Genomic DNA, 261,883 nt, shown 5'->3' with positions numbered 1-261,883 from the left:
AAACTATTTAATGTATCGTTTTCTTCGTCTTACTTCCCGAATGAATGGAAGAAGGCGAAGGTAACACCAGTGTTTAATCATGGTTCTTCGGAAGTAAAAACTATAAACATATCTCATTACTTAGCCTCATTTCAAAATGTATGAAGAGACGTAATACAAACGTACATAATTTTTAATACAAAATTAAACAACTACATCCAGCCAGTCGGGGTTAATTTGGGGCGACTCTTCCTTTAACCAGCTAATATGTATGTCCGACGATATTGGGAAAGCTTTAGATAATGGGAAAAAAATAACAGTTGCCTTTTGTGACATAAGCAAGGCATTCGACCGCATATGTCACAGAGGTCTCTTATTTAAACTCCAAAACTACGGTATTTGTGGCGATCGGCTACACTGGTTCAATATTTATCTTTCCAGAAGGGAAAAAAGGGTGGTTCTAGGTGGTGGAAATTCTGACTGGACATCCATTGAAGCTGATGTTCCCCAGGGCTCCACCTGAAGACCCTTGCTGTTTTTGTTATTTATTAATGATATTGTAGAGGTAATAATGCTTGTTTTAAATGTTTGCAGATGACATGAGCATTTATATATCAGTAGACAATCCCCCGATCGCTTATGACATACTAAATAGAGATTCATAACTGGTCAAATCAATGATTAGTTAAAATTCAGCCTGCAAAAGACGAAAACGATAACCATAAAATCGCTCGGCCAATAAATCCGCCTAGTATTTCTATGGATGGCCATAACATTCAAGAGTTTGCTTCTCATAAATAATTGGGCATTTATTTTTTCAAGTATATAATGGTTCTTGACATGACTACATTGAATATTTTGTTAAGAAAGCTTTTACAGGAGTAACTTTTTTGCGCAAGGTGCGTTTTGTCCCTGACAGGTATGTCTTGAAGAAAATGTTCTTTATATCAGACCTATCCCTGAATATGGTGACGTCATTTTGGCAAAACCACACCCAATATCTAGTCAGCTTAGAGAGTGTTTAGTAAGTACAAATGTAGCTATGCGTATTGTCACGGAAGGGACAAATTTAACGCTATTAGCAAAATTTTATCAAGATACGCGTTGGGTAACACTTTCGGCTAGAAGGGACAATCATCGACTTAATATTTTGTTGTATAAGATTATAAAAACGCAATCCCCAAGTTATTTATGTGACCTTATCCCTGGTTCAGTTGTGATCTACACGATCATTTCATCACCAAGTTCATAACATTGTTAATTTTTGTACTCTGAATGCTTTCTGCCTTCGACTATCCGCATGTCGATATTTAAAAGCATAGTTAGAAGTAACTAGTGGCGCATAAAAATTCAAGTGCAAAATATTATTATACAGGTACAAGACAAAGAGACTATAGTCATGGTAAAAATCTGATAAACACACGACAAACATTTCGTGCAACGAACAGACTGCGTCTACTAAAAATATAAAGAAATTAGTCCTTCAAGAATCGAACTAAATCACGGAAACTCTATTTTATCTTTTTGTTTACTACTGCCTGGCCATTAATATCGTTCTTTATCCACTCGCTATTGCTCGTGGTAAAACAATGCGACATACATGTAAATGGCCAGCCGGTAGTACAACAATGATAAAATAGAGTTGCCGCGATTTCTTTCGTAAATCAAATATCTTAAAACTAAATCTCATCATTCCATTATGAAAAATAGTTACGTAAACTTGTGATATATATATATTAATAAATTCACTATTAGGAGATCAAAAACAAAAACTTCATCATCAACTATTTCTTTGATCAGGAAAAACAACCTAATAGGAGAGAAACCTGTGTCAGAAACCAATGCATTAACCGTCTCAAGAAAATTACTCTGACAGTTATTATGAATGAAGATAAATGGAAATACGACAAAATAGACCTTTTGTGCTGACTGTGGGATAGTCAATGAGTATGTGTAGGGCATGCTCAATATACACTTCCGCGAGGAAAATTCTTTTGTTCTATCATCAAATTACGACAAAAGAGTCCATCAAAGTAATAGACAATCAAAAAATAACGACAGCCTGCTCATGTTCTACATATGAAATGATATATATATATATATATATCTGTTAGTAATATATACTAATAGAAACTCAATTGTCTCTAGTATAATATATATTAGTTTCTATTAGTGTAGTTTAGAGTTAGAGGTTTTAGAGTTAGTTGTAGAAAGACCAGTGCTAGTCTTAGTCAAGTTCAGCCACCTCTCTCTTCTATTCGATATGTTTGTATATACATATATGCCCCATTGGTAGAAATTAAAACTCAAATCACAAGATTTTCGAGAGATGATAAAGGCCCCGGGATATTTCACTACGCCTAAGTACGTAAGCCAATGGATAAATCATCCCTTCACCTTAATAGTACGTGACTTCATCGGAGTAAAAGTATTTTGCTAACAACACCTGTTCAAGCTAGTAAACTGTTTAGAACCGGGCGCACAGTACATGTATATATGACCTATATAAACTCCCAACACGATAACATTGGAAAGCAAAACCACAATATGATCCGACATTGAATTTTGAGGAATTTGCCGTGATCTATTTTTCTTGCCACTTCCTGTCTATCATAAACACCGTGACAAGGTTTTCAGGCGCGGATTCAAGGACTGACGTGTCGGTCGTACGCCCCCTCTAACTTTGTAAGAAAATATTTTTTCACCACAAGTTTCACCCCATATTTTTTTGCCTTGCTTTGCACGGCATTTGATTGAACTAACGCCCCCTAAACTTAAGTCCTGGATCCGCCCCTGGTTTTATTACATTGCATCATCAAATTAAGAAACAAAAGCAGCCAAAAGGGTAACGCTGTCAATTGCGCTGACGGGATAACATTCACTTTTAAATGAACGATAGACATAACCTTGAAATCAAAGACACATTCTGAAATTGGTGACCCAATTTCGAAATTCTTGAAAATCAGTAACAGATCCAAATTCAAAGTTAAAAACAGAGGTTCGACTTAGGCAAAACATACAGAAGATAGCCGTTTTTCGCACCCGGCGGCCTAAAAAATCAATAAACAGTAGCAGAAACTTTTATAAAAAAAAAGTGCGGATTGCAGGAGAAGATTTGTCAAAATTTAGTGAAGATGTTTGCCATATGCGACAATAAGTAGCTTGTGTATTTTTTCCGTCAGGTGCGTGACAATACAAATAGGATAATAAGGACACGGAAAAGACCTTGGGAACAGACATTTTATAGGTTAAAAATATATTCCATAGTAAACAAACGTAAATGTAAATAGTAGATGTGATCGAAATATCTGAAATTACATCTATGAAAGTGTATACATGTAGTTACGTGTACATGTACGAAGTTATACTTATCTATAACACTTATCTATATCTACAAGTATTGCAAGTGATCAGTGTGTTGTCATGGTTTTGATATTGTTTTTGTTTGCAGTATGCGTCTCCGTTTATGGTAGTTCCGAGAAACGGTTACTACTGACCGATCCTGACGTTATTAATGGACGACTCTCTAAACTGGAACGGTCAATGGCACAAGTTTTAAAAGAGAAGAGTCAACAAGACGTTAAGATACGGACTCTAGAAGCAACCATTGCAACACTTCAACAATACAGTACGTACATTGTACAAATCAATTTTTAAGAAAAGTTGTCTGATGGTGTTTTAAGGTGGTAGACCTACACTAAGGGGCATAACTCTTAAAATCAGAGATATGTTTGTATCATATTCAATTTCATCTAAGCTTGTCAAGAATTCATTTGAAACAAAATGAAATAAATCAAGTTGTCAGATTCTTACATCAGATTTATGTAATATGGGTTACACAAACGTACCAATGATTTGTAAGAGTTATGCCCCTAAATCTAGGTCTACATCATGAAATACACAGTTATCTTGAAAAGGGCAGGTAAACCAAACGATCACTTTGCTTTTGCAGGTACGGCTGGCTCTACTTACATAAGATGGGGTAAAAAAACGTGTCCTCCAAAAAATGGAACAGATATGGTGTATACTGGTGAGTAACAAACGTCTTAAAGTTTTTTTTTCTGTAATTTAAACTAGACACTAAATTGCTATTAGGCTGGATAAGAGGATAAAAACGTACCGTTTCTTTTTTTTTGTATCTTAAAATGGAAAGTTTAGTTCCAAAACTCAACCATATATCTAAGCTGAATACGAAGAGTTGCACATGTTTTCGTACACGTGATAATTATCGTGCTGATAAGGAAGTAGAATTAACAAACTATCAAAAATCGTTCCGTAAAGACATAGGTCCTGATAAAGCAGGATGTGTTTTCATAGTATATGTGAAATACAACACTTTTGCTTCTAGGCGCTACGACTTGGGATTTAAAAGTCCATATAACTAAACATTTGGTTATACGAAAGAGTTAACTACGAAAGATATAGACATTAGGTTACCTCACGAATGCGGAAAGGGAAGTTCTATTTGGAAACGAAAATGTAATTGAAATAGTTCTGTAGATAATACAAAACATCTTAGTAGCCGCACCAAAATTCTGTTACGAACAATATAGTACATTTTGTAACTATTTGAAAACTAGATCCGAAATGGCTAACAAAGGAAATACATAAATGTATTAGACCCCCAACAAAGACAAAAAAACCCAAAAAACAAAACAAAAAACAAAACAAAACAAAACAAAACAAAAACAAAAACAAAAACAAAAACAAAAAACAAGAATTCAAAAAGCAGTATTTAAATAGCCAGTCCGCGTTGTGTAACTTCTGCAAGATACGTAATTATTATACAGTACGTAAACTTTTTAGTCGAAAATCTAAGCACGATTGCCAAGAAAAGATGATACGATCTCTATCATGTGAATGGGGAAAGACATGTAAAAGGATTTCTGGAATAAAATCATCTGAAAATCTCCTCTTACTAGGTATAAATGACACTCCAATGTAATATTACATAAATAGATAAACATCAATGTCGTGACCCAAAAAATAGCTTAACGATACGAGCAAGTCGTTTCAAGAGCTGTCATCTACTAAAAGTTAGTTAAAAGACATTACGATTGAAACTCATCATGCAACCTTAGCTTTAGTTAGTAAAGCGTCAGTACCTTCCAATTTAGACGGTTATTACTCATATGTTATACCAGGGCTTGCCGTAACTACGCAAACGTTTTGCATCGCGATAGACATCTTACAATTAAGCTTCTGAAACAGGGTTATGTTGATACAAGATTGAAGTCATAAGTACAGAGGTTTTACGATTACCATACAGGTGCACCCAGTCCATGCTCCCAGTTTATAGTGAAGTCCGAGTTGCTCATTTACGTTCGTTGGTTTGTATTCATGTTTCATGTTCTTTGATGTGTATGTCTGTTTTCCCTGACTGGTCTTTGTCCCTGAATTATATTATTTTGATTTCCGCTAGAATCATGGTGCCCTTCATTACTCTTTAACCTTTCTCTCTCGACTTGTTTTCGCATTGTGTTTGAAAAGAGCAACCAGAAGTATGAGTTTGGAAAGTGGAAACTGGTTCGATTGAAAAAGAAAAAAAAACCAAATAAACAAACAAACAAACAAACAAACAAAAAAACAAAAAAACATTAAACAAAAAACAAAGTGAATTTAGCGTGGTATACTATAAATTCGTACAAAGTCGTACAAAGTTTCATGTTATTTTAGAAAAAATTTACCATCCTACGAACAGTCCCGTTCTGAGTAAAAACTATCGTAGGGAAAGAGAGGAGTACTGGATACGCAGACTATGTACTGCAATATCTTACGGATGCAATGACAACATCAAAAGTATAGGAAACCTTTCAAGCCAATATAACAATAACATAAATGTGATGAATTTATTTGACAAAAATCCAAGACGGAAAGGAGTCATGGCCATCTCCACTGTACGTCACCTTAATTACAGGATGTCTCCATAGATGGTCTCCTTCCTTTCATACAAAAACCTCTTGGACTTCATCACATTAGAACCAAACTTTATTCTATACCTCTCACTCTACTACACTCCCTTTACAAAACAAGTCTTGACACTCCTGTTTCTGAACCCACCTCATCATTATACAGACTTGTTGCCATCATTTTGGATATTGGTTTCCACAGACTCTTTAAACCAGTTTGTGTGAAAAGTCAAGATGAAGAAAAACGATCATTTCTTCCACTACCGTTTGTCAACAAAGGTATAGATGCAATTAATTTGGCTAACATCTTCCATCACAAAAACGTTACCAACAAAATTCCCCCATATTTCAAAGACAAATCCATACCGATTATATCATATTCCTATACTTCACCCATCGCATCGAAAATTTTCAATTATAAAAAGCTATTGCAGAACCTCGAGATTGAGGACTTCAAGGCTAAACCACCTGACTGTTCTGTAAAAATCTCTCCATTCAAATATGGTCCTTCTGGTCACGTCGTTACGGGAGATTTAACCATTATCGAAAACGAATCTCTGCGTAATATCCTTTCTAAAGGTCCCAAGTACCATGAACCACGCTCCATAAATTGGAATTATAACTTTAAAGTTCTTATGGATGCCGTCGAGGACTATGCAGGAAAATGGATGAAACGAGAACAAGAAGACATCGATTCTCTGTCAGAGTGGTTGAAGGCCGTGAGGTCTTAAATTTTGAAACGAATGAAAGTTTTAAGTAGGTCAATGAGTGCCAAGGTTACATCAGTTTTCAAAGACCCCGATGTAGCAAAAACATTGTCCACTATACATGACAAGAATGTTGTCGTACCAGCAGACAAAGCCCAAAACAACATTGTTTTTGTCTGCAAAACGTTTTATATCCAATGTTTATTATCAGAGGTAGACGTAGAAAATAATAGCAGTGATAAGACCTACACTGCTACCACTCTTTCCGGAGAAGAGATTATGGAAAACGATAAATCTGTACTATCCTCTTTTGGTCTCTCTACCAAGGACGATGATTGTGATTTACCGTCTATGTACTGGATTCCTAAACTTCACAAGAATCCATACAAACAACGTTTCATAGCTGGATCTGCAAAATGTACCACCAAACCTCTTTCAAAACTTTTAACTTCTATACTCACAACTGTCAAAGAGGGTCTACAGTCCTACCACAACACTTGTTACTCCCGTAGTGGTATTAATTCAATGTGGATCCTGAAAAATTCGAAAGATCTTTTGGAGACAATCAGTTCAAGACTATTATCTGAATATAATAGCATCAAAACCTATGATTTTTCAACACTGTATACTTCTATTCCCCATACTCAGTTAAAATCAGGACTTAAAAACATTATACATAGTTGTTTTTCCAAAAAAGATGGTACACCTAGATACAAATATATAGTTCTTGGTAGAGATTCCTCATACTTTGTAAGAAATAATTCCAAATCATCTTCCAAATATACAGAGGAAGATGTTTACAAAATGCTGGAATTTTTAATCGACAACATATTTGTCCAGTGTGGTGGACGTGTTTTTCAACAAACGGTCGGCATTCCAATGGGAACAAATTGTGCCCCTTTACTAGCTGACCTATTCCTTCACTTTTATGAGGCTGACTTTATAGCTGATTTGATCAGAAAGAAAGAATATTGTTTAGCTAGATCCTTCAATCTCAGTTTCCGCTATATAGATGACGTGTTATCTTTAAATAATCCTAATTTCGGGGATTTGATACATCGCATCTACCCAAAAGAACTTGAGATAAAGGATACTACAGACACTGTGAAGTCAGCCTCATATCTTGACCTACACTTAGAAATCGATGGTAAAGGAAAACTATTGACCAAACTTTACGACGAAACGTGATGACTTTTCATTCAGAATTGTCAACTTTCCTTTCATCTGTGGCAACATCCCTTCGGCTCCTGCGTATGGAGTGTTCATATCACAATTCATACGTTATGCCAGAGCTTGCCGAAAATACGCAGACTTTTTGTATCGCGCTAGAACTCTAACAAATAGGCTTCTGGAACAGGGTTATTTTGCTACAAGATTGAAGTCATCACTACAGAAGTTTTATGGTCGTCATCATAAACTCGTGGATCGTTATGGTGCATCCATCAGCACCATGAATACTGATTTATTCAGCGAGTCATAGTTTTCCTTTCCTCGTTTGTCTACCCCGGACTTGACTTTTTATGAGCAACTCGGCGGGTGTTTCTATAAAAGCAGAGGACTCTTACCCTACCGGTGCACCTGGTCCATGCTCCCAGTTTTTAGTGGAGTCCGAGTTGCTCATTTACTTCTGTTACTTTGTATGTATGATTTTAGTTACTCTATGTTCTTTGTTGTGTATGTCTGTTTTCCATATCTAAACCTTGTCACTGGATTACATTCTTTTGATTACCGCTATAACCTTGGTTCCCTTGATTACTCTTTAACCGAATCATTCCATTTCACAAGTCGAGTTCCTTCATTAAAGATCCTACTTTAAATAAAGTAACCAACTAGTACAGAAGTAACGATTTAGGGACAGCATTACACAGCATAATTAGGAGTATGAGTTGTTTTCTGTCATATTAGCAAAGCACTCGATAGTGTCTCGGTGTATGGGTCTAGTTCATGAAGAACACAATTCTATAAATATTACGTAACCATAATTTATACACTACTTGAGACATTTAAGTTTCCCGCATGCACGATACCCAAACGCACGCTAAACGCTCACCAAACGCACGATAAACGAACGCTCCAATCGTGCGTTTAAACGCACAATACAGGAACGCTCCCAGCGTGCGTAGAAAAAGTAGCCCCCAGTCTGGGTGACTATTGCTTACTTGTTGACTGTTCATATGTACGGTTAACTAAGCTACGGTGCAACATACATTATGTACTTTATTTTTATTCATGATATAATGTGAACTTAGTATTATTACTGTATGATGTGTCAGATGTTACATGCAATGCAGTTCCCTAAATCAGCCTTTATTTTCATGTAATTTAAGCGAAACTTTTTATTGTATTTGAGGTGCAATTGAATCAAACGACGGCATCATCTATTTGCTTTGATGTTTCTGTTGTCGGTGGTACATGTATTTGGTATGCAAAATGCAAGCAAATTTTGCTCACTGTTCGCAAGTTGGGAAGCAAATTAAAAATGTGTCATGAAATTTGAAGAGTTCGAGCAGTTTTATCGAATGTTTTACATCAATGGAGAACGCCTGAAACGTTTTAACAAGCTTATTGCTAAATCATGTTAATTTGTTTCGTAAATACGTATATTGTACTTCTGAGATGTTTGTTATTTTTCAATAATACATGCTAAAACTTAAACCTATGAGGCAAGTTGAAGATAACGCGAACCGGCATATTCCGATTTGATATAGAAAAGGGTGTGGACAGAGGGTACTTAATCCCTGCTTCCATCCTCCTAAGCTACTACCTCCCACCCTTCTGACCATCGCTTTCCGACTCCTTTCATTTTACCCCGGGTTATTGTATCCAATCATAATCCCTGTATACCGTAATTTTCATTCCCCGTTCCTCGACCCTTCAATACCGTTCCCCGTCACCTAAATCACCATTCCCAGTCATATCAACCACCATTTCCCGCCATTTAACCCCGTATCCCCATTCTCCTGTCCACCCTCCCGTAGAACAAGACCTACATGTATGTCAGGATCTGCGTCACTGTAATGTATTTGTTAGCGAACATTAAAGTAACTTTCTTCAATATGTACATAAACACTAAACAAGTTAAACGTTTAGCTCAAGAGTGAGTTACAAATATCCTAATGTGATGTATTATTGATAGCATATACTGATAAACAAATGTTGGAAAAATAAATTTCTTCATAAATAGGTATTTAATCACTGTGCAAAATTTAAATACATGTAATGTTGATTTCATTATTTTTGAGTTACATATTATACAAAGTATGTGTCCCTATCCGTGACGGACGGACGGATTGACAAGTCTCACAATACACATCCGAAAAGATGATTCCGTTTTACTTTACTTATATGCATACAAAGTTGGGTTAATTGTTTAGTGTGGCAGAGGTGTAAAACATTTGAATACACTCATTTGAGTACACTCAGCGCAGAAGATTGACAGTTTGGCAATAAGTGAAAAAGTGCGAAAAATTATGTTTTTCAGAGAAAGGATAACAAGGAGCTGTCGTACGATTTCAATTATATTATAGCGCATCTGATGTATGATTGTAGATTATTCTACGTATTTTTGGTTTTACCCTGCGTTCTATTTATAGCTACGACGGCCATTTTGTTTAAATTTCGAATATGATGGACAATTAAAAAATTGACAAAGCTGTTTTGCTTGCCATATCTATAGTTTAAGAAAAGATGATTATCATTAAATTTCAAGTAAATGGATAACTACGGACGACGACGGACTACGGACAACAACGGACTATAGTCTGTGTCGTCCGTTAGCCCCTGGCGACATGCACCCACATGCATCTTTTGTTCAATTTACCTACATGTAAAAAACTGCAAATAAATATAGGACGATTAGTTTCGAGTTATTTTCTATGATTATTTTTAGGCTATGCAGGTGGTGGTATTCGTAGTAACAGTGGAGGGAATGAAGATCTTATATGCCTCACATCGGACGCAGAATTCGGGAAAACTTCTGCCACCGATTATGGCCGAGTTTTTGTCGCAGAATTCGACGACCAATTCTTTGGGCAGGGTGAGGATGTACCTTGTACTGTGTGCCATACGGCTAGTACAACTGCAACATTAATGATACCTGGAAGAAAGACATGTTACCCAGGATGGAACAAGGAATACTATGGATATCTTGCTGCTGGATATCATGGCCATTCACGTGGTGTTAATTATGTCTGCATTGATATCAATCCCGATTATTTAGTCGCTGGGGAAGCTAATACTAACAACGGACCATTACTAGGACCAGTCGTTGGAAAATGTGGAACCCTTAAATGTCCTCCATATCACGACAATTACCCAATAACATGTGTTGTGTGTTCGAAATAATATTGTTGATTGAATATGTCCGAAATAAACGTCAATTTTGTGCAACTAAAATCTATTGAATTATTAAGATACTTACATGTAACACTTACAAGCGAGCAAAGCTCACTCTTAAAGGTATAGAAATTGGTCTAAAAATTCATCATGAAGACACTTGAGAAACTTTTGTCCAAGCAAGACACTATATCTGTTTATATTATAAAGCTTCAGAAATAGTGAGAATGCAGCCTAGACAAAACGTTTAAATAACGTATATATTATACTTTTCGCTAAAGATCTAGATAAAACCCTGCAATCTACGTCGAACCCGGAACAGTTCTTCCGACAATTTTAGGAATATTTGGAATCTCCCACACATATACTGACGAAAAATTCCAAAAAAACTTTGCAAAATGATAAATGGCATGACGTTTAATTTGATGAAAAGGAAACCTGATACTTTTGCTTCAGCCTTCGCTCGCAGTTAAGGTCACTACCTTCCTCATACTATAAGAATAAGAACATCATACGATACCGAAGGGAGCAGTAATGGTTGTATTATCAACTGGGTTCTGCATACTTATGGCCAGATGAAGTACATTTGTAGCAATATCCGGTTTGTACCTTCAGTTTCAGAAGCTTGAAAATTGCATAATTTACGTATACGCTACAAGCGATTGAGAACCAAACCAAAATATTCGTTAGTTTCGAGGATTTAATACAAATTGAATAATAGCTCTTCCAAGAAAGGGGTGGCCAAAACAGTCTGCAGTATGGCGCCAAGATAATTACGAAAATACCGTAATCAGTATTACTAATAATTCTTTGGTACTTCGAAATTGTGAAACGATAGCGTAACAAAACGAAACGAAAAGAGTAGATAAAAAGATCAAAACGAAATAAAATGAAAGTAAAACGATACAAATCGAAACAAAATGAAACGAAACTGTATGGAATAAAAGAAATCTTTAAAGACTTTTTGCATTTAAAAGGTATGATAATTTTATCTATGCCAGACAAATCGACCAAAAGATATTTCAAACCATGACAGACAACAGTTTCATACGAATGCCGGACATTTCGGCCAATAGTCAATTCAGACCATGACAATGAGGATGATGCATTAGGACAATTAAAACCATCCATCTTAACAAAATTTACCACATTAGAAGGTTATAAGAATAAATATTAAATCAGACCTGACAGAAATTATCAAAAAAGTTTTTAATTATTGTTTCTTCGGGTGCGTTAACATGTTTCACCTTCCTCATATTAACTTAAATGTAAAGAAATTTATCTGAATTTCATATTGATCACTTGAGAAACTGTCGTCATAGCAAAACGCAACTGTTAAACATCTCTATATATTGACGCTTTGAAAGGTAGTCAAAACACCTGCTTAATAAAACGTTTCAAAGACCCACATATTTTTTTGATCAGAACTCCTTGGACATTATTAAAAAAAAAACTTGCGGTTTGGTAAAACAAAACATTCTTCACCCGTTGTTTTATTTGGAATAACTACTTTTTATTTAAAAGGGAACATACTAAGTGCTTCGTTCGCACTTTAGGCTAATGCCTTCCTCAAATTAATTTGTTTCGTCTGTTTTAAACTCTAAGCAGATAATTTCTACCGTCTTTTGGTGATATATAAGCCAGCAATGCTCACACTTAAATCTGAGAAACTTTCGTCAAGGCTAAACATTATACATCACCATCTTTTGAAGCTTCAGGAACTGTAAAAAACGCTGCCCATACAAAAGGTTTCAGAGGAATCAATATTATTTAATCGGAACTATTCGAACATTTTGAATTAAGACTGATTCTGTTTGAAAAGATTTTGACAAAACCCTGCTTTCTATGCCGAACCCGGAACTGTTTGACCGTAAATTTTACAATTTGTGGAATGTCCGTGACCGTCTCCAATTGATAAAAATATTCTTATCCAACTCGGCAAAAATGATAAAGGCCATGCTGTCTACATATATGTATTGGAAAGAAAAATGAGACCTTTAGATTCACTCGCACTTAAAGCCAACACCATTCTTATAATTAACTGCTTTATAATGAAAAGACTTGGTATTAAACACATTATATTTTAGAAGGGATCTTAGTTGTAGACAAATTCGAAATGATAAAATGAAGATTCAGGATCTAATAATTTAGTGGATCTAGAGACAAAAGATACGGGAAAGCAAAGATGTCAAACCAGTTTCAAAATGAAAGTGTACGCTTTGTTGTGCTAGGTATACCCCGAACAGTAAGATGTTTTGGGACAGCACATACAATCGCCTACAACCTACATGTATGCCTCATCTATGAAAATTAATTTAAAATTAATTCATTTTTTGAGAGCGCCGAAACAACTGCGACGAAATTCGGACGGACAAGGTGATTACAATATACCCCTTACTCGTTGATTTGGGATTTATGATAGATATTATATATTCTTCAAACTACCTATGACCGTTTATTTTGTTATAAGGTAGAGTTTACGCCTGTTCCATTGCTTCATTTAGCTCACTGACACCACAGAATTTACAAACGCAAATCAAAGAGGTGAGCCGTCTGTAAAATTAAAAAATAATTTTTGTTGCAGGAAATTTTTATTTTTCCTAAAATTCAACCCCCACAAAGATCTCCGCATGGCCACCGATAACAGAACGACATGGAATCACCCCTTAAGCTATATCGTAAAGCGACAGTGGTTCATTTTCATATTTGTAGGCAATGTTATTTCCTCTTTCGATAGTTTTGGTTGAATACCTCTTGTATACAACTAATATTTTGATCATGATCTTCCTACATATTTGATTTTAATGCCGCTGATGAGAGGTTACTCCTTGAAACACGTGTTCAGCATATCGAAATTTACAAATATAATACTGGTATTTATTGTATTAAAAAAAACCAGATATTTCTTTTAAAAAAATAGTATTGGATTGATTCTTCATATTTAAGGTAGTAGACATAGGGTACCCAATAATTTTCACATAATTCAATTTTCTGTTAGTCTGTACATTAACTAACTGACAAATTTTCAAGAACTTTTACCATGCAGGTTTTGAACAATAAGGATTAAAAAATTGCTTTTCTTAAATCGAAAAAATTGGCCAAACTGAAGAATATCTGGCACTATATGGTAATTATTGACAAAATATTTACATAAGCAACTGTGGCCCTTTTCACAAAAAATCGTAAGTTAGAGTAAAATTAGTCGTAAGTTATGACGTCACAATTCTTTGATTTACTGTGACGTCATAACTTACGACTAATTTTACACTTACGATTTTTTGTGACAAGGGCCAATGAATATTTAGTCTAATTCACTTGGAAAGGATTAATATGTAAGATTTAACCTTATTTTTTTTTATTTTAATTATGTTGAGGAAAAGTGACTGGCCTATTATTTTAGTACCAAAATAACAAAATTTTAGGCTTTTTCAATTTGTTTTCGAAAATGATATTATGTGGACTTCTCGTGTACAAAACAAAATTTTAGAAATGTTCACCGTATAGTTTTAATGTTAAATGATCTTGAGGTAAGCATTGGAAAAATTTATCTTTCAGTCAGTTGGTTAAAATCATGTAAGTATTCACTATAAATGTTACCTAATATGAAATTGTGATGACTAATATTAAAGAAAGAGCATTGCCCACCACAGAACGATCCAATAAAATGACACGGAAACAAATATTAATTTTCTGATATGCTTTATAGAGTCATATAATTAACGCATCTGCATGAAGTAGAAAGCTTGAGATCTCATATGAAATAGTATCTTTTTTCAATTATTGAAGGTTAAGGATTTAGAGATTTTCAAGTTAGGCGTACTGTTTCATTTATAGCATTTTACATTTCATGTTTCAATTTAAAAAATATCTCAGGAATCCTTGTATGCCATAGATGCCGAATTTTCCAACATTATCTCACCTAACGAAATATATATTACTCAATGTACTCCTCTGAAATGTTTTATCAATACTTCAATTTCTTAGTTTACACAGCAAAGTTGCTGGAGGTGTCATTTTTGTTCTAGAAATTGAACTCTTTCTTAGCGTTATTTCCCTTTTATACCAGTATCACTTGAAGCTGGAATATTAAGAGTCATTAAAACGTTATAATGACTGAAAACCTTTCTATTTGGATTACCTCCCTAACCCCAGGTCTACTGCCTTTAAATAACTAAATTATTGCTCTTGACAAATACATGGGGAATCAGCGTATCAGTTAAGTAATTCTATCACATTTGAATACACATTAACTTTTTATGTGTCACTGTGTCATACTAGTCCTATTTAGAGAAAGGTTATGATATAAATTAAGATACGTCTATAACTTTAGTCCGAATTTCCTCTGACCCTGCAACCCTCCTCTTTTTTATTTGGATATTGATATATCGGGTTGGGGTCAGTCTGTGCCATACAAAAAGTTGGAGATTTAGCGGTACCGCGGAGTATCGCCCTTCAACCGCTTGTAACGACTTTCAAGTTGAAATTGTACATGTCACACCTACCTAGTTCGATTCCGGAATCATTTTCCTGTAGGTTACAGACCACCAATTCAACCAATGAGCATTTGGAACGTAGGCAAAAATAGTCCTACGCAGAAATTACCCCTGTTCCTCATAGTGCTGTGAAAAAAGTTCTCATCTTATTTAAAAAATTGAAAGTGTTTCTGAAAGGAAAAACATTTCTGTACATTTTATAGGTGCATTTTGCTTCTTGTGATGTGAAGCCTAATCTCCATAATGATTTTTAAATATACCCCTATCTTGTGAAAACACTGGGATTTCCCATGCTATTTATACACCCTTCACTTCCAGTGACCAGTACTGCACTGCAAGTCTGCTAACCCCACATGCCATTCTGAGGATTGTGAGCTGACATATGTAGAATCATGCTGATATATAGTCATCTGCAGGTTAAAGTTAAGGTAAAGTCCAGAGAAGCCATTGAATATTGTGAAATTAGCATAGAAGCCTATGGGAAGTGGAATTAGTGGTTTTTAGCCTGAAGAAGAAGCCATGGCAAAATGAAAAGTTTCTTGAAATAGCTTTAAACTACTTGAAGATCTTGTTAACTTTGCCATGAGAGGAATACACTAAAAAAATCCTTCAAAATATGCATTTTTTTAAGTTATAGGTCCAAATTATGGAAAATTGGTCTTTTTGGCTGATTTTTATGTCCTATCTTGTAAAAAGTGTAGAAAATTTAGTAAAAATATCAAATATTAAACTTTGAGGGCTATATTTACCTAAATATGGTAGTAATAAGCACTTGAAATCAAGTTTTGTGTAGATTTGAGCAAAAATTAGGTTAGAAATGAGGAAAAACTCACTTTCATTACTGCGGTTAAGGCCATATAAGCATTCCCCTATGGCAACATGGAAAATCCATTATTGAGCACTTTTTTTGCTTTAGGTGCCCTTTACTGGTCATGTTTTAATGTGAAACACTGTATTTACAAATTTAAAGCCAAATATATCACCTTTTGTGAAAATTTAAAGATTTAGGATTTTTGACATGTGATCAAGAAAAAGGGGGAGGCATGTCAGAAATAAATTTTTAAAAATAGACCAATTTCTCAGAAAATGATTACTTTTAAAACTATTTCTTCATTAATATTGTTAAAAACCAAGTTGTGATTGATATTTTTTATTTGAAAAGTCAGAAAAAGTTCTTTGCAAATATTTAATGCATTTCAGTATGGTAGAATATTGTCACTTTTTTGCTCACACAGCTTGGTTACCCTATATTTAAAAATCAAATATTTAAAAAAGTGCTTGTCACATTTCACTGAAACTTTGCAAATGCATTCAGTATGTGTGTAGGAAGATATCTGTATAGTTATTTATTTTTTCTAAGACAAAAAGTGACTCTTTAGGTTACAGACCACCAATTCAACCAATGAGCATTTGGAACGTAGGCAAAAATAGTCCTACGCAGAAATTACCCCTGTTCCTCATAGTGCTGTGAAAAAAGTTCTCATCTTATTTAAAAAATTGAAACAGTTTCTGAAAGGAAAAACATTTCTGTACATTTTATAGGTGCATTTTGCTTCTTGTGATGTGAAGCCTAATCTCCATAATGATTTTTAAATATACCCCTATCTTGTGAAAACACTGGGATTTCCCATGCTATTTATACACCCTTCACTTCCGGTGACCAGTACTGCACTGCAAGTCTGCTAACCCCACATGCCATTCTGAGGATTGTGAGCTGACATATGTAGAATCATGCTGATATATAGTCATCTGCAGGTTAAAGTTAAGGTAAAGTCCAGAGAAGCCATTGAATATTGTGAAATTAGCATAGAAGCCTATGGGAAGTGGAATTAGTGGTTTTTAGCCTGTATGCTGATACCAAATTTGCAAGAAAAATTACATTTATTATTGAAGTTTCGATAATTTCCCACGAGAGACCCTGTTTTGTTGACATTTTGAATCGTAATAGAGAATAGGCGGAGCTTGTTACTTTCGGAACGGAAGGGTAGCGGGCACGTAATTTTTCAGCGGAATTTTGAAATATTCTGTTAGATTCCGGTTTTAAAAATCGTTTCTGCTCCGTTCCGTTCCAACGGTAACAAGCTCCGACTACTCTCTATTACGGTTCAAAATTTCTATTCTTTTGTGTAACCATTCAAGTCAGAGGTGTACATACAGTTGTGACTATATGATATGCATGCTTGACCTTTATATGTGTTGGCTTTTATATTAACGGATGTTTCAGTCAAATGTCAAAGAGGTTGCTTATTACCGATCCAGACGTCATAAATAGTCGATTGAATAACATCGAACAGTCACTAGTACAGCTGCGTCAGGACAAAGCCAAACAAGATGGCAAAATAAATCATCAGGAAACCATAAACAATGAACAGAAAGTCAAATTAACTCAACAAGAAACTAAAATAAAATCATTAGAAGCAATGACTACAACTCTTCAAAATCTTCCAAGTAAGTTAGCTTTACATACGATGGGGATATATATTTTTTGTAGGTTTAAACTTGTCTGGTACTGGCATATCAGTTAACTGCTAGTAGTCCTTAATTTGTACATTTGTGTAACTTAAAATCAATTCTTTATTTCTGTTGTAACAAGGGAATCAGTCCATTTTAAACTGATTTTCTGCGTGATTAATTGTGATATTTTTCCATGGTGGTCAGATTTTCAAGAGGGAGGGTTGTGATCACGCCAAAGTACTTTAACTCCGTTGCATTTTTGCGCCTGCCCCAAGTCAGGAATTTCTGGCCTCTGTATGTCTTGTATCTTTTTCATCTTCAGTATTTTTTTTATGTTTTGTGAATATATAGAGTAAACTCTTTCGCTGTGTATAATGATGTTTTGGGGCCAGCCCCCAACCTGCCATGTGGTGTGAGGGTTTCTTCGTCGCTATTGAAGATCGGTGGATGGCCTCGAGTTGAAATTTTCATCCCGGTGGGGTTGTTGTCTCTTTGACCTAGTAATGCCCTAGTGATAGTGTTAAAAACTCTTATATTTTGCTTTAATCATAAGTACAATAATTAAAAAAAAACCAACACCACCAACGACAACACCATAGAAGAACCTGTATTATTAAGGTTTTTAATTCAAAATATTTGCTCTGTATCAATAACTTTTGAACAACAGTAAACATTTCAATGTCTCATCTGACTCAAATGTGAGAAGATTTGATGTCACTTGAACAGGAAGTTGAAGTATCAAGACATGTTTTACCAATTATCTTTTTTTGCACGGATCCTCTTCGTCTTTAAGGATTCATATTTAGGAGCATTAATCACTTTTTCATTTTGTAAACTGAGTCTTCCTTTGAATAGTTAATTGGATGGCGTGATTAGCCGAAATATTACCACGAGTAACTTAACTTGCTACGAATAAATCCCAAAGCGTTTCCGGCACGAGTAATAATATTTCAGTTATTCGTGATAATCAATTGATGTTATATTTATTACATATATTGTCTCATTCTAATATGACGTCCTTAACAGGCTTTGGGACCACAACTGTGGTCGATTTTCGATTGCCATTTGAGCAGCACGAGTCTTATTGGGCGTGGAATTGGGCGTGGCTTGTGTGTGTGTGTGTGTAAATTACTTCCCACTTTAATCATGTAAACAAACATGTAACATTCTGATGTGTATCAGTTGTATTAATTCATTTCAATCGTCAGTCATATTTAATACAGATATTAAACGTTATGTTTCAGAAAAAGTTATACATGTACTATGTTCCGTAAAAAATCACTTAACACATACTCGGTAGCATACGTCACGTGCCACATGCGCCATCATGTATGAAACCAAACAATAACAATCGTCATGAATGATTGGCTGGTTGATTATTTGGGTTTAACTCCCGAGCAGCAATATTTCAGCTATATTTAGGTGATGAGCTTGAAATGGATGATGAAATGAACATGAAATGATGATGATGATGATATGAAAAAAGGGATGGGTCACAGGGATCATAGGTTTGACAAATTTTGATTTCCACTAGAAAATGGGAGAGATGGGTAGTGTCTGGCAAGTTAGCCTCCTGTGGCGGAGCGCAAAGTTCCTACTCTATCAAATACCACAGCAGGATTCTTTAACGTATGAGCAACGTGGCAATGTCTTCCCCAACACAGTGCACCACTATGGTTAGCGGTCAGGTTTTCCGTATTATAGCCTGACAACCCCAGCATGTAAACGCTGGGGCACACAACCCAGTTGCTCTGTGACCAGAGTCCCCCCTCCAGCTACGGTTCTAAGCACTATTTAGTCGCCTTTTACGACAAGCTTAGCGCTGCTGCAGGTCTATTCTTTTGACACCCGGACCTGCACGGGGATCGCCATGAACAAATCAAAGTTTCACTAGCGAACGTTTCAATTGACATAGCTAGCGTAAAGTGTATAGCCAAATATGGCGGGTCTAAGGTTGCCATAATAGGTCACGAAAATGTAAAAAGTACCGTTGTTGTCCAATTAGAATCGAAAAAATCACGGAAACTCCATTTTATCATTGTTTTACCACGGGCTGACCATTCGCTGTCGCTCGGGGTAAAATAATGCTGCATAAATGGTCAAACCGTGGTAAAACAATGATAGAATGGAGTTGCCGTGATTTCTATTTCTCAAATAATTCACTGTTTTTTTCAAATAAAACGTTAGTATTGTGATTGGCGGTTTGATATTCTGAACCACCAAAGACGTCGAATAAAGTAACGTCATGCCAAAGACAAATATGTTGTTAAATTTTGGCCTGAGAAGCCCAAGATTCATGATAAAGAATTAATTTGACATGTGAAACTTCAAAATGTATAACATAGAGACATAGTCAATAATTAACTTAACAACAATAAAATCACAAATTTGTTTTATTATGTGTTTTGTATAATATATTACAAACAACATTCATTCTCACAAATGTATTCGCCATGTTCACCAAAAAGAATAAAACAAAACTTGTTAAAAAAACTTCGTCTTATTGGTATAAACAATAAACATTGTCTTTAATTTCACGTGTCTGTGTGAAATGATCTTCCAATCCCAGTCTTCTTGACATTTTTAAAACGAAATAGATACAATTTGATATGAACAGGATAATAGGCGTTTCGTACGAAAAGCGGAAGACGCGTTGAAACCGTCCAAACTGATCTTTGAGTTAGCTAGATATTTCTGAAGTCACTTTAATCATTATCAATTCATTTTGAACCTTTGTCAACCGAAACATCTATCTATACTGAATACGTTTGTTGGTAAGGAAGTCGGTTTAGCGAGGGTATTATTTGTCCAGTAAACACATGTAACTAGTAAGTAATAGCCTTGATAACCCAGAATCAAACTAGGTAGATCAGATCTTTGAGTTAGCCAGATATTTCTGAAGTCACTTTAATCATTATCAATTCATTTTGAACCTTTGTCAACCGAAACATCTATCTATGCCAATAAGACCAATAACATTTGATATTTATGGAATATTTCTGATTTTATGTACTTTCACTGACGTTATTGTTATATTGCATTTTCCTCAAAGAACTTGAAATGAAGGACACTACAGACACTGTGTAGTCAGCCTCATATACTGACATATACTTAGAAAGCGATAGAAAGGGAAACCGTTTGACCAAACTATACGACAAACGCGATGGTTCTTATTTCGTACCGCCAATTTTCTCAACTCATACATTTTGTCAGAGCTTACCGAAACTATGTGCCCCCGTGCAGGTCCGGGTGTTACAAGAATAGGCCTGCAGCAGCACTAAGTTTGTCCACGGTGGATATCCGTTACGGATGCTTTTCGGTCAATTTACGTTTCGTCATTTCTTTTTGCACAAGGAACGGACTTTTGATGCACAATTGGACGTGTCATCGCCGGGTAGTGATGTTAATTCGAACAAAGGAAACTACCAGAGGTATAGTTTGTTTATTTTTATTGCACTACGGAACACTGTTATATCTTGAACCTAAAAACTGACCGAGTTCATTTTTTTTTACTAAAAAGGAAATAACATTTTCTTGCAAGACAATGATGCTTGTCAGTCCTCAACGTGATCCCGGCCTCCTCAATTTTGTAAATTATAGAAAATATGTAATTAAAGGTGACGCAATTGCAAACTTATTTCAATAAAAACACAATAATGATGCCAAAAACGAACTATTGATATAGATATTGTGATACGACGAAAACTTGAAGAAAATAAATTTGGCAGGGGAACGGACTCTTTTCGATCGATGAAATATTCAGATATCATGGAACAGGAATCTATCCGATTTTTCTAGCAACGGATTTTTTTTTTAGATTAATTGCATTTTAAAAGAGCAATAACGGCTCAAATCACACTTAATTAATGAAAAAATATCACTTCTGTTGGTACAGAAATTATAGAAAGGCAATTTGGATTGTACGGCAAGCCAATCAAGACAAAAAGGATATTTCCTTAAAATAATGTATCATAAATTAAAAATATCAATATTTTGGTCTTAGAAAATCTCATTTTATATTAGAAAACCTTTTTTAATATAAGAAAATCATTTTTTAATATAAAAATTATTTTTTTAATATAAAGAATCATTTTCTAATATTAAAATTTTCATTTTTAATATTAATAAAAAGAAGAAAATAACATTAGAAATTTATATTTTTTTGATATTACAAAATAATTTCTTAATATTAAAAATTATTATAATCATTTTTGTCTCGCCTGCGACGAAAGCGAGACAAAGGTATGCTGATTCCGTCGTCGTCGACGGCGTTCACAATTGTTAAGTTTTTTTTCTCCAATCCGTTTAACATCAATTACTTGTGCTAGGTCAATGATACTTGGTAGGAAGATACTTTAAGATAATATTGTTTCAGTTTTGCACACGTTTTATGTCTATACCCTTGCAGTCACGGTGTGTTGACTTTAACAGTTTGCATGACTTTTCAACAATAAGTTTTTTTTCTCCAATCCGTTTACCATCAAGTACTTGTGCTAAGTCAATGATATTTGGTAGGAAGATACCTTAGGACAATACAGTTTTGTAAAAATCTAATATTAGAAATTAATTTCTATGATAGTAAATTAGCCTTTTTGTCCATTTTTGCTTGCCATAGAATCATGCTTAGTTAAAATATATTGGTATGAACAACTTGCATTGCATAGTCAGCATGGTCAGAGACCGTGAAGAATGTGATTATGATGTTGAGAAAAAAAAACGAAGTTGCAATAAAACAATGTATGACCTTTTATTAGCTCACCTGGTCCAAAGTTTATTCTATTATATTCCATTCTATACACAATTTACAAAGGAATAAGCTAGGACATATACACATACTAATATGTACTTCCCCGCTGAAATGAGGAATCGTAAATATTCCTATTCCTGAAGCATTAAAATCTGTTCCCTCTTTAAATAGACAGAAATCATGTTATTTCTCACAATAGTTGCTTATTTTTCTTGAACTTTAGTGTTGAAATGTGGAAGAGTGGTATATTTAGTTATGGAGTGTGTTTTGTTTCAACATATTTGATTAAACCAAAAAAATCGAATGTAGAATATATTCAGTGCCAGATTTTGAGGTACGATATGAATGAAAAGCTTGCCGTGAAAAAACCTGGAAAATACACACGTAAAATTTAAATACAATTTAGGCTCAAAATATTCAAAAGTTCCGTGGAATACCTGAAAACTTGATATTTGAATAATTTAGCAGGCTGGTGTCACTTACCTCGTGTAACGCTGAAAATACTCGTTTCCTGTGCAAAAAGAAATGATGGAACGTAAATTGACCGAAAAGTATCCGTAACGGATATCCACCGTGTTGTCGTAAAAGGCGACTAAATAGTGCCCAGAAACCTAGCCAGGGGCTAGGAGCTCTGCCCACAGAGCAACTGGGATGTGTGCCCCAGGTGGTGGAATGTGGTACCCCTGGCGTGTTAAATGCTGGGGTTGTCAGGCTATAATACGGAAAACCTGACCGCAAACCATAGTGCTGCACCGTGTTGGGAAAGATGCCACGTTCCTCGCACGCTAAAGAACCCTGCTGTGGTATTCGATAGGAGTAGGAACCTTTGCGCTCCGCCACAGGAGGCTATCTTGCCCGACCTTACCCATCCCTCCCTCTTTCTAGTGGCAATCAAAATTTTTCGACCCTATTGTCCTTGTGTCCCATCCCTCTTTTTATTTCATCATCGTTTATGTTCATTTTATCATCCATTTCATGTTCATCGTCTGAATATAGCTGAAATCTTGCTGCTCGGACGTTAAACCCCAACAATCAATCAATAAACGACACTATGTGATTTTTTGTTGTACCGTGGTAGAAATCTAAAAATTAGGCTTCTGGATCAGGGTTATGTGGCTATTAGATTAAATTCATCAGTACAGAAGTTTAATGTTTGTGTTCGTGAGATCATCGATTGTTATGGTGTATCCATCTGCACCAAGAGAACGGATTTATATACCGTGTCACACCTTTCTTTTCTCTTTTGTTTACCCAAGCGTGACACTTTATCAACAACTCGTTTGGTGTTTCTAGAAAAGCAGAGGACACTTACCCTACCGTTGCAATTGTTCAATGCTTTCGGTTTTTATTGAGTCCGGGCTGCTTATTTACTTTTTTGTACTCATTTGTACGTGTTATGTTGGTTATGTCATATTCTTTGTAGTGTGTGTCTATTTTACCTTTCTAGTCTTTATCGCTGGAATATATTCTTTTGATTTCCGCTCGAATTGTGATTCCCTTGATTACTTTGTAACCAGTCATGAAATCAAACTTCTTTGCAATAACGCCTTACATTGATAATAAATTGAACAGGGACTAAATACATACGTTCACGTATAGATAATCAATTCTATTGTAGGTAGCTTTGGCTCCACTGATATTAGATGGGGAAAAACAAGTTGCCCACTGAAAAATGGCACTAATATGGTTTATACAGGTATTATTCAAAATAAATAACAAGCTTATCTCTCGTTGGAGAATTTCTTGGTTTTTCCACTCGTTCCGCTACGCTTCACTCGTGACGAAGACTTAAATTTCTCAAACTCGTGAAGGGGGATAACCCAGTCTTTAATCTTTACTCCTGTAAGAACCTATTATTCTCTATTTGGTTGCTATATTTCTCTGTTGCATTTTGATACAGAACTACGCATATTAACATTTTGTTTTTAGAGTTTATGGTGCTGAATTCGATGATGCTTTGTTTGGACAAGGTCAAGATGTACCGTGTGTTGTGTGCTACAAAAAAAGATGCAACATCAACTTTAATGATCCCCGGACGAAAGACTTGCTACTCAGGCTGGGATTTGGAATACTATGGTTATCTGGCTTCTGGATACCACGATTATCCACGTGGCGTAAACTATGTTTGCATTGATATAAATCCTGATTACTTAGTAGCCGAAGAAGCTAATACTAACGACGGGCCTTTATTAGGACATGCTGTTGGAAAGTGTGGAACCTTAAAATGCCCACCGTACCATAACAACTACCCAATTACATGTGTCGTTTGTTCAAAATAATAAAGACATAGTTGAAAGTATTATATTATCATTAATTAATATCGTATGGTTCGTTTTAATTTAATAATTTAGGTCTGTATATGGACTTCTTATCACCAAACTATCTTATCTAAAGCTACCTGATCCTTCTTTCCACAACGGTTCAAATTAAGATGTTACAACTAAGTGCAATTCGTGTATGGATGATATGTGTTTGCTGTTTCATTAACGGATGCGTCGGCAAAATTTCAAAAAGGCTACTTCTTAGTGATCCAGAAGTTTTGAGTAGTCGTTTAAGCAACCTTGAGCAGTCATTGGAGCAGCTCCGTCAAGAAAAAGTCCAACAAGATGCTAAAATTAAACAACAGGAAATTTTAATCAACCAACAAGGTGTTACGATTAGCCAACAAGTTACAAAACTGACCCAACAGGACGCAAAAATAAAATCATTGGACGCCACAGTAACATCTCTTCGAAACTTACCACGTAAGAAATTAAATAAGTATATTTAATTTTGTAAAAAGTCAGGGACAAAAGCTCTAAGTTTCATTTTTAAAATTTATTGAAATCTCCAGTATAATATCCGTTTAGGTCAGTCGAACTCAAATCAGTATTTCTGTAAGAACTGTAAAAATAATATATTGTGGCGAGGTATGCACAAACTTACATATAAAGCATGCAATCTTGATTTGACCGAATTTGATGTTAACCAAACACACCACTTATATTTTTTATTACTAATGTCCATATGTGTAAGGTTATATCCAAAATGCATTTCATTTATGCATTTAACTACGAATAAATTTTGAAAAAAGAGTAAGCTTATTTTTGCTTAAACATAATTTAGAAATAGTATTATACTAATATACAAATACAACAACATCAATACCTTTTGTTGAACGCATTCCAATGATAGTTTCCCTTTTACAATGTCTGTAAGTAAATTTCAAATAGGTTCATCTGGATCAACATACACAATATGGGGGAAAGCTACATGTCCAACAGGAAATGACACACAAATGCTTTATACTGGTGAGTGAATTTATTTTGTTGATTAAATGTCTTATCAAGTGTTTGTAACTGTTTTGATTAATAAGGATTTAGAGGAAAATATTCTTCACAAGAAAGCTTGAAAATTTTTTATTACTTTTTAATTTTTTTGTAACTACTTTTTATTTTTAGTTGCATATCAAAATTCATGTGGGTTAAATGAGCGGTAATAACCTTTTTATTTTCATATATCATATGCTATTCATAGTGTATATCATGGGATAACTGCTGCAAATGTTGTTGGTCAGTAATATTAGACAAAGTGAACACCAAGGAGACAAGGACATACTGGTTTTATGAAATACTATCTAAACATTTTTCGATGAATTGACCAAAACAAACTGCAGGCCAATATACACTAAATTTTGAAAGACATTTTTTAATTATGTAGGTTATGCCGCAGGCGGATTAGTTTCAGAAAAAGGTGGATCACCCGACAATGTATGCTTAGCAGTAAATGCAGAATTTGAGAAAACGACCCCTCTCGATTACTCAAGAATATACGGAGCTGAATATGACTCTGACTTTTATAAACATCAATCAAATGGTGAAGATGTTCCATGTTCAGTATGTTACCGAAAAAGCACAAGTTCATCCATAATGATTCCGGGAAGAAAAACTTGCCTTCAAGGTTGGCAGAGGGAATACTATGGGTATCTTTCATCCGAATATCATGCCCACGAGGATGGATCTAATTATATCTGCATGGATGTAAATCCTGATTTTTTAGCTGGTGGTGCAGAAAATACGAACTTAGGACGATTGTTTGTTCCAGTTACAGTAAAATGTGGAACCCTTCGATGCCCACCATACCACGACAATTATGCCGTCACGTGTGTTGTGTGTTCAAAATAGATACTGATCGTTGACTAGAGATTGAATGAAATATGATAGTACCAAGTTAGTTGTTTTTTTTTCATTTTCTTCTATGATAGGTTAAAACTATGTTTGAAACATTTTTTTTTACCGGTAAAGAGGGAAAAGTTTGTTTTCATAATGCACTTGTGAATTTACTCTTTATGCTACAACAACAGAAGAGTTAAAAGGGTTCTAGTCTGTTCGTTCACCACAATAATTGCAAGGTGCCCATTAAATCTCAATATAATCAATGAAACTGTCCAAACACATTTGCTACATCAAAAAAAAAGAAGAAAAAAAAAGAGAAAAAAAACAAAACAACTTTCCTTGGATCTACTTTGTATTATGATATATTTTTGGATTGGTTATAGCGAAAAATACTTGTAGGAAAATTTCCCATACTTTACTGTAGAAGACCGTAAATACATTTGAAGTGGTAATATTTCCTGTGACAAACTTTCATTTTAAAGGTGTGTTTACACTTATTGAAGACCTTTCTGTGATTTCTGTAAATATTCACTATATTTAAAAATTATACGATGGTGTAATTGTTGCGTTTCACCATATTTGTTCTTTTTTCTATTGTACTCTTATTGTTGAATACAATTTCTACGAGGCTTGCTGACGAAATTCAAATCAGAACATTTTTATGACATTAAGATTCACTAATAATAATCTTCTGCCCCCTTTTTTAAGGCAGAGTTTTACTTAAATCATCATTGTGAAGATTGTGCATTATGCAATTCGTCATTATCAGAATATATTTGACTACATTAAGCATTTGTTTCCGAACCGTTTTGGATATAAGGACCATGTTCCAGTTTGATGCGCAATATTTTGGGTTTTATTTTAAGAGTAATCAAGGGAACCAAGGTTATAGTGGTAAATAATGATTTAAATCACCATTCTTGCAGTTATGAAGCCTAAACATTATTCACATGAGGTTTAAAAATTCAAATTCCTTTTTCCGTTTCATAATTCAACTCATTGAAACAGTAAAAAGGTTAATACATAAACATATGAACCCATGAATACAAGATTGGAAATACATTGTCTATGAAGGCAGTTGGTGTTAAAGTTTAAGGTTACTTAATATATAAAAAATCGTGCCGAAACAACAAATTTGTGAGATTTACTAATCTAGCAGTTCAGTGTTTTGTGGGAGATTTCTTATGGATGGGTTTTCAATTATAGAGTTAGTAACTTTTTATAGCGGTAAATTCAGCGAAAGAGCGAGATTTTAAATTATCTTGAAGATATTTAGAGTTTATTTTTCCAGAATCCACTTATGACTAATACCACTACGTGAGTGAACAGTTTCATAGTATTTTTGTTGTCCTTCCGTCTCTGTGGACAAAATTTGGGTGAACCGTATAGACAGCTCTTTTTTAAACAAGTAGATTAAACAGCTGTGTTCCTTTGCTTGTATGGCTTTTTGTGTTGTTCTAGAATCCAATACATTAAAGGTAAGTTCTCAGACCCTTAAAGGAAAATCAACGATGCTATAAATGACTTGTGGTTTGCTAGGATTTAATTCTGGTAGAATGTACCACGTTTGTATGTAGGATTACCCGCATTATCTTTTATTACTAGCTCATTTATGAAGTGCTATTAGTAATGCGCTTTATATGAAAAACCCAATGTTGTTAGAAGCTTTATCCGCAGGGACAACAACATATTTCTCATATAAAGAAGAGTGACATTTGGCAGCTTCTACGTCTTTTAATATTCATTTAGGTGGACCATTCATGCAGTGTTATAGGTTGTGAATGTGACGTTGTAACGAAGACCTAACTGCCTTTACCAAGTCTGACAGTGAGTCAAGTTCTGGTTCCTGTACCTTCTCTCTGTTTATTCACGCGTTTGCATAATCTTCATTTGCGTCCATTATGATTGTAAATTTATGGTTTCATTTTACTTGTTGCAGTTCTCTTAACCATAGAGCCGTTCGAAATCACATTTCGGAGATCCTCGTTTTGGATAATATATCAGATTATCAGTGATGACATGGCAAGGGGGGTTGTAACCAAAAGATTTCGAACGGTCACAAGTTTCAAAAGGGGGTTTTCGATGTACTCTTCTACGCTTAGGTCTTGCAACGCTTGTTTAAAGTTAAAATTACTACGGGCGAATGTGTTGGTGTAACTATAGCAGACAAAAGGGGCGGATTGATTTCTGAAGGGTTGCGGTATATCTTTTCGGTTAAGAATGTTGCTCATGTTAATAGCATCAATATCTTTATTTGCAATACAATGTCCAGAATTTTGTCGGTGGTTGTCATGACCGTGCTCCGAGAGAAGTCGCATAAAAAAATAATATTTGCCAATCTATATTTGGATGAAAAAGTATGTACGCCTCCTGTGTCAATTGCCATATTAGAAGGTAATAACAATATTTACAGGCAGTGAAAAGAGATTTGTACTAACTTCGAGTAACTCAAGAGGCGTTTGAGATTTCGAAAGTAGATCATCATTACATATCTAATATTTGGTAAGTATGAGTACAACGAATCCTCTGTAGTGACGGAGTGCATAAAAGAGAACGATGTAGAATGTAAGCTTGTCGTATGTCAAATAAAAGGTCATAATGAGAACATTACAAAGATAAGACTTTGAAGGAAAAGACATTTTAGTTATTTTACAAACTAATGATATACTAGTTTGAAATGTTCATCTATTCTTCAGTGCTGTCCAGGGTAAGTTTAGTGTTCGTATTTTCAATAGTGACTAATGGAGAAAACCCTAAACGGTTGCTGATCAATGACCCAGAAGCAATGAATGCCCGCCTTACCAAATTGGAGCATATGATAGAACAACAAAACACTAGGATGCAGACGATGGAGAGGGCAATTTCTAACTTTGCACAAAACAGTGTGTATATATTTAAATTAATTTAGCTTTGTTTCTTATGTATATTGTTAATGCTAAACAAGAAACTTTGAAATTGCTTTAGAATGTATGTGACATCAACAAATGTCAATGCAAATTAAACATATTTCATCATATTACTCCCTTGAAATATGCATAAATCTTCTAAATAGCAATTAAAAAATCCATAAATATTTTAAAGAGTTGTCAATTTATGACATATTATTGAATTTTCAAAGTCCATCTTCCTGGTCTGCATATAGTTCCATATTTTGATATAATCTACGTGTTGGATTAGGACCGTCTACCTTCATACCCATCCACTTTTTTTCAATATCCTTTATGCCTCCTATTGACGAATAAATTTGTTGTCAACGAATATTACCAGTACCCTTTATACACACCTATATATGGTAAAAATCCACCAAATTCCAAAATCCCTGTTGCCCAATTCCTCCTACCATATTGCCTCATTTCAATATCCTATATCCATTGGTTTTGATCTTTCCCTGTGCGGTAGACTCCAAATTCAAAAAAAAAATATATATATTAATTGGAGCTCTGGTAATTACTTGGATACTTTTTAATAACTTATTTATACCACTTTGATACTTACCGCAGAGTAAAAAAAGACTAAAATTGTTAAGAAAAATGTTTACTGTTCTTCCTCTCCCCGAAAAGACCGCTATCAGTTAGTCGTGTGTAGGTGTGTAACGTCCCTTTGAAAACTTGCTAAAATGGCTTGCATTTTGCAAATATGAAAAAAGACTATTACGATTTCACAACATCTTTCCTAATGCCTCACTACCAATTCTTAATCGTCTAATACCCTATTTTTCATTGCCTTTACCCCATTAAGTTTGTATTCAGATACTGGCTGTTTTTTTTTCTTTTTTTTTATCTCCCAAGTGTTTTGACTCAACTGTTTAACTTTCACAGTTTTTCCAGGATGTTTGAAAAGAAGAAACAGTAAAAATAAACCATTTAAATACCATTCTGTGTAAGAATCAGCCAATGGGTGGCACATCATTTTTCCAATTTAGTCATTTTTTTCCTAAAATTAATCAGTACATCTTAAAAAACAACCACATAGCTATTTAAGTTTATCCTGAGGCATATGTGAAATAAATACCTTTGGCTGTTTATGTAGGGAAAGAATGCAGGAAAATGTTCCCGCTATTTTTCCGTAGTGCATTTCAACTGAATTTGACTTATCAATATCTTAAAAAGGCAAATATTACAAACACTTTGATGGCTATTTCTGGTGGTTATCTAATATAATTCATTGATTAATTAAATAAAACCTCTGCATTTTTTCCTTTATGTGCCACACCTTATATACATTTTGCACGATTCTTAGACGGAAAAGTACATAATAATTCAGCGTTCTATTGCTTCAATTGATGAATTCTTGCTTTAAACGGAATTTTCAGGTTTTCCGTAATAATTCACATAATTTCGACCCTACCAGCTATGGCATATTGAAAACATCAGAAATGCAGTGACTGTGTTGTCATTGATTTTTACTGACAATCGGCATTTATTTTATACACATATATAGGTGTTACCGGCTCGATCTACACCATCTGGGGGAAGAATACGTGCCCAAACAATAATGACACAGAAACTGTTTATACAGGTATAGTTTGACTTCTTCATAGTGTGGTTTTAGTGTAATGCACGTGTGTGTGGTGTTTTCGTCATTGGATTGTCACTAATTGTAGTAGTGAAAGCACTCTTCAAGTAATAGAAATATTCTACCGGTTTTTCGTGGTAGTTCATAATGCTAGTGCTTTAGTTTTTGTGACGTCTTATTTTCCTTTTCATCAGTTATATTGAGCACTCTAATTTATTCGGTTCCTACGTTGTGTATGTAGATCGTCGTATTTTCCCGTGTGCATGTTTAAGCTTTGTGTTTCGATTTTGGCGTATTAGATAATTACACTAATGTCTCTTCCGTATTTGTTTTGCATACATATATCTGTTTTTATCGAAAGACTTTTATCAAAGCAACGTAATATGACTTGATATCGATGTAAATAAAGAACATCGTTTTATACAAAAAGTATTTACGTTTTCTAGGATACGTTGTCGGTGGTATCAAAAGTGACATCGGATCTTCCCAAGATCTTCTCTGCTTGACTTCATCTGCAGAATTTGAGAAAACAAGCGGTGCGTCTGATTACGGAAGAGTTTATGGGGCAGAGTACGACAGCGACTTCTACAAAACCCATGCGAATGGTGAAGATATACCTTGCACTGTTTGTCAAAGACACGGTACAATAGCCTCAGTAATGATTCCAGGTAGAAAATCTTGTTTCCAAGGTTGGAATAGAGAGTATTATGGATATCTTTCCACAGGTTATCATGCACACAAAGATGAATCGACAAAATACATATGTATTGATATTGATCCAGATTTTCTGGTCGGTGGTGAAACCGACACTGAACTCGGGCGAATGCTTGGACCTGTAGTTTCTAAGTGTGGTACTTTGAGATGTCCCCCTTACCATGAAAATTATGCTGTGACATGTGTTGTTTGCTCAAAATAAACAACTTTTTAAGTTGTATTGTGGAGAAAAACTTAAAGAACATTCAATGAAACCAAAATCCTACATAAAACCATTCAGAAAAGTAATATTATTAAGGTATCGAACGATAAGAAAAATAATTCGATTAAACACATGCAGGCACATTGATGAAGCCAAATATAATTAAATGCACTTAAAACAAAAAATCCCACATAAAAAGAGAATGATATCAAACGCTCAGATAGGGTAAGCATGTCCTGCTTCGCCAGTCCATTGCTTTCTGACTTTCTGTTCCCGCGCAGTTAAATTATACACGGATTTGACGATTGCCCCTTTCTTTTCAAAACAAAGCTTTACAATATACACAGTTTTATTTAGTAATGTGTCATAATCATTGTGTCTGTCCTTTATTCCTTCCTTCCCTTATGCAGCAGGGTAGCCATTTTTCCACGATATTCCTCCTAAAGCACTTTAAGGAATTAAATGAAATTCATCACATAATCTTTATTACGTATTCCCATTGTACACCTGGTAATTCACATTTAGACCCAAGAAAATTTTAAGGTTTCATGTACCATTGCAGCAAAACGTGGACTTTTGTGATTTACGAATATCGGGACACGAAAGCACTCATCCATCATTCTTTACTCCTTCTACACCACTGAATGGAATAAACTAATTACATATTCCCTTGTGTAACTGGTATTTCAAATTCTGATTCAAATGACTATATATATCAAAAGATGCATGTTATCAAAAGGGGGAGTGTGTAGGGTTTCAAGAAGCCGCACTCTAGTATTAAAAGACCGTCTTCTGTTATTGCTTTCAATATGCATATACCGTAGGTGTTTGCGAAGTGACAATATAATTGCTTTCTGACTATTTCACGAATGAGTTACATATCATAAACAACGTTTCTCCGTCTATTTCTAAGATACTTGATATGAGCCCTTTTTTGATTTTACCAATTTGTTTAAGTTCTTTGGAAAGTGTTGCTATGACGGATATATGCAGTAGAAAACCTCATTCCACAGCAACAAATGAGAATATTTTATCATAAAAATGATATCAGTAAAACCTACATTTAACAACAAAGTAAATAATTAATCATTAAAGATAGCGAGTTCCCATTTCTACTTACCACCGACAAAACTTTACAATATTACGTTTTGTTTAGTACAAACTAATATAAGCGGTTCCTGACTTTTGCAACACTTGGAGACAACATTCGAGATTGTGCTCGTTTGTTGTTATAAAAGTAAAATATTTAGCTACTTAACATTAATGTTTTTGTATCAATTTCAATAACGGTTAGGTCAAAAATGCTTTTGGTTAAAGTGCTCTGTATCTCATCCAGCTTCACGACCATTTTGTTAAATAAGGACCATTATTCTCGTTCAACTTCAGAATCATTTTTTCTGATTCGATTTGAATTTGTTTAATTTTGTTCATTGAAGATTGAGTTACACGTTTGCTGAGGAAGAATGCAATCCAATGTAATTTTTCCATCGGTTGGTGATGTGTAACATATTTAGAAGTTTATCTATTTTTTGGGGGGTTATATTCTGCAGCATTTCGTCACCTCGTAAGTGTAGTTAGACGAATGGTTCTTACTTTTATATATATATACTGTACTTTCAGGAAGTTATTGAAACTTTTTTTATCAATGCGTGTTATGGGACTAACTCAGTATATTGCAATAATGTAAAGTTGCGTAGTTTATTTTTTACGGAAATGACGCTTTAATTTTTAAAAGAATACCGATAGAATCCAAGTAAGTAACCGTATGTATATTTTGTATTTTAAGAGAGTAGAGATAGTCAACGCATGAATAGGATTCACGCTTTACATGTCCTCTCATAGTAATAACAAGATCTGGAGTTGACTTCTAACAATTCATTCTAAGATAATCTTGTGTTATTCAAAGATGGGCAATGAAATATTAACTATAGGAATTTGTTAAAAGAAAGAGATAAAATCCTTTATTTAGCTTACTGTACAATGCATTTCATCAACACATGATTTTAAAAAAATCAGCAAAGTCCCTGATTATTGACGAATAAGTAAGGCAGAGTATGACACTTTTATAAAGCTCATGCAAATGGGGAATATACGTTTTCACAGAGGTGGAACGACATCTTCTATAATGATACCAGGCGGAAAGTCCTATAAAGGTTAGAATAGAGATTATCGTTGATATCTTTCTTTTAGCTATAATAATATAGACGGTGATGACACAAAATTCATCTTAATTGATATTGAGGTGGATTATCTAATTGGACGATAAAGAACACGAATCATGGGCAAATGCTAAAGACCTGTCGATTCGAAATGTGGTACTTTGAAATGTCCACCATATCATCAAAATTATTATGTGGAATGTGTCGTATGCTTAAAATAAATGAACAGCCCTGGTAAATAAATGTTTTTTTTTAGGTTATTTATGTCTCTACAAGATATTCAAACACCATATAATTGTTTATTCAGCACATATGAATGTCAAGTATATTTTTTTCTCTTCTCTCTGGACGCATGATCTGTGTTAATTCTTTATTTGTCAGATCAAACAATGTCAACGAGAAAACGTGCTGAAATGCACTAGACTTTTTTATGCATACTTAATGCATATTTATGTGAAAATTTATATGAACTAGAAAAAAAAATGAGCAAAACTACTGACGTTACTACATTTAGCTTTAATTGTTTAGTGATCTGCATCAATCTTTATTGAACTCCTATTTATCATTTCATTCTCTCTTAGCTAAATATGAGATGCATTTCGATATTTTTGTAAACGAAAAAGCAATAAATTGTCAGATCAATATCTTCCTAACTTATAGAGTTACCATATACATATTAACAGAGAGTAATTCATAGAACAGTGTTAAATGAGTGTAAAGAATCCGGTATTAGACTAGCAAATCAAAGTTCAGTACACAACTGTAATTAAAATTTTAACAAATCTTATTAAGTGTCTATGTTTAAAAGAATATATAATATTACTCTCAAACATACATGTAACCCAACATCTCTGGTTTTATGTCACAGGTAGTAAAAGTGAGTAACCGTGATTACAATTTTTATTAAATCCACTTCTAAATTTCGTAAATAGTATAATATTTGTTGAGCATTAAATGAAGAACTTGTTTCAACAATTCCTAGAAAACAGAATATGACTCCAATTTCTTAAATAAAGCTGACCACATGATGAAAGTGTCCTATTTTCTTACAACAAAACCCAATGCATGTTTTACCATTAATTACGGGAAAGCAATACCCAGGATACCTCGAGGTTTGGCCAGGGACAACCAATCTCCATAGCCCTTATGCTGTAATGTCACAACTGGTTTATTTTACAACAAGATTGTGTTAATTTATACACTTTACTTTAAAATTACAATGAAACTATGTACAGACAATTTTGATATTTATTGAAAATATAGAAAAGATTTAGTAATTAAGTCACAGTTTAGAGCTTTAATTTTTTTCTTGACACAGCCGATATTAATGAACAATGGTGTGCTTTTGATTAAAACACGTCACCATTTATTATGTCCTTTTTCATAAACGTAGTGAATTAGGTTTTTTTTAAATTTTCTAAGTTCTTGTTGATTGACTCAATACTTTAATACTGTTTTAAGTATTTGGTTTATGTTCTATTTTCCTAATATTGCTGAGTCTTGAATCACTTTTCCTTTTATACATTCGTCTTTGTTGCAAAAATTATCACCACAACAATAGTAGCAAAGGTCAAGGGCATCAAAACCACCGATCTGTTTCCTTGTTTTAGGATGACCCGCGTAGTTCGAATACTTTGCAACTGCTTCACATTTCTGAAAATAAAGTACAAAAGATGATAAAAAGGCATGTTGAGTTTCAGACATCTTACATATGTTTTACTTCTTAATATGTGTTCTCTGCCACAATTAGTATAGTAAAAAAGAATTTTGTTTGAATGTTTTTACTACAACATGTACTTAGCAACAGTTTATATGTATCATGTTTGTCATCTATAAAAACACAAAACCAAACATTACAAAAAAAAAACACAATTTAAAAGAAAAAAAAACAAGACTTCACAAAACAAACAAACTAACACACAAACAAACAAACAAAGATGTTAACCATCGTCTGATAGTATAATTAAAATCTATTTAAAAAAGGAATTGTTTAAATGTTCAACCATTCGAGGTGGTAAAATTTAAATGTTTTACACAAAGATATTATGAATCTGTTTTCATATCGATACATGTATATAGTAAAAATGAAAATAAATTGATAATATGTACCCTTTTGTCTTCACATCCTACAGTCCACCTTTCTTCAAATATGTCTGTAATGAAATGTCTAGCAAAGCATTGCTGAAAGTTATAAAGAAAATATCAGTCACTATATGTTATATACAATCACTTCTCGTTTAACTGAATAAAAATTGTATAATAATTCTAGCTGCACCATCACTTCTTATTAATAAAGCACCTTTTGTTATTATTACCAACAGTAATATAGTTCAATCAATGCTTTAAATTAATTATGACTATTTTTGATCACTTTTATAAAAAAATCGTTAAATGTGAATGTTATGAGAATATTATTGTTCGAGATGTATCAATCTTAGTGATTTACGTTTGGCAAAACATGAAATTGGTTCCAAAGAAAAGAAATGTTTACTTTTATCATTCCACACGTAAAATGGAGTCCACAAATCAACAAACTTACGAATTTATGAACGAATGTTTTCCCTAAGACACAAAAAAATAGTATCCACGAATAAATTAAAGTACTTTTATAGTATCTACCTTGTCGATATCACATACACTGATTATATCACACTGATCAGGTCCAGTCACATCCAGACAGCTGTAACATAAGGTCCGGTTCAGAGTGCCTGAAAATAGTGTTTGTTAAGATCTAACCAAAACGTTAAACTGATCAAAGAAAATCGTCTTTTTTTCGTCACTTTTTGTTCTAGTACGTGTCATCCTCCTAGTGTAGCTAATTACCTCTGCTATACACGATGTTAATAAATTCACAAGACACGAAGGCTACTCATTACTTTGCATAGCTACATATTTTTATTAAGAGTCTTAGTCTGTAACTGAGAGTGACAGAGAACTAAACATTTTGTAATACAGAATTGACCTTTGCACAAACCATACGATCAGGGAATACACTGTACAAGACAATGTCGCTCACGGTACGTGCTTTTGTTTTTGAACGTCCCAGTTTCTCAGTACATTTATCTATACTCAATATTTTTTTTTGACATGTTACACAACGAAAGAAATTTCACCACATGTAATTGTTTTTTACTTTCAAGATTTTATTTAAACTGTTTCATCTGTGGTTTTCTCATTCTCATAGTAAGTGGATAATTCACAAGCATACTGAAGTTTCCTTTAGTTATGTAATGCACAAGAGACACATGACGTATTGGTACTCACTATAAAACGTTGCCACGAACAAGAATTTTCAGAGGAACTTCATGTATAACAAAAAATCTTTATAGTAGGTTGGTTAGTTGATGTTAGAATTTGATGTATAATCTCATATTAGGGAATGACTTAAGGCGGAAGACCTAGAGTAAGGGACATAACTCTTTAAATCAGTGATATGTTTGTATCACATTCAATTTTACCAAACCTTTCTAGCTATCCTTTGAAGCAAATGATAGCAGTCCAAATAACTTTAATGCATACACGAGATCGATGTAAAACGGTATATACAAACGTTCCAATTATTTGTAAGACTTGTGTCCCTTACCATAGGTCTACCTCCTTTTTTAAAAGAAGGCTGTCCATGTAGAAAAACCAGGCAGTTTCTTTGATATTGCCACATGATAATACATTTTTTTTAATTTAATCAACTATTGATGGCTGAGAAAATGATTTTAAACTCTTACAAAGCAACCAAATTTTGCACAAAATGAAGAATTATCTCCCTTTCTCAGTGAATTTCAATGCTGTGTATGTAATTTATTTCTTTTCATAACCATTGCAGTTAATCAAAAACCAACTTTCAACATTGAGAAGGGATGAATTTGTAGTATGAAAGGGTAAAAAAAATGAAAACAAAACTTGTCATGTGCCACCCACTGACTTGTTTATAATGGACATCCTCTTAAAGCTATAATTCATCGCATATTAAAGATATACAACCTTATTTTACGCCTACCTTGGTCAGAGCAACCGTTTCTGTTGCAATGTTGTGATTTACAACAATCCTGACAGATGTAGAGGTTCTCATCCTGACGTTTGTCAGTGTAACTGTCATCCCGTTTTCCATACTTTTTAATAGCATCGCAAACCTTTATAAAAAACTTAATATCAATAATTTGAAAATTGTGTTGGGATAAAGATCATTAAATACCGTCGAAAAACAAAATAGCACGAAATTTTCATTTTTTCTAAATTTTGATATATTTTGACAATTTTTGATAGTTCTACCTTTTTAATGAAAAACAGCTACCTATAATAATTATAATAACTGTATAAACAATTTGTCTTTCGAAAACTACTTCCTCCGGTGGATTTTCAAATTTGTTCTAACAAAATTTTACTTCAAATTCATGATTAGAATTTGTGTTTTATTTTGAATCAGCCGAGATTACAAAATACTGAAACCATTTTTGTACAATAACTCACCCTATTAGCACGACATCCAAGATCGTAAAAGGCATGCCCTTCGGGTGTTATGTAGAAATCAGTGCTGCAAGTCTAAATGAAAAAAAATAAAATAAAATAAAATAAACAAATGTTTGATTTAAATGTCAGTCTCTGTAAGAACCGGACATGCAGTGGGTGAAAGATGCATATGGAATAGAAAAAAACATTTTGAAAGTTTTGACAATTTTCACCATCAGAATCATAGAAAAAATACAAGATTTTCCATATAATTTTTTTTAAGTTATAATTTCATTTAAATGTACTAAAGATGAACATTTCAAGGGCAGAACCTCCTTTTTCTAACATTCTGTTGAAACGTTTCTGAGCTAACACAAGTGATGCAGAGATCATAATGGTCTTTTCAGAAAGAGAAAGCATCCACGAGTGAAATTGTATTCTCAAATCGGTCTGGTTTTAACATGCAAGTTTCTAACTTTTTCCCATTTTACCTGATTGCAACAAAAACTTACATATTATAAAGAAATTCAGTTCTAATTTTATTTAAATAAATACTTTTACATTTATCGTAAGTAATCATTACACCGTTGTACTTTTTCGTGTTAGACGGTACAGCGAAAGTAGGTAGACTCCTCTCATATAATGCGTTATCATTGTACACTATATACATATTCCATATATTAGGACCGTTACACGAATAAATTTTTTGTTTCTGTCTTTACGTGAAACGTTTGTTTCTGTGCGTGGAAAAAAATGACAGTTGAGTAAGACGAAAACAGACACTTTTGAACTTACAAACAAGTTTGGAACAAGTAGCACATGGCACTATGAATTTGATAATGTATATCACATTTCATTTCAGTTAAAACGTAACCTGACTATTATCTATAAGTTACAATTGTAATTAGGATTCTGAGAAGCTGACCTAATTTTAAATTCACATTCCGTACTTATATTTTTTTTATCTCTATTTTACTGATATTTACGTCTAAGTGTAGAATAACTTAATGGTGCACCATATTCTCTTTAAGAATGGGCAATGATAAAAATTTTGTCTATTGAAAAATAACATAAATTTACCATGTGCATATTGTGTATTGCGCGAAGTAGCTCTGAATTTAACTGAATAGGGACGTGTCAATATTTTTTTATCCATTGAGATATTACAAAATTATTTTAACCAATCAGATTACAGTATTTATCTCAAACTAAATATTACACTTTATAACAATACATGGAGTAGCTAAAAAACATTGTACCTCATGTTCAGCACACTGAATAGTTTCCTTGCAGTCATGAGGCCTGGCTATTCTTTTGCATCCCATACATTCTACGGGCTCTGTAAAAGATGTTAAAGACGGAAAAACAATGAAAAATATCAATAAATAATAGCAAAAATGATTCAAAACTTTTTATTACTATAAATTAAAAACAAACAATTATACAAATAAAAGAAAAACTAACAACTGTACTAATTTAGGTAAATGTACAACACACTGTTATATTGTACTTCCAAGTGAAAGATGCATTCTGGATTTCCAGAAGAGATCAAATCAGTCGAATTTAAAATTTGAACATGACATCGCTGAAATCAATCGGTACATCCTCGGCCGATCCCGGCAATGTTCGGAATCAACGAGATAGGCCGAGAAGTTGCAATTGCACTGAAAAATTACAACTTACTGGATGTCGTCATAGGAACGGTTGTTGTTGCAGCTGCAAAAATAAAATGACTATCAAGATTACTGTATTTCAATAATATGATAGAAAAAGAAATAACATTAATATACAAAAAATTCCTTCCAAATCAATTAACATCATTCAAAGAGGATGCATTTTAAACGACAGTGTCTTATTCAAAATGTTTGTTGACATATACTTGAACATATTCATATTACATCATTGCAATATTGCAATAACAGATTTTGATAGTTAGTTACTGGTTGTCGGAGGCGGCGTTATTGTAGTTGTTGTGGTCGGTAGAGGCATTGTAGTTGTTGTGGTCGGTAGAGGCATTGATGCAGTTGTTGTGGTTTTTGTTGTTGGAGGTGGCGTTGGTGTTGTTGCCTTTGTTGAAGCTGTTAAATGGAATGAATCATGTTTTAGCAAAAACGAATTTCCAGGAAATCCCTCCCTTATATTAAGGCCTTTGATTGTGAGAACATTAGAACAGAGTTTGTGACGCCCGTATGGCATCGACATCTATGGCTAAACACACGTCATAATTACGTCACGTTTGTAAATCAGTTTAAGTTCATACTATCTAACTATTCATAATATATGTCTACCTTGGTACAATGTAGTCGTGGTCTGTTGTAAAATAAATCTTATTTCTAATGTTTTGAGTAAACCCGGTGTTATAGGTTAACACTGTAATTGTACGAAGAGCTCCTTGTTATGGAAAGTGTTTATTTGAAATGTAGTGAAGTTATTTAATTAATGCGAATGTCCTATTGGCGAGCTTTTCTTATTTATGCATAAATATGCTGATTTAGCGATACATATGCATGCAGCTAGGAATATGATTGAGGTACAGAAGCTTTTAAATGGTGTAAAAGAGCAAAGAACAATTACACGTGTCTGTAAGATTGCACAATACCTAAATAATTGCAGGTTTCTGTAGCCAAATAATTGTAAGGAAATAATGAGAATACTTACGTAAAGTTTTAAAATTTTCTAAAATAAAAAAAAAATAAACTTGTTTATACAGGAATGCAATACAGGATAACAAGCACTATACTTATAGGCAAACTTAATTGTAAGTTGTTTAAAACTAATTTTACTTAGTTAATTAAACTAGAGTAAGCTAGTTCTGGTTTTTATCCTTCCCGCCCAAGTGGAATACATAGTGATAGGAGTGTCCGTCTTTCATCATATCTTGTGTCCGTCTGTACTTCCTTCTTCTCTGCCGTTACGCAGAAGAAACCCGTCTTGAATCCGTTACTCTGCCTACGCCACTGAATGGAGTTCTAATGAAACTGAACAGATTTTTTTACATGTACATATTCACATTATGCACTATCTAATTCATATTTGCATCCAAGTCAATTTGGAGATCAAAAGGTGCATGCTATTAAATGTTGGAGTGGGGGATTCAGGTTGTGAGCATTGCTCAAGGTTAATCTAGTTTAATTTGTTCTTTTAACATGTATTATACTATACAGACAGGAAAAGCATTCCTACCCATATAAGTTCGTCTCTGTCAAAGATTCAGGTAAAATGTGTATAAAATGTGGTTCATGAAGAAAAAAGACTTTATTGCATTATGCAAGTATTTACACCTCATAACATGCAGAAAAAAATTATCAAAGTGTTTGTAAAGTTTTTCTTTTTAAGACATTGATATGTCAAATTTAGTTGAAATGCACTATGGAACAAACGGCGGGGAAAATCTTCCCACACTTTTCCCCTATTTTGGCAGTCTATTAAATATACTTTCTAGTTTTTCATACAGGGTACCCAGTTTCATTCTCTTTACACTGGATCAAGAGCTTTCTGATGGTTAAACATATATGGGTTTTATTCATATCTTGATCATCATCGTCATACATGTAGAAACCCCGGCACAATCAAATTTACCCGAGAGCTTGCTCGAATGTATCAATGCAGTTAGAATTTATCTTTGTTGTGAAAGACAAGGCACTTCAATCTTTTAATTAATATATGAGGAACTAAGATTCTTCAACAATATCAAGTGACATGCATTATTCATTTTATGCTTATAGTGATTTGTGTTGAGCTGTCTATGACTAACAGGCAATCAGGCGTTTATAGGTGACTGATGTTCAGACTATGTCACATATGCAGACAACCCAGTATTTTTACCATGCATATGATAACATTACTCACCACATCTTATATGTCTTAAGGGAAGGTGAAGGTCAAGATGGTCTTTAACTGTGTATACGTGTTTGTTATCTGTAGCAATAACGTCCAATTCTTGTACAGAAATTTGACTCCCAACTCCAATAGAAAACACCTCAATATTTGTTTTGTGTATCATATCGGTCTCGATTTTCGGAGCAAACGTTATAGGATGTGCTCTTCCGTCAGTGATGACTACAAGGAAATTCGGAACATGTGGTCGGTTTCCGCTTCCTGTCTTAAAACTTTGTTCTCTAACAAACTTAAGTCCTATCGACGTGTGCGTTCCACTTGTAGGAGGATATGGGATTCTGTCAATTGCCGCATTAAAAGACTGGTGATCTTGGAATCGATTCATGTCAAACTCTTTCGTGACGTCACCAGAAAATGTGACAATACCGATTTGGACATTAGAATGGCCCAAAGTGTAATGACGGGCAAATTCTTTGATGAAATTGAGTCCAACTTGAAAATTGGCTCGACCAACACTGCCACTTCTATCGACAAGGAAGACAATATCAGCTGGGTCGTTAACGCAACCTGAAACTAACAGGAGATGTTAAATAGTAGACAGAATTTATGGGAAATTAGGCGGTAGATTCGAATACTGGCTTAAGATTGTTTTAGTATTAGATTAGTTTATATAATATAATATAGATTGTTCATACATAATCAACCAATACAAATCGTCTAAGCTCATTGTTAAACCATTAAAATCATAATCATATAAAATTATCTATTTTAGTGAAATTTATCAAACATAGCTCTTTACAACTCATTTCTAGTAAATGTAACAATGACAATTCAAACCTGTTTTTGGGGTATTTGTTACTGTCCAGATCTGGGGGTTGGAAACTAAATTAGTTTGAAGTACAGGTTTTCTGGTAGAGACTGTTTGCCTATTCTTTGCCGGAATCTGGAGTGTTGAAGTAGTAAACCTAGTAGCAGCATGACTTAATAGGATTTTACCTGTGGTATTTTGACTGTTGGGTAATGACGAATTTGTACTTCCTGGACTGAACGTCTCCACAGTTGTTATCACCAATGACAGTTGAGTCAGACTCCCATATTCAAAGAAGGTAAACAAGTTATACAAGGAATGAGAATCCTTTTTTTTTTAATAAACTTAATCTCTAAGCTTTGGTCTATTCTGACTATATCTGTACATGGATGGGATGTGCAAAACAAAATGTGATAAACTCCTCTTTTCATTGAACAATATAAGAAAATTAGCTTCATCAAGCCATGCAGAAAAAACAATAACAAGCTTTCTTGTTTATCTTTGATTGAATAAGTAGAGTATAAAGGCGAACTTTTACATACTTAAAGTATTGTATAATAAGTAAAAAAAAACAAAAAAAAATAAATATAACCAACAAACATGAAAATACAGCTAAATTAACCGAAACGAAACAAGAAGAACAAAACACTCAAAACAAACAAACAAATTAATCAAACAACAACCAAAAACAAAACAACATAACGATAGAGAACAGACCTTCACTTTACCGGAAGTCATTTCCGGGTTATAGTGATTCGTTTGATAATAAGATTATTTTCTTTCAATCAATATCGTTCACTATCGGAACTGAGAGGACAAACATTTCGGAACGTACTGCATCTGTTTTTAATCTCACAACAATGATTAAAAGCCAGTTTGTGTGAAACATTTACAAAAAAATCTCACCTACATGCAAACAAAGGTCCACATTGTTCCAAACATAACTACAGACTGTAAAGCATCGATAAGACCAAGGTTGTGATATGATATTCTCTTTGGAAAGAAAAGGTATCTAAGTACAAAAATGCAATAACCAGGTTTATGAAAGTTTCTTCATTTTGATCTAATATTTTTGTGTTGTCGTATTTAAATTTATCATATATATATCCCGCGAATCACCCTGAAACAAAGTAAAAGCATAAGGATATATACTTTTTATTTTCTGTTTAGACAATTCGAAAAAAAAGTCAAACCGTTTTTTTTTACATTAAATTTAGTCCAAATATAAGGAACAGCAATTTGTATCGATGCTATAAGTTTTGTGCGTGTTTTATTGCATGATAGATCTTGTGTATAGAAAGACCAATGACCTTCACAAATCCACACAGTGTCAACACTCTGATAAGAATTCCCACCTGAATTTATGACATTTGGAAGAGTAATCAAGGGGACTAAGATTCTTGCGGAAATAAAAAAAAGATGTAATCCAGAGACAAAGATCACATATGGAAAACAAACACACACAACAAAGAACATAAAGTAACCAAAATAATACATAGTTTATTACAAAGAAACAAAATTTAATATTCAGTTAACTCGGACTCCACTAAAAACTGGAACTTTAAACAAAGGAATACATTTGTTGTTACTGTAAAAACCTACCGAAATTGAAAAAAAAGAAATAATTAAAGAAACGAAGAAAAACAAGGAAACACAAACATAAAACAGCAAATGCAAAACACAAAACGAATTAAAAACTTGACACCCATAAATATTATTATTCTAGATTAAAACAATCAAGAAAGAAAGAAAGAAAACAAATCAAAGAAAACAAAACAAAACAAATCAAATCAAATCAAATCAAACAAAACAAAACAAATCAAAGAAAAGAAAACAAATCATGTAGACAATTAATAAAATTGATCAGCTAAGCCTTTAGTTGGAATTGGTCACAGAGTTGTTTGAACTGAGTTCTAGACAAGGCTAGATTCTTTATGTAATGAGGTTATCATGATTCAGTAGAACTATGTCACTTGTTGTTATCTTTATAGTTTATTATGGAGAAGAATGAAATATTTCAAATAGTATAAACCGTGATTCTGTGATACTCATTGATGCGTGTTAAAATGCCAAAATAAAACATTTCTAACTATGTACTTGTTATATTCAGACGATTTATAAAAATATATAAATCGTTTATCGTGCGTTTACATATCGTTTAAACGCACGATAGACGCACGACAGAAGCGTTGGTTTAAATGCACGCTAGGAGCGTTCGTTTTTAACGCACAATACGAGCGTTAGTTTATTTTTGTACTTTGATTATTTCCTTGATTTAACTGTTATTTTTATATTTTTTGCTATTATTAATTTATATAATTTCATTAATTTTATTCTCTATTTTTCTGTCTTCATTATATGTCAATATTATTATATTTTTGTCGTTCGTCTATCGTGCGTTTAAACGCACGCTAGGAGCGTTCGTTTATCGTGCGTTTAAACGCACGCTGGGACCGTTCGTTTAGCGTTCGTTTATCGTGCGTTTAAACGCACGCTGGGACCGTTCGTTTATCGTGCGTTTAAAGGCACGAAAACAGCGTCCACTTAAACGCATGATAGGAGCGTTCGTTTAAACGCTCGATAGAAGCGTTCGTTTATCGTGCGTTTGGTGAGCGTTTACGTGCGTTTGGGCATCGTCCGTGCGGGAAACCTAAACGTCTCAAGGAGTGTAAGATTTAACAAGATTACGGTGAGGATAGTGAAGATAATCCTTACGGATGAGTTTATTGTTTTTTTTTCTAAGAATTGTGTTCAAACCTTCGAATTTAATTCATTACATTACCATAAAAACGAGGATATGCAATATTATTTTTCCAAAAATTCAATTAGAACCAAAACCCTGCCTCTATATGAAAATTAAAAGAGAATGAAAGGCAATATCCTCTTATATCCAAAATGTACAGTGCTCGTGTCTCGTGAAAATGTATATTATCCTGGGGGTTAGATATGTTTAAAAGAACGATCAATATAAATTTAATTCAGACACTGCATAACTAACTAAACGAACGATACTTCTTTTCTGTGTTTTACCAACTGATAGTACTTTCTGTATTTAGATCTGTATTTTTTACTAAACCATATACTCATCGCCTACATAAATCAACTAAATAATGAACGATAACGCTTGTGAAGTGTCGATTTCATGCCAAATTTGTGTATTTTTTATTTCAAAGGTGCAAAAACAACGGAATAACTAAGACTTGTGGAATGGGATGCCTCTGGCGTGTTACATGCTGGGGTTGTAAGGCTATAATACAGAAAACCTGAACGCAAACAATAGTGGTGCATCGAGTTGAGACGATGCCACGTTCCTCGCACGTTAAAAAACCCTGCTGTGGTATTCGATAGGAGTAGGAACCTTTGCGCTTCGCCACAGGAGACTGAATTGCTCGACCCTACCCATCCCTCCACTTTTTCTAGTGGCAATCAAAATTTGTCGACCCTATTATCCTCGTGACCCATCCCAATTTTTATTTCATCATCATCATCATCATCATTCATTTCATAATTATCGTCTGAATATAGCTGAAATATTGCTGCTCGGGCGTGAAACCCCAACAATCAGTCAATCAATCAACTAAAACTCACAGGTGTAATAAACTGGTAACAATCAGTGAAATTCCGAATTTTTTACTGAAACATTTTTGGGACACGTCAAACATCAATGTAATCCAAAACATATAAAATATTAAACTTTAAATTTATTCTAGCACGAAGATCTAACATCCATAGATATTCAAATATATCTATATATCTTATAAAAAATAAGCTTGATCTTAAATGGTTTTAATTTCCATTGTAAGAGTAATCAAGGGAACCAAGGCTATAGCGGTAATCAAAAGAATGTAATCCAGGGACAAAGACCAGACATGGAAAACAGACATACACAACAAAGAACATAAAGTAACTAAAATCAAAGATACAGTAACAAAAGCAAATAAGCAACTCGGACTCCACTAAAAACTGGGAACATGGACTAGGTGCACCGATGGTGTAGGCGTCCTCTGCTTTTATAGAAACACCCGCCGAGTTGTTCATAAAAAGTCAAGTCCGGGGTAGACAAACGAGGAAAGAAAAACTATGACCCGTTGAATAAACCAGTTTTCATGGTGCTGATGGATACACCATAACGATCCACGAGTTCATGATGACGACCATAAAACTTTTGTAGTGATGACTTCAATCTTGTAGCGACATAACCCTGTTCCAGAAGCCTATTCGTTAGATACAAAAAGTCTGCGTAGTTTCGGCAAGCTCTGGCATAACGTATGAGTTGTGATATGAACACTACATACGCAGGTGCTGAATGGGTATTGCCACAGATGAAAGGAAAGTTGACAATTTTGAATGAAAAGTCATTGCGTTTGTCGTAAAGTTTGGTCAATAGTTTTCTTTTACCATCGATTTGTTAGTGTAGGTCAAGATATGAGGCTGACTTCACAGTGTCTGCAGTATCCTTTATCTCAAATTATTTGGGGTAGATGCGATGTATCAAATCCCCGAAATTAGGATTGTTTAAAGATGATACGTCATCTATATAGCGGAAACTGAGATAAAGGATTTGCTAAACGATATTCTTTCTTTCGGATCAGATCAGCTATAACGTCAGCCTCATAAGAGTGAAAAAAAGGGTCAGTAAGTAAAGGAGCATAATTTGTTCCCATTGGCATGTCGACCGTTTGTTGAAAAACACGTCCACCACACTGGACAAATATGTTGTCGATTAAAAATTCCAGCATTTTGTTAAAATCTTCCTCTGTATATCTGGAAGATGATTTGGAATTTTTTCTTACAAAGTATGAGGAATCTCTACCAGTAACTATATATTTGTATCTAGGTGTACCATCTTTTTGAAAACATTTCCAAAAAATATTTACATATTATATTGCGTCATAAAATTGTGCAAGGATTATTGCCCTTAGACTGGTTCTTAGATAAAATATCAAATTACATTTCAGATTGTTTTTTTAAAATTAAAAATGCGTCCCGATAGTTCGTGAAAGCGAGTTGACTGTAATTGAACGTCTATTTATGACTGAAATATAAAAAAACCCCAACAAATTCAATCGTTGGAAAACCATTTGATACAACAGGGGGGATGGCAACTTTTGTGGAGTCAGAATATTTATTTTTTAAAATCTAGCCGGTAAGAAAATTTATTTTCAACCACATTGGGACAAATTATTTAGTTCCATCATACTGCATGAAGTATTTGGACTGAAGTGAAATAAAAAAAATCATTGTCTAGGAGAATTTTTATTTGGAAAAACTAAATATTAAAACGGTCACCCCAAGCACTCATAATATCAAATTCTTGTCCCCTATTCATAATTTACACGAAACTAAGTGCTGAAATATTGCTACTTGAGCATTAACCCCCAACAATCAATCAATCATTTTTTTTCAGACCGTAATTACTATAATTGTGAACATTAACACCTCAATAAAATATTTCAAATTGATAACCGGAGAACTTCGTAAGTATCTGAATCTTTGCAACCGAACACATATCCAACTGAAGCATACTCTGGATTCAGTTTACTACACATGTCTCTCTCGAGAAAAAAAACGACAATTAGTCAATTATTTTTATTCATCTTTATCTTTCAAACATACATACATATACATGAAAGTGTTCCTAACTAGACAACTATTTGTAGCATTGCCATAAGGAACCACTGAACAAGTTCATATACACGTTTGTATTATGAACAAATTTATTATGTAAACCGAAAAAAGTGCCAAAAAGTCGCCATGAAATGGCTGATAAGGATCAAATTATTGCTTGTCTTTGTGTGTGTTACATGTATGTACATGTATATGACAAAAATCGGGCCGCCACAGACAGTCCGGTTTATGTAATTTACTAGACTTAAGCAAAATCCATCCCTGGCATGCAGTCTAATTATCACGTATTTCAAGGAAGTTCATATCATTTCATAATTTACAAGTACGACAGCAAGTTAATCGGATTAGAAACATATTTTTGTCTTGTATTGATGCAGGAAAAATAAAAGTCTAGAGTGTATTGCAAGTCATTTGCTGTTTGGTCTTTTTTTATGCCTTTCACTAAAGCTGTAGACCGGTAATCGTATCATATCAAAACTTAATACAGGAGAGCACTAAACTTGTCTTATCAAAGTAGAAATTAGATAACTTCAATAAGATAACGTATTATAACATGAACGTAAATTCTTTGCTTTGAAATAAAGTAGACCAATAATTAACTGACCGATACTACGGAACGCCAAAGCTGTCTTATGTACATTTGTACCATGATTTATCATAATGCTTTGGGTATTAAATTATGATTCGTGCATATAATGAAGTATGCATAGCATATCATAATAAAACACAGCATGTGATTAATTACCTATACCCCCAGCATATAAGAAATCAAGGCGCATAAGACAGCTATGGCGTTCTAAACGATACGATGCCTATATTTTAGAATAAGAAACTGGACGATGTTATATATGTTCTTTATCAGTTGACGCTTGGTTTTCAGTATCATATTCCCTGTCCATAGACGATATGGAAGCGTATGAAGAATACATGTTGGCCTCATCGTAATCTGGAGGCTTTTCTGTTTGTTTGTCTTTTTGTCTCATAACAGCTTCGTCACTATCATTCTGTTCAAAATTCGTGTTGTTAAATTCGGCATACTTGTTCTCCTTAGCAAGAGATCTCTTCATCATTATAGCGCTTAGTGACCCATCGGAACCTTCGTCAAACTGGTCTTTAACTCCGTAAGCTGTGTTTTGTGTCATATGAAATTCACCAACTGATGACCGATCGCGCTTTAATGTTCTAGATCTGGCATTGTCGGGAATTTTCGGAACCGAAGGCAATCGTTTTCCTCTTCGAATGGTCCCGCTACTTTGCAAGTCACCCTCTGTTTGTTGTAAATGGATTTTTAATCTCCCATGTGCTTCTCTTAAAGACGCGGTAAACTGTGAAATTTTAGTTGTAAATACTCTCCGTATTTGAGACACTTTTCCGGTTTCAACTTCGTCGTAATCGTCATACATTGGTTCTTCTCGACTGCTATCTGATCTTTGTGCTATTTTTCTTTCGTAAGCGCCATGGTTTATACCTGCCTTGCCCGCCATGTTGTTTTGAGCGTCAAGGTCCAAGTAAACAGGAATACTTTTGTTAGGTTCAACTGAAATAGAAATGTTTGTAACATATTCAATTTTACCAAAGCCTATCGAGCTTTCATTTGAAACAGAATGAAATCAATCCAGATTACTTTGATGCTTACATGAGATTGTTGTAAAATGCTGAATACAAACGTTCCAATGATTTGTAAGAGTTGTGTCCCTTACCTTAGGTCTACCTTCTATATATAATGGCTAATTTGAACGGTGAAGTGTACGGATCTAAAGGCATTCTGTCTGAACAACTTATATGTATTACATATATTTCACATTGCTGTTTAAGTACAAGTAATCAGGCCTAAATCAGCGAGCATCGTGAGCTTTACCATACGTGCACCATCAGTGCGAGACTCGTAAAAATAATAAAGGACATTACATAGGGGGGATTGTCAACCCGGATGAACATTTTTGCTTCGCAAGTGCATTGTGTTTATTAATATTTATGCAGCAAGCAAAGTCAATATTTTTATTTGAAAATAGTTGTTTTTAATAAATGAATAACTTGAACAATTTTTCCCCAAAATTTCAACCCCACACCCCCTTTCCGCTCTCAAAATGGTCAATAACTTTATAGCACTTCGCAATACTGTACATTTTTTATCCCTGAAGGGCATCTCTAGCAATATCCATTTCAGTTTTCGCCCGTCAGATCAATCTGTACAGATATCGGAAATATTACAGTTCTCCAAGGATGGTGACGTAAACAAAATGCAGACGACAGCTGCAAATTCCAAACAAGAAAAAGATTGCCTTTCCTATCTCAGAAAAGCTACGCTTCGATTTTGTTAATACAATCGGAGTTATATTTTTTCCAAGGCGGGTTAGGTTCTTGACAACAGCAACAGTGGAACAGAGATACATGTACGTACTCATCCACGTGCTACCCGAAGTTTTTTTTTATAAACATAACATTCACTTCTTTAAATAAGTAAAAAAATAGAAAAAAAAACATGAAAACAATCAGAAAAGATGAATTTATTTTTACTGAAACGTAATCTTAACCTATATTTTTTTTTTATTTGTTTGATTGAAAGAAATGATGAATTTTCTCCGTAAGGACAGTCACTTTTTGTTACTTCCGGGACATGACTTTTTTTGTTAGTATATTGGTAAACCTTAAGGGAAATTTAGAAAGTACATGACATGACCGTAGAGCTCACACCGCTTCGCGGCGCTCGCAATAAATTCACTCAAAGATTATTTATCTATTTGAAAATACCAATATTTGATCTCTGCATCACTGGACTTGTTCTTATTTTTTAAATAGAATGTTAGAAAAATTATGTTTTTGACAGACTTACATGTATCTGCCCTTGTAATGTTCATTTGTAGTGCATTTCAATGATATTATAACTAAATTTACCAAAATGATATTGACAATCTTGTCTTTTTTTTATCGTGATAGTGCAAATAGTCAAATTACTCTTTCAAAATGGTAGGTTTTTTTTATACCATGTTTCACTACTGCCCGATTATTACAATGCCTGACACTTAAGCTTATCAATTACTAGAACATGTTATACGTTATTTCACTAACTTTATATCAATCTGAAAACGAAAATTATGTTGTCAACAAACTTACCGTACATTGGATCTGGTGAACGTGGAGTGGATGTAGGAGATGAGTTCAGTCGCTTTTTCTTATAAATTCTTCTAAAATATAAATTGATTCTTTTTTGTATTTTTTGTTTTTCATCAATATGTAGTCTTGGAGCCTGAAAAAAGGGGGGGGGTTAATAATGTTGTAAAGTTCTCAATTTCGTCACAAATCGGCATAGAAATAGCCTGGACAAACCGATTTTTAAAATTTAGCACTAATATAGTAATACATTTAGTTGGAAAACATTTTGTTAAACCTTGCATACTTATCATAAACACTCCTACGATTTAGAAGTAAATGTACATGGCCTATTCACACATATGAGTTTATTAATATCAATCCTCCGCTTAGACCTATAACCGCTTCCTGATTTACAAAGTATCATTCCGCTAACTTATAGGATTAGCGAATCTACACTCTGCGTAGTAGATTGGGATTATGTGATGTTGCTGCTGAAGTATGGGTTGACATAAGATTCATGCAGAGCTTGATAAATCCATGTTTTGAAAATGCATTCAGTAATTTCTCGACAGTGTGCTTTTAAGCATTAATACTGATAAAGATGATTGTTTCAAAAAATAGGAGACAATAATAGACTGTTAATAAGTTGGCATGTAGCTAAAAATATGACAGATAATAATTTCCTTACTTTCCCCATCTAAGATAAAATTACTCAATTGAATTTTAAAAGTTTCACTAAGTATTCTAATTTACTCAATAAGACTTTGTGCTGAATGAACAAGTAATCAACGGAACCGAGATAGCTTCAAAGATATTCCAAATGAAGTTTCTGGAGTATCAAGATTTAAATAATAAAATATTTATATAAACGAAACGAAATATTAACATACGCTTTGTCTCGGTATTTGAGAAATACGGCTATTCCAATGGCTATAAATACAACAACGAGTACCATCGACAATCCGACAACGGCAGGTGAAGTCGGGGAAGTAGAGCTCACGTCGGCTGCACGACTGTTTGGAGTTACCGGTGCAATCACTGTAACATCTGAAAACCAAAACACATTATTAACTTTTTCCGCCATTTTTTTTTCAAAAAGCATTCGAACTTCATGAATAATTTTGTTTACTGTGCTCATTAGACCTTTTCGCAAAAATCTGGCCTCAAACCGGTAAAACAGGTAACTGGCGCTTTCAATTTCAAATAAGTAAGAGTAGTTTTTTTTAATATAGAATCATATATAGTATTGAACTTACTCTTTCATTGAATAGTTTGGTTAAATCTCATTTTTCTTGAAATATCAACTACCTTTTTTAAAGTTTTATAAATATTTTTTAGTTATAATTCAAATATCCATAACCGTGGCGGAAGGACAAAAGGCCGAAGTCAAACGTTTGTTTAAAGTTTTAGCGGGATTAATTTTGCAGTGGATTTCGTCCGATGTTCAATTCAAAACCTTGATAATAATTTATGAATTTAGGCTATGCCTATGATGGGCAGAGCTCATTGTCGTATTTTAGACAAACTTCCGTGTCAAACAAATTTATCACTTCCATCAGAATATGTTTAGCCATTTATAGTTCTGGAATTGCATCGCCGGAGTTCACATTACATATATTTCTAATATATAATAATATGTCTGTCTTATAAAATTCCGAAACATTTTTGTGAACTTTGTGAATAGGACTTTCCTGGTTCTTACATAACATACAATGTACATGTAGATCTGTACATTATATTAAAAAAGCGTTTTACTCACTTCTAATACAACTATCATCCTCTTCATAGAACCCCTTACAACAGACTGGTGTTACAACTTGTTCTGTTCTGTACTTTTTAACTGTTACTATGTAGTAGAATCTGCACGAATAACAGCAAGCCAATATCCAATTTCTTATTTAAATTTTAGATGACAGTTTGTTCATGTAACAGAATAAACTTTCCGGGGACTGGTGTGCCTAGCACTTAGTTTTTTTCTCTTAAATACTTAGATAGTATACAAATAAATTTACATTTGATTCTAAAAGAAAATAATACTGTAAAGATTTAGTTTAACAAAAAAGTTGCATGCGTAAAATGTTGGATGTTATGTTGTCAAACAGGACCATCACATATTTTACTTATTTTTTTTATGAAATCGGTAATTTGGTTTCTCGTTTTCTTGAAGTGTTTATTAATGTCAGTTTTTTTTTTTATTTGTTTCTCTGCCCAGCCTTCACTTTCAATGTTATAAATGAGTGAGGCAAGCGCAAAATCATATATACTTCCTCAAGGAAATATTATATAAACAATAACATCATAAATTATATATGAACATATTTTTTTTTTAGATAAACATTCTACATAATGACTTTACTATATTTAAATGTTATCTGTTCAGCAACATTCCTTCCTGGGTATTAACATAAAACTCATTGCGTTGAGCCTAAAAAATCAATTTCATGTGGTTTAAAAAAAACATTAGAAAGGTAAATCTGTGTCCAATGAAAAATTAAACCGTATAATGTACATTAGTTAAGCTTATTACTTACACTCGGCAATTTTTATTATAGGGATCACAGATATATCTTCCTCTTTGTTCATACGCCGTGTAAACTACATTTCTCCTACAAATATAAAACGTTTAAAAAATAGTCATACCGAACTTGTGCAATGTAAACAAAATTCATAAAGAAAATCGAAGCTGGCACACACTCCTTTTCAATTCCTATCATAACTGATTTGGACCTGATCACATAAAGGGAAATATCTGTTGATACAAATGAAGCTGAAAAAAACTGTAATGCAATGCTCACAAACTTGGTATACCCTGTCCCCTATGTCATAACATGCACCTCTAAACTTTCAAATCGATTTTGGTAAAATCCTGGAGTATGATGTGCACAATGAGAATGTGTAATAAAGATTCTTTCGAAGCTGTATTTAGTAACAGTCAGTGCTGTACGTGTAGGAGGAGTAATGGATATGTGATGGGTAACCCTCTGCGTAACAAAGGAAGTACATGTTTGTACGGTAAGAAGAACGGAACCCCAATCACTATGTCCCCGCATATTTAAGTCGCTAATATTGTTAGCGATTTCTTGCAGTACTTTACTTTCGCAAATAATTTACATAATTATGCACTACTCCACATAAAGCTGCTGATCAGTGTCGTGTTTACCGTCATAGCTTCATTGTTCTTACTTCATACCAGATGAATATGTATCTCTTAAATATCATACACGTGTGTTCTACGGGTGTTTTTTGCTTTTGTGAGAACTGGAAGTTTACATTAAATAGTAAAATGATCGGTTAGAATTGAGCATTGTCCAGGTTCCGATTCAGACACAGGGGCTAGTTACAATTTCCTATATAGGTCAAAATAAATTATCAGGGCCCCAATATATATTTGATCCGATTCCTAATCTGGTTCCCAGGTCAATGGGTCAATGTCATAAGCGACCCAAATATCGCTTAACTTGAGATAAACTTGGGGAACGAAAACATTATCCGCACTTTCTGGTACCAGTTGTTTTGATTGAAAAAAACATTCAGGTCATCACGGTTACGAAAGAGTAGTCGTATCAGGGAACCAAGATTCTAGCGGAAATCACCCGATTTTAGAGCATATTACATTTGTGCCATTTCGGATGTTGAAAGAGTAATCAAGGGAACCAAGGTTATAGCGATAATCAAAAGAATGTAATCCAGGGACAAAGACCAGACATGGAAAATAGACATACACAACAAAGAACATAAAGTAACTAAAATCATACATACAAAGTAATAAAAGTAAATGAGCAACTCGGACTCCACTAAAAACTGGGAGCATGGACCAGGTGCACCGGTAGAGTAAGCGTCCTCTGCTTTTATAGAAACACCCGCCGAGTTGCTAATAAAAAGTCAAGTCCGGGGTAGACAAACGAGGAAAGGAAAACTATGACACTTTGAATAAATCAGTTTTCATGGTGCTGATGGATACACCATTGAAAGCAAGCAAAAATCAGTGGCAAAGAATATTTGACGATAAGCGAATTTGAAGACTTCAGTCTTTTATTTTCTTTTATACACTGCTGCGTTTTATTGGTTTGTGTTTCCTGACTGAATATAGAGACGAAAAAAACAATTATACAATAACAAAAACAAAATAAAAAAACTCTCTTTGTCAAGATGACATTTAATAAAATAGTACACTGACAGAAATAAATGAATAGATTTATATTTCAAAATCACTAAACAATTCCTCATCGCATGTTTTAACTTGTATGTAGACATATGAGCGGGAGAACAGCGTACAGAATATACTAAAATATACTCACAAACAAAATTATGGATCAAAATTATTGAGAATAGTATGTATACTCACGTGAATGTAGTCTCACAAACGCCTTCTCCAGTAAGCATCGGAATTTTATAAATTCCGTGTACCTTCCCAATAACTTGTGACAAAGCAATCGCCATTAGTACTGCCCGCACCAGCGGTGTCTTAAAGAAATTATAGCCATACAATTTTTAAAAAGAATTTTTATAATGGGTCTTAAAATCAAGCGAATAAAGTTAGACGCCATCTTCGAAAAAAAAAACAACCAACAAACACAATGAAAACAAGTATTCTGGCAGATGTTAAAACCAAATAAAGGACGAAAACTCTGGCAAAGTGCCAATTTCATACTAAAACTACATATTATGGAACAATCGAATAACATTATAGGACTGGTCTTTATTGTTTCTGACAAAGTCATACATGTAATAGAGGCTCTGATACATTTAAGTTTTTGACATGCATGAATAGCAACATGCTTGATATTTATAAAAACTGGTACTTAGTATAAATTCTTGTTTGTCGAATGTCGGACCGGAGGAAAAAAAACGATGCTGTTCAAACAAGATAAATACTAGGAAAAAATATATTAAAGTTGTCTGTAATTTATATTCAAACGACGTTTCCCTTTATCAAACAGCTACATGTACGTTAACATACAATATTCGTTCGTATTAAAATGGGTATTCATTCGAAGGTTGTGGAAGCAGTCTTTTTCAGAAGAAAATACTCAAGGCCGTGGCCAGGGGGTGCGACGAGTGCAATCGCATCCCCTTTCGACAAAAAAAAAAAACAAAACAAAAAAACAAAAAAAACAAAACAAATGATTTTCATCTTAGCCAATACTTAAAGAGAACTCATATCAGATAACCAAGTAAAATTGCTTATCAATGATCAGTTCGTACCCCCATTCCGAAAATCTGACTACGGCCCTGATTCTATACTCAATGATGTTAAAAAAATAAACAAAAACAAAGCAAAGAATAAAATACATGATACTACATTTTTGTACATACCATACTTGAAGTTTACAAACTAGCAACATTTTAACAATTTGTGATAATCCGGTTAACATAAAGATCCGGCTACAATTCACATCGATGATAAATTGTGTACCAAAATAACAACAATTTTAATCTGTAATTATTACAAATTATTGGTGACACTGTTCATTTTTAGATAAAGACAACAATTTATGTATACCTTATTTAGTAATTGAACTTGAAAAATGTGCGTCTTTCCTGCTGCATTTATTAGAAAACTACAAATTCGCGTATAATATGACAAGAGAGATGTACACTATGAAGTGATCATGTTGTCTCTCCGTTCATCTGTTACAGTTTACTCCGTGTCCATTAATCAGCTCGTTCGTATCGAGTTCTAATCTGAAACCGTTAAATGGAATTTTAAGAAGCTTTCACCATTTCTTAACACACTTCCTATGTTTTCCCCATCTGAATGACATTTTAGGTTTTTATATTGCAAAACATGGAAGGACTGGGATATTTTCAAATCCGCAACTCAGGTTAAACATTTGAATGGAATTTTCATAAAAAATATTTTTACTCGTTGCCATTATACACCCCTTGTTTTGTTTTACCATCTTAACGACTTTAATGGTTTACAGATGCAAACCATGAACATTGTCATAAGGGCGTCCGATGAGGAGGGGAGCGGACTCTTCTATTCAGAAGGTCAATCATCAAATTAAAGGCAAAGGCCTGGTTGCACAAAACACAATAAAATAATAATAAATTTAAAGTGTCACGAATTGATCTTACATTGGATATATACACAGACAATTAAATAAAATTAAAGATCAATACCAAGCCTTATTAGACTTATGAGACACTATTTTATATATGTACATAATTATATAAAACATTGTAATAATACACTAAAAATTTGAACAAAAAAATCAACCTTGAATGATTAAACAAAATATATATATAAATTTATCATTTTCATAAAAAAATTCAATAATACCATTAGAAAAGCCAATTAATATTTTATTAAAACTAAAGATATGAAACTTTAAATCAAACTTGATATTATTATTAAAACTAAAAATAAAAAAATAAAAAGTACTCAAACTTATAATTTGTAATATAAATGTAAAAAAAAATGGATAGATTTAAAATAAGGCATATAAATTTCTCATTCTTGTGTATGAATATATCTTGAATATGCCAAATGAATTCAATAAAGAAAACGTTAATACAATGTAATACACCAATATATAATTACAGTTTTTGAAACGCATAAAGATACTATGGTTAGAAAAAGACTTTTCCAATATAAAGAAAGTACTCATAACATATAAATGCATGTGTAAGTAAATAATGAGTTTTAAGACAATTAACTGGTAGTCGACAATTAGATATTAAACAGTCAATTAACTCCTATTAATTCTAATTAAGTGAATTATCAATTTACTTAAACAGACTTTAAATTTTTTGTGCAACCGGGTCATTAAAACAGCTATGTTCAATGATGCTCTTGCTTTTAATGGTTTGTGGTCATATTTAAAAAAAATAAAATAAAATAAACGACAAATATGACTTATGAACAAAAGCAACACATTCATCTGCACTAAAAATACATATTACTTAATGACATTAAAACCAACTTAAGGTTCATTTATACTTCGTCGCTGTAACCTTCTTGCGAACATCGTGCGATTGTCGCGCGTCGATCGCGTGATGACCGTGCAATAGCCACGTATTGAAATTATTTCGAGCTATCATTGCGTAATGGTCGTGCATAGTCGCGCAACAATTGTTGGGTTGGTATGGATGAGCCTTAAGTCAGATGTCTTTATTTTCTTTTAAGTGATAATAATGCAGTATTTACATATTCATATGTCAAGGAGACGCTTGCAGTGGAAGATCTTGATGAGACAGAGCGGATTGCTACCGAGGAATGGATAGTTATTATATTAGCTGGCGATACTGAGGATAGCAAAAATACTGATTCAAATTCTGTTTCATCAAAGCCAATGAAGGTGAAGAAAGATGCAACAAACCGATCGGAGAAATGAAGAAAAAAGTTTTGCGAATGCACAAGAGGAACTTAGGTCTGTTAAGAATGCAATTGTTGCAAATGAACCTGCAATTGAACGTACAACTTTCTCGATTGGGTTCGTGAACTCTGAAAGCAAGCTACTGACGAACAATTTACATAATTTCAAACGAGTTTCATTCAAATGAGAAACAGATGGCGCCAGCAGAAGCATACATTACAGGTGTCACCCGACACAAATCGGAATACCCACGCAGGAAATAGTCAACAAGCGAGGAGATGTTCATCTACCAACCTATGTCAAATCAGTGGAGAATGCCACCACCACATCTACAAGAAGCATCGCCATGGCAAAGTCAGTCTGTGAGTACACATGTACACGCAGTCGTGCATGCAGCAACCCCTTCTTAATCCTCCTGTTAGCAGGTTGTCAGAAACTACTCGTCAAGCCGTTTCCACAGCACTATTGAGCCTTTACGTACGTGACTCACCATATTCTTTTATACTAGTACAAATGTAATTGGATTTAACTTAGACTTTTCTATACTAGTAGGAAATGTTTCGTGTGCTTTTGGTGATCATGGTTAAAACAAACTATTACTTCATTTTAAATTGTCAATAGAGACGTATTTATGATATCTTTAGAAAATGTCAACAAGATATGAGTTCTGTTGTGTAATAGTATTCTAGTTATTTTTAAACATTGTAAAGATTGAAATTCTTATGTGACAATACTTTAATTACAAGTATTGTAAACTGATAACAGATGTAACATAGTCGTTGTGAAACTGTTGATGATATAATCATTCTCTGCGCGTTTTGATGCACATTTTCCAGAAACCAGATGACCATTCTCAATTAGCGCCTTTGTTGTGGACCTACCATGGATTAACGGACAGTAAGTGCATAGATGCATAAACAATTCATTATCTATCTTTCCTACCTCTTTCTATTTATTGGTAGTTAATCAAAGACATTTGAAATCTATACGACCCGCCTTACAGTTGATAAGTTAATTATATATATATACAATTGAGCTTCTATTAGAGTAGAGTAGAGTAATGTAGAGTGTAGTTTAGAGTTAGTTGTAGAAAGACCAGTTCTAGTCTTAGTTAGGTTCAGTATAAATTTATCGGACATCTATATGTAGCTGCTACAATGAGTGGCCGTTCATGTCAAAATAGCGTTATTTTCATCTAGATGTAATTTTCTATCTAGATACTTCTAAAAAGTGTCTAGATACTGCTAACAATTATCTAGATCCTTCTAACAAGTATTCAGATATTTCGCATAACTATCTAGATGCTTCACTGAAGTAACTAGATGCTTCTTACAAGTATCTAGATACGTCGCAACACCATCGCGATGCTTCTCACAACTATCTAGATACGTCGCAACACCATCGCGATGCTTCTCACAACTATCTAGATACTTTGCAAAAGCATTTAGATGCTTCGCACAACTATCTAGATACCTCTCACAAGCATCTAGATGCTTCTCAAAAGCAGTTAAATACTTCTCACAAGCATCTAGATGCCTCTCACAAGCATCTAGATACTTTGCCAAAGCATCTAGATGCTTGTGAGAAGTATCTAGATAGTCGTGAAAAGCATTTAGATGCTTCTGAGATGTATCTAAATAGTTGTGAAAAGCATCTAGATGCTTTTGAGACGCATCTATATGCTTGTGAGAAGCATCTAGATAATTGTGAAAAGCATCTAGATGCTTTTGAGACGCATCTATATGCTTGTGAGAAGCATCTAGATAGTTGTGAAAAGCATCTAGATGCTTTTGAGACGCATCCAGATGCTTTTGCGAAGTACCTAGATACTCATGAGGAGTTTTTGTGTATCTAGATACTTGTAAGATGCATCTTGTTACTTAAATGAAGCGTCTAAATATTTATGCGAAGTATCTAGACACTTGTTAGAAGTATCTAGATAGAACGGCCACTTATATGCTACCTTTCTCATCTATCTGATATGTTTGTATATATGTATATATGATGGATTTAATAAATCATTGAACACTTGTTAACTGTTTCGAAAACTATGGGTTATGCAACACAGGTATACACACGTGTTAACAAAAGAGTTGGTAAATACCAAATTAAAATATGTATAGTATTACTCGCAAATATAGATTTTATGGACAACCGTTTATATTTTCATTTATTAATTAAAGTATGTAAATACAATAAAAAATTGACCGATTAATAAAGTTCAACTTTAAACAAGTATTTGTTTATACAAAATTACTGGTCTTCCTGTAGAATTTACTGGTTTTATATATGATTTATTTGACTTCGTCAGGAATTTACTGGTCTTCGTAAAGACTTAACTGGTCTTCGTAAGGAATTTACTAATCTTCGTATAGAAGTTTCTGATCGTCGTATATAATTTACTGTTTTTTGTTTAGAATTTACTGGTATTCGTAAGAATTTACTTGTCTTCGTAAGAATTTACTTGTCTTCGTAAGGAATATACAGGTCTTCGTGTGGAATTTACGGATCTTCGTATAGAATTTACTTATTTATTAAAGGTGTATTTTTACGTTAATCTTGTATTATGTCTTCGTTCGATTGAATTGGGTTTCGGTCACATGTATTTGCAATCGGCTGTGCTTTAGGCCAATATAGGTGACAATAACCCAATGCGACCGTATTTTGACATCATGAAAATATCCATATTATAATACTATAGTATCAGTTAAAAATTTAATATAACCATTCGTTTACAACTATTGACACAAGTAAATCTACGTGCAGACATGTGCGAATATTAATATAAATTTACAGATACTGACATTATTTAGATCTCAGAAAATTAAACAAATCAAATAACATGTTTTAGGGTTATTGGAATTGTATGTAAACTTTCAAATCATCCTGTCCTGCCAAGGAATAGAGCCAGCTTCAGAATTTAACTTTTCGAAAACTTTTTACCCTCTCTGACGTTTCTGCTTGGTCCTTGTACGACCTGACAATCTCGCATTTGACGACCGAGTCTTCACTCTCCAGGTGTAACAGTTTGGTTTCTGTCCTCGTGGTCCACTAAGCGGTTCTGTAAGCGTGGATGTGGTTTTCTCGTGAGGATGTGAAGTACTAAACAAGCTGTTTAACAGTAACAATGAGGCAAATGGTCGATGGGTAGTGTTGCATAGTACTCATCAAAAAGCTGACATCTGTTGACAAGAATCTCGAAGGAGTTCTTAATCGCTCTTCGGGCTCGTGAAAGTCTGTAGTTAAAAGTTCTTTTATCGTTTGATAACGTTCTGTGACCGAAAGGCTTTTGCATGAATGTACGCAAACCAAAAGCATCATCACCTGAAATATGCAAACAGATGCATGCATAAAAAAACACAGTAGATAAATCAAACCGGAAAAAAAACTACAAAAGATGTAATATAATTCCATTGCCTCTTTAGGTGCAGTAATGCAGGTATAAAAGATAAAAAAGTGTTAACAAGCAATTAATATATATTGGATTTCTATTTTTTTTTCTTATCATTCATATTTACTAACTTTGTCTATTTCATTCAAATTTAATAATTATGATATTTCACTCAGTCTGGCTTAGATTTGTTACGTATACATTGAATAAAGATCATCATATATTTCAATAAGCATAAAAGTTCAGCTAGAATTACAAACTCTCTGTTTACCAATATTGAAATAAGGCAAGTCGACATTGTCATGTGGAAGAGGCTCTAGGGTTCGGTAGTTCAAGCTCTTCTGCTTCAGTTTCTGTAGGTCAGAGGCATTCCAAAGTTGAGAATCTGAAGCAGCACCGTAACCCCCGGAGTCTGCCTACATGAATTTGTAATCTAAGTCGACAAGCGCCACCAATGTTTTTGAGTAGTTCATCTAGTAGTTGTAATAGATAGACCCGAAACCAAGAGGACACTTGCATGGTATATGCTTCCCACAATGGCCCCTAGTACGTGCGGAAAATTCCATTTCTCCATAAATCCATCAGCAATGCGGGTCCAGTCACTAGTTGTATTAGGAAAAGGCATCACTTCGTCAACAAACTCATTGATAATTGCTGAACATTCCTGGCAGAGAACATATTTTTTTTCAATTATTGAATGTGGTAAAAATAATGAAGGCAAATAATACACCAATGTTGAATATATTTGGTAATTATATTGAAAGTAAATATACCTCTCGCACGAATAATGATATTGTACTATTCAGTACCCTACATTCATACTGTATGCTGGTATGTTTTGTTCCTGATGCAAGGTGTCTTAAGGTAATTGCCAACTTCAACTCTGGGAGGAGTGGTCTTCTGTACGCAGAATCCCGTTTCGATATGTGGGGTCCTAATCTGTTCAAAATTTCGTCAAACTTTTCAGGAAGCATTCGAATGAAATTCAAGAATGATTTCTGGTTTTCGTCCTTATATCTATCACAAGTTGGTCATACAACCCGAATTGTAACCTCTTTTTCGGCACCTAGCTGTGGCTTAGTCCACCATTTCCGTTTTTTTCCTTCATCTCATGTGTTGTAAATGGAAATTTGCATAAATTACATTGAAGTTCGTTGAAGTTTATAAATCACCATTTTTAGAGTTAACATATTACATTATATACCGAACTGTACGGAATAAAAATGGAAAAACAAATATATTTCCATTGTGAAGATAGTAACCATATTGTTCAAATTTAAAAAAAAAAACAAAAATGGGAAAATTTATTCCAATGGGAAAACCAGTTTTCCCATTGGAAATCACATTTTCCCATTGGAGAACGAGTGCTCCCATTGGAAAAATTTCTTCCCATAGGAAAACAAATTCCCATTGGAGAAAATAAATCCAATTGGAGAATTTTTTCCCAATGGGAAAATCATGTTTCCCAACGGAATTTTTTATTTCCAATGGGAAGTGTACTTTCCAATTGGAAAATATAATTCTCAAGTTGAAGATAAAAATTCCGATTGAAATATATATATATGATACTGAGGATCGCTTTAATTTCTTCGTTATTTCATATATTCATGAATTAAAATGATCTGATTGATATGCCTGTATAAGACATGAAAATCAAAGTAAACCTGCATTTTCAAATTACGAAATTTTAATGAAAATAAATAGAGAAATGTACATCTACTGGAACAAATGCGTTTGAATTTATAGGGGACTAGCTAGTTTTAAAGCATTTCTTCACATCTTTTTTCGTGAAAGGCATCACACATCTAAATACTTGATGAACTGATTTCCACTACGTGTATTTTTCAACTTCTGAAGTCTTTCTTTTACAATTCCATCTAATTTTTTCGGCAATAAAATCACATGCTTCTCTATACAGCAGTCAGTAGAGAGCTTATAAAAGTTACAAGTACACCTGAATCAGCCAAACGCGATTATTTTTCGTACCGTATTGTCAACTTGCCTTTCATATCTGGCAACATCCCTTTAGCTCCTACTTTTGGAATTTTCCTATCACTCATACGCTATTCCAGAGTTCCGTGCTACACTTTCAAATTATGACCAACACCTTTGTTTATTGAAAATTAAGTTATCTGCTTATAATTTCATTTAATATCGTTTTAAGAAGTTTGTTGATTTTCTCATGTAATAATTTGTTTTAGAAATTCTGTGCGTTTAGAAGTGGTCTGATGTTAATTCGAAATTATTTCTTTCTGTCACAGCAGTTAAAGCCCATATGAAAGAGTACTCGAGGGAACCAAGGTTATAGCGGTAATCAACAGAATGTAATCCAGGGGCAAAGACCAGACATGGAATACAGACATACACAACAAAGAAAATAAAGTAACAAAAACCATACATACAAAGTAACAAAAGCAAATGAGCAACTCGGACTCAACTAAAAACTGGGAGCACGGACCAGGTGCACCGGTAGGGTAAGCGTACTGTGCTAGAAACACCCGCCGAGTTGCTCATAAAAAGTCAAGTCCGGGGTAGGCAAGTTTTCATTGTGCAGATGGATACACCATAACGATCCACGTGTTCATGATGTCGACCATTAAACGTCTGTAGTGATGACTTCAATCTTGCAGCAACATAACCCTGGTCTAGAAGCCTATTTGTTATAGTTTTAGCGCGATACAAAAAAAGTCTGCGTAGTTTCGGCAAGCTCTGGCATAACGTATGAGTTGTGATAGAACACTCCATATGCAGGTGCCGAAGGGATGTTGCCACAGATGAAAGGAAAATTGACCATTCTGAATGAAAACTCATCACGTTTTTCGTAAAGTTTGGTCAATAGTTTTCCTTTACCATCGATTTCTAAGTGTAGGTCAAGATATGAGGATGACTTCACAGTGTCTGTAGTATCCTTTATCTCAACTTCTTTTGGGTAGATGCAATGTATCAAATCCCCGAAATTAGGATTTTTTAAAGATAATACGTCATCTATATAGCGGAAACTGAGATTGAAGGATATAGCCAAACGATATTCTTTCTTTCTGATCAGATCAGCTATAAAGCCAGCCTCATAAGAGTGAAGGAATAGGTCAGCATGTAAAGGAGCACAATTTGTTCCCATTGGAATGGCGACCGTTTGTTGAAAAACACGCCCACCACACTGGACAAATATGTTGTCGATTAAAAATTCCAGCATTTTGTAAACATTTACTGTATATTTGGAAGATGATTTGGAATTATTTCTTACACAATATGAGGAATCTCTACCAAGAACTATATATTTGTATCTAGGTGTACCATCTTTTTTGGAAAAAAAAACAACGATGTATAATGTTTTTAAGTCGGGATTGTAACTGAGTATGGGGAATAGAAGTTTACAGTGTTGAAAAATCATAGGTTTTAATGCTATTATATGCAGATAATAGTCTTGAACTGATTGTCTCCAAAAGATCATTCGAATTTTTTCAGGATACACAGTGAATTAATACCACTTCGGGAGTAACAAGTGCTGTGGTAGGACAGCAGACCCTCTTTGACAGTTGTGAGTATAGAAGTTAAAAGTTTTGAAAGAAGTTTGGTGGTACATTTTGCAGATCCAACTATGAAACGTTGTTTGTATGGATTCTTGTGGAGTTCAGGAATCCAGTACATAGACGGTAAATCACAATCATCGTCCTTGGTAGAGAGACCAAAAGAGGATAGCACAGATATATTGGTTTTCCACAATCTCTTCTCTGCACCTGCTTACCATAAGACATCCTTTATACACAAACATCGTACATTATGATGTGGCATGCAACAAGATAACTTACTACAAGCCATATACACAATTTGCCGAATATCTTAGGGAATCTTATATATAACGGAGGTTTTGCCTTTAAATGTACCTGATGAATTACCTGCAAAAACAAGATTTAACCACTAAGTTCTAAACTCTTGGTATGATGTGAATAAGAATTCTGTTTGATACTGTGACTAGTTTTCTAGGGGGTAGAAGTAATATTTTTCTATTTTTTGAGAAATCTTTTTAGAAAATTAGTTTTTCTGTGGTTTATGTATATAGAATATAAAATTGTCTATCGAATGATACCAAATTTGAGACGTTTCAGTTGAGCAATAACTTATAGAGTAGAATTTATCTGACTTTTATGGAAAATTCGAAAATCCCATTTTTTGCATTTTTGGATAAATTCTGACTACGAAACTCGGCAAAATTTACCAAAAGAACCACAGAAGTATAATTTGTGATAATACTAAACAGAAAATACCAAATAAGCCATTTTTTACTGAAGCATAAATACCATAGGGGTTTTGACATTGTTTGTTTGTTCGTTTGTTGTTGTTTAACGTCCGAGCAGCAATATTTCAGCTATATTCAGACGGTGAACATGAAATGGATGACAAAATGAACATGAAATGACGATAAAAAGAAGAAAAAGGATAAGAAAACAAGGACAATAGGGTCGAAAAATTTTGATTGCCACTAGAAAAAAAGGAGGGATGGGTAAGGTCGGGAAATTTAGCCTCCTGTGGCGGAGCGCAAAGGTTCCTAGTCCTATTGAATACCACAGCAGGGTTCTTTAACGTGCGAGGAACGCGGCATCTTTCCCAACACGGTGCACCACTATGGTTTACGGTCAGGTGTTCCGTATTATAGCCTGACAACCCCAGCATGTAACATGCCAGTGGTACCCCATTCCAACACCTGGGGCACACATCCCAGTTGCTCTGTGGGCAGAGCGCCTAGCCCCCGGCTAAGTTTATGAGCACTATTTAGTCGCCTTTTGCGAGAAGCTTAGCGCTGCTGCAGGCCTATTCTTTTAACACCCAGATCTGCACGGGGCCACAGTGCTAAGAAATCATAGTTCTGCAAAGTACAGTGATATAATGGCATGGGGGAGAACGCAGCCCCTTATAACTGGAAAACAACAAGAAATATCTATAATGTGATTGAAAAATACAGGCATGGGTTTTCTACGGATTCCAATACTAAAAATTGGAATTGGACCAAAAATTAAAAAAGACAATTGTGAATTGTGTTCGTGTGTGTGTGTGTGTGTGGGGGGGGTTATCCCTTATAACTCAAAAACGGTCCGAAATGCATTAGATTTGATGACCCAGAATAAACAAGGAACACAAAAAAATGGAATTATAAAAATCAAAAGAAACTTCAAGTAAATTCTTATTTCTCTGGCGTTCTTAAACAATTATAATAATCTTCTATCAAGCACATATTGGTTTAGGAATAGTTGAGCTTGAGCATGACTGTAAAACTTGCTAAAATCAGTTAGAATTCATTTCGGCCATATTAAACATTTTAATGATGCACATCTGAACAGCAAAATATTACTACATGTATTTTATAAATAGCCTTGGTGGTCTCAGGTAAATGTGCTCACCATAAGGCATGGAGATCATGAGTTTGATTCCTGGCCGAATTACACCAAATACTTTTAAATTGGCATTCACTGCCTCTCCGTCAAGCATGCAGTATTTCAGGTGATAGAGTGACAGCTGCTTTGCAGTCAAAATGATGTGTCAAAGTCGGGTGATAAGCCTACCTACAGCTGTTGCTTCTGTGAGCTACCAAATGAAGATCTGCCTAAGAGTGTTGAACTAGTACAAAGCAGAGTCTGTTCGGCAATGAAATGCATGGAGTATCTGCCATTGAATGTTAATCCATAATCAATCAATCAATCAATATCTTATCAATGAAATTATTTTCTATACAATACACATCTATAAAGGAACTTTTAAAAGACGTAATCAAAATTTGCATGGTCTTAAATGACAAATCTTGCTTTCTGTTATTCATTAATAATTCAAATAGTTATTAAAGAAGCAATGAATACTAATGTACAATGTATGTCATTGTAACTGCCTTTAGATTCTTTCTGGTATGCTGGCATGTGTACATAATGTTCTATAGAATTTATCTTATGCAGATTTTTTTCTTAATTGACTCAGAACTTCTGTACTTAGATTTCTCTTTTGTAGGAGCCTACCTGTTTTTGTGGTGAATGTTTATTTTCAAGACCAGACAAGACGGACCCTTTTCACAGCGAATTAAGTTATTGGAAAAATCTGGTTTACAGTTTAGGACAATACGTTACACTAGTTTCATTCATAAAATTTTAGAATTATTCTATGAACTATTCATAGCAAGTATATATATTTTGCCAATACCACAACAAACACTGTGGACACTGGATGTTGACATAAGTATAAAGGACAATTGCAAAATAATTAGATAATATATATCAATATGATTTTTGTTTTGATCAGCCTGAGTTTTTATTAAATTCCAGGAAAATAAACACATACTTAAGAATATATCTCACATCATTTGGAAAATCTCTTTTATCAGTGCCCCACTATTAACAAAAAAAATAACAACCATGATTCTTGTAAATTTAGATAAAACATGTGTCCAATAATGTAACAATACCTTCTAAGATACATAGAGCTGCATATTTACATATATAAGATAAAACAAATGAACAAATGAAGTCAGATAAGTTTCAATATGGCAATCTTCATTTGAAATTAACTTTGTTGTCCTGTTGGTCTAGAAAGTTTGGAGATACTTCCTGTGGAATTCATGTATACGATTCAAGATTCAAGATTCAATACTTTATTGTAATCACTCAGACACATTACAGTGTAACAAGATGTAATAAACAAATCACATGAATGGAAATGGCAGATACAAATACATATTACAAACTATTATACAGAGTTTGCTATTACAATAATTTTTCTACTTAACGCAGGAAAATAGGGACATTTTTCAATATTCTAACATTACAAAAAGATAGTAAGCCATATAGTTTATAAATATTAGGATACCTTGTATAATACGCAGAAATATATTTATTTCTAAGAGAGGAAATTTTAGAGTGATTACAAACAAAAAGTAATAATATTCATTCCTAATTTGAGCCAAGCTACATTAATGACAGGTCCTATGTTCCAATGAGATCCCTGCCTATCTCCCAGTTTCGACTGGCAGCTTAATATTAGAGCATCTCGGTTTACATATTGTTATACGATCTGCTCTATTGAGTTTCAACAATTTTTTTCCAATTCAAGATCCTGTTTCAAATTTATATAACCCCCCTCTAAACGAGTTACCCATTTCACTGAATAAAGTTTAATGAAAATTATCAGGTAACCTTTGTCTAATAATCGTCTTAATATCATTGACATGCAAATCAATTTGATTATTCAGAACATATGACAAACCAATGCTATCAAAAATACTCTTCATAAATTCAATATATTTGAAATTAAAATTTTGTTTTCAATGTAGTGATAACAATAATCTAAATAAAATGCTAGATAATTTCTTTGGGTTTTCTAATAACCTCTTCCAGAAGCCAATCATTCGAATTTTATTAGAATGTGTAGAAGATATCTCCCACTTTCTCCGTACACCATATAATTTGATGTACTTTTACGCATGCAGAGTATCTTTTTGATAAATTGTAAATGAATCTTTTCTAATTCACCAGTATTTTCAAAACCCCATAACTCTGAAGAGTATATTAAAATTGCAGGGACCACAAGAGAATCAAAGATCTTCAACTGGAGGTCTACTCGTATATGTATATTCCATATACGTCGGATGAGAGCAAAAAAAGATTTTTGAGCCTGTTTCGATAAAACTTTTCTGGCCTAGAAAAAATTACCAGTATATTTGAAAGTTAAACCCAGGTAGTACATTCATCGACTACTTTAAGGAAATTATCAAACAAAATAAAATTAGGGTTACGTCTCCCCTTACTTTTTGAAAAAACACGACCTTTGTCTTATCTGGATAAACCTTTACTTTCCACAAATTACAATAGTTTTCAAATTCAGTTAACATTTTCTGCATTTTTTCTGGACTCTCAGCTAATAATATAGCATCGTCTGCATATAGTAATAAAAATAAAGACATACAATATTGTATTTCATTTTCCAATAGATTTCCAACAATTTCTAACCCAGAGACATTATTTTTAATAAAAAACTTTTCTAGATCATTAAGGAAAATAGCAAAAAAGAAAGGAGAAAGGTTTTCTCCTTGCCTAACACCAATGTCGCAATTAAAAAAAAATCAGATAATAAATTATTTTGTTTAAGAGTAATCAAGAGAACCAATGTTATAGTGGTAATCAAAAGAATGTAATCCAGGGACAAAGACCAGACATGGAAAACAGACATACACAACAAAGAACATAAAGTAACTAAAATCATACATACAAAGTTACAAAAGCAAATGAGCATCTCGGACTCCAATAAAAACTGGGAGCATGGACCAGGTGCACCGATAGGGTAAGCGTCCACTGCTTTTCTAGAAACACCCGCCGAGTTGCTCATAAAAAGTCAGGTCCGGGGTAGACAAACGAGGAAAGGAAAACTATGAAAACAATACATGATTCAGCGTCTTTGTACATGTTAACAATAAGATTTTACCATTAATACCATTTTCAATAAGCTTTTTCCACAACCCTACCCGCAAAACAGTATCAAACGATTTTTTTTAAATCAATAAAGGTACAATAAAGTTTTTTGCCAAGACCCAAATAAATTTGTATGAGTGCATATAGTGAAAAAAATATTGTCGGCTGTGGAAAAACCCTTCCTACAGCCAGCTTGAGATTTTGTGATAAGATCGATAAAATCGGAAAATTTAGTAAGTCTCATATTCAGAACAGATGTAAACAATTTTCCCAAATTTGAAATTAAGGTGATCGCTCGGTATTAATCAGGGTCACTAGGATCACCTTTGTTTCTGTATATAGCATGTATAATTCCTACGGTCCAAGACTCGGGTATAAATCCGTTATTTAGAATCAGGTTAAACGATTTTACATATATGGGCATCATCATATCGGACGTCGATTTAATTTATTCGATCGCGATATTGTCTATTCCTGGCGCCTTTGAATTCTTTAGATTTTTTTTTTACCGCGAACTCGAATTCTTCCGCATTTATCGGACTATTTAGTACGTCATGCATAAATTTGTTATGCTCTGTATCAAAATCAAAATTGATCTTAAAATCATCATCTTCAATCGCGTTTGGATTTATATTCAGATCCTTTAAGTAATTAAATAAGTCTTGTAAATCGACTTTTGCCTCGTTATTGTCTTTTCTACCAAGACTATTCAATATGTTCCAAAATTTCTTCGGTTCGAACCGTGAAGCCTCTCTTAATTTTTTTTTCTACTCGAAGAGAGTACTCGGAAAAAACCTTTATCAATCTCGGTTTTATACGACTTCCTCGCTTGCTTCATACAATTCTTGTTTTCAGCGTTCTTGGTCCAGCTATACTTGCGTTTAGCTCGATGAAAGGTTCGCCACTTCTCGTCGCATTTTTCATTAAACCATGGTAATTGTTTTTACAGTCAGACTCATTTCTATCACGTATATATCGCTTCTTACCGAAAACCGAGCGTGCAGTTTTTACAAACAGAACTGCTATTCTACCGAAAATATTTTCAATGCCATGTTGATCCGGATTATCAATGTGATTCATAGAATTAACTATATCGTTTACTGTATGTCGTTTGTCGCGCATTGCTTGAACGTATTCATCGCATTCCGTGTTAACCCATTTGCGGTAATTGGTTTAAGATTCGTTCACATTCTCTTGAACTACTCTACCGTTACACCCTAAACAAAAATACATACGTGAGTGGGTATCCGGAGTGAGCGGGTCAGTCAAGGACACGAAAATCAGTAACAATAGGGAACATCTCAGACAACAATAACAAGTAATCAATCAAGCTACAATCGCCAGATGTTACTTTACCAATATACTTATCTAAACCTATTCTCCCGTTAGCTATGTGAAAATTTAAATTTTTACACAATTGGACTAAATAATATCCAAATGAATTTGTTCACACTTATCCTGGTTATACCTTTCAAGTGGTATATCATATTTAATTAACTTTTTAAAAATCTTGAACATATTCATGTACATCACTCTCTATATCTTCTAATATATTTGATAAACCCTTATTTGCAACAAAATAATCTGACAAAACAGCTGATCTTGAATTAAAGTCCCCAATAAGTGCATAGTATTCAGAATCATTAATAGATAAAAGCTCATACTCAATCTCACCAAAAGCATAAACAGATGCCTTATGCCTCTCCTATTTTTGTAACTTTCGGAAATCCAGCCATTATTGATTATACAAGTCTGAATATCTGTATAAAGTACTTTGACCCATTTTATAAATGATTCGTTAAAAAAACCCATAATGTTTTAGTACAGTTAACATAAAATTCCATTCGATGGAGTAAAATGCTTTGCTGAAGTCTACGAATACCATAGCTCCTTCAACTTTGTATGAGTCGCAATAATCTATAATATCCTGAATTTGTCGCAGGTTGAAGCCAATAAATCTATTTTAACATATCCTGTTTAATCTTCATTAATCAATTTTCGAAGAATTTGCTTTAGTCTCTGTGCTAATATATATGACAAGAGCTTTCAGTCTACATTTAAAAGTGAAATCGGTCGATAATTATTAAATGATAAAGATCACCCTTTTTATATAACGATGTTAATACACTTGTTTGTTGTGAGAATAAAGGCGATCATTTTCGAACCCATTATTTAATATTTCGACAACAATATGCTTCAATCTATTCCAGTATTTTCTATAGAATTCAACCGTAAGTCCGTCTAATTCTGGTGCGCGGTTAAGTTTCATTTTAAATATTGCATCTGTACATTTCTGAACTGTAATTTTACCATCACATTTTGATATGTCTTCATCTGATGCCTTTTTATCTAATCTTGTATTTGATACAAATTCTTCGACTAAATTATCATCTGCGGAGGATGAAGTATAAAGGTTTTCATAAAAAGTTTGAATTGTTTTTAGTATAAAGGTTTTCATAAAAAGTTTGAATTGTTTTTAATATTTGTCTCTGTTTCGTTACTATTTCGCCATTTTCTATTTGCAGTTTGTTGATTGACTTTTTGTTTTTCAAGTCCTAAAAAATAAGAGTTATTTCTTTCTCCAAGTTCAATCCATTTTTACCTTGTTCGTACCTGTGGCCCCTTTGCTTTTCTTTTATATATTTCTGATATACCATTTTCAATTTTTTCGTATTTCTTTCTCAATTACATCATCTCTGTATTCTGAATTTTCTATTATGCACATTTGTGATCTAACTCTTTTTTTTTTGTTATTTCGCATTGGTTTTTCTTGCTTTATTTTTACAATAGTTGATCGTAGTCTCTCGTATGTCTGCTTTAAACACGTCCCAGAGAACCCCTATATATTTGTTTTTATTGATTTCAAAATAATTATGTATTTTGTTTTCAATCAACGTTTTGTAGTCGCTTTCATCCAATATTGAGTTGTTCAATTTCCAATAACCCCTCCCTTTGGTAGCCTGCCCTGTATGCATTTTCATGAATACGGCTTGATGACCCGTAAATCTTATTATTGCTGGCTTTATTTTGCAAAATTCTAGCAAAGCCCGAAAATCATTACTAATTAATAATAGATTAATTCTACTTGCTTGCGTGTTATTTTTGCGCTGCCAAGTAAATTGTTGTTTGTTTTCATTCAAAGACCTCCAAATATCAAAAAACTTTTTCTATCTATAGCATGTGTAACTTCGTTAAAATCCCCATCTATAACCGGAATACCTATCCCATGTTGCTTTACTATATAATTAAGTTTTTTTTAAATGTGTTTTTTTTTCGATTTATTATTAGGCGCATAAATACACGTAAGTGTACATACGCTATTTTCTAATTGTATATTTATCATAATCACTCTTCCCTCATTGTCGGAAAATTTATCAAATCGTTTGTAGTGTGAAGATTTTAAAATTAATACAGCTACCCCTCGGCTAGCCGTTGTGCCATTACTACAAAATATATCGTATCCTGAATCATTATTAATTTCTAATTCGTCATCTTCACTGAAATGTGTTTCTTGTAAGAAAGCGATCGCGCATTTTTGTGTCTTTAGCCATTCAATTACCCTATTTTTTTTGTTTTGCATTTGATTCCGTTTGTATTTAAAGAGATATACTAATTGTGAATGTCATGAGTTCAATGAAATAAAATAAAATTGAAGTTACTGTTATCTTTTCTTTGTCTACTTCAAAAGAAATTTTCCCGCACGCGTTCAGCGATAGGCAAAGATACCTAGTATCCATAAAAATATTCATACATGAATTAACATGTTACACCTTATAGACTTGTATAATAAACATATAATGCAGCGAATATTTACAACCAAAATATAATAACATTCAAAATAATACATTTAACTATTTACAATCGCCCCTTCCAACAATGAAAGAAGTGAAGTCACGTGATAAATTTGACCGTACTTGCCAGTGACTAATTTACCTCTATAAATTGACCTACTAATTACGATTGAAGGGAAAAGAAGGTTATAACACGGATTATCCATATTCACTCTGGAATTAAGTATTATTTGTGGAGTGTTATTGCTTTCAAACATATTTTCGTTTTTGTGTCTAAAGTAAACTATAGTGGATATAATATTATTCATGTCGAAAATAAAAGTCTGATGGGATTTAATGGAGTCATTTGTCAAGGATCTTTTTTGTAAAGAAAAAACTGTTTCATTGCTGCGGATTATCGACCTTCGGTAAGTAATCTCTTGGAGTTGATCTTTTGAAAAAAAAAAACTTTCTCTACCTTTTGCCGCTGTGTGATATGCAAGTATTTTGCTTTGAAATATATTCATAAATCTGGGCGCAGGGCTAACGAGCTTCATGTAGCAAGTTGCAATTATCCCTATATCAGAAACCTTATATTTAGGTACGTTTCCATTCGCATGTTCCAGTATTAAATTACTATTATGCCTATCATATCCATGTATTTTTTAACGGTATCATTATACATGTATGTGATCCTGACACTTAAAAGTGTTATTACAAAAATACAAAAAAACTTGTATTACATACAACTTTTTTTACCATATTCACACATTGCCATTCACATAAATAGAGTTGTTTTGGTTTTACCCGTAACAAATGATTATTTGTAATATAGCATATACATGTACATGTAACATGTCTGAAAATGAAACTACTTGTATATATACCAGAATACCAAATTCTTATCAATAGAACTATTTGATTAGTATGTTGACAAATGTGAACTGAACTTGTTTTTTTTCGATTGTAATTCGATTTCTAACATTTCAAATATCATGAATATATATTTCCACGATTTTTTAAAATTGGTCTTTGTTATATGAATTGAACTGGTTTAAACAAAGCACGTGATTATACCGTTTGAATTGACCGTAATAACAACACTTCTGGTAATTGGAAAGGTAAAAGTACTTGTGTCCCAAATCCGAAACTGTTGTTGTGTTGCTATAAATAGTTTTAAGAAAACCAAATGAAAATATTTTTAGAGGAAATTGATCAACAAATGGCATGCCATAGGACCTGATCTTATATATATTTTTTATGCACTATTTTGATCATTTGAACGTTCGTTTTCATGACTTGAAATTTTCACACAATTTCTGAAACTAATATTTTTTTCTTGCACCAAATTTCTTCTCACTTTTAAAGTTTATACAATGTTCAAACTTTTGTAAATTTATACTTATACCACATCTTTCATATGAAATGAACATTAAATTTAACAGCATATTAATGATCATTTTCACATCATTTTTTAAACTAATATTTTTTCTGTTAACAGCATCTTTTCCACTTTTAAAATTCATATAATTTTCATATTTTTCTAAATTTTCAATATACAAACATGAATTAAACATTAAGGTCATTAGCATACAAACAATCATTTTCCTTTATGAAGAATTTATATTTTACCTCTTTGACATTTTGCTCCCACCTCTATCTGTTGGTGTGGGTTGAATTCTGCCTTTGCTGTTTGACCTTTATGCATTGTTTTTTTCAGGATAAGTCTTGTTGGCCTTTAGAGCTCTGATTCTTGTTAGAGTCATTTATCTGTTCCCTTTTACTGTCACCATTCTTGTTCCTTTGTCCACCTTTCCTCCTTTTCTTTTTGTCTTTTCCTTGTCCATTTTTTTCATTTACTTGTTGATGAGTTTGGTCATTTACAGTGTTCTGTTTATCATCACTGTTTTTATCTGTTGATTTTCCTTGATTCGTGGATGGTGACATTGATATCTGAGCTTCATTGTCCTATCTATCAGATTCTTTGTTGTCATCCTCTGATTCTAAGTCTGCTGCATCTGTTTCTTCTTCAGACTCAGACTCATCAGACCTTTCTTTTTAGCTTTCTTATTTTGACCCTTCATCTTACTTTCTGTTTCCGTACTTGAAACCTGGGCAGTTCATCATTCTGTGTCCAGATTGTGAGCAAAATCTGCATATCCAATCATTTGGGCATTCCTTGATATTGTGACCTTTTTGTAGACATTTATTACATTGAAATACATCAGTGTCTTTTGGTTGCCCGTGAGGGTAAATTGTAGCTGTATATTTTCCGGTCTTAAGGGTCTTTGGGAGTGGCTCAGCAAATGGCTGACAAATAACCATTCTCATTCCTGTCCAACAGTTTGTAAGTTCGTTGTCTACCCTTGGGTACTCTATTGTGCATTCAACTATTTCAATGTCTCTAAGTGCCAACTTTCTGACTATCTGACCATCATCAGCTGATAATGGGACATTGTATACGTTGACACGTTGACAATGTACGATAGCAAGAATTTTTGTGGTGTAATAATAAATATAAAATTATGAAATATTGATACCCCCACTACAAAAAAGAACAGCCTTTATGCCATTGTAAATTGACAAAATTTTATAGGAGCCGGGTAGTTTACGGGGATTTCTCAAGGAGTAATTGTTGTAACTTGGAACTATACGCATGAGAGCAGAAAATAGACAAATGTGGAATTCCATCCTCTTATATTATTATCTTGCAAGAGTAATAACGCTGTACACTCCTTGAGACGTTCATGTCTCCCATTTTAGCGTTCATGCATCGTTTATCGTGCGTTTACACATCGTTTTGCGTTCGTTAAAACGCACGACAAACGCAGGATATGAGCGTTCGTCTATCGTGCAGTTAAGCGCCCGCTAGGAGCGTTAGTTTATCGTGCGTTTAAATGCACGCTGAAAGCGTTCGTTTATCGTGAGGTTTAATGCACGATATGAGCGTTCGTTTAAACGCACGATAGGAGCGTTCGTTTATCGTGAGTTTGGTGAGCGTTTAGCGTGCGTTTGGGTATTGTGCGTGCTGGAAACTTAAACGTCTCAAGGAGTGTATCACTAGCTATTTTAAAAATTCTGGTATCATTGCAAGTAGATAGAAAGGTTGAAGCTGTACTTTCTTTTTGGGAATGTTTGTTAGTTTTTTTTGTTTTTTGTTTTTTAGACAGTAAGGCAACCAAATGAAATTATGATTTCCTGTATGCCATATTTTTAAGCAGATTCAAACGTATTTTTGTAATGTTGTACACTAGTACTGTACGTAGGATTTTTAGCTTAATATTTATCTATTATGCATACATTGTGCACATGAAAAGGGTGTCAACAGCGGTCAAAGCCATAGATTCCTAGCTGATGGTAGATCTTTCGTAGAAAACAATAAATATTATACAATATTGGCAAAATTTTATTACTCTCATGCATTCTATAAATTTTTGCATGCACTTGTTGTTTCTAATTATTTTAATTATTCGGCATCTACCTAATGTATTACATGTCTCCAGGGGTAGTACCATAGACCTATATTAGTTACAGGTCTATGGTTTTCGGTACTAAAGAAAACTATAATATTCAAGTAGACGATAAAAAGGAAACCTGGATGACCTTATAATTACAATTTAACTTCTGACATTAACTTTTCAACTTTACAAAGTATATTCTCAAACAGTTACAGTTTTACTTAAAAAATAATTTTGTAAACATGTACCTTCAGTAACCACAATAACGTTAACTTTTAGGACTGTATCAAGGACTGTATATAACATATTAGCTTTATAACATATTAGCTTTACTACTTGAGGTCACTATTCTATGGTCAATACATACATTCTACATGCATATATTTTCAAGCGAATACTATGTAATAACTTTTAAATTATTTTCACAATGACACATTTCATTTTAGGAATAAAAGGGGAAAATAGATGAGTGACACAACGGGCATGTATGATCTAGGTCTTTTCTTGTATACATCAAAATTTTCGTATTTACGGAAGTAACTATTGTAATTTCTAAAGTGTTTTGTTACGCATCAATTGCTTTCCACAAAAACTCACTACCTCAGAATTAAACGTTATAGGAGTTATATATATATTATTCTCAAATTTTATGAATGGAAAATAAAAAACCAAAAAACCAGTAAATTTGATTTCCTCTCCACTGTGGTAGCAGTAAATTACAGCGTCCACCAGTTTTCTTCCTTGCAGTTCAACCACATGTACTGTGTATGTAGCAATGTTAGTGTCTCAGCAAACTTCTTCGGCAAGCTGAGGAGGAAAAGCATTATTACGCACGACTCAGCATTCTTCACTATATATACATACATATATAACTATGTTTATTTCATATCAGTAAAAAATCAGTCATTTCAATTGGATAAAACCTTTACACGTGGTATTAATTAACCTGCAGTACATTTTACAAAGTTTTACCAGTTTTACTGTCATGTCAGGCGCGTAGCTGCTTTTGCCTGCACTTAATTTTGCCAATTTTTTTTAAAGATACATCCAGGAGAGGTGTGATAGTGTGTAAAATTACTGGTATTTTATATTTTATTTGTATCTTAAATTTGAATTTTGTTTGTATTTGATATTTATTTTCATAGATAATAAAAACCTATTTCAATTTATATGTGTGTTAATTTCAGATGGAAATTAACGTTTTGACCTAGACCTAAACGACATAACGGACAGACATTTCGAACCTGGTATTTCTTATCTATCAGTTTGAGATTTCGTATTTAAAAATTTCTCGGTTGGATTCGGTCTTTTCCGTTCTATGCTTGGTTGAACCGCACACTATTCTGGGGGGTAAATAGTATTGTTCGTGAGGCACTCACCATTCAGTTTCCGACTTGACAACATCTATAAGAATTTGACAGAGGTCTTGGTTGGAAATAATATATCTTGGAAACTTTTCTAATCAGTGACTGTATTCATCATGATGACTTAGTAAGGTTCGTTATGTTTGCATGCTCAATTTATTGCCTAATTTTGTTAAAAATCCTTTAAATTAATATTTTTATCCGGTATGAAAGTTTCATGAATGTCGGTTTGCGCTTGAGAATGAATGTCTAAATATTATAACCGTTTAAATAAAGTAAAACATGATTTAGGTATAACTGAATAGTAACGTTTATTTTCCAATAATTTAAATGACCATTTCTTACCCAAACTTTTCATTAAAATAACAAAGCAGTAACGGTTGAACGCATACATGTACTAGGCGAGACATTTGCCCGAGAGAATCTTGTAATTTTGTTTTAAGGGTAAATAGACTAATAAATACGGGATTTAAATATCTTGAATTTATATTTCAAAGTGTATTTTTGTCACTACCTGTTGATTCTCCTCAAATATGTATTAGCAGAGGTTTATAATAGTTATTTTTGTTATACAGGATGAACACTTATGCTTGTGAAAGATATAGATGCATTTGATGATGTCTAGATGTACTTAATTATCCGTCCCACTTGCACGATATGTGAGGTAGATATTTTTGTATATATCTTATTGTTATTTTATGTGATTTGTACGATTTTCAAAGTCACGAAAATTATAGATATTTGGTAATTTGCTGATCGCAAATGAGCCGTACAATACACAATACACATATAGTTATCTTTATTTTTTTTAAAATAATTTCCAGATATGTTTGTTAATTTACGGTTGCCTGAATATAACCTAATAGTGTTGCTCAGGCGGAAAGCACCAACAATCAATATTAATTTGCGGAACATACCCGTTATATGTTTCAATAATTTTTTGGCACATCGGATTAATATGAACATATTGATTGATTGACTTATTTATGCATAATCAGGTAATTTTGAGATGAAACGAATTTTTCATTTCCGTAATTTTTACTTAATATTCGAACGTCATGTGAAGTGATTTTTGCATAGAGTATTATTTTTTTCATTATATTTGCTTTATATGTTTGTTACAAAGCGTATGTAAAGCGTAAAATGTAAAATTGTAATTTGTGTTATAATATTAGTACTTTTATTACAGGGCATTTTTCCTGTTTCATACAGATTGTTTTGTTCAAAATAAAGTATTGAACCTGAAAAGACTTAATATCGAAGCCCCAAGATTTTAAGCGCTTTCATAGAGGCAGAAATGATGCTCTACATCGCTATCTTCATGGAGCTTCGGGTGGGGGGAGCCCCCCCCCCCTTGGACCTGCTGGGGGCTTAAGACCCCTGTCGTAATTTTGCCTACACTTCAATTTGGCCTCAGCTACGCGCCTGCCTGTGGGCAGTCAAAATATCACGATATTGACCAATTTATCGACAACTATTTCATAATTATTGAGAGAACTGACAGGTGAGCTGTATAACATTCAAATACACACACACTACGTGCTGATTGATTGACGCTCCAGGGCATAACCTTTTAATAATATAAATGGCAGAATTATATTCCTAGGCGAAAATTTCCAGAGTTAAATATAGAGTGTTTGCAATCAAACTGTCTATGTATAAATACAATTGATAAAGAAGTGATGGAATTCTTTCATTAGTGGACAAGGTAAGAAATTTAATCATGCATAACAATTTGCTTCTTTATGACTTCACTTATCAGTTAAGTTATTTGTTGAACCTTCAGGCTAAAAACCACTAATTCCACTTTCCATAGGCTTCTATGCTAAGTTCACAATATTCAATGGCTTCTCTGGACTTTACCTTAACTTTAACCTGCAGAGGACTATATATTAGCATGATTCTAGATATGTCAGCTCACAATCCTCAGAATGGCATGTGGGGTTAGCAGACTTGCAGGATACAAGAGCGCAATTATTTGTAATGCATTTTCCATAGGGTACCTATGTAGTTTGAAAATTAATTTCAAGAAAACAACACAAATTAGCAGAAAATGAGTTTCTGTTCCTAAAACTAGAAAAGCATACTTTTTATTTGCACAAAAAAAAAAGTACATGGTCATGCGGCAAAAGTTGACCTAAATTTCAGTTGTTATGGACTCTTGAAAATTCAGCACAAAATACACTGCAAAAAAAATGAAGCACCTAGATTTCATTTATGAGAAATCATTTCAACCCTATAACATTTTATTAATTATTACCAAAATAAAATCAATCATAAATGGGTAAGCTTTGAAATGAAAATAAATTTCAAGCCATATCCAACCAATCAGGTACCACCTTGTATTCAGTACTCAGTACCATGTTGGGGTAAAAAAGTTCCCGGTAGAATGTAAACAAATAATTGCGCATTTGTATCCTGCAGTGCAGTACTGGTCACCGGAAGTGAAGGGTCTATAAATAGCATGGGAAATCCCAGTGTTTTCACAAGATAGGGGTATATTTAAAAATCATTATGGAGATTAGGCTTCACATCACAAGAAGCAAAATGCACCTATAAAATGTACAGAAATGTTTTTCCTTTTAGAAACTGTTTAAATTTTTTAAATAAGATGAGAACTTTTTTCACAGCACTATGAGGAACAGGGGTAATTTCTGCGTAGGACTATTTTTGCCTACGTTCCAAATGCTCATTGGTTGAATTGGTGGTCTGTAACCTTCAAAGACAGCTTTTGTTGTTTTCATCTGCAACAAATGTACATACTTATACAATGTCAATTAAGAGTAGATGTAACATTCATTTATACAACATCTGTCTTATTTAAAAGTAAATGCGGTTTAGATAATAAATCACGAACTACGCCAAGAAGCAAGACAAAGACAGAGGTAGCAACTCCTCTAACAATTGTTTGTATACACAACTACGCCATATAGTGCTACCTCTACCCCACTACATGTACTTGATATTACTAACGTTAGTATTCATTTATTATAAAATTCAGACACTCCAAAGTGTAAGAGGTGATCTATGATGAATAAAAACCAAACAAAGGATGGTTTAGTTCTTTCTGTTTTCAGAACTGCATATTTGAAAAAAAAATCATACATTTTGCTTCCACTATAATCAACCAAAACAAACCAAATTAAAAATAGTTTGCAAAGTGCAAAATTCATACACAATCTATAAAGTGTTTTCTTGAAAGTACAACACTCGAATGATAAACTAATTTCTGGCCTTTGTATGTCTTGTTTCATTTTCACTTTCAGTTTTCTTATATGTTACTGGAGTCTATAAGGGCAATTATTTCGCTGTACCTGTGTATACTGTAGTTTTGTTACCCGCTTCAGCCGGCCTTGTGGTGTGAGGTTTTCCTCGTCTTTCGTTGATGACCCATGTGTGGCTTTGAGCTGACGTTTTTCATACCGGTGGGGTTGTCTTCTCTTTGCCATATTCACCATATCCATTCTTGTTATAACACTTGTTATGTCGTCTGTATCAGTTTCTGAATTTGAAATACAAGTGAATTTGGTTTGTTTTTGACATGCATGATTCATTTCCTGTCTGAGTTTTTGATTTCTTCCTATGTAGTTGCATTGGTTTAGGCAACGGAAACTATAGGCTAACATATCCTCCTATAGGTCATAAGATTAGTGTTTAACTTAATTGTTGCATATGATGAATAAAAAGCTTGGCGGCAGCTCATCATGATACGAAAGCATCATGTTAAACTCTATTCAATTAAGACAAGTATGGACACAGTTTCGAAAAAAAAAAACAACACTCTTAAGCATACATTGTAGCTACTTACAGTTAATTATGGAGACAATAACTGGTTGTGACACAGTATAGGACAAATTTTTAAAGTCAATTTCAAGTGAAACTAGTTCAGTTTATGGCAATAATCTAAGATCTTTGCCTTCGCTCCTTTTTACTAATAACCGTAAGAAGTGTATATATGTTAGAAAGACACAGGCAGGTATTTTTTTTGAATAATATATATATATATATATATATATATATAATATGAAATTTGATTAAAAATTAAACGTATTCAAAATCGGATTTAAAATTCCGATAGGGATTTCGTAAGGAATTTAAAAATAAAAAAAAGCAAGGAAAAAAGCAAAATTGAACAAAAACAATAATAAATAATAATGGGATTGTTTAGGTGTACACCGCATTGGCCCTTATATACCGAAAACCGGAAGAGATATTTGAAATCTGATTGAGAAATACATCGGAAATCTAATAAAAAAACTCAAAATTTGACAAAATATGACAAAAATAGATTGTTTTGATGTGACTTTCTGTGGCCCTTTATAAATTGAAAAGTTAAAAGAATATAAGGCCTTCTATTATAGCCCTATGAGCAATATGTTAACTATTAAAAAGTCCAATACGTTTTACTCAAACTATCGTAAATAAACGAAAACGACAGGGGGATACTGAAAACATATGCTATTGTATGAAAGTCTTGCTGTTAGAAGTTTTTTCCCAGGCCTAGTCAATTTTTATGTACACTGTCAACGCTTCACCGGTAAACAACCTTGTAGTGTGTAGTAATTGATTATATTGCGTTCCACATATACTAGTTAAAGACCGGACTTGGGGTATAAATATAAGTCAATAAAAATATAATGGTTTTTAGGATATTCTTTGCTGCTTTCAGATTCAGAGGAGATTTTTTAAAAACCTCACATTGTTTCATTATTATTACTATTAAAAGATGTTCGACATGTTGGAACACAAAATGTCCACACTTTGCAATATGTTTAGACTTTAAAAGTTCATACGTAGTAGATATATTATATTTGAAAATACTGAAGTGAAGATTATTTCAAAATTTGAATTTTCCAGAGTGACAGATAGGGTTTAAGCTAACATAAACTGATCTTTATTATTGTTTACACGCAACATGTGCTTAGCTGATACAACGATGATTGCTTACCTTAATCTTAGAATCTTTCTATTTCCATCATTTCAAAGCCGTTCATCACTAAATATTGTTTTTGATAATTATTTATCACAGATTGCACATGTACGTATATTTACGCTTGACATTATTAATAACAAGTATTATCTTTAAAAACAAAGATAGATGACACAGTAATTATTTTTTACTTATAATTTTCATCAGGAAATAATGCATGGCACGCAATTTCAATTTCCTTTTTCGGACCCCATTAATCTATCAGTATTTGGCCAATCTGGAAGCAGAATTTTGATCAGGTGACTTGCGTTTCCATGGAAGAGGGTCTTTAAGGTCAAAGGGTAAAAAGCGAAACTGTACCGACTGCGTCGGAAAAAAATCTACTTTTATTGCTAACTTGACATTAAGCAATACGTTTATCACTGAAATTAAAAAAACCACATGATTAATCCCATTTATGACCCATGTATTCCTTATTATTTGGATTTGGAAACCACTGTCTCGCTAAATTTAATACACACTTGGGCATTAAGTGATAGACATAATGATGAATGCTAGACATGGTTGGCGTAAAAACGCAAAGAATTCAAGTGTTGTTTGTACTGGACAAAAAACCCACAAAGATATTCGGTGTGAACACATTACCAAAATAATGGACCCAGTTTCTTAAAGACATGAAAAACTTGGAACAGAAACTGTTAAACTCCACGAACATGATGTCAATGTAAATATGCACTGTCATGACAGGAACTTGTCCATCAATAAATATGTCAGAGAAAACACTGAGACCAAGAATCAGAATGACGTTTGGCTTTGTATAAAGTCTGTTAAGACTGCTTAAAAGAAAGTGTCAACTGATCCTACAAATCTGAGGATAAAATGTGGTCGTAATTCTTAACTCAATAATATATAAGAATGCTAAATATTATATACTTGGAGGTGACACATTATACGTTAAAAGCTTAAATAACGCAACAAATATATATCAAAACAAAAGAATTTCATTTCGTGACATTCATTACAACATGCGAGCAAACCTATTAAGTGTGCTACATTGGAATGAAAATGTTGATAGAGACTATACTTCAGTATCCAAACATCAGAACTACAGGGCGCCTAGACGCAGGAAAGGAAAAAAGAATTATTAAAAGGCTTCCTACAAATTCCGTGACAACATTTGGTCAATATTTCTGAGGAGTATTTACTTGAAAAGACAACACTAACACTAATGAATTCCTGTTGATTCATTAGTTTCCTTTATGAAAAATGACTTGATTACTATGTCTCTTACTTTCCTTTTTGGACTTATACAAGTGTCTGTCACAAATTTCAATTACAAGTATATATTTTTTTATTTTCACAAAATTATTTGGATTCAATTTGTTCATATTTAAAGGTGAGAATTTGCTACCATGTGTTGTTATTGTTATCAGCTGTTGTGTTTAAAAATAGAACAATGATAGATTTAGCTCCACCCATTTGAATTACAACTTGATTGTTTACCACCTGGTAATTTTTTTAGTTCAAGTACGGTCCTCAAGGATGCAACAAGTGTAATTTTAAGAAAATAATCGACACAAATTAATTGAAAATAAAAAAACCCCTAAAAACTACGAAGAATAACAAAATATAATACAGCAAATAAATACTACAAAGCAGCAAGGCATAAAAAAAACCAAAGACATACCCATGCGTGTGGTACAAGACAATTTGTATCAAAGTATCGATTCAATTTAATTAAACCTTGTCATGGTCTAGCTTTTTTATCTTCTAAATATATATATATATATATATATATATATATATATATATATATATGTGTGTGTGTGTGTGTGTGTGTGTGTGTGTGTGTAATTGGGCTTAAAGCTTTCAAAAAAAGCAGAATAACAAAAAATATTACTTTCTTCCATTTTTGAATATTCAAAAAATTGCATGTGTCCTTCCACACAGATGTATATAAATGGGCCTGCCAAGTGCACAACTATACCTCCTTCAATACTTCTTACTTGTTTTCTCACAACAGCAAAGTAACTGCGAAAAGGCCTACTTTTCAAATTGCTTGAATCCGACCCTTGGAATATCCATTGGAACAATCTGAGATTTGGTTTTATAAGTAAGTCAAGAACTTATAATTTATGTTTTAAATAGATGCTGATCTTACGAGGAAAAAACATTTTTAAGAAACAACTTATTTTAGTTACTATATGTTCTTTGTTGTGTATGTCTGTTTTCCATGTCTGGTTTTTGTCCCTGGATTACATTCTTTTGATTACCGATATAACCTTGGTTCCCTTGATTACTCTTAAACTACATCTGCCGCTTCGTAGCTAGACCTTAACCTATACATATATGACACAGAAAATTTGAAATCGAATCTTCATAACAAAACGTAATGATTCCGACCTTTCAGTCGTAAAATTTCACCTTTTGCAAATATATCAACATCTCCACCTTAAGGAGTATACATTCCGTTACTGTCAAGCATGTTTTTTCTGCACTGAATTTAATTCTTAGTAAGCTTTCAGCCTATGTTGCTATCATCGTTTTATACCTTTTGTGGTCGTCATCACAATATTTATGACCGTAATAATATGTTTTCTTGTTTCTCAAATACCTGCAAGTAAACTTTACGCATAACAGATTTTAATCACTGGCAAAGGAAGGGTTCTATTGGCAGAGTATAATATTTTTTATATATTTGGAGCACATGGTGTCACTCCCGGTATTTTTACTACTTAAGTTTGATTTGTGTTGTCTTCTTTTGGAGTTTTATTCCTGAATTTGAAAAAACAATTATACATACACATAGCTTATAGAGAATCACATATTGATGATAGTTTTAATAGTTTTATTTGATTTTTTTATCAACAGTACACATTGAAACAATTTTCAGTTAACTTTTCCGTAATTTTGTTGTTATCTGGTACTGATATGATATAATGCAGCATTTGCTTAATATATGGACATGATTAACACAAAATCATTTGAAATTGCTGTAGATTTACATATATACAAACCGTATGGCTTCAGTCACAGTCGTTACAATAATTGTAGAGATTATAAAATTAAGAAAGCAGTTCAGAGTAATCAAGGGAACCAAGGTTATAGCGGTTATCAAAAGAATGTAATCCAAGGACAAAAACCAGACATGGAAAACAGACATACACAACAAAGAAAATAGAGTCGCTAAAATCATACATATAAAGTAACAAAAGCAAATGAGCAACTCGGACTCCCCTAAAAACTGGGAGCATGGACCAGGTGCACCGGTAGGATAAGCGTCCTCTTCTTGTCTAGAATACCCGCCGCGTTGCTCATAAAAAGTCAAGTCCGGAGTAGAGGAAAGAGGAAAGGAAATCTATGACACGTTGAGCAATTCAGTTTTCATGGCGCAGATGGATACACCGTAACGATCTACGAGTTCTTGATGACGGCCATAAAACTTCTGTAGTGATGACTTCAAACTTATGGCAGCAACATAACCCTGCGCCCAAATTTGTTAGAATTCTAGAAGAAGTCTGTGTAGTCTCGACAAGCTTTGGCATAACGTATGAGTTGTGATATGAACACTCCATATGCAGGTGCTGAAGTGATGTTGCCACAGATGAAAGGAAAGTTGACAATTTTGAATAAAAAGTCATCATGTTTGTCGTAAAGTTTGGTCAATAGTTTTCCTTTACCATCGATTTCTAAGTGTAGGTCAATATATGAGGCTGACTTCACAGTGTCTGTAGTATCCTTTATCTCAAGAAGTTCTGTGAGGTAGATGCGATGTATCAAATCCCCAAAATTAGGATTGTTAAAAGATAATACGTCATCTATATAACGGAAACTGAGATTAAAGGATCTTGCTTTCTTTCAGATCAGATCAGGTATGAAATCAGCCTCATAAGAGTGAAGGAATAGGTCATCATGTAGAGGAGCACAATGTGTTCCGCCCCGTGCAGGTCCGGGTGTTAAAAGAATAGGCCTGCAGCAGCGCTAAGCTTGTCGTAAAAGGCGACTAAATAGTGCTCAGAACCCTAGCCCACAGAGCAACTGGGATGTGTGCCCCAGGTGGTGGAATGGGGTACCCCTGGCGTGTTACATGCTGGGGTTGTCAGGCTATAATACGGAAAACCTGAAAGCAAACCATAGTGGTGCACCGTGTTGGGAAAGATGCCATCTTCCTCGCACGTTAAAAAACCCTACTGTGGTATTCACCCAGAGTAGGAACCATAGGGCTCCGCCTCAGGAGGCTAAATTGCCCGACCCTACCCACCTCTCCCTATTTCCAGTGGCAATCAAAATTTGTCGACCCCATTGTCCTTATGTCCCATCCCTTTTTCATTTCGTCATCGTTTCATGTTCATTTTATCATCCATTTCATGGTCATCGTCTGAATATAGCTGAAATATTGCTGCGCGGACGTTAAACCCCAACGAACATAAAAACAATGTGTTCCCATTGGAATGCCGACTGTTTGTTGAAAAACGCGTCCACCACACTGGACAAATATTTTGTCGATTAAAACTTACAGCATTCTGTAAACATTTTATGTATATTTAGAAGATGATTTGGAATTATTTCTTACACAATATGAGGAATCTCTACCAAGAACTATATATCTGTATCTAGGTGAACCTTCGTTTTTGGAAAATGTTTTTTAAGTCGGGATTGTAACTGAGTATGTGAAGTAGAAGTATACAGTGTTGAAAAATCATAGGTATTAATGCTATTATATTCTGATAATAGTCTTGAACTGATTGTCTCCAAAAGATCTTTCGAATTTTTTAGGATCCACATTGAATTAATACCACTACGGGAGTAACAAGTGTTGTGGCAGGACTGTAGACCCTCTTTGACAGCTGTGAGTATAGAAGTCAAACGTTTTGAAAGAGGTTTGATGGTACATTTTGTAGATCCAGCTATGTAACATTGTTTGTATGGATTCTTGTGGAGTTTAGGAGTTCAGTACATAGACGGTCAATCACAATCATCGTCCTTGGTGGAGAGACCAATAGAGGATAGCACAGATTTGTGGTTTTCCACGATTCATTCTTTGGAAATAACGAAAGCCTCCCTTAAGGATTTTTCGCAGGCCAACATAGGTAGAAAGAGATTAACATTAGAAACAAAATTCCGCCTGTTTACCAAAAATAAGGGCAACGTTGTCATGGAAATCAGGGTCTTAAAGTAGGCAGTCATTTATAGAGATTCGTCTTTGAGACATGTTGATTTCGTCAAATATTTTTTGTATATGCAGATTGCACTTCAGGAAAAAAAAGACATTCCTACTTACTACATGTATGAGAGTTATAAAAAAATTGCTCACCTGTAGCAAAAAATAGAATAATATTTAACATTGTACCACGCCCCTTGAAAATTGCTTAGTAAAGACCATACAGTTTTATTTTCTTAGCTAATATATGGTAAAAGGGACCAAATATGGTTGATTATGATACATTTAAGTCTAAAATAAAAAGGATTGAAGGGCAAAATATGCCTTTATTCCGTTTAAAAAAAACCCTGAAGATAGGCAATTTTCAGATTTTAAAAGTTTGCAATGAAACGGTTCAGTTTCTTTTTCATGTTACCAAAAATAATTATTTCTTCTATCAATGGATGATCCTAAATGACAAAATGCATAATATGCATATACATTATGATATAAAATTACATATTTCATCAATCATTTGTGTTAAATTTTAACGATAAAATTATGCTTTCCGATACAGCATATTTGATTCACAGAAACATACAAGCAGATATAACCTTTATTTTCGGTTTTCCTCATCAAAAGGGCAATTTAGTATTTTAAAAAAACCTTTTATTTTTCATTTATTAGGAAATTTCTAAGCAATAACTGAGAAAAAAGTTCATAATGGCCAATTTCCGATCAATAGCATCTGGAATGTGTGCTAAATGCAATGGAAAGCATTAACCGCATAATTAAATGAGGAACCGATGTCGAAATATCATAATCAGTGAGATATATGTTTCGTATCCATTTGTAGAAATATCAAATATGTATTTATGTCTGGAAGTGATAAAAAACAACCAGTTTCCTTCATAAATGATAATTCTTACCACTTACATCTCACAACCCTGTTCTTTTGACACGACTATTTCCCCTTCATTTACTGGAATTAACTTAAGTTACTGTCTAAATTATCAAAAGTATATGTATATAAACGTCTCAGAATGTGACGACTCTTTTCGCTACACTGCTCCATCGGATCAAATTGATACAGGGAAGATAAAGTAAACGTATATAAAAGTCTGAATAATTCCCAACGATGTTAGAACTGGCAAATTTTTGGTCGTTCCCTCGAACTCGTACTGACAGTTCTAACATCGTTGGGAATATATATGTGTGTGTGTGTGTGTATTTATTTTAGATGTCAACACAAAATTTAAAAACAAAACAAGGAAAAGCTATCAATGCATGCATTTATAGTACGCTACTACATTGTATCTAAATATCGAGAAACGATCGCAAAAAATATTCGTTTTATAGTAGGTTATTTCTTTAAGTTCTGATTCATAAATTATTTGTGGTCCAACTCAGAGCCTTAGCTTGCAGAAACTAGGCAGGCTTTTTTGTATTGCGCTAGACTTCTAGCAAATAGGCTTCTTGAACAGGATTATGTTGCTACAAGTTTGACGTCATCATTACAGTTTTAGGGTCGTCACCATGAACTCGTGGATCGCTACGAGGTATCCATCTGCGTCATGAAATCTGATTTGTTTAACGTGTCATAGTTTTCCTTTCCTCTTTCGTCTAGCCCGGTCTCGACTTTTTATGAAAAACTCGGCGGATGTTTCTAGAAAAGCTAAGGACGCTTAAACTACGGGTGTACCTGGTTCATGCTCCCAGTTTCTAGTGGAGTCCGAGTTGCTCATTTGCTTTTGTTACTTTACATGCATGCTTTTAGTTACTTTATGTTCTTTGTTGCGTATGTCTGTTTTCCATGTCTAGTCTCTGTCGCTGGATTACATTCTTGTTATTACTTCTATAACCTTGGTTCCTTTGATTTCTCTTATAAATCGCATGAAACTAATTTTCACTTCTTTTTTCACAAGACAGACTGCGTATTAGAATATTTAATCATTCATTTTAGAGACAAAAAATGTAGCAAGTTTGTGTAGGTTCCTGTGTTACAAAAAATACAACAGCAGGACAACTATTTTGAAAATTGTATCATCTACTGAAAAATGAATTATAGAAAAAAACATATCTATATACCAAGATGGAGTACTAGTAAATAGTATTCTTTTGACTTCTGATATTCCTACAAATCTTTACTGTAGAAATCAGAAAAATAGGTTCTCATGATAGATATTATTATTCTTTTTACTCGTTCAGCTGATCTCCATTCGACCAACGAACTACCTCACACTTGTGGAAGAAATTCAAGATCTTACATACACGACGAGAGTAAGGACGTGTTTCTTTCGTTTTAAAGCCACAAAGCTGTGGAATTACGTAGAATAAAGGTCAATGAGTAATTTGCATAAAATATGTGTCGAAATTATTGGGTACCGATTAATCACGTACAATTAATAGTAATAACAAAAAAAACTGTAATATTGTGATTAATTCGTATGTTTTTTGTAAAAATTAAATATATTAACATACGTAGTAATACAAAGATGTCGACCTGCGTACAAAAAAATGGATCAATTCATACAATGACCCTCTGTGCTTTATTGGAATACTTTTACGTTGCCTATTGCGATTGACTATTTAACCTAACCTATGACATACACGGTCGCGTGCACATTTCTCTCATGGACTGTCTGTCGTAGAAAAACAACGAAAACGAAGGAAGCAATAATTGAACTTCTTATATGAAAACAACAAAGTGCTAAAATGATAGTATTCGAATTAAATCTTTCATTTGCCAATTATTCAAATGAAAAAAAAATGGCAAAGAAATTCGTCTTTGTAACAAATTAAAAATAGACTGAAAGATAAGGATATCGTAATTCATAAATACATTACCGTTTTAAAACCATTTTCGTGTTTTTGTAAGTTAAGCGTCAGAGGACCAGGAGTAAATAAATTACGACACATATAGTTGAACATTATCTGATATTGTTCCTTTTTGTGTTTTATCACTGTTTAACATGAACATTCATCATGTATTAACGAGTTGAACTGACTACCAAACTAAATGAAGGTCAAATGTATTTGTCTATAGCCAAAAAGAGGCAATATAATTGTAATTGATTATAATATATCATATTTGTATATACGGCTCAAATGATACCCATGTCTTAATTTGGATATCTTATTCGTTTTAAGCTACTTATGCTCTATCAGCCATTCGATATCAAAATAAAACATAAGGCCGGAAGAGAGTGCATTGTGTAAATGCGAATTGCTCGACATCGGATATCTTGTCAAATGAAAATTTCCGAAACTGTTATTCATTAAGGCTAGATTTTTACTAGAGTTACCTTTATTTAACTGCTCATTCACAATCCATATTGTTATAAACAGTTTTTTTTCAAAATTACCGAATTGAATGAAATTCCTGCCAGTGGACTGCTGCTTCGAACAACAAACTAGGGTGTATTCGATTGACCAAACGTTCACGACCCGAAATAAATCATAGAACACAACACAATCAAACAATCAATCATAAATCACTGCTTTAATTTTGTTTTTGTAGGTTTTTTTTCAAAAATGTGGTAGTGTGCCTGATGCAACCTCTTATAGAAAATCATGGGGTATTCGCATTTAAAGAAGTTGTAAAACCTGCTGTCGTAATTTTTTTGTATAATAGTTATGCGGGCGTTGTCTCCGTCGTCTTTCTACACTTCTGTTCAGTAACTTGAGTATCAGTGAATACTAGAAGATCTTTATGAAATTATACCACAAGGTGTCATGCCACAGAGGTGAGCCTGGAATTGATTATGTATTAGGGGCCCCGAAAGGGACCAGAAACAAGTACATTCATGATATGTGGACAATAAGTTGAGTAAATTTGACATACAAAATTGTATTTCATTTTCCAATAGATTTCCAACAATTTCCAACCCAGAGACATTATTTTCAATAAAAAACTTTTCTAGATCATTAAGAAAAACAGCAAAAAAAGAAAGGAGAAAGGTTTTCTCCTTGCCTAATACCAATGTCGCAATTAAAAAAAATCAGATAATACATAATTTTTAATAGATAATAGATAAGCGTCCTCTGCTTTTCTAGAAACACCCGCCGAGTTGTTCATAAAAAGTCAAGTCCGGGGTAGACAAACGAGGAAAGGCAAACTATGACCCGTTGAATAAATCAGTTTTCATGGTGCTGATGGATACATCATAATGATCCACGAGTTCATGATGACGACCATAAAACTTCTGTAGTGATGACTTCAATCTTATTTTTAATTTTTAATCTTAATTTTAATTTTGAATGTATCTCTTTCTAATTGTATCACGAAGTGTTTCATCATTAAAGGAAGGCTTAGATTGATCTAAGGGGTTGTGACTTGAACGGTTTAGAAATTAAGGACAAAGGAGGGGAAAAAACCAGCACTTTCTTGATAGGGAGTCAAAAAGGTGCAAATAACAAGCACTCGAATGTTCGGAAAATAATTTGAGTTAATGTGAAAGGATCTCGTTTAGATTTTAGCACAATTTGTTATTCCACAAAAATAAATAAATAAATAAAATAATAAAGTTGGGTTTGCATTTGTGGGTGGTGATTTGAACCGTTAAAGAATGGGACCAAAAAGGGACAAGTAGAAACTAAACACAAAATCTGGACATTGAATTGAGAAAAAATGATTGGATCTCTTTACCATAAGGTGCCACACCAACAAATAGGTTGCCATTAATTTTGAAGGTTGTGACTTGAAGTTTTTGAGAATAAAAGTCCAGAAACAAACATTTTCAAGATATCTGGACAGTAAAGTTAAACTTCAAGGGGCTATGCAATTAGAGGAAAACAAGGATTGAATTTGCAGTATGTGACATTTACTGTTCAAGAATTAAATGCCATAAAGACGCAACATAATTTCTTGTCAAATTCTTTTCCAGTGTCAAAAATTTGATTTTGATCCTTACTCAAAGCTGTAATAATTATTTGTCCATGATATAAGGGAAAAACTCTTTTTGTTACCAAGTATATTCTCGTAGGTAGATTAAGTCAAAGAAGGGTCATTGGCAGACATCTTTAGAAATTATTCAAAGTGTAAGATATATTTTTTTTGAAAACCTGAAAAATAACCAGAAAGGAAAGTATTGTTCAATAAATTTGTTTATATAATTATATTATTAACATTATTATGTGTTCACTGATATGTTTTTCCCATGTGGTCTTACATAAATGAAAATTTTATAGTTAGAATAGTTTCAATCTGTGTCATTTATTGAATCATAATGCAAACTCTGAACTGTTTTAAGTTTGAATGTCATGTCCATCATTACCGATTCTCCTCTGAAAATCGCCGAAGTCAAATCAAGTTGCGCCCTGTGAAGCATTTTTTTACGTGTAGAATAGACAATTCAGTGATATTGTACGTTATTACTACAAAGTAAAGTTTATCGATGATATGCAACTTTTGTTCGTTTAACGGCATTGTCCTGTCGTCTGTTTTGTTAACGATGATGTCTTTCGTAAACACTTAGTTGTCATGCAATACCATGAATAGTTATTAATAAAAAGACAGTTCGAAGGTCTTTAATCCATACAATACAAGGTTTGTTTTGGGTTTTGAGTTGTAGCGTAAATTGTCAAATACTCAGGGGTTAAAAGGGATCCAAATGTAGAATTTTAAACTATATAGCTCAGGTATAAGTATATTAATATCTATATGCCTCAAAAAATTTATTTTATTTGAAACCATCTTAATGATTATCTAATTTTCTTTCGGCAAAATAGATTTTTTGTATATTTTTGTTTGGTGCTGTTTCATCACAAACGTTCAAAACCAAAACAAAACACAAAAAAAACATACAAACAAATACAAAAACAAACAAACAAAAAAAAAAAAAAAAAAAAAATCAAAACAACGTATTGATAATGAATCTATGTATTCTTGATACTTTGATTTGAACCCTTTAGTTATAAAATTATCAAAAAAGAAAAAACGAAAACATTATAAATTTTAATACCTTTCATTACATGCTTAATTCCATATGGAAAAATACAATTTCTTACGAGGAACACCATGGTAATTACGGCGTGCCGATTGTTTACAAAACACTGACAATTGTATATATCAATTTATGAGTTTTTTGCGAAATTATGAAATAAACAACTTTTTTGTAGCAACGATGAACTCCAAAAGAACTTTTGAAACGAAATTCTGCGGTAAATAATTGTTTTGGTCAAGTAGTCATGACTACAGAATCACGGCCGGTTTGACAATGTGAACATTTGGATACTGGATTTGAGTAATTCTAATTTTATTGAGACATCGTTTTAATAAACTATTAAGTAATTTGTTTCAATTTTCAAACATAGGTAGGTGGAAATAATATTGTTGTTCTATTTATATTTTAAACTTGAATGGATCGGGCATTATGTGGCACTTAGCTGAGACCTCTTTGCTATAAGGACACCATGAGATAACATTAGCTTATGATAATAGCTCTGTTAAAGCATTGGTGATGTTGGCAGCTTTTAACGTTACAGATCACATTATCTTAATGGATCGCTTTTAATATAGGACCGTCACTGACATGAATGAAATCTTATTTGAACAGACGTTAAAGTGTCAATATCGTAAATGTTATATCTTTTGGGCTTAAAATTCTGTTAACGATTTGTTGGCTATTGTTGTGATGATCTGGAATAAAATTTCTACACAATGTTTAACGTAAAACTAGATATTTGATAAAGCTTACAAGATTTTACAGGATATTTTTCTATCATCTTACGTATCTCAGCAATTGATGTTGGTCCATTGAGCAGCATCGGATGAATCAAATATCAGAACTTAAACACAAATTGAGTTCAGAATTACACGCGACTTTTGCAGGTCGTTAATTTCTATTCTATCTTCCAGATTTTTCATTTCGTGTTGTCAAAGTTCCTTTCATCTGTGCAACATCCATTCAGCACCTGCGTTTGGAGTTTTCATATCACAACTCATACATTATGCCAGAGCTTGTCGTTACTACGCACACTTTTGTATCGCGCTTGACTTCTAACAATTAGGCTTTTTGAAGAGGGTTATGTTGCTTCAGGAAATATTTAAGTCACCAATACAGTTCTATGGTCGTCATCACGAACTCGTGATCGTTACAGTGTACATGTATCCATCAGCACCATGAACAGTGATTTTATTTTGTTCAACGTGTCATTATATTTTTTTCTTTCGTCTACCTTGGACTTGACTTTTTATGAGCACCTCGGCGGGTGATTTTAGAAAAATCAAAGCACCGAAGGTACTGAAACTCGGAAGTCGCTTGGCGTGCAACCTGCACGATAGGTTCCCGATGTTTTTTCTAAGCAATATGCTAGAGTGTCGGTCATAACATGGACTAAGGTTTGAGAATGTTTCGGTGTTGAACCCATATTTTCCTGGCAATCTGCAGCAAACAAAAATGTACACAAATATCATGAAAATAAGAATATTGCATTTGTTTACGTTCTTGAGGCCTTTAACTTGAAAAAGGCTGTTGATGATGTTGATTGTGACGCTTCTTGATAAAATGATTTCCATTATAATACCTTTCACGGGGCAAAGTTAAAATCAAACACCACCCAAAGAGAGATAACTCCAATTAAATTGTATTGGCTTTTAATTACAGTTGCGATCACTTCTAACCTCACTTAAATTCTTTCAGAATTTGTCAGGATTTCTGTTGTACGACAGCAGAAAGAGCAGAAATCCTGACAGGGTCTGGTTGAGGCTGTCCTGGGTCGGGACGCATTTTGCCCTATGCCCTGAAAGAACATGTCATGGGTCGTAACAAAGGAAATACGAAAATCTGTTCTTAACTGTCATACCCCTGGACTGTTCCTGACACTAAATCTAAATATTCTTTGTGACGTAATTTAGAACAGGAAGTCCGCATTAATAAATGAAACTGTGTGATTAACGTAAATTAGCTAACCCGATTTGGAAACAAATCTTGATTTCAAAATTTACATTGAATTTCCAATTATATATAGAGAGCTCGTCGTGATCATCATCACACAATCACTCGATCGTTGTTCATGTTCCAAATTTCGTCGATCACGGTCCAGTCACTCATCGTTAAACAATTATCATTGATTACATGTATGATTTTTTTTACATTCTGTCGTACACCTGTGGTATTAATTAAATCAAATTATTTAATTACAAAATTAAAGGTCTATGTTTCTGTTCTAAGTGTAAAAGTCGTATTAACAGATAACTTTCAGAATTTTGGTAATTCTCACAAAGTTCAAGATTGACAAGTATTATTTGGGTGAAAGCTACGTTTAATAACATAAGGGTCACAAATCATTCTAAAAAATGTTAAAATTGACAATTTGCCTTAAATGGGTGACTGCATGGTACCTAAATATTTCGGTCAAAATTCTTCAAAATGCTCGTTTGTCTACCCCGGACTTGACTTTTTATGAGCAACTCGGCGGGTGATTTTAGAAAAGCAGAGGACGCTTACCCTACCGGTGCACCTGGTCTATGCTCCCAGTTTTTAATGGAGTCCGAGTTGCTCATTTGCTTTTGTTACTTTCTATGTTTGATTTTAGTTACTTTATGTTCTTTGTTGTGTATGTCTATTTTCCATGTCTGGTCTTTGTCCCTGGATTGCATTCTTTTGATAACCGCTATAACCTTGGTTCCCTTGATTACTCTCTTAGCAAAGAATATGAGTAATAACACTTCCAATTTCCCCACATTGCCTTATATGTAGAAAATGTAGAAACTAAAAATGTTAGTTTCATATTAGTGACTGAGACACCATTATTTCAGTAAAACTTCTGCAAAATGTATGAGTGCAGGCTGTTTTTTTTTCATGAGAGTCTAAAACTATTGACTAAAATGCTTATTTTTTTTTCAATACAACTATTATTTCTGATGACTGTGACTTATATACTTTTGTCAAAATTCTAAAGAAATTCCAGCATATGTATAAGTGCCCACACTTTCAATTTCTATGAGTCTAAAAGTAATGACTGAAATACTATTTTCTTAATATAACTATCATTTAGTGGCTTTGCTACATTAATTGGAATAAAAGTTCTTTAAAATAGTCATATTCTTTCAAAATTCATGAGTGCGAGCACTTTTTATTTCCATGAGTGTCTAAAATTAATGACTTAAATGCTAAATTTTTCTTTATAAATATCATTTGGTGGCTGCGACACATTAATTTGTGTAAAACTTTCATAAATGTCCTATATCTTGCAAAATGCATGAGCATGCGCATTTTTTTATTTCCATGAGGGCCTAAACATAATGACTGAAATGCTATATTTTTCAATATAACTATCATGTGGTAACTTTGACATAAATTTGAGTCAAATTTCTTTAAAAAAATGGCATATTCTTTCAAAATGTATGAGTGCACACACTTTTAATTTGCTTGAGGGTATAACATTATTGACTTAAATGCTAATTATTTCAATATAACTATCACGTGGTGGCTGTGACACACTAAATTGAATCAAAATTCTTTAAAACAGTCATATTCTTGTAAAATGTATGAGTGCGAGCACTTTTAATTTCCATCTGGGTCTTAAAAAATGACTGAAATCCTAACATTTTCAAGATAACTATCATGTGGTGGCTGTGACATATAAATTATAGTCAAAATTCTTCAAAAATGTCATATTCTTGCTACATGTATGTCTGGCCATACTTTTAAAATCTATGAGGGTATAAAAATAATGACTGAAATGCTAAATTTGTCAATATAACTATCATATAGTGGCTGTGAAATATTAGTTTGAGTCAAAATTCTTCAAAAATGTCATATTCTTGCAAAATGTATGAGTGCAAGCACTTTTTATTTCCATGAGGGTCCGAAATTTATGACTAAAATGGTAATTTTTTCAATAAAAATATCATGTGGTGGCTGTGGCACATTAGTTTGAGTCAAAATTCTTTAAAAAAAGTCATATTCTCGTAAAATGTATGAGCGCGAGCACTTTTAATTTTCATCTGGGTTTTAAAATAATTACTGAAATCCTAATTTTGAGTGAAAATTCTTCAAAAATGACATATTCTTGCAAAATGTATGAGTGTACACACTTTTAATTTACTTGAGGGTCTAAAAATAGTGACTAAAATGCTAAATTTATTAATATAATTATCATGTAGGTGACTGTGACACATTTGTTTGAGTAAAAATTCTTTAAAATAATCTTATTCCTGCAAAATGCATGAGTGCGAGTACTTTTGATTACCGTGAGAGCGTAAAATTATTGATTAAAATGCATTTTTTTGTAATATAACTACCATGTGGGTGACTGCGACTAATATATGTCCGTAAAAATTCTTCAAAATGTCCTTTGTTTTTCAAATTGTTTGAGTGTGAACACTTTAAAATTCAATAAAGGTATAAAATTTCTGTATAAACAGGCAATATGTATCATACCGGTGACTAGATCTGCAACCAAAAAGAATTCAGTCAAAATTCTATAAAGTCAGGGGCGTAACAAGTACATGTAAGGCAGGCAATAATTTTTGTTGGTACTGCATGCCATACATAAAAGTCGGGTAAAAAATTGAAAAAATCAAGTTTAAACATAGCAAGGCTTCCATCCCGTCGTACGAATCGGGATTCGGGTGATACGCCTTTTTTCGTAATCACGTACATGTACTGTATGTAATTCAGACAGAGAAGTATTCTCGAGCTGATGACTGTCAGAATCTGTCAGGAACTCTTCTAACAGTTCTACTTAGAACAAGTCCTGACAGGAGGGTGTCAGGACCCATGACAGAGCTTGCCCGAAGTCACGACAGACAGACTCTGACAAGGTGTGTCGCGGGTCAGAACAGTTTCTGACAGTTTAAAACTGGTCAATGGCAGCGAATCCAGACAGGACCGAAGAGATGTTAGAAGTGATTGCAACTGTAATCTTCATTGAAATTACTACGCGGCCAAGCGGCAAAATATAGTTTGGCGTCTCGATTTACCAGTTCGACAATATTTAGCTAAAAAATTAACACTTAAAATGTTTGAAATATCATTCATTTGGGCTATTGGTGAAATATTTTATGTATATAAAAGAGAATCACGCAATAATTTGAAGACAGCATTTCCGTCCGTAAAGTTATCTGCCGGAAGCCCTTTTGTCATTCTTGTATACTTACAATACTCGAAGCCACTCACGTGACATCCGAGTAAAAAGAGGACGCTTACCCTACAAGTGCACATGGTCAAAGCTGCCAGCTTTTGGTGGAATCCGAGTTGTTTATTTACTTTTATTACTTTGTATGTATTATTTTGCTTATTTTATGTTGTTTGTTGCGTTTGTCTGTTTTCCATTTCTGGTCTTTGTCCCTGGATTACATTCCTTTGATTTCCACTAGAATCTTGGTTTCCTTGATAGCTCTTTCCTGTATTCACTAACTTTTCTGAGAAGAAATCATCCAATTTATCAGTTTGAATAGTCTCGTCCGATCGTTTCAAGTTTCGCTGATTATACATGTAGTTGAAAAAAACTCTTTCCAACAAGATCATTGATTAGTTTTGTGACTCTTGACTACGTTTCCCTGTTCATTTCCTTGTGTACTGTTAGTTTTATTTTTATCATGCTCGTGTTTTCTTTTTTTTTTTAAATTCTGTCTCTTTGGATTTTAGATCACATTTTGAAGTTTTATTGGTAACAAAACAGTCAAAACTATCATGTCCGAACCATGAATAACCCAAACAAATTAACTGTCCAAACCAAACACTTTTATCGTTAGGGTTTTCTTTAGATATTTTTTTCATTTTCATTTGAATATCAATTCCTTTCGTATCGGGTCCAGATTTGGACATTTTCATCATTTCTTTAAAACAAAATTGCGAGGCAGAAAGAATGTCGATCCAGTGGTATAGACCGTGCAAATTGAGTCTTATCTCGTTCTTTGTTAGACAAAAGCAAGTTTGTTTTATCTTAAAAGAATGAATACATGTCGTTAAGATATTAATTAATCAATAAACTTCATCTACGTAATGCTTTCTCTTTAGATGATGATTCGTTATTCAGCATTTGTGTTGTGTCAGCAAACTGATCGATTTTGTAAACAAGACAAGACATTTATTCTCATAAACCAAATATAACAATGATATAGAGAAAAAAGAAAGGAAAAGAAGAGTGAGAAAAAGAGAGAAAAGTTTATAAAAAGGAAGACAAAGATTACAAACACACATATACATACACTATTTACAATACATCAGATTATTTAGAGTTCAGCTAAGAGAACAAATTTCTATATTAATTTTACGGATAAATTTACAAATTTTTTTCAAAACAATTTTATTTTCTGATTCCAAAAGGTTTTTGAGTTTTAGTGTATTTGGTCTTTGATATATATTTTGGCTGATATATATTTCTTCCTATCTTCATTGAAAAAATTACACTCCAGTAGATAGTGATATTCATCCCCAATTGAACCGTTATTACATTTAATACATGTTCTGTTTTCTCTTGCAATGTTATTCCATCTGCCGGTTTCAATTGGTAATTTGCGATTTGGTGTTCTAAATTTACAGAGTGTAAATATATCCTTGTCATCCAATATATTTAAGTAAGGCTCTATCTTTAAATTTTGTTTGAATAATCTGTAATTTAGAGATTTCAGTGAATGTTCTACTAAAGAAGACCATTCTTGAATAAATTGGTCACGAAGTCTAGTTTTGATCATATCTGTCAGAAGTTTTGTATCAGTCGGATTTTGGTATAACCAAACATTTGCATAACCTGTAGTTTCAAAAATTGATTTAACATATATCATCCAGCTAAATTTAATGTTTTCTTCTTCTGATAATTTAAATAAAAGTTTATAACAAATACTTGTAAGCTTATTGTCTTTTGCATTTAATAATCTAGACCAGAAAGATGTCATTCAGCACTTTATATTAATTTCAAGAGGATATAAGCCAAATTCCCCATAAACCATAAATGTAGGGGTAGACATATTTAGTTTAAGTAATATTTTGTAAAAACGCAATTGAATTTTTTCCAGGATATTTGTACATTTACTAAAACCCCATACCTCAGATCCATACAAAAGTATCGGTTTAACCATTTTATTGAAAAGCTCGATATGGCATTCTATTGATAAATTGTGTTTTCTACCTATTTTCAATAATGCGTACATCGATTTTGTCGCTTTATTTACTTGTTTTTTAATCGCTTTATTAAAGTTTCCGGTTCTATTAAAAAGTATACCCAGGTAATTAAACTCAGTCACTATTTCTACTTCTAACCCGTTTAGTGTAAAATGTAGGTTTTGCAAATGTCTACCTTTTTAGAAAATCATTACTTTTGTTTTTTCTACATTCACTTTAGTTGCCAGTTATTACAGTAATCATTGAACTTGTTCAACATATTTTGTAGATGATCGGCTGACTCCGCCATCAACACTGTATCATCAGCGTAGAGTAAAACGAATAATTTAAAAAATATATCTAATTCCCTTTCTAGAGTATCGGTAATGCTAGCCAAACCGGTAATATTCTCGTTTTCAAAGAAATCTTGTAAATCATTTACAAATATAGAAAAAAAGAAAAGGGGAAAGATTTTCCCCTTGTCTGACCCCATTTCACACTCGAAATAATCTGATTTTCAATGGTTATATGATACGAATGATTTGAGATTTTGATACAAGTTAAAAATAACACTATGCATTTTCCCATTCCTATTACATTGTAACATTTTATACCAAAGTGCATCTCTCCAAACTTTATCAGACGCTTTTTCAAAGTAAACGAAGGCACAAAATATTTTTTTTTTTTTAGGATTTCGAAAAAGGAATATAGAGTAAATATGCTATCGGTTGTAGAGTAGGACGGAAACCAAATTGATTTTCTTGTATTAGGTTTATTTCATCTGAGTAATTGCACAATCTGTCCTTAAGGACTGCGGTAAACAATTTTCCTAAACAGCTAAGAATAGTTATAGGTCTAAAGTTTTTTTGCATCAAGGGGATTGCCCTTATTTTTGTATATTGGTATGATATTACCTGTTAGCCAAAAATTTTCTGGTATAATTCCCGTTTCAAAAATCATGTTAAAAACCTTTTCATAAAGTCGGAGGAACAATGTTGACGTTGATTTGATATATTCATTTACAATGCCATTTTCCCCACCTGCCTTGTTATTTTTGAGTTTCTTGATACATTTCATCAGTTGTTATTGGCCAATTCACTTGCTCGTTTATCTGATCTAGAAAAGGATTGTTTAAATTAATAGGCAGTTCATTTTCTGCTTTATTTAAATTTTTAAAGTAATCATAAAGATCTGTTATTGGAATATTTGGTTGCTTTTTAGATCTATCTTTATTCAAAAGTTTTCAGTATTCTTATTCTTTCGGATCATTTGACCTCATGTTTTTTAATTTATTTCTCAATTCTCTTCTATACATTTTTGGAGTTTTGTCAAGAGTTTTCTTGTAACGTTTTTCATCTTCTGTGATTTTTTTTCTATTCGTCTCTGTTCTCCTTTTTTTATATTTACGTTTTAGTTTTCTGAAGTTTTGTCTTTCAAATTTACATTCTTTGTTAAACCATGGCTTGTCTGATTTGGGGGATTTATGGTGGGTTTTATAAGACTTTTTCGGTACATATATACGTGTCCCACTCGTCAGAAATATTTCACACATAGTATTTACAATATTATTCATTTTACTTTTATGAACAGATTCGTTTGGTGTGCTTTCAATTAGATTTAATAAATCAGTGATTTTCTCTTCATCTACATTTTCTTGAAATATATGTGTTTTCGTTGGATCCCAATTTTTAATCTTATCACAATTTCCTATTGGACTGGTTTCATTGCTTTTTCTTTCATTTATTACAAGGGGTTTATCTGCAGCGTTCAATGAAACAAGTAATGGAGAGTGCACATCTGAAAATAGATAACTGAAATCTGGTACAACAAAATTATGAATAAATTGTAAAAAATCTACTGTACAAATACAATAATCAACCACACTCGAGTTCTTACATGTTAGTCTGCCCCCATCTTTTTTATCTTTACCTAATCGACCGTTCACTATGTACAAGTTATTACCTTTACAGAGCTGAAGAAGTTTATTTCCAGAATTATTTTTAATTTTATCCATGCTAACTCTGTATTTACTGGTGTTTAAAGATTCTAAAATAACAGTTTCAAAGTTTATGTCATCAAAAATATCAGGTTCATGTTCGTTTACATCGAATTCTATGAATTCAGCTTCGAATGCTGTTCTGCTATTAAAATCACCCATGAGACACATATGTTTATAACTATTCGAGAAATGACGTACCTCTTCTTCAATTTTGTCATATGTGTCGGGTTTAAGATAAGGCGAACCTTCTGGTGGAATATAGATATTACTGAGGACCAGGTCCTCGTCAGAGGTCAATAATTTTGATGAAATTTTGAACTATAGTGTATAATCTGAGTGATTTTCGAGAACATCGATAAGATTTTCTAGCGATTCCTTAAAAGCAAGTAACATAACACCTAATTTTTTATTACAGATTTTTCTATTTTTTACTTTTATAATGTAGCCCGGTGTATGTATATGGTCAAGATCGTCCGTCTTTGCTTCTTGTAAGCAAATAACGTCATTCCTGAAAATTAGTTCAATAAACTCTGGACAATTTAATCTTTGTTTGATGCCACAACAAATTCAAACATAAAATGTTTATTTTTTGTTTTTCTACATCGTTATCAGACAACAGGGAAACATCATTTTGAGTCTCGTTAATATCAAATGAGTCGGAGAAAGAAATCGTTAAGTTTGATCGATCGTTAGAATTTAAATGTTGCGGACGGTGTGATATCAATGTTCATCCTATTATAGAACTGCCCCGTTTCATTTAGATACCATAGTTTATTTTCGAGTAATGAAAAATATTCATGCAGACTATAAAAAATACAAATATAAGGGTTACATAAACAGTTACTACAACACATGGATTCAAAAGTGTCATTTGTATCAATATTTACAATACAATTCAACTTTAAATTCAAGTCTGACATAAATTCGGGTTGTTCCCCGTGGCAACCCTAGTATACATTGTCCGGATTCGGTGAACTATCCGATTGTCGCTGCCTCTTGTAAGGTCTATCACCTTCTTTAGGGGTACTTAACAGGCGGTCTCTATACGGATAACCCGGTTCGGCAACACATTTCAAATTATTTATTGTTTCATCATTTTGAGAACTGTTATTGTCACCAATGATTTGTTCTCCGTCAATGAAAAGTTTGTCTCGAATCAAGGCCACTCTTTTCTCTTGACGCCGTGCCTCTTTTTGGACGGGGTACAATTTCTTACGGCGATCCTCTACATCTGTTGGGAACTGCTGATGAACGCCATATAGAGTGTTCTTTAGCCAGGTTGCCTGCTCAAGAATATGGCTAAGGTCTTTGTGATAAATGAACCTGGCGACTATGGGTCGTATTTTCCCTTGAACCCTTTTCCCGAACCGATGAATATTGTCAATCTCTACGTGATAGTCGATTCCGGGTTGTTCCTGGAGAAATATTCTAAGTTTTCTCTCAACATCTTCATATTTATGCTCAATAAGATTTGTAAATATTAAATTGTTTTTCATGGAACGGCATTGAAGATCTTCTACAGACTCTTGAATTTGCTTTATGGTTTCATTGTCGCAGTTGGACGATAACCTACCATTTACTACGGCCACCTGCCTTTCGAGACTTTTTTTACGCTGATGTAAGGTATTGTAAATGTCGCTATGTCCATTTGCTTGTTTATCTTCTATCTGTTTTATTCTGCTATCGTGTTTGATCACGTTGCCCGTATTTAATTTGACTTGACCGTTTATTTTATCAAAAAGGTTGCTCACACCCTGACAACTTTCCTCACAAAGCTTAAACTTGTTACAAAGATCTTCATCGTCAATTTCAACCTTCCGTACTCGGGTGGTGACATTAGATATTTTGTCATTTAAATCAGTCAAACGTTTATCTATATTCTTTTCCATTTAGACATTTTACTCTCTATATTTGTTACTATCTGTAATATCATATTCAAAACAGTCGCATTGTTATCATTTCCCGCATCAACGATTTTTTGACTCTCGGTTATTAGTGACGTAGTCTCTGTTAGTGACATTGTCGTTGTTGATTGCTATCATTCGAGGTCAAAAGTTTATATTTACAATAAATCAGCTGTTCTTGATACGATTTTATTATGAGTCCAAAGTCCAATTTAGCAAATATTGTCGTGAACTGTTTTTGTCGCACTGTTTACAATAATTTGTACCCTAGGGTCATAAAAAGGCCAGGTCTCAATGAAAAAGTTCAATTACATGAAAAGGAGCACAGGATGAGTTATCAAAATCAAATATCGGCACTAGTATAGTTATATTTACATTTTGGCGAATTTTTAAGTCCAAACACTATATTAAACTATCCAAATCCGTCAAAAATACTCAGAGAAAAACATAACGCCATCTTAACCTAATCACATGATCCATCACATCATTGTGTACAAATCACGATGAAAAAGTAGCAATGGATTATATGCAGGTAAATGAAAATTTACCTACTGTTAATAGACTTATGTTTTACATTTGTATATTATTTCATAAGAGAATAAATTTAAGTTTTAAGATCAATCATAAATAAATCAAAATAATACTATTTCACCCCTTGGACTTCATCACATTAGAACCAAACTTTTTTCTATACCTCTCACTCTACTACACTCCCTTTACAAAACAAGTCTTGACACTCCTGTTTCTGACCCCACCTCATCATTATACAGACTTGTTGCCATCATTTTGGATATTGGTTTCCACAGACTCTTTAAACCAGTTTGTGTCAAAAGTCAAGATGAAGAAAAACGATCATTTCTTCCACTACCGTTTGTCAACAAAGGTATAGATGCAATTAATTTGGCTAACATCCTCCATCACAAAGACGTTACCAACAAAATTCCCCCATATTTCGAAGACAAATCCATACCAATTATTTCACATTCCTATACTTCACCCATCGCATCCACAATTTTCAATTATAAAAGGCTATTGCAGAACCTCGAGATTGAGGACTTCAAGGCTAAACCACCTGACTGTTCTTGCAAAACCTCTCCATTCAAATATGGTCCTTCCGGTCACGTCGTTACGGGAGATTTAACCATTATCGAAAACGAATCTCTGCGTAATATCCTTTTTAAAGGTCCCAAGTACCGTGAAGCACGCTCCATAAATTGGAATTATAACTTTAAAGTTCTTATGGACGCCGTCGAGGACTATGCAAGAAAATAGATAAAACGAGAACAAGAAGACATTGATTCTCTGTCAGAGTGGTTGAAGGCCGTGAGGTCTTTAATTTTGAAACGAATGAAAGTTTTAAGTAGGTCAATGAGTGCCAAGGCTACATCAGTTTTCAAAGACCCCGATGTAGCAAAAGCATTGTCTACTATACATGACAAATATGTTGTCGTACCAGCAGACAAAGCCCAAAATAACATTGTTTTTGTCTGCAAAACGTTTTATATCCAATGTTTATTATCAGAGGTAGACGTAGAAAATAATAGCAGTGATAAGACCTACACTGCTACCACTCTTTCCAAAGAAGAGATTGTGGAAAACCATAAATCTGTGCTATCCTCTTTTGGTCTCTCTACCAAGGACGATGATTGTGATTTACCGTCTATATACTGGATTCCTAAACTTCACAAGAATCCACACAAACAACGTTTCATAGCTGGATCTACAAAATGTACCACCAAACCTCTTTCAAACTTTTAACTTCTATACTCACAACTGTCAAAGAGGGTCTACAGTCCTACCACAACACTTGTTACTCCCGTAGTGGTATTAATTCAATGTGGATCCTGAAAAATTCAAAAGATCTTTTGGAGACAATCAGTTCAAGACTATTATCTGAATATAATAGCATTAAAACCTATGATTTTTCAACACTGTATACTTCTATTCCCCATACTCAGTTAAAATCCCGACTTAAAAACATTATACATCGTTGTTTTTCCAAAAAAGATGGTACACCTAGATACAAATATATAGTTCTTGGTAGAGATTCCTCATACTTTGTAAGAAATAATTCCAAATCATCTTCCAAATATACAGAGGAAGATGTTTACAAAATGCTGGAATTTTTAATCGACAACATATTTGTCCAGTGTGGTGGACGTGTTTTTCAACAAACGGTCGGCATTCCAATGGGAACAAATTGTACTCCTTTACTAGCTGACCTACTCCTTCACTCTTATGAGGCTGACTTTATAGCTGATCTGATCAGAAAGAAAGAATATTGTTTGGCTAGATCCTTCAATCTTAGTTTCCGGTATATAGATGACGTGTTATCTTTAGACAATCCGAATTTCGGGATTTGATACATCGCATCTACCCAAAAGAACTTGAGATAAAAGATACTACAGACACTGTGAAGTCAGCCTCATATCTTGACCTACACTTAGAAATCGATGGTAAAGGAAAACTATTGACCAAACTTTACGACAAACGTGATGAATTTTCATTCAGAATTGTCAACTTTCCTTTCATCTGTGGTAACATCCCTCCGGCTCGTGCGTATGGAGTGTTCATATCACAACTCATACTTTATGCCAGAGCTTGCCGGGACTACGCAGACTTTTTGTTTCGCGCTAGAACTCTGACAAATAGGCTTCTGGAACAGGGTTATATTGCTATAAGATTGAAGTCATCACTACAGAAGTTTTATGGTCGTCATCATGTACTCGTGGATCGTTATGGTGTATCCATCAGCACCATGAAAACTGATTTATTCAACGGGTCACAGTTTTCCTTTCCTCGTTTGTCTACCCCGGACTTGACTTTTTATGAACAACTCGGCAGGTGTTTCTAGAAAAGCAGGGGATGCTTACCCTACCGGTGCACCTGGTCCATTCTCTCAGTTTTTAGTGGAGTCCGAGTTGCGCATTTACTTTTGTTACTTTGTATTTATGATTTTAGTTACTTTATGTTCTTAGTTGTGTATGTCTGTTTTCCATGTCTGGTCTTTGTCCCTGGATTACATTCTTTTGATTACCGCTATAACCTTGGTTCCCTTGATTACTCTTTCATAATTATATGAAAATAATTTTTTGCTATTTATAGCCAGTCGCCTCTAATCATTTGTTATTTTATTGTTTTATAAGTGTAATTTCGCCTCTGTTTCATGTAAAAGAAAACGTTTTCAATTTTATCATTATTAATGAGAATTCATGTCAACAAAATAATTTATGAGCAAAATGCACATTGCTTTCGCTAATATACCATATTTGATCATCAGCCAATATGCAAATTATGATGTTATGTCTGATGCTAGAATTTTCTCTAAAAACATAGGAATTTCCTTTTTAACGTGTATAGCTTTGGTGTACAGCGTCAGGTTGAGGGGTTTAATATACAATTCCTACTTATAAAACTGTATTATGATTTGTTAAATTGTTTGTTTGTTTGTTTGTTTGTTGGGGTTTAACGTCCGAGCAGCAATATTTCAGCTATATTCAGGCGATGAACATGAAATTGATGAAAAATGAACATGAAATGATGATGAAATGAAAAAGGGATGGGACACAAGGACAATGGGGTCGACAAATTTTGATTGCCACTGGAAATAGGGGGAGGTGGGTAGGGTCGGGCAATTTAGCCTCCTGTGGCGGAGCCCTTTGGTTTCTACTCCGGGAGAATACCACAGTAGGGTTCTTTAACGTGCGAGGAACGTGGTATCTTTCCCAACACGGTTCACCACTATGGTTTGCGGTCAGGTTTTCCGTATTATAGCCTGACAACCCCAGCATGTAACACGCCATGGGTACCCCATTCAACCACCTGGGGCACACATCCCAGTTGCTCTGTGGGCAAAGAGCCCTAGCCCCCGGCTATAGTTCTGAGAGCACTATTTAGTCGCCTTTTACAAGCTTAGCGCTGCTGCAGGCCTATTATTTTAACACCCGGACCTGCACGGGGCCGATTTGTTAAAACCTTGCCTGAACTCCAGAAGCATATTATATACAGTCATGTATTCAGCTCACTTGTATAACGACGACAGTAGCATACCATTGTCCTCACTGAATGCAGCTTAACTACATCTCTTAAGTGGGTTGACTCTGACAGTGGCACACCATTTGGACCCAACAGGCGTATTGAATTCCATGAAATAATCGAGGCAAAGCTTGATCGCTGTTTATCGGAAACACACCGACTAGCATTTTATTTAAATGCTGTTCAATAAAACGAAAAACAAAATAAGAATTACAAAATATATACATGATATATAAATTTTGCAATTATAAGAATTGTGCTTTCTTGAATATATTGTAGTGGGTCAGAATAAAGCACAGACTTACTGCGAGTTTTAACATAAAAAATCTGATTATATCAAATAATCATAAAATTTTGAATTAATTTTTAAATCGGAATGTCTTACAAAAAGACAAAGACGGGGGTTTGTCTTAAAGATCAGTAAGAACAGGAAGTCTAATTATATTTAACTCGAAAAAGTTTTTTCGACAATTTCATTCCACAATGCACAAAAAAAGGTTGTTATTAATTTTTGGGGATAATGACTCGAACCGTATTAATATAAGGAAAACAAAAGGGGCCAAATACAAGCATTTCATAGAATTAAACAGTATAACCCCAATAAAAGCATAGGAAAGTCTATGATATTGTTCCACAATATTCAACACCACAGTGGTCAGACTGGATTGTTTTTTTAGGGTGAAAACTTGAACAGTTTGGAAATTATGGACCAAAAGGTGTGAACAAAATGTTTTTATTGCTCTCCAGGCAGCAACATAACTATTAGAACTGTTTGACATTGTATTTTAAGGTGTCATACGACCACAAGAAGATTGAGATTGATTTTTGGGTTTACAACTTATCAAAAAGGGCCTTTAACAAGCATTTTCCTAAAATTGTTTAATAAAAAACTTAAGTAGAAATAAATGGATCTCATACAAATAAACTATAATGAGCCATTCCAAAAAAATAGAAGACTGGGATCTATTGAATAGGTTGTGACATGAACCAAGTAAGAAAAATGGGTCATAGAGGGTCCAGAAACTAGTATTATTTTCTGATTTCTGTATGACAACTTGAATAAAAAGGAACGGATTACATTGAAATTGTACCACTAGATGCCACACTCTCCAAGGCAGGTTAGGATTGGTTTTGGACGTTTTGACTGGAACCGATCAGAAAAAACAGGCAAAGTGGTGACCGCTTTCATTCAGTTAAAATGCTAATCTTGTGTTTAATTTTTAGTTTATAATTTACGTAACACATGGGAGAACTTTTTTTTATATTTTAATCCAGTTTGATGTAATATTAAAAATGCATTATATACTACTACTTTCTTTTAATATGACGTTGTTTGGACTGTCTATATAGTCCGCATCGATCAGATGATGGCACTGACTGTTTGAATTAATATGGTTTCCCGTTAGCTGTAGTAAAATCTTGATCATGTAATTAAATCAATTGACTTGAACCCGTACAATTTCATTAAGCTTTAAAAAAAAAATATTTGTACTCTCGTCTGTAGAGTTGTATATTTTCATGATAATTTAACGGATTTGATTTTTCAGTTTAAAATATGGTGATTGAAATTTAGTAGTGGAATAAAATGGGTGGGATACCTGGCCAAATAAAAAGATTGAAGTTCGAAATTTAATAGGTGAATAAAATGGGATAGCCGATCAAACTTGATGTTCAAGAATATACGGTTGCACACTGAATCAAAGAGAGGAATTTATTAGATGTTGCTAAGGAATGTGTTGTTGGAGACAGGTGATGCAAAAGGACGTTATTGTTTTTGAGAGTCGTAACTTGCCGTAACTGGAAGTTGATTCGTTATTGTTGATGAAGTTTCTTTGACATTTTGACGTATACTTGTCTTAACAGGAAGTATTTGTATTTCGGACAATATGTTCGGAGATTCCGGACAATGGTCCGAAATTATTGTGAATTATTGACGTTAGTTGATAACTTGCCTTAACAGGAAGTTATCGTGTTACGGACAATGGTCCGATGTTCCGGACTGTAGTTCGAGGTTATGGATTGTATATTGTTGACGATGGTATAATTTGCCTTCACAGGAATTTACATTTGTATCGCTTTCTGGAGAATTCCTCGCTTGTTGATGTGTGTTGTGTTGTTCCCCTGTGCCATGTGGATCCAATCCGTATTAAGGAGTTTCAGAGCTTCTGGACAATAATTTGTTTGAGCGTACCGTGTATGTGAGTTTCCAAAATCTCCTGTTATCAAAATAACTTTTCATCCTGTAACACGTATTCTTTATATACTCGTAATAAACTGTAGATCAGTGACAATTCTCTTTATTTTGTGACCCGTCTGGAATTGTGAGCAACTTGGCGTCTGTGGTTAAAACATACCAGCCAAGAGTTTTGCACATACTCGGCCGTCATGGTACGTCTTCAATTGCAATGCAATATTCATTTGGTTATAAATAAGGTTAATAAAGTACCTTTTTTGTAAACAACAAATAAATAACATACACAAACAAATGCAATAACTCATATCCTCCCCCACACAAGTTCGTGATATTACACGCCATGTAATTTTTGAAATAAAAGTATCATTTTTCAAAATCAAAAATACATAAATTTATTTTTTTAGCATTTCGTTTATATTGCATAGCATTATATTCGTCTCAACACATTCATTACTGAACTTTTATTTTTCGTACCTATGAGAATCTGCATTTTTTTTTAGAATGCTTTCGTTTTATACATCAGCAAAGAAAAAGAAAAAAGAAAAAAAAATGATCCTAGTATTGGTATCAATTCATTTAGCAGTTGTAATAGTAAGGTAGCGAACTTTTATCCTGTATACCTATATTGTAACAAAAACATGGATAACAACATCAATAAAAAGCATTCTTTCAGGAATGGCACCTTTAGATGCAACCTCACCGATTTCCATATACTAATACTTAAGGTACTGTCGGAAACTAAATAATGGACGCCGGAAGACGACGACGCTCCCTTCTCTTATTGACCACAAAATTATTTTGCCATATTGTGAAAATATATGAGATATTTGCTAGTTTAACGAAAACATGAAAATGAATGAAAATCCCTTTATGGTAAAATTACAATACGTTTTTTTCCGTAACCATCCGAGCGTTGAGAATTTTTAACATAGTGAAAAATGACTTTATTTCAGCACAAACCTACAAGCGATACAATGTGGTAATAGGCTGTACTCTTAGCTTAGTTAAACATATAGATTCCATTACATGGATTTAAAAATAGAAAAAAAAAACTCTTTATGTTTGATAGTCTCCCACGTTTAACCGGCAAATTTACACAACTTGTTGAGAGTGTTAAAGTAGTATTCAATTAAACGAATAAACCATATCACAATGAATAATAAATCCCATCACATGTATGTAATAAATTGAAAAGAATAGAACTTCAAATAAAAACTTCAACAGAAGCATTTTATTGCTGCTATGTTAATAGCCAATATCACGTGTCTCACACAAATTTGACATGTTAAAGAATACGACGCCAATGACTTGTACCTATATATAGGGATTCCACTCCGAACGTTGTCCTTAGAAAATGCTTTTGATGAAGCAATTTTGAAAAAAAAATCACTCAAATAATATTTAATACACTGAAGGTCTCAGTATCGTATTAATTTTCCCATAGACTTCTATAGTGAAGTGCATATTTTTAGGATTTTTTAAAAAATATGTAAATTGATTCAATAAAACTTTCACTTATGTAGCATTTCTAAGGACATGTGAAAAAATAATTTCCCGCAAAGAAAATAGGGTGAGTCCACGAAGATTGGACAGAAAAGTAGTCTTGAACTATAAATAGCCATTTTCCCTATTTCACTTTCGTTTTGCACTCACCAAACCAACCTTTTCAGTGGAACATTTTTATGATATTATGTTAGATTTTCTTTTAAAAAAGTTCTTCATCTTACAGTGTGATGTTTGCTCTATTTTTTAAGTCATTGTTCATGTCTTTTGACAAAACATTAGTTTGTAGAGAGGCAAAAAGAAAATGCACTATATTGTTATGGCATCCATGTTTTGACGTACACCCGCTCAGGGATATGCAATACGATACTGGTACTTATTACTAATAAACATTTCAATATAATCCTAAAAGTTGTTGTTTTTCTGCTAGAGTATTCATTTCCATACTGAAAATTCAGAATATCATTGCCCTGCTACAAACATGAGTTTTCTATTAAAATTCTTATATAGGTACCCTATTCCAGGCATAAGACTAATATCCCAATGTTAGCCAGAAAATATTACTTTTGATAAAAAGCTGCTGCATTAATCAAACTAAGCAACTTTGTGGTTTATTCTGACATGGTAGATACATGAGCTGTACTATGAGTTCCAAATCATTATTTAATCCCCACTTGTGAGTTCCATATATGGAAATATTAATATCCGAACCTCCTTTTTTGTCTTTAACTCAAGGGAGCCTCTTGTTTAAAGTAAAGTATAATGACCGGTACAACCATCTGTTTTAAACTATAGATATGGTCATTTCAATTATAATAAATCCAGAAAAAATTATACCAATATCATAGTTTTAAAAAAATACAACTTTTCATATGCAGAAAATACAGATTTTAAGCCATTTTGGTACCCCAGGCAGATACAAATGGACCTCAATGTGACAGGAAAAGGACTTTTTCTTTAAAACAGATAGCTATGATGCAAGAAATATAGTTTACTGGTATAAATATTATAATAACAATTGTCTGCTTTAGATACTTTTTGAAAAAATTCAGTTTTTATATGAAAAAACACCATTATTTTTCTTGCCGCATTAGAATCTGTCCATTTGAACCACTAAAAAAAGTCCACTAAAAAATTGGCTGATGACTTTTGTGACATTTCTGTGTTTAAATCAACCACACAGTTATATGGCAACTCATTTTAGCTATTTATTTGAAAGAAAAACAAAAAATAAAAAAAATATTCATTTTTTCATATATAAGAGGCAATGTATGGAAAATGACTATTTTCAAGTCCTAACCACATACTTAAAATGTGTTGTAACTTGAAAACTATCCTTTATGCAGGAGTATTACTTGCTTTAGGTTACCTGAATATAGATATGCTCATCATAAATAGTCAAGATAATAATTTTATTGAACTGATATCCTACAAATTCATGAAAACAAAATGCATTTCCAAATTTGGTAAAGATTAACCATAAATGCAAAAAACCAGAGCTACCATAAAAAATCAGGTTCAAAAGTTGGCTAATTCATCTTAAAAGTGTTACCTGTATTGGGGTACTACTTTTTCAGCTGGTAAAGACCACTTGCTGAATATCCAACTTTACTTGAAAAACTGGCTTACTAGGTCTCAGTATCGTATTAATTTTCCCATAGACTTCTATAGTGAAGTGCATATTTTTAGGATTTTTTAAAAAATATGTAAATTGATTCAATAAAACTTTCACTTATGTAGCATTTCTAAGGACATGTGAAAAAATAATTTCCCGCAAAGAAAATAGGGTGAGTCCACGAAGATTGGACAGAAAAGTAGTCTTGAACTATAAATAGCCATTTTCCCTACTTTCACTTTCGTTTTGCACTCACCAAACCAACCTTTTCAGTGGAACATTTTTATGATATTATGTTAGATTTTCTTTTAAAAAAGTTCTTCATCTTACAGTGTGATGTTTGCTCTATTTTTTAGTTTGTAGAGAGGCAAAAAGAAAATGCACTATATTTTTATGGCATCCATGTTTTGACGTACACCCGCTCAGGGATATGCAATACGATACTGGTACCTGAAGAAATATTTTGTGGCATAAAATATTTAATGATATTCACTATCACAAAACTAATACTCTTTCTGTTCAATTTGTACTAAATCAGATCAGCGGGGTTTTCAGTATTCCATTGATCCAATTGCAAATGTAATTTGCAACGGCCTTACCTCGTCTGTATATTACTAGGATTTAAAAAAAGCACACGATAGGGAATCCCTGTGATCTATTTATAGATTTTTGTAATTGTTTGTGTATTAGTGTGTGTATACATTTGTGATCTAGTGGAGCTGTTGATTAATGTCAATTTATGTAAACATTTAAAAAATGGTTAATTTTTTATCAATAAATATTCACATTTAAAATTCCCCTTTCTCCACTGTAATGATTTTAACGTTAATAATGTATACCTTGATAAGAACAAAACAGAAATATATTTAACTATTTATATCCGTCTCTATAACGTCCATTAGAAAATGGCGGCTATAACAACTGTGTTCTCTATAATGAAATCATGTAAGTACAGTAAACAGAGCAAATTATATATCTTTAGATAGCAGTAAATAAATGTACAAATGTTCAAGTCTCTTTACAGTTTAACTATGTTGACCTGGTTGGTAATGATTTAAATACAAACCCTGGCAAATCCTGAGGCTTAACGGAAAGTAACAAAACATTGCCCGTTTATGATCATGCAGTGCCCAAGGGATTGATTGGGCCTACGGCCAACGAAATCATGAATATTCAAATATCATATCTATGGATACCTCCTCATGACATATTGTCATTTCTTTTATTTGAATTTTAATTGGGCAGTTTTGAACACGCCTTAATCATATCCTGGAATGCAAGACATACAAACCTAACAGACAGTCTACTCAAATGATTTCATGCTGCTTATGAAACAAACTTAGAACATTTTTATATTAATTATAATAATAAAGTCTCACACCAAATATCATACAATGAATAATAAAGACATATCAAAGGTCAATTGTTCAAGTACCGAATCGTTCATTTAATATTCAGAAAGCAAAATGCTATGACTCTGTGACCTCAAACATATATGGTTGCTTGGGGCATTTGTAAGGAATGGTCTCCTGCTACGGCCAGATACTACTATTTTCGAAATATAGCAACATAGCATGGTTAATTTTCACTTGTGTAAGATGGTTTTTGCTTTCAATTTCATAGTCTTTATCTTAAACTTGACGCGTCTTCCCTTCATTGACTAAGATTAACCTGCTGGACAGGTTACCTCTACACTTTACAATAGAAATTGACCTTGTTTCTGTCACAGTCTCCACGATTAAAGCACCGTTTGCCCCTGATGAAGACCATGAGGCATACAACTGACATAATTCTGTGTTTTAATACATTATACTTGTATTTTACTTGTATATTGTGCCCTTTTCAAATGTGACAATTGTTCACGTTTTCATTATTTTTATTATCTTAATATCGCCAGAACAATATGCAGCTTTAGCTTCTTGTTTACCAATAACGGTTCGCAGACTTTTATGAAATTAATGTTTTTGTATAACTAGAATTGCATAGTAGGATAAATCTCAGAGCCCTTTAGATGCTGAAACTGATAACCAATTTTCGAAGATATGTCGCAAAACTTGCTATAAATAAATAATTCTCAGACGAAATACAAAGTCCATCTGAAACGGATAACACCTTAAAAAAATGATGTGATGCATTATTTTTTTTTAAGTTTCATTAGTGATTTCAATTTTCTGTGTAATGAATTTGATTTCAATACTGCTATTAAAAACACCTGATAAATCAGATCACAGGAATATACTCCGTCTGCATTATTATGGCCATTAATAATTTTGTTCAGGACGATATATAGGTCCATATACTGTCTTTGATCCGCATTACTATTTGCTATATTTTTCTTTTCAAATGAAAGTTAACGAAGCCAACTTCCTAGGCGACATGATTATTCCAAAAGTAATAGTCGCCAAAATCGCAGAACTTGAATCAGACACAATCCGTCAAAATAATGAATACCCGTCCATCGGTCCCTTATAATTTCAAGTGGGCTATATTGCATTTTCCAGACTGATAAAACTTATATTCATTTAAGACAAATACAATATTTTTATCACCTACAATACATGTAGTTTACCGTTTCGAATAAAAACCATGTCGAACAGAAAAATAATTATATTTAACATTCTACGTGACTCAGTATAAACAAATGATTTAAAACAGTTGTTTGACTAAATACGGACGGATCCAAACAATCCTCTGGAATTTCGGTTTGCAGAATTAAAAAAGGAGATTATGGCATTTTGAAGCTGAGCCCGAATTCTATTTTGGACGATCTTATATTCCGCCTTTCAATGTGCGCGCGGTTCCAAGCATAAAAGACCTATCCCACACAGTCATGACGTCACAATGGCATCCAAATCTGAGTTAGTCTTCCAATGTTTAAGATTGTAAGTTGTTTGCATGTTGCAGTAGCCCAAATATTGCTACCAAACATTTTTAGTCAGTCATTTTTGTAGAAAAAATCTGCTTAGAATCGGAAAATTGAAAAAAAAAAAATAAATAAAGAGAAGTTTAAATTCGTGTCATTCTTTTTATTGACTATGACATGCTAAGTATTTCAATAATTAGCATGTGAACAAAAGAGTTGCAATTGCACTATCATACTTTCTTGCGGTTCATAATTGTCCAGTGTGTTATACCTTTTGAACACAATGCAATATTGTTGTGTTACCTTACAATAATTACAAAAATGATTTTAGATTTTAGAACCACATTTAGATTACTGAAGGATTTTCCTTAGAGAGGCAGTGTATTAAATTGTAGATAAATAATAGGAAAGGGCGAATAACAAAACAAATTATCACAATTGCTTGAGAACGTTGTTACGAAGAGTACGCGGAACAATGTGCACGAGTTAAATATTGAAGTATTCTCAATACGAGCTATTAAATTTTGTAGACCCCCAAAATCAGTTGGTTATTGATTTATCGGTATATTTCTCGATTTTTAATTGTTCTTATTGTCTGTTATTTTCTATCTCAAACTACTGTCGTGATAATTAAACATGTCGATATTACCCAATGACAAACTAACGTCAAATTGACATGACGTCGCCAATTAATTGAACATCATCAGTTTTGAACGTCTAGACTGAGTATCACATTTCTTCAAAACTACAGTTGTTATTTATTTCTCAATGATTTTTGGTTACTTTTTTAATATTTAACCAGTGGGTTGTTTGAGGTAAAAAAGCAAGTTAATTCATATAAAAAAATGTTGAAGCGTTTTTGTGGGATACGGGTATGAGGGTGTAATTACAAAAATACATTTACACTCAAATTATCAGAATTTGTTTCACTAGAACATTTAATTATCAATTTATATTTGAATGAAAACAAAAGATATTTTCCTTTATATTGTAATATGTCTTATTTTGTCTTATTTTCTATGTATGTCGTTATATTTGGCGAAAAGACAGAAAACTCCTTAAGCTGTAAAACAGAAAAGTAATTCTATGGAATGTAAAATGACGAATGACTTTTTTTTCAAATAATTCTGTTGCAATGATTTTTATACAAAGTCTTACAATAAGTAAGTATTTCACAAATTCAAAGAAGATCTCATATTTTCAGTGATATTGAATGGTCTTCAGAAAACATTTCAGCAAACAAATGCGATAGGTTTTATTTTTGATTATGCTAAATATTAGAAATATTTAAAACATGCAATTAACTGTAATATCCCAAATGTAACGTCGCCCTTCACGATTTAACGTTGTAACCTAACAACACACTTGTATATCCTCCATTAGTCCGAGGAGTCCGAGTTGATCATTTATTTTTGTTACTTTGCATGTATAATTTTATTTATTATATGTTATTTGTTGTGTTTATTTAAAATTCTGTATAGCTCAATTTAAAAACGTAGGTAAAGAAATTGCGTAATGATGTCCCCTTCAAGAATCCGCAATTGGTTTTAAATTTTGTGAAGTATCAAGGAAGATAGGAAAGAAAATACGTAAAATCATAATTAACGTCACGGCACGTAGATTTTGTTATGTTTTCAATGAAAGATTCCGGAGACGTCGGTCCAGCATTTGAGATTACATAAAGATGCTAGATAAACTCTCAAGTTTACGTAACCCGATTTAATCCCATGTGAAAACGAAAATGACGCTGATGTCTCAAAACACATTTACAAGCCATTTCATAGTAATTGTGTAATTTGCTCCAGAATAACCAAATGTTGATATTGACCTATATTATATCTATAATATAACAGGGAATTTGGCGAAACGGACGAAAGGACGGCATGATCACTTTACACTCGCATTCTCTCTGCATGCGGGGAATATAACTAACTAAATAAACTCATATGAATTATAATCTTTATAATGTAGTTTCGAAGTTATATTTTCCAGTTGGCCATTGAATATCTGCAAATTGAGAAGGACACTGGTATGCATGCGAAATCAGGCTGAAATAATTTCCTCTTTAATCAGGTAACTTTTTCGTATGAAATCCTGATTTTTACAAATTACAAATTGTATTTCTGGCATCACTTACCTCACTGGCATTTAATAAAATTAACATCCCACATCATAATCTGAAATTCTCGAACTCTTCATGAAACTTGAATTTTAGATAACTTATTTTTTAATCTGCTGGTAAAAAGAAATCTATTCAGATGACAAACTGTTGAAGATGAACATAATTTGTCGATTTTGTGGTCCTATTGCGTTCGTCTGTAAGTGAATTGTTTAGTTAATGTATTTTTTTGATAAAATATACAATTCGTGCTTTGTAACAGTCATGACATGGTGTTCTCGTCCATGAGACAATTATAGCCTTTGACAACAATCAAAAGCACTATATCTACCAATTTCGTTTAATCAAAATCATTAGCATTTCTCTAGGTCCATCGGTATTTCTTTAGTTATGAAATATACACAGACCCTGAGAAAACATCGCAAATAAAATAAAACACTTCTTTGAATGACGCTTAAATATAGCCGATAACGTCGCAATTTCTATATTTGTTTCAGGTTTATGTAAGAAATAAAATGTTCATGATTATCTGAAAACAAATCACAAAATGGTCACATATTTTAATCTTTTCAATGTGATAATCTTTTTTGCCTAATCTGGAATTGTTGATATGCCGGTTATATTTCCTTTCTATAAACATACTTAATTTAGAACGACACAAATACACTTTCCAAGTTGCTCATTTAGTTTTGTAACGTTGTATGTATTATTTCAGAAGTTTTATCTTTTTTGTTTGTGTCTATTTTCCATATACAAGAAGCCACGATGACTTAAGTTGCAAATCAACAAACTTACTATATGGATTAGAATGCAACTTATGTGGTTTAATATATGTCGGAGAAACGCAAGAACGATGACATAAAAGAATGTGCGGTCATCGTTCGGGAATTAACACCAAAAAAAATTACCATCCTACGAACAGTCCCGTTCTAAGTACAAACTATCGTAGGGAAAGAGAGGAGTACTGGATAAGCAGAATATGTACTGCAATACCTTACGGATGCAATGACAACATCAAAAGTATAGAAAACCTTTCAAGCCATTATAACAATGACATAAATGTGATGAAGTTATTTGACAAAAATCCAAGACGGGAAAGGAGTCATGGCCATCGCCACTATACGTCACCTAAGTTACATGATGTCTCCATAGATGGTCTCCTTCCTTTCATACAAAAACCTCTTGGACTTCATCACATTAGAACCAAACTTTATTCTATACCTCTCACTCAACTACACTCCCTTTATAAAACTAGTCTTGACACTCCTGTTTCTGACCCCACCTCATTGTTATACAGACTTGTTGCCATCATTTTGGATATTGGTTTCCACAGACTCTTTAAACCAGTTTGTGTGAAAAGTCAAGATGAAGAAAAACGATCATTGCTTCCACTACCGGTTGTCAACAAAGGTGTAGATGCAATTAACTTGGCTAACATCCTCCATCACAAAGACGTTACCAACAAAATTCCCCCATATTTCGAAGACAAATCCATACCAATTATTTCATATTCCTATACTTCACCCATCGCATCCAAAATTTTCAATTATAAAAGGCTATTGCAGAACCTCGAGATTGAGGACTTCAAAGCTAAATCACCTGACTGTTCTTGCAAAACCTCTCCATTCAAATATGGTCCTTCTGGTCACGTCGTTACGGGAGATTTAACCATTATCGAAAACGAATCTCTGCGTAATATTCTTTCTAAAGGTCCAAAGTACCGTGAACCACGCTCCATAAATTGGAATTATAACTTTAAAGTTCTTATGGATGCTGTCGAGGACTATGCAAGAAAATGGATAAAACGAGAACAAGAAGACATTGATTCTCTGTCAGAGTGGTTAAAGGCCGTGAGGTCTTAAATTTTGAAACGAATGAAAGTTTAAAGTAGGTCAATGAGTGCCAAGGCTATATCAGTTTTCAAAGACCCCGATGTAGCAAAAACATTGTCTACTATAAATGACAAATATGTTGTTGTACCAGTAGACAAATCCCAAAACAACATTGTTTTTGTCTGCAAAACGTTTTATATCCAATGTTTATTATCAGAGGTAGACGTAGAAAATAATAGCAGTGATAAGACCTACACTGCTACCACTCTCTCCAAAGAAGAGATTGTGGAAAACCATAAATCTGTGCTATCCTCTTTTAGTCTCTCTACCAAGGACGATGATTGTGATTTACCGTCTATATACTGGATTTCTAAACTTCACAAGAATCCATACAAACAACGTTTCATAGCTGGATCTGCAAAATGTACCACCAAACCTCTTTCAAAACTATTAACTTCTATACTCACAACTGTCAAAGAGGGTCTACAGTCCTACCACAACACTTGTTACTCCCGTAGTGGTATTAATTCAATGTGGATCCTGAAAAAATCAAAAGATCTTTTGGAGACAATCAGTTCAAGACTATTATCTGAATATAACAGCATTAAAACCTATGATTTTTCAACACAGTATACTTCTATTCCCCATACTCAGTTAAAATCCCGACTTAAAAACATTATACATGGTACACCTAGATACAAATGTATAGTTCTTGGTAGAGATTCCTCATACTTTGTAAGAAATAATTCCAAATCATCTTCCAAATATACAGAGGAAGATGTTTGTTTACAAAATGCTGGAATTTTTAATCGACAACATATTTGTCCAGTGTGGTGGGCGTGTTTTTCAACAAACGGTCGGCATTCCAATGGGAACAAATTGTGCTCCTTTACTTGCTGTCCTATTCCTTCACTCTTATGAGGCTGACTTTATAGCTGATCTGATCAGAAAGAAAGAATATCGTTTGGCTAGATCCTTCAATCTCAGTTTCCGCTATATAGATGACGTGTTGTCTTTAAACAATCCTAATTTCTGGGATTTGATACATCGCATCTACCCAAAAGAACTTAAGATAAAGGATACTACAGACACTGTGAAGTCAGTCTCATATCTTGACCTACACTTAGAAATCGATGGTAAAGGAAAACTATTGACCAAACTTTACAACAAACGTGATGACTTTTCATTCAGAATTGTCAACTTTCCTTTCATCTGTGGCAACATCCCCTCGGCTCCAGCGAGTCATAGTTTTCCTTTCCTCGTTTGTCTACCCCGGACTTGACTTCTTATGAGCAACGCGGCGGGTGTTTCTAGAAAAGCATAGGACGCTTACCCTACCGGTGCACCTGGTCCATGCTCCCAGTTTTTATTGGAGTCTGAGCTCATTTACTTTTGTTACTTTGTATGTATGATTTTAGCTACTTTATGTTCTTTGTTGTGTATGTCTGTTTTCCATGTCTGGTCTTTGTCCCTGGATTATATTCTTTTGATTTCTGCTAGAATCTTGGTTTTCTTGATTATTAATTTAAGTATACATGTATATTTTATTTTAGGTGACTAGAAGACATTACTGATTTTGAAAGGAAGGGAAATAAAGGTAGGCGTTAAGATTTAGTACACTCTTGTTAACGTAACACTAGTTTGACAATAAATATGTGTATAATCTATAGTCTTAAGAGACTTTATTGAGGCTTTATCTTATATGTTTATTCCTACTTGCATCATCATTTGATGTTTATCCTCACATGCCATATGTTTAACACCCTATATGGATGATGTACAACGTTCATTTTAGAATTATAGAGTTTTGCAAAGTGATGAACGTTGGAACATATAAATACCAACTTACTTTCATGCATTATAAATCTCGTCTTTAATTTCATCAATGATTTGCGATCAATGATGAGTCAAGTGCCTCAATTTTAGAATTTTGCTGAAACAAATTGTTTTTTTTTTTCACATTTGCATCCCGGTGTAGTTGTTGTCTCTTTTCTAATTTCAATCGTAAGATATCTTCAATTGGTATGAATTATATTTATTGCTTACATCCTACTCTTTCTTGGAACCATTGTGTAATTGTGTTGTATGAAGTTTTCCATCATTTAAAGAAAATTGTTACACCTACCCTAATAAAAATAAGAAAAGAAAAGAATGGATTTTTTCTCGATTTTACTATTACAGTGTTTGTAACTTTTTGGCAAATGTAGGAATAAATTGCAACTAATAAATATTTGGTACTTACAAGTTCATAATTAATAGTTATTACCATTTTGATGGATTTTATATGTTAAGTTCAAATTTTGATGACCCAACCTCATGCTTCAATCTTCATCCTTAGTACTTCAAGATAACAGTCAGTTTACTTGTTATAAATCTCCATTTATTAATTCACAGAAGATTCAAAAGATGCTGTACCTCTTATTTAGGAATCGGTTTGTTTGAATATGAAATTAACGGATAATATCACAGTATAACGCAAGACTTTAAATTCAAGAGTTTAAATATAATATTTTGTTCTGTGATTTGATTGCAAGTTCTCCTTTTAATGACATTTGAAGGATAATCAGTACAAATTGGTAATCTGGAATAATCCTACATCTTGAATTTAATAAAAATCTCAAAAGTTGCTTCATGAATATAGACTTTTGTGGTATTTCTCAACTGTTTACTAGTATCCAACAACAGTTGTTAAAGGTAATTCTTTAATAAATTCAAAACTTCCAGAGGATATGTCGTGCCGAAACGGTAGAATATTTCTTGTTTTTTATTGTATTTTATAAAAATTATGTGCGTTTGAGTCGTTTTATGTTTATATTATGAAGTTTTGGGTTTTGTAATGTCATTATATATTTTATGTCAAAAGAAAAGAAAAAAATCAGTGTATACTGTACATTGAAAATCTCTGTTATATTTCAACATTTGATAGTAACACATATTCATTGCTTATTACTATCAAAAACCGTCTATGATAGAAACGCAGAATTATTTACACCTAAAAATGACATTGGACCTATGAAACACAACAGTATTAGTTTATAAACTAACAAAAGGTAATCTATGGGTCAAAAGAAAGCACGATTCCTCCCTATAGAATTTATGGAGTACTTATATTTACATAGATAAATAATAATTATCGATATATTTGCACATTATTGGCAAGGTGAAAACGCAATTTGTATATTTTCATCGTCACAAAATACCAACAATATCTATTCAGATTTTCGGTATGCAGTAATCGAGTTTTAAATAGTTACACTTTTAAAGCAGCACTAGAACTGCAAACATGTACGACGGAAGTCAAGTGGCGTGAAGGTTTCCAAAAAAGAAATTCCCTCGTTAATTTATAAACTTAAGTGTGTAGAGTTGTGTACGTAAAATTAAGATGTTCCATATTATTTTGGATTTAACTAAAGTTTCAAAGTGTTTTTTTAATGATTTCCGGTATTTCAACAATTTCATATGATACACACGTGTTTCAATAAATAACCTTTTATCAGACGACTAAACCAAAAAATAAAATATGATAAATAAATAAATTAATAAAATTCTTCATCGAAAAATTTCTTATACAATTCAGGCAGTTAATACTTTCAGGCACCTTTGAACCACAAGCAGTATGATATTGATATGCCAATTGTCATTAGACGTATTTAACACTTTCCAACGATGTTAAAACTGTAAAATTTACAAAGCAAATTTTTATTTGTTCCTTCCGCGGAGCTGTAACTCGTACCTCTGTTACATTTATGGCAACACCACCTGCACTAAGTCCGGCGCCCTAGACCACTTGACCAGTTACGCCATAAAATTAACTTTTGCCGAACAGGTCATTCTCTTCGAAGGTAAAAACTAGGGATGTAACTTGGTAAATAATGTATGGTAGTAGAGAACAGCTCATCAAGTGTAATAATTCAGGATAGTGTATCAAATGAACGATACATGTCACAATAATCCATATTATTCATACACGTGCACATTTGAACCTAAACAAATTAATTCTCAAGCTTTTTGTTATAATAGTTTATAACAGAAAGCATTTGAAATTGTGATTCTGTATTCATTAATAAATTTTTTTTATCATTTTGAAACAGATATGTGTGGGGGTTAAAGCTAGTTCAGACGGGCAATTGATTTACAACTCAATGAATTTTGAGTACTTGTTCTTTTAAATCTTAATCCAAAATAAATATGAAAGAAGAATAATTCAACCAAGTTCTCATTTAAGACAATATGCACTTATGACAAGGCTTGGATAATTTCTTTAGGTTTGTAATGTGTCGTTCCTGGGAATCTTGAAAGATAGGATTAAAAAATGATTTTTTGAAAACCTGACATAAATAAACGAAAAAAAATGAAATTTTGTTAATAGAAAATACAATTTTCTTCTATTCAGCGTAGAAGAACAAAATATTGGATTATTTTTCGAAATAAAAGAAAAAAAAATCAAAGACAACTAACGGTAAAAGATAACAAAAATATCGGCACTAGTATACTTTGAATTGAGAATACTTTGCAGTAATTTCCAGTTGGCAAATAAGTAATTTTTTGTTCTATAAGTAATAAAAAATGACAACAAAATGTGGTTTTAAATATTTTTCAGGGAGGGGTGGGGTCACCTTAGAGTATGTGACTCATGAACTGATATGTTAAGCGTCCTTTAATATTAAATTTAAAAACTTAAATATAAAACAAAAACACTTTACACTTTTCTTTTTTAAGATGTCCTGTTGTATTGCATACAAAATACCCAGAATAGTTATAAAAATGTCATTATTTTCTTGACGATAACGGAAAAACAATACAAGCAAGAACCGCTTACGAACGGAAAATCATCGCTTGAACAACATGTATGCAAGCGTTACATGATATTTTTCTATACATCACTTGTACATGCTAAGCAATTAGTTTGTGTTTTTCAGGTCATATACTGATACAACTTTTTTCAATTTTTGTTCAGAGCATACCATATCTTATTAGTTCTTGTAATAAATAAAATATGTACATATGTAATAGAAACACTGAAAATCAAAGCAGACAATAAATCATACATATTTGATAAGCAATTGCAAGTAGGTTTCTTTTTTTATTTGTCTCAAGAAGTAAATTACTCAGATCAATAATGTCCAACATTTGTTTTTTTTATCCTGTCAAGAACATAAATCATTACGCTTTCTTTGAAATAATGTTATTTGACAATTAATAAGGTAGTCGGTGTTTATGTTTGCTGATTATGAATCTGGTTGTAATATCGAGAACAATACCTATGCTCAAAAGCCGAAGAAACAATCAGAGATATCAGAATAAAAGAATGTCTTAATATTGTCATCGATTTGTGAATATTTCATTCAAAAAAAATACCATTATCACAATTGGTACAGCACAAAGTAGATATACCACTTAAAATAAAACAAACAATTAAAAAGCAACAAAAGTATTAACCCACAGTAAAGTGTATTGGTAGAAAAGTGATGTGGGACGGACATTTTATAAAGCAGCAATTTTATTCCTCGATAACTCAAGAAAGCATTGTCGCAGGAATGCGCATTTGTTTGTCGTTTGTATTTGCTTTAAATCATGTCATAATAGTTAAAACAAAGAACATTTGAAGCAAAATTAGCAGAAATCAGCATGGCTTGACCAGGCGTAACGATCAGATTTATTTACCTTGCAATTGTTTTAACTACTACCATCATGTAGCCTTTATCGAACGAGTGCTCAGCTTATGGAGCTGATTAAATTCTAACAATACAGCTGATGTCGTTAGAAAAGGGTCTGCAACTATATACCAAGGCCAAAGTGGATACAGATTTTAGAAAAGCTTCGACATTGTTAAAACAATCGCGCATCAAGTCTGGATGACTTCCATTATTTTCCGATTATAAGGCAAATTTAGAAAAATAATATCGATGAATGAAATTTTGGCGCAGCACTTATTAAAGATTGGAGAATTTTGTTTATCCTCAAAGGCCCTGTATGCTGAAGAAATCGGCGAAATTCAGTCTTGGACGAAAACATAGTAAGTGAATTTTACAATTAAAAAAATAAATATTACAGTTCATGTTTGCACATATTTGTTTACCTTATAGTTGTAACATCATCTTTTTATGATTTTACCACTTTATTTATCTATAAAAGGTAACAATTACCTTACACCACTTTTGTCTTTTGATTTATTCATAAATATAGCATATCGAGTAATGTTGTCGGGCGGGAATTAGGTGGGTTTATATTTTTTATTATTTATTTTTGTTTGGTATCGCGCTGTGGTTGTTTTGGAATTCGTCCTTCGTGCCATCTGCTGCACATGCTGCTCTAGACAAAACTTTTCAAAAAGGTTTCAAAGTATGAAGCAAAGATTTGGTAATGATAAACGGGGTTATGACTTGAGCCATTTTGGAATAAGGGGGCAAAAGTGAACCGACAAAAATGTTTTATGATAATTTACTACATGAACTGCGTAGAAATTAGGAGCCAAAATGTGGATCAGAAACAAACATTGTCCTTGATGCTCAGACTTGCCTTAATGTAGGAATTTCTTTGATCTACCTCAAAGAACTTGATATAAAGGATACTGCAGACGCTGTGAAGTCAGCCTCATATCTTGACCTACACTTAAAAATCGATGGTAAAGGAAAACTACTGACCAAACTTTACAACAAACGTGATGACTTTTCATTCAGAATTGTCAACTTTCCATTCATCTGTGGCAACATCCCTTCAGAACCCTGCGTATGGAGTGCTCATATCACAACTCATACGTTATGCCAGGGCTTGCGGAAACTACGCCGACCTTTTGTATCACGCTAGAACTCTAACAAATAGACTTCTGGAACAGGGTTATGTTGCTACAAGATTGGAGATATCACTACAGAAATTTTATGGTCGTCATCATGAACTCATGGATCGTTATGGTGTCCCCATCTGCACCATGAAAACTGATTTATTCAACGAGTCATTGTTTTCCTTTCCTCGTTCGTCTACCCCGGACTTGTCTTTTTATGAGCAACTCGGCGAATGTTTCTATAAAAGCAGAGAACGCTTACTCTACCGGTGCACACGGTCCATGCTCCCAATTTTTAGTGGAGCGTGTTGCTCATTTGCTTTTGTTACTTTGTATGTATGATTTTAATTACTTTATGTTCTTTGTTGTGTGCGTCTGTTTTCCATGTCTGGTTTTTGTCCACGGATTACATTCTTTTGATTACCGCTATAACCTTGGTTCCCTTGATTACTCTTTGATATTGTGCCATTGTGTTTAGTACCACTAAAGTAGCGTTTTTTGTTATAGATTATAGTTCTTACTGTCCGGGAATGGAATAAAACATTGACCAGAACCAAGCATTCAATACAGTGTGGCTATATAACAAATATATATGTGTATAAATCTCAATGAAATTGTATCACAACAAAGTGATATTACGATAAGTTAAATTACGATTACGCTATTCATGAGAAGATTGGAGACCAAAAGTTAACACAAACAAACATATTTCAGGTTTGGAAGCTAACTCATAATTAAAAGTTTATGGATCTCTCTGAAATTGTACTGTTTTATTCCACACAACCAAAGGAAGGTTGTGATGGATATTACAGAGGGTAATGAGCTTTACCGTTAATGTATTAATAACAAAAAAATCCAAATTTGGTATGATGAAGCATTTTATTTAATTTTGTATGAATTGCTTTTTTAAACTCTAAATTCAAGTTTAAATTTCTTTCGCCACATTCATTCTTGTCAGAATAATGCCAAGCACAAATAAATTAATAAGTTGTATACTTTTCTCAACTCCTTGATATATAAGATACATGATTCGTATCAAGTTGCGCAATGCCAAGCATTTTATTTGTTTTCGTTTTGTGTTATTTTAAAAACAAATTTTCTTTAGGTTGTAATAATTTGTTGTCTTGAATATGACGTCTCTGTTATATTTTGTCTTTGATTGGCGAAAAATACAAATTACACCAAATTACCCAATATAGGGTTCCACAACACTAATAAAATAAACTACCTTCTAAGAAAAAAATGATTAGAAAAAATATTGTTTTGATCTTCGTTGTATGTTATATTAGAATTTTGTCATTTATGACCTTGCTATGTTCACTGAAAATATCGTTTGAAAACATTAATCAAGCCAAACAAAAGGGCTATACTAAATTAAAATAAAAACAACTTTAATAACCAATTTCGACTTTTTTAACAAACATTCAAATTACAGGAAACATAATTTGCTCTTCCTAAGATTAATGGGGTAGACTTAGGGTAAGGGACACAACTATTAAATATCATTGGATCGTTTGTAATCATCATTTTACATCAATCTCATGTAAGCATCAAAGTAACTTGGACTGATTTCATTTTGTTTCAAAGGAAAGCTTAAAATACTTTGATGAAATTTAATATGACACAAACATATCACTGATTTCAAGTGTTGTTTCTCCAACCTTAGGTCTACTACCTTAAAAGCCTAAAAAGTCAAAAATATTTTTTTAACCTGCTTTGTTGAATAAAAAAATATCCCCTTTAAATGAGTAGTATGATAATGACAATTCTGCCTCACCTGCCTTTTTCAAGTGGAAATCCTGCATAAGACCCCCCAACCTCGGGCCCGAGGATGCAAACGGATCGTGACAGCGTTAGAAGCTCCGAAAAGTGGGTGTCGTCCTGTCAAAATATATTAAAAGATTTTGGATATCGTAATAAATTATGGATTTCGTATCGCAAGACACAGGCAAGCATATCAGATTGCTGTGGCTCCGGACGGGGGACGAGAGCGACGAGGAGGTGAGACAGAAGACACGGATCAAAAGGGTGGCTATACGTGAGCCGATCGTTGGGAGATTTCAAGTGGTCGAGACCATCAGGGAGCTTCGAAAAATTGCTAAGAGGAAGGAGTGATAGGATATAGTAAAAAAATAAGGACGCCTTGGTGAAACTCATAGAGTCGTCCATCAACGGTAGATTTACTCGCCGATAGGTACTAAACAAGAAGCAACTCAAGGCGATCGCGCGGTTGAAGGGGGTCGTCAATTACTCGCGACTGAGGAAAGATCAGCTGGTTGAGAAGGTAAAACAGAGCCTTGAAGCAGATGCGGATGAGATTGAGGTACAGGACAAGCGCGAGGTCGTGGGTGCAGTATTTGGTACAGTAACCATCAAGCCCCAGACGCAACAAGGCGTGGAGACTTTCATGCAAGTGAGCTGGGGAACCATCCGAAGCACGATATCAGAGGGTCTAGCGGAAAAACGGGGATTGAAAGCGATGATGATCCTCCATCTGGAGATGGTAAAGATCAGCCCGGCGACCGGTGAAAACATCTACGCCAACCCATACTTCCGGTCGGCTTTTAGGATTATCCCTGAGTCGACAGACCTGGATCAGGTGATAGCGCAGATGGAAGATAAGATCAGAGCGTTGCAAATTACCAGGATTGGGAAGTGGGTGGACCTTTGGGCGCATTGAGAAGTTGGAGATTCAGCTGAATGAATACAAACCACTCGCGGGAAGCTACATCCCGCTTCCCAAGAAGCTGGCAGCCATGAAGGCAATCGTCAATATTCAAAATAAGGATAAGGAGTGCTTCAAATGGGCTTCCTCTCGGCGCTCCATCACGAGGAGGTGGACCAGAAGGATACCAATCGGGTGACCCAGTACGAGAAGTGGGCAGACGAGCTCATGCTCGATATGATCGATTTCCCGGTCTCACTCCGGGCGATCGGTAGGTTCGAGAAGCTAAATGGGGGCATCAAGGTGAACGTCTACGGGTTCGATGTGACGAAGGATGAAGGGATCTACCCTCTGAGGATCTCCGAAAGAAAAGACGCAGGAGCGCGGCACGTGGATCTCATGCTATTGACTAACGCTGAGACACGACACTATTGCTGGGTGAAGAATCTCTCGCGGCTCTTAACGGCGCAGGTAACCGATCACTTACTTCTGCCGCCATTGCCTGAACCACTTCACCCGGCAAGATATTCTGGACAAGCACATAGAGTATTGCAGTCAGAAGAAGGCGATGATAGAGATGACGGGCGAAGTGAGCTACGTCAGCTTTCAAAGTCACATCCGGTCGATGAAGGTACCCTTCTACGTAGACTGCGAATGCTTCACAACCAAGGTCGAGCCTGAACCGGCAAAGTCTGGCGTAGACAGAATCGTGCAACTACTGGAGCGCATGATGAAAACTACCACCCAGAAGCTAGAAGGGGGTGAGCCATCCAAGCCCCATACCAAAGTCTTCCAGGAGCACATACCATCGGGATTCTGCTATCACATCAAGTGCTTCGATGAGGCGGTATATACCAAAGAGCCGGTGATCTACACCGTGCAGAAGGAAGGGGAGGATCTAGGTCGCGCACAGTGACTGCAAGCTGAATTACCAGGTACCAAAATTCATCCCGGTCATCTTCCACAATCTGGTGGGCTACGATGCCTATTTCAAGGCACAGGGCGCCACCGAGGGTCTTACGGAAGAACGCTACATCTCCTTCACCAAGAGCATATCGATCGGTGAGTACAAGGATAAAAGGAAAGATGAAGACACTCAACCGGCACTTGCGATTCATCGATAGCTTCAAGTTCATGGGGGCAAGTTTTCAGAAGCTGGTAGAAGCCATGCCGGCCGATGCATTCACCAATATGCGGCGAGAATTTGGAGCCGAGCCAATTAATCCCGATCTCTTTAAGATTGGGCACTTTGAGTCGGAGAAATGGCGAAGTATCACAATGCGCGAAGTTATCGACCTGGAAAAACTGAAGCATATCGTGACGTCCTCGGAAGACTATGAGCTGGGGAGCAGGTACCTCAAAGGGCAGAAGCTCGATAAGGATTCTCAGCTTACGCTCTAGCAGGATAACCTGGCCCGCACTAATGCCCTAGGTGAATGCCCGAAGCGATACTACCAGCGGAATGGGTTCGAGAGGTACTGGACCGCCGATATGATTGGCCTCCAAAATATTAGCAGCCGCATTCGACACACCCACTGCGCAGATCATATGATCGATATCGATATGAAGAATGCGCACCCAACCCTACTCTCCTGCTATCGCCACGAAAATGGCATCGAGTGCACGGGGCTCGACGCCTATATCGCGGACCGGGAAAAGTTGATTGCGGATTTGATGGCCTACCAGGGGATCACGCGGGATGAAGCCAAAACGCTAGTACTAGCCATCATCAATGGGAAAATAGTCAAATTCAAGGTGGACGTACCGGCCTGGTTCCGAGACCATGGGGAATGCGGCAGATCATGGAGGAAATGCTCAAGCTAAACCAAGACCTATACAAGCTAACTTGCGAATCCAAGGAGGAGAGGGGCACAGACTACAACATCGAAAACTACGTCATGGTTGAGGGGGTACGTGGAGAAAAATACTGCTTGCAGGGCAGCGGCATCCACCACCTTCGTGAAAGACTTCTTCAAGCTCATGGTCAACTCAGTATTCGGGAAGACCATGGAGAATATTCGAAATAGGGTGGACGTTCGACTGGTAAATAGCACCCTTGCACACGGCCACTACCGATCTAAATAAATGAGTAGCATACGCGTGCGCCACTGGATCCTGCCTCACAAGGCTCTCTCGGATGCAGAGCTCGAGGAAGCTATAACAGCCATGGGAATCTCTCGATTCATATCCGCCGGGATCATTGCAGCAATCTCACCCCGGCTCAATTCGATGCCCTATGCGATCACTGCTGGTCAAAGCCTCACGGATTCCTGACCATCGATCTCACGAACCCCAAGACGGTAGGGAAATATCGATGCAATCTAGATGAGTTCAAGACTGAATCACTTGCAGGAATTTTTCCTGGAGAATCAACGGGACTTGGATCGGGAGATTGAGCCCCCACGACCACCCCCTGAATGCAAGCACCAGTGGGAGCGTTTGCATATCCACTATGAAATTCTGGGGTATAGCTGCAGTAGATGCGGTGCCGGAAGGTACGCCCAGCGCCTCGATGAGCAGGATTTCGAAGGAAGGACTATATACATACCCAAATTCACCATCCTCTGGTCCGGCGTAAAAGTGAGGATGGAGGGGGAGTACGATCTGCTCAAAGGCGTGCAGAGGGCCAGTTGCGAGCCTTTCTGCTCCCCAAAAAGCATGGTGTTGAAGAGGAGAGTGCGTAAGATCAACCGTTCCTTCGGGAAGTTGGGATAAATCAATGGTTTTTTGCATCTTGCTAAGGCAGGAGGCAAAAATAATGGGAGAGCGATGGCTCGAACGCAAGGGGGCGATCGATCCAACACTTAGGGGCGTTGACGATGCTATAAATAAAATGACGTTCATCAAGATCACCGACCCCAAGCAGCGTGAAGCACTTGCTAGGGACTTGCAGGAGACCAAGCGCAGCATCCAGGCTAGCGATATGCAGCGTCGCCCATATAAGATCGGACTCAGTCGCGACCTCTCCAAGATATTCAAACCCGTGGTCGAGACGCAAAAGGAGACCGCCTCCCAGATCACCGAAAAGATCGAAGATATCCCACTCGCTCTACCCGCCCCGGTACCTGTTCTTCCCCCTCCTACCCCTGCCGCCGAGGACGACGACGACCCACTACCCATCGAACAAGCACTGCGAACCAACCTCGGTCCGCTAGCAACCCACTATCTTCAGCTCTATGACTCACCAGGCCGCAAGTGGGAGACGATGTCATCATGATTGGGAGTCTGCCAGTCACCTTCGACGGAGACGATATCTTAGTTGATGGCGAGCGCTATAAAGGTACCCCTGGTCTATGGGAGCTCATGGTCATAACGGGGAACGAAATTGTGGTCATCCTCGACGTCATGAGGAAGTCTGGTCATATCAGCAGGCATGAGTACGATAAGCTGCATCAAAAGCTCCTCTAAATAAAATTACGATGCCATTATTAGTGAATCACGGTATCGCCGGAGGCATGCCGTCGGCGGACGAGGCCTTTTCGATACCATGGCCAATGTTGCCGGACGGGTGCTTACCTCCTCCACCGCCAAGACGTTTGGTAGCAAGGCCATGAGCGTCGCCTCCAATTCAGCCATGAAAGGCGTGGAGAAAGGTGCGAGCAAGGCGGACCACATCGTCCGTCGAGTGACCCGCAAGAGGACTTCGCAGCAGCAGGCCCGTCTCAATATTCTTATCTCTGGCGGGGGCATCGCCACCATCCACGACTTAGTCCAGTGCTATAGATAAATATATGATGGCCGACATGCCCACTATCACCAAATGACTGACTTTCGATGAAAGTCTCCAGGAGTATCAGGTTCACGAATACGAACCTCAAGCCGGGTCGCAGCTAAATAATGCCGGCGCAGAGATACGAAACAATATCGAGACCCAGGATCTCTTTCTCCAACCCGCCGATAGCTATATCTTGATTAAGGTCGACTTCAGAAGAATGATGGTACCGCGTATGGCGACAGCGATCTGGTATCGCTCGTCCATATTGGTGTCATGACTCTCCGGCCAGCAGATCGAGCACCTCAACGACCCCGGCATCGCCACCACCATGCTAGGAATGCTGACGTACCGGAACGACTTCTCCAAATCGCAAGGCCTCAACCAGCTATGATTCAAAGACTCCACGACCAATGCCGAGGCAGATAACGTTGGATTCGAAGCACTCCACGGGTATATCATCAGCAAGCCAGCCAATAAGGGATCCTGTTCCTTCTCCATACCGCTCAAGCACGACTTTGGCTTTGACGAGGACTACGATAAGATCGTCTACAGATTTAAGCATGATATCTCCCTGGTGCGCGATTCGGATGCCAATACCATCCTCCGAGTCGCCATCGTCAACGACGTGGCCAAAGTAGTCTTGGGCAAGGTCTCCTGGTTATTCCCCCAAGTAATCCCCTTCGACGAAAAGAAGCTGCGTCTCTATAAAAACCTCCAGAGCAAGACCAAAATCGATTGTGGATTTCGCATAAGGCAGTGCGACTCCATCGCCCAGACTTCACAATTTCACTGGCGTCTAGCCGCTAAATGCAGGCGAGAAAAACCGTGATGGATCATCGTCGCCTTTCAGACCGAAAGGAGTAATAACCAGCTGCATATTGCCGCTGTCGTCGACCACTGTCGATTGCGAAATGTCCACGTGACCCTCAATGTGGTGTGTTATCCCGCCGTGGACTTCAATGCCAGCTTCATCCAATGCAAGTTCGTCAGGGTCTATAAGAAAGCCGCCGAATTCCACAAGAAATTCTATAGCATGGAAAGTCTGCTGAGCAACGGCGGCATCAATCCCTCTGACTTCATCGATCTCTATCCCCTATTCGTCATCGACGTTAGCCATCAGTCCGAGCGGTTGAAAGAGTCGACGGTGGATATCCAGATCCGTGCCGACTTCGAGCGCAACGTCCCTGCCAATACCCACGCCTTCGCTCTGCTCATCTCCGATCGAATCCTCCAATTCGAATCCGATGGCCAGAAAATGAGTGTCGTCTTCTGAGGAGGGTAAGATAAATGGACGCTTCACTTTTGCGGAAAATTGTCACCAATACCAAACCCAAGCATGGGTTTTCCTTCATCGTCTCTGGGAACGATAGCAAGATCTTGACTCGCTTCAACCCACCCCTCCAACTGCGCTAGGAGAAATCTTACGAGATGGCCCTCGTGAATCTGGAGACCTACTACTCCATCCCCAATATTCATGCAGGTAATAATTCCTTCCGCTATTCTCTCGATGATGGGGCTAACTGGTTTCCCGTCGAGCTGAGAACCGCCTCCTACGGTTTCGACGATATCAACGATGAGATCCAGCGGCAGCTGCGGCTCAATAGGCACAAGGCTAAGGTCCTTATCGATGAGAATCGTGCGACCCTGAGAGCAACGTTGACCCTCACCCGACACTATCAAGTGGACTTCAACGTCCCAAATAGCATCGGCAGCGTTCTGGGCTTCGAGCGTCAGATCTATACGTTCAACCGGACCACGAATAGTTACTCAGAAGGGGGGATAACGTCAATATCATCAGCATCGATGGCATCTTGGTGAATAGCAATATCATCAGCGGAAGTTATGTAGACAGAACCCAACAGTCCACCATCAATAGCCTCCTCCCTGGCGTTGACCCGGGCATGAAGATCCTTCATACCCCCAAACTTTAGTCTATTTCCCCATGACCCTGCAAATCTTTAATCTCACCGATCAGAACAGTCGCCCCATCGATCTAAGAGGTGAGTATCTCACCATCCGCTATCAGAATATGCAGAATAGGCTTCTACCCATGCTGGTCGGTCTGGCTGCCGACGATCGTAAAGACCGTTCTCCCAGCTCTAGGCATTGGCGCTTTGAGTGGTTTGGGAAGTGCGGTCGTATCCAAAGCCGTCGGTTCTGGTTTATACTTGAAGCGTGGTGGGTGCGTTTGCACACTGAAACCCAGTGGGGTGGTCTCTACCTAAAACCATCAGCTGCACGAATCGTTCAGGGTGATGGACTCTACTTGAAGCGTGGTCAGCAATTCTACGACGGGTCTGGTTTGATCTTAGGACCCAATAGTCCCTTCAAGAACGTTCCCCTGCTCGGAATGCTCCTACAAATAAAATGAATGATAATGATGTGGATGCCGCTTACCTCGACTATGTTGTTGGAGAGTTCGACGTAGAAATCTAGAGGTATGAGCATGCATTGAAGATTTATAATCGACTAGATAAGCGGCACAATGGGGTCTGCTCTGACTGGTGTGGGTGCTTTAGCATCCATCCTCCTCGGATCCCTAGCTTGCCTGTGCGCAACCACTACCTTGGTCCTGTCTCTGATTTTGCGACGGGTTATCAAAATCCTATAGGTCTCAGCTCACAGGCGAAGGTGAAGCTCCAACCCCTGCGATCTGCCTGAAGAATTACTACGATGAAAAGGATCAGTTGCGTCAACCTTCAACCCCTTTCAGCGAAGATCTTGCCATGCTTACCCAACGCCCACGTTGATTACCCTCCCCTTGCACCCAATATTTTTTTCCAATGAGGTTTCCCTCATAGGAAAAGATTTTGCCGCCCCCTCAGATCACCACTTCAAAGTCGAATTATTCATGACTGCTCTTCTTTGCCTTCTTCATCCCATGGTTATTGATCTTGAGCAGGTGCCACATGTTCCATGGTATTTGGTCCATCTCCCTTATCAGACTTTGGTCTTCATCCCTTTCCTCTCCAGCGTCAGAATCCTGCTCATCCCATACATACTTTTCGTCTCCTGGACGTCTATCACTTTGAATATTTCCAAGGCAGGTCGCGCCACCTCAGGATCGGCTCGCGTCTAGCCTCCCTTTTGGTCTGTGCCTTCTCTCTCACCTCCTCGTCGCTCTCGTCTCGTCCGGAGCAATCTGATATGCTTGTCCGCATAATTTATTACGATATCCAAAATCTATTAATATATTTTGACAGGACGACACCCACTTTTCGGTGCATCTGACGCTGTCACAATCCGTTTGCATCCCCGGGCCCGGGATTGGGAGGTCTTATGCAGGATTTCCCCTTAACAAAGGCAGGTGAGGCAGAATTGTCATTATCATACTACTTAAATTCAAAAAGACAATATCATTGTTTGCCTTTAAGGCCTCTTCTTTTCAAACCACTTAACATATAAAACAATTGACAAAATGTTTTGGCTTTTTCGCGAAACAAAACTTTCATTTAGTTAATATGGCCCGACAACATTTGTTAATATTTCTCATCATTTAAAGAACGAAATGACGATTCTTTCTAAATTCTTAAATCGTTTCAAAGAATGATTTTTTTAGATAAAATAATTATATGACACAAGGTCAGGAAAAGTTTCATTTGGTTGGTGTTGCGTAATATCTGACAGGATTTAACAGTAGTGTGTTGTTTTCCTTTCTTTTTTTTTCTTTTTTTTTAAGTTTTGTTTGTAGTATGGATACATTCTTGAAAATTAATTGATCTACAAATACTTCTGAGATGTGTAACATTCCTATTTTAGCGTTTTCCGTGTTTCGTGAATTATGCAATTCGTGTGCGTATAGCAATCGTGAATTAGACATTTTTCGCATAAAACACATTCATTTTGTATTTAAATACACTATAACTGGGAAAGTGTGTATATTTTACAACATTTATGAGATTGTATTACGCGGAAAATGTTACTACATTGATTAATAGGATAAATATGTTTTACTTATTATATAACAATTTAAGATAGCTTTGATAAATTTATACTTGTTGACCAATATACCAAGAGATGCCATTTTTACATAAAAAACACATTTTTATATAATTTTATTAAATTTAACAACTTCCCAATTTAAGAATTTATTTAACAATGTGTTTAAAATCGAATTATATATTTTAAATGCTTTTGCTCGTAAAAAAAAAGTTTCATTGTGTGCTTGAACTTTTCCCAATAGACACTCCCTCATTGTTGGTAATAATAACTCGATCAATCGTATTTGAGGACGACATAATTATCGTTCAGTAAATCTTATATGACGACATCGTTAGACTAGATAAGATTCTAAATGAGGATGGTCTGTTCATAGCAATAAAAATATACTAAGTCAAAAAAGTTGCGTTTCGTGAGTTTTGTTTCGAAATTAAGCGAGGGATAAGATAATTTCTGGTATAAATAATCGGTCGTGTTTTGAAACATGTTCGTGTAACTTTGTACAATTTGCGGATCGTAGGTATATATCGTGGGATCATGTGCGTGGGCATTGTATGAACGGGATGGGGAATGTTACACGTTTCAGGAGTGATATGTAATGAGCATTTTTAATTTTTTTTTTAATAGGCTTCTGGAACAGGGTTATGTTGCTACAAGATTGAAGTCATCACTACAGAAGTTTTATGGTCGTCATCATGAACTCGTGGATCGTTATGATGTATCCATCAGCACCATGAAAACCGATTTATTCAAAGGGTCATAGTTTACCTTTCCTCGTTTATCTACCCCGGACTTGACTTTTTATGAGCAACTCGACGGGTGTTTCTAGAAAAGCAGAGGACGCTTACACTTATCGGTGCACCTGGTCCATGTTCCCAGTTTTTAGTGGAGTCCGAGTTGTTCATTTGCTTTTGTTACTTTGTATCTATGATTTTAGTTACTTTATGTTCTTTGTTGTGTATGTCTGTTTTCCATGTCTGGTCTTTGTTCCTGGATTACATTCTTTTGATAATCGCTATAACCTTGGTTCCCTTGATTATTCTTTAAAAGAATATATCGTTTCAATCATTGTGTTTTTTCTATTGATTAGCCATCTTTGCCAGAAATAATCGCCTGTAATATTCTCAAAAGCAACATTTTGATGTATTTGTTATTAATTTCTAATGATTCTGTTCATAAGAAGACAATGACACTAAATCCAAATGAAATGAAACCAAAACATCCAACGATACATTTGGAAATTGGCCTTATAAGAAAATGTTCTTTTTACTGACCATACAATGACAATATCAATGACACGTATATGAATGTGTGCAAGCATATTGTATCATACCTTTAGTCTACCCTATCCAGTTGTCATATTAATGTCATTTCAACTACTTTCCGTGATAAACCCATTACATCAATTCCTTTTCAGACTACTTTTATCGCAAAAATATTTTAATACGTGTAGTTTTTTCTTAGTGGTTTTGTAATACATGAAGTAATTAGGTTTGTTGAGTTGGTACTTGTTGCATTTTTTAATTCTTCAGATAAACGTAAGAAACTGGATCAACTAATATCTTAGACAAATTCAAATGTTAGGTGAGTGACCTTTGATTTACTAATAGTTAGACATATTAACTAGGCTAAAGTACACAAAATAACAATTGTTTCACCTTCACCTGACCATTATCATGTAGTGAATGTATCCTTGAAGATTATATTAGCATGTTCATCTTTAAAATTTTCTGTATAGCAATTCCTTCATATACTAGTATTAATTGAAACATCATCGCTGTTTAACAGGAACCAGAGTTGTATCAAACTGTTGTTTCGCATAACAAAATCCCGAAAATGGAAATGAAATGAAAGGACCAGCAAAAAACAAATTATGAATGAAAGTATCTATATATTTTGTAACCTAATCACAGTTGTACCTTACTATCTTTGCTCCTTGAGAAAATACTCGTGATGACGATCATAAATATGTAAATTTACATATAGAAATAAAGCTTATGGTCTATATTTTAAAAATTGCAATTTCAGGTATTCAAGAATTTCAAAACCAACAAAACAACAAAGACAGAAAAACATGTCGAGGTTTTTCGTCAAAAACGTGTCTTACCCGACGTCATGAAAAAATGTTCTATGCGTTTTCGATTTAATCGAAGTTCGGGTGTGTTTGTAAAATAACTCCAAATTTAATTGTATACATTCCTTAACTATCGTGTTTTGTGGCAATCATATTTAAAATTTTTATCTTATTATTTTCTTGTTTTTGCAAGGTCCTAACTTCCATTTTTTTTAATCTAAGGTGCTCATTTATTCTTTAATTAATCTGTGTTATCTATGTCTTCTTTTAATGGTCTTTTCTTTGACACTGAATTATTAATATCTTATTACCTTTTCAATCATTGTTACCTTGCATTAATTTTAATAATAATCATTCTAAATATAAAAGTTCTTCACGGGTTATAATTTATTGGAGTAGAGAACTAGTATACGACAGATCTAAATGGAGTAATTTAATAACAAAAAAAATGCTTTTAAAACATAAATTATTGGATTAGTAACAATACAATACATAGATAGAACTTGGGATTAAAAAATATGAGCAATAAGTTAATTTCTTACCCTATCCCTTTTTACAGTTCGGCTGCGCATTAAAAATGATTTATTTTTCATCTTGGATTTTACTAGATTGACAAACTACAATTAACTACATTTAACATGAAAAAGAAAATAATAATATCAACACACACACACACACATATATTCAGTACTCAAATTCTAAACTATATATCGGTATAACGACTATGGTGGTATTATGTTATGATGTTGTCGTCGTTGTCGTCGCCGTTGTCGTCGCCGTTGTTAAATTAGTTGGTGAAAAATTTAGTTGCTATGGAACAAGTGTCATGAAATTTTGATATTTTAACCAACCTGGTACTTGAGAAACTTGCTATTCAAAAGAGGATTACTAATTTGGTTTTTTTTGTCACTGACTGGGATTTGTTTACAACGATTTCTTGTTTCCCTTTACTGAAAAGACATACTTATCACCGTTCAAAAATGACTTCATAGGTCGTATGCTATCTTGATGAACAATGCTTCCTCCAAAGTCTGACTTGAGATTTGTTTTATACGCTTTAGATTGCTGCTTCGTGTGTCTAAATATTCTTAGAGTCTGAAATCATCGTTATAAAGTTATTTTTACAAGAATAGCATACTGTTATTAATTTAATACTGTTTTCTTTGGAAAGAAAGTAACTAGTGCATACCTTAAACCTTTTTTTTAAGTAATGCCCTACAAAAAAAATAAAAAACTATCAAAACCCCATTATTCTGAAAAGGTTATAACAGGCTAAACTGAATATATGCGTTCAAGAACAATTAAGAACAATTAAGAATCACACAAAAAGTAAATAGCAAAAAAGAAAATCCAAAACAAAACTTTTCATTTCATTTTAATTGCTATTTTAGTGGAGTCCGAGTCACTCATTTACTTTTGTTACTTTGTATATATGATTTTAGTTACTTTATGTTCTTTGTTGTGTATGTCTGTTTTCCATGTCTGGTCTTTGTCCCTGGATTACATTCTTTTGATTACCGCTATAAACTTGGTTCCCTCGATTACTCTTTCTGTATGTCGTAAACAATTTTTGCTACCTAAATCCATGTTCTTAAGAGTAAAATAATAACCAGGTATTCAAAAAGAAAAATACAAATTGATGATGATTTAAAATTTATTATGAAAACCTACTGTATAAATTTCAGACACTTTGATCTTTTAAATCGGTTGTGGGCTTGACAATGTGCTTACTGTAAAATGTTTCGGTGAGTTCTTAACCAGTTAACCGACTAATTATTAAACAATATGATTTTAAATTGCGTTAAATGTAATTGGTTTCTTTCCAGATTTATTGCAAAATTTCTTTACTATTCATTACATAAAAAACATAAAATGCTACTTTTACGTTGAGTTCTAGTTGATCATTTATGTAGATACACCGTTAGATTTCATTCTGCTGATGTGTTACGTATGCAACATGTACTTTCAGTCGGGAAGCCAGTGACACAGGAGAGTTCTTTCTAAAGTCCAAAGTCACATGATTTCAAGTCCTAAATCGACGTCTTTTTTATCGTTTCAACGGCACGACTAAAAGTTCTAATTTCACTTACTTATCGTGTTTCAAAACATTATCAATGGTATCTGTAGCTTCCTGCATAATTTATATTTTTACTTACTCTTCAGTCGCCTGAACATACAAGAAAGTAGTTCATAATGACACGAAGTAGTCCCAGTATTGCACCCTATCATACTCCTTGTTTAGTAGAGGTATACAAACTTGGTGTCATCTGAAAGCTGAATGAATCGGCAATTATACTCTAAAAACTTCATTTTCTTTATTCAGTGTAGGGTAAAACAATTCTGAACAAAATCTCTAGGCCCCTTGATATGGCTAAATTTCAATACGAAAGTAGTGATTTCTGCACCTGTCTACTTTCACTTTACCGTTCTTTCTTAGAAGGCACATAAGGTATGTTGATATTTTTATGAGAGTTAAGGTAAAGGGTGACCATCATAATGATACCCCTCTAGCACCATCAGTACTAATGTAAAAAAAAATGTTGAGCCTTATAAAAAGCTGAATTTAACATAGAAAGTAATGGAGACCAGAAATAGTGGTATGACACCTCTAGAGAAGTGTTTCTAATAATAGGAAAGCTATCTTTAGATTCCTTATAAGATGGTTTGAGAAATTAATATTTTGTAATTATTAAGTTCAAAATAGCTGCTTTATGAACATAGGATTGAAAAATGAAAGCCAGAGGTACATGTACATAGTAAGAACTTTTTGTATATGTACAAATGTATTAAAGAAAAAAATCAGCGGTGTGATTTTATATGTCTTTCTCCATAAATAATTAAAGACATATTGAATGTAGTATTTTCCTTGGATGATGAAAAATATAATTTTCAAAAGAGGGGTTTAAAACAGTAAATGAAAAAAATCTAGAAATGGTTGAATTCTGTACCTACTATATTTATATTTCATTTTCATTTGATGTGAGGTTTTCTCTGCAATACACTCTACTTACTAGATTGGTAAAAAATTCTGATTTCATCATCTGAATCTATGTTTCTGTTTTTAGATGTGTGATATTTTAGCAGAGGAATGAAACTAATTGATATTTGTGTGTGTGTGTGTGAAAATCTTACTTGTGCTTCCATCTGCTTTGCAGTTTAGATTATTTATCATTTTGAATTTATCCATTGGCTTGTTTGTACACATTAGTACACTCCTTAATTTATTTTATACATTAAAAAAACAAACTTTCTCATGTTCTTGTGGGCTAGTTCCATATACACTGCTATTGGACTCAAACTTCTAAAAATAAATACGACACATTAGACCTCGAGCAGAGGTTCCAATCCAGAATTGAACTTTATCCCCAGTATAGTGAGGGAAGGAATTTTTCGCAGGTAGAATTTGAGAAAAAGCATTATATTATGCAAAACAAAAAACAAACAAACAAACAAAAACAAGAACAAAAAAAGGTCCCCCAATTTATTATTTATGGAGGGGAGCATAAACCTAGCACGCCTTTCCTTGGATCCCCCAGACCTACACAGGTATATGCTAACGCACAATGTCCATTTACTATTAACTTTAAATGACTTCATCGTGTGACAAATAAGTCCGTGAATCCAGCAAAATTTCTAAATTTTGTTAACGGCAGATTCGGAATATATAATATATTAGAAACAAATAAAAGAATGCATTATTTACTTTATAAACGAAAAAAAACATTCAACAAAACTGTACACTAGTATATCCTTTGCCTCATCATCGTGACATGTCATTAAGCTTCAATCAGGTTATTTGGTTATTTAGATGGATGTTTTAAGTACCATTCTGTGTAAGAATCAGTCAATGGGTGGCACATCATTTTTCTCAATTTTTCTTCTTTGCCTCAAATATATTCAATACATCTGTTTAATTTCTGAAAACTTTAAATTAATACTGAAGCATCAGTGAAAATAGATATTTTTTACTGGTTATATAGGAAAAAAGTACGGGAAATTTTTCTAGCCATTTTTCCACAGTGCATTTCAACTAAATTTGACATATCAATATCTTAAAAAGGCAAACCTTACAAACACTTTGATGGTTATTTCTGAAATTATGATGCATAAATACTCGGATAGTGCAATAAAATATCAATACAAATATTTTTCTTTATGTGTCACACTTTATACATATTTTGCCTGATTCTTAGACATAGAAGTACTTAAACTAATCCAGCAAGCTTAATATGCTGTCGTTTCTTTTGTAATCAGCATTACGTCACACAGTTTAACACAGCGCCTATCGCAACACCATTGGTTATAACTATTTCTTAGATTCAAACAATTTTAAGAACAAATGAATACATTAAAATGTAGCCGCAAATTAGGTTAATTGGTTTGATTCATATAACTGTAAAACATATCGTTCATGTTCAAAAACGTATATCCAGAATACAGAATTTCAAACGTATACCTAATTGTTACGAGATAAAAAGAAAATGAATTAAATGCGCATAATTAAATTGTAAAGAAAAAATGATTTTTATAACCTTCTCATTCATTATTGCAACAGACTATTCTTATTCCAATTATTGCATATTCATTGTGATTTATTTTAAATTCAGGATCGCATGCACTGTCACGTGTTACCTCAAAATTAGCAAATTCTCGTTTAAAAAACGTACTATCCATTGATTAAATTGTGTTGCTTCCAATGATAAAGCATTGCACACCTTTTTCCTTTTCAAATTTTAACCTAAGTCTTATAGTTGCTTTTTTAGTGACGTAGAGTAGAAAATATGCACTAACTCCATCAACGCATCATTTAATAGGGAATTGTTAATCTGACGGTTCACTCGATAACAGTTTGGCCTATGCAGGCTTTACTAAGATACATCTTGAAAGTAAAACAATGATGATCTCAAATTTTCCTACTGCAAGGAGTATTGTCAACGAACATGTAATATTTCACATTTACTATTGTTATCTCTTAAAAGTAGTTTCAGTAGTATGCTATAAACGTTTAAAATTTCTATATAACGTATACGCTTGCATCCTTAATTTCCATCTAAGCAATACATTATTATTATTATTATTATTATTATTATTATCCTCATCATCATCATTTCAAACTGGGAGCGTTCGTTTAAACGAAAGATAAGAGCGTTCGTTTATTTTTGTACTTCGATTATTTCCTTAGTTCAACTTCTTATATTTTTTTATATTTTCAATTCATATATTTTCATTTATTCTTTTTGCATTATTTGTTAATATAATTATTTTTCATCGTTCGATCGTCTGTCGTGCGTTTAAACGCTCGCTAGGAGCGTTCGTTTATCGTGCGTTTAAATACACACTGGGAGCGTTCGTTTATCATGCGTTTAAACGAATGATAGGAGTGTTCGTTTTTCGAGCGTTTAGTAAGCTTTTAGCGTGTGTTTGGTTATCGTGCGAACGGTAAACGGTAAACCTAAACGTCTCAAGGAGTGTAGTAAATAAATTGTTAACTGTATCCAATATTTATTGACTAATGAATTAGGTCTATATTGAGAAAAAAAACTAGTTTTTCTTTGTTCTTACGGACAAAAGATTGTATACCATTTGTAGTAGTTTTTGTTTTATTTGTTTTGAGCATGCGCATTAACTCTAGGATATTTTTTTCTGTTAACGAGTATTATAACAAATTATATCATCACTTTATTACTTTATGTAAGAAATACATTCTGTGCCAAAATTTTATTACATATATAACGAACACAATCGTTATTTTACACTAAAAGATGTCTGTATCAAGCATGAATAGACGTATTTACATTTGTTGACGACATTGGCGAAAACAATAAATAATATATTTTCCCGTTGTTTTCGAACTGAAATCTCCTACAACTCAAAGGTAAATGACGTTACAATTTAATTTAAAATTAAATTGTTTCATTGACGTCAAAAAGTTATTCGGCCGGGCTCATTCGGAGCAAAATGACAATTGTGAATTCATGTATAAGTTTCATCTTTGTCCAGATGCCTACGAATCAAACTGGACTCTGTGGAACATTTCAGTCATACGAAAATGTAACAAACGAAAACAGTCTTTGGTAGGATATTATAGAGGAAATAATTTGACTATTTAATTGTTTTCAGATGGAGTTTTGGACGTTATATGAAGACAAAAATACACAAGTAGCACTTGGACAATCCATGACTTATTCACATGAAGAGATGTGCTGACGGTCAAACAACCTTCATATATGATGAATACCAAATTATAATGTCGTTCAGAAGTGGTTTACTGTCCAGCTATCAGCATTGTCCTTTTTACTTTTGTATAGAAGCCGACTTGAAACTCTACACTGTTCCTGATAAATCTCTCTATGCACCGCCAAGATTGTTTTTCTCATCATGCGTTCGGCTTTCCGACATTCAAGTTTTGCTTATCGCAGTTCATCAGTGTACCATTTAGTATGGCACCATTTAGTATTAGGTCGAACGGTATTTCCTTTTTCTGCATAGGAGCATGATCGTTTATAATTCGAGTCAATTCCGACGCATAAGTCGACACAAGATCTTCAACAGTACCATTCGGATTTTGGAGTGCATGCGATAGGTTGACATCTTGAACAAAATCAGTTCTCGTTTTTTTTAAGAGACAAGAGCCAATTAGAGTTATCTACCTTTGTATGTGAATGGCATGCTGTGTGTATTGTTTTTGTCTTTCGTCAATGTCTAAGTTTGCGTGAAGGGAGGGGGCAAGACCGTAACCCTATGGTACCGAATTAGGCTTTTACAGTTCGGATCCCATATTCAGTTTAATTTTAAAGGTATTTAAATTTAAACAGATCAGAATTAGAGTGAACCATAAAGTGGCTCACTTATTCATTCTTTGCGTGAACCACACAGACATGATTAGCTGGCCGAAAATTGAAACTATGACATTGTAAATGTTCAAAACAACTTTTCTACCATGCCAAAATATGACAACAGAAGTAACGCGCAATTCAATGCACAAACCACTTACTACAAGCAAAAAAAGTTAGTTTATAACAACTTATAGACAGTAAATATAGAAAACGATAGATTGCATCCCCAGTTTTCAAACATCTTGATCAGAGTCTCTCTTCTTTTAATATTCTTGATCCTCCCATGGCCTGGAAAATGAACTAATATTCTATAACAACTTTGTTGTAAACCATTGTGTCCTATTCATACGGCTACTAAAACTGGAGTCTTTCTGAGAGGTAAAAAAATCTTAGTCTTTATTGTGTCTGAACTTCTTTCTTCTTTTTCCGTTAGAATTTTTAAAAGGAATCTGGTTTGTTTTACTAACTCGTTTAGTATAATCCGTTCAGAGCAACGCCCGATCCAAAGTGGGTGCATGGGATTGGGATTCCCTTTTTTTTTTTGTTTTTGTTATTTTCATGTGTAAAATTGACAAAAAGCGGTAAATAATATCCTAACACACAAATCCTTTTCTGAGGAAGTCCAATCATATACAGACAAATGCAACAACAAAAAATGTGTATGACTTTTATATGTACAAAAATAAATCTCAAAACCTTAAATCTTTCCATCAAAACGTAAGGTAGACTAGATATTTTACATGTGTCTCTTTTCTTAAAACAGTCCGGAAACTAGACAAATTGTCCGTAAACGATTCCGTGTTATACAATTTTAGCACAATTAATAGTTTAAATATGTGACCATTTGCAACTTCAAACTTATTTTGTAAAGCCCATGTTGCAGATCGAATCGAAAACATTGTGTTTATTTTATTTGTCATTCAGTTAAGAATACTTAGATATACATTGTAATATTCTACGGTATCTTATTATCTCTTAATCATTGAAAATGCACTAAAATGCAACCAATTTTAGGGGCATTTTTGTTCTGTACCATCTTTACATGTTACTTGTTTTCCGACACCTACAATAACTAATTTCACTTAAATCACTTATCAACTTGTATTGGAGTCGATTGATCTTTGACCCCTCCTCTAATTAATGCAAAATAGCGTAAAACTTTACCACTTTTCAATTAGAAAAGACTGATATTCAAAAACTACATTGATTTATCTTTCCATTGACATATATGATATAGCCGTATACCCTCTAGGCCCATTAAAGTTCGAAAAATCCTTAGCCGTCCACAGCATTAGTAAGCGATTCCCACAAATGTTCTTTTTCTGAAGTTTTACGCATCCAACTCGATATAAGTAATCATAATGCGCCCATTGCATTTATTGAATGTCAATCATTTTCGCTATATCCGTTTTAAAGAGAAATATGGATATGTGATCATACCGACAAGGAGAAATTTGCGAAAAGTCTTAGAAGTACAGAATGGTCTATGATTCTTAAAACAAGAATACTGATGAAATGTGTGAAATTTTACACATACTTTCCTCAACCTTGCAAAAAAATGTATCCCCATTAAATCAATTGCAGTACGTACGTTTCAATGACAACCCTTGGCTCAACAATAATATAAGAAGAGCTATTCGAATACGAGATAGATTACAGGAAAATCGATTAGATCAAAACTAGACTGGGGTATAAGAAAGTACAAACAACAGCGGAATAAAGTTAATAATATGAAAAAAGTAGGAAAAGAAAAGCTCGAACAAAATATAGGAAATGTCATTCTAGAAATGCGTCCAATCCCAAGACTTACTGGAAACTTATGAAAACGCTACTGAAAGCAAATAAAGGCTCTTCAACTATATCTCCTTTCAAATACTTAATCAATGGTGAGATAGCCTACGAAGACGAGGCAAAATGTAACGTACGTAAAAATTACTTCTCCATGATCTCGTTACTCGACGAGGAGAATGTAGAACTTCTAACTTTTTAAACTCGAACAAACGAAAAAAATATCCGATATAACATTGGATATACCGGATATTTTGAAAATACTTGACCCAAACAAAGCCTCAGGTTCAGACATAGTCATAGAATGTTGAAAATGTTCCCTGAAGTTGTTGCTATTCCACTTCAAATATTATTTAAAAAAGCCCTACAAACAGGAAAATATCCTTCCAGTTGGAAGCTTGCAAACGTTATTTCTATATTTAAAATTTCACCAATAAGCTGCGTTGGCAAAGTAATGGAAAGATGTATATTTAAATATGTATATAACCATCTGGATTGAAATAATTTAATTTACAAATATCAATCAGGGTTTCTTCCAAAATTTTCTACGGTTCATCAATTATAAGAAATGTATGATTGTATTCTGAGCACCCAAGAGAAAAGGGCATTCAACTGAGTTTTATTCCGTGATTGTATGATTGTGTTCTGAGCTCCCTAGAGAAAAGGGCATGCAACTGTTTTATATTATATGATTTCTCAAAAGCTTTTGATAAGGTATAATGGCACGGAGGGCTGATATACAAAATGAAATCCTATGGTTTTGACGGAAGCTTACTCGACTGGTTGAAAGACTATCTATATGCAAGAAAAAAAGAGTGGTATTAAATGAATCATAATCATCCCTTTGCAATATTTCAGCTGGAGTCCCCAAAGGGTCTGTTTGGAGGCCTTTACTTTTTATTATTTATGTTAACGATATTGCTGACAAACTCATTTCCGTATGTAGATTATTTGCCGATGATACCTCTTTTAATGTTTCTAGTCAAATCACAGAACATATTAAAAATATAGTTGATCAAGATTTGACAGAATTGGATAATTTGTTTTTTTAAATGGATTATGTCACTAGAAGACGGAAATAATGATATTCTCGAATAGAAAAGTTCCAGATCTCAAATTTACAATGAATGATACAAACATGTCTTTTCCCAAAACTCATACGCATCTTGGTGTCACTTTTAGTGATGACGCTAAGTGGGGCTGCCATGTTGAAACAATTATTAACAGTTTCAAAAACACCTTAATATTCTTCGTAAACTCAAATTTAAAATTTTCAGACATAATCTCGAGAAACTGTACCTTGTTTTTGTACGACCTTTATTTGAATATGCATGTGAAGTTTGGAGTAATTGTTGTACTTGCTATATTAATAAATTATGTTTACAACTCGAAGCGGCTAGAATTGTAACTGGTCTACCGACATTCGCAAGTAAAGAGATTTTGTATAGAGAGGTTGGATGGGGACTTCGTATAGTACAATCACAAGTTATTTAAGGAATGTTTACAATATTTGAACAGGTTATACAATATAACCTGGTTTGGGGCAGTTTATGCTTAATAGGCCGCGAAGCGATCTGTTTTAGCGTAAACTGTCCAAAACCAGGTTATATTGTATAACCTGTTTAAAAAAATCATGACCCTCATCAACTAGTCAAAAAATACACGACCCCCTTCAAGTTCTGCTATTTTTTTTCTTTGGCCCCCTTACTTTTTTGCCGGCCCACCCCTGGGGATAAATAATGACCGGTCCCTTAGTATTAAATATGATAAATTGTTGTTTGAAAACTTCAAAGATAATTTAAACTCACGACTATGGCAAGCCAAAGTGGACAAAAATGAGCATTTTCTAATATTAATAAATGATTTTCTAATATTACAAATTCATTTTTAAAGGTGTTTTTAGAAAAGCAGTGGACGCTTACAAATTAGATTTCTAATATCACTAAAGACTTTTTTAATATAAAAAATTCAATGGAATTTCTAACATAAAAAAAACATTTTTTATTATAAGAAATTGATTTTCTAATATTAGAAAATGGATTTGTCGTATCCAGTTACGATTTTTTAATATTAGAAAATCATTTTGTAATATTAAAAAATGTGACTGATTTTCTAATATTACAAATTCATTTTCTAATATTACTTTTACGCGTTTGCGCAACTCTGTTCATAGAAGGCGTGGTCAAGTGACCTCCGGTCGAGGTCTAAGTGTCCACGGGCCTGATCTTGAAATTAACTAATTTCAACAGGCGTCGTGACCTCTGAATGTCTGACTCATTACAGTTGTTATACCAGAGTCGGGGTAACCAGGGGTGCTTTGAACGGGGCTTGAAAGCAAACTCCTTGAAGTTGGGCAGTAACCTGTTACACAGGTAAGGGATGTAATACGAGTCTACCAGTTCGTCGCGTATTTCGTCAAAAGTAATGAAGTCGTCGAAGGTAAGTATACCGTCATCAGCAACGTTAACCCTATAAGTGGACTCAGGTCTGCCTTTCCTTTGGGCGTAGTACTTGGCATTCTGAGTAACGCGGTGTGATATAATGTCATCAGGAGTAGCTGTATTAACTAATCTCCTGATGTCCGCGGGGGCTCTACCGTTCTGAAGTCCATCACGAACAATGGTCTTTTGATCGGATGTCAAAGAATGGCAAGGGACCGTCGTATGCTTGGCATTGCCATGCACAACATTGGGGGATTTTCCCCAATGTACTCGACTATAGCCGTATATATGACAGGCTCGCAAACAAACCACGTAACTCGCTTCTTGTAACAAGAATTTCGGGCTAACGTGGAATACTTGCGATATGCTACGACAATAGTCGATGGGTCAGACTGAGGGTCCAACGAAATAAACGTTTTCTTGGATCTCTTGCCATAAATGCCGTCACGGCATTCAATATAACGCAGTGAATTTTGTGCAGACCTTATAAAGTAAAAGGCCATAGTGGAATTCTTGGCGGACTGCCAAGAACCACAATCGTCGGGATATTCACTGTGTTTTTTCAACAAGCGACGTTGCCTGTTGCTGGTGTCATCAAGAACGAAGTAAACGTTTTGCTTGACACCAGGTGGGTAAAAACTTTTATCTAATGACCAGTTTACACATGTAACGCTTTACCGACCCACTAGAGTGTTCATTCAAATTGGGGGAAATGATACCAATACAGCAACATCAGCAAATACCGTTTTTAGTCGCATTTGTAATTTTGTAGAGACATTAATTCAACAGTGCGGGGTTGGAGAAGTTATAATTGGTAGCTAATTCCCACGTTTTAAACCAAGGGGTATGACAACAGATGCTTGTGAGGAAAAAAGTTCTATCAACAGATTACTACAAGACAAATTTAGAAACAGTAGCAGAGTTATGTTTTGGAAAGTAAGAGGACTTATAAATCCTAAGGAGAGTGCATTTCTTCAAGACGGTGTCCGTTTAACCGAAGAAGCAGAAAAGACATATGTCAGACAAATTAAATTAGCCATGTTTTGTAAACTTTTTAAACATGAAGTATTATTTCGTTTGTTTTAGCATGTTTGATATTCGTTTTCTAATAAATAAAGTATAGAAATTCCATTTATCTTTTCATCAAGATGTTACGAAATGGTTGAATATTACATATACTATAACACGTATTACCAATGGCAGCATTTATTAGTACATACAAAGTAAACAACTATACCTTGGAGTTTGTATCTAGTCGCCATTTTGAATAGTCTACGAGTGGAAAGACACGTTTATGTAATAAAATAACTTTGAATCATAAAAAGTTATGGATCATTTGAACCTGAGTATTGTATACGAGTATTGTTGATCATTGATTTTTTTTGCTAATAAACAATTTAGTATTGTTTATGAGTATTGTAAAGTGTAATCGTGTCTCCATGTAGGTGATAACTGGTTTGGTCGACGTGTCTGCAATGCCAAAGTTATTTACCATACATCATTGTTTTTGTTTATTTAAATGCAAATAAATAGCTAGGTAACTCCTTCACATCACCAGACTTTGCGAACTGATCGTGCGACGATAAATATCCAGAATAGTAGTTGATATATTATTTTCAATGGTCATTGAAAAATAGAAAAATAAACACTATATAGATACAAAGAAACTTTTATTCAATAAAATAAATCAATATTTCGGTACCAGTCTTTACCAGACTTTTGTGCTCTTTACCACTCTTTGTTTAATAGGACCTATAATGAGAGTGTATTTTTAGTAGCTAATACCGGGAACCAGTTTATGTACACGTGGTCCTCGACGTGGATTCGCATACTTTTCTTGTAAGTCTTGATTTTCCTTCGTTGATTGAACTAAGCAAGTTATTATATCATGATCGATAGAGAAGCCGTTAACACGTTCCGATTGCAGAAAATTTCTAATGATAGAAAAGGATTGTAATATTTTAAACTATAATACTAATAGGGAAATTAATATTTTTACCATTCTTTCGTTTAGAATTAGAGGCAAAGTTTTTTCAAAGACTGTTTATTAGCCGAGCAGTCATGACTTCTTGAGTTGGCAAGACGAATGGGGGAAAATGACCCACAACCTTTTCTAACTTCTCACGCACACAGGTTCGACAATACACAATTAAAAATAAACATGTTAATTCACTCTTCCATGCTTTTTTTGCTGTTTTACATCACTTTACTACATAGCTTTTGCTTCTACTTATCATTGAATTGAAACAAATATTTATACAGTTCCCAAATTCTCCCTTAGTTATACATGGACAGACTCTATAGTTAAACCACTGTTGAATCCTGTGTTCCTGTGCCAAAGCATGTAAATTTGCCATTTTTGCTGTCTAATTACTTTCAAAATGAATTATGACCATAGAATCGGACCAGAGCATCAACATAGTAGTCACCCAGTGTATGACATACTCTAATTTTATCCATTCACCCAAAGTAAGGTTATTTCACCTCTACTAAATAGAATTATATGACAAGCCTAAGTGGACAAAAATCAATAATTTGTAATATTAGAAAATGAATTTTTAATGTTACAAAATCATTTTTTTAATATTAGAAAAGATTTGTTAATATTAGAAATTCATTTTCTAATATTAGAAATTCATTTTCTAATATTACAAATTCCTGATTTAGTAATATTTTAAAATATCACACATTTTGTAATATTAGAAAATGAATTTGAAATATTAGAAAATGAATTTGTAATATTAAAAAATGCATTTGTAGTATTAGAAAATCAGTCACAATGTTTAATATTACAAAATGATTTTCTAATATTAAAAAATCGTAACTGAATACGACAAATCCATTTTCCAATATTAGAAAATCAATTTCTGATATTCAAAAATAGTTTTTTGATACTAGAAATTCAATTGTGAATTTTTAATATTAAAAAAGTGTTTTGTGATATAAGAAATCTAATTTGTAATATTAGAAAATGAATTTGTAATATTAAAAAATGATTTTTAAATATTAGAAAATGCTCATTTTAGTCCACTTCAACTTGCCTTAGAGTTACTTACACAGTCATAAAATGGAGTAGTCCTGAGAGACACAAAAAGGGTATTCAAAACTGTGATAGAAACAATCTGTTTTTTCATGTCATTCAAACAACTTAGTTCTTACAGTACTATTGGACCCCATGTATTTGTTTAATGGCTAAATCAGATAACTAGCAAGTCCCATCCTTATTAAATGCAATGCCGGGAAATATTCTAAATAAACAGAAATTGAAGACTTTTGGTAAATAACATTTTTATCATCTGTTCTAAACTTAGACAAAAATAAGTATGTTACAGTTTTCAATGCGTCGTTAATTGTAAATATGTGTATATGTATTAAGATGACAAACAAAGATATGAATACATCAACTGAAACCTAAGGTTTTTGTACTTTATACAAGTAACAAGTAACACATTGCAAGCAAGTCTTATCTTTTAAAAAAAAGATAGCCAACACAGTAAAACTTGTTCTTTTTACTTATAACTTTCTACATTTCAACTGCATCAGAAAAAGAATACATGTTACAAGTATTTGTTGGTATATACAATGTATGTATAGCATGCAATACCTATACTTTAGCTATTATTGCATAATTATAAACTGATCCAAAAAGTTCAAACCTTCTTAAGTTAGTCACATGAATATAATCATACATAACAGCAAAAAAATGGTAAATTATGAGGACTATGAGCTCATGACAGACTCATACCTATTTATCATAAACTAACAGAGTACAAAGAACATTTTACAAATATTGTACACAAGTTTTCAGTAATTACATTACTGTATAAGATCTATTGGATATAAAATATGAAATGACTTAAATGATAGATATACTTTTTATTCAAATAACTTAAGAATCATTGCCAATAATCTGAAGTACATCTAAATTAATGTTTTCTTTGAAAGTTTTTTGAATAAAAAGTAAATTATAATTGATCATGTAATAAATATCAGGACTATTCAGTGAAAAAGATATTTTTTACAGAAAGACTAATATCTACATCCTATATTATATTCTTATATTCTGCTGCATCATATTTCCACAATTTGGCATTACGTACCATACCATAGAGAAAATGTTTCTGCAAAAAGATATAAATACATGTATATACACACAGGTATAAGTACATATATAGATAAACCATTGAAACTTGAAATATCACATCTGTCATCTCTGCATATTTGTAGCCAGTATATTTAACAATCTCAACCCATGCGAAAAAAAAAAAAAACTCTACATGTGCTTGACATTTTTACTCAATAAAATGATTCTGAAAAAGTAAAAAAAAAATTGATAATTGTGACTAATAAGGTTGCCAAATAATATAATCATGGACTTTTATCATTTACTAATCAACACACACATACATTCAGCTTAAATAATAACATTAATTATTTAAAAATAGTGCAATAGATTTGAGTGTCTCTTATCTTAGTTGTAAGGTCATTGAATTTTTTTACACATGGCAAATCTAACAACAGTCAAAGTCAAATTATGAACATTCAACTTGTACATAGGCTAAAATCACAAAAACCATGTCTTTTTTATCTTTACTAATGTCATGAGGACATTTATATTGCAAAGGAAAATGTACCAACAAGAACAAAAGCATACAAATGTATACTCCTAGCATAACAATACTATGACAAGCATTACATGTACATGAAGATGACAGAGTATTTAGTTCTATCCAACATTATGTAGATTGATTCATAACAACTACTCACTGAGACTAAGTGAACCCTCTTTAGACATACACATACCTTATATGTTGCATACATATAGTTTACTTATTTGTTCAAATACATGAAAATTTACAGTATACTAGTATCATTGCAGAAATGTTATATTTCCACTATTTATCCAAGTGAACTGTTAGTTATATATGAATTTCTGCATACACAATTTTTTTCTACAAAAAAAAATGTGATACTGCACCCAATTTGGCAGTATTGGAAAGATCTACTTTCACTGCACACATGTACAATGTATAATTTAAATTGCTTGCATTAATTTGGCAATAAAAACAATTAACACATACTTACATGTACCTTTCAGTATATATGTTATAATAAAGATGCAAACACTGCACCCAACTTGGCAATGTTGACAATGGGGAAGACATTCTAATATACTTCATAGTCTGATACATTTAGCAGAGGATATACTGTATATCATCCAGAAATGTTAGATTTCCATTAAAATTTCTAACTGAGTTATCAGATAAGTTTACAACATATCAATGTCCTGAACTACATGCCCATTGCATTTGGCAGTCACTTTGACAGGCAAAATGTCTAAAAATTCTAATTTTCTCATCTGTAATTTTTCCATCATAAGTTCTTGACTTATCTTTATGTCTACCAACTCTTCCTCTTACTTAATGCCATTCAGTAGGATCATATCTATCCTCCTCTAAAGATATTGTTTCAAGATTCATATGTTTGGCAGAGCCTCTATAACCTAAAAAATGTAATAATATATGCAGTGTCAGAAAAACTTTACTTTTTTAAATATTAAATGTAGGGTAACCAAGTTGCGTGAGCAAAAAAGTGACAATATTCTACCATACTTAAATGCATTAAATATTTGCAGAGAACTTTTTCTGACTTTTCAAATAAAAAAAATCAATCACAACTTGTTTTTTAACAATATTAATAAAGAGATAGCCTTTAAAAGTAGTCATTTTCTGAAAAATTGGTCTATTTTTTAAAATTTATGTCTGACATGCCTCCCCCTTTTTCTTGATCACATGTCAAAAACCCTAAATCTTTAAATTTTCACAAAAGGTGATATTTTTGGCTTTAAATTTGTAAATACAGTGTTTTCACAATAAAACATGACAAGTAAAGGGCACCTAAGGCACAAAAAGTACACAAAAATGAATTTTCCATGTTGCCATAGGGAAATGCTTATATGTCCTTAACCGCAGTAATGAAAGTGAGTTTTTCCTCATTTCTAATAATATTTTTGCTCAAATTTACACAAAACTTGATTTGAAATGCTGATTACCACCATATTTAGGTAAATATAGCCCTCAAAGTTAAATATTTGATATTTTTACTAAATTTTCTACACTTTTCACAAGATAGGACATAAAATTCAGCCAAAAAGACCAATTTTCCATAATTTGGACCTATAACTTACAAAAATGCATATTTTGAAGGATTTTTGTAGTGTATTCCTCTCATATCAAAGTTTACAAGATCTTCAAGTAGTTTAAAGCTATCCCAAGAAACTTTTCATTTTGCCATTGCCTTAGCTTAAGGCTAGAAACTACTAATTCCACTTCCCATAGGCTTCTATGCTAATTTCACAATATTCAATGGCTTCTCTGGACTTTACCTTAACTTTAACCTGCAGAGGACTATTTATCAGCATGATTCTATATGTCAGCTCACAATCCTCAGAATGGCATGTGGGGTTACAAGATAGTGTTTTCAAAAGATTGGCGTATATTTAGAAATCATTATGGAGATTAGGCTTCACATCACAAGAAGCAAAATGCACTTATAAAAATGTACAGAAATGTTTTTCCTTTCAGAAACTGTTTAAATTTTTAAAATGAGATGAGAACTTTTTTCACAGCACTATGAGGAACAGGGGTAATTTCTGCGTAGGACTATTTTTGTGTACGTTCCAAATGCTCATTGGTTGAATTGGTGGTCTGTAACCTAAAAAGTACAATTCGCATAAATATACGAAGAAAACAGTCACAAAGATGAATTATTCAAATGAAGGACTGATACATCTGTACATTTACTTCATTAGAGACACGTTTTCTCGGTTTTACTTTATTCAACGAAGAGGGCTTGAATAGGCTTAGCCCAACCTTATTCGTTATTGAATAAATATTGATTAAATCAAATAGACAGAACATATAATTATGACAGTATTTCCTAATAGATATGCACAAAATGTTTTATTTCCGAATAATAAAAAAATAAAATAAACTGAGGATGTAATGTCTTGTTGGTATTATTTAGATTTACGTAAATGAATAATATTTGAATAAGTTGAAGTGCATACTAGTCTTTCTGAAAATTTTTTGAACGAACTTTTTCGTGAATCCGTCAAAATAATAGTATCATTCGTGTACACTTGTACATTTTCATTTTTCATTCGACAGACAAAATTTCTTTGCCTCTTTCTTCTACCCGGGGCTTGAATTTTTATGAACATATCGGCGGTTGTTTCTAGAAAAGCATAGGTGAACCTGGTCGATGATTCCAGTTGTAGTGGAGTCCGAGTTGCTCATTTACTTTTATTACTTTATATAAATTATTTTGGTTATTTTGTGTTCTTTGTTGTGTGTGCGTCTATTTTCCATGTCTGGCCTTTGTCGCTGGATTGCATTCTTTTGATTTTCGCTAGAATCTTGAATTTTGAATACTCTTTCTATCTAATTTCTGGATGAAATAATGCTATTAAAGTATACAGTGAATTCCTGTTTCGGCTATAATAATAAAATCCTAGATTCCTATCCTAGATTTTTATCAACTTTGCATGCACAATTTAAAAAAAAATAAAACCAAGGATTTATAACTGCTTACAATTATTTCTATTGTTTCATCTTTTTATAATTCAAACAGCAAATAAATATTGTCTCTCTCCTCTTGTCGGTATTTTTTTAGTTTCTTGTCCTAATACAAACCTCTTGTCGCTAAATCAATTTCTTGGGGTACAGGTCAACTCGTACCTTCGGCAACTCATACCCAACAAACTCGTACCTTTGCCAACTCGTACCTTTCTATATAAATTTGTATTTACCTTCGTGTTCGTTAATCTGAAGGATAATTTACTATTTAAAAAAGATTGATGTGTTGTTATTTTCTTTGTTAAAGGTTTGATTTTGGTGACAATATGTTTGTGTGCATTTGTTTGTGTTTTGTCCTCGTAAATTTTTATATATTTTTTTTGTTTCTTTATATATTTTTTTTTGTTTCTTTGAGTTTTTTTTTTATTTGTTAACTGCATGTGCATGTCGTAAGTTGCTTACGATCCCGGGACTTAGATCTGTGCTGCCAGTCATTGCAGATTGTTAGTACAAGCATTTCTCATACATCTTTGAAGTATCAAACCGGCATCCGAAACCATACTTATTGTTTTTACAATTATTGCTATTTAACCATCGTAAAAACTAATTTGCTTATACAAATATTACTCATTAAGCTTTGATGTAGCATAATATAAACTTAATTGTCCTGCTAATCATTAATTACCTATAATTTTTATTTTCATTTTCCAAATAAATTAATTAGAATGACCCTTTATTTTTTAATGATCACCGTATTAATTATTTTACTATCAATCAAACGTCTTATTTCTTTTTCAAAATAAATTAATTAGAATGGCCCTTTATTTTTTAATGATCACCGTATTAATTAATTTACTATCAATCAAACAAACGTCTTATTTCTTTTTCAAAATAAATTAATTAGAATGGCCCTTTATTTTTTAATGATCACCGTATTAATTAATTTACTATCAATCAAACAAACGTCTTATTTCTTTTTCAAAATTTTATTTTTATCCCAATCAAAATGTATATCTTAATTCTCAAAATGTGCGTCTAATTTTTGCACACAAACACGTGCCATATATATTATAAAAATATAGACTATGTATTAATTCTCAAAATGTTTATTTTATTTCCCAAAATGTATATTTTATTTCCTAAAATGTATATTTTACACGCATTATCTATTTTGTTATAAATATATAGAAAGGTACGAGTTGGAAAAGGTACGAGTTTGTTGGGTACGAGTTGACATAGATTCAATTTCTTGTCGCTTCTTGTCGGTAATTATATCACTGTATCTTTGTTTTTGACAGAAATTCTTTCAACCCTGATCGGGGAACATGCGCATTTAAATTTGATTAGATAAGGACATATGGGCGGTACTAAACAAACAACTGTGCGTAAAATAATAACAAATGCATGTGTGGTTATCTAGCTTCTAGCCTAGGTAAATATATGCAGACAGTATTGTTTGCTACATAAAGAAATAGTTTTTAACCACCTTTTCAATTGGAAAATGAATTATGCCTTTCCAATTTTATTAATCTAGATATGCTTTAACAAGTTTACACCATGTGGCATATTTCTGACCACATGTTATATGCCTTTCCTTTTAGCACTTTTATATCTACTTGTCGCCTTGGATTTTTAGCATCTTGCACAGTAATTTTTGATTTTGCTTCCCTATTCACATGTTCATTCCAATAGAAGATAGCTAGATTAGTCCGTCATAAACTTGAATTGAAAGGTTTATCCTTTTGTCATGATACTGCTATATAGCATTGTTGAAGCTTTCAACATAATAACTGTCCATGCAGTAAATATTTTCTACAGGTGGTTTATACACTTGAGTGTTCATTAACGCTCGTTCAGGTAACATTTCTGCCTTTGGATCAGAAATCACATCTTTTGATGGCTCATACTTCAGTTCTGTTTTACATCTTGATAATTCACTGCAGTGTTCTTGATTATTTTTATAATGTTCTACAATATTCAGTATACTTAATTTAAGTTATGTAGGATCTTGATTACAATTTTTCATTGCCCAGTAAATGTGAGTCTTGATACTGGCACTTTTATCTGGATGCCAAGTTTGCCCCTCTTTGTACTTCGGCCCTGTGCAAATTGATTTAATTTCCTTTGCAATGTTTCTTGTTGCATGCCAAGTATCATTTGTAGATTTAGTATGCTTTCCATTGTTTCTTATGAATTTGTTCACACTTGTATTTCTGTCATGACAATGAACACAGATTTTTACTTCATACTCATCATGTAAATTGTGAAAATACTTGTATATTCCTTCTGTTCCAATCAGTTCGTGTTTTTGTGCACTTGGACAATCAACTCTAGAAATAGTTTCGACATGTAACATTTTGTGAGTTCTAGAACCAAGACATACAACATCAGTAAACATGGAATTCTTCCCAGTTCCATGCCTAGCATCAGTAACAATGTCAATGCTGTCTTGAAGTTCTTCATAGGAAGCAATTTCCTCGAGAAGTGCTGTTTTACATGACTCATTTACTAAACCTTCTACCACTGGTGAATATTTTTGAAATATTCCATTTAGGGTAATTTCGCCAATACATCCAATATTTGAGGCCTGACAGAAACTTGAAGACTGGTTTGGTAAAATACCAGACATAAAATCCATGAGCCATCCGAAGGTTACAAAGAAATTTGTCACCAAGGTAGGATGAAGAAGACCGAAGTAGATCATGTTGTTTGTCTTCACATCTAAGTTTACAAACTCCAACATGTCCTTTTATATCAATTGATTTAACAAATAAATTGCTCTTGCAGATTTTCCTGTGATTTGTTACTCTCTGAATGAGGTTTTCTATAGACTTTTCACCAGTTATAAAAAGCTGTTGTTGGGATGCATCAATATCACAAGCTGAAAATGAACAGTCTAAAAATGGAACATCCTCCTTATCATTTTGGTTCTCAGGATCCAACTTTTGTGTTACTTTATTTCTCATATAAAAAGAAAATACTTCTAAAAGCATGTCTTCATTTGTTGTTCTATTAGGATTTCCACCGTCCATGGCACACTTGATGTCATCGGCCATTTTATATATATGGTCTTTTTCATCAATGGATTCACGTGTAAAATTAATTTTTCCATCAGTTGGTTTTGGTTTATCTTTTCTGGCAATATTTCTCTTCTTGACATTTTCAAAATTATCTATTGCGTATTTCCTTTTTTCTGGTCATTGATTATTTTCATTATTTATATTAATATTCTGAAGAGGTAGTGCTTCCATGATGATACATTTATTTTCATTTATTCAAAATTTTCCTCCAAACTGTGACATTTACAAATTTCCCACTAAAACATGGGGCCATCAAGGAATTTATAGTAATGCATTTTATTTATATTAATTGATGTATTTTGTCAGGATCATCATTACCTTTTGAAACATTTTATTTTTGATAGGTATATCCTCCCATCTGAATGATTGTTGCAATGTTTTTAGGATTGGGATAATGATTAAAAGTCTCTATCCTTCTATAACCTCGTCATAGTTTGTGCATTTTTGTTTCATTAGAGGGAATGATAGGTTTTAATTAAATCGCCTAAGAATAAAAAAATAATCTGCCGAGAAAATAAAGTTTTACGAACAATGATAAATAAATTTCTAGCATTGACATATGGTAATCTTTGGTCAACAAGTAATTCATAGTAAATTTTACAGACACTTTTTCCCACAGAATAACCCCAAAATGCCCATAAAGTTGATTCTGACCCACTTCAGTAAATGATGACACATAAACTTCGTAAAAGTCAGTGAAAATGGAAAATCTGCAGAATGCAAGTGTACTTTCTTTGGCTGTTACTGAAGAACAAAGATTAGCTATACAAGCTTTTTTCAATCACAATAATTGGGATTTTAATGAAGTTAATCAGATGACAAATTGCTGTATTGAAGAACCAGTTGAAAACACAAACAGAAATGAGTCTGAAGAACAACATGTTGACCTGCAAACTGTTGAAAGTGGGCCAAACCATCAGGAAGACATTCAGTATGAAGTAGATTGGGATATGTGTTTGGAATGTTTTTGTACTCCATGTGTAACTATAAACAGGCAAAGTTGGCTAGGTGAAGGGCAAATGGCTCACATTAGAAATAGTGCTATTAGGAAAACCAAATACAAACTATTTTGGAGAATGATGCAGAATAGGGGAGCCTGGAGTCATGAGCAGCACCTCAGAAAAAAAGTCGTCTTCTTAATAGAGATAGAGTAGATGATTCAGTAGTGGTTGTGAGGAGAGAGGTTATGCCTATCTGTGTTTTAAATTTTGTGAGAGAACTTTATCCAAATCCTAAGTCAAAGCCATACATGGGGCACAGATGGTATTAAAAATTGCTAAAGTGTTAAATGTGAAACTCCGTTATTTAGATTGATTTTTCACTTGCAGTATATTAAAATAGATTGAATTTTGTGTAACAATTTATTTGCTGACATATTCTGTTCTTTGGATATGTGTTAATGAATTTTGTTATCAGTATTAATTTGTTGGAATAAGGCGAAAATTACATGTACTGCTAACAAGGTATGTGAAGCATGCCTGTAACCACTAACTTGCATGTGCATTTGTTTACAAACAAAAACAGCTTATACCAAACTTCTCCCACTAAATTCAAAATCTGTACAAAATTGTGTCCACTTCAGATTTTTCAAATGTAATTTCTCTAGGAATATTGATCAGATAGGAAATATGTTTTCACAATTTGTTTATTGTTAAGGTAGAAACATTTGAGACAAATATCGTCAATAAAATCTGCTTCTAGCTCATGATATTCTAAAGTTATATTCTCTGATCTTAACCCTGCCAGTTACAATAAGATTTTTGAAAAGCAACCCTTCTATACCCAGGCTGCTGGTTTAATTAAGACAGCACCAAATCTAAACATTATATGCATTATCTGTGCATATTATTATCCATAAGAATTTAAGGCATTGATATCAAATATAAATTAATAATATTTTGCTAGAAAAACACTTAAGAAGACGTATTTACACTTGTGGACGACTTTTACAAAAACTATACATGTATATTTACCCATTGTTTTCTTACTGAATTCTTCAACTTAAGGCTAGAAACCACTAATTCTACTTCCCATAGGCTTCTATGCTAATTCCACAATATTCAATGGCTTCTCTGGACTTTACCTTAACTTTAACCTGCAGAGGACTATATATTAGCATGATTCTACATATGTCAGCTCAACTAATAATTCAAAAGTGAAAAAAAAATCCTTGGCAAAAAGATTCCTGAATTCTGGCTATCAGAAGTCAACAAAACATTTTTAAACAAGTCTGAAAAATCAAGAAGAAATCGAATAAGCCATACATTTGTAGCTATTGAAACGAACAACTTTAACCAAAATTTAATTCTAAATTAATCTCTGCCAGATCCCATGAAGCTGAATAAGCTCAGACCGAACTCTAGAATGAAAAGCCTAAGACACACCACCATGACATAAGGAATGAGAAGAGTAAAGAGAAGAATCCAAGGCAAAAATCCAAAAGCTGACGCAATTTTCACTGAAAATTTGAGTATGCGAGCACTTTATTCCAAGAATCACATTTTAATAAGACGGCAGGCTCAAAATCACTAGCCGACACTAACTTGCACATTTAAAGATAAGCTTTAACTTGACATAAAGGTGAATCTAAAATACCACCTAAAGGAATTTCTAAAAACGACTGTCCAAACTGAATAGTTTTGGACCAAAGTATCGAAACCATTAAAATATCACCTTTGAATATGATATTCTACTATCATAACTGCTTAGAAGAATCAAAAGTGGAACAAATGAGCATTTGTCTTCTCCAAAGTTTTAACCAAACCTGTTGTCTTTTGTAACCTCTGAGAAAGTCCTCTATATTGATTAATACACCAAAAAAAAAAAATTTTTTTTATTGTTTTCAACCAACTCATCTACCGGTAAACCACACTCCTTAAGAACCCAACCTACCCTCTCAAATACAGAAGATGCATTATGAACCCTTTTGCAACCTTTAGACTCAGAGATCAAATTTAATGAATTGAATTGCTTTTTAACTGAGCTACGCAATGTAGCATTTTCCTTAAATTTTGAATTGAGATATTATCTAAATTTGTACTTCACTTTTCTTTTCATGGCCATCTTAGAGCAGATCATCATTAATGTCGGACATCATGTCTCTTCTACAACAATAAGGGGTTGCTGTGAAACTGTGAATAGAATTAATGCATGTATTTTAAGAATAAAAATTTACCAATTACTGTTGATATTTTACCTTATTCACTTTACAGATGAACAATGGGGCAGACTATTGGAAAAGAATTGAAGTCTGCAGATACCCAATCATTATCCATTAAGATAGACTATTTATGCATTGAATATGAGGAAATAAAACTGACCTTGAAAGATCATCATGTCACCAATTATAAAAAAAGACACAAGTTTTATAAAGACTTGCAGAAAAAGTTGAATAGATGTAATATTAGTCTGGTACCAGTTTCCAATGACATCAGTGATAATGATCAAAGAAAAAGAAGTTGTAACTATACTAGAGTAGAGCTGAAGGCAAATCTACAGAAATCTGATGCACTATCTTTAAGTAGTTTGTTTTCAGTGAACGAAAACACGGATAAAGAAAACACAGTGAGAAAAACTGTTAAAAGTGCTGCAAAAAATCGCAGTCATACAAGTCTTTGTGAATCAATAGATGGTACACAAGGTTTTCAAAACATTCATGCCCCTTCAAGGCATTGTATTAGTGACTCATTAAACAGGTCCAAAGACTCTATGAGGCCATTTGTAGATATTCAGAAGGACAAATCTAAAGCAAGATTGATAAGTGATGAAACAAACTTGGCAATAAATTTGACCACAGAATTATCTACTCCAAGTAATTCTGAGTCATTTTTATCAAACCCTTATTCAAAATGTAGCTGTAAGGAAATATTTTCCCATTTAGGCAGGACAGATCGAAGGCAACACTATGATAGTGGGTTTATTGATGGTTCATGTGACCATCCCTGCTCGTTCCAAGTGAAGTGTTTGTCTGGAACTGTTCCTTTCTTGGACAATTACAAGAAAAGAGAAACTGGACATTTATCAGCAACAGTCAAGCCTCCTCCAATAGCAGAAACTAGCAAGCAATCATGTATGAAATATGCGATGATTAACAAACCTGCTTTAAAAGACAAGCAAGAATTACAAATAGACTCCAGAGAGTCAGATGTTCACTTGGGAAGAAAAAAAAAAGATGATTTTCAGTTAAATAGCAAAAGAGGAAAAGAATTTAAAAGGAAATTGAAAAATGATTTTCATAATTTTGAAAGGGTTTTGAGGGAATTTCTCGGAAAGCAGAAACTGAGAAATTTTGACAAAAAATGCTCTCCAAATAAGTGTATTGAAATTTTTGATCAACTCCTACTGAATGACCCATCACTTTCAAAATACAGTGATGACAAAAAAACTATCAGCAAACTGTTAATTCTTGGTGTAGATTTGACAAGGCATGAAGTAATTCAAGTTTACCCAATTCATGGTCTACAGGATTACTTTAAATTGATGTCTGTCCCTGTTTCTGAGCGTCCACCACATGGGGAGACTATGCGATTTGAATGGGTCAGAGTCAGAAGTTTTTGGTCATTTCCCTCAAATATTCGTGTTTCACCTGTCGGTTTATCAAGAGTAGGATTTTACTACACTGGGAAAGTTTCTGAGTGTAGATGTTTCTGTTGTGGTGCTGTCTATAAAGATTGGAAAGATGGGGATGACCCGTACACCATACATCGAGAAATATCACCTACTTGTCCCTACTTGAACGGTAATGAGAGTGGCAATGTACCTGTACACGAGGAGGACCGATTCAGCCCCCGTCCCGAAGTTGCCCAAACTTTGTTAGCCTCTGGCCTATCTGAACCAAGAGAAGCTGCAGCACTGGCTGGGAATGAAGCATTTTCAGGTAGCTGTTATCTTTGAGTACTTGCTAAAATTCTAGTATTTTGTCAAAATGAATTTGTCTTTACAAGCATTGTCAGCAATGAAAGTGGATTCAGTAGCTGTTCCACTTTGCCTGACCATCCACCAATCACTATATGTGATTCAAATAGTATTAAACCACTATACTTAAATTTCAAAACTATTTAGTTCTCAGGAAATCTGAAGATGAATTCGTGTATTTGCCAGTGTTTGAATTCAACATACAAGCATTTCATTTTTGGTTAAAGTTATGTGTACTATATTTTCTGTAAAAAATACTAAAGAATTGAATCATATACTTGCTTTTATGTTAAAATCTCCCTTATAATACAGTGCTGGAGAATCTCCCACATGAACTGTTTTTAAAGTACAAAAACGTAAATTGGTAAGTTCACTTGGTTATGAGAAACAGCTTGTACATTGTCATTGTAAATGTTTTGATAGGTGTTACATTTCATTCTGCATGTCATGCTCTTTTCAAAAATCACATTGTATTACAACAGCCATGTTTAACTGAGAGAATACTCAAGGGTTGAAACACATGTACATGTAGGTCAAGGAGTTATGGATGCTATACCAGAAAAAAACCCATCTTTTTCTGTTTATTCATCATATCATTTGTCAACAAGGATATAACTACTAATAGGTATTTAATGTTTTATCTTGCATTGGCAGTCATTTAGAATGTTTTGGAGGTGTCAGAGTTCTTCTATGTTAAAATGGATAAAAGCAGAAAAAGTAGTGTTACTTGTATTTTGTTAAGTACATTTAGTACAAAATGTATATGATTAGATCCAAGTACATGTATGTATAATGCTATATGCAATTCCCTGCAAACTCATTGGTGATCTTCATGTATGTCATGTAAAAGAATCAAGGAAAAAATCAAAGTACAAAAATAAATGAACGCTTCTATAGTGCGTTTAAACGAACGATCATATGGTGCCTTTAAACGAATGCTCGTACCGTGCATTTAAACGAAGGCTTCTATCGTGCATTTCAATGAATGCTTCTAGCGTGCGTTTAAACGATTGCTTTAAAATGAATGCCAAACGATGTGTAAATGCATGATAAATGTTGCACAAATGCTAAAATTGGAAACGTGAATGTTTCAAGGAGTGTAAGTACATTTTTTGTTCCTGGGCATGTACATGCACATTATGAACATGTATATGAAGACTATGAAATTATTTCACATTTTAGCATTAACCTGTCACTTGCTTATTCATTTACAAGGTATAAGGAGCTCTGAGAGTTTACAGATACCAGGAAGCAGTCAGATTGGTGACTTTACATTCAGATTACCAGCTATTCAGCAGACAGGTATATTCTAAATAAGTCTACTCCCTCCTTTTTTCCCTTTTTATGAACATATGTTTCAGCACAGCAACATGATACATGTATGTTGCTTTTGACAAACTAAACATGTAAGCCATTGTTGGGGTCAGCTTTGGTTCTAACTTCTTGCAACAAAAAAAAAAAAAAAAAAAAAATAACAAAAAAAAATGAGTAACACTAGAAATAGTTAATTTACTTACTAGTATGTGAATTTCACTCCATTAATTTTAAAGGAAGAATTTCTTTCCATTTATTATATCCACCAATGTTTTGTGATTTAACAAAGTTGCAGTTAATTTAGTTACTTTTTGCTCTTTATTGTGTTTGTCTGTTTCCCATGTCTGGTCTTTGTCCCTAGATTATTCTTTTGATTTCCGATAGAACCATGGTTCCCTTGATTGCTCTTTGATGAGAAAGGGGCTTAGCTGATTTTCTCAATCCCCCCTTTTTTAATACAACTACAAAAAAAATACAAGGTTTCAAACCACAAGATTGTTGGTATTAATTTTGGGGAGTTATGGCTCCAACCGTTTTAGAATTAGGTGCCAAAAAAAAAGGGACTGAAACAAGCATTTCATACAATTTCAACTACAAACATGTATATAACTCTTATAAAAGCAATATTCAATAACACAGTGGTCAGAATTTGATTGATTTTTGGAGCAATAACTTGAACTTTTCAGAAATTAGAAGCCAAGTCAGGGCTAGAATCATGCATTTTCTTGGTGTCCAGACAAAAACAACTCTTTTTGAAATTATTTTACGTGTCATACCACAAAAGGAAGACTGGGATTGATTTTTGGGGTGTAACTTGTGCCAAGTAAGAATAATGGGCCTCAAAGAGGCCAAAAACGAATATTTTTTTTCTTGTTTCTTGACAAAAGCTTGTTTTTCTCGGTCTGAATTTCTTATAAATTCCTCTTGAAAATCCTTGCCTGTGTTTTCCAATCAGATTTCAGATATCTTTTACAGTTATGGAATTAACAGGGGCCAAAAGGGGCCAATTTTTTTTTATTACATTCACCATAAAATCCTGGCCTGCATATTTTTCAATCAGATTTTAAATACATGAATATCTAATGGTTTTCGACTTCAAAATTTTGTATATGGGGCGAAAGTTCATAAATGTTTAAAGTACAATATAGCTGGTCTTTGTATTCAACACAATAGTCTTTTTATCTGATTAATGATATCTAATCTCATTAAGTACCTGAAATTTAAACAGAAAACAAAGTACTATTCCTCCATATTGTTTGTTACATACACACCATTGCTTAAAATAGAATGTTAATGGAAGTTGTGTATAATCTATTTCATAAAAAAATGTCTGAGTGGAATGCTGTGAAGAATATTCAGTGACAGTGAACTCCTGAATAAGATTACAATCTGAACTTATTTGCCTTTTTCTTTAAAATGCAATCATTCAGCGAATATTTTTAAAAATTTTTTATGTGTATAGGAGTGAATCTCAATCACTTCATGTGTAGTGACCTACATTGTAACTACACAACTTTAGTTACAAACATTTACGTGGAAGTGTAGATGCGTGCGATGATTTTGTGAAAGATTTTTGAAGACTGTATGTAACAATAAATTGGGTGCAAGTCATTTAGTAAGAACAGTATATTTATTGTTATGATAGTGATTGTTTTTGTGTTAAAATATTTTCAGGTATATTGCTTTGGTAGTTGTAAAATAGTGTTTGTGATATTGAAATGTTACATGATTGTCAGTGAAATACTAATACTCTTTATTGACGTATACAGAATACTGCTGAACATTTTTTCAAGTACAATAAAAATAATTTATTTATAATTTCCCCAGGAAAAATATTCATGCATGTACATTAACAATATAGAATTTTTATTTTGATCTTTGAATTTCTGATTTTCTGTTTAAGGTGAAATGCGTCAATGTTCGAGAATAGGGTTTGTTTACACAAAAGCCGAAGTGAAATATATGTGGATCAAGTTAACAGGGGGTTTTAATTTGTGGTAGTCCAAAGACTAGGACCCCAATTTCTGTTCTAGGACCTTTAAATTTTGTTTCACTTGGATCCTTGGACCTTCAGCTTTTTTAATTTACTCTTTGTAATGGACTTTTGATTTCCTTTTGTGGACCATTGATTTGAAATAAGGAAAAGGTTTTGGCCTTCCACACTTTAAAGTAAATCCTGACCCCATTTATGGGATTAAAATTTCCCCTTTCATAGGTGATTTAACTCTTCATTTTATTTTATTGTTAAAAAAAGTAGTTCATTACTTAAAAATAGCACAAAAACAAGCATGGAAAAAGTTTACATCAGGAACCCATGCCTGATTGAAATGGAAGAAAAAACAGAAAAAAATATCACACAAGGCATCTGGACTCAAACATAGGAGCATAGAAATTATATGGACTGTGATTCTTAAGGCTTGTCAGTCTTTCTGGGATACTTTGTCTGAAGACCATTCATTCAATTATGAACAATTGTCTAAGAGAAAGGTATATGTCTCTCGTCTGAAATTCCACAATTTATGTGATACACCTACATGTATATAAGTCTTTTGTCAAAATATCAAACCTGTACGCTGGTCATTCAGGTGAGATAAAAAAAAAAAAAATGGAGGTCACACTTATCCCATATGATAAATGATGTTTTGAAGTTTCTTCAAAATCCATTGCTGGTTTTAGAGGTCCCCTTCTTCCTTGATTGATGAATGACCAAACATGCAGAGAACAAAGTCAATGTTTAGCATCAGGAAAATACTGAATAAGTCATTCCAATAGAAAAATGATACAGAAGTTTTGCAGTGTGTCTCATGATTTAGAATATGTTCATGACAATTCCATTTGGTGGCTTTAGAGGAATTGCAAATAGGAACATAGTCCCCTTCTTCCTTTGTTTTTGAATGATTAATTCCATGATTGCCACAGGAAATTCAATAAGTCATTCAAATTGAAAAACAAATTATGAACAGACAAGAACAGGTTTAAATAAGACTTGTCTGACACCAAGTTTTAAAAATCTTTTGAATCTGATGGCTGAGGTAGGATGAGCAAAGTTAACATGAACAACTTGAAAAACACTGGCCTTATTAAATTTAGTGTTAATCTGTTCTCATTATAATTAGGTCATCTTAGTAATAGTGGATGTCACCAGGAGTACATGTGACTCAGTTCTGAAATCTTTATGAACTTAACCTGGGTGTCACCTTTTAATTGTTTTTTGGAACTTGCCAGTTATACTCAGTAGCTTTGAGGGGACCAGTAGTTCACTTTTTAATCTCTGTGAGTGCTAACTTAAATTTTAGTAGGATGTAAATATCTTTGAGACCTTTTTTTCTTAATTTTGATTGGACTTGAATGAAAAGAAAAAGTCTGATGAAGGATGGATTTATAGATGAATTGGCAAGTATAAAACTAAATCAGAACTTAACTCGGCCTTTCCCCCTAAACTAAAAAATCACTTTGAATGCAGAAAGGAGAATTTCTCCTTGCATTATAATTTTCCAGATATTGAAGTGTTACACTGATCAAAGAAGTTCCATTCATCAGGTTTGCAAGAATTTAAGTTAGTTATTTTTAGGAATTAAGAACACTAGCTATTACAAGATTTTTGGCACACAGAGAGGAACAAAAGAAAAAAAGTAGCGGGTAATGGTAAAAAATTAAACCATTAGAATTGGATCCCACTAGTGCATACAAGATTTTTTCCTGTATAATGATAAATGCTAAGTAGTTCTGATTGGTATCAAATCCCATCCCACATAGTGGACAACGAAAAAGTCTAAAGGAATGGTCTGAAACAGATAAATTAGCTTTTAATTAAAAAAACCCACACGCAATGAATGAAGAAAGACTCTAAAAAGGGATAATTTAATTTCAAACAAATTAATGTGCAGGGCTCCAATCCCCCACAAACAATAAACAAAGAAAAAGGCTTTAAAGGCAGGTAAATTAGCTGTTAATTAGTGTTTATTCCAGAAAATTGCACACTGGCCCCCTGACAGCAAAATAGAGGGTCATTTTTAATTAGAAGGGGCCAATATGGCAGTATTATAGGTGGTCATTTTGAGGATTGATTTAACCAACAAATAAGTAAGCCTCAAGTTCATAATTACACTTCATAGTTTCATTTTTAGGTGAAACTAATAATAAAAAATGTTAGTAGATGTTGTCTATTTATTATGGCATTCTGCTGATTCAAATTGTCATCATTCATTTTGATGTTGCAACTCAACTTAGAATCTGTCTGTTCAAATCAAGATCATACCCCACTCAGGCCCACGGACATTCAGTTTTTTATTTTATTTGAAATTCTCCAGGTTCGCATGCTGTTCAGTTTGTTTTCAGTCTGTCGGCTCATCTGTCGTTTATTTGGTGCTGTCCGTGGGGTCAAAGGAAATGATCATGTCCCCTGCAACAAAGCCTCTTTTCCCTAAGTCATTTTGACGAGAACAATTTTAATTGAGCGCTTTAGATAACAGAATGAGACCAGACATGGAACTGAAAAAATCCAGAAATTCAGAGATTGACCTACGGAATACAGTGTGCGCCAACAGGGCCTATGTGCAGACATAAAATATCCCCACTAATGCCACCGTCTGAAATGAACACTGGGTAATCAGAAAAAAAAGACACACATAATGAACGAAGAAAGCAGCGAAAAAAGGATTGATTGAAACAGATAAATGTGCAAGGATCAAAGGGGTGTAAAATGTCTGTAAATTATTTGGTCGCATCAAAACACTGTACACTGTACTTGCAGAATTATTAAAACAATACAAAATGTAGGGAACTTTCATTTGATATGGTTTTGGTCTGCAGAAGATCAAAATGAGTGAACAGGAGTCATGCAAAATAATTGCAACATAGGACTCTTTGAAGCAGTAGACAAGGAATTAAGTTACAGTGTGGAACTGTTGTTACAGTAAGGAAAGATGTGTACATGTACTGTATGTATAGCTCTGGAAAGAAAATATGGAATCATTGTTCTTATTTTTTGGTCAGGTTTGGGCAGATGGGGAAAATATATTTCTGTAACATTTTTTCTCAACAACTACAAATCAGTCACCAGATATTTGGTACGCAACTTCAGTATGTGGTCCCATATTATGGGATGCGATTTCAGCTCAGTCACACTTCTACTTACTGTTTACTGACTAAGTGTATTTTGCAAGGGCAACATGGCCATTTCTTACCTTGATCCATTTTTCCAAAAAAATTATGGAAGTACAGTTGGTCTGTTATTATAAAACAACTTTTGACTTCAAGGAAAAGAGATGACCAATTCAAGCAAATAACTTAATTGATCTAGGGAGAACGCTACAGTCTGTCTGGACATATTCTCAGATGTACATTGAGACTGGGTTTATATTCCCCCTCAAGGTACTGTGGTCAAGACAATTCTATTTTTCAAATAGAGTATTTTCAGCATTAATTGCAAATATTCAAGATTATAATGGGCCAATTTGTAACACTCCAAGCAAGATCCTGTTACTTTATTGGGCCATATTCAGCTTCAGTGGGACTGGCCCAAGGTCCCTGCCTTTCCCAATCACTTCTAATGTCCCTGTGGTGTACAATCCTAATAAATTGAAATTTTCAATAATCACAACAGGAATTTTAAATCTTTTGAAAATGCACTATTAGCTTTTATGCTGTAAGTTACCTTTCCCATTAAAATACGTGATAATTGGCTTGAAGTTTAACTCTGATAAATCTTAGTCAATAGATTAGTCAGTTTTAAAGCAAGAAGGATATTTTCCACCTGTTCGCTATTTTTCTTCCCATGGATTCTTTTACCTGGAATTTAAAAAAAAACCTTCATACATCAAAATTAAAAATATTTAAAAAATTTTGCCCAAAATAGTATTTACTGAATTATCGCTTACCAGTGTTAGATGTTTATGTAGCAAATAGTTTCAACATTCTTTTACAAATCAATTCCTTTTTGGTATCATTTTATTAGTTGAAAATTGCTATATACTATATTTAGAGTCTTAAAAACTCAAAATCAACAAGAAGATCAATATGTATATCATTTAGTTTTATTTTATACTACTTTATTTTTAAACAAGTATCTGTCCTTTTAAATGGAATGTAGTGTACATTGATATACACAATTTTACAGGTAAAATCTTACTAAGGAAAGAAACTTCATTTGTCATTCTTGAAGGGAATGTAGAGTAGTTTGTCCTTGCTTTGTCTTTGCTAATGTAAACATTGCATGCATACATACACAAAGATATATTTTATATTTGTATTTAGCTAAATACAAAAACATTTCATCCTGTTTGGATTGTTTTCTCTTACATATATACACCATACCATTCTTTGTTAAATAACAACATCGCTAGGAGAAGCTGAAAAATGTAGGATGCAAGTTAAATTGCAATACACTCAAAATTTTTCATATAAGAAGTGTGAATACACAAGATGCTGACAATTCTAAGAGCCTGGAAAGGAAAATAACAGTTGAAATTACCTTGCTAAATATCAGGGCTAATGCTGTTGATCTTGAAAAGTTTTATACAAAAGTTTTCTATATTGGTAATCTGAAAAAAAAATTGGTTGCATTACAGTGATTGGGAGAAAAATTTGAGAATGAGCCATTTCTAATGATCTTCAGAATTACAATGGCCCATTCTTTAACATTCTCTGTAAAAAATGCTGATTTTAATGGAACATTTTCAGCAGGAATGTGATAAAAGGGACAGCCTCTCTAATCCCATTAATTAACATGAAGGTAACATACTTGTAAACTGTAAAGGATAGATACTTTAGAATTTGTCATGCTGAAACCACTTGTTACGGAGGCTAGCAATAAGAGGTATGAGAAATCTGTTTCATTTGGCTTAATGAACATTGAATGCTAAACTAATATTTACAGTGTATGCTGTTAAGTTATATGCAATTTCATGATCCCTGTCTTGATTATAAGGTACATGTATTTACAAAGGGTTTGACACTTATTTTTCTTGTTAGGTAGTCCACAGGACTATATGACAGATCAGGTAGTCCTCAAAATTATTTCGAGATCCTGTCCTTAGGACCAAAAAGATTCTAAGAATTAATTTAGGTAGCCCAAATGACAAACATTTAAAGTTTCAAGGTTGTTCTCTCTCAAATAAGGTAGGCACAGGGCTGTTTGGTCACTTTAAGTGTCAAATCATGTTTATGGGGATGGTGCATCAGTGATGTTCTTCTATTTAAGAAGGGGTCTAAAAAAAAAATTGTAATGAGTTGTTCTGTTGGAATGATGAACATAATTCGGCATGGAGTTGATGTTATAGGAAGTCTGGCATATTTGAATCATGTTGGTTGAGACATTGGCGGTACGTCTTGACATAGTCATCATTTGAGTACTAGTACATGTAGAACCAAATCTCAGGCAAAGCCTAAATTCATATGAGGTGCATAAAACAAACTAAACAAAATTATTAAAGTAATACTGAATGATTTAAAGTTTAATTCATATTAACTCTTATTATAGATCGTCTGAATATAGCTGAAATATTGCTGCTCGGACGTTAAACCCCAACAAACAAACAAACTTATTATAGATAATATTTCTATCAGAGGCATCTTTCAACCTACAAGGTTTGACTTGTCTCTTTCAAACAACCAGTTCAGATGCATTCATTTCAACCGTGCAGCCAGCTCAAGACTCGTCAATCAACAAGTGCAGATGCATCTCTTGCAACTAACCAACTCAGAATCATCTTTTTCAACCAACCAGCTCCGTCACATTTGCTTCCACTAACCAGCTCAGAAGCATCTCTTGCAACCAACCAGCTCAGATGCATCTCTTGCTACCAACCAAATCAGATGCATATCTTGCTACCAACTAGCGCAGATACATCTCTTGCAACCAACCAGCTCTGATGCATCTATTGCAACCAACCAGCTCTGATTCTACCAACTAGCTCAGATGCATCTCTTGTATCCGACCAGCTCAGATGCATCTATTGCAACCAACCACCTTAGATGCATCTACTCAAACTCATCTGTTTCAACCATTATGCCTTTTCTCTTTATGCACCTCTCATCTCCAATTTTAGCCACTTGCTTGCCATGCCTCAAAACTTAAGAATTGTTTCTTATTCAATACTAGTTCCCCTTTTAATTGTTACAACTCTTAATTTTCTCTTCTGTTTATATTTCTACAAAGTTATCTTCAGCTAACAGCTAGAGAGTAGAGACTTGCCATTGTAAATATTGTAATGTTGATTTACAGACTTAAAAATCCAGAAAAAAATGTTTTCAGAGATCACCAAAAAGTTGTCATAAGGAGTAAACACTTATTTAAGTTAGCTCTAAAAGGTCTTTACAACTCCAAAGTAACAGAATGATGGCAATTCTTCAAAATCACATCAAATAGTTACTGCAAGTATTAAACTTTGGCACTGTCTTTTTTTGTGGTTCTGCTATAAATCAGGGTAGGAAGCTAACTCAAATTCTAGCCAGTCTTGAATTCAATTTTTCAAAAAGTTTTCTATATGGCTATATAAATTTTTGGTAAAATTGGCCAGTCTTGCTCAAAAATAGCCAGTCACGGGCTGGCGAGCAGGCTACTATTTCTAACTCTGTATAAATCTGCTTTTGTGCAGTTTTAAATTCGTGATTGTTAATCAAATTGTACTGTAATGTTCTATGAAGAAAATATTTGCGACAGTTTAAATTTTCATGTTACAAATCTTGGTTCAAATGTAGGGAAAATGTAACTGCTGCGAAAATTTTATGGTTTACAGTATATATAACAGAAAGCCAATGAAAGACCAACATCTCCTAACTATGCATGACGGACACATAACATCCGTGGTGGAGTTTAATAAAAGGCCCTTACCACCCCTTTAATTTAAGGTAAACAATGATCTATAACAACAAATTAACACAGGATATAATTCACTCAATCCTACATCCAATTCTGTCCATGGAATATACCTCAGCATACACCATAAAGACAAAATAAGATAACCACTTCTAGAATGCTGGCAGTTACTGAAAGCTAGTTCAGAAAAAGTAATAATACCATCGAAATGTAACAAGTATTACAAATATTATAATTGGTCACTACAATATTATTGGACACACAAAGATTTGTTGAGTTACATCTCGATTACTAAATAGGAAAGCTTCAATAGTTAGACCTTACAACGAATGTTGCATTAGAAGCTCTATTGTATTTAAGCAGCAGTTTTTATAAAAACCAGACAGGAGGTGATTCATACATGTAAAAAAAGCATTTTCTAATCCATGTGTTTTTGTACACCATGAATCACTTTACCATAGGCAGTGTCTCAATTTTATATGGACTGATACTTTATCTAAGTTTTACTGCTGTAAGTGTAAGGATATTTATTCATTTTACTTGTACAGAAAAATGAAATCAAAGCTTATCTTCTTTCTGTTTTACATGTATTTCATGGTACACTGCACTTAAATTTGGGCTATAATTATACTGCATGGATGAAATCAAGCCAGTTAATATCATCTGCTCTGTTAGTCATAGTTTTGTGTCAAATTTCCCACCTTTTCCTGTTGAGAGTATCTCATTGGTTTAGTTTTAAATGGTATCGATAAAGCCACCCTAGCTGACATGTTTACCCATAGTGTGCTATTTTAAACTGTGTTTTTTGTGGTGATACTGATCTATTGTATCTCTTCTAAATAAAAGAAGCGGCATATTCTTGTTAAATGTAAAACTCTAGTCAAGCATATATAAAAGAAGTATTTAAGTGGAAAAATGTAAGCATGGCTTACCTCATGTACAGTGCGCGCCATTTTGGTTGGCACATGGCCAGTTATAGTGAATAGTAAGTAAAGCATTTATCCATGCTTTTAATATATATAACCAGTAGTTTTTATTAGGTTCCAATTTTTGGTTTTCAATCCCCTACCTAAAATATTTTAAACACAGAAAATGTATGCCTTTTAATATTATTGACTCTTACAAGTCAACTTAGTATCTTTTGATAAGTCCCCACTTTAATATAGGAACTTGTAATATTGAGATGTTCAAATAACTACCAATAACTTTTCTGTTTGTAATCTAGTTTAAACCGGATCTTTTCTATTTTATATGATCAATTGCAGTTTCCTAAGAAAGATAACTGCAGGTTGCACTATGGTATTTTAAGTAATGTGGAGTTACTCCCCCTGCATTATGTAGTAAATAAATGAATTTTTGGGGGCTTTTCCATTTTTACCAACTTCTTTGCAGTTTGTGTCATAAATAGTATATTTAGTCTGCGAAAGACATGCACAAAAAAGAAGAAATTCAGCAAAAATGCAGTATGAATTTAGGCATATTTGTTCAAATCAGTTATTTATGATAATTTTGATTCGAACTATCTCACTGCAATTACCATGACTCTTCATTTTAGGCTATATATTCCAATGGTTTACTAAAATGTTTACATTATACTAAATGTCAAGACTATGAGAATCTTCTACAGTCATTTTTAGCTTAGCTATTGCCATCACTTGGCGTCTGTCTTCGTTAACAATTATACAAAACTCTTCTCCTCTGAAACTACTTCACTTATTAGAACCAAACTTGGTATGAATGTTCCTTGGGGTATCCTGCATAGAACTGTTGTGGGGATTTTTGATTCGTCAAAAAACATGGCCACCGTTACTAAAAATAGAACAAAGCGGTCAGACAGTAGTTTTTCGTATATATCTCCTAAACCTGAATTCTGACATGGGTAAAAGTGTTCAGCATGATGAGATCTATCTCTGGTCAAATTTTGGTTGTAATCTGTTAAGCCATGTCAGAGTTATATCCCTTTTTCAACTATTTTTCCTATTTTTAATGTTATTTCTTTCCAAAATCTTCTCCTCTGACACTACTTGACCTATTGAAACCAAACTTAGTATGAATGTTCTTTGGGGTATACTGCATAGAACTGATGTGGGGATTTTATTCCTTGAAAAACATTGCCACCATTACTAAAAATAGAACATAGGGGTCAGACAGTAATTTTTCATATATCTCCTAAACCGTTAGGTTTAACTGAATTCTGACGTGGGTAAAAGTGTTCAGCATGATAAGATCTATCTCTGGTCAAATTTTGGTTTTAATTCGTTAAGCCATGTTGGAGTTATTGCCCTTTTCAACAATTTTTGCTATTTTTAATGTTATTTCTTTCCAAAATCTTCTCCTCTGACACTACTTGACCAATTGAAACCAAAATTGGTATGAATGTTCCTTGGGGTATACTGCATAGAACTGATGTGGGGATTTTTGATTCGTCAAAAAACATGGCTGCTGTTACTAAAAGTAGAACATAAGGGCCAGACAGTAGTTTTTCACATATATCTCCTAAACCATTAGGTTTATCCAAATTCTTCCAATAGCTGAAATGATCCATATTATTAGGACTACAAAAGTCTTCAGACTCCTTGTAAGAGTTATTGCCCTTGAAAGAGGAAAAATGACTTTTTTTTAAATAGTTTTCAGTCAATATCTTGAAAACTATGATAGATTAAAAGAATCTTTTAATTTTTGAAAACATCTTGTGATAGTCCTACCAAAGACTTCTTTAGACAAAATTGTTGGACAACTTCTTGTTTAATTTATTGCCTTTGAAAGGAAAAATTCAAGAAGGTGAGCGATTCAGGCTCCTGGGAGCCTCTTGTTATTTATATACACTCTTGGCGAATTGTTTGACATATTTTAAGTGATTACTCATGTTTTTGTGATACATTGAAAAAAAACTATCAGGTGAGTTTCTTTCTTTATTAAATATAGTCGTAGTTGTGTTGGTATTTTCTGGTATTAATGAATCAAAACAAATTTTGTCATTACAGCAACCCAACAACCCTCTCTTCCTCAACCAGGAGCAGGGTTCTTCAGCCGACCACCACAACCCAATCTTAATACAGTGACACCATTAACATCATCTGGAGGTCAACAAACCACTAGTGAAAATGTACCAGCAGGAAGCCACAGTGATCAGTTCTCCTTTGGGGTTCCACCTAGAACACAGGCCCCTGCTACAACACAGCCAACACTTGTTTTGAGACAGCCTGGCCAACAATCTGCAGAAGCAGGACAACCATCATTTGGTAAACTTTCACCTTGATTAATTTATTCCTGAAAGATTTCATAACAATTTTATTTTTTCCTATTCTCACAGTGAGACCTAGTGTAAGTTTAATTGCCATGGCTTTCTTTTTTTTAAAAAAGGAAATGGATTTGACCTTTCACTCAAATCTGAAAAGATTGATTTACTGGATAGTTTATTAAAGATCAGAAGTGTCAGAATTTCATGGATTTTATATGGAACACTTATCTGACAAAATATTTTAAGATGGCAATATCGAAGTTCATAACATCATCAACATTATGCAAATTATATTCAAATACTGGTAAGTTGCAACATTGTTGCTGTAAAATACAGTCAGTTAACAGGAAGTAGAAGTGCAACAGACCTTAAATTGCATCTGGCAAAATGAGGCTCCATACTGAATTTGCCTACCAATGACCTAGTGTTGCTGAGAAGAATGTTAAGCAAATATTTTCCCCATCCACCCACCACTGGTGCCGGCTGGACAGACATTCACCAATGAAAGAGAGCAAACCAACCAAAAATGACATGAAGATCAGTTATTGCTGGCAGAGTAAAAATAGAACAACATGAAGAAAGAGCATATTATTATCCTTAAAAGAAACATTTAGACATATTATGGTACAAATGTGCATCTTGTCAAGTAAAAACCACAAACAAAGTCTTGTACATGAGTCAGATTGACTTGCCTATTGATTAAGGAGGTAGATGTAGGGTAAGGGACACAACTCTTACAAATCATACGAAACGTTTGTATTCACCATTTTACATTAATCTCATGTAAGCATCAGAGTGACATGGCTTGATTTCATACTGATTCAAAGGAAAGCTTGAAAGGCTTTAGTGAAATTGAATATGTTACAAATATATCTCTTGATTTCAGGATATATGTCCCTTAGCCTAGGTCTACCTCCTTAAGGCAAACCTGGTGCAAAAAGAAAACGGTGGAACATTTGAAATTTTTCTGACTTAATTGTTACCTTGATGTTATATATACTGCTATATAGTCAGTACAATCTCTTTCAAAAAACTAATGTAACAATGAGGTAAAAATATCTGTAAAAATCTTTAATTACAATTCTGTGTGAAAAAAATCATATTTCTCAATTTGATCTTAGATATTTTTTACTGCATATATAGTGAAAAAGTATGAAAAAACATTCTCAGCATTTTTCCATATTGCATTTCAACTAAATTTGACCTTTCAATATCTTAAAAAGACAAACTTTACGAACACTTTGATGGCTATTTCTGGAAGTTATGGGGGTAATAAGAAGCTCCAGGAGACTGAATCGCTCATCAGGTGAAATTTTGCCTTTGAATGGCAACAAATTGAACAAGGAGCTGTCCTACAGTTTTGACTCATGAAGACTATGGAAGGACTTATCATGAAGATCATTTCAGCATTTGAAAGTTTTTTTCTATCTATCATAATTTTCAAGATATTGGTCATATTTCACCTTTCAAGGGCAATAATTCTTAAAAGGAGTCATCTGACAACTTTGATCCCTTGGAGACTTTTGTGGGCCTTATAATGAGGATCATTTCAGCAATTTAAAGAATTTGGCTAAACCTAATGGTTTTGTAGATATATATGAAAAACTATTGCCTGACCCCTATGTTCTATTTTTATCAACGGTGGCCATGTTTTTTGATAGATCAAAAATTTCCACATCAGTTTTATGCAGGTAACCCCAAGGAACATTCATACATAGTTTGGTTCCAATTACATGTAGTCAATTAGTGTCAGAAGAGAAGATTTTTGGAAGAAATAATGCTGAAAATAATAGCAAAATTGTTAAAGAGATTAAAAAGAAAATTTCACTGCAGATAGATTTGATCATGCTGATCACTTTTACTTGGTCAGAATTTGGTGACATTTGTAAAAAAATACTGTCTGACCCCTAACAGTAATCATGCTTTTCGACGGATCAAAATTCCCCACATCAGTTCTATGCAGGATACCCCAAGGAAGAGTCATACCAAGTTTGGTTCTGATTGGTCAAGTAGTGTCAGAGGAGAAGATTTTTGAAAAATTGTTTACAACCATGGAAGCCAAGTGATGGCAATAGTTCACCTTAAAATACTTGCATAATGTAATATGATATCTGCATTTGTTTTTTCATGTGCCACACCTTGTACACATCTTGCCTGATTCTTAGACGTAAGGTGTTTTATGGTGCTAAGGGCAAGAAGTTGTAAGTGTAAGAGTAGTTACTGAAAGTAACATTGAAATGGACCACAGAATCTATAAGCTTGATGAACAAACATTAATAGGGCCCTGTTTCATAAAAAATGAGATTTTCCTCAAATCTTAATTTCAAGGGATCTGATTGGTCAAAATTTCTGTAGAGAAAGAATTTGAGGCCTTTTTAGAGACACACACAGGTAATACACACATGAGTAACATTTTTTGTCTTCTTACCAAATCAGCAAAGAACTAGTCACTTTTCATTTTAACTGGCCAGAATAAAATGGCACTAGCCAGCTTGGTTTCAGTACTAGACCCTTTATCACAGAAAAGCAAGTGTCAGGTTTGCAGAACTGTTGTCCAGGGTCATTAAAATATATGTACATCAACTAATTAGTAAATTGTCACTTTCCACCTTGGCCCAAGCTCAATATACAGCACACTATAGCCAAATCACATTGTACCCCCACCCCCCCTCGTATTTTAGATTCTGAAACAAATCAATTTGGGGTTTCAGTTCACATAAATGGACTTTGTCATTTGTGAATATGGGTACATGGGGGACCCATCTCTTATCTGCTACTCTTCTTACACCACTGAATGGAATTGAATGAAACCTTTACAGAATCTTTATTACATGTTCCCATTGTCCACCTATTTTAGATTTTGATCCAAATTAATATGGAGGTCAAAGGGTGCATGCTATCAAATGGGGAGCGGGGGTATCAAGTTAGTAAACATTGCTCACATTTATTTCTACTTTGTATTAAGTACTTCTTTCAATGAATACACAGAGAAAAAAAATTAAATTAAAGTTGTGCAAAGTTTATTACTTGGTTCTTGTGCTAGGTACCTGATCATTTCTGAGAGTGTCCCATTATATTATATTTTTTGCAGATCAATAAAAATTAATAAAAAGATGTTCTTCATCATTAATTTTCTTTTTATATTATTATATAGCACAGGCATCAGGCAATTAAATTGTCAGAAGATGTGCCACTTTCCCTCATTTGATGTCATAAAAAAATTGACTTGAGACTTAAGAAATTTACTGTCATGAGCCTCATAATTAGAACAAAATACTTTATGAAGAATATATGTGTAACATCCTTTTGTAGAAAGAGTAGATTGCTTTAAACAGTGTAATATTCTTTACCTTGATAGTTCAAATTGAATTTTGATACTGAAATCCATTTTTGATAGCTTATATATAGTCCTTAAAACATTATAACAACATATTGGTGTTTTGTTGGTTTTTTTTTTGGTACTTGTAATCCACCACCTTGTGTGTTTAATACTTCCAGTTGTCTTCCCTACACTTCATAAAATTCAAATGAATTAGGTTTATGTAAGTTAAGCACACCTATTACTACCAATATTCTCCATAAAATGTAGTGTTTTTTAAAGAGGTCTTACCTAAATGACCCTAACTTCATTTGAAACGAATGTAAAACTTCCTGGTGTAAATTATTAGCAGGTATACAAGATCGGGGAAAAAGCATTTGCGAAAAGGTAATTATTGTTTATATCAACTAGAATATCTTTTTTTTTTACGAAATTGTAACTCTAGATAAGAAGAAAAACAATTAACAATGCACTTTCTCAGTATAAAGTCAGAAGCCGGATATTGAATGTGCTGTTCCATCTTTACCAAAATGCTTCCTTGTGGAAAACAATTTCCCCAAAATTGGTATTTGTAACCCTAAAATCAAAAGGTGTCTCCTACCTCAAAGCCTTTAACTGTGTAAATTAGTTAAAAGTCTATGAAGGCCTTCAAAAGTTATGCTCTGGAAACCAATTTCAAGCAGACAGACCAAAGGACAGATGGAAAGGCGAATTCTATACTCCTCTACTTTACCAAAGGGGGAGACAATAAAGATACATTAGCAGGTCAATTTCACCCATTGTACTTGCTTCTGTTGCTGCCATTCTCCTAAAGTTTGTGTACAAGGTAATGTGGAATATAGATGTAATGTCAAATTATGCATCAATTTTTTCACTTCAGCTCCACAAAGCAGCCAGCCAAGCCTTCAGTTTAATCAAGAGTCAAATGCCAGCAGACCAACCTCTGCCCAATCAACATCTGGGCAAAGTCAACCAACAACTTCAGCAAGGTCCAATCAAACACCTTTAACAACTACAGCTGCAACCAATCTGACAACTACCTCAAATGTCAACAGATCAACGTCAACAGCACAGTCAGCCAGCTCAACATCAACTCATGCTGGACCTTCAACTGAACCAACAACATCCCAAGCAGGTGCTGTATCTGAATCTTCACGGAGCAGGTTTGACCCACTTGGGATTAACTTTGAGAAGCCCAAATATCCAGCCTATGCTGTGCTGACAGTGAGGATTAACACATACAATGGTTGGCCTGACTATTTAGACCAGTCCCCAAGAGATATGGCCCTGGCAGGCTTTTTCTATGCAGGTAAGGTAACATAATAAAGTTCATGAATATGTTTATGACCTTTTTATACTTTTTGCATTCCTGGAGGTAGTGTTGCATGTAAGCCTTGATTGATTAAACATAAAAAAACATGATGTTGCAACACATTGTCATGCTACACAGGCTAATATTTTTCACATGAAATTCATGTTAATTGAGCTTCATATGAAATTCATGTGAAATTCACATGAAATTAACATGATTTTCATGTGAAATTCACTAAACACGAATTTCATGTGAACATTTCGTGTGAATTTCACGTGAAGGCTCCATTTAACCTGAATTTAACGTGAACTCTGTCACTTAGTTTATTTGACACACAAACCCTAAAATCATTCCATTCATTTGGAACCATGATCATTTAAATTCAATTTGGATGGATGGACAGAATGACTGTCAAAAATCTACCATACAATTGTAGAGTGAGGGTATAATATAATAGAAGAATGCAGTGACAAGCTACGTGTATTTGATCAATCAAAGAACTCACTGACCGTATCAATACATTTTTATCAAATGTTGACCTTAACTGAAATGCTACTTCCTTTATTTTTGATTAATACAAATGTTGAAATTGCAATACGAGTTCCATTCAGGTAAGCTACAAATTGACACAGGACAGGTAAAAGTCTCTGTCAGTCATCTGTTTACATTGTCTTGGTGTACTAGCAGTATGTGTAAATCAAAATCAGATTCAAATGAGAAAAAAAAATTAAGACTTACAGTTGGTTTAAAGGTTTGTACAGTCAGCTACATGCACATGCTGGTACATGTGTGCTGGTATAAAGTTTTGTGAATATTTAAATGCCTTAATTGAAATAATAAAAGAACAGAATTGAAGTAAATCCATTAAAAGATGGGTAAAAGCCTGCCATGTAAAACATCTTTAAATATCTATTTCACTCATTAAAAAAAAAATTACTTCTTGTTAATATCTGCCATAAAATACTGATAGTAATATTTATGTATTGTATTTCAACCATTTTGACATTTATTGTTTCTGAAATTGTGTACTTTTTATATTTAGGATTTAAAATTTTGGCTGTTAAAGGTTCATTATAGATAAGTTTAGATAACATTATGAATTTAGATATTGATTTTAAACAACCTCAAATTATCACATGATTTATGTTTTGTTGGAATTCAAGAGATATGTAAAGATACTGATTATATCACTTTAAGAAGAGTAAATAGTTTATAATTGCCAAATATTTCACTGTCCCTTAAGTTTTTACTAAGGATTTTAAAGGTTGTTGTTTACACATGTTTATTTAGATATTAAAGTTTTGTTCAAATTATGACTTTGTGTTCATTTTATACAACCACAAATCTTGAGACTTCAGGTGATATATCCTTCCTTAGGTTTGCTGGAACTCATGAACATTAATAAAGATACTAAATAATGTTATCACTTTTAGAATAAGTTGAATAGTTTTTTAAATGCCTGTATTATACCATTAAGTTACTATATTGTACATTATTATAACATAGTAGAAAACAAAAGTGCAAAATTATAAATCAGATTATTATCATTTGTTTAATACTGAATGTTTAAAGTTTATAAACTCCAGGCAATTGTCAAAAGAATTTAGGAAAGTTCCTAAACAAATGGCAAGATCAAGGCCAAATAAACAAAACGAAATGTTTTATGTATCAAAAGACTGGAACCTGTTAATTTTATTAAATTTAAACCTACTTTTAAGCTGTTGCATTCAGCCAATAAATTAAATGATGGAATGGCAAAATTAATCAGTCTTACTTGATTGATTGATTATTGGGGTTTAACGCCCGAGCAGCAATATTTCAGCTATATTCAGGCGATGTCGGACTTGAATTACTACATTTTGTAGTAGATAGTTGAACCTGTCTAGGCCACACCTTGTTATTTTTCGTGATTTATTGGTCAGCTTTGGTGTTTAAACAGGTACAAATTAAAACAATACAAAGTATTGTAAGAGTAATTATATGAAGAATCAGTCTGTGCCAAAAACTTTTACAGCCACTAAGCCCATATAGCATATTTATCTATTTGTGATTTATGACCAAACAATGTTTCTCTGAATTTCAACTAGCCTGAGTAAATTTTTACAATTCTCGAAAATAAGGCTAGTGTCTATGAGCACAGGGGATGAATAGAATGATTAAAGATAATGGCTATAGTTCTATTAAGGTTATTTGGTAGCAGAGCTTACATGAAATGCATGTACATGTATAAGCAAAATGAATTTCATAAAGTCAGCTTACGGTGGAAGGTTGTTGTTATTATTAAGGAACACACCATTAACAAAAGAGTAGAACAAAGCAAATTTAAACTTCATGGGCAACTGACTTCTGTTGGTGCAATTGCACAGGTAAAAGGAAAATTATCAATCTGAATGTAAAAAATACAACAGAAAATAAATGTTGATTTAACAAATATCTAGTCGGAGTTCTGAACTTTTGACTATAATTTTAAAATCTTCTGATCTGTTTGAGTTTCATGGTTTGATAATCACTTGTATGGATACTATTTTCTTCACAACTTCACCTAAATTGAATGCAGGATTTTAATGAAACTTCATACAGTGTTATATTCTGTATGGTGAAATATATACTTTTTATATGGATATTAATTTGACAACTTTTATATAAGATCAAATGACTGTTCACCTTAGACTTGTTTGCACCTCATTAATTTGTATTACTAGTTGGATATTGATGAAACTTTATCGAGTGTTAGATTGTTATATTTATAATATTTTTTTAGAGTTAATTTGTTTAACATATAAAAACAGTAATTCCATTTGCTCATTGTTTTAATGTCGCTTTGTTAAATAACAGCATAAATGGCCAGCCTGTGGTAAAACAACAATAAAATGTTTATTTCTATACTTATAGGACCAGTTTCTTCATATTTTTAATTAGACACAGCCTATATGTTGCATAAAATGTTGGTCTTGTGTTAATCACTTTTTTACCATGGCAGTGGTCTAAAGAGCTTTGAAGCATGTCATATTTGTCTATGGACTTGGGCATATAGCACTCAGTCATGCTTCAGCAGTGGTTACATGTCTGTTAAAATTAAAATTTTGGCAGGTGGTTTCCAGGGGGTCCTTATACATTCTCTGTAATGTAAAAGATCAATTGGTAGAAATTTTTCCCTGAAGGCCTTACTTTTCTGTAAATATTTATCATCATTTTTCATGCTTTTCTTACTTTGGTTACTTCATGTTATTTCACCTTCGCAGTTTCGCCTTTTACCCTTTTGACCTTAAAGATTCTTTATCATGGAAACACAAGTCACCTGATCGCAAATTTTGTTTCCCGATTGGCCAAAAACTGATAACTTAGTGTTTGAAAAAAACTGTATCAAGAATTAAAATTGTGTACCATGTGTTATTTCCTGAATGAAATGTAGAAAATAAGAAGTAAAAAGAACAAACTTGACTATGACGGCCATCTTTTTTTTAAAGATAGTACTTGTTTTTTATATTGGAGTACAATTATGTCAAAGTCACATTTAAATGTCCTTTAACTTGATATGACCTTGGTCTATTTTGGTATACATTTTACAGGTCAATTGATTCTTAGTATTAGATAAAATTTGTTTACCTATGTGTATAATGATATCTTATATCTAAAATACACATGATTTCCAGCTGATTTGTGCAGCAAAATGGGGGTTTTAGTTGTTCAAGATTGAACTTGCAAAGGAAAGGTAATTAATTGGAATGTGAGCCTGAAAATTGTGCGACTTTGGAGCAGAGTAGAAAAGTGCTTAGAAACTGTTTTTGTTATGTATTATTTTTGAATTAATGCACCTGCATTCTACAGAGCTGTGATTTAGCTATTTGCATTATTGCATGAATTTCACCTTTCAATCTGATAATTATAGTATATTGATATATTGATGTTGCTGAGGCAATTTAGGTTTAGTTTCATTATGCATGTTAAGTGGGATTTACAGAAAATTATAATTAGGTCAGTTATAGGGAAAATTGAAGTCGGTTTATATTCAATCTCATAAAATTGTGATTTAACTTTGCATAAAAAAGCCATCAGTTGGAAACATCAAACTGGAACTAGATGATTAATATGTGTTCAGAAGCAGTTGAGAGTGAGTGGAGTATGATTTTCAGAAAGTAAAAATTAGGTCAGCAATTAGTGAAATTGAAAATTGAAAGTCAATTTCCATAAATAGTGCATTTACTATTTGAAGAATTTAGGATCTGGGATTATTAGATCCATATGTGCATCACAGGAAATTTTAGTTCGGGTACATGCAACATCTCATTGAATCTGGATTTGGCATTTTAATAACAAAAGTGCTGGATTTTTTTTAATAGGATATAACAATGATTCTTCATTGCAAAATTAAGAATCATGGAATACCTTGATATTTTGATGTATGGAATGAAAATGAAAAATGCGAATTTGTGCATTATAGATGAATTTGAATGTTTTTTTGGGTTTTTTTTTGTGCAAAATGATTCTAATGGAGTTGTATGAGTCTTCTAGAAGACTGGAATGTATTTCTCTGAATAAGGGAACATCTCCTTTTTTTGGTTTAACAAGTGAACTGTCTTACCTCATGAAAAAAAAGAAAACCATTTCTAGTCAAGAGGAATCATGTGGAAGCCCTAAAGAAATAATGAGTGTAAAAACAATCTTCATATTAGTTAATTTACAAGGAAATTTCAAATTTAAGCTATGAGAGTTTCAGCAGCTAGTGAAAATACATCTCAAGTTGAAATGTGGAATGTAGTGGTGAATATCATTTTTAGGCTATGGGGATTATACAAGATGTTTCTTCTGTGGAGGAGGCTTGAGGAATTGGGAGGCTGGAGATGACCCCTGGGTAGAGCATGCTCGCTGGTTTCCAAAATGTGCTTTCCTAAGACAGAACCAGGGGGAAAAATTTGTCAATATTGTCCAGCAGAAACATCAGGAGGCGGTAAGTTTGTTTATTTTAGGTTTAAAAAAATGTCGGTGTCACAGATAAGTGAGCTCAGGGTGTCATATGTTCATTGTTCACAGAGCTAAGCTTAACCAACCATAAGCACGGTCTTAAAGTGTTTTAACCATCATAGAAAACCTTGAACTAATTTGACATGTTTATTTGAATTATTGAAATCAGTATAACAGTTGATATTCAAAGAAAAAAAAACCAGAAAGACCTTTTTTAAAGGAAATTTTGCTGAATTTACCCAGTCAATAATATGATTTTATTCTTAATACACTGCAGCCAACACTGACTTCTATGGATTAGTTTTAATTATACCATTACAGCCTCACAAAGGTCATTACTTTTTTCTTGGGCCCTACCTATTGTCCATTGTATCAAACCTAAGTAACTTCATTTAATATTGTCCCTTTATTAACTACTTCCTTAATGGGAAGAACAAATTATAAAGTTTATACCTTTAACTTTCCTTAGATAATTGGGAATATATTCATCTCCTGACTTTACTTTTTACACCTAAGTCATCACTTCAATTTTACTACTATAGTGTCTATTTTTTACATTAAACTTATATATCTTAATTTACAATGAATTTAATTGATACATTGTACATGCAAAATTGTATCGTCTTGATTAACACATCATGTGCATTTCCCCTTTCTTGATGGGTTCTTGGTAAGGCATACATGTACCATATGACCATTCTGTTTTGTGAATCACTAATCTTTTAAGGCTTATTAATACATCAATGTTGGTCATAGCAAGTTAAAATAGCTTTAAACAAGGCAATTCTTCAGAAGACAACAGGGTGGGTCAGCTATATGCTGACTTGTCCGGAGAAAGTTCAATTGTAAAAAAAAATCAGTATTTAAGTACCATTCTGTGTAAGAATCAGGCAAAAAGTGGCACATCTCTTTTCTCAGTTAGGTCTTTTTTTGCCTCCCACATATTCAAATACATTTAGAAAACATCTGAAAACCTATTTAAATTAACCTGAAGCATTGGTTACATAAATATTTATTGACTGTGTATATAAGGAAAAAGTTCAGGAATATTTCCGATATTTTTCCATAGTGCATTTCAACTAAATTTGATCTATCAGTAGGTTAAAAAAGCAAACTTAACACTTTGAAAGTAATTAATAATTTCTTGATGTTATTAGGTATTAATACTTTGATCGTGCAGTAAAATCTCTTTGTATTTTCTCTTCATGTGCCACACCTCATACACATTTTGCCTGATTCTTAGATTGAGAAGTATTTAAGACACACTTACCTTTCATGTTTGAATTACTTCCTTTAGAATAACTAATCCAATTCAGATATTTACACAACAACACATTAGTAAACTGTTGTAAATATTCTCATACTTCATGGAAGGTGTCTTGTCCAATAAGGGTAGCAACAAAATTACCGAACGGTAATCCGATCCATAATCATGTCAAATCCAAAATCTGGCCAAAAAGATATTACACTTTCACAGCCTCAGAGATTCTGGTACCACAATGATCGTGACCTGGTACAGGCATTTTAAACGAATGATGGGTTGTATCCAGATTTAACTGTGTGCTAAACCTCCCTCTTCCATTGCAATGTGAATAGTATATGTCATGCTCTTTATCATGTTGATGTAAGCTTTATTTCCTGAAGCAATAAAAAATTACTAGATAATCTTTGTACAATGAAATTAAAAGCCACAATGTTAAGCATGAAAATGATGTTACCACTTCTCAAGCTGTTGATTAAATGATCTACTATAACTATAATATGCATCCTTTATAGTGAATGAATGCAGGTAATCTGTGGTTTATTGAACATTATTAAGTAATTTGGGTTTTTAAATGTCATTATTTGTCTCAGTTATTTCAGCGTTATTGATCTGTGTCAGATGATTACATGTTTTGTTTGATTCATAAAGAGTCACAGACATTAGTATCCAGTTATCATCAAAAGTTTTTAAACAGTAAATTGACAAGAAATTATTCTAAATCTCTCATCATATCTGCATTTACTTGATTGGAGTTCTAACAAAGATTTTAATTACATCATTCATAATCTATACTGAGAGGAAATTGAAAATATAACATGTATTTACACACTTGATTGAATCTAGTATTACCCTTATATGAAAATTTGGTATCTTAGGGGGAAAGCAGTTTTAGGCGAAAAAATAATATCTGTGTTTACAGTCAACCGGCCGACCCTAACTTTTTTTATCGGCAATTATCTGAAAATCTGGAAATTCTTGCTTTTTCCATCACTGGTACCGGTATTTTTCATATTAAACAACAATGGCGTCCTACAGTGCCAGCAAAAGAAAACTAGCAGATAGACAAGCATGTGCACCATTACACTGTCTTCTGTTTCTCTCTACGAAGCTTATTAGTCAAGAAACTACAACCCCCCTCCCCCAATCAAAAAAAAAAAAAAAAAAAAAAAAAAAACCTGCTGACCCATGTGACAGTAAACACACACATACCACATATTTTTTTTTGGCCTTAGAATGATATAAAATGACTATTTTTTTGTAATAGTAACAGTAGCAGGTACACTGTACATGTTTGTTATTTGATTCATGTAAATATTTATATAGTAATGAAATGTTTGAATAGACAATACTATATTCACTGAGAACATTAGAACTTTGCTTTGTATATAACTTTGTAAAGAAAACCTTAAAATGGGTCATCAATGTGATCTTTTATTCTGATATAAAATTTCTAAAGGATGAGTTAAAGATTAGATATGAATTAAATTGGATAACCACACCATAATTAGTCATTTCAAATGAAATGAAAAGTAGTCTCTTATAAACTACCATTTAAATATATATTTCGTAAGTTTTTATCCCCCTATGAAATAGAAAGAGTAATCGAAGGAACCAAAGTTATAGTGGTAATCAAAAGAATGTAATCCAGGGACAAAGACCAGACATGGAAAACAGACATACACAATAAAGAACATGAAGTAACTAAAATCATACATACAAAGTAACAAAAGTAAATGAGCAACTCGGACTCCACTAAAAACTGGGAGCATGGACCAGGTGCACCGGTAGGGTAAGCGTCCTCTGCTTTTCTAGAAACACCCGCCGAATTGCTCATAAAAAGTCAAGTCCAAGGTAGACAAACAAGGAAAGGAAAACTACGACCCGTTGAATAAATCAGTTTTCATGGTGCTGATATACTGTTACTGACATGTAGTAAAGGTTTAGAACGATTCTTATTCCATCAAACAGTAATTTTTTTCTTGTATACCTAAGAGGAACATCTCACCTTAGGAAGTTAAATAAAAGATGATTGTGGCCGGCAGAAAACTTGATACAAGTGTCCAAAGTTTACATGTAATGACTAATTTTTATTTGTAAACTCACACAATTTAGATTCTCTCAATTGAATTTTTTGTTCTGATACAAATAATCATTGACAAAGGTACTATATTTGCATGAAAAGAAATGCTTGTGTTTTGATTATTCATGCAAAACAGTTATGATTTTGTTTTGGCCTAAAAATGAATGAATTTGTATGGATATCTACAATAAAAATAAGTTGTTACAAGATTTTTACACAAAATGTCATTACACAAAATATCATTACACAAAATTAAAAAAAAGTAAAACACGTACAAAAAATGAGCAACTTGGTAAAAAATAAGATTAAAAAATGTCTTGTACTAACCACAAGATTTTGTTTATCACACGAGAAGTTTAAAGACTCACTAACCTTAAGCTTAAATTTGTTTCTTCCTCAAGAATAATCTATCCAGTTTTAACTAGTGTTAAATTGTTTATATACCACGTCTTTGTACATTTGTATATTATATTCACATTTTCATGAAAAACATATTTCCCAAAGTTAGTGTCAACTCTTTATCAAGGTGTTTATAGTTCTACTCCCTGAAGCAACAATGACAGTTTATGATTTTACCTTTGTAATTTGAGACATTGGATAATTTGCTAGGATGGCCCCCACTTTGCATAGTGTTGGTATAGTGAAATGGATGTCTGTCCTTCTGTCAGTCCCTCTGTTACACAGAGGGAGGACCCATCTCTTATTTGTTACTCCTGCCACACTACAGAATGGAATTGAATTAACCTTTATTAAATATTCCCATTGTGCACCTACTAAAGTACTATTTCAGATTTTGACCCAAATCTGTTTGGGGGTTTCACATAGCAAAACATGAACTTTTTACACATATGCTAAATTGCATTTTAGGTACGTTGGCATAATGTGATGTGATGACAGGAGTTGGAAATATTAGCCTGACTGACTATTTTTTGGCAGGACTGGCTAGTTTAAACAAACATTAATATAGCCATATATTGAAAAAAAATATTTTATTCAGGACTGGCTAGAATTTGAGTGAGTTTCCTACCATGGCTGTAAATGTAGTAATGTGATGAATTATTTCATTCGTACCTTTGCATGTTTGTTCTTTGGTCAATTAAAAAGAGTGACAATTAATTTGTTTTTATGATAAAATTGATGTTGGGAAAGTAGTGTGCTTATGGAAAGAGAATGTATGTAATATGTGAATACATGTGGTTATTAGTCACCTTGTCATAAATGTATAAAATTCAAAATAAGATTTTTGTCACAGCTGATGTCATTTATTTGACCTTTTCAAAGATGGTCACTTTTCTTTATTTGTTGATTATTGGACTTAATTCTTGAACATGCACTTTTAATAAGTCTACAAATACCTTTTTTTACATGGAACTGGTTATAACTGGTTATAAAAACCTTCATTTCTTACTTTCAATAAGCTTCTATAATACAACTTGTTTACTATGTTCAACAAAACTTAAGTAGCGCTCCAGCTAAGGATCATGCAAAATGTGATTCATGGGTGAAAAGCCTACATATTTTTATTTTTGATATTTTGTTTGAAATGTCATAGTAAACAGAAATTAACATGTGGTGTTTCATATAGCCCATGCTCTTAGGAGATAAAAAATATATAGAATGCATTGTAGATTCCAAAATTAAAGGAGATAACTCTGTAAATGACACTCAAATACAATAGAAGCTACTGAATTTTCAATGATGATTATCTCCTAAGAGCAGGCAGATTTGAATGAATAATTACACATTTCATAGTATAGACCCATAAGACAACTTAATTACAAAAATAAAAATATATAGCCTTTTTTGGGGTGTATCACATTTTTCAGATTTTGCATGATTCTTACATAGACAGCTACTTAAGTTATCTTTTATTACAAATAGGACCTGAGTCAATGAAAAAAGTTTGTCAACTGGCCCTCTAGAATTCTAAAAACTATTCATTTTTTAAATTAAAGGGATAAATTAGATACTTATCTAAATTTTCTCCTCATTAATTATCCCTAAAATACATGTATAAAGGCCTTGCTACACAAAAAAAGTTACATGTATTTTGTAAAAGTAGGTCAATTAGTAACTGTCAATATATAGTGATCTGTATCTGTTAGAAACAAAATATGTTTAAATTAGAGACCCTTTTAAGAAAATATATGAATTGAATACCATACTTGAAATTGATACAATCTACAGAAAAGAGTTATGGTATTGTGTTTTGGGTCAGCAGGTATATTCAGCTAACAGATGAAGAGTCATGCATACTTGTTACAGATTCTGACATGTTCACATATCTCTTTTGATTTCAGACAGCTTGTAAACGTTTAATCTCACAGAATTTCTTAAAATTAAGATTTAGACTGTACCTAAATTAAAATTATCTTTTGACCTCTGCGATGAGGCTACTCTTGCATAATCCACCATAAACATACTGGCTTAAGGCATGTTAAAACTTGTAGGAGGATATGCAACAAAGGTTTCCAGTTAAAGGGTGGTCATGCAGATAACCACTACATGTTAAAAGTTGGGTTTGTATCTAAGCAAATATCTATTGAAGTGGCCATCTGCCCAGGTTATATGAAAACCTAGATGACTAGAATTTCTATTCAAAATTTTATGAATTTTATGGCTTAACTTTGCTTACTTACCTTCACCTATAAATTCTAAATTTTTTGGAGCTAACACCTTTATAGACGCAATCACTTCTAACCTCTCTTAAAATCTGTCAGAACCTGTCAGGAAAACTGTTCTATGACAGCAGTTTGAACAGAAATCCTGACAGGTCCTGACAGGGTCTGATGGAGGCTGTTCTGGGTCATGACACTTTGTCCTATTCCCTGACAGATCCTGACAGAAACTGTTCTGGGTCGAGACAAAGAAGTATGAAAAGGTGTTCTAAACTGTCAGACCCCTGGACAGTTCCTGACACTAAATCTGTATTCTGTATGACTCATTTAGAACAGGAAGTTTGATTAAAAAAATGAAAACTGATCAAAATAGAAGATCATGTCTGTGTGTGGTGATTTAGAAATAGCAATTCAGATTAAAATTGTCGTTTTACTTCAAATATTTATATAAGCCCAGTCACATGCATGTACACTGCAAACGCGGAAGTTATAATGTCTTCCCTTTGCGACTCTCATAGTACATATAAACAGTGGCGGAAATTAGGAAAGACAGCGCTCGACGAAGTAGCAAAAAATCTTAACACCATCACACGAACAAGTTCCTCGCAATTTTCGAAATAACGAATCTGGAATGGCCATGGACATGAGAACGCATTGGGTGTCTATCCGTGGAGCAAATTTGTTTCTAAAATCTTGGCAATTTTTACATATGATGTCCCGCCTTCTCGTTAATTTACGATCCTCTGTCTCAGATAAAGTGAAATTCGGTTAACTTTACGACTACAATAAAATATGTGTCTTCTGGTGAACCAAAACAGTTCTAAATGACATAATTCAGAAGAGTTGTATTATAATCTATCAGGATCTGCCAGGATCTGTCAGGAACTGTTCTCGTTAGAAACTCTTCAGTAATAGAAACTGTTCTAAGTAGACAGAGCGGTGTCAGGATCCAGGACAGTTTATGACAGAGATTGCCTCAAGTCCTGACAGAGTCTGACAAGGGGTGTCATGGGTCTGGACAGTTCCTGACAGATTAGAACTGTTCTATGACAGCAAACCCTGACAGGATCGAAGAGAGGTTAGAAGTGATTGCAACTGTATATGATTTTTGGTTCAATGGTATAACCATGCCATTGTACAGATCAATCAATTGAAGTGAACAGAAGTTTTGCATATGCATTGTATGTGTATAAACAATGTACATGTATATCAATGAAAGTTTCCCCATATACATTGTACATGTAGTAGTAAAATTCAGAAGCATGTCAGTTGTTGATCTAAGGGAAAGTGTGTCGAGCATATGCCTCCTAAATTCTTTAATTCAGTTGATGGTACCCCTGCACTAAAACTGTACCCACCTTATCATACTACATGTATTTGTCAAGTTTTCTGCTATAAACATACTTGGTGTATTTGAAAATTTTAGATTCCCACAAGTGTAATCAATTACATTCACAAATCCTCTAAGAAATTCTTGTATTCTACTTCCCAAATGGAAACTGAAAAAAAAAACTGTCCCTACCAAAATTTCACTTGCCCTTTGATTAGGTGATTGTAAGTGCTTATCTCCAAGCACAGTGCTAGTTTTTATAAATCCCAAATAAATATTGTACAGTTACAGTAGAAACTTCTACATGGGTGTAAAGTGGTACGAATAACAAAGTGTGTGGAAAAGTCCATATAAATACAGTTTATGTGTCAGAATGTAATTTTTAAATACTAATTTTAGCAATTAAAGTCTTGTTATTTAATCAATACATGACACTCAAGTATTATCGTTATATAAATATTTGTTGTCACAAATGCAATAATTGATCATAGTAAACAAGAATTGTTGAAAAACAAACATCCAAAGAAATGTTCCTTAGAAGTTAATTGAGATAATTTCTACAGACAAAATGGACAAGTTATTGTGTTTTAGATGTGATAATCTGAATTTTATTATTTAGCATATCTTTGAAAATATTGAGAAGTTTATTAAACGTCCCTTCATTTCTGTTCACAAGAAAGTTCTGATACAATGACAATTGATTACTTCCTTTTGTATGCGAAGGTTGCATATTGAGTGTTAAACTCAAATCTCCGGCTAACTGTTGTGTTTACACGTTTTATAAAGACAATGTATGTAAAAAGTGGATAAAAATGTTTTAAAGACTGTAGAACATTTTTAATAGTACGAAATCTGGAAAGGCAATATTTAAATGATGGTAAAGCAAATATAGTACAATAATAAAACAGTTGCTATCATCATAGAGTATGTAAGTCTCGTCATGTGACCCCTTGATTATATGAGAATGGATCCTTGTCTACCATTTAAATGCATGGAGATTGGTCATTAATACATCAATGGGTTCAATATTAAAAGCAAAAATTTTGTTTGTATAAAAATACTGATAAAAAATGACAAATATCTAGTTCTCCACAATAAAAATGTTAAGAAAAGCATTAAATAGAAGATTTTGCTTTGTGATTGCAGCATTTCCATTTCCCAAAATTGAACAATAAAATGCTGATCTGTCTTCAGACTTCAATATGTTCTACATCGAAAATTCCAGAAGGGAAACTGAAACTTAAACAAGACTTAGAATGCCTATTTCAATATGTTATGATATCTGATTAAATAATTAAAATACAAGATCCATGTAACAAGATCATATTACACAGATTGATAATTTGTTGAGTGTAAGCTTGATGCATGGATGATCAAGATTTGAATTGATTGTGAAATTTTCTAGGGTTAGCACCAGCAGGTGTAATCAAATTTTCTTACAATATAAATACTTTCTATTTAACAGCAGAAATTGTCTTTCTTGCTTTGACTGCAAGGATCACTACCAACTCCATTAAATAAAAGAATATTATTGGGTGTTCTAATGCTAACATTTTTTTTCAAATCTTCACTTTACCACAGAAGTAAATCATGGAAACTCCATTTTATCATTTATGTTGCATTGTTTTACCCAGAGTGATAGCAAGGGGTTAAATATTCTATTCTGTAAGGATTAGTTTCTTCATATTTTTTAATAGATGCAGCCTATGAGTTGCACAAAATGTTGGTCATGTTTTTTTTTCACTTTTTTTTTTACCATAGCTGTGGTCTAAGAGCTTTGAAGCACGTCATATTAGAATGATAAGTAACTAAAAAGTAAATTTGACAAAATTTTAGATGTGAACTATGAACATTTTGTTTTTGTTAAAGATACTACACTTAAGTAACCAAGATCTTCAATCACTATAAAGGTAAGGGTTGTATGTGACTTTTTCATCATAAGGAAAAATTATATGACCTCAACGACCCCAAAAAAAGTGGCGATCATATAATACAGTGGCATATAATTGTATATATTGTTGTCTTCTTGTGCAAGGGAAAATATTCATATCAAGTTTTAAGGTTTTCCCAATCAATGCATAACTGAAGTAGATCAAATAGATTCCAACTCTATTTTGGGTTGACTCAAATTGAAACAATTCTGAAGTTTAGTTGGAGCAGTAAGACTTGTTTGATCTCAAACATGTTCATAAATGTACATTTGTATACAGTACATAAAAGGTGATACATTAATTTTAAAATACCAGTGGATCCATGGATGTTTAATAAAACCTGTTTTCTAGAATTTAGGACCCCCCTTTTTTGTTTTAAATTTCTTGTTTAACTTTTTATAAATATGTTTTTATCTCATCCGCAAAAATGGGTACAAGATGTGTATATTGGAACTGATAATGTAAATATAAACTATAAAAAGTAGTGGTAATGCTTTACTACAGATGAATGAAAATAGAGAGGGGTTTCCAGAAATAAAAAAAGGGGAGTGGTGAAAGACTATCATTTGAGCATTTTGTCAAAAACTGACGCAAGTAATTTTTTAAGCATATCAGTTGAGTACCTTACAAATTAAACTACTATCAATATGTGATAATTTTAATGAACACATAAACAAAATAAAGAACAAGAATAAACACACTAACTATAAGTCTCTACATTAACAAAATTACAATCTTATCCAAAATTATAATACATTAGTCTTCTTAAAAACAACATGCATATACATGTACATATATAAAATATAACATCAAAACCTGTTCATATTAAAAGTTTGGTTTCTTGGGGGCTACCCATATGAAGTCTTGTACAATCCTAATTTTTACATGATTAAACAAACCCTATTTTATTAACCAATTACCTAGTAATATAAGGAAAACCAGGGTCGAAGCTTCTGACTTAGGATTCATACAATGTAACTTTAATAAACATGAGGAAAAAAACTGGGGTCAAGCATCCAGTTGTGTTCTCCCTCATAACTGGGGTCGAGCGCATCCAGTTGTGAGTTATGTTAGATCTGACATACATGTACATGAATGAGAAAATTATGTGAAAAACTGGGGTCGAAGCATCCAGTTTTCACATATAAGCATCCAGTTGTGTTCTCCCTCATAACTGGGGTCGAGTGCATCCAGTTGTGAGTTTATGTTAGATCTGACATACATGACGAGAAAATTACATGTGAAAAACTGGGGTCGAGGCATCCAGTTGTCACATATACCCTTGCCTACATTTACTAAAAACTAAACAACTAATACAAAATCCAATTATCTAATCTTTGTGCTTATGTTCTACCTACATTATATCTGAACAAGACTTTTCAAAAATGAAACTTTCAGAAAGTATCCCCTACATAAAAATATATTGGGGGAAAATAATTTCTTGAAATTATACTAGGCCAAATGAAAGAAATACATTTAAACCTTCTAAAACCAACAAAAAATGTATGATTGAAGCCCCCCAGAAATTGTTATAATGGATAAGACAAAAATAAAGTAAAAGTTTATGTGTACCTTTATTTGTACAATAACATTAACTTTTCAATAACTTGTAACATACAGTACATACTTCTTTTACCAATCCAAGCACATATCATTTTGAGCCATTTTCACAATCTTTTGGTCAATTCTTATATATCGTAAATAACAATTAGAATTCCATCGACCTAAAGATTGAACGATATGATGCTCCACCCCTGCTGCTGCTGCAGAAGTTGCAGCCCCAATTCTGAAAGAATGCCCAGAATAGCCTGTGTTATCAAATCCCAGATGACAAAACAGTTCTTTTAAGTGGGATAAAAAAGTTGTTCTTGACAAAGGTTTTGGATCATAATCACTTTCAATAAGCAATGGTGCCTTACAATCTGTTGTCAAAACATTGCATAATTTCAAGTAATTTGTCATTATTTTAACTGGCTGTAACCCTTCATTTTCAAATAAATCCACTGATACTCCTTTGTTAAAGGGATCAACTTTAAAAAAAACCTTAAAAATATCTTATACCTTAGACTTGATACTAGTTGTATGTCATTAACTCTCAAGAAATGTGAAGTTTGACTTTTTTGTGTGAATTCACCACATCTAAGAAAACCACAAAAGGCCATTGTGAAAGCTGCTTCTAACATAGCACTGACAAGGGGAGAAAATAAACCTTTTTCAAAACTGAACATAATTGTTTCAAGATAGTTATAGTAATTGGCAATCACTAGCTTGATTGGATTGAGATTTCTTGATCCCTCTTAAAATATACGACAATCTATCAGTAGCATACAAAGGGTCAACATGGTTGTAACGCAAATAATAAAAAGCGCACACCAGCTAAATACAACTTAATTGTTTCATGTTATAGGTTAAGAACATTTTTACAATAAGTGACAAAAAATATTAAAATATCCTCAATGATTCAAACAGGATTCCTTATTATAGGATACAGTTAATCTATTCATAGTTATGAATTTCTCCTAAGTCTTGTCAATCCTAATTTTTTACATGTTTAAACAAACCCTATTTTATTAACCAATTACCTAGTAATATAAGGAAAACCAGAGTCGAAGCTTCTGGCTTAGGATTCATACAATGTAACTTTAATAAACATGAGGAAAAAAAACTGGGGTCGAAGCATCCAGTTGTGTTCTCCCTCATAACTGGGATCGAGCGCATCCAGCTGTGAGTTATGTGAGATCTGACATACATGAACGAGATAATTATGTGGTCGAGGCATCCAGTTGTCATATATACCCTTGCCTACATTTACTAAAAACTAAACAACTAATACAAAATACAATTATCTAATCTTTGTGCTTATGTTCTACATAAGTTATACCTGAACAAGACTTATCAAACGTGAAATTTTAAGAAAGTACCCCCTACATAAAATCCGATTGACAATTATGAATATGCACTTGGTGAGATAACTCCTTAACTGTAGTCGAAAACTTAATTAGGTGAGAAACAAAGGATCTCCCTGGTACTATAACTCGTCTCGCAAAATTCAGATGACCAAGAAGGCTGAGTAATTCACGTTTTGTGATTTTCTCTTAACTAATTTTTCAATGATCTCCTGGATATGTTTAACTTTCTCCAAAGCTAAACGTGCTTCCATTTTTTCTGAATCTAATATAATTCCTAGATACTCTAAAATAGTAATGGGCCCTTCAGTTTTCTTAGTTGAAAGAGGTATACCCAAATTAGTAAAAAACTGACAGGAATGTTTCCATAATATAATGAGCATTGGCATCACTAGGAACAATAACTAAAAAGTCGTCTAATAAATGAAGAATATTAGGTATATTGTAATTGTTTTTGGCTATCCAGCACAGAGCTGTTGACAGAGTATCGAAAATCTTTGGGCTCGACCGACTGCCAAACACTAATTTTGTAAAGTAATAAAATTTTTTGTCCCATTGAACACAGTGGAAAGGTCACATTTCCGGTGCTAATGGAATAATTTTGAAAGCATCAGTGATGTCTGTTTTCATTTATAACACACCAGGTCCTAATTTCTTAGTAATTTTAATTGCATCATCAATAATCAACATATTGCAGCGAAAATTCTTCTTTGTCTATCAGCTCATTCAAACTAGGATTATCACTATCATTGTGTGGAGCTGATAAATCAACAATGAGTCTCTTTTTGCCACTGTATTTGCCTACAGCAATTCCTAAAGGATTAATTCGATAGGTTGAAAAGGGGATTGTCTCAAATGGCCCTGATAAATATCCCTTTTCGACTTTAATTTAATCTAATAATTTGTCAGTTCTAACTCCAATTGTTTAACAAAAATTGGTGTATCAACTAAAATACCTATTCTTAGAAATTAGTTCTTCTTTTGAAAGTAGGGTCCCCATTTTCTGGGACCCAACTACCTCGTTTTTTGAAAGAGTTGGACAATGTGAGCAAGGATGGTCACCTTTGCACATAAGACAAATGTGGAGGAAACGGCACCAGAGAGCTATGCATCCTTTAGCACCATTGAAGTTGTTGCATATCTCTCTCCCTAAATGCTGTATTATCTCCCTACTGTAAGTATCTGTGTCCTCAAAACGTTGACAGTTACCCCCTCTTTGATACCCCGAGTTCGCCATCATGTTGCAATATACTGAAGAATGAAAGGTACTACCACATATGGAACAAGTTTTTGGTTTAGCGTTTGCAAAAATGTTACAAAATAAAGTGTTGTTCCTGATGGACCAATCTATAATCTTAAATGTGATGCTGCATCCATGGAAAATTTTTTGTGGTATTCGTAGAAGAAGGGACCTGGATATTGTGTGGCCATGCTAACTATGTCCCTTTCATACAGATCTAATTCCTGGAAGATTCATATATACATGTACCTGTTCCTGTGTAGTATGGGACAAGAAGAGTTGCGAGGTTTATGTCCCTACCTGCTATTATGTTTTAGCGCTTTTGTGGTGCCACTGATTCAACAAATGGGAGGGATTCTGCTGAAAAACCTCTTGATGTTCGAACCATATTCTGCCTAGCCTGCTCTTCACTTCCTGCTGAAGTGACAGGTGAAATGGTGCGTGCATTGCTCTTAAAAGCTTTCCATGCAGTGTTTAAAGTGAAGTTTGGCTCTACACTGGAAATATTGTGAGACTGAGAGTCCGCTACCACTGCAGTTGGTTGTATAACTTCAGGCATAGCTGTCTGATGTGTGACAACTGGTGCTGCCGATGCCAAACTGTTTAATCTCATTGTTAACGAAGACATGTTTTGTTGCAGACTGAATCGTGTTTGTCAAACAAAGTAACAATGTCCGTTAATGCTTTGTCTCACTGGTCGTGGCCATTTTTGTTGTCTGAGGCATTATGGGATTGACTAATAGGAAGCGCATGCTTAGTTGACTCGGCTGTCCCAACTGAACTATGTTGCGTAATACTTCTTCTTAATAAACGTACAAGTCCCATTCTTCGGAGATTAGAAGGGAATGAAATGTTTTTAACTGTTAGTTCTTCCCTTCTTTTTTTTAAAATCCAATTTTTTGGTAGTTCAGGGTCATAATTGATCCTCGAATTGTTCCGAAGTGGTCTCATGTTGATTGCAAAAATATAACATAAGATTTCCAAATGTAAAATATTACTAATCGTACATTGCGCACGTGGATTGGTCGAACATTTCTAGGAAGCTTTAAAAACAATTTCCTCTTGAAACAATCCAAAATAATGTACTATAAGCAATTGTTGAAATACTGAGCCATATAGTTTGTTAAGTGCAGACACTGGTTAGTATTTATGAACTTTCCCGGAATTACACTGATTGGAAACGTAAAAATACGGTCACATATTTATGAATATCACATAAAACTTCCAGAAACAGTTTTCTTGGTTAAGTAACGATTCACAGTAGTTTCAATTTCAAAACATATAAATTTAACCTCTCTTGCAAATACGATTGAACTTCTACCCAAGCGAACTAAAAATAACCACCAATCATCTACCTCTACGTCACAGATTACAGCATGACAATATGTTAAGAAATCAGTAACCACGTGCATAGCTTATTATCATATAAACTTAAATTTAATTAATTAAATTGCCTTTGATTCCATAAGTGAATTTGAAGTTAATATTATATCAAAAATGATGTATAATAATCATGCGTTTTGTTCTAAAGATTAAGAAATGTTGCTAACTTGTTTAAGGTAGGTTTCAGTATATCTGATAAAAAATGGTCCAGATGTATAGTTTTCCCTATGATGACTCAGAGTGGACAAGTAGTACAAGTATGCTGAAGACAGGTTTTGGACACATAATTTATATAAGAGGTATTGAATGGGTGGATCATTTTCTGGCTTGGCTAATGTCCAAAAAATGTTTATAGTGTCTTTATTTCTCCACATGGCAAATGTCCAAATTGTTTCATTCTGTCTTTAAAAAATGAAACATGCATTATTGTGAAGCATATTAATATTGTAGGAAAATATAGTCAATTTCTATATATGTTAATATTCAACACCTTCTGTTCAGCTAGTTAAGAATCTGACCTGAGAATGGGCCATCTATACTAATTTAACCTTGTATATTAAAGAGGGCATTTCTGTTGGACAGCAGCTGAGAAAAATATAGAAATTTTTGTTTGTGTAGACGTTATTTTCTTTGTGTGTATGAACCTTAAATTTGAGGGGTAAGTACAGTGTTCTAGGATTTTTCAGAAATTAAGGTTTCCTCAGGAAAAATCCATATAAAATCAACTTTCCCACAGTCAATGACTGCTTTCCTAACAGAACAAATCCTTACAGCATATGAAGTTTTCAACTTGCCACAGGAAAGTGTAACAAAGTACCTAACTTTTCCTGACCCAATTTTCACTTGCCCCGCGTAATGGGAAATAGGAATCCTAGAACACTGAAGTATTGTTGGAAGAATGACAACTATTGATTTTGCTCTCTTTTTTTGTCCACAAAGGAAGAAACTTTATAAGATTACCTGGGCAGCTGAGAATTGTAAAAAATTCGCAATAATTGTATCCAAGGAATAAAGTTTGCAATAGTTGTATTCAAGGAATAACTGATATTTTTTCTTGATGAAGAATTAACCTCTATCACCTGGTATTCACTTAACAATTTACAAAACAGCAAAGTTGTACGCTGAAGATGGTCAATAATGTTATTGTAATACCTAATTAGAAAAGTGTTAATTCTGATATTATATTGTGTGATAATAAACTAAATTGCTTCTTATTGTGGATAAAAAATGGCTAATTGATTATGTAATTGCTGGTAGAGATCCATTTTATTTCTTCCTGTTATTTTTGTATCTTCAAGAGGGAAATTTAATTATGTAACACAATAATGGTTTATCTGATTTAAAGTAATATGAAGTCTCTCTCAATAGTGGGTTGTTCATTGTAATTTCTGCACCATACTGTTTAGCAGCTTTGGTCATGCCTTCATTTTTCTCAGGGATCAATTTCTTGATAGTGTTATTACTGTATGCATTTAGTTATGACTGGACTATTTATCTAATGTGACAAGTCTGGTACATTTACTTAAAGTTAGAGATTACCATTTATTTGCTCTTACAGGTGGAATAAAATACCACAGTTCATTGAATTATGCTATGGAGTTAAACTTGTTTAGGAGAGGGCTTGCAATAATCTTGCAAGATTTTAAAGTTTTTAAATTGATACCTTGTTGATACTGTTAAGAATCTTGTCAAGTGCCCTTCTGAGCTACTAAGTCTTTTTTTTACAAAACATTAAATTTTATGATCTTTCATGGACTTACTGTGATTATTTTAATCCTAAAACTAAATAGTATCTACCTTGCCACATGTTATGATTAGTAGACCCTTTCATGCTAATTATGCTAACTGCAAAGTAGTTGATCTCAGCATGCTCAATATTTACACTTCTGGAAGGAAAACTCTTTTGTTCTATCTCAATCCCTACTTTTTACATGACTGTTGTGCAGTTAAGACATATTATAGGTCTTCAGTATATTTGGTTTATGTGAAGTTAAATATGATTGATGTGATTTTTGTCATGTCTAAGTTTTAGGAAAGAGAGACATGAAAATCTAAAAATTGATCGACAAAAGAAAATCAAAACACCTAATGCAAATAAAACAAACTTCTTTTTGTGGATAAAAAAAGTCTAATTGATTCTATAATTGCAGGTTGAGATCCATTTGATTTCATTCCAATTATTTTTATAATTCAAGATTTCAAGTTTTATAATGATTTGTCAATAGTGTAAGTGTGAAAAAGTGTCCCAACCATTGAATACTGATACCCTACTTAAAAAAAATTATACACTACAAATACACAGCTTTTCCCCAATACAATGGACTTGTGATGACCAAATAAAAGGTAAATGATACATAATGATTTTTATAAAGTATTCATACCATAGAATCACAGCAATAGATACATGTATCAGGTATTCACTTCATCTATGTCCTAAATTTGATATTTCTGAAAGAGGTTTTCAAAAAGGGCAATGATTTTTTTGGTGATTCTATGACATATCCCCCATTTCCATTGAGTCAATTAGCAGGATTAAGCCAGGGGATCATCCAAAATTGTCTGCCATGCATGAAGTTCAGCAAGATGTGTAGGCGATCTCTTGAAGTAGGTGTAGACTGTCTTGATGATACTTTCTGCAAACTTAATATCAGGAATCTCATTACAAGGGTCTGTACAGGCTAATGCTAGTCGATTGGCCACACTGTGCATTTCTACCATCAGGGGGCTGCAGTCTAAGTAGCTGTGACACACCAGAATGCTTGCCAATCATGACTGCTGCTCCATCTGACCCCATACCGTACATCTTCGACAGGTCAACATTGTTTGACTTGAAGTAAGCTATTATTTGGCTGGTGATGGCTATACCGTCACAGACACTCAAGTGGATTAAATTTGAGTAGGTAATCTGGAGTTTAGCATCTTTCAAGTAGCTGACATACAGAATCAGATGTTTCTGGGTTGACATGTCTGTAGACTCATCTGTCATAATACCAAATGCTGGACTCTCTTTCAGGTCTTGTAGAACTGTCTGCTCAAGTTGTGTGGATATGATATGAATAAATTCAGAACAAGCTGTATCCTCTTGATACATGCTGGCTGTTATTGGAGCACCAGTCAGCTGTGACAATTTATTCAAAGACTCAAACTTGTCTATAGGTAGCTTTTTATCTTTGGCAGCTGATTCTAAGTTGATGGCTTGTAAATGTTCTTTTGTGTTGGCATGGTCTACTAGGCTGGGCTTTCTGAAGTTGCTGGACCCTGGGTGGACAAAGCCATTCTTTTGCTTATGTATCTGGCAAGTGGTGCAAAACATGACATTTCTGGAACTATCAAAAGTCAGGCATATGAACGTCTTGAGCCATTTGGTGTTGAAGGACCTGGCACTTTTAGCTGGTGGTTGGTTCTTGTCTTTCTAATCCACCTTTCTCTTTTTCATTTTGGAAATTTTGTTAGATATGAAATCAACATATATTTATTTTTATTTATAAGGCAAGACCATATTTTATTGGATAGGAGGGTTTGTTTTTCCTTTTCATGCCCATTTATTTCATTGGATGATTTTTGAGACTATGGCTTCACACTACGAATGTGACATGTTAATTTTATTGGCCATCAATGTAAATTACTCAAATTCGGTATGGCTTCTTAAGTCTGTGTAGGACTAGTAATTTTACTATTGAATACTGTTAAAATAAAGGAAATAAAATCTGATTCAGAATGAATGTTTTAAGACTGTTATTAAATATTAAAATTCTTACATGTGAACGTAGATAGATATTTTTAGTTTGATATACATCTACCGGTAACACTCGATAAAACTGTTAGGACACATTTGGATAAAATATATTTGTTTTATTCTTTGCTATTGTATCATCCATCTAGAGATTATCTTATAACAGATTTTACAGATCTAATGAGGCCATCATGCGCACTACACACTAGGTGTATATTTTATGGCAGATGACCCATGATTATTGTTAATTCTACACTTTAGGACTTCAGACCTTTTCATTGTAACCATCCCAAGCTTAGTCGCTGTCTACTACTATAACCCAGACGACTGTGGACTGGTGTTAATTCGTGGGCAAACATTAATTTCAGTTTTGAACAGATGCTATACAAGCCATGTCTCGATAAATGTCAACCATTATGCAAAAATAACTAAAAAATTATAACTAAAATGACAATTAACACTCGCAACAACTACATTCCTTGTTTCTTCGTTATGGACCAAAAGGACATTTCTATACATGACTGACAATTTTTTTTTTTGACCGTTTGAGGTAAATGACTGTCAGACATTTGCTTAAAATTCCGGTCAATGTCTGGCAGTTTTGACTGTTTCCTGATCCATGTTCTATTCATATATACATTTTGTGTCATTTTATTTTCTTACAAAATCAAGCGAATAGGTTTTCTGACTGCCTAAATGGAATTGCTTTCTGTTTCTGTTTGTGAATCCAAATGCAGTCCCGCAGGTTCCCAATTTCGACACAAGTTTATATCAGTATGTTTTAACCACTGTATAGATATCTATGGGCTGACATGATATTATGGCTTGTGGTTTTCATGCTCTAAGCCTCATCACACAGTGTGTGGTACTTTTGGTTTTATATGTTACTATATTTCTAAAAGTGAATATTACAAAAAAAGTACAGTCGAACCTCGTTAAGTCGAAGTCAAAGGGACCATACAAAAATGTTGAGTTAAAACACAATTTGATCATGGTTTGTAATTAAGCAATCAGTTTTCCAACTAATTAGTTGACTTTGAGACATCAGGGTTAATTAACCTCAAAGTCCTATTGAGGGGACTGATTGATTACCTGAAGTTTTTTGAGGTTTCGATTCATCCTAGTTCAAGTCATCCGAGGTTAAATTGTATTGGAGCATTCAGTAAAGGGAGTTTTGCTGCGACTTCGTAATTAGTACGAGTTATCTGAGATTTCGAGTAATCCGAGTTCGACACATCAAGGTTTGACTGTATACTATTACTGTGTCTTGTTAATGAAACCTTTCCACTACATTTCCCAATTTTCTAGTTAACCATTAAAGTTTGAAGGTTACTTTTAAAATTAGTTTTCATATTTTAATGATCTGTTTATGCATGTTTGCCTGAAATATGACCCTTGGACTTAGAAAATTTCATAACAAATACAGCTTACCAGAACTTCTTTTTTTTTTTTTTTTCGTTACACATGTATGTGTTCCATGTTGAAAAAAAAATCTAATTTTTAGATTAGGCTCTTGGAGAAGAATTCTTGAACTTAACATTTGCGGAAGTAATTGATTAAAGCCACTTCATTCTTCATATATATGGGGATTATGACCATGTGTAAATCTTGAATATTATATATGAAAGAAAACTTTTGAGAAAAATTATACTTGCATTCATTTTCATTTTCCTAGATTCAAATTCTTCATACCTAAGATGTCTTCTATGAATTCTTTATGTTTTGTCATAAAACTTTTTCCTCAAATTTCACTTATATTCAAATTCTTGTCTTATTCATAATCAGTTGAGTATTGTACATTAGTTAAAAAGAGGCTATGTTATAAAAATCAGGTTTTAATTCTCTTGTTTAAAAATGTAAAGTATTAACCAGGTCAAATTAACTAGCATATTATTAAATAATGTAGGTACATATGATATTATGGGATAAAGTATGGATAAAAAAGGACATGTTAATTCTACATGCATTGGGATTAAATTGAAATATTTAAGGGAAAGCATGTTTTGGTGTGCATTTAGTAAATGTAGAAAGATTCATGTAAGCATGAACAAAGATATGAATTGAAAATGACATTAAGAAATTTCAGTATTTGTTTGCACAAAATACATGTGCATGTCAATCTAATTAAAAGCCGATCTAGCAGCTCCCAGTTTTCTGTTAAAACCAGGAGCTGCGAGATCGGCTTTTAATTAGATTGTGTGCATGTAACAGTGAATTTTCAATTTTTTAAATAAGTGTCTTCAATGTAAATAAAAGAAAAATGATTTAAAAACTGTCGGTTACGCTGTTTTCATTTTATCATTACATAGAAGTCAGAATAAGTCATATCAAATTCCTTACCTGTTCATTAATTGACGATCTTTGATCCTACTTGTTAACTAAGTACAAAAAGTATTGTCAACTGTTTAAATAGTTGTCCAGATACAGAGGCCCCGCCTACAATTATCAATAAGACTGTAACTCAGAATGAATGACAGCTAGCTGTCACAGTATGTTTGAAAAATATTATCCTGGTCAAAAGCTGATATGTTGATACCTATTGAACTATGCAGAGTTTAAATTAGTTAAATATGGAAGCCAAGCTCATGGTTAATGGAGTTAAAGGCTAAAAACCACCAATTCCACTTTCCATAGGCTTCTATGCTAATTTCACAATATTCAATGGCTTCTCTGGACTTTACCTTAACTTTAACCTGCAGAGGACTATATATCAGCATGATTCTACATATGTCAGCTCACAATATTCAGAATGGCATGTGGGGTTAGCAGACTTGCAGTGCAGTACTGGTCACCAGAAGTGAAGGGTCTATAAATAGCATGGGAAATCCCAGTGTTTTCACAAGATAGGGGTATATTTAAAAATCATTATGGAGATTAGGCCTCACATCACGAGAAGCAAAATGCACCTATAAAATGTACAGAAATGTTTTTCCTTTCAGAAACTGTTTAAATTTTTTAAATAAGATGAGAACTTTTTTCACAGCACTATGAGGAACAGGGGTAATTTCTGCGTAGGACTATTTTTGCGTACGTTCCAAATGCTCATTGGTTGAATTGGTGGTCTGTAACCTAAAGGGTCACTTTTTGTCTTAGAAAAAATAAATAACTATACAGGTTTCTTCCTACACACATACTGAATGCATTTGCAAAGTTTCAGTGAAATGTGACAAGCACTTTTTTAAATATTTGATTTTTAAATATAGAGTAACCAAGTTGTGCGAGCAAAAAAGTGACAATATTCTACCATACATAAATGCATTAAATATTTGCAAAGAACTTTTTCTGACTTTTCAAATAAAAAATATCAATCACAACTTGTTTTTTAACAATATTAATGAAGAAATAGTTTTAAAAGTAATCATTTTCTGAGAAATTGGTCTATTTTTAAAAATTTATTTCTGACATGCCTCCCCCTTTTTCTTGATCACATGTCAAAAATCCTAAATCTTTAAATTTTCACAAAAGGTGATATATTTGGCTTTACATTTGTAAATACAGTGTTTTCACATTAAAACATGACCAGTAAAGGGCACCTAAAGCAAAAAAAGTACTCAGTAATGGATTTTCCATGTTGCCATAGGGGAATGCTGATATGGCCTTAACCGCAGTAATGAAAGTGAGTTTTTCCTCATTTCTAACCTAATTTTTGCTCAAATCTACACAAAACTTGATTTCAAGTGCTTATTACCACCATATTTAGGTAAATATAGCCCTCAAAGTTTAATATTTGATATTTTTACTAAATTTTCTACACTTTTTACAAGATAGGACATGAAAATCAGCCAAAAAGACCAATTTTCCATAATTTGGACCTATAACTTAAAAAAATGCATATTTTGAAGGATTTTTGTAGTGTATTCCTCTCATGGCAAAGTTAACAAGATCTTCAAGTAGTTTAAAGCTATTTCAAGAAACTTTTCATTTTGCCATGGCTTCAACTTAAGGCTAAAAACCACCAATTCCACTTTCCATAGGCTTCTATGCTAATTTCACAATATTCAATGGCTTCTCTGGACTTTACCTTAACTTTAACCTGCAGAGGACTATATATCAGCATGATTCTACATATGTCAGCTCACAATCCTCAGAATGGCATGTGGGGTTAGCAGACTTGCAGTGCAGTACTGGTCACCAGAAGTGAAGGGTCTATAAATAGCATGGGAAATCCCAGTGTTTTCACAAGATAGGGGTATATTTAAAAATCATTATGGAGATTAGGCCTCACATCACAAGAAGCAAAATGCACCTATAAAATGTACAGAAATGTTTTTCCTTTCAGAAACTGTTTAAATTTTTTAAATAAGATGAGAACTTTTTTCACAGCACTATGAGGAACAGGGGTAATTTCTGCGTAGGACTATTTTTGCGTACGTTCCAAATGCTCATTGGTTGAATTGGTGGTCTGTAACCTAAATAATGTTTTAAATCTTCAATGGTTTAAAGTCATTTGACTCAAATTTCAATAAATGTATTATATTGCTGTCTCATTGTCAGATACATACATGTAAAAAGCAATGCATTTTATACACTTGTACAGATTGTATTGTGGAATAAAAATGTCTGTCCCCACATTTTTGTTAACATGCCACACCTGATCATAAGGCAAAAAAATATGTCTGTTTCCTGCTATCTTACCTACCCTAGTTTTTTTGTGTCTATCCTAAACATTTTATGATCATTTTGGCTCAAACACAGTATAAATCTAGATTGTTTTTTCATTAACTTTATGTAATAATGTAAAATGTTTTTGAAAAAATTAAAATAATTAAAAAGATTAAAAAGTCAATCTTATCAAATGAGGGAATTGGGTATCAAGTAAGAGGGCATTGCTCACAGTTTTTTAGTGTGGGTTTAAGTGTTGATCTGTCTAAAAATCAGGCAGGGGTTGATTCATTATGTCTCTCCCACTTTGGTGTCCTGTATATGTCCTGTATAATCATTGCCACATTATTGTAAAGATAATGTTGCAGTGGCTTTCAATTCTTAATTTATCTCTCAAAAGTGGTAAAAACCTCTTCATTTAGATCTTCGGGGCAGATAAACTTGGGGTTTAACAGTTTATTTAAGAGTTTGTAAATAATGTGATTTTAAATAAAGCAAATGTTGTTTTTGTTTGTTTTTTTTTTTTCATTTACTCATCCATGACATAGAAGTGTGATTCAGTAGTTGATGTGGTTAGTGGTTACTTAAAAATATATTAGTGTTGTGGATTGGAAACCAAAATTTTTGAAAGATTTATCAGAGTAATCTATAGCTAGCATTACAAGATTAATTAACAACAAAAGAATATATTTTGTCAGAATGAAAATGAATTTCTAACCTGATGCACAAGGGATTAGCTGTTTTATGCCTAAATGTTTTGTGAATAAATAGATAAATAGTCAATTAAGTACCTGCCTTTGTAAGAATCATGCAAAATCTGAAAAATGTGATACACCCTAAAATAGGCTACATATTTTTACTTTTGTAATTAAGTTGTTTTATGGGTCTATGCTATGAAATGTGTAATTATTCATTCAAATCTGCCTGCTCTTAGGAGATAATCAGCATTGAAAATCCAGTAGATTCTATTGTATTTGAGCATCATTTACAGAGTTATTTCGCTTAATTTTGAAATCTACAGTGCAATCTATACAATTTTTATCTCCTAAGAGCACGGGTTATATGAAAAACCACATGTTAATTTCTGTTTACTATGACATTTCAAACAGAATATCAAAAATAAAAATATGTAGGCTTTTTACCCATGAATAACATTTTGCATGATCCTTAGCTGGAGTGCTACTTAACACTTATTAATCAAATAAAAAACCAACTGCAAATGCAAATTTCTGAAAACAAAATTGGCAGTAATGATGAGAAAGATGAAAAATTTCTGAATCAAAGATAAGGTAGAGGTAATCCCTTGCACTTTCCTTTCCATTCATATCAGTTTTATGTCAAGTCAGTGCCTTGACAAGTAAAGCTTATACATGTACATGAATACAGCTTAGATAATCTTCTATAGCTAATACCCAAGTTGGTCAACTTATAATTTGATTTGAAGAGTTGATGAAAAATAATTTGAATTTTTTATAAACTTTTATTTGGAATGTCAAAAAAATGGAGTAGGTTATTATCTATGATGATTACAGGATATGAAGGAAAATCAGTACACATGCATAGTTAACTTAATTATATATCAGCCATAAGAGAATATAAACAACCAAGCAAAGTTAGGCAAACATGTTTTAGGGTAGAATTTGTGAAAGATCAAGATTTCATGTGAAAAAAAGTTCTCCACTTTCAAAATGAACCACAAAAGGTTCTGCCCTGTGTAGTTGTGACTTCAGTTGATGTTATTTAAAGAGAAAAGAATAGAATACAACCATTGATTTATTTCCAAGGTTATGCATTTATCATTATACAAGACAATTCAAATGTGTGATCAAGTGGTATGGTTAAAAATCAAGGTTAAGTAAGTGGTGTCTTAATGTTAAGGACTTTAGTTAATATTTCAACTCAATGAGATTCTTGTTACATTTGTTACTTTATCCGCCATCTACAAACAAAAGGACCGGTGCAGGTCCGGGTGTCAAAAGAATAGGCCTGCAGCAGCGCTAAGCTTGTCGTAAGAGGCGACTAAATAGTGCTCAGAACCCTAGCCCGGGGCTAGGGCGCTCTGCCCACAGAGCAACTGGGATCTGTGCCCCAAGTGGTGGAATGGGGTACCCCTGGTATGTTAATTGCTGGGGTTGTCTGGCTAAAATACGAAAAACTTGACTGCAAACCATAGTGGTGCACCGTGTTGGGAAAGATGCCACGTTCCTCGCACATTAAAGAACCCTACTGTGGTATTCTCCCGGAGTAGGAACCATATTGCTCCGCCGCAGGAGGCTAAATTGCCCGACCCTACCCACCTCTCCCTATTTCCAGTGGCAATCAAAATTTATCGACCCCATTGTCCTTGTGTCCCATCCCTTTTTCATTTCATCATCATTTCATGTTCATTTTATCATCCACTTTCATGTTCATTGCCTGAATATAGCTGAAATGTTGCTGCTCGGGCGTTAAACCCCAAGAAACAAACAAACAAAAAACAAACAAAAGAGTTGCTTTAATATGTTGGTGAATCTCTTCCTTTGAGATCTAATTTATAGTGAAATTGAAGAGGTATAGAGAGTTGGCCTTAGCTTTTGTTAACAGTTGTGAAAATTCAGCTGTGCATTGTTTTTATGTAGTAAATTTGATTTTTAATATTATTTGATTTAAGTAGCAGGCTCTGTAAAAATCAGGCAGGAGGTGATTCATGTATGTCAAAAATCCACAGAACTCAGTATTATTTCGTGCTTAGAAACTGTTATAGATCATATATCCAGTCATGGATTTTTTTTTCATTTAGGGGCTGCACTTTTGAGATAAAATTTATATAGATTGTACATAAAATTAGCACTTTGCAAGAATTGTCGTTCTTGATTTGGTTTGATTTGGTTGATTTTAGTGGGAAGTTAAATTGAAGTTTTCTCAAAAAGTACAGATCTAAATACAGAAAGGATTATCGCCACATAAAAATATAGCACATGTAGACCAAAAAAGCATTGTCAGACCCATGAATTTTTCTTCACAATGAATCACCTGACCATAGGCATTGTCAGAATTTTATATGGACTGATACTTAAAAAGTTACCAGATTTGTTGTCATTCTTCACTAGTATTTGACTAACACATTTTGAGCAAAGGGGATGATAATAAACTTTAGTGTGGTATAATTCTGTTGTCTGCTGATTTACAGTGTCTACCTTAATGCCAACATTTTAAATGATACCTTGGTATGTTGACTTAGGTTTGACATGGTATTGTAGCTTGTGGTTTTCATGGTTATGGTTAGCCTCATTACACAATGTGTGGTATTTTTGGTATTGTACACACATGAAGATCATTGAGCTTGTGGTAAGATAAATTCAATAAGCAATTTGTTGCACTTCTTAAATTGAAAGTGATGTGGCTTCTTTGTGTCATTTTTTACCAAAATTACTGATAATTTCTTCATTTAAATTTTATTTTCCACACTTAACAAAATTAGCATCTGATGTTTTTGTTTGGATAGAAGTATCAGAAAGCGGACAACATAATGGAAAGGATTAGAAAAATTTCTGGTTGGTGATGGTTGTATTCTTGATGGAAGAGTGTGGTATTCATGTTCAGGAGAGTGATATTCATGAAGGAAGAGTGGTTTACCAGAATATTAGTCCTATTACTTTAACTTATGAAGATAAAAACTTAAATTTGCAGTTGGATTACAAATATAATTCCAAATGGGTGTTTGAATATTCTATATTTTGATATACGCCAGAGTTACAAATAGTAGCCTGCCTGCCTGCCTGCCTGCCCGCCAGCCAGAGACTGGCTATTTTTAGCATAAATCTATATAGCCTTATAGTAAATTTTATTCAGGACTGGGTGGAATTTGAGTGAGTTGCCTACCCGTATATGCATGTAAAAAGTTCAGTTTCCCACCACTATGATCACAGGGTATTGTCACCCCATTAAGTGTAGTGTAACACAACAGGGTCTGTTCAATTGGTCAATTGTTCTGGTCCTGAAATGCATGAAATATCTGCCATAGGACATTAAACATGATAATCCATCAACCAATCAATCCCATGATAAGTCATTTGATTATCACTGATTTGTGCAATAATCCTCCCTGTTAAAAAAAAGAATATAATTGACCTGTCATGCAAGTCCACTTAGGCTTAACTTAGCTTACTATAGTAATCCTAATATTGTAAGGAATTTAAGAAGTACAAAGTCTGGGTCACCAGTATATAAGTCCAATGGAGTGATAAAGCCTTTTTAAGTCCCTTTGAAATATAAATTTGATACAGTATGTTTTTCCTACTTAGTATCCACTATTACCTATGGTGTAGTAGGTGGTTTGGATGACTGGTAAATATGAATGAAGCACTAAAATCATTTGTTTGGCATTAGTTTAAGATTCATGATTGAAAAATGAGTTTTCAGTTGCATTGATCTTTTATAAGAGCAATTATATCCCACTTAAGTAGCAGTCTTTGTAAGAATCATGCAAAATCTGAAAAATGTGATACACCCCAAAAAAGGCTACATATTTTTATTTTTGTAATTATGTTGTTTTGTGGGTCTATATTACAAAAAGTGTAATTATTCATTCAAATCTGCCTGCTCTTAGGAGATAATCAACATTGAATATCCAGTAGATTCTATTGTATTTGAGTGTCATTTACAGAGTTATTTCTCTTACTTTTGAATTCTACAGCACATTATATACAATTTTTATCTCCTATGAGCATGGGTTATATGAAAGACCAAATGTTAATTTCTGTTTACTAAAGCATTTTAAACAAGATATCAAAAATAAAAATATGTAGGCTTTCCAACCATGAATCACATTTTGCTTGATTCTTAGCTGGAGTGCAACTTAAATAAATATTGCAGAAAAAAGTAAACTATCATTATATTTTGTTGATAATACCTTTCCACTACATTTTCCCATTTTCTAGTAACAGCCTGGCAAAGCAACTTATTTATTGGCATGTAATTTTCATGATCTGATATTTATGTTTGTTTAACAAGACATACTGTTAGGTTAAGCTTAATTTCCACAAGAAGCAAGATAGGTGTTAAGTATTCTTTACAGTGTTTGTAATCCATTTTAATTTGGAAGGGTACTTTTAAAAGATCTTGGCATGTTTAAAAGGAATTTTTGAGGTTCGTAATAATTGTCTCTACTGGAATGATCAGAAATCGTGTACTGAAATTTGTATCACATATATGCCATATCAATGCGAGACTTCTGTATCACCCCAAGGGCCATATGATATGTTTTAACTATACTTCAAATGTGTTTAATGTTGGTATGCCAGTAGTCTAGTGCTATTATACTATTGTATAAATTGTTTCCAAATTAACAATCATTATTATGTATATTTTGCATCTGATCCATATACTTTAACATGTGACACTTCAAAATGCTCTCATTAGTTCATCAACTGACTTATAGTTTGTCACCAGCTACAGGGTTATATTGGATATCTGTGCTCTGTGAATTTTGGTTTGAGGACCATTTTGTATAGAGTTCATATTTGGCTTGCAAAAGGTTATATAGGGGGCTGGTAAAAGTTACTTATATACTTGACTTGATGATACTGATCTCAATTCTTACTGCGTGTTTAATTTTGTTGTTTTATCCAAAGGGATCCAGGGGTTGCAATTAGTGGTGGTCCATGGTCCAGGTCCCTTTATTTCTGATTTTTGTTGTCCGAGGATTTGGACACTCAATTTCTGATTTTGGACTTTCAACTTTAATCACTGACACTTGAGTCAGGTCTTTTGGTTGACCTTAAGTATATACCATTTATCTTAACCTTGAAAAAATCTAGGACTTTCAACTGTTGTATGTAAATTTGGACCCCTGAGCACATTGCTTTAGAGATTTATTTGCCCCATTGACAACTTTAGTGGCCAAGAGGGCACACACTTAAAAACAGGAAACATTAAAAATGTGTTTATTTACTCCTGCCATTATTTGACCAAGGAATATAGTCTGTCACTAATGTTATTCTTCCCATCTTTCTAACCTTCCACAATACAGCTGCAAACAGTTTTTCAGACTCAACTCTTACAGGTTATTTAGATATTTGATTTTAATTTTGGTATGCAAGTCTACTTTGATGAGTTACAAATTGATTTCATATTTTGTTCTACTCTACTGACCCAATATTCGACATAAAAAAAGCAACAATTACACCTACATGTACATTCTTCCGATTAAAAAAAAAAAAAAAAAGTCAAATTCCTTAGGCATGGAATTCTTTTAGAGGAAAAGCTAGAGAGCAGGGAGTTATTATTTAAGCCACTTTTTCAAGGGTTGTTTTGTTGAGCACTTCCTTCAGGCAACATCTTTATCCATGGTGGTACATCTTGTTTAATTCTCAAATATCATAAAGAACAACTATAAAAGATCCTCATTTACACTAACATACCTTTATTTTCATTTTCCTGGATCTGAATTCCTTATAGTAATCATCCTCATGAAATGTCACTATATTTTAGTTCAGTTAAACTCTAAGCATCCACACAATTTTTGGCAAGATATTCTCAATAGTTCAGTTCTGCTTTTGCAAGTCATCCAACACATTGAAAATTGTTTCTTGTCATCCATTGGTGAACCATGTTGCTGTAATACATGATTTCATTTGATAAAATCTTGTGATATTTCAGTCGGTACTATGCTCAAATGACAGAATTCAGTGCAGTTCCTTACCCTTTAATCAAGTGAATCATGTGATCTGTCGTAAGCAAATGACACAAATTGGTGTAATGTAGTTTGAAAAGGTTTATTTTTTTCCCAGTCCTTTCTACAATTGATTTTAGGACTGGTTTTAGCCTATCAGGGCTCATCTTAAATCAATTGGAGAGATACAAATAGCCTATCAAAATAATGCTGCTTATGGAGGCGTGTCACTATATTGAATTTATTGAACAATAGGTTACATTATTGAATTTCTCCATGTAGAGATAGATTATGTTGGTAGTAGATTTATATTGGCTTCATTTTTAACAGAAACTGTTTGTATAAATACTTTAGTCCGATATCTGTTAATTGATAGTTGTTTTAAGATGTCACGGAAGTTATAAATGTTGTAAATTTTGGTTGACAGGTGTGTCATAACTGATGAACTTTGATGAGAAATTGTTAACACTAATGTCAAGTTACTTTTAAATGTGTTGCTTATTGAGTAATTAAAACTTATTAAGATTTCAATGACATTAGAAAACAAACTTTTTATCTCTGGGTATGATCTTTATCTCCAGACAGTCTGCACCCATAAACTTTTGATAGAAAAAAGAGTTGCGCTAGGACCATATAAATTGTCCCTAATTGATTATAAGAAAATTGAAAGAAATGATATATCTCCGAGATAATGTAAACCATTATGTTTTTGCTCAATACAAACTTCACAATTTTTGCAAGCACACAACTTTCTCAAAATGTCAGGTTGGGCAGACTTATATTTGTGTAAATGCCATTTGAATCTCTCTAATTGAGTTGTCTTTTATCCATGGAAATAATAGTATGTTGAATTCTTGCCAGGGCATACATGTTAACCTTTGGAGTAGTTCATGTAAGATATTCTTCATATTGGCACTGTTTCTTATGAGAAATATAACTTAAAAGCAAATTTTTGAAGTAAAAATTCAATTATTTTATATTTACACAGAAAATAAAGTAATTTTAATTTGAAAACCTCCCACCAAGGGAGATTCTAAATTTTGTCAGTTGTTTTGTGGAATAGTCCCCCTTGATGTTGGATGGTTAACAGCTTTTCCCATGAAAACCTGGAAAAATATACAATACCTGAACCGATCCATGCAACTTTAATTGCGATAAGTCATCGATCACTAATCAGTTTCCAGTCAGTCATTGATCCATCAAACCAATCCCTTAAACAGGTGATCGCATCATGTGACCACTTAGTGGTGAATATATTTTACGGATTTAGCTGCTTGTTTACGTCTTTAATGTATGCATATATATATATATATATAATCATCAATTAATTATTTTTACTTTACATTTCTTTTATTATTATTATTAAATTGTATTATATGGACTTCATTTCTTAAATTTAAGATGAATTTTATATGGTATTACATTGGTATTCATATGGTTGGAGGTTTTGAAAATTACATGAACCGATCATCTGTCATTGGTCATCGGTTATCAATTCGTCAGCAATCAATCAATCATTGGTCATTGATCCATCAAATTGTTGCACGGATAAGTTAAAGCTGCATTAGCTGCCAAATTTGTCCAGTTTTGATTCTACTGAATTTTGCTGACTCAATGAAATAAGTTAGTAGTATTGCAATTGAAGCAATAATTGTCGATATAACCTACAGAATATTTAAATCAGAAAAGAACGATAGCTCTGATCTAATTATTTTTCGCCTTTACTTCCGAAGATCGCCGACAGAACATTCACCTGGATTAAAAATACTTCAACCTTCGTAAAAAAATGACAATAAGAGATACACAGTTAAGCAGGTGTCTTGTTTTAATTTTATTTCATCTACTTTCTGATTACTTTTCAAATAAGTAATGACCATATTTGAGCCACATTATGTTGCAATAGGTAAATTTCAAAAGGATCCTTGCTTTATATTTGAACTTTTTTCTTTTACTGTTTGAGTACGCCGGAATTCCTTACTGACGAAAAACCACTTTCGCTTTGCAATCACATTTGTTATTAAAGAGGCTACCCTTACAGCACATGCACAGATTAAGGTCACAAAAAATCACATGCATACAGATTTATCTAGGTTGATTTTTTGTTTTGCAAGACAATGAATATATAGACCCCAATTGCATGTATTAAATGCATTTTATTTGTGGATATCAAGTAAAGTTATACAGGAAAAGTACAATTTGGTGAAAATAATTCAATGTTAAGGTATATTTCAACAGAAACAAAAATGTACGAAAATAACAGCTAATGCAGCTTTAACGGACTGTAACACATCTTGAATTAAACTCCACCGACTGTGTAAATTGAAATGTTTCACTTACAAACCATTGAATGCGCACAAATGTAATCAAAGGGAACAGCATACCATTTCATATTGAGGAGAGGGCTTGGAAGATTTCTTGGGATCAAAATATTTATTATTATTCTATTAATACGGTTGAAATATTATTTGGTTTTCACAAACACGGAATCAAGGTACTTGTAAAGCACAAAGTATTTTTGTTTTAAATATAAATTTATCTAATAGTACGTCATCCCTTTGTTTAACTAGACGACCCTCTCATAATTCTAAATTCCCAATGAAATTTACAGTGAGCAGATGAGATCAGTGCTTACTAGCATTCCAATCTGTTTACATTAAGTAGCTGTTGAACAAAATCATTTTTATTTAACTGGTTTAAATCACTTAAATAATTTCTTAATGTTTAAATCTTTGATTTATGAAATATCTGTGAAAACTTTTTATCCCCCCCCCCCAATCCCAGCTCTGTGACTTAATTTTATTCTGATGTCTTTCACCCAGAACTTTTTGATATGATCTTCCATGTACTAAATATTTATGCTGACTTAAGTTTGGAAAAAAATGTCTAACCAGTCTGCATTTTTCTGTCTGGTCAAATGTCAACTTAGAACTGAGTTACTATGACCTTGAAAAGTTTTATTATTTTTTGTCTCAAATTATATAGCATCTCAGATCAATATGGTAATCTTTCTCTCTAAAAAAATCTCAGGTAGTAGGGTGAGATTCAAATTAAGGTAGAGAAGAAATCATTATAACATGCTTGGTATGAAGGCAAAATTGAGTCTCCACTCTCCAATTATTGAGCTTGTAATGATACATTTTTACTGCATTTTAGCTTGTATGACAGTCATTTTAAAAGCTTTTAAAATTGCATTTTATATTCTTAAACCTCAACAGTGTTAAGTATTAAGAATGCACAGATTCCAAAGTAGGAAAATCCTTTTGGAAAGGAAAAAAAATATTTTGTGTTTTCCGACCTAAAATCCACGAATTAAAGTTTGCTAAGTGTTTGGGGGAAAAAGGAAGAGTGTTTTTTTCTTATTAGGTGGTCATTGATAAGCATACTAAAGGATAGCATAAAAATACTTAGTATTACCACTAAAACTATTTGTAGGTGAGTCAACCACTGTCTAGACATTTATTTTTGAAAGAACAAGGTGACCTTAGGGTTAGAAATTGGGTCAAATAGTTTAATGGTCAGTTGTATTAATAATGATAGGTGACTGAGAGCAATCAATTTTTTCATATCTCTTTACCTAAAATAAATTTCACAATGATGTTTTATTCCAGGGTCAGTTTTTCATGGTATTGGAAATATTACATGACACACAGGTGTACTGTATCATAATATCTGAAGACTTGTCTAGATTTGTGTACAAGTTTTTGGGTATTCTTTATTAGTCATATTTAACTTGTTGGAAATTTGGTCAAGTTGTCGAGTTGTAGTTGTTTTTTTTTTGGTTTTTTTTGTTAATTGGTGGAAATCTTTTTTTTTCCTTATTTTCTTTTTTGTTTATTGGTGGAAATCTTTTAATCCGCACATTTCACAAGATGTAATACAGTGATATGTTATGTGTACATTTTTTTTTTTCATTTAATTTAATTTTTGCATTTGCAAAGTTTGTTGAAATCAAGCCTATTTCCCTGACCCTTATTTTTTTGTCTCTCGGAAAGTGCTTGAAAACTATATACAATTCAGACCCTTTTCCTGTTGTCTTAATCTTACAACCAAAACACTAACATTATGTAGAAGATTAAGATTAAGATCAAATTTTTGTGACATCTCTTCTTGTTGACTCTGTATTGTTTGTCCCACCCATCTTGAAACCATGTACCTGTATGGCATCTAATGTCAATTTTTTTTACAAATATTTTGAAATATGAGTAAACTTAGATTAGCATCTACTACTTAAGTTCCAATAACATGCTTATAAGATGATTCAACTGAAATTATCCTGTAAAAATTCCCTTGGAACAAATCTGTTTTAAGTTACCAGAAGAATCTCTTATAGATTCACAGTCACTTAGTGAAATATACTATTGTGTGTAAGTATCATTGATGTATAAAGTGTTCCCCACAGTTTATTATACCCCAGCAAACAAAGTGTGACTGTCTGTCCGTCTGTCCACCGTATTATCAAAACTGCTCCAGCTTTGTTATGAAACTTTGTGGGATGTAATATAACCACACGAGGATGTGCATACTGTCAGGAATTTATTGACAAATATTGTAAAAACGATGGTGGTTGAACTTATAAGGTTTTTCAGCAAAACTTGGTCTCATAAAAGCAGAGTGCTTATGAAGGACCAGGGTGTCAACTCCCTCCCAAAATGGTTTATAGGGAATAACCCATAGGGTTGTACATCAGTGTTAGCATTTGTCCAATTTTAGAATCAGTAATCTGATTGATACCAGAAATACATGAACATCATGACTGAGTCCAGGCAGACATTAGATAATGACAAAGCAATATTTTGTCAGTTTAATCTTACCTTTGTCATAGATAGAGTACTAGTACCTTCAATTGAGTCTCTACTATGATGGTGTAGTTAATGCATCAATCTTTCATTTGAAAATTTTCAGTCACATGACCTTATTTTAACCAATGATATTGTAAATAGGGTGGATATGGTCAAGTCAAGCTTTAAACCTGCATGTGTATGCTTACTCAGGTCTCATAAGTTTGATGGTAAACCAGTTGTTTTCTGTATGGATTCTCATGTATATTAAGTTTCCATGATTTTATTAATTATATGTTAGTAAAATTTTCAATATTTAGCATTACAGTGAAACCAGTTTAAAGACGAAAACTTACTTTATACTAATTTTTTTGTTTACTTCACAACAGATAATTAGACTGAGTGCATTTGAGCTGACATAACACAGTTCTACTAAGTCGGGTTTATACATGTTTCTTAACTATTTTAGGCAGTGACCGATTTAGGATTGGGTTTGTAACCTCCTAAACCCCCAACCTTTTGTTTTTAGAGTAAGCAAGGGAACCAAGATTCTACCAGAAATCAAAAGAATGTAATCAAGGAACAAAGACCAGACATGAAAAAAAGACACACGACAAAGAACATGAAGTAACTAAAAAAATACCTACAAAGTTAATCAGAAGTAAAGGACCATGGACTAGTTGCACTGATATGGAAAGGGTCCTCTGCTTTTCTTGAAACGCCAGCTGATTTGCTCACAAAAAGTGAAGTCCCAGCTAGACAAAGGAGGAAAGGAAAACTAAGGAGTGGGAATTACGTTAATTTCATGCTAAATTTGAAAAATAATAGCCTGAAATCTTGTGATCAATTCCTGTAGATTTGGGTTTTATCAGGTTTACTGGGCTTGATTTGCTTGTATTATGTGCACTGAATACTATGTATACAGTATATTTATGTTTCCTCAGTCTCAAATGGTTGGTCTTGATCTCTAAATCTGTCTGTTAAATGAATACAGACACTTTTCCATAGATTCTCAAAAGAGGAGGCCCCTCCTCCTCATTGGCCTGAGAAGGGGCCCTGATTTGTCATTGCTCAGTGATTTCCTATATAATCAACAACATTGTACCAACCTAAGGGGGGTGGGGGGGCAGGTCCCCTTGGATCCCCCTAGGCACTTGCTAATTGTGTTCTAACTCCCTCAATTAAAGATTCTCAAAAGAGGAGGCCCCTCCTCCTCATTGGCCTGAGAAGGGGCCCTGATTTGTCATTGCTCAGTGATTTCCTATATAATCAACAATATTGTACCAACCTTAGGGGGGGGGGGGCAGGTCCCCTTGGACCCCCCTAGGCACTAGCTAATTGTATTCTAACTCCCTCAGTTAAAAATTGTAAATTTTGACATTTTTGGTTGTTTTAAGATATCATAATTTCATTGTTATTCCATTTGTCTTACCCTCATATTTTTGGCTCACAATGGGATTAGATTAGTGAAGATGACGTTATATCAAAGTAATTCATTAATAGCCTCGAAAAAATTGCTCAGGACAGAATTCCTTTTAATTACTGTTTAAGTGCATCAAGACCAATGTAACATGTAATGACTTGTCTCACAGTGATATATTTGTCAGCATATAAATAACTGCAACAAAGACCTAAATGAATTAATTATGAATTTCATATTTGATGGATTTATGACTGGCAATTGAATGATTTCTAAGAGATTGATAACTGATAAATATCATAAATCATCTGATTGTGGTTTTGTTAGATAAAATGGAAGATGATTGGTTCATATCAATTCCAGAATTTTGGATCATCAATGTAAAGTCATCCTTCAGATCGTGAATTGAATAAACCGTGTCTGAAAGGCAGATATTAAAATATTTCTGCTTTTATATCTTTTCAATGGTTGGTCTTCTGATTATAAGTTTAACAAATGCACAAACTCCAATAAGACTCAAGAAATATCACATGAACAGACAGACAGACAGACATTATGTCTTCATTGTATTTGCATATGAACTGATGCTTTGTAGCTTTTAAAATGTTTAAGAAAATACTGAGATATATGACAGAGGAAATATAAACTAATGTGGAGAAAATAAACTTTATAATATTTTAGAATTCATATTGCAATATCTGGGATGGGGGGGTATGTAGGAATCAACCTGTCCATCTGTCTGTCCACATTTCTTGTAAGTGCAACTCCTCTACTCAAAGTATTTTGATGAAATTGTATAGGAAGGTTGGGCATCATATGTATATATGATGAGGGAGTAAAGTTACAGTCCGAAGACTTTATAGAGAAAATTGAACTGGATTTGAAATGGGTTTTTACTCTCCTATTTCTGGTTCAACAGCCTGATTTAATGACATAATTTTTATTTCTTGGTCAAAATGAGTCAACTACCTTTGTCTAGACACCCTTCAGGTCATTGTGACCTTAGGGCATAAAATATATTAGATATTTTGGTCAGTTTACATAATATCAAGATATTTAAATTATATATGGGTCAGTAAATGCAGTATGTCAGCTGATCTTGGGAAACTGCACATATATTTTGCTTTAAAATTCAGTACAATAGCAAAATGAATGAAAATATATTTCTATCATACCAGCAACATTTTTATGGAAACATATTTTACAGATCCATTGTATTTCTTTTTTTTGTTTATTTATTTTGAGAATCAATACTTTGTTGGCACCTGGCCTCTATACTTGAAGAATGTCAAGTTGATTAGATCTCTTGAATTTGTTTCCTTTCAAATAAAATCTCAGGAGTAGAGGGAAATAAATTTAATCTGGTAAATTATAAATCACTGCATAATTATGATCTGATGCACTTTTGGCATGAATTGGCAAAATTTTACAGTGACATAAGTACAACAGGAAAAAAAGAAGAAGGCATGGGTATAACATACCATTTACTTAAGGAGACTGCAAATCTGCACATTTAGATGTTTTACCAAAAATATATATCTACCAGTGATACTATAGATTCTTGAGCATAACCAGTGAATGTTAAAATGGTCCTATTACATGACTAAAGTTGGAAATTTTCGGTATTATGGCCTGCTTTTGACAAAAGTTTATGGAATGATTTAGTCTATGTTATTCAGGAAAGGAATGACTTCTAGTGCTCCATTGGTTAATTTATAAAGCATGTGACCTAAATTTGACCAATGATAACTGTTATGGTTAAGTCATGCTCATGAAGAAAATCTTTCATTTGCATCATTGGGCTATCTCTGTGAGGCCTGACATAACTTAAAGTAGTGAATCAAAACGAACCACTGTCACCTTCAATATACCACGTCTACTTGTCATTGGACTTCAGGTAAGAATTGTGTCTGTTACTACAGGGGTTTCATTATTTTTTTTCAATGCAGTTACCTTTGGTTTTGTAGGGGATACTTTTCATTATTTTGTTTAATAAAAAATGTATGAAATTTTAAAATTCTGGAGGTACCTTTCAGTAGTTTGGAAGAGTAAAATTACCTGGATCTGCTCATAATGAAAGACCTGTACTATAAATTTTAAGGTTTCATTTTATAAAAAAAAATTAATAAGAAATTTAAATCTTGTTGTTGAAACAGACTTTCTAGTTACAAAATAATGTAGTGGAAATTTAATGTTCTGTGTATTGTTTCCAAGTGTCATTCTGAGGAATTGAGTCTTTTTGTAATTTAAGTAGATGTACAAATTGATTTTGTGTTATAATTTGCTCAACAACAGTGATTCAGAAAGTCAGTAGTCATTTGCAATTAGGCCCATTGAATCTAAAAAAAGACCATTAAAATAGAGTGTTAAAAAATGGCCCATTTAAATATATGTGTTTTATGTTGAAGATAGCATATTAAAACACTAAAAAAAGACATTTCAAAAGGATTAGTAGTAAATCTTACTCTTGAAATTTTTGTTGAATGAAATTTGAAAAAAAAGAGGTATATGAATGAGCCTTAAGTACATTAGTATAAAAAAAAATTTATGACCCTATCATTGAGAAAACATACAGTATAGAATTAAAATTTACCACTGTTTATTTTGCAGTGGCATACTGTTTCCCTTGTTCAACACTGTCAGACACCAGCATTAATCAGCATTATTAAAAAAACAAAAACAAAAACAAACAAAAAAGACAGTAATAGGAATGTATATTGAGTCTGATTCTTCTGTTCGACAGTTAGTAAGGTTCTGTTTATGATTTACTGTGAAGGTACTTTGATTTATGGATACCAGTATTAGTGAATTAGGAAAGACGCACAAGTTCGTGGATTCTTAAAATCTTGGTTTTGAAGTTTTCAGTATACACATCAATGGGTTTCTCCGTTTAGTTTTGGCCTATCCACAAAAACCACAAAAATTGGTACCCCACAAACAATAGTACTTTCACAGTACATTGATTCCCCCTGAACAAATATTTAAATTAATTCAAGTGAAAAGTTCTTTTTCTAAATAAGATTGTTTCCCCCGAAACAAATATTTGAAGAACATTTTACAACATTTGTATGTACCTCCAATGATGTTTTTGGTACAATTCATGATTTAGTAGCAATGCTACCACAAGTAATAAACAAACTATCATTATTTGGGGTTTTAGTTTAGAATAAATTTTTATTTGTGGTATTTATTAGGATTGTGGTTAACCAATTTGGCCAAAAACTCTTTATCTTAAAATTAGGTTTGTCAATTTCAAATAGAGGTTATGAACTGTCACCCACTTTTCAAAACCTGGGAATGATTTACAAATTAATCTTTTCAAGTCAGATGGAAAATTCACAGTGGGTTTGGTTTAGACAGGTATCTCTGTGTTTATATACATGTACCATTACTCTGAATTAAGACATTGTGCATCAGTTAATTATTTAAGAAATAAATCATGGAAAACCAGGTACTTTTTTAAACTTCCTTTATATCAATTTGAATGGATTTAGAACCTTGTTAAATCAATCATCTATCTAAACCAAAGCAATTTTATTTTAAAGTCTAAAAGAGTTTTAGTTTAGCCAGTTTTCACTGTTTACCACAATGTTAAAACCTGTTAAATACATATGTGCAATATTGTAAAAAAAAATATTTTCCCAGGGCCAATTTAAAGCCTCTCTTAGTCAGGTGCCACTTCATAAATAGCTGAAGGAATGCATTGGGGGTTTAATGTAGCCATTTAGATTACTAGGGTGAATTGTTCATCATTAATATTTTGCCAAAACTTTATTTTTCTCCTTTAGAAATTAATTATGTAGATGGTAGTGATCAAATGTTCCCTGTGAAGAAATGTTTACATTGTACATGTGAATTATGTTATTTCACCATTGAACTTTTTCAAGCAAATTAATATGCATGTTTCTCATCTAATCTAGTCCTCCTTTTTAATATGTTTTCACAACAAAGTCTTTAATTCATACTCTTGATTTGTGTCTTTTCCAGATGGAGTTTAATTGGTAATCACCGAAAAATCTAATTATTGAATTCTGTGCAATATGAAAGTAATTATTCAAGAGTTTTATATGCCATTCATATATTGTTAACATATCTTATAAAGGTTAGGAATTTTTGTACTGACATCTGGTGTGTTGTGCAACACTTAAATCAAGAGTTAAGGTTGAAATAAGAAACCAACTGCAGGTACGAGAACACAATTAATTCCCCTTGGTTATAGTTCCGAATATAGTTCCAACTTTGGTAGTAGGTACCTTCCACATTTTTTCATATTTTTACTGGAAACTTATTTGCTGAAGTTTTGCCTCTAATTGGTAGAAAATAGGTTAGAATTACATGGGATTTTTTTTTCATTCATCAATTCTGACTAAAAGTTGTGATTTGGTTCAGTGGAAGAAGGTTAAAATTTAGGACTTTTAACTCAGTTCATTTGTCATGTTTACCCCATCTCCGAATTATATGTATTAATTTCAGAAAATGATGGTAAAATTTTCTACAATTTATATATAAAATCCTGTTTGTACATATCTTTAGGCCAGAGAAGTTTTATTCAGTTTGCGCCGGTGGAATTTTTTTAATCTGCTCAAATGTGTATATTGAAATGCACTAGAAAATTAATTGCGGTCTCGTGCCTGCAGCAACCAAATTGTGATAACACAAGTGGCAGTAAAGATATGAGAAAATTTTTTTTTTTTCCAAAGAATTCTTGCAACGAGTGGAAGATTGCATATGATAAATAGGCTAATGTGCCAAGAATGATTGAAGGTTTAATTCTTAGGCATTAGTGTAGTTTTTAAGTTGTTGGTATGACAGCTTCAATTGGTTTATAGTACTAATTGTTGTTGGTAAACACTTATTGAATGTTTCATAAAGTGACTTCATTTGATCCCAATGGCATTTCAATAAAAAAAATCATTGAAAGTTATACTGGCTCACTTCAGATACAGAGATAGTAGATCAGTTAATGTGGTATGGTAATTAAAGTATGTAAATTTAATGCCTTTAATTAGATCTTATATGCATAGGCATATCCTAGGGATAACACAATGCTTGAAAAAAATGATTGTTTGTTCAGTAAAAGCAGAAAATAGCTTGAGCCCCTTCTCCCTTTGAGTCCCCGCCCACTGTCCTTTTTGGAGTTCCTGGATCTATCACTGATATGCCTTCTTTGTATCTTAATCTTTGTATAATTAAAATGCTATTAAATGACTGCCTTCAACTTTTGTCATGAAGATGGCCCATTGATAGGATAGGATAAACATGTGGTTAAGGCAACAATGATAATTTCTTGTTAAATGTCACAAAAACAATCATAAAATGGAGTTTCCACGTTTTATTTAATAATTAATATTTAGTCTTTAGTGCAAAGATTGCAACAGTAAGTGGTAATTTCATCCAAAATTTAAAAAGGAACCAAGATCAAATTTCACAATTTTGGATCTTTAATCTGATCGTTTCCATGGTTAATGAATTACTCATATTTTCTGTTGAATTTCCAAAACAAAACACGAGTGTAATATATTGCCTGACATGAATAGTCCAATCAGGAAGGTACAAGGATATACACATATCATTTAAATGACCAAATATGGATATATATGGTCTGTAATGTAGGGTGCGTATTTTTGTCAGTGGCAATCTGACAGTTGTCCAAGGTCATACTTATTTGTATGTCTGGTCTATATATGTTTTTATTGATGTCAGTTGTGGTTTTCTTTGACCTAGTTTGATTTGCATGGGTAATGAATTACTCACATTTTCAGTTGAATTTCCAAAACAAAACAAAACAAAACAGCCCCGTGCAGGTCCGGATGTTAAAAGAATAGGCCTGCAGCAGCGCTAAGCTTGTTGTAAAAGGCGACTAAATAGTGCTCAGAACCGTAGCCGGGGGCTAGGGTGCTGTGCCCACAGAGCAACTGGGATGTGTGCCCCCAGGTGGTGGAATGGGGTACCCCTGGTGTGTTACATGCTGGGGTTGTCAGGCTATAATACGGAAAACCTGACCGCAAACCATAGTGATGCACCATGTTGGGAAAGATGCCACGTTCCTCGCACGTTAAAGAACCCTACTGTGGTATTCTCCCTTGAGTAGGAACCATAGGGCTCCGCCACAGGAGGCTAAATTGCCCGACCCTAACCATCTCTCCCAATTTCCAGTGGCAATCAAAATTTGTCGACCCTATTGTCCTTGTGTCCCATCCCTTTTCACTTCATCATCATTTCATTTTCATTTTATCATCAATTTCATGTTCATCGTCTGAATATAGCTGAAATATTGCTGCTCGGACGTTAAAACCCCAACAAACAAACAAACCAAAACAAAACACGAGTGTAATATATCACCTGACATGAATAGTCCAATCAGGAAGGTACAAGGATATACACGTGTCACTTAAATGACCAAATATGGATATATATGGTCTTTAATGTAGGGTGCATATTTTTGTCAGTGGCAACTTGACAGTTGTCCAAGGTCATACTTATTTGTATGTCTGGTCTATAAATGTCTTTATTGATGTCAGTTGTGGATTTCTTTGATGTAGTTTGATTTGCATGCATCATTGTCGAACAAAACCTTGCTAAATACAGACAAACCTCAGACCTTTTTAATCTATATAAGGCCTCTTGGAGTTAGAGAGTTGGACTTGTGTTTGGTTCAGAGAGGTGTTTGGTTTACTAAGGTTCAAAACACATTTGAATTGGTATAAAAGGACATAAAAGTGTGTGGATTAGACAGGTTTTTTACTATTAAGGGTTTGGTTTATACAGGTTTTACTGTAATTTACACTTGTGTTCTACCTTAAATTTTTTATTTTTTATATTTTAACATTTTTACTAAGTTAAATTATTCTGAAATCTGTGTCAGATTTTGCCTTTTTATACCACCTGCAAACACAGTTTTGGGGGTACACAGGAATCACCCTGTCTGTCTGTACGTCTGTCTACATTTCTTGTAAGAGCAACTCCTCTTGAACTGCTCAAGTGATTTTAATGAAATTGTGTAGGAATGTTGGATATCATATGTAGATTTGCATGAAGGAATATAATAACTGTAGGAGAACTTTAAAGGGAGATGTTCCAATTTGAGGGTTATATATGTTAAAATCTTGTAATCATAACTCCTCTTAAACTGCTTAAGGGATTTTGATGTAATTTTATAGGAAGGTTGGGTATGATATATAAATGTGCTGGAAGATATATGATTAATTGATTGTTGGGGTCTAACACCCGAGCAGCAATATTTCAGCTATATTCAGGCATTGAACATGAAATGGATGATAAAATGAATATGAAATTATGATGATGAAATGAAAAATAGATTGGAAGCAAGGATAATAGGGTAAAAAAAATTGGATTTCCACTGGAAAAAGGTAGGTATGGAAAGGGTCAGGCAATTTAGCCTCCTGTGGTGGAACGCAAAGATTCCTACTCCTATTGGATAGCACAGCAGGGTTCTTTAACATGCTAGGAACGTGCCATCTTTCCCAACAAGTTGCACCACTGATTTGTGGTCAGGTTTTTAGTATTATAGCCTGACAACCCTGCATGTAACACGCCAGGGTTACCCCATTCCACCACTTGGGGCACACAGCCCAGTTGCTCTGTGGGCAGAGCGCCCTAGCCCCTGGCTAGGGTTCTGAGTGCTATTTAGTCACCTTTTACGACAAGCTTAGTGCTGCTGCGGGCCTATTGTTTTGACACCCGGACACTCATGGGTAACTTGAAGAAATATAATTATTGTTTGATGATGCCAAAAGGGGATAATCCTACAAACATTTACATTTAAGCCCAGTTGAAGCTGTGGGGGGTATGATCTTGTTCACAGTATGTCTAGTTTTACCTTCAAAATGATGTTGTCTTGATTATTGTTTTAAAAAAATGTAGTTGTACAAAAGAGATTTTTAAAGCACTGCATGTACAACAACTGAGTCACCTTTACTTCCAGTTTAAAAGTGTCTCATTTTATGTCTAGGAAATAGACAAAATAGAATGGTACACTTGAGTGAGGTCAAGGATATTTTCATAGATTATATGATTACCATCAGTAATCAGGAAATACACCCTATTTATCTTTATAATGTTCTCTCAAAGAAAATACATTTGGATATAAGGGACCACTCACATTGACCAGTATATACCCAGGACATTCCTTTTGGAATCTTGTGGGACGAAGTACTATTGTGATTCATTTTTCTGCTTCTCTCCAAACCCCGAGATAATGACAAAATGTTCCCCAGAATACCAAGATAATCCTTGAAACTGGCACTTGGTTTGCAACTAAAATAATTTTTATGAGTACATATGTATATATTTTATTTCTTCCATCTTTTTGTCAAAGATTTTAAAGTCTCTAATACACTTCACTCTGAGTTATTAATGTAACTGATATTCTTGTATGAGAACAAAGTACTGTAAAAGTACTACTGTCGAGGGGTGAGCTAGACCATGAAATTTGGTTCCCAATGAAAAGGAGGTTCCCATTGATGTGTTTATTGAAACCCTCAGAACCATGAATTCAAGAATTCCTAACTTGTGTATCTTCCCTTCCATTAAAATTGGTATCCAAGGATTAAAGTACTTTAACAGTATTGGTTGGAATAAGTGTCTGACCATTACTACTTTTTCATATAACTCAGGGTCAGACAGTAGTTTTTCGCATATATATCAAAACCAATAGGTTTAGCCAAACGCTTTCAATTGCTGGAATGATCCTTATTACAAGGCCTTCAAAAGTCTTCAGGGATCCAAGTTATCAGGCACCTCCTTGTTAGAGTTATTGCTCTTGAAAGATGATTTTTTTTTTTTTTTTTTTAGTTTTCAGAAAATATCTTGAAACCTGTAATAGATAGAAAGAAACTTCATTTGATGAAACGGTCCTTATGATAAGTCCTACCAAAGTCTCCTTGAGTCAGAATTGTTGGACATCTCCTTGTTAAATTTATTACCCTTGAAAGACAAACTTTAACCAGGAGAGCAATTCAGGCTCTTCGGAGCCTCTGGTTTATAAACACTGCAACTCATTATGTCAGAACATGTAAGGAACGATCCACCTGAAGGGATGTCACCTCACTTTGGCACATTTGTTGCAACTCTAAACCAACCTGTCTTCACTCTTTTCCCTAAATGGTCTGTGCTTAGTGAAGAAAGATTCAGTACCATTTCAAAAATCCTTAAGGATTGAACCCATGACCCAGCTGCACTTGAGATGAAATAGACAAAGATAAAATTTGTGAAAGGACATATATTTGTATCCTATTACTATATATTTTGACTGTAGATCACAAGGAAAAACACATTTCCTGTTCACCATGAATAAATAGAATTTTTAATAGGTGTTTTAAGCTTGATAGTGCTATTGAGCTCTTAAAATTCTGAAAGTAAGTTTACAAATTGCTTTGCATTTTCTTAGTTGTTATCACATAAATGACTTTTCATATATCAAGTAATTTTTTTTTGGTCTTTTATTTGTTTATCAATAGTTAGGATATGTCATCTGTGGAAACCACCACTTGAAGAATTGATATACCATCTTTGGAAACCAACAATTGTAGAACTGAGATTGGACTGGTTTCCTGTCTCCAAAAAAGGAAATGATTAATTTGATTTTAGTTTATAATTAAAAAACAACAATCTTGGTTAATTATGATTTCTCAATAGTGGATACAGGGAAAATTTATCCTTACAATATTTCTAGTGTGTAGTATGTAATTCAACCAATTGACAATACCCTGTTGAAGTTTTTGTTGTGTGAAAATGCCATGTACTGTTAAAGTTACGGTCACAAAATCAATCCTCTCCATTTGTTTTTAAGGAGGCTGCCAACAGACCGTTAGTGTTACCAAGACAACTTTCTGTTCTTGACCGAGGAGCAGGTAGGTAACTTAAATACCTATGTCTGAATTATGACAAATATCTTCCAGTCAGTATAAAAGTGTCAGCAGTCAGTGGGTAATTTATTATTTAAATATGTTAAAAAATTCCAAGAACATGCCCTGATTATACCAAATGTAACAAACTGAGTAAAATATATTACGAAATAAAAATGAGGACAAGGAAAACAATTTGCACAAAAAATTAAGACATAAGCAATATGAACTCCCACAAAAAAAGCAACATTAGAATTGGTCAGTAATTTAGTGGATATATGTAAATAGTCCTTTCATAGTAACATATTTTCACCTATGTGTGATGTCTGATCTTAGAACAAATGGTTGTACTTGACTTTGATGAAATACACTGGCATAATGGAACCATATTTTGTCATATAGCACAATGTATTAATCTTTCTTGATTCTTACTAAGGGTTTTCCCAGGGAAAGTCTTTACTGTTTTTCTAATGTTTTTTATGCCCCCGCAACGATAAGTTGGGGGCATATTGTTTTACCCCTGTCCGTCCGTCCGTAATTCTGTCCGTCCCATAAGTTTTCCACACTTTTTTTGAAAATCCTTGAAGATATTGAACTGATTTTTTGTATGTAATTCTTTCATGATTAGTTACAGATCGAGTTAAAGTTTCATTCCGCTACGCTGAGTTTTACCAAAATTATGGGCCCTGGACTTAAAAAATTCCCTGGAAATAACAGTTTTCCGCACTTTTTTTGTAAACCCTTGAAGATACTGAACAGCTTTTTGGTATGTGAGTCTGTCATGATTAGTTACATATAGAGTATAAGTTTCATTCTTCTACGCTGAGTTTTACCAAAGTAATCGGTCCTGCTTTTTAAAAATTGTATTGAAATAATAGTTTTTCGCTTTTTTTTGTAAATGCTTGAATATATTTAACTGGTTTTTGGTATGTGAGTCTTTTATGATTTGTTACAGATTGAGTTTAAGTTTCGTTCAGCTGTGCTGAGTTTTTATTAAAACCACATGCTGGGATGGGGGGGGGCATCATTTGTGTCTTACAGACACAGTAACACATCTGACAAAGTGCTTTTTACAATTATGAGTTATGATATAGCTGTATTAAGGTTATCTAGTTTTTTATTCTTTCATCATTTGCAAAATTTTCTCGAACATGGTCTCCCCTATTCATCTTTCAAGACATCATTACCAAATTTGGACCGTCAATAGAGCTCTTTAGTGGCTTTTATAAGATGACCCTATGAAGAATTCCACCATCCATTGCAGAAGTTATCGCCGTTTTATTGGTGGTTTTTTTTTTCAACATGGTCCCCCGAACTCATTTTTCAGGATATCATGAGAATATTTTGTGAACATATAGATGTCATCATGTTCTATTAGGAAATGACCCTGCTAAAGATTTCATTATCATCTTTAAGAGTTATGCTCCTATAAAACAATTTCTTTCAATTCCTCATATCTTAAAAACCATAATAAATAGAATAAATCTGGAAACGGTTTCATGTACATAAGCGGACGGCTAAATTTATAAACATGAATTTTAATTTTGTTATCAAACCATGTGGGAGTTATTTCCCTTGAAATATCATACAAAAGTTTTAAAAATTTATATTTTCAAGAACTGCAAGTTGTAGAGACATTGGACCTTCATCAATGTTCTTTGGTCCATGTTACCATTCATTTACATCCAAGGTAAAATGTCACAGAGTGCTAGTTTTCCAACATTTACTTTGACACGACTCTGTTTCATCATCTTTCAAGATATCATTACCAAATTTGGACCATCAATAGATCTCATTTCGGACTTTAACAGGATAACCCCATGAAGAATTTCATCATCCATTGTTGAAGTTGTCTCCCCCTTATTAGGGTCTTATCAACATGGTCAACATGGTCCCATGAACTCATTTTTAAGGATATCATTATCATACTTGGTGAGCATGTAGATGCCATTATGTTCTATTAGATGACCCTGCTAAGGTCTCTCTAACCACTTCTAACGTTTCCATTACTTTACATGTTAAAAAAGTAATTTTCAAAGTCTCACTGTGAATTCCCAGGACAAATGACATCTTAAAACTGCATACCGTTGCGAAGCTTGGAAAATAAGGCTTCCAAAATCATTATGTTAATGGTACGATGATAGCAGAAATTCTTCACAAAATTTACTTGAATAAATAATACTGAAAATCTACATTTTTACCTGTTCTGCTAACTGACAGCATGGAGGCAAATTACTCACACATGTAAACAATATTCATACACTTTCGTAGTTAATTACATATATGATTTTAAAGTACACATTCTCAGCTTTATTTTGACTACTTATAATCATAATACACACAAATAATGCACTTACAATGCACATGTCTAGGTTCAGTGTGTTTTTGGTACTACATAGGGGGGTGGCCATTTGACCCAGAAGTGGTTAGTGAGACCTAAGGATTTCATTATCATCTTTAAGAGTTATGTCCCCTTAAAACAATTTCTTTTTAATTGCTCACATCTTCAAAACCATAACAGATAGTATCAATCAAAATACTGTTTCACTGCACAAGAAATAAAACCTAATGAATAAACATAAACATGTATTTTATTATCAAACTATACGGGAGTTATATCCCTTGAAATATCATACTTAAGTTTTAAAATTTATATTTCGAGAACTGGAATTTGTATAAACATGGGACATTCATCAATGACCTTTCGTCCATGTGACCTTTCATTTGCATCCAAGGTCAAAGGTCATAGAGTGCTAGAAAGCTTTCTCACTGCAAACTACAGGCCTTGATATTAAGAAAACGATAAGAGATAAGTGCATACATCATATGAAATGACCCTCTCGATTAGCCCTACATTTTGAGACAATATTTAAAACTGTCAGACCGTCTTTTCAAAAGTTATGACAATTTTAATGTTTTGCAGAATCCGTTTTGACATTGACATATTTGTATGACCTGACCTTGTTAGATTTATCAAGGTCAGGTAATTCTATGATGTATGGTGGTAGTTTCATGTCTCTACAACTTCCGGTTCTGGAGTTTGTTATTGCATCCTATTTTAAAAATCATTGCGCTCAAAATGAGCTCTTGAATTGTAATTTTGTTGCATATGTTCTGTAGATTATCATACTGTTTTCAGATTTGAGATGTCTTGTTTTGGATCTATTGAAATTTTAGTTTTTCAGAGTGGGTTATATATTTTAAAATCCACATAGACACACAAATGATCAGTACACAAAATGAAAGATCTGCTCATGTATAACTGTTTGACACAATACCAAGGACCAATATAAAAAATCAACGATACTGTTTGACACAATACCAAGGACCAATATAAAAAATCAACGATACTACAACAACTAAAAATTTTCATATTTTCCAATGGTTTTATATATTTCATCAATACCTATTTATAGAATTGATATTGCATCATTTTTTTCAGCTTTTTTTTAGTTTTTCAGAGTGGGTTATATATTTTAAAATCCACATAGACACACAAATGATCAGTACACAAAATGAAAGATCTGCTCATGTATAACTGTTTGACACAATACCAAGGATCAATATAAAAAATCAACGATACTACAACAACTAAAAATTTTCATATTTTCCAATGGTTTTATATATTTCATCAATACCTATTTATAGATTTGATATTGCATCATTTTTTTCAGCTTCATCGAAGGGGGTCATATGATATATCATTTTGAAGGTCGAAATGAGTACATTTAAAAAATTAGAGTTTCAACCATGATAAGTAATACATGTAGAGTAGGGTCGTTAAGTGCAAAAGAATAAAGTTCTAATACCGTAATATTGTTGCATATCAAAGCGTACATCCAAAATATCGATGGTTTGTGCCGATAAAATGAGTCGGATAAGGTCAATGAGTGCAAAACTAAAGTTTTTTATATAGAAGTGCAAATTTCTAAAGATCAATGAAAGTAGGGTTGTTGTATATCAAATGAAAGGTAGTCAAGTTTATATTACAAAAATAATATTGGAAATATCAACAATTACATTTGACTAGGTTACCAACTGCAAAAGACAACAAACTTTTGTAGAAGATAGCATGTTATGTATCAAACCAAATGTCTTTACGTGAATATTTCGAAGAAATAGTTTTCAAGGGAAAGACCTTTCAATTGTTTAACAGTTCTAACATCGTTGGGAATTTTTCAGACCTTTCTATACGTTTACTTTATCTTCCCTGTATCAATTTGATCCGATGGAACAGTGTAGTGAGTAGAGTCGTCACATTCTGAGACGTTTATATATATAGATACAAGATTTCTCCACTAAACTAGTTAAATTTAATATATCAACCCACAAGCTTTAGTGAGTGGGTTAAATCTAAAATTTAACTATCGAGAGTGGAGAAATCTCCTTATACCCAAGAGCATTGGAGGAAAATCTGTTTCTCCAATAAAATCTCAGACTGTAGAAAACTGGGAAATGAAAAATGGTGGGAAAACTTGCAGAAATCCAATCACCGCTCGGTGGTTAAAACGTCTCACACATTTTTCAAAAGAGAGAAATATTTATATTGGAATACCCTTGCATCATGTTATAAGCCATCTGTTGTAAATAATTTTTATTACACTTCAGTATCAACTTTGAATGGGGGAATCACAACACGATAAGGCTAGTAAATTTTGAAATTGAATTTTGAAATACAGACTAATCTAGGTATGGCCAAATTTGGAAAAATTTAATCATAACTCCCTCCCTCCTCTTTCCCCTTTTTTATCTTTTTTTCTTCAAGATTTCAAATTTTATTTTGATGTCATCTTGTAATTTTAATGTCCAAATCTGAACAAGACAACGATGTTAAACTTTACCATATTTCCACCCATCGTCCCTTAGTTGTTGCTTTTCATCTTAGAATATGATATTGTTATATGACCATATGACATGGTACATAGACCATGAAAGTATATTAACTTGAAATATAAACAATTTACGGGTGGAGCTAAGAATCAGGGTATTACACAAGGCTTCATTGAGCCTTTTTTATTTTCCAATTCGTGCCAAATTTGTATGTTGTGACATGACCCCAACTGTTTTTGAATGGGGGGAGGGGGGCAAACAAACATTTCATAGAATTAAACTATAATACTCCTGTAAAAGCATATGGATGTCCATGATATTTGTTGACAATATTCTATACCATATTGGATAGTCTTGGATTGATATTTTTTGTTTGAATTTGAACCATGAAGGAGTAAAGGTCCAAAAAGGGAAATAGACATTTTCCTGATGGCTTCACAATTTAACTTGACAATGAGTAAATTGATCTCTTTGAAATTGTACCACAAGGTTCCAAACCCTCAAGGGAAGGTAGTGACTTGAACCATTTTGGAATTTATAGCCAAGATGGACTTCTTCAATTCTGGTAAAATTCTGATGCTAAATAGTGTACTATCAATACTTGCCTCAATTGTTCAGGTTTTGACTGGATCTGCAGTGTACTAGACATTGTAGTTATTTTACTATTATCACTCTGTGAGGCATATTTTGGGACAACTTGAGTAGAAGCTGGATAAAGATCTTGATAAAATCTATGAAAAGATTCCATACCACATAAGGAAGGATTTGATGCATTAAAAGGGTTATTCTTCTTAATCCTTTAGAAATTAAGGATCAAAAAGGGGGAAGAAATAAATATTTTCTTCAAATTCATATGAATTATTTCTGTCTTAATGATAATTCAATTGAATCATTTTAATGTAAGTGTTTGTTAGAATCAGGCAGAAAGTCTTTAACTTTTTAGAATTGGACTTTTCTGGGGTATTTTTTGTTTTTTTTTCAAGCTTTGCCTTGTTTACATATATATTTAAGAATTGGCAATAATGAAAATTTTGTCTATTGAAAAATAACATAAATTTTCCATGTGCATATTGTTTATTGCACGAAGTGTAATAAAAAAAAATATGCTCATGGAAAATTTGTTATTTTTCAATAGACAAAATTTTTATCATAGCCAATTCTTATAAATTAATTTTAAACATATTTTTATCTTTAAACATGAGAAAAGTTGCTCTGAATTTAACTGAATAGGGGCGTGTCAATATTTTTTTATCCATTGAGATTTAACAAAATTATTTTTACCAATCAGATTACAGTATTTATCTCAAATTAATTTATTTTAATTTATTGTAGGTTCATCTGATATAATGTCCTCAGTGTGTGTACAAACTCTCAGAGAAATGGGCAAAGATGATAATGTTATAAGAGAAGCTATTGAAAAATGGCAAAATAGAAGACGCCCTGGTATGTATACTGTAGGAAGTGTTAATTTTTTTAAGTTATTGTGACTGTAGAAAAGGAAAAACTGGAAGTTTTGTCCACAGGAATTAAATGTGTTATCAATATTATATTCTTTGTATAGCTATTAAATAGGGGTACCTAACAGTACCTGAACCAATCCATGCAAGAAAACTTGTGATCAGTCATCGATCCGTCAAACCAATCATTAAACCGGTGATCGCATCACGTGACCACTGAGCGGTCAATATATTTTATGGTTTCCTATGTCTTCTTTGTCAATTTGTAGACATATTTACTCAATGCAATAGATTTTAACTTCAATTTATACTTTTATTTTAATTACAACTGCGATCAGATCTGTCACCGGTCATCGGTTATCAATCCATCAGCAATCAATCAGTCAACAGACATAAAAACATCTATCAACAGATTCACATAAAATTTATACCTTATGATGCTGTTGTGTTGATGACAGCAGCAATTTAAAAAAATAAATTGGCTGACATAACAGATTTAAAAGAACAAAGTCCGTTTTGAAGACTTATCTATGAGCCACACTTACTCATTTATCAGTCCAAATGTTTGTTTTACTGATGAAAAGCACAAAAAAATATGTAAAGATTGTTGGTGAAGTAAAAAAATGTCAGTAGTATATGGCATAATTTTGTTCTTAAAGTGTTTCAATTTTGAGAGTGGAAAGCTATTAACTCTTCTATATAGGGTGTAAAGAATTCTAAAAATACTTATTTTGGAATGATATTGGTCTTGAAATAGTTCAATATAGAATTTATTAAGAAAGAAGAAAAATCTCAGTTTCCGCCCATTATATTTATATTTGTAGGGATACCAGTGAACTCTGCTGAACTTCAAGCCACAGAGATCTATGAGATCATCCTTCAGATTGAGGAAGAAAGAGATACTAGGAATAGACCAAGTCTACAAGCCTCTCGTCCGACCTCGTCAACATCTCCTAATAACCAGCTGGTACCCCAATCATCCAGTATGGTAGCTTCTGGTGGTAAGAAATATGCATACATTTACAGTTACATATGATACACAGACTATAAAGTGGAGATCAGTTCTAACTCGTTTTCTATAGAATTACCATAAGATCACTGGACATGACCTTCTTTAACAAGACAGGTGTCTTGCGAGAACATTTTGCAAGTGAAAAATATCTATATTCAAAGATTTTTCAGAAGGAAAATTTTTTAAGTCCTTTGATTTCCAGAAGCAAATACATTTCTCCAAATGATTCTTTAAGAATTTTAAAACTTTGTTTGGAATATAAAGTTACATTTTGAATCTTTTGCCATTGTAGGGTCAGGCCTTATAAAACTTCATGATGATTCAAGGGTAAAAACATTTCAAGCTCCTTGACTGATTTAGGTTCAAATGGTTTTATAGAATTTTGTGTTGAAAAATTGTGCTTGATTACAACTTAGCATCCCAAAAATATTATTCTTTGAAAAGTTGAATAAGGACATACCTAAAAATAAATTGAAGTAATATCCCTATTTATATCATCAAAAATTTATATGTTTAAAAATACAATTTTTTTCTATAAATAGGTCTGTATATATATATATCATTCCTGGAACCCAATGCATTCTGCTGAATGTTTAAGCAATACAAAAGTCCTAGTATAAATGCCTTTTTACATGAAACAAGTTGGTCAGTATAATAACTGATTCAACACAAATCTTTCTAAAATAAAATAGATTCTTGAAATGAGCAAAATTTTTAACATGTCTATATGTTATAAATGACAAAGCTATAAATAGCTCATACCTGTTAACCCTCTCACAGTAGGGGGAAGACTCCAACAAAATCAATTAAAAATCTAGAACTCCCAAAGAAAAGGTTAGGTTTGTGGTAGGTTTTTGTTTAAAATTACTAAATTTTCTGTGAAAAATTAAAAAAAAATAACTGAAATTTTACATAAGAATTGCCTTTACATAAAAATCTACATGTGTGTGTCCAAAGGTTAACAGGTATAAAAGCTGAAATCAGGGGCAGATACAGGATCTCAGTTTGGGGGGGGGGCATAAATAAAAGTAAAGAAAATTTTGTGGGTAAAATTTGTGAAAAATCAAGATTTTATGCACAATTTTTTTTTCAATTCTAGGGAGAGCCTGACAATGTCTAGTCCTCCATTTAATTAGTAAACTTAATTAAAGCTTAAATATCTGCAAGCCAAGTTAGACCTATTTGACTGATATGTAACATGTGTGCTGAGGGTGATGGACAATTTCTTTAAAAAATTTTGGTTAAATCAATTGTTTAATTTGGCTATTTGCCAATTTGCCTATGGATACATAATTTTTTTTCTAGTTGTGTAATTGTATTGAGTGCACAACACACAAGTTTTTCAGTTTTTTTTCCTCGAATATGAAATATTTACCAAATGGTCACTTGTAAAAATTCTTGCTCTCTTTGTAGAACAAGGTGAAGGTGCCACAGCTGCTAGTGACCCATCAGAGAAGTTTGAAGGTATTTTTCTTTTTTTCCTTTGTTTTTTCATATTCTGTAAACACGGACAATTTTGTGTGTTGATAATTTTAGCTAAGTTGGCAATCAAGGAATTGCCTAGCAAATGTGATCATTTAATTTGGTTTGTAGTCAAAGATGTCTGAAACTAATTTCCATGCAAAATGTCTAGCAATGCAAAAAAAGTAGGAAATTGATAATGTCCTACAGAAGATTCGTCATGTCTATACTTCTAGTGATGGGTTTGTTGTGCTTGGATATTTGTCATATAATACGATGTGTTTAACATTCTTTGTTGCAGTTAAAGCAATCTTTTGTGCATCAAACACTCATATTTCATGAAAAAAAAAACACACCCACAATTCACTGATATGGGATAGTAACTTACACATTAATTGATATTATCAAGTGAAACACAGTTGGCTATGCACCAGTTAAAGTCGATGAGTTGGTTTTAAAGGATACACTATCAATTTAAATAATCAATATTAACATACACACACACATACCACAAAACAGCTCAAACCTTACATGTACTACCAATGCATACATACTACATAAAATATTTTAAGGCTTGGACGAAGTATTTGATGAGTGGTTGATCAACAAGATGAAATTGACATGCAAGATATGCCAGGACAACCCAGTGGCAATAGCATTTCTTCCATGTGGCCATCTGGTATGCTGCCTAGACTGCGCCCCAGCCATGAGGAAATGTCCATCATGTCACCATGTCGTCAAAGGAACTATCAAGACATTTTTCCCATGATCACAAAGTATGTTCTTAAAAGATATGTGTTTGAAGACCTGTTTACACCTACGATTTCACTGTAGTTTCTAAAGAGTTTGAAGGCAAATTACGCTCTGTTGGTTGTGAATCTCTCAACGATATCCATGTTCGAATGGCACAAAGTTCAAGATTGTATAACCCATTTTTATAAAATAGGACTAAAACTACTCTTTGTATTAAAAAAAACATTGACAGTTCTGCTTTTGTTTCCTTCAGGCACCAATCACTTGCATTCAGGATGTATTTCATTCTGTCATACTCCATTTAATGCAGTTTTTTAAAATGTTCATTCATCTTGTCAGTTTTCTTTACCTGTGTCACCAATGTTGTCAGTTCTGTTTTTACCCGTGTCACCAAAATTGTCAGTTGTCTTTTTACTTGTGTCACCAATATTGTCAGTTCTCTTTTTACCTGTGTCACCAATGTTGTCAGTTATCATTTTAGCTGTGTCACCAATGTTGTCAGTTCTCTTTTTACCTGTGTCAACATCTTTGTCAGTTCTCTTTTTACCAGTGTCACCAACGTTGTCAGTTCACGTTTTACCTGTGTTACCAATGTTGTCAGTTCTCTTTTTACCTGTGTCACCAACATTGTCAGTTCTCTTTTTACCTGTGTCACCTAAGGTGGGCATTAAGACAGATTGACTGTAGTAACATATGATTGAATGTCTATCCTACTTACTATGTATCAGCAATACCATTATTTTAGATTAGAACTATACTAGATGTAACCATTTAATGCTTCTGTGAGAGTCTTTTAAAATTCAGAATATTACAAAGTTTGTAACATATGGAAGAAAGTGGAAACTCCATGTTTCAAGTGTCTGCCAACACATTATCTCCATTTTGTTTAATTTTGTATATATATATTTATGTATAATTTAGCTCCTGCTGTTAATTAATACAGCATATATGTATGTACCTTTTTTAGGATTTACTGAAAATCTTAAAATGAATTTTTTCAGATGTTCTATTTGAAATGAGGTAACTTAGCTTCCCAAAGAAGATGATCCAGCGCCTTTCTAAGAAAATGGAATTGTGAAAGATTTTTTCCATCATTTACTTTCAACTATGTTGAAATTAATTATATATTTGTCTCTACCAATTATTACTCAGAATTTGTGACGTAAAAAACCTACCAAATAAATAATACTTTTTCAGTCTTCAGATACTTTTTTTTTTACTGAACAAGAGTCTTTTCTGTATTTAGATCTTTTTCGAGAAAACCTCACATTCATCTGCACTAAAGCCAACCAAATAAAATTGAATCAAGAAAGATAACTCTAATGAAGAGCTAAAATTTCACATTCAATCTATGTAATTTTTATCTGAAAAGGGCAACACCCAAATGAAAAACTATCTAAAGTCTGGTTATTAGAGGTCTGTATCTGATTTTGAATAGGAAGTAAAAGTTAATTTGGTGGGTTTTAAACAAGCATGAATTACTTCCCGTCTGATTTTTATGAAGACTGATATATATGTTTATTTTGATTTGATTGATTTAACAATAAATGCTGAATTTTTACTTTTAGGTTTCTCCTTGTATTTTTGAGAGACTATTATTTCAAATTTATATATTCTACTATTCTTGATGTTGTGTTGATTTGTTTCATTTTCTGGTTTTATCAAATGTGAAACGAATCAAATCATTTCCGATAAACATTAATGTGAGATAAAAAGGTAGCAATCACTGGTTTTATAGATGAGTTTGAAGAATTGATGACTATTATTGATAATAGTCATGCAGGTCAACTCACATTTAGTTTAATCAGAACTCTTGAATTAAAGATTTGAAGAAAACTAAAGGATTTTTGGAAAATCTAAATTTTGAGATTTTTTTTATAAAACCAATCCAAGATCAGTTTAGTCAGAGTAATTAGACATTAATTAGTTGTTATATTATGCGTTTTTTCATTTAATTTTGTTGTTTGAACTTTCATGATTCTATACTTTCTGTCATTGATAGTGGTAAATTTTCCCATTTGCTCAGCAACAAAAAACAATGTGAGTTATATGTACTTTCATGTTATTTGCTATTCCAGATCTGATACTTTAAATATTAATTCTAAAATCAGACCCAATCCTTGTTTTCATATGCATTTTCACATACTAAAACAAGTGTACAGTTATTCCTTCATGTTTAAATGTTGAAGTGAGGAGTTGTTGTGCCTGTAATCTATAATTTCTGAAAATAACCGGGAAGTACATAAACAGGTAAAGAATGAATTTCAACACATTTCAGCACAAGTTATATAGCCATTATTTACTTTATGAAGTCATTATAGTATTAAGAGTGTTAAAAGAAGTTCAGATTTTTGATGAAATATATTTTGATGCAGGCTAAGTGTGTAGTATAAGAAAGATATCATCTGTATATATATAAATAATTTGAGTACACTGGAATTGCAGATAATAGCTTATTGTTCATGTTAGGAGGTCATATTGATATTGTGAAAAAATATTTGTATGGTGAAATGTTTATGTGACATAAGTGACAGTAAACTCAAAAAAATATTCCACCCCAAATAGTAACACTTGTTGCGAAAAAGTATAGATTGCATCTGTTGCTTTCCTTAATTAGTACCTTCGTGTCACCATTCAACAGATGAGCATCATGTCAAATTTTGATATATTCTAGATTTGCCTGATTATTTCAAGATGTAGATCGTGTATAATATTAAAGAGACAAAGGTCCTTTTTTGCATGATGGTATCAAAGTTATTTACAGGAAAAATTGCAACAGTTTCTGAAACACTTGAAAAACATTTTTATCGTCTTTTTCATATGTTAAGGATACACATGCTTTTCATATGTTTTACATATTAAAAAAAAGATAAACAAATGATTCCCAGATGATTCCAGTCATTAATGTGTTCATTTGAATGGAGACAAAATATGCATTTTTTTTAGTTTAATTGGGCAAAAGTCGATATATTTCCATACCAGTCTTAAACATGTGTTTCAAATTTTTTTGAAACGTGAAAACATATGTTGCATTTTTTTTCTGTTTAAAGCAAGTAGGGTAATACATAGCATGGACATGTGTGTGTAACTTTATGTCATGTTCTTACTTAAATGATGGTATCAAAGTCATTTACATGATGTCTTTATCCAATTCCAATGCTTTGTTTTATTACTTGAGACTGTAGCTTGGCTGTAGCATTTTCATCATGGTTCTACTACTAACAGTGAAGATGAAGGGAATATGAAAGTAGTATTTAATATCAATTCTTCAGGTGAGATGGGGTTGTTTATTTCACTATTATGCAATGATATGTTGGGAAATGTGCCTAGTGGTATTGTGGTCCATGTACATTTGAATAGATGTCTTTTTTTATACAAAAGTGAATTGTGTTGGTTATATACATTTGACTTTATAAACAAGTAAAGTTATTAAGGCAAATAAGTTGAAATGATTCTTTTTTTTTATTTTGAAATTTTCAATACAGAAATCATAACATTGCTTTTGTAAAATTGCAAAAAAGATAATGGTTTTAGTAAAGGCCTTGTAGTCCAGATTGTTATTGCAAAATATGAAATCTTAAGCAATCTATGTTCTTAAACTCTATATTATCTTTCTCTTTAGTGTGGGGGGGGGGGGTATTGGTTGGTCAGGTGGTGGTTAATGTAGAATAGAATTGTTTCAACCATATTTGTATATAGTCATGTGATTTACCCATGTTTACATTCTTATTAAACTTTTGTTAGGAGGTAGATTATTGAATGTGTGCACCCTATAGGTGATGAATTGAACATTTTAAGAAAGTTCGTCTACTTCAGAATGATTGTTTCTATATTATTATTACAACATGTACATTGTTTTCATACTATAGGTATGTAAAAAAATAGACAAAAAAGACTGATATTGTTTTATAATACCCCTTTTGATGTAAATATTATGGTTTGTTATTATGCACTATAACATTGTAACAAAATAAAAAAAGCTTCATTTTGATATAGCTTTTGTCATGTGCACTTTCTCTAACACCAGTGTACTTCATGCAGTAGAAAGAAGTTAGTAGATTTCATCAGACAATTGTAAAAATCATTTCAGAAATGAATGTTTTATTTTAATGTTTCATTGCATGTTAGTAGTAGGCTTTGTTTCACATTTATGTACATATAAAGACCCAAATCATTGTACCATCCTTTCGGCAGCTATACAAAGTTTGATGCTTTCCATTATGTAATTTTTTATTCTGTTGGTTTCAATGTTTAGGAATTATACTTTGAATAGAAGATTGATTATTTTGTCAATAAAGCAGAGACAATGGCTGAAATTGACCAAGGTATCACATTAAATCTTGCTTCGTTGTTAAGCAGATAACATTTTTTACAGTAGCACTTAAAAGCAGTCTTGATCAAATTTTAGGTACAGACCGTAGTCGACGGAAAGTAGTGAAACTTGAAATCGAAAGGATAAAAAATAAACATAAAATCCATAGTTTTCTTTTGGAAGTTTGCACTATATGACGACTTGTTTGATCACGTGGCAACAGTCAGCAGCCTTCTCATGCGTATTAATTTGTCACATGACATTAGGAGAAACTTGTTTAAGTCAAGTAGGGCGCCTTTATGGAAATAGTTACATTTTTTTCTGATTTTAAATGGTGGATAATTCCACAAAAGCATCCCCTAATGTAGATACTATTCTTTCTTCATAGACGCTGAGTTGCGAAAAAGTATAGATTGCATCTGTTGCTTTCCTTAATTAGTACCTTCGTGTCACCATTCAACAGATGAGCATCATGTCAATGTTTTGATATATTCCAGATTTGCCCGATTATATTAAGGTATAGATGTTAAACAGCCTTAGATAATATTGAAGAGACAAAGGTTCTTTTTCAGAAATATTACATTATTTCTATTAATATGCAATTCCAAATTGCGGAAACAGAAACAGCATACATGAATATAACAGGTTTTGTTTTATAATATACCATTTTCACGTATCACATAAGTCATTTCATATTTTAGATTAGATTTAATTTGTGAAATATTGTAATAATTGAAAACAGTTATTTTAAAGTCTTCTTTGTACTGTGTTCGCTTATGATGAATAGATAACTGTAATTATTCCTATTATTATTTGTTGTCTTTGTTACATAAACACAGAACAATTAACAACACCTGTTGAAAACTATGTAAGATATTGGTACTTTACTAAGTTTAGATAATAATGGTTTTATTTACAAAAAGTCTTCAGTTTAATTTGAATATTTCTTAGCATTGCATTTAATAAAATTGTAGAATGGGATTTGCTTATTCACTAAATTAGCCACTGAATAGGTATATCGAGTCAGATATGACAAGCTATTTGATTACTCTATTGAGTCTCTCGGGACTTATTTTATCAGGATTGTGTTTGTAATTGTATTTAGTAGAGGTGACAGAACCCAGAGTGATCAGATAGAAGTCTGAGTTTAACCTGCTGGGCTGTGTTTATGCTCTAGTCTGATTGTATGTCTTGTGAACTATTCACATTAATGGCAATTAGACAAATACATGCTTTGACAGGATTCAAGAGTGATTAGGCTGAAAAGCCTGCAATTATACATGCAGTGACTGAATGAAATAATTGATAGGTCTAATTTTTATTAGTCTGCACAGATATGACTTTCAGAGGAAACGGTTCCTTGTTGTATTTGATAGCATTAACAATATGCTAACAAATTCAGTTACTATCTCTATGGATCATGTGAATATTCAAGGTGTTAATTAGGTATAGATCGTGGGTGTTACGAAAAAAATTTGGACGTTTTTAATACCCCCGCTACAAGGATAGGGATATTCTGTTTTACCTGTGCCCGTGTTTCCATAACATATTCCCCCCTCACAGAGCTTTCACCAACTATTCATCACTGCAGCTTGAATTTTAACACATTTCTCCTGTAAGTATAACTAAAATGGGAAACATTTTCAGAAAAATTCCTACAACTTCCTGTTAACTGTTTAGGGGTCATAAATGTATATTGTTATGACACAGTCGTCAGTGTCGTCGTTTGGGTACACTTCGTTTCCTTACGATAAATTTTGGTTTGATTTTACTGACCACTAAATTTGGAGTTTGTGGCCCGACCGTTTAAGAGTAAGCGGTAAAAAACCTGTTTTAAAATCGGTGTAGAAAATTTGATTTTCTTCTGATTTTGATAATGACTTGTTTTAAATTTTATTTCTGTTTACAGAGGACTTTTAAAAGCAGGGTGTCACTAGTCAGTCATCGCTCACTGATTTCTTGTCATTATTCAATCTAATTAAAATCAGCTGTTATGATACGCTACATTTCCTAACGCTCCCTAACATTCGATAAGAGGTCATTTCCTTGTTTAAGAGTAATCAGGGGAACAAGGTTATAGCGGTAATCAAAAGAATGTAATCCAGGGACAAAGATAAGACATGGAAAACAGACATACATACAAAGTAACAAAAGTAAATGAGCAACTCGGACTCCACTAAAAACTGGGAGCATGGACCAGGTGCGCCGGTAGGGTAAGCGTCCTCTGCATATCCTCAAGTTAATTTTTCACCGCTCACGTTTAACTACTGGGATTCGGTAAGGTCTTTGAGATATTGGTGTATCAGTTGTAGTACGGCTGCTATGTGTGGCTAATGAACATTTTCCTGGTATGGTTGTGAAAACATCCTTATAGTTTTTGCATAACCTTTTAAAATTTGCTTTCTGTCAACTTTTCAATTGCTGGTAAACAACAATGTCAGACAAAGATTCAATATGAACATTAGGGAAAATTTGCTCTATTTGATTTTCAGCTTCTTTATTTTTGTTCACAGCCAACATTATACTACGATTATACTTTTTAAGGAGATTTATATGATATGTCACAATACCTCTCCTGCCACCAACATTGATTCTCTAGTTTACCTCATTTGACGCACCAGTGTCCTTCACAAATGATACTTCATGTTGGTTTACTTTCCCAGGGATATATATATAAATCCATCATGAACATTTGTCAGGCTTGTTGCTGAATTAAGTTTTCCAGGACATTTGTTGGCGAAATGTCCCCATTGCTTGCATTTAAAACACTGAATGTCCATTTATTTAATATGAGGTTTTTCCTGTGTTTTATTGTTTGTGTTGTTGTTTGAATTGTAAGTAGTTTTCTTTTGATTATCCGGGTGTTGCGGATTAGATATTGTTAAGTAATCTTCGGCTGCCTCAACAAATGACCCTTTTCCTTTATTTCGTCTAATCCACTGCGCCTGTGTAGGAGATAAGGCTTTCAAAAAGAACACGTTTCTCAAAAATTCAATTGGATCTTTATCCTGAATACAACGACTCAAGTCTATTGCTATCCTGGACATTAGAGAACGATATGTCTCATTCTGTTCTCTTTTAATGTTTATTAACTCATTGGAGTATTCATGTGGACGTTTTCCATAACGGTCAGTTAATGCCCTTTTAAATTCTGCATACGAAGATGATGCTTGTGACGAAATGTATCGTGCATCTCCATTCAATAAAGTTCTAAGTTGAAGCAATCTTAAGCTGCTATTCCACTTGGCCTGATCGGCTAATGCATCAAACTCTGATAAAAATGTTAAAATGTCATCATGCTTCGGGTCAAATGGTTGGAGTTTAACTTTAAACGGAAGATGGTGACATTCAGTCTTCTTATTTTCCTGTTCAGTCAGTTGTAATGTAATCCTTTCTCTTTCAACTTTAAGTTTTTCCATTTCAACTGCTAACTTTTCCCTTTCAAGTGCAAGTTTTTTCTCGTTCTCGTTCAATGTTCTCTTTTGTTGGCTCCACCCTTTTTCGATTTGATTTTCTCAGAACAGGTCCTTTCGGTTGCGAAAATATAGGTTGATCATTTTCATCTGATTCCTGTTGATGTTCATCTCCAGTAAAATTTATCGATATGTCAGTAGCTATTCTTCTAAGCCTCCTCTTTGCTGTTGAATCCTCTATTTGCAGTCCTGATATTTCACTTAAGTCCACGGATGCCATGTTCAAGAAAAATGCTATTTCCAATTGCACTTAGAATAACAATTGTCTGAATAACCGTATTTTAAGTTCTTGCATAAAATACTAATATCCGTACCGCTGCCACCAAATATGTTACACGTAAATTTCTGTCCATTAATCACTTGGGCAATAACTAAACAAACCCATATTAAAGTCTGACAATTTATATAGTAATATTCCGTGGTCAGTGTAACATATGAAAAACATGTGAAAGCATCTACAAATAACTGAGACCTAACTTAAATGTGGGAAGTCCCTAACTTTATATTTACTGATATAATTACAAAAACAAAAATATTTGCTGATTCTGCAGAATACATTGTTCTACCGTTGACCGCAACAAACAAACAAACAAACTGCCGTTACTACAAATAGAACATAGGGGTCAGAAAGTAGTTTGTCGCATATATCGCCAAATTCTGAAAGTGGGTAAGAGTGTTCAGCATGACGAGATCTTAATCTGTCAGGCCACGTTGAAGTTATTGTCCTGTTTGACATCTTTTGCTATTTTTTTATGTTATTGTTTACAAAAGTCTTCTCCTTTGACACTACTTGACCAAAATATAAACAGACTTGGAATAATCGTTTCTTGGGGTATCCTGCATAGAACAGATGTGGCGATTTTCGATCCCACGAAAAACATTGCTGCCGTTACTAAAAATGGAACATAGGGTTTAGACAGTAGTTTTTCGCATATATCTCCAAAATCGTTAGGTTTAGGCAAATTTTGAAATTAGGTAAGGTTGTTCAACGTGATCTATCTGTGGAAAAAAATTCGTTTTAATCTGTGAAGCCATGTTGGAGTTATTGACCTTTTTCGACATTATGTGCATTGTTTAATGTTATAACATTTGTATATAACATTTGGAGGATGCAAATACAATATGCTAGAGAAAAAACTAAGTACACTGATTTCCTCGAACGCCATAAGTATCTGTGTAACAGATTCCTACATCAAGGAAATGGTTTTTACCAAATCAGTTCTTGATTGGAAGATACTCAGTTTCTTCTAAAACAATGAGTAATCAAAGTGTTTTGTTAATCATTATGCTGATATGACCACTGATTTAATAATTATGGCATTATAGCATGCACCATTAGTGTACCAATCACCAGGTTTAGTTTAAACATGTTTTATTTGCGTAATTATGCAAAAGGGATTAGACACAAGTTAGAGAAACTTATTAAGTCTTCTCCCATATACAGTATGTAACAATACAAATTGAAAGCATGCAAACGCAATACAATAAATGTATAAACATAATATTGACATGATATAACTAGCAATATGTTGATGATGTGATGATGTATGTGGTTGTTATAAATATACTTACAGTATCAATGATACTGATTATACAATATGGAACCTCTTAGATCCTTTTATATAATTATATACATGACTAAAAATTATTGTATTTTACCCATCGGTAAGAGCCGGGTGACCACGCGTTAAGGTACTTAAACTTACTCGACAATTTTCTGGTAACCAATTTAGATTAATAAGGAGTCTGTTTCTAATATCAGACTAGTGAGGACATTCAAAGAAAAAATGATTTGGATCTTCAATGCTAGCACCACATCGGCAGGATGGATCAGTTAAAATGTTAACTTTCGAGAGATCATAATTTAAAAGGAGGCCAAACATCGTATTTATGTTAAAATAATGTTTAATTTACGATTTCCAAACTCGAAATATTTAGGAACTCTTGTTTGCTGGATTTGATTTACTCCTCTTTAATTCATTTTTAAATTTACCTATAGACTCAATGTTACGAGTAAACAAATTGAGTTTGTTCCATAACCGTATAGTTGATGATAAAAACGAGTCTTGTGTCAAAGACAGTCGACAAAAAGGATGTATCAAGTCATTTCCATTACGTAAGGGGTAAACTGTTGTACTCTGAATTGTTGGTGGGATCAAATTGTATAAATATTCTGGAGCATTATGTTGAATACTATATAACAACTGTAGTTTTCTTCTTTCACGTCTTTCTGCTAGAGTTTCCCATCCCATTTCACTATAAATGATTCGTGCACTAGTAAAGATTAGAAGTCCAGTTACTGTTCGAGCAGCCTCTAGCTGCAATTGTTCAAGTTTATTGCAATAATCCACGCCCATATTGTCCCAAACTTCACATGCATATTCAAATAACAGTCGAATAAAAGTAAGATATAGTGGTTATTGGCCATTCAGGGAGTTTGATTCGGTGATCGATTTCAAGATATCAGAATCGATTCGTTCATGTCAAAAAGATGACTTCACACATTTACATAAGATGTGTTAATATTCATTATGCCAATAATGTATTTAAGGATCATCCTAATCAAACTCCGAAACACCGATCATCGATCAAAGTTGATACAATTATCATCGATTCAGAAGTTATGATAGATTCCCAACACTAGCATTCACATGCTATGTAATCACTACGGCAGTGGAAAGGGGGTGTTAGGGACGCTGTAAAACCTAGATTTGACCCACCGTTTCGTTTGTAATACCTGTACCAGGTCAGGACCATTGCGGTACCGGCAGTTCCGGTGGTGAAATATTTATTTTGTAAGATTTGCTTTGGACATGACTTGATTATGTATTAGATTATATTAGTGTTCGGTGATTTTGTAGTTACCCTAATTTATTTAGATGGGCCATATGCTGTAAGCAAATTTTGTGTCTCTCCGTATCAACCTTCTGTAGGAGTGGGGATATGCATATAACGTGCAACTTCATGTTGACCTTGTAAACCCTGCATGTTGTATATTGAGGTTGTATTGATTTAATTATGACATGCACAATCACAAATCTTAATCTTTTTTGGACGGGTTAGAGTAGACAAAGAATATAAAATAACTAAAATAATACACAAAAAGTAACAAAAGTAAATGAGAAACTCGGACTCCACTAAAAACTGGGAGCATGGACCAGGTGCACGTTAGGATAAGCGTCTACTTTTGTGGAAACACCGGCGAGTTGCTCATAAAAAAGTCCAGGGTAGACGGAAGAAAAACTATTATACATTGAACAAATCAGTTTTACTTGTGCAGATGGACACACCGTAACGATCAACGAGTTATTGATGAGGAAAACATGAACATTTGTAGAAAAAGTGGTTTGAGTATATGCTCTGTATCATCATTGCCATTTTATTGTTAAGATAATGTTGTAGTGGCTTTCAATTCGTTATCCCTAAAAAGTCAAAAAAACCACTTCATATAGATCTAAAAGTTATCAAAAGTGGTCGTCCAGGACAGAGAACCTGGGGGTTAAACAGTTTGTGTAAGCGTTTCTAAAGAATGTGATTCTTCTTCTCGTTTTCTTCATGCGTGACTAAGAAGTGAGAGTCAATTAGTTGATGTTGTTAGTAGTTACTATAAAATGTATTAGCATTTTTATAAGGTTAAAAATATTTGTTGAAATCCTAATCCAAGTTTGCCTCAACTCTTAAATATTAAATAATAATAATAATAATAATGTGCTCCGCTAGGCCCCCTTTGAAATGTCATTGCAGTTAATTTTGCAATACATAAATCTTTTTTTCTCATATAAAATTAGTAGAAGTTAATAAACAATTGTAAACGTGCCTGTACTGTTTAGGGGGATTGTTTATTCAAACCATACTAGACTGATTTTATTACAAGTCGTGTCGATTTAATATCAGCGTTTTATTATTGCTGTCAGAAATTTTAGAACTAATATATATTCACGAATAGAATGAAAACAGTCAGATAAATAATTAATAGCAAGTAATAACTTTATGGGACAGGGCTGGTTCTTCCTTGATTAAATAAAAATTAACTGATGGATTAATTAAGTGGACGCAATTGAGATTTTTAAATACTTCTATCGAATACTTGTAACCTGCCCTGTGTTAAAATTAACTACAAAAAGACATATCATGGGTTAATAGACATCCAACCAAAGGTGAAATGTTTTAACTATTGCTGTTACTTTCAGGTATCAGTTTTGCTTGATCTATAGTAAATCATATATCTTCTGGGAAAAAAACTAATTCAATTAACTTTCACTAATGTGGCTCTGCTTCATTCGTCATTATTTATAGATAGACTAAGAGAAGATGGTCATTGATCTATTACCCAAAGGTTATACGTTTATGATTATGACTACAAGAGAAATAGTCCCTTTTGTGGTAAGTTAATGAGCACGCTCAATATACACTTCCACGAGGTAAGGGTTGGGTAGGAATTTTCCTCGTGGAAGTGTATATTGAACATGTACCACGCATGCTCATTGACTATCAAAAAGTCAGCCCAAAAGAGTCTATTAAAACTATTCAAATATGTCATCAAGTGGTATGGTTAAAAAATCAAGGCTAAGTAAGTGGTGTCATAATGCTAAGGACTTCAGTTAATATTTCAACACAATGAAATTCTGGTTGCATTTGTTAATTTATCCACCATCTACAAACGAAATAGTTGCTTTAGTACATTGCCAAATCTCTTACTTTGATATTTAATTTATAATGACATTGATGAGTTATAAAGAATGGGTCGTAACTTGGTATAGGATTATAAAAATGCAGTTGTGCACTGTTATTATACAATAAATTGGATTTTTTTTTTGTATAATTTGATTCAAAAAAAAAGTTGCCAGATTTGTTGTCATACTTCATAGTATTTGACTTACAAACTTTGAGCAAAGGGAATGATAATAAGCTTTAATGGGGGTATTATTCTGTTGTGTGCTAATTGTCAGTGTCAACCGTAATCCTAACATTTTAAATGATACCTATTACTTGAATGTCAACAAAAATATCTATGAAGATGTTAAGTGCTTAACAACTATTTACATGCAATAAGCAGTTTGTAAATAAATAAAATTACATTTTATCAAGTAACGAAATTAAGTTATTCATGAGGACAGTTATTATTTTTTAAATAATTGAATGTGCTCATATCATATAAACTTATAGTTGACTGTAATTACTTGTCGAATTATCATGCAAATGTTTTGTTTTTTTGTTTTTGTTTTTTTTGTTTTTTTTTAACATAATCTATACATAATCATCCTTAGATCTTTTATTGCCAAAAAAAATTTGAATAAAATTAATCGTTTATCTTTATTGTCAGCAGGTGAAATCAAAAGATTTTGACATTTCGATCTGTTTACATTAAGTAGCTGTCAGACAAATGGTTTTTGTTGTTAACTGGCTCAATCACCAACAGTGCTATGTCTTGAAATTTTAAACATTTACTGGTACACGTAAGTGCTTGATTTGTTGTTAATAGATTAAAACAAATATATTTCACTAGTAAATATGTACATATACATAAGTATACAACTATATTTTTAATTTTCAATATGAAATATCTGTCCAAACATGCACTTTGTTTTTTTTTTTCTATTTTTTACCAAGGGTATTTTTCTCATACTGGTAAATCTAGTGCTGGTATTAAGTGTGGAATGATAATGTCTAGCCGTCTGCATTTTCTGTCTGGTCAAATGTCTAACAATTTAACATGACCTTGGGAAGATGTTTATTACTTTGTCTCATTTAAAAAAAATAACCTATCATGTTGATTTTCCTACTATCCAATGTTTTGATTGATTGATTCAAATTAAGGTAGAAGGTGAATTTTATTATCATTTTGTCTCATCTATTGTCTTTTTTTCAAAATTGATTCTCTTACATAGTAGGGTAAACTTTAAGTTAGGTAGAGAATGTTTGCTTGGTTTGAAAGGAATGGTGGCCTCCAATTATTAAGCTTGTAATGTTTGATTTTCTCCTCATTTTAGCTCGCATGAATGTGTGCCGTCCTTTCTGAAACTTTTTAAATTGCCCTTTCTGCCATACAAACTTAACCCTTTAATGTATAAATATAAATGAATTAAAGGAAAGGTTTTTATGAGGAACATTGTATTTATCTGGCTGTCATGTTGAATTATGTGCTATATGTCAAATTATTTCAATTACTTTACTTGAAAATTGTATGCATTTAATATGATGAATCAATCTTGATCATAAGCAGTATTTTTTTTTTGTTTAATAAATGTGACTGCATGCATCATTCATTGTTCTGTATTGTAAAAATTTGTTCTTTTTTTAAAGAAGTCAACAATTTGTAATACGGTATTTGTATGGGGAAAGCTTCAGTTTTTTTTTAAAATTAAAGTACTTTCACAGTAAACCCTTTACAACAGAAACTTTTTTTTCTCCACTATTTACCAGAATTTAACAGAACCACTTGATTACATCAAATGTCATTAATTTAGACACTTAATATTTTGTTGACTGAATGATTAGATACAAATACAGTTTCTAGCCCGTCTACATTTTCCTGTCTAGTCAAAAACAATTTTCTTGCACCTTTAAAAAATAGTTCGCCAATTTGATATGCTTCTGTGTCATAGGGTATGATAGTAGAATTCAGAGTAAATGTCATTGGTGATTCTTCGGGGGGGGGGGGGGGGGGGTTCCCACCCAATTTTAAGAAAATTTTGAATTCATTTCAAACTTGGTCGAAAATAAGCAAATAATAGCCTGGAATTACATGTTTCACCCCTGAATGTCATATCAAAATGACATCATATTTTAAAATGTTTTGAGTGTTTAACATCTAGCCTGCACATACTTCATTTGGAGGGACTACTACTGATTGACCCCCTCTTAATTAAGTGAAGGGAATTTATGAAACCATTA

The 261,883-nt window shown here is 33.5% G+C and overlaps 8 protein-coding genes, 3 long non-coding RNA genes and 2 pseudogenes across 31 annotated transcripts; 7 read left to right on the top strand and 6 right to left on the bottom strand.

Moving 5' to 3' along the window:
- The first annotated feature begins 3,349 nt into the window (after window positions 1–3,349).
- LOC148613876 (uncharacterized) lies at window positions 3,350–10,990 on the top strand. Its single transcript, XM_088587524.1, has 3 exons — window positions 3,350–3,607; window positions 3,932–4,009; window positions 10,485–10,990. Exons 1-3 carry the CDS (start codon window positions 3,403–3,405, stop codon window positions 10,937–10,939), a joined length of 738 nt encoding a protein of 245 aa, XP_088443650.1. The 5' UTR covers window positions 3,350–3,402; the 3' UTR covers window positions 10,940–10,990.
- A 6,625-nt stretch (window positions 10,991–17,615) lies between these two features.
- LOC148613875 (uncharacterized) lies at window positions 17,616–26,835 on the top strand. The gene is made up of 6 exons (XM_088590392.1): window positions 17,616–17,871; window positions 24,243–24,320; window positions 24,554–24,899; window positions 25,019–25,368; window positions 25,837–25,914; window positions 26,324–26,835. Exons 1-6 carry the CDS (start codon window positions 17,652–17,654, stop codon window positions 26,785–26,787), a joined length of 1,536 nt encoding a protein of 511 aa, XP_088446518.1. The 5' UTR covers window positions 17,616–17,651; the 3' UTR covers window positions 26,788–26,835.
- Window positions 26,836–28,503: 1,668 nt separating this feature from the next.
- LOC148613874 (uncharacterized) lies at window positions 28,504–32,209 on the top strand. Its single transcript, XM_088590391.1, has 3 exons — window positions 28,504–29,660; window positions 31,219–31,296; window positions 31,740–32,209. Exons 1-3 carry the CDS (start codon window positions 29,456–29,458, stop codon window positions 32,207–32,209), a joined length of 753 nt encoding a protein of 250 aa, XP_088446517.1. The 5' UTR covers window positions 28,504–29,455.
- A 3,393-nt stretch (window positions 32,210–35,602) lies between these two features.
- On the bottom strand, window positions 35,603–44,471 carry LOC148613873 (uncharacterized). Of its 5 annotated transcripts, none has more exons than XM_088587519.1 (12): window positions 44,367–44,471; window positions 43,486–43,736; window positions 42,661–43,221; window positions 41,470–41,487; window positions 40,752–40,889; window positions 40,495–40,527; window positions 40,071–40,150; window positions 38,833–38,904; window positions 38,363–38,495; window positions 36,988–37,076; window positions 36,478–36,549; window positions 35,603–36,021 (listed from the first exon to the last, which is right to left on the bottom strand). In XM_088587519.1, exons 1-12 carry the CDS (start codon window positions 44,396–44,398, stop codon window positions 35,845–35,847), a joined length of 1,656 nt encoding a protein of 551 aa, XP_088443645.1. In that variant the 5' UTR covers window positions 44,399–44,471; the 3' UTR covers window positions 35,603–35,844. The 5 variants fall into 5 exon arrangements, with proteins under 5 accessions (XP_088443645.1, XP_088443646.1, XP_088443647.1 ...); XM_088587520.1 differs by having other exon boundaries at window positions 42,661–43,215; XM_088587521.1 differs by having other exon boundaries at window positions 43,645–43,736.
- Window positions 44,472–49,042: 4,571 nt separating this feature from the next.
- Window positions 49,043–54,842, bottom strand: LOC148613872 (uncharacterized). The gene is made up of 5 exons (XM_088587518.1): window positions 54,709–54,842; window positions 53,937–54,037; window positions 53,068–53,224; window positions 52,199–52,269; window positions 49,043–50,621 (listed from the first exon to the last, which is right to left on the bottom strand). The coding sequence occupies exons 3-5, from the start codon at window positions 53,130–53,132 to the stop codon at window positions 49,927–49,929; spliced, it is 831 nt and encodes a 276-aa protein (XP_088443644.1). The 5' UTR covers window positions 53,133–53,224; window positions 53,937–54,037; window positions 54,709–54,842; the 3' UTR covers window positions 49,043–49,926.
- A 3,977-nt stretch (window positions 54,843–58,819) lies between these two features.
- LOC148613871 (uncharacterized) lies at window positions 58,820–59,909 on the top strand (annotated as a pseudogene).
- Window positions 59,910–60,223: 314 nt separating this feature from the next.
- On the top strand, window positions 60,224–69,112 carry LOC148613870 (uncharacterized). Its single transcript, XR_015923167.1, has 3 exons — window positions 60,224–60,396; window positions 66,356–66,428; window positions 68,885–69,112. It is a non-coding gene; the product is annotated as an uncharacterized LOC148613870 (long non-coding RNA).
- A 6,175-nt stretch (window positions 69,113–75,287) lies between these two features.
- Window positions 75,288–82,744, top strand: LOC148613869 (uncharacterized). The gene is made up of 3 exons (XR_015923166.1): window positions 75,288–75,532; window positions 80,502–80,590; window positions 81,116–82,744. It is a non-coding gene; the product is annotated as an uncharacterized LOC148613869 (long non-coding RNA).
- A 34,436-nt stretch (window positions 82,745–117,180) lies between these two features.
- LOC148613864 (uncharacterized) lies at window positions 117,181–252,497 on the top strand. 2 transcript variants are annotated; one of them, XM_088587507.1, is made up of 14 exons: window positions 117,181–117,243; window positions 121,154–121,234; window positions 124,666–124,709; window positions 167,221–168,884; window positions 170,138–170,224; window positions 182,039–182,296; window positions 186,495–186,923; window positions 191,705–191,874; window positions 237,637–237,697; window positions 243,854–243,964; window positions 244,803–244,979; window positions 246,404–246,454; window positions 247,024–247,227; window positions 248,206–252,497. In XM_088587507.1, the coding sequence occupies exons 4-13, from the start codon at window positions 167,228–167,230 to the stop codon at window positions 247,218–247,220; spliced, it is 3,198 nt and encodes a 1,065-aa protein (XP_088443633.1). In that variant the 5' UTR covers window positions 117,181–117,243; window positions 121,154–121,234; window positions 124,666–124,709; window positions 167,221–167,227; the 3' UTR covers window positions 247,221–247,227; window positions 248,206–252,497. The 2 variants fall into 2 exon arrangements, with proteins under 2 accessions (XP_088443633.1, XP_088443634.1); XM_088587508.1 differs by lacking the exons at window positions 117,181–117,243; window positions 121,154–121,234; window positions 124,666–124,709 and adding an exon at window positions 162,247–162,360.
- LOC148613868 (uncharacterized) lies at window positions 142,031–154,628 on the bottom strand. Of its 2 annotated transcripts, none has more exons than XR_015923495.1 (3): window positions 154,589–154,628; window positions 144,443–144,560; window positions 142,031–143,501 (listed from the first exon to the last, which is right to left on the bottom strand). It is a non-coding gene; the product is annotated as an uncharacterized LOC148613868 (long non-coding RNA). The 2 variants fall into 2 exon arrangements; XR_015923494.1 differs by having other exon boundaries at window positions 142,031–143,381.
- On the bottom strand, window positions 156,623–223,161 carry LOC148613865 (uncharacterized). Of its 15 annotated transcripts, none has more exons than XR_015923484.1 (6): window positions 221,377–223,161; window positions 193,159–193,526; window positions 179,987–182,324; window positions 176,709–176,778; window positions 175,893–176,026; window positions 156,623–158,854 (listed from the first exon to the last, which is right to left on the bottom strand). XR_015923484.1 is itself a non-coding variant. In XM_088587514.1 (2 exons), exon 1 carries the CDS (start codon window positions 163,669–163,671, stop codon window positions 162,925–162,927), a length of 747 nt encoding a protein of 248 aa, XP_088443640.1. In that variant the 5' UTR covers window positions 163,672–165,958; the 3' UTR covers window positions 156,623–158,854; window positions 160,945–162,924. The 15 variants fall into 15 exon arrangements, 2 of the variants coding, with proteins under 2 accessions (XP_088443640.1, XP_088443641.1); XR_015923483.1 differs by lacking the exon at window positions 179,987–182,324 and adding an exon at window positions 165,982–166,103 and having other exon boundaries at window positions 221,377–222,950; XR_015923482.1 differs by lacking the exon at window positions 179,987–182,324 and adding an exon at window positions 212,714–212,809 and having other exon boundaries at window positions 221,377–222,941.
- On the bottom strand, window positions 202,744–205,939 carry LOC148613867 (uncharacterized; annotated as a pseudogene).
- Window positions 208,616–210,513, bottom strand: LOC148613866 (zinc finger protein 862-like). The gene has a single exon (XM_088587516.1). The coding sequence runs from the start codon at window positions 209,951–209,953 to the stop codon at window positions 209,300–209,302; it is 654 nt and encodes a 217-aa protein (XP_088443642.1). The 5' UTR covers window positions 209,954–210,513; the 3' UTR covers window positions 208,616–209,299.
- Window positions 252,498–261,883: the final 9,386 nt, after the last annotated feature.

Source organism: Perna viridis, chromosome 6 (genome assembly GCF_037379345.1).
Source record: "Perna viridis isolate PV_CMFRI_1.1 ecotype Kerala chromosome 6, ASM3737934v1, whole genome shotgun sequence".
Classification (NCBI taxonomy): domain Eukaryota; kingdom Metazoa; phylum Mollusca; class Bivalvia; order Mytilida; family Mytilidae; genus Perna; species Perna viridis.
Note: the sequence above shows the minus strand (reverse complement) of the source record. Positions and strands in the feature narration are given on the sequence as shown.

Bases quoted from the DNA above. Each gene is read 5' to 3' on its own strand.
- LOC148613873 (XM_088587519.1), bottom strand. From the start codon at position 44,398: ATGTTTGGAACAATGTGGACCTTTGTTTGCAT. The intron at 40,528-40,751 runs GTAACTAACTAT...TTATTTTTGCAG, and splicing joins AACGCCGCCTCCGACAACCA to CTGCAACAACAACCGTTCCT. The intron at 36,022-36,477 runs GTACATATTATC...CTTTATTTTCAG, and splicing joins TAGGATGTGAAGACAAAAGG to AAATGTGAAGCAGTTGCAAA.
- LOC148613864 (XM_088587507.1), top strand. From the start codon at position 167,228: ATGGGGCAGACTATTGGAAAAGAATTGAAGTCTGCAGATACCCAATCA. The intron at 170,225-182,038 runs GTATATTCTAAA...TTGTCATTACAG, and splicing joins ACCAGCTATTCAGCAGACAG to CAACCCAACAACCCTCTCTT. The intron at 191,875-237,636 runs GTAAGTTTGTTT...TTTGTTTTTAAG, and splicing joins AGCAGAAACATCAGGAGGCG to GAGGCTGCCAACAGACCGTT.
- LOC148613866 (XM_088587516.1), bottom strand. From the start codon at position 209,953: ATGTTTTGCACCACTTGCCAGATACATAAGCAAAAGAATGGCTTTGTC.
- LOC148613872 (XM_088587518.1), bottom strand. From the start codon at position 53,132: ATGGTACTCGTTGTTGTATTTATAGCCATTGGAATAGCCGTATTTCTC. The intron at 52,270-53,067 runs GTATGTTAATAT...TTTATATTTTAG, and splicing joins CTCAAATACCGAGACAAAGC to AAGAATTTATAAGAAAAAGC. The intron at 50,622-52,198 runs GTAAGTTTGTTG...TTTCTATTTCAG, and splicing joins TTCACCAGATCCAATGTACG to TTGAACCTAACAAAAGTATT.
- LOC148613876 (XM_088587524.1), top strand. From the start codon at position 3,403: ATGGTTTTGATATTGTTTTTGTTTGCAGTATGCGTCTCCGTTTATGGT. The intron at 3,608-3,931 runs GTACGTACATTG...TTGCTTTTGCAG, and splicing joins TGCAACACTTCAACAATACA to GTACGGCTGGCTCTACTTAC. The intron at 4,010-10,484 runs GTGAGTAACAAA...GATTATTTTTAG, and splicing joins AACAGATATGGTGTATACTG to GCTATGCAGGTGGTGGTATT.
- LOC148613875 (XM_088590392.1), top strand. From the start codon at position 17,652: ATGTCAAAGAGGTTGCTTATTACCGATCCAGACGTCATAAATAGTCGA. The intron at 24,321-24,553 runs GTATTATTCAAA...TTTTGTTTTTAG, and splicing joins CACTAATATGGTTTATACAG to AGTTTATGGTGCTGAATTCG. The intron at 25,915-26,323 runs GTGAGTGAATTT...TTAATTATGTAG, and splicing joins CACACAAATGCTTTATACTG to GTTATGCCGCAGGCGGATTA.
- LOC148613874 (XM_088590391.1), top strand. From the start codon at position 29,456: ATGTTCATCTATTCTTCAGTGCTGTCCAGGGTAAGTTTAGTGTTCGTA. The intron at 29,661-31,218 runs GTGTGTATATAT...ACACATATATAG, and splicing joins TTCTAACTTTGCACAAAACA to GTGTTACCGGCTCGATCTAC. The intron at 31,297-31,739 runs GTATAGTTTGAC...TACGTTTTCTAG, and splicing joins CACAGAAACTGTTTATACAG to GATACGTTGTCGGTGGTATC.
- LOC148613865 (XM_088587514.1), bottom strand. From the start codon at position 163,671: ATGTTGGAGTTTGTAAACTTAGATGTGAAGACAAACAACATGATCTAC.